At 38.7% G+C, this 284,992-nt stretch overlaps 1 protein-coding gene across 4 annotated transcripts; it reads left to right on the forward strand.

Annotated features, from left to right (window-relative positions):
* The first annotated feature begins 5,478 nt into the window (after nucleotides 1–5,478).
* Nucleotides 5,479–241,102, forward strand: ARL15 (ARF like GTPase 15). Of its 4 annotated transcripts, XM_075741068.1 has the most exons (7): nucleotides 5,479–5,995; nucleotides 18,555–18,645; nucleotides 19,270–19,326; nucleotides 87,037–87,181; nucleotides 90,389–90,448; nucleotides 103,105–103,313; nucleotides 235,188–241,102. In XM_075741068.1, the coding sequence occupies exons 3-7, from the start codon at nucleotides 19,273–19,275 to the stop codon at nucleotides 235,338–235,340; spliced, it is 621 nt and encodes a 206-aa protein (XP_075597183.1). In that variant the 5' UTR covers nucleotides 5,479–5,995; nucleotides 18,555–18,645; nucleotides 19,270–19,272; the 3' UTR covers nucleotides 235,341–241,102. The 4 variants fall into 4 exon arrangements, with proteins under 4 accessions (XP_075597183.1, XP_075597181.1, XP_075597185.1 ...); XM_075741066.1 differs by lacking the exon at nucleotides 18,555–18,645; XM_075741070.1 differs by lacking the exons at nucleotides 18,555–18,645; nucleotides 90,389–90,448.
* The last annotated feature ends 43,890 nt before the right edge of the window (nucleotides 241,103–284,992 follow it).

Raw genomic sequence — 284,992 nt, forward strand, 5'->3', positions numbered from 1 at the left:
GATTTCTATGTCCGGTTCTTTTTCCATTTTAATGCCTTTCTGGATCTTTTTAGGAAATACTTTTGTTGACAATTGGCCACACACATTTACTGTTAAAATTTATACTGAGAAATCTATTACCATTAGACCATTCAAACACATTTTTCCATCATTTTTCCAGCTGCTGAACCTCACTCTCTAATGACCCTTACTTCTTATTTACAGCTTCTTGTCTGTTCTGACAATGAAGTTGGAAACAATTTTATACATGTCTTTTTGAGCTAACCATAATTTGTATATTTTAAGGCATCAAATTCTAAATTCCTAGCCATGCCCAATAAAGGGATTTTGTAGTATTTGGGAGCATTTACATTACTGTATGAGTATCCTGAGTCAAAGTGGTCCATATTTTTATGTGAGGCTTTTCTCTACAGATTTTATTATTCCAGAGTAAGGATATGGTATTAACATGAAGCTACATGTTATAATGTTTTGCTTTCCTGCTGCTAACTATCCTACAACTTGCCAAGACGAGGGTTTGTGTATGCCCTCTGTAACAACCTTGTACCATGGAAAACTGAATGTTGAAACATAATACTGTATGAGTAAGTCTCTTTCAGAGATACTGGATACTTTATCTCTGTTTCTCCCCTTTAATTAGAAGGGTAATACTTTTTTTCTTTAATTAAGCTTCTTAAACAGAGCTATCTGGGCACTTTATATCAGTAAAAACTTAAGATTAGTACAACTGCCTTCTTGCTAATAAACAAAAGTTGGTTGCCTTTCAACTAAGGTTATTAAGAAGTAAGGCAATTGGGCAGGATAAGGGGAACAAGGGGAGAACAAACACACCATGCATTTTGTTCTCTCAATGAATGAAGTTATTCTGATGTGGCAAAGTGGTTTAGATCGCCTGAATCACTGATGTACCACTAGGCCTCTTTGCTTTAGGGCACCTTTTATAAAACATGCAGTGTTCAGTTCATTCAGACCATGGATTCAATAGATGGACCACTCTGTGGATAAGGAATTGGCTGGATGGTTGCACACAAACAGCTGTGGTCAATGGCTCAACGTGCAAGTGGAGAACAGTGACGAGTGGTGTTCCTCAGGGGTCGGTACTGGGACCGGCACTGTTCAACGCCTTTGTCAGTGACATGGACAGTGGGATCGAGTGCACCCTCAGCAAGTTTGCCAATGACACCAAGCTGTGTGGTGTGGTCGACACGCTGGATGGAAGGGATGCCATCCAGAGGGACCTTGACAGGCTGGAGAGGTTGGCCCATGCAAACCGCATGAAGTTCAACAAGGTCAAGTGCAAGGTCCTGCATGTGGGTCGGCGCAATCCCAAGCACAACTACAGGCTGGGTGGAGAACGGATTGAGAGCAGCCCTGAGGAGAAGGACTTGGGGGTATTGATTGATGAGAAGCTCAACATGAGCTGGCAGTGTGCGCTTGCAGCCCAGAAAGCCAACCATGTCCTGGGCTGCATCAAAAGAGGCGTGACCAGCAGGTCGAGGGAGGTGATTCTGCCCCTCTACTCTGCTCTTGTGAGACCCTGCCTGGAGTACTGCGTCCACCTCTGGGGGCCCCAGGACAGGAGAGACATGGAGCTGTTGGAGCGAGTCCAGAGGAGGGCCACGAAGTTGATCAGAGGGCTGGAGCACCTCTCCTGTGAGGCCAGGCTGAGAGAGTTGGGATTGTTCAGCCTGGAGAAAAAAAGGCTCCGGGGAGACCTTATAGCAGCCTTCCAGTACCTGAAGGGGCCTACAAGAAAGCTGGAGAGGGACTGTTTATCAGGGAGTGTAGTGACAGGACAAGGGGTAACGGGTTTAAGCTGAAGGAGGTCGATTTAGACTAGATGTTAGAAAGAAATTCTTTACTGTGAGGGTGGTGAGGCACTAGAACAGGTTGCCCAGAGAGGTTGTGGTGGCATCCCTGGAAGTGTTCAAGGCCAGGCTGGATGAGGCTTTGGGCAACGTGGTCTAGTGGAGGGTGTCCCTGCCCGCAGCCGGGGGGTTGGAACTAGATGATCTTTGCGGTCCCTTCCAACCCAAATCATTCTATAACTATGATGTGGGAACACTGGCCACACTGTTCCTATGCTACTGCATGAATAGTACCGCTTTCTGCAGGACTTCTATACAAGTGTTATCTTTGCCAGAATGTATTTAACTAATGAGACCAGAAATTAAAGTGTTCTGACCAAAAGATATACTAAAGTATGCCTGTTGCTCAAGTTGTTTTCCAAGATAATGCTTTGCTGGACAACTTGTGTCTACACAGTTGACTATACAATTCTGAAGAAACCCTACTAATTCCATTCAGATATTCTTGGAAATAGGCATATTCATTGGTATTTACATTTTAAATTTCCATTTTGCTAATATCTACTAATGAATAAATATATTTTATGTCAATTCCACTTCCAGAGTTTGTTGACTGCTAGCGCTGTAAAACCTTGAATTTGGCAAGTGGCAATCATAGGTTAAAATGTTTGAACTCATTAAATTGTACTGACATAAACAACAGATGATTAAAAGCTGTGCTCAGCACATCTCAAGGTCAAAGCTTGAGTCCAAGATTGATTATTTTTCATACAAGTTTTACAGAAATAATTTTTGCAACATGATTTAACTGAAGATACACTCACTCTTCTGTGAAGAAGCTCATTTCACTTTTTGGAACAAGAGTTATTACCCAATAGCCACCACATGAAGTTCTGCTCCATTAAAATACTTCAATATTTTCCCTTCTATCTTGACATGTTAGTTCCTGCTGGCAAGCTTCTTTATGAAAATAGCTAACATTGCATTAGGTATATATTCCAATAAAAAGCTGAACTTCTTTTTAGATGAAAAATCCTACAGGACTTGCTAGAAAAATCTCAGTAACATGATGACTTTTATGTAGGGTAGAAGGCCTGTGTTGTAGGACTTGTATTCTGCTTACATTCTGCTGTTGTTCAATGTTAATCTTCACTTTATGTCAGAAAATGACTGTGCCATAAGGCTACACAACGGCCAAATGACTTGTGTGTTTATAGTGATCAGAATGACTAATATCTAAGCTTAGGCTTGGTTTTTCTCTCCATCAAGTCTGTGGGATTTGCAGTGTATACATTAGAATTTTTCTGATTTTAGGAGCTGACCAGAACATCAGTTTACAAGGACTTGTTTATAAGCTACAAAGAAAATTGCATGTATAAAATAGTCATTTGGGAGTAAGTATTTTTCATTGCAAGTATAAGCACATTGCATCTTCATAATCAGGTCCACATAAACAAGAAGAGTCTTCTAGTTTCATTTCTCCAGATCTAAATCAGTGCTGACTAAACCACACCTGAGAAATGTTTGTTACTCATGATGACTCTCAGAAATTCTACTACTTTTGGTTGTGATGTCTGTCCATGTTTGATTATCCTTCCCATTAAAGTGTTTTCTAGTGTCTGACCTAAATCTCCCTCACTGCAATGCAAGCCAATCATTTCTCTTCCCATCACATCCTCTCTGCAGCAACTCTGTACATATGGATTCTATTTTCCCCTCAATCAGCTCTAGAAGAAATAATTCCCAGTCCTTTCCCATTACTTTCACAGGAAACACTTCTGAAATCTCTACTTGTTCTTGATGCCCTCCTTTAGATTCTCTTCCAGTCACCCTTCATTTAGAGAAGTGTCTAAAGGCAGCAAGTCTCAAGAGTGATGTATTACTGCTACTAAAAAGAAGAAATAAGGGTTTGAAAGGTTAATGGGAAAGCACTAAAAATTTAAAAAAAAAAAAATCACACAATGACAGAAGAACGATGAAGTCCACGTTTCTTGCAGTTCCTTTGTTACATTATTGAGAGGCATACTTTAGCTACCTCCTTTCACCCTGTAGTTCCCACTGTCAAAAAGACATCTCGTGATCAGCAGAAAGTTGCCAGCAATGGCTGTGACTATACAGAAAACAGTCAAAATACTGAACAGCAGCAAGGGCCAAGCCTGTATCTCTCCTTCTACCCCTTAGCTGTTAAAATACTAAAATTCACAAATTTCTTAATGACTCAAAGTAAAAAAATTCATTTGTACTCATGTAAATTAAATTCAATCTACTATGCAGCTGTATTTGACAGTGATTCTCAAGGTAAAGTAAGGAAGGTCAAAGGAAGCAAGTTTTTTCTAGACTAGACACATGAGGAAAATGAATTACTCATTGACAAGATCTATCTGCATTTTGGGCAAACTGGGGGAACACCTTACAACATCCAGTCGGTGTCAGAGAGCGTTGGTAAGGCTTGTTGCAAACAGGCTCAGTTAATTCACTGCAAAAATTAGGTTTTTTAAGCAATTGCACTTACACATCCCCACCCCAGTTTACTAAATCTCAGCCAACTGCTTACTAATATCCTCACAAATACACATTCCTCATTTACTCCTCCTTTCCTCTTTGTTCCTTTCCTACTTTTGCAATGCTTTTTGTTACACTGTGGTGTTTTTTTTAATTATCTCACTTGATACTGTCTTTTAGATTTCCTATCCCACAGTCACATGGAGAAGTTTCATCCTATTTCTCCAGCAAGACGGGTGTTACCGTTAACGTTACGAGTTTGTGGAAAAGCCTACAGGTCAGATGTCAGCTTGCAGTACAAGACACAAGCATTACTTTCACAGGTGGTTGGGGGAATTACCCTATAGGATAAAGAAGATAAAACTTCTACCGGCCTACATCAAACTTCTCAGAAATAAGTTTGCTCAGGGGTTTTGCTGAATGTGGTTTAGGTACTTCAGTCCCTCCCGACAAGAGCTTGTTTCTGCTGAGGTCAGGGACAGGGCTTTTGTCCCTACCCGTCAGCAGTACGTCAGCACCTGCAAACCGGATCGCTCCCCACTCGGGGTGAGGAACCCCGCAGCGCCCAGGGCGCTCCCTCAGCCCCGACCACCGGCAGCTGCGGCGAGTGACGGACCTCTGCGGCGGGGCCCTCATCAAGCTGAAAGCCGCGCCGGAGGCACGCAGGGAGCGAGAGGCAGCACAGCACAGCACAGCCCGCCGGAGCCTGCTGGCCCCCGCCCCCGCCGCGGGTGGCTTTGCCAACACCGCAAACGACGAAGCCTTCAGCCACACATCACAAGCTCCACCCGGAGGTGTGCCACCCCCTCGCCACCGGGCCCGGCGGTCCCGTCCCGTGTGCCCCGGAGGCCGAGGCTCAGCGCCGCGCACGGCGGCACCACCCGCTCGGCCGGCAGCCGGAGCCTGCGGGCTCACCCCACTCCTTCTCCCGCAGCGCGGCAGACTCTAGCCCCTCACCTCGCCCCCCACGGGAGGGCCCCACTGACCAGGCACCGGGCCCTTCTAGGAGGAAGCCCCCAGTCACCTTCCTAGGGCGGGAAAGCAGAGGGCGAACCGCACCACCGGGCCTCACCACAACTTCCGCGACCCCTGACGGGCGCGTACGCCTTTAAGAGCGTCCTCCTCGCGCCCCACGTGTGCGATCAGCTGATAGCGACGTCACGCGGGGCGGAGCGAGGCGGGGCAGGGGCTCTGGCTGCTGGCGAGCGCTGGGGCGCCGCGGGCGCCGGGCTGGGGTTGGCTGTGCCGCGGCCGCCCCCCCCCCCCCGCCCCCCCCCCTCACCTCCCCCTCACCGCGCGCCCCGCCGCCACGCGCCCCTCCCCCCCGCCCCCCGCCCCTCCCCCCCCCGCGCGCGCAGGGCCGCTGCAGCGCGGTGAGGTGCGGGCAGTGGCGGCGGCGGCAGCGGGCGGCTCTGACAGCGCCGGCGGGGCAGCCCCGGCGCCCCCGGACCCTCTGCTGGCCCTTGGGGCGGCGGCGGCCGAGCCTCCCCCAGCCCTGCACCTTGCGGCGGCGGGCGAGCCCCCCGCGCCTCCGAGGCCGGCGGGGCGGCGGCAGGAAGCGCCGTTCCCCTTGACGGCGGGGCGCCCGGTGGCCCAGCGCCGCTGTCAGCCGGGCGGGCGCCCGCGGCTCCGGAGACCTCCTCGGCAGCGCGGCGCTCGGCGCCACCCGGTACATGGATTACCTGGTAGGTCCCCCGGCGGGACCGGGGCGCCCCCCCGCCGCGCCGCCCCCCGCCGCTAGCCCGTCGGACATCTTGCCGAGCGCGCCACGGCTGAGGCGGCGTCCCCGGCGGAGAGGGGGTGTGGAGGGGGCAGGTGGGGCGGTGGGCTGCAGGGGCCGGCCGTGCTGCCTTCCCCCGGCTCGCCGGGCTGTTAAAGGGCGATGAACCGGCAGGGTTCCGCTGAAGCGTGCGGCCACCCCGCTCATTTGGCCGCTATTAGATTGCTAAAGCCGTGACCCGGGTCGCTGTTTTTTTCCTAAATGCATGAGCATAGGGTACGCTTGAATGAACTAAATTGTAATCCTGGGCGGGATCAGCCCTGCGCCCGGGCAGCTGGTATTCAGGGGTAACGTTTATTGCTCTTTAATGAATATTGGCTTTATTCGCCTGCGGGAGATCGTATCGCGGCCGCGCACTTCAGGCTGGGGTCGTGGCTGGTGTTCAGAGTCACCGACGTACGCTCGGCGGGGAAGCCCTGTGGCACGGCTAGGTAGAGCTGATGACTTTATTTTAGGACGGTACCTTTTACCTGGTTTCAGCATGACAGCGGGAGAGCGTAAGGGGCCCATCCATCGCTCGGGTTTCGCTTCTCTGAGCGCTAGTCTGTAAACTGTGCCCCCTCCTTCGCTGTGAAGTGCTGCGAAGAGTCAGCTGGGGCAATAAGGAGTAGGGCTCTTCTGGCCACCCCTGTTCGCTGTTGGTATCTGGTGCGACCAGTCAGGAAGCATTTGGAGTTAGAAACTTGACTCAGCCTTTTTGTGTCTTCTCATGAGATGCTCATGGGTGTAGGCTTTCAAGAGTGGTTCACCAACCAGTCAACAAAACCTCAACAAAATGTTCTTTTTGGTGAATTGATTTGAAGATTTACTGCATTGAGATGAGAGCTGCATGCTCTCATTTTCCTTTTCCTTCTCTGATGATGAAGTTAACTTAATCAGAAGTATACTAAATGTGAACTTAAATATTATTCTTGTGTCCGTGTAGCTTAGATGTATTTTGGGGTTTTCAGCTTTATGCCAAAAAATGTTTTAGGCTTTCCTTCCTGAATTTGAATAATAGGGAATAGAAAATGAGTCCTGTGTTGCAGAAATGGTAGGTAGACTTCTCTAGTTAATGAAATCTAGTTAATGAAATACTGATAATAAACTTGCTATGTGCCAAGCACAGCCTTGTAGCTCCTTGAGAGCCTGGAGCTGTGTCTTAGATTTTTTCCTTTATAAACTTATTTCCAGATGAAACTGGCCATCCTGTACTTTTGGAAATGCTTGCATTAACCTTTGTGACTGCTACAGGCTGTTGTGTGGAAGGCCAACCACTCTGAGAACAATAACTTTAATAAGCCTTGGAAACTGAGAGCATGTTTTTGTATTAACTAGAGGGAGGAGGGGATTAAATAGCTCTACATTTTTTTTTCTTACTCTTATTCTCCAGTTGATCCTTTCCCTCTTTTCTATTGTGTGGCCTTCTTTGGTGCCATCTCTAAAAAAAGTGAATCTGACAGGATAATGATATCCTGAGTGCTCATGCAACTTTTGCTTATGTTTCTGTTGTATCAGAGAGTATCTCCGAAGATAGATTTTTCTCAAGGTCTCATGAGTCTCACAGTGCATATTATAGTGCCATATGAAGCATAAAGGATTCTTTTGAGGTAGAAGTTGTTACAGATCAGCCAAGTTATTTTTTATAGATGGTGAAAGGCACGGGTGGGGGATAATAGCTTAAACAGTGTGCTGGTCCACTGATGCTGCGGGACAATCCAAGGTGCCTTCGTCTATCACTGACCAGCACTTGTTACTGGGGTTACCTACTTCTTGTACAGTAGGAGTCCCTTGATCTTTGGAATACTTGTTGCAACTGGCATGAACTCTTTTGAACTAAAGGAGAAAAAATAGGAAAGTTTTAATTTTTTTGCATCTGTGTATAACTTGGAAAGAAAACAAATTCTGTTTGGCAGTTCAAATATTTTATCGTGCCTTTGTGCAGAGGACTTCTCCTTCCAGTCCTGACCTTCACCAAATGCAGGAGGTTGGTCCTCCTTCTCCTTTCTCTGTTAATGGTGGTAAATGGAATGGCTTTTCTTCGTAATGTACAGTGGGTTCAAGCACCTTAGAAAGTCTGCTCGGACAAAAAGAATTGATGGTGCAGAGTTAGGCAACTAGTTGTCTACAACCCACTTTCAGCCTGGAGGACCAAGCTGTTGCCACAGTCTGCCCTCACGTAAAGATGGGCCTGATCTTTATTTATGCAAGACTTGTAGTATGGACATTAACCTATAGATGTAGAACAACCACCTCCTTGTTATTTTTGTAACCACAGTAGCAAAAAGCTGTTCATGTCAAGGAATTTTGTGGTTTATGCTAGGATCTTGCACCTACGTGGGCTTCAAAACTTAAGCGGAAGGCCCCTTTGCTGGTTCCTCACGTTGCGCATCTCTCTTGCAGCCTGCACGCAGCGAGGTTTTCTCCTCTGCCTTTAGTGAGAAGCAGGCAGCAGGGCGAAGGATGCAGTTGTTGCTGGCTGGAGTAGTCCCTTGACAAAGCATTAGGACGAGTTTTGGTTAGCAGTGGGATGTTTAGTGGGAAGAGGCTAGGATAACTGAGGTCAGGTTTGCTGCAGCATGGGCTCAGGAGTCGTTCACTCTTGACAAGAAGTCTGGTCTCAGCTAGCTCTTCCCAGACTTGCATAGGAAGGTTCTTTTACAGATTTTTCCTGGATAGGGACTACATTGATGGAGGCTTTTTCTCTCCTTTAAGGAGGTGATCCCAAGGAATACTGAAAATGTGCAGCACCTGCTAGCATCAGCACGTTATTGAAAGTGTTCAAACCCTGCTCAAAGCCAAGTCAGCTGGAGCCAGCTTGGACTGTGGCCCTGAAGCTTGTATGAGTAGGTACCCAGAAACTGTGTAGCACCTTTCCTACTTCCAGTGTGATCCTTGATTTTCGGCTAATGCCGTTTGATAAAGCACTGGTATTAGAAGAGTATCTTCCATGGTGCTCTGGTCTGGTTTTGCATTGTAACAGAAGAGTAGCATTAGCCCCTGTATCTTTAATAGCTAGAAAAGGTTCTTGAGCCTGATGCCTTTTATATTCTTGTATTAATATAATTACAGTGTTAGGAGTAGTGTGGGGTTTTTTTGTTGTTGTTGTTTTGTTAATCAATGTAACTAAACTAGGTTCAACCTCTAGAAAATAATCCATCTTCACTCATTTAGAGGCACCTTTTACTCATACAGTTTATTATCCTTGCATTGACAAGTTAACTCCTTTAAAATATACTATGCAAACATAGCTGCATCGATGTAGAATTGTAGGTTTTTGTGACTATGTAATCATGTGATGTATCTACAACCTTCTTCTGCTTCATTTTTGCTGCGTGTGTCTGGAAGGATTATAGTGCATAGATATGTGTTGATTGGCCGATATTCGGTACACTGTGCTTAATCTAAGAAATTACAGCATGACGTATCTTGTGAAAAGCATGGCATGTGGCCAGTCTTGCAATTTTTGCTTGCAGAACTTGTGAGGAAACAATAGCAGTGTTTCAATTTTTCATATATGATACTTGCAGTGCAAATTTTAAGTTGCTGAGTAGACTTTCACAATATACTTCTTCAGCGGCATCCTCTGCACTAGGTAAGGATCTTACACTGAACAGTTCCATGTATCAACCTGATCTGTGTAGAGCTTTTAAAAGGTATTTTAGAGGATGATGTAGCAATTTGAATCAGCGTGACCATAAAAAAATGAAGAGGTCTTATATGGCCCTGAGAGTTGTAAGATAAATTTGATAACCTGTTTAATTTTGTATATTTAGCATTTTTAATATGATAGCTTATCCTTAAATTGTATCCTATACTATCTTAGTTGCATATAAGAATGTTTCCTGGGCAGGTAATGAAGAGGATATTCCAACCTGAAATGGAAGATAACACTTCTTGCATGAACCACCACATCAACTTTAGTGATTTTTTTTCCCCCTGTTTTCTTTTTTCTTTCTTTAAAGTTAAGCATGAACATGTCAAGAGAGTGTACACTCTTAGGGTGGTAGAATCGTTGTTGCTTTGTTTGGGATTTTTTTTTTAAACTGTAGTAAGTTTGGATTTTTTCAGTTCTTTGTACATTTGTTAGCTGTTATGAACTGTTTTACTCCTCTGTGTGTGCACACAGAAGCTAAAATTTGGGTGATTTTTGAGTAACTTGAACTAAATTTTCAAATTTTAGATGAATAGGCCTTGAAATGACTGAATGATCTTGACCTCAAGTTCTGGATAGTCAGCATTCAGGCAAAGTCTTGCTTCACTGGGGAAAGCTGCATATAACAAGTTGTGGTGTTCTTAAAAAACGTTAGGTGATATTAAAAGAAAAAAATGTTTCTAAGCAACTTTTCTTTCTTGGACAGCTTACCTTTAAGACCTTCCCTTTTATTTAGGACCCTTTAATTTAATCGGGCAAGTTTGATTTGGAAAGTGGATAGATCATGATCACTTAATGGTTCTGTTGTACTTCAGATCCTGTTTTTCCATTGCCATTGCCTGTTACATTGTTTGGTATCTGCAGGCCATAGAAAGAATTCTTTCTTACACTAGAAATGGCATTACTGAAAGTTATAGTCTTACTCCACTGAAACTTTGTAAACCAGTAACTGCGGTTCTTTGAATAAGGAAAGATAGGGGAAGGTCTGTACTGGGAATCCTGGATTTTTCCTCTGAGGCACATCCAAGTGTTTGATATATCACCTGCAATATGAGCGACAAAGGTCTATGTAGCCTTGCTCTCTCACCGTTTGATAAACATCCTTCTCATCATATGAATTTTGTCTTTTGTCATGTAACTATAAGGATTATTGGGGCTGTCTATTGATTCATCTATCAGCTATTGACATATCCTTGACATTTTACGCCCTCTGTAGAGCACAATGGCTTGTATCTTAAGATGCTATCGCTCCTTCAGTTTGAGAAACTGATTAGGCACAAGGGTGAGGGGTCTGACTGTTGTTTCAAGAGAAACTTATAGCTAAATGCAGGAAAGAAGGCAACTAACAGATACAAGATCAGCTAGTGTAGAGTGTGTGCAACTGTATTAGTATTTGGATCAGATATGAATTTTTGAAGTGAATCTTACTCACCACTACTAAATGTACATAGATTTGCATTTCAGAGTAATCACAGATCACATGAACTTGATGTTTTTCAGATGAAACCAGAATGGAAGATGCTCTTAACTAATGGGTTTTCAGGCCTCAGGACCAGATCAGAGCTAGTCTGAAGTAAAACACCTGAAGTATGTAGAATGGTCTTCAGCACCAGTTCTTGCAATGCTGCACTACTTGCTATTATATACATAGCCAGGACCACTTAATCTGGAAGTGAGAGGGCTGCTGCTTCTTAGTGCTTTCTGCATCAACATAGCAATGTAGGAAGAAACCCAAAACAAATTGTTGAGACTCTCACCCATGGAAGTTGTTGTTCCTGTTGGTATTTCAGCTCTATAAAGCATAATATTCAAATCTAAATCAACCAGAATGGCAAATGGAATAAATTCTGGGAGACGACCTCCTCTGAATGAGCATGCTACAGACTTAAGTAATTTTGGTAGTTCAAGAACCTGATCTGACTAAAGACCTGGAAGAGAGGTGCTCAGGAAAAAAAAAAAAAAATCATCTTCCTTGGCAGAATCTACCTAGCAAGTATTACAAACAGTTTTTGAATGAAAGAGGTTATCAGCCACATAGAAAGGGAAATACAAATATTGGTGACTTAACTCACTGGAAATTACCTGGCTAAAGATAGATCAGCGAGCAGAAGTGTAGAATTCCTTTGCAGGAGGTAAAAGTCAAATACTATATTTGCTCATCCTGCAACAGGAAGCATTATTGAATTCCGTAGGTAAACTTTTGATTTAGAGGTGGCTGTTACAACCAGTGAAATTTTATATAGCTTCCTTGGACAGACAAAAGAATGCCTTAATGTTATTGTAATTTCAAGCACAAGATTCTGTGAAGTCACAGGAGTAGTGCTGTGCCAGAAATTTCTTTCTCTTCAGATACACACACTGAAGAAACAAGTAAATTAGCACGTTTAAAATCAAATTACTTTACCATTTTGCTTTTTTCATGATGAGGATTGTATTAGAGTGGTAGATGTTATTAGATCAAAAAATATGTCCCAGTTTCTGAAAATGGGCTACTCTGTTACGAATAGCCTTATAGCATCCTTGTGAATTACTCCCAGGTTCAACAGGTGGTGGGGCCCTATGTTGCTGTGCAGTGTGCTGCTCCTGGATTCTTCAGTCAGAGCTCCAAGCTTGAGGCAGCACAGTGATGAATTTTGCAAAAGTTTAGAAATGTAAGGTTTTATTAAGGGAGAAAATCTGTGTTTAGTAAGGACAGAATATTTGTCCTAATACCCCATACTGATTACCACTTTTGGCTTGTTGTCAGTATCATCACCTCGTGTTTTTTAATACTGCCAGCTTGTGATGTTTATTCTCTTAAAGTGTGGGTTCTGAAGTTTTGTGATTATGTGAGGATATCAGCTTTCCATTAAGAAAAGAAGCATTTTTAGTTTCAAATTTAAAAGCACAAATGTGAGCCCAAACAGCTGTAAAGCCATAAGGAGAAAAAAAAAACCAACCCTATGCAGTACTTAAAATCTTGTGATTGTTTGGGTTTTGACTCATAATACTCTGGAGTATGTTGGGTTTGCTTTTTTTTACTGCGGGTGCAGCAAAACTTTCTGAAGTGCAAACTGACCATATAAAAGTCCTTGGGGACATAAATAGGGTATTTGCAATTGGATAAGAGATTGGATCATCTCATGCTGGAGCTCTTCAGAGTACAGAACTTTTCTTTTGTCTCACTCGAAGCTTGGTAAGGTGACTGTATTAATTGCCATAATTAACGAGGATGTAAGAAGCTTCCTGCTATCTGAGGAAGAGACACACAAGGTGGGAAGTCTAGGAAGTCTAACTGAAGTCTAACAGACAAGTCTTCTTATGTTTAGATGCAGTCTTGCCTTGTTGCTTGTAAGGACAAACAGCAGGAAGAATGTGAGTCTTTGAACAATGCTTTGTTTTTATGGTCTGTATTTTGGTGGAGCAGTAGAGGAAAAAATTGTTCACAGGACCACATTAGCTTTTGGCATTGGAGAGTCTGGGGAAGCAAGATGGCATCCAAGAGCCAGTAGGAACTGGTGATATGGGGGAAGTGAGTTTGCAGATCTGGTGGTTTTGGTTTTTGTTTTTTTTTCTTGTTATGACTTGGAGCTTTTGGATGGAAGAAGCATCTGTTTTCTATGTTTTTGTTAGCTTTTACAGCAACTGCTGCCTAGTCTTTCTATGATTTTGCCTCTAATAGAGATGAAAAACTTTGAAGCAATTACAAATGAAGTAATCATTCTGTAAACTGTCAAAGTTTCATAAATGAGCATTGATAGCATTGCTCTGGCAATGAATAAGAGGGAGAAGAGAATGCAGGTTACAAGGGAATTTGATGTTTGTGTTTAGTTGAAAAAACTGCATATGCTTTGGATGGGCTGATGCAGAGACAAATATTAAGAGTGTGTATTAAACCTGGGGAAAAATCATAGTACCCCTTTTGATATTGGTAATAAAATGGCAGATGAAATTCAGTGTTGATACATGCAAATTTACATATATTTATAGTAGAAGTCACGTGACAGTACAAATGCATTAATAGGCCCTAAAATACCATGGCTGCTCAGAAAATGGAAAGAGGGTCCTTCTTTAAAATGTCATCTCAATGCAGACATCTGTCAATAAGTTTAGAGTTTGAAGAATGAAAAAGAAGGAAAAATCTCATTTTTACCCTGCGTAAATGCAGGGTTTGCTATTGCCTAAATGCTACATGTCTGGTTGCATCATCTCAGAAAGAGTATTGTAAAACCAAAGAAGATACAGAGAAGGATGACACGGTAAATGAAAGAAAACAATTGCTTCCATACAATAAGGGATTAAATAGTTACAGCCCTTCAGTGTGAAGAAGAGACAGCTGAATGGTATGAGGAGGCAATATTATAGACATCTTTGAAATCGTAAAGAGAGGGTAAATAGGCAATAAGTCATTTCTCCCAATAGAAGAACTTGATGACAGTTATAATCCAGGAACTGCTTTTTCCCACGAGTATAGTTGAATTCTGGGTCTCACTTGTGCCGTAACATTAGGGAGGCCAAAATGAGTAGACTTTGAATTTGTACAGTTTCTTGGAAGACAGGTCCATTGAGGGGGGGATATTAAAAATGATCTTCAGATGTGATGGTAGACTTGTAGAGATCCTGAGACTGTGATTGCTGGAACCTGAGAACGTGTCCATGAGATACACTGTATGTCCTGGTGCTTATGCTGTGTGCTAAGCAGCTCCATCCCTCCTTGTTGAGGGGACAGCTAGATCTAGTTCCAGAACAGGAAATTGCAGTTAGAAAATGGTAATAGTCTGGATGGTGTCCAGGAGTGCTCCCCAGTGTAAGCAGAATTGCATTGACTGCACAGGAGGTGAGACTTTTTAATTCAGAGGGAATGAAGATAAGTGAAGATACTTAAGTGAAGATACTTAATCTGCTCCAGGGACATGTAGCTAAAGGGTTCCTTCTGCTTGGAGGTGCTCCCTTGACATATGAGCAGAGGCTATTGGCCTTCTAATATTGGCATCCTAACCAATTTATGACATTATATGTAAGGCCCACAACACTGAGTGAACCTGAAACTGAATTGACAGCTTGTGTAGAGTGCAGAGTGGTGATGCATTCTGCAGTGTGAGCTCTTCTCTCAGTGTGTTGTTCTTACCTAGAAACTTGCATAATTTCAAGTTTCAGTAAAACTAGAGAAAAGGTCCGGAATTCTTAAGAAATGTCTATGCTGTTCTTGCAGCTATTGAATTTGTGTTGGCTAATCTGCATCTCTCACTGTCTGAACCTTTGCAGTTCTGGAAACAGTCATGGAAAACTGTTCTGGTGAGAATATTGCCTAAAAGAGGGGAGAGCATTGTTCTCTGGTGCATCCACTTGATTACTTTTTATGATGACAAGAGACTTCTTGGATCCAATCCTATTTCCTGTTCATTTATCACTGCCTTTCCATCAGCATCAGGTTTCTTCTAGTCTCTAAATTCAGATTTATTTTTCTAATGATTATGTACAAGAAGGTTGGTATTTTAAAAATCTAATTATTTAGCATTAAAGGAGAATATCTCTGAGAAATTGTATAAAAAAGAACTTGGAGAGTTTAAATTAGAAATGTTATTAATGGAATGTGCTAGAGGGCTGTGACATCTTGTGCAGAAAGAGGAGCTTTTGAGTTGCTCCTTGTAGTTCAGTACACAAACTTAGCAAACAGCAGTTCTGGTCAAAGTTCCTGCCACCTGTAGTGCAGCATAACTCTGTGTGCTTTTGGGTACCTACACATTCTTTAAGACACATAAGCACTGAGAATTTCTTTCACACTCCATACATACAGGTACCTTAAAATCTGCACGTTGTTTACACTTGTATTGTTAATTTGCACATTTCTTACACACTGAAAAAGATGCTGATAAGAACAGAGGTGGAAAAGCTTTTTGCCTGGGTGGTCCAGTAGTTCCAAGCGATTACTGGGGTGGACCACTTCTTTATAAATGACCAGGAGGCGATCTTAATCTTTATTTTACTAAAGAAACATATCACTCGGAAAAAAACAACAACTTCCTTTTCTCATATTGCTTTCTGGTTTTGTGGTCTTGGAACTATACTTAGTGCCATAATTTAGTTAGGATTATGGCAAAGCAGGCTGAGGTCAGGGTGAGTATTTCTGTTGGTTGGCAGAACTGAGGATACCACCTCCTGCATTTCTGGCAAGTGTTGAGCCTTTTGTGTCGTTTCTGAGAAGCTGATTAGGATCCCTCCCTGCCTTTTGCCCACCAGACTTCTTGAAGCTAGTGCTTTAAACTCAGTGATTTCAACTTTAAGAGATCAGTTGCAGAACATGCTCTATTAATCTCGTCAGAATTTGCTCTCTTGCAAATATTATGGGTGGGGATTTCATTTAGTATTTGCTGAAGATGTAGATATTAAAACAATGAATTTGTATAGTTGCAGACTACTGTATGCCTGTATCAGAGATGTTTGAGGGTTTTGTAGTGTTAAACACCAAATACTGAAATTATTTTGTACTGATAATTGTACTGATAGCTGAATGCTTGAAAAAATGGAGAGCACAAATGCTGGTTGTGAATGAAAGGTCGTACAGCTGCAAGACAGACATCTCTGTAAGTCGCTCTGAACAGTTACAACATGTGATTAAAATAACAGAGTTTTGAGCAAATATTTTTGTTAGCCATGAGTGTAATTTCCAGCTGGATAAATTATTTGTTGTTTGTGAGATGATCCTTTGCCTAACCAGAGGGGTACATATTGGCTGAGATGCATGCTTATGTTGTTTGACATATTTGACCTGTTGACTCTGTTTCTCACTTTAGACATGTTAAGTAACTTTTGTTAAGAGTAAGTCTTTGTAGAATTGTATCAAAGAAGGTATCTTTCTTTTGTAATATTTGTAGGTATATTTTTACATTATTTTTTTCTTTTACTTTCATGCTTACCATGTAAAATCCTTTCAGAAAGCAACAATAAACTGTAAGTAAATTAAATGCAAATTCTCCAACAATTGTTTTGTTGCCTAATTGTGTGGTGCAGAATGAGTTGCAAAACTGAAGTAATGAAAGATTACAAGTATCAAGAATAAATTCTCCATTGCAGCAGCAGATTATCACATATATTGTAATTCAGTGGTCGGAGTGATAGTCTGTAGGATAGTATCACTAAAAAACTAATTATTTAAATCATTTCCTGACACTTTTTCAGTGATTAAACTGAAATTATATTGAGGCGAATGTAAATTTTCGGAGGGGGGGGAGGAGCGGGGGGAAGAGAGGTGAATATAAGAGAGAAGCTAATAACAGCATTGGAATTAATGAAGTTTTTTAGCACTATAGCCATAAGCATTATCTTGGAGGCTTGGGGAAGTGATTAGCTTAATATTTCATTTGGAAATGGATGGGGAAACATTCACTGGTACTGTATGTGACAGTAGGAAGGGGAGATAATTTTAGGATTCATGCCTTGTAATAGGTTGTTGATTTCAAAACATTAATGGTAGCAAACCCAGCAACAGATGAATAAGGTAACATAGATGTAGCTTGCTTTATTCTGCTGAAGCAAGGGTGCACAGGTGCTCGCTGCGGAATTTGAACTGCAGCTTAGTTCTCCCGTGAATGTATAGACTGGAAGTACTGAACAAAAATTAAAAAAGGAAAACAATTTATAATGCTGTGGTTGTCTAGAATAAAAGCAAACTGTATACATTGAGAAACTGTAATGGTTTGCTGCTGCTGCATGCTGCTGCTGCATGTTTACTTCCCTTGCAACGTGAAATAATCTTTTACTTTGTATATAAAGTTGGGTCTGCCATCAACATAGAATCTGTCATGATACTGAAAATACAAATCACTGTATGTATCACCCGGTGTTTAAGTATGAGCTTAAATTGCAGCAGACTGAGGTTAAACATTAGGAAACTTCCTAGTATGTAGGGTAATGAAGCACTGGACTAGATTGCTTGGGGAAGTCATCCATCCCTGGAACCTTTGGAACAAGGTCTGCAAGTACTGTCAGGAGAGGTATGGGTATGGTTTATAACCCCACCCCACCACTCTGTGTAACACAGTTCCAGTGTTCTATTCCTATTTTCTGTGACTTTTTTTTCTGTGAGATACTCAGAGTCATAGAATTGGATGTTTGTTCTGAAAGCCGGGGGAGGGGGGGAAAAGAAAAAGGAAAAAATATCCTGGCAACTTAAATGGTGCTTTGAAGCAGCATTTCCTTGTCAGCAATAATATTCTAGATTGCTTCCAGTAAGAAAAGTAAATCAACCACGCTGTTAAGGTTTGCTTTCAGGTTTTTGTGCTGCGCTTTTTGACTTTCTGACAGTTCAGTGAAATATTGTTTGTTTAAAATATAAATTTAACAGTTACAGCAAAAGAAAAATGTTGCTACACACTTTTTTATTGCTCATAGTTCATAAGAACTGTTCTTGTTATTTTTTAAAATCACATTTCTAATTAAATGAGTAATTCAATTGCAGTTTTTTTCTTGGGGGGGCAGAGTAGAAAGCAAAGGCTGAAAAATAAAGAAAAGTTTTCACTAATACTGTTTGAAGTCTGTAGCATCCAGCACTTCACTTTCAACATCTTAAAATAGGTGCAGGTGATGTATGAACTTGTTAAACATATAGTAAAAATGTTCCACTTGATTGCTTTAATTTTTGCTTACAGTGACTTCTCAAATACCTTATTTAAAGTAATTCCTCAATTATTCTTCTGAATAAATCATTGTAAGCCTCATTTATTGTACCTGACAGTATATAAAAAATGACAAACCTACAATAGGTTTTATATTTATTGGTGATGGGGAGTTGCATTTATTTTCTGGCTTCTTTATGCTATTTAAAGAAGGTGTTTTTCATCTGTTTCATCAGAAATTCATAGTCCATCCTCAGCCTCTCTGGGTGACTGCAGAAGACGTAGAATTGTGGCATCACAACAGATTGGAAGTTGAGCGAGTTGAGGGTAAAAACTTTTAATATGATATTTGCAGCTGTAACAGCAGACTAAATAAAATATTCAAGACTGAGAATTCTGTTTTGAACATGAAAATCTCAGAAAACTAAAGGAGTATGACTATAGAAATGTGGGAATGTAAAGTTATATGCATTATTTTGGTATATAGAGGAAGAGAATTTGAATGATGATGCAGGGAGAGAACAACTATAATATTTAAAGATGGAAGCTCTTTACAGTCCACTAAGAAGCCACAAAGCACATTATTAAAATGTCTCTTGCAGGTTGTTGTAAAGCCCAAGTAGATAAAAATAAATGGGACTGAAAGCTTGCATGCAAAATGTTAATATTGTGTACTGGCATTTTAGGGAGCATTAGGTAATTCAAGGCCAATAATGAAATACTGAATTAGTAAGTGCAATGGTGTTGGCAGCTGCTTCTGTATGAAAGGTAATAAGTATCTGCATAATCTGAATTTATATGGCATTTTTCTCAGCTTATTTAATACAGCCTTACAGGAGAAACAGTAATATGCCCTCAGGTGTTTCTTTCAGGGGAGAGGGGAGAGATGGGAAGAAAACTAATTCTTAATAAATAGCATTCTTGGTAATGTCTTTATTTTAATTTCTTTAGACTATGTCTGAATGTATCCAGCTCTCATTTGCTGTTTGTAGAATTGGCATTTACACGGTAAGGCAATGTTCTACCTAAATAATTTTTGTTAGTGTTAATGCCATTTGAGTGAAAAGAAGGTACAGGATTAAGTAATACAGTTAGCAAAAGGGATTTGTCCTATTAGTTTAAATGAACAGACTACAGCATGGTTTTGTCCTGTCGAAGATTTACTAATAGCAGGACAGAAAAAGTATTCTCCACTTTTTAATTAAAAAGGTGAAGAAAAATTCAGCCAACCTCTTAAGGTGTAAGAAAATTTGGAATTTGTGTGTGTCAGTTGCTGAGAATTCTGGTCTAATGTTATTGCTGAAGGGTTTGTATACATTTGCTTTTAAATATCCATGATGTTTGTCATATATTAAAACATGTTAGCTAAATGCACATATTGTTGTAAGCTTTGTCTGGAGTCCCTTAATATTTTCCAAGTGCTGTTAAGTTAAACCTCCCAAACCTTAATTAAGTTACATAAAAGAAATATGAAGTTTACTTCAAACATATGTTCCAAATATGCTAAGTTATTTTTTTTCCTGTTCCCAGTTGTTCCAATTAATGATGAGAACAGCTAGATGAATTGGGTGTTTTGTAGAAATGTATAAGACACTGTTGCTCAAATCATGCTTCAAATTTTGGAGCTTTTGGAGCAGGAGTGCTGTTCCTACTGTTAAAGCTTTTCAGGAGGAAGCCTGGCACATACCATTTCCCATTTTATTAGGCTGTACAGTCAAAACTGTAGGTGACTTTTGAACAACTGTGATGAGGACTATGTACCACCAGTAAGTCTTACTTGAGGACAGAATCGCAGAGCTTAACATTTGTTTTCATTCTTAGAATTTCATCCCAGGTAGGGTTTAGTATCTGCTTGAAGTTTTTTTGCATGCATGCAAAGTCAAAGGCGTATTTTCCTGTAGTATTTTAGTTCCTTAGGAAGACTTTCTCTCTCCAAATTCCTATGTGATATGAGTATGCTTATCTTGAAGGATCAGAGAGGGTTACAGTGTGAGGTTTTAATGGCTGCAAGGTATGCAAACCATCTACCAGCTTTTTAGAAGGGTATAGTAAGCTGTCCAAATTAATTTGAGAGGATGTCCAAGTATAAATGTGTGTGTATTGTAGAACTGGGTATAAGCAGGTATAATGTTTAGCAAAATACACCCTCTGGCAATAATTGGTTCTGTTTTAGTTTAAAATAGGTAATTGTGGTGTGTATACTGCAGTTGCATTGCTAAGTTGTGGTAGCTACATTTACAGTGATAGCTGGATTACCGATAACTCATTGTGACCTTTTGGGTAGCATAATACTTAATTTCCTCAAATATTTAAAAATCCAAAGTATAAAGAGAGCTTCATTTATGAAAATGCTGAGAGGAACTGATTTCATTGACTACTGATACTTAAGGGAGGAGAACAAGGAGGATGATGAATAGGTTTCAGAGCATCCAGAGATGCACTGTTGTGGCTATAGTGTAGAGGGAGGACATGCGTCCCATGTAAAGATGCATTTGAAAGCTAAAATTTTCCTTCAGGAGAATGCTAAGTGCTGAGAGTACTTGCTTATATAGAAATGCCTGTCATTGTAAAGGTGAGCTTCAGGTGATCAGACTGGAGAGTGAGTTTGGACAGCTTTGGTATCAGAGTAAAGGGAGAGAGGCCTGCTGAAGTGAGAGCTATGCGGAAATGCAGTGTGATAGTTCTCCCTCAGCACTGTGCCCTGCTCATGCTGTCATGTAACTCAGTTACTGGATTTGTTGCTCAGGTATGCAAGCAGCTGGGCAGGTAGCAAGTAGGGTGCTCCCTACTGATATCAAGAAGGAAAACACAAAACTACAATTCGTATTTCCCGTTTAATCAATTCCTTATGTCTTGTATCATGTGCTTTCTACCGCATGCTGTTTTGCAGAGTTAATAGATTTTTTTTGGTTGTTAACTGATTAATTTTTATCCAAAAGCTAAGCAGTCTCTCAAATGCCAGTCCTTACCAGCAGCATGTGTTCATTTTGTACAGTATTACTTGGACACTTCCTGTTCTGCATGTCCTCATTGTACAGTGCTGCAAGTATCTTGCAAAGGCTCTTAGTCCTTTGGACTACAGACATCTCAATTGTTAGTCTGTTATCAAGCTGCTTATCAGTAACACTCTTGAGCACCCATTACTTCAACTGTACTAGTCCATTAAATAGGCTTCCTGTTTTTCAGGCCTGTACAGATTATGAGATGGAGGAAGGGTTTATATAGATAACCATGGCAAAAGAGCCTGCGTTGCCTTCAGCTACCATGACAAGGAGGATAAAACTTCATTGTCTTGAGCTAGGAAAAACATAGATCTTTGCTAGAGCGCAGAAAGAGATGTGATGATCATTTGGGGGGGATTAAACTGGATGAGATTCCTTAGAAGTGTATACCCTCAAAGAGGGGAGTAGAAAAGCAGAGGTGGTTAATATAAAAACTGTATAGATATTTGTAAGGATCTGAAGCTGAAAGATGTTAATCCTAAAATGAAAACATTATCATAAAGTTAAATGAAGACTTCTGGGATTAAAAAACTAATCAACCAACCAAACAAAATAAAACAAAACTCCATTTCCTCTGTGTGTTTTACACAGTTTGTACCTTCTGGCAGAACTACTGATCTTTTCAGACATATGTTTCTGATTCTTCAACCATACTAGTGTCTGAGTCAGATGTGTCAGTTGGAAGTGTGGGAACAGGCAGATGAATTGCTGCTTGAATCTGCGTGACTGTGGACATTGTAAGCATATGACAGTTTGTAGCAAAGCTTATCATTATATTATCATTAACTTCCTTTTCGTTTATGATTTTAATTTTCTTGACCAGGTAAAAATACTAATAAAATAATGATGGAGAGTTCCTACATGAACTTCTGAAGAAAAAATAATCCAAAATTGTTGCCTTGTAAGACAGTTTTTATGATGGGACATTTTCCACTGTTAGAGATATTTAAGATTCCACCTCAGAAACAGTACGCATTGATTGTATGCCTACGCATCTTCTCTGGAAGGTTCTCTGATACTGTACACTCTGTACAGCTTTGAGATTTTTTTTTTTCTTCTCAACTGTTTGCATATAATAGTAAACTTTTTTGAACAGGGGTAATATGGTATGCTTTCCTGTCCATGCCACCTAAATTTGAGTCCAGAAGTATCATAGAACCATAGAATGGTTTGGGTTGGAAGGGACCGCAAAGATCATCTAGTTCCAACCCCCCGGCTGCGGGTAGGGACACCCTCCACTAGACCACATTGCCCAAAGCCCCATCCAACCTGGCCTTGAACACTTCCAGGGATGGGGCCTCCACAGCTTCTCTGGGCAACCTGTTCCAGTGCCTCACCACCCTCACAGTAAAGAATTTGTTTATAACATCTAATCTAAATCGACCCTCCTTCAGCTTAAGGCCATTCTGCTTTGTCCTACCACTGCACTCCCTTGTAAACAGTCCCTCTCCAGCTTTCCTGTAGGCCCCTTTAGGTACTGGAGGGCTGCTATAAGGTCTCCCCGGAGCCTTCTCTTCTCCAGGCTGAACAATCCCAGCTCTCTCAGCCTGTCCTCATAGGAGAGGTGCTCCAGCCCTCTGATCAGCTTCGTGGCCCTCCTCTGGACTCACTCCAACAGCTCCATGTCTCTCCTGTCCTGGGGCCCCCAGAGGTGGACGCAGTACTCCAGGCAGGGTCTCACAAGAGCAGAGTAGAGGGGCAGGATCACCTCCCTTGACCTGCTGGTCACGCCTCTTTTGATGCAGCCCAGGACACGGTTGGCTTTCTGGGCTGCAAGCGCACATTGCTGGCTCATGTTGAGCTTCTCATCAATCAACACCCCCAGGCTCTTCTCCTCAGGACAACTCTGAGTCTGTTCTCCGCCCAGCCTGTAGTTGTGCTTGAGGTCGCCCTGACCCACGTGCAGGACCTTGCACTTGGCCTTGTTGAACTTCATGCGGTTCACATGGGCCCATGAGTAAGCAAAAATTAAGTTTTTTATCACTTGTTTTGTTATCCAAAACAACAAGGACAGAAGCCTCTGCAGTGGCGAGAATCATGCAGAAAAAATAGGGGGACTTAGCAGAAGTGTGGTCCTTTGCTGGTATGCATTAGAAAGAAAAATACTGGAAAAGAAGATTTTCCCTTCTCAGGAGATTAGAAAATAACAGTTTTCCTTGATTGCAGAGTATGGCATCAATAGATAAACAATTAGAAAACAGTCACTTTAAAAGAAAATAAGAAGGATAACAAAAAGCCCTCCATAGACCTTTCTGCTTCTCAGATGCTGGGTATGGCAAAAGTGATGCACTCTAGCCGCATTGCATGAATGTTGGCATCTTCTTCCTGAAAATGATGAGTAATGGATATTTTGGTATTAGTAGCCTCTTGGCTTGAATTTGCACAGTGAGATGTGGGAATAAGTGATGCATTTATACAGCTGTGCTTACTATAGTTTATATATGGTAAGTATAGTAAATGATGCAAATGTGCTTTTAGTTCTCTCGTTTACATTGCATTAACTTATACTTGTCATTGTTTATAATGATAAATTCATGTCTTGAAATGGTTTGACTGGGAACAGCTGGTGTGCTAAGGAATTTGTCTGATGTTAGAACAAAACAGACAAAACATTTATTCATAAAGCTGTGGAGGGGAAGCTTTTAAGAGAAGAGAAACCAGCTGAGGTGGTAACTAAAGGCAGTCATGGAATAGGAGGTAATCATGGGAGCATGTTTGGAAAGGTTCAGGAGCCAGCCTGTGACTTACAATATGGAAAGCTTCCTGTGAGACTCTGCCCCTCCCCAACGTTGTTTCCCTTTGGAAAATGCAAAGTTAAAGTAATAACAGAGCTCATATAGCATATCCTGTCTACTCCTCCCTTTTCCATGTTGTGTCCTTGACATGAGCAGCAAAACAAAGGCACAAAAGGGCAGCAGGAAAAAAATCCTTTTATATGCTACCCTTTGGGAAATATGGACAATTCCATTCACAGACACTGTTGATATTCTGTGGGTAGACTACTGGAAAAGAAAGGTATAAGTGTTTTCAACTTTCAGCCTTAAGTAAAAGGTGCTTGCTACCACCAAAGTCTTGGCAGTGACTCGCATTTGATGGGGGTATGTCCACTTTTGTTTTTGCAAATCTGTAGTCAAGCTGCTTGAACCATGTTGGTTGTGGTGTGTGTTGCTACCAACCTAAACAGGAGGAGAGGCAGAATGTTCTGATACATGTATTGTTCTGTGCATGTGAATGTTAGATATACTGTGCATTTTTTTGCTATGAACTATGAGACTTTCCTTTCTACTTTTCTGAAATAAAGAAACGTTTGGTGTTTTGGGTTTTTTTCCCCAAATGGGGAAAGTAAATACAAGTGAGGTGGGAAATCATTGAGGCTGGGCCAGGAGTGAGGATCAGAATACAGTTCTCTACCCTTTCTCTCCACACTGTTCATTGGTTAAACTGTACTTGAATTGCTGAGCAGCCTCTCCTCGTGGCCAGAGCTCATGTTATTTGCTCCAAAAGATCAGGAGTATGGTCCCAACAATGTTGCTGTGACAGAATTATTTCCCTGAGCTGTTAACTGATATACACTGTACTTAGAGCCCTTTGGCAATCTCTGACAACTAGTAATTGATTTCATTGGGAAAGGTACAGTTTGCCAAATTAGCCTGTTAATTTTTGTCAGAATGAAATCTCTGGCAAAATTGCAAGCTGGAGTAGAGCTTTGTCCTAAGATAGAGACATTATGAACTTGGGTTGTGTTCCTTCTGACTCGTTGCTGCTGTCCATGGCCCCTTCCTGCTCTAGAAAACAGCAGTGTTGTTCCACAGACCATTAACTTTAGGGAGGACTAGGAAAAAAGTCCAAATCCTCATTAAAAGAGTCTCAAATCTTTTCTGTTGAGACAAGTTGCTGTTCAGTTTGTATTTATCAAAGCTGTGTGGTTAATTATCCTGTGCATAAACACTGTTTTGCATTCCCATTGGAAGTTAGGATTCCTGATCTTCAATGTTACTGTCTTTCCAGAAAACAGTTGTGTAAGGTACTGGCAAAATGTCATGGTTAGCCTTCAGTGCCTGATCCATGTGAAAGATAAAATACTTCTGTAGGCTGAAGTGATGCAGGGAGTGATTGTGTGAGCATGGAATTTTCCTGATGTCCTCTGCTGAGCATCCTTTTTCTGTACAATTTGCAAAGTTTCCTTTTTAATTATGAAAATAAAAAATAATTGTTCTAAATGAATATTAGATTTAAAATGTAAATTGCAAGTACATTATAAAGCAAAGGTATTAAAAATCCTCACAATCTCCTATGAAAAATATCACATGCTTGAAATTTGAGCTGTCCTGTGGCTGTGTACTCAGAAGGATAGCAGTGGGGCATGTTGAATTACTAAGTGGCAAGTGTACAAATCCAGCAGGTAGCTGTATGATTTGAATTATTGAGGGGGCAAAAAGACTAGAAATGGCTTTTCAGTAAAAGTGTGTTTTTTTTCTTTCACATTCTGTAGTCCGGAGGTTGGGACTGTGCATAGCCATGGGTTTGCAAAAAAAACAAGTTAATTTGCAAGGATTCCCAGAGTCTGGCTGGGGAGTCTAAATTGTAGTGAAAGATTGCCCTATGATAATGCTAAAAGTAGCATGCAGTGCTCTGTGTGTGTGTGCAATCACATCCTCTATTTTGCACAGTGAGTTACAAATGAAGTCATCTCTGTGCAGTTTTGTAGCTCTTCTGCTTCATTTGCAGCAGTTCTACATAGCACAAGGTTGAAACCAAATACTCTTAATCTCTGACGATTCCGTGGCACTGCGTTGGTCACCTGCTTTTGGGAACATGGGCACTCCTTGCCTCCTCAAAACTTCTGAACATCAGCCAGGTGGTGTAGTTCTGCATGTTTAAGGTTTTGTTTTGGTTTGGTTTTGTTTTTTTGTTCAGCTGCTAAAGAAATTACCTCAGTGTGATCTGCTAATGTTTGTCACTGTCTTTTTTGCTTTTTCATCCCATAGTTCAGTTATTTGTTATTTTATCTATTTTCTACGCTCCCATCCTGTGCAGTGGTCCCTTAAGTGTCCTATTTGGTTTTTTTCCGCTTCTGTGATGTCATTCTATTTCATCCTGGCTTTTGCTGTTAGACCAGACTTCTTGGCACTGACAAAAATAATACTTTTTTGTTCTGTACAACTTACTTTTCTTGTACCTCAGACTTGTTTCTTAGTGTTGCTTTATTAATTTCCTCCAGTTGTAGCACAGAGTGTTTTAACTTCTGCACGTGCTTGTTAGGTTGGGTGGTGGTGGTCGAAAGGTGTGCATGCAGATTAAACATTTTGAGGTAAATTTTATGCTAAAATCCCTTTCCCTCAAATTCCATTAATAACGGCTTTTTTTAACCACTGTTCACCCTGTAGTGTAGTCAGACAACATACACCTCAACTTAAGGAAGATGGGTATTTGTTCCCTAAAACTGCACGCATTTCCACATCATAGGAGATGTTGTTTCTTAGCCAGACCTGTGTTGTGATGGTGTTCTCTTGAAGATCTACTTGCTTCATTTTGTTGTCATCTTGGATTACATGGAATACAGTCCAGTGCATTTCTCTGGATTATATACTCTTTAAGTAATAACCGCCCTGTGTAGGGTCATACCTAGAAGCCTGACAGAGGTTGATACTCTGATTCCTAGTGTAGTCTCCCCTGTGACAGACTACAGGAAGATAGTGAATGTATCAAGCACAGCAGTGTGTGTGGAAACCATTCAAGTTCTGTGCCATGTGCACTTCTTGTCTACATGTGTAAAACAAGGTGGGATTTGTTGTGAAGTTGAATCTGTATAGACAAAAGATCCCAGAATAATGAAGGGAAAATGGAATGAGCCTGTAGAGTAAAACCCGACAAAGGCTTTTGATTATTGACATTAAGGTTGGTGTTTCAGATGCTTTTGCCTTGCTCTGTGTAAGAATTGTGTGTTAGTTTTTCTGTGCTTGAATTCATTGGCTGTGGAAGAGAATGAATCTACTAAGAGAGAGGCTCACAAGAGCAGGTTGGGTCATGTAGTGGGATGTTAGAGGGAAGTAACTCTTGGTATCAAGGTTTCTAAAATGCTTTTTACTGTAAGATATCACCTGGCTTTGAACAAGAAGGTAACTCTGAAAGGGATCAAATGTGGAAACGCACACCTTGACATACCAGATTAAAAAGCAGAGGCTACAGTAGGATGAGAACCCTGAATAACAGACCTCAGCCTTGCAGGCAATAATAACTTGGGAGTCATAAAAGGAAGTTCTAAATTCAAATACCCCATGAATAAGAAGGTCAAAATGTGTGTGTGTGTATATATATGTAAAAAAGTTACTGTTGAATGAGCTATGCTGAGCTGGTGGAAACGTGAGGCTCGAGGACTATTTGATAATAAGCAAGAAAACCACAATAAAAGAAATTTAGGTTTTAGGTGTGTGTTCTGCTGAGCCTGTAACATAATGTCAATTGATCTTGTATAAGCTATTGCCCTCTAATAATAATCTAGTGGATGGTAAGTCAACTTCAGATGGAAAACATGAATAAAGCTCTTGGTAAGTATGAAATCTGAATATATTCGGGAATGCCTGTGGAACTCTTCTTCATGATGGTTTTATTATTCTGTCTGTTTGTATTTCCGAGTCTTGCAGCTAGTGGCTCAACTTTCAAACTTCCTGATGAGACACAAGCTAATTTTCTTTTTTTCCAGAAATGTAAACTGAGTTTTAAAATGAAAATAATTTACTGATATTCCACAGCAAGTTCTAGACAAAATGTTGTGGTTCCGAATCATGGTGCCTTGTGCGATTGACGTATGGGCATTTGAATTCTGACATTAGCCTTCTGCTCTTTTTACTGTTGAAATCAGAAGATACTTAGCAAAAAAACGTTGTGATTGCAAATTTGTTTGTGAATTCTAGCATGGGATTAAGAAAAGATAGGCTTGTTTTGTGGCTTGTTACGTGTGAGTTAGGGATTTTGCCTTTTAAAATTCTGTAGTGTAGGAAGCTTTTTCCTGAGGAAGATGTTAGTAATTTGTTGTATTTCTTGAATAATATTGCAAAGAATACGATTTGGTTTCATGTTGTCACTACTCTATCCCCTTTCTGACCTCTTTCAAGCTTTCTTTTCAAGGTTTCTTTAGATGAGCTAGGTGTGCCAGGTAAGCTGACATCTTTTTTTCTTTTAGGATCTGGTTCTATTTAAGTAACTATGTTTTTCCATAGATAACTGTGATATTGTGTGTGATCAGGGTTCAGAATTTTCTATTTTTGATTTCCCGTTCCCTTCATGACTAGAACATTTTTGTTAAATAAACCTGTGTTACATTTCAGTGTGTGTATGCTTCCTTACCATAACAACTGCTGCAAGGTCTTAGACTCTTAATAAGGAAAAAGTATACAGTGGAGAACTGAAAAGAGAGAGTGCATAGCAAATGTGGTGACTAAACTTTTATTTGTTTGTAAAATTTGTATATAAATTTTTATGATTATGTGCTTAGCATGTTGAATTACTGCAGATCTTTGTGCTGCTGTTTAGGCACTGGGCACTGCTGTATTCCGTAGCTCTTAAACTGACTTTAATGATGGTTACTTTCTGGTGTTTATGTCTGTGTTTTGTACTGAAAGCAGATTCCTTATGTGCAGAGCAAGCTTTGATTCTTGGTGGAGCTTTGCAGGAGTTATTTGGGATACCAAAGGTAGTCTTTCTGTAAAGGTCTCTTTGATGGCTGTTTTGGGTTTGTCAAGGTTGAAATGCCTCCTTTTTAAAGAAGGGCTAAATTGAGAAAAGTGCTTTATAAACAGATGAATTAATGGATTAATGTGTTGCTGATGCAAGATTTCATGGCATGGATTAGTAAAGTATAAGAAGCCTCAAACAGAGAGTCTGCCTTGATGCGCAAATGATTCTGTTTTTCATGTTCACAGGATAGAATCATAACAAATAGAGCTGAAAGGAGCGAGAGTCATCTAATTCATCCCTGGCTCAGAAGCAGGATGAGCTGTGGCCAGACCAGCTCTGACCAGACTGGTTATCTAAAAAACCCCAGCAGATTCTGTAATCTCCTCTGGCAATCTCTTCCCGAGCTCAACTAGCATTCTTTTCTACACACTGTTTTTCTAATGTCTACCCTAAATCTCCTGTTAATCTCTCTTGCTACAGTTTAAGCTCTTGTTTACCTAACACATAACAAACTGGGAGAAAAGTCTGTTCCTTTTTGTTTGAAAATTAGTTGTCACATACTTTTTCGGCTTTTTGTAAATTAACAGATGAGTCGTTCTGTACGGAACCCCGAAGTTACAACCAGAGTGAGGAGTTATCTGTGTGGCAGGTTACAGTTCAGAGGTGCTTCTGTGTAGCTCCCCTTTGTTCTTTTGCCTTATTTTCTTCAGTAAAACAAGGGTCAGAAGCAGCTTATTATTTTCATGCTGAACATATTCATTTGCTTGATGAGGATTATTTACTAGGTAGACACTCTTCTGTCAAGGACCTGGAAAGAGTGTTAGAAGATAAGCTTCACCAATGGTAGCACTTGATTTTTATTGGACAATAGAAACCACATAAATTTACCTGGATGTTCCTAGAACAGCAGGTGAAACTGTGAAATAGATTCTATGTTTTTTCTTTCCTCTTTCTTAAGAGATGTACCAGTTGTAACTCAGCACCTCTTCTGTAGCAGTTGGGAAGATAAGATTTTTATAGTGACAAGATTCTCTCCCCTGAAGAATAGCATACTTTGAACAAAAAAGCATTGCAAATGCTTCCATCATTGGATGGTATTTGGTTAACAGGGAATCTGTATTGCTATGAAATTAGACTTCAGGCCTTAACTTCTTGTACTTCAGACCAGCTTCAGCGCAGCTGTTTGCTATGAGCTTTTTTACAAAGAGAGAACTTGTTCTATTGCGGATTTAACAATAAGGAAGTTGCTATTTAAAACCTGGAAATCTGTTACTAGGGTTGAGTCAATATATGTGATTTTTTCTGGAATGTAATGCTACAGCTGTCTACAGCTAAAAACTGGTAAATTTGAACAACTTGTAAGTTTGATTCACGTTCTGCTTGCATGCCACCAAAGGCCAACGACTGGCTGTTAGCACTAGGGCTCTTGTCAGTTGATTCAGGACAATCTACCTGGTTGGATTTATACTGTAGTAGAGCTATTTCCTGTTTGGTTAAGCTTTTAGAAAGAGGCAAGACCTGTAGGGCTTTCAGTGAGAGAATGTTTTGTTGCATAAACTGGAGACGGTGAGGTTAATTCACTTTTTATTCATAAGCATTAATAAGGTTATGGTGATTAAACTGTAAATCTAAATGATTGGTGTTTGTTCAGATGTTTCTTGCTTCATATAAAACGAATTAAATGGTTTATTGCCTTGCTGCATTTGAAGGAGTAAACAAAGTACATATTTCAAACTAATTAAGGTGGCCACTTTTGTACTTACTGTCATTTGCAAGTTTCTGTTTAGGCTAATCTACAGTCTAGAAAGTTTCTCTTCTGTCACATTTGTTTGCTTTGGATTGTATCCAAAAGGTACTTGCTTAAGTAGTTTCTCATAGCTTTTAGAAATCCACATTCCAGTTTAAAAAAGTATTAATTTGTTTAAATTAATCTAGGTACGTAATTTGTAATAAATTCTGTATATTGTCAATCTGATTTGTTTGTATAAAAAATGAAATATAATGTTTATTTTAAATTTTCAGATGCCTTCAGTAACCATAGAATGTGCATCAAGAAGCAGATGTCACCATCAGAATGCCAAAAAATACTGTGAAAACACAAGTATTTCCAAGAGACAGATTTTTCTTGAAGAACAAGTAGCTGCATATTTTGAAGGACAAACAGAGTTCGATTGCCCTCAAAATTCCAGTTTAGGTTTGCCTTCAGTTTTCAGTATTGCTGTGTTGTTCTCTAATAAAGTTGAGGGTTGGCAGTGAAAAAGTTAGATAAACCAGCAAATGGGTATTTTAACATGTGTGAAACAGATAGGTCTGGGATATACTTACAAGTTATGCGTGTTTTTGTTGAACTTGTTGGAAACTATGAAGTTGATGTCATATGCAGGTTCGACTGTGATAGGAAAATTTTCAGCTACACATCATGGGTATATGCAAATATAAGTGATTTTCTAATGAAGAATCTTGCATTAATTTTAGAGGTCATGCTGCAGATGTTACTTGATCTTCAGACAGTTCTTGCTGTCTTTCATAACTTAATGTTATGTTAATGTAACATTAAATTACAAAATTGTTATCAGTTTTCTAGGTTTCCTCTTAATTTGTAGTTTAATGATGTGGTCCTACTTATCAACTACATTTGAATTAGAAGTTTAAAAATCCATTAGAAGTTTAGTAATTTTTTCTTGGAGGACAGTTTTTTGATTTCCCTCACCAATTTTGGCTTGTCCTTATGAGCTGAAGGGGCAAACAGCTATACTTACCAAACAATGTGATTTTTGGTGCTCTCACTATCAAAATAGCAAAGCTGAGCTATGTCAAATCCAGCTGGTTTGGTATGTTTAACAGACAAGAGACTGTGCGGCTGGTTTTAGAATCTCCTGACTTTCAAATGCCTGTATACAGTCTCTGAGCAGCAATTCCAAACTGTTTTATGTGGTGGAGTTAATGTTTGAGTGCTGTATTTTGCAGAAAAGTTAATATTAATTCCCTTGTTTAAAACAGATCTCAGCAAACAAGCGGAAGTGGAGGGAAGTTCAAGAGCAAAGAAAAGAAGCAGCAAGTTGTTTAGGGAGAAGAAAAAAACCCCCCTTTTTCCCCCCCCACATGGTGGAAGTGTGGAATGAATGCTCAAAATAGGGTAAAACCAAACCCAGAAAAATGAAAACCACATGAATGAAAACTAACTTCCAAACAATAAATTTCCACTGGCATTTTTGGAGCAACATTTGTAAATAATTTGGTCTTGGGCTAGTCCATAGAATCACAGAATGATAGAGGTTGGAAGGGACCTCTGGAGATCATCTAGTCCAACCCCCCTGCTAAAGCAGGATCACCTAGAGCAGGTTGCACAGGATCACGTCCGGGCGGATTTTGAATATCTCAAGAGAAGGAGACTCCACCATCTCTCTGGGCAGCCTGTTCCAGTGCTCGGTCACCCTCACAGTGAAGAAGTTTTTCCTCATATTCAGAGGGAACTTCCTGTGTTCCAGTTTGTGCCCATTGCCCCTTGTCCTGTCAGTGGGCACCATTGAGAAGAGTCTGGCCCCATCCTCTAGACATCCACCCTTTAGATATTTATAAGCATTGATAAGATCCCAGTCTTCTCTTCTCCAGACTAAACAGACCCAGCTCTCTCAGCCTTTCCTCATACAAGAGATGCTCCGTTCCCCTCATCATCTCTGTAGCCCTTCACTGGACTCTCTCCCATAGTTCCCTGTCTTTCTTGAACTGGGGAGCCCAGAAGTGGACACAGTATTCCAGATGTGGCCTCACCAGGGCAGAGTAGAGGGGGAGGATAACCTCCGTCAACCTGCTGGCCGTGCTCTGCTTAATGCACCCCAGGATAAAAATGGCCTTCCTGGCCACGAGGGCACACTGCTGGCTCATGGACAGCTGCTTGTCCATCAGGACTCCCAGGTCCTTCCCCGCAGAGCTGCTTCCCAGCAGGTCAACCCCTAATCTGTACTGGTACTTGGGGTTATTCCTCCCCAGGTGCAGGACCATACACTTGCCCTTATTGAATTTCATGTGGTTCCTCTTTGCCCAACTCTCCAGCCTGACCAGATCTTGATGAATGGCAGTGCAGCCTTCTGGTGTGTTGGCTGCTCCTCCCAGTTTTGTATCATCATCAGCAAACTTGCTGAGGGTGCATTCTGTCCCCTCATCCAGGTCATTGATGAGTATGTTGAATAAGACCGGACCAAGCACTGACCCTTGGGGCACACCACTAGCTACAGGCCTCCAGCTAGGCTCTGCACAGCTTATCACAACCCTCTGGGCTCTCCCTTTCAGCCAGTTCTCTACCCATCTCACTGTCCACTCAAGTTTCTGTACCATAGTGTTAAAACAGAGATCGATTGTATTGTTAGATATTTATTATTATATATAAATATAATATTTAATTTTGAATTGCACCTTTATTTAAAATAAAGCCCACGTATGCACAAATCAGCTGCTTTTCTGTGGTGTCACATAAGAATATTATCTAGTAATTTGAGCAGATGGCTATATGCAATTTTTGTCTTAGAAGTACCTCTGTAAATGTGAAAGAAAATGTTATATTTTTAGAACTTGGCATCATACACATTTTTTTTTCAGAAAGCCTGACAGCCGAATGCATACTTCAGAATGGTGGTTTAATAAAATGAAATATATTTTACAATGATCATGACATTGAGATAATTTAAAGAAACATTCTTTGTATGATGAAGACTTAATAGTTGTGATTCGGTATTTTTGCGGGTTGGTTGGACTTGATGTGTTTTTTGGAACCGGTACTTTATTTTTTCCCCTCTACCCTGGCAGATAGTCTTGTTTTGGTCTTCTCTTACTGAAATATAGTACATGATTTGTACTTCAAATTGTATTTTTTGTGGTGAAGTATAGGCTTATTCTAGTGTATGACCTTTTACTTGATCAGCCAACAATGCTACTAAATGAAATTAAAAGCATTTATGTATGGGGTCAGAGAGGTCCTATGCTAGTTTGTATCTGATGACTGTCAGTATCTGGAGCTATATATCTTCTGTGCTATAAAAGTGCTTTGGACTCATTTTGGCTCCTTATCCAGGGTTCTCAGAATGTGGTAAGAAATAAAAGTGGTCAGCTTTAATAGTCTATGTCATCAGGTTTCAGGAATAACAAGTAAATCTGCACTACTGCTGGTTAACTTCTGTGCTGGTTAATTTATTTAAACGCTGCCTGTTGTCTTCTGTGCTCACTCCACATGGATGAGGGGGTTCAACTTGTGCTTTTCATCTCCTGCTCTGCTTTGGCTGGACTCTATTTCATCTTTGGCAGGAACTCAACTGCCCTTGCTCTCAGAAATGTGTGTGTAAAGGTGAAGCATGTATTTTCATCGAAGACTTACTTGAATAATTAAGTTTGCTTCAGGCTCTAAGAGACTTAATGCCTAGTTGTGAGACACTATGCATGTATATGCTGGAACATCCTTATAAGATAGTGTGAGAGAGTGTGCTGTCCTTCCATAGCTATCTAGCTTGAAGATGAGGAGGAGCACCTGAATGTAAGCCATAACTTCTTGAGGTAGTGTGCCACTTCAAGTAGGTGTCCAAAGTGCAAGCAAACATTAATTATATTTCAGTGCAATGGTGCCATAATTAAGCCAGAAAAGGGTCCTTAGGCAGTCTCGGTGCTCAGCCCTACTTCTTTCAAAGGTTATGAGTGTGATGAACATGCAGAAAGCTGTAGACAAACACTTGTGCAGAGCTATTGCTTGATGAACATAGACTTCTCTGCCAAAGCGTGGTTTTGGTTCAGTCAAAATATTTTCATGAAGTTACATAGACCTATGAACAATAACATGACTATTTTTTTCTACAGTTCAACATCCCCCATATATTTCTTTGTTTAAAGCTTAAAACCAACTGCTTCATGAGGAAATGATAAGGATGGCTTTATTTTTGTTGGGGAAATCCAGGTTGAAGGTTCTGAGTTGCTACACAGTGTGAATTGGAGGATATAAGTACTGGGGCCCTCCCTCTTTTAGCAGAAGCCTTTTTAAAGCTTTACACAAAGGGGTCTACAAAACATGAACTAAACTTTTTTTTCCTAAATGGCTAAACAGGATGTAGATATAAATAATAATTCAATACAAACTTATTTTGGTGGAGCTTTCTCACACACAGCTTCTTGTATGTTGAGAAATGTAGTTTCCTTTTAGAGAGAGTTCTTTCATTAGTTTCCGGACAGTGCTTAAGATGAATTCATACCATTTAAAAAAAAAAAAAAAAAAATGTTCCAAGGTGTTGTAATTTTTCTGTTAACAGTAATGTGTAATTTTTTTTAATTTGGTATTTTTGAAATGCATTGTTATTAATAAGAAATTGTTAAGATTTTTCTTATCTCTTTGCAAAATATTCAAAATGTTTGAGCAAGAAGGTGATCAAGTACTGGAGTAGAGACTTCTCGTACATACCATGTTAATAAAACAACTATATAGATTCTGTCTTTTTAGAGCATTTCTATTCTGCAGGTGAACACAAGTCTACTGAACGTTGTCCCCACAAAATTGTGTGCCCATTTGTTGTAAAAAATACCACTTTACCACTCTAAAACTATTTTTTTTTGTTTTGTTTAAATGTACCTGCTCAGTAGCTTTTCTAAGGTCAGTTCCATATAGCCAGTCTCTCTTGCTGACATACACATTCTACATAGCAGCAGGGAAATATTTTTTGAAGGTACCATAGACAGAGATTTAAAGGTAGTGGCAGAATGTGAACCATTTCTAATTCTGGCTGTATGCTTGACTCTCTGTTTAATCTTTATCTTGGAGAGACTGTCCTAGCTTTGAGGGCAAATCACGGTTGATATAACCTGAAGTAAATAGTAAAACTTGAGATTGGCTGTCATAGGGGAGTTGGGAAATATCTTTGTATGAAGCCAGGAAAGAAGTGCTTGTCAATCTTGTTGATAGTATGTTATTACCTCTTGTTCAGACAGGCTGGTTTTGAATCACTGGGGTGTCTTTAGAGCTAAAACACACTGGGTATGATCTTGGGCTTGGTTGGGTTTTTTGTTTGGGTATTTTTTTCATCAGCCGAATAGTTTGTATCAAGTTGTTTCTCACTTTTAGTGGTGTTATCACACACCAGGCTTTGCATATTTTTATTCTTTTGTGTTCTCCTATGAGTTTTACATTGTCTTGTTCTGCAAACTAGCTTTTCTCTGAAATGTTTCTTTTTCCACCCATTTGCCTTTCCCAGTTAAATTTGAGATCATTCTCAAAGCAGTACTATGCTAGGCTAACCGTATAGGTTTGCTAATCTCCTGTCTAATTCCTTCTCCCGTGGACCATCTTGTCTCAGCAGAAGTGATTTCTTCAGCTAGTTAGGACTAGTTTATAACGCCCACCTCTTTTGTGTCGATATCTCAATCGTTGAAGGGAGCCAGGATCATCTCTTCTATCAGTGCTAGTAAGCGCTTTGTGCTTTGCTTTCTACATTTGGTTCTCTTGGTGTTAGTGATTTATGTATTTATTTTTGCCTGTCCATGGTTCAGCTTCTGCTTCACTCAGTCTCTTGCTTTATATATATATATACACACAATATGTATTTCAGCCTTCTACTTCTTGAACTGTGTCTAAATTAAAAGTCTCTTGATACTTAAGCTAAGCTGTTTTGCCTGTGGATCAAAATCATTCTGCATTACTGCACCTCCATTGTGTATATGCAGGGGATTTTGGGGAGGTTTCTAAGACCCAAGAGGTGTATGTATGCAACATGTACTCCTCCTTCCTTTGCCTTTTCTATGGTGGTGTCTTTTTATTTTAATTCTTACAAATTTAATGCTTACTGCCTCAAGTGCAGAGTCTGCAAAATGTTAGCAGCAATTTCAATGAAGGTTCCTTCTGGTTTCACCATGTCCCGTGTCCGTCTCCCCCACCCCAGCTTTCCTCCTTCCCCCTTCTTTTAAGCCAATTTTTTGTCTGAACCCTGAGTTGTGATGCTTTGTCTTCTGCAAGCTACTGACTGCTGAAAGTTCTCCGGAGCTCTTCAGTTACCTGTTTCTTTTGTACGACATTTCTTGACTGAGAAAAAAGTTGTTCCTCAAAGATTTGCTGGTGTGGACAAGCTCAAAACAGTGGCAATTCCTCCTTTTTATTTTCTGGGGAAATGTTGGGTTTCTGGCTTTGGAATTTTTATAGTGGCAATCTTTAATCTACTGTGGGGAGCTGGGAGCTGACTTGCAGCTCACAATGCATGCAGGGGATGGAAGAGCAGGACGAAGTGAATGTTTGAGATAGACTATCTCAGATCTTTTTGTGGATATCTGGTCTTGTGGAAGATATCCACAAAGGTGGGAATTAGTGACTCAACAGTGATCGTATCTAGTCCTGTGTTCCCACTGAAAGTGGGAAGAGTCAGCGCAGTGCTTAATCTTGAATTTAACAGCACTGTTTTCTACCTAATACTTAAATTGTGCTGAACACCTCTCATGCCTATCTCTGAAGTTTCTGTGAGCCTTTATTCACAGCTTTTCAAATGTGCACTGTTAGGTTTTCTGCAATCTATAGTGAGTAAAAACTTTCCCTAAATTAAAGGCTGTGGTTCTCAGAAGCTGATAGCATGTATCCTTAGAGAAATTTTCCATGAAATCTGGTAATGATTGTAGCTTTGTATTTAAAACCCTCCCACCCCCCCCCCCCCAGAAAAAAAAAAAAAACCAGAACAAAAAAGGAGGGACAGGCTGGAGAAAATTTGTGTTTCAGCAGTTTATCCGGTCATCTGTAGGATTTGGGGAAGGTGCTTATTCTTGTGCCAAGCTATTTGCTAGTTTTATGGTAGCCTTTTCTGAAGCATTGGAAAGAACATGGAGAATGACGGAGAGTGGTCTCTGTTCTTAGATGCTTGCCTGGTCTCTGGTTCACATGACCGGAGTCAGTTTGACCAGTACATCTGAAATCAAAATGTTTTTTCTGAGGTCAGACTGGCTGGGGTGTGTTTCTTCTTTTGTTTCCAGTATGTTGAGAGATGGCTTGCCCACTGGGCAGTGTATTTTACCTGCTCCATGCCCTAAATGTGGATTGTGGGTGTTGAAAATACCCTCATACTGCCAATTCTCAGTTTGTGGTATTTGATTGAGTCTGCTGGTGGCTGAAGTAATTTAGTGTAATTGAAGTCTTAAGGTCTGTTTTATAGTACTATTTGAGTAAAATTAATGGCATACAGGTTAGTGCATTGAATACTCTGGTGATCATTTCCATCCTTTAGCTATGGCATAATTGCACTTTGTTTGGAAAATTAGTACCACAAGCAGTGACGATACTCGTAAGCAAATTACTCAGCTGAACATGATCCGTTTTTCTGCCTGAGCTCCAGTCATTATTTTGGCTAACACTTGTGCATTGCTAATTTGACTGTTTCATACCACGTATTGTTAAATTGCTGTCTGCTTCAGTTGTCTTGCTGCTCACTGTGTGTGCCGCATGACTGGTCACAAAAAACACATCCTACAGAGCTATTCCATGAAGATTGCGTATTTGTATACCACGTGGATGTCGACTGATGGCTTGACACACTATGTTTGCAAAGCAGTCTTTGCTTATTAAAACTCAGAAGAGTATGCCACTCACAGGTGTATGTGGTTTCATGTAAAATTACTGAGAAAAATCCTGCTGAGTTTGGGAGAATGGTAATAAACTGATGATTTAATATGTGAGAAATGCTCATGACTGCCCTCTCCCTTCCAGGAGCGTGGGTTTGAATACCAGGAGACTGGTCCTTCTCTGCCCTTAGTTTTCAAGTGGACATTCAGCTATTAAATGTGGTGTTAGTTTCTTTTTCCTAATGTCTCCAAGCCTTTTCCAGAAATTTACGGAGAATTTAAAAGAAGCCAAGATTACCTATTCCCCTTAAACTTTTACTGGTGTTTCTCAAAAAAATTGCAGTCTCAATTTGTCTTTTGTATGTGTCTGTCTTCAAATAGTCCTCCCTGTTCCCCAGTGCTGTCTAGTGAGAGCTTACATTACCAGTGGTTGGCTAGCTTCTCTTGAACTGCTAGTAAAAGCTTGTTTCTTCCAGGTCAGGAGAGTAAGAAACAGCTGCAATTTCTGGATGTAGGTGTACAAGTTCACTCCCTTGTCCTGAACTGGCTGAGTTGTTGCCAGCAGAAGGTAGATAATTGTTCCCTGGATAACATAAGTACTTCAGTAGCTGTTGTGAACTAGGTCTGTTTTAAATCTTGCTTGATATTTTTGAACTTGTTGACTGATGGACTCTGGGCATAAAAATTAGTATTAAAATGCTGTTTTGTCTTTCATCAGATACTAAATGAGTAGGTACACAGAAGTTGAACAGACTGTGGCATTTTATGATATCAATGTACTATTTGAAAGCTGTAATTCAGTACAGGAAGTGGACTCTTGTAGATGACATTGAATTAAGTGTTATAAAAACATGGTCTGACATAGTCTTGGTATGTAAAACAATTCAGCTGTAAATCAACTTAGTTGTCTAAACTGTCCACAAAGAGATTTCCTAGATGGTAATTCAATGCAGAAATTGGGTATGTTGCAATTAAAGAGAGAACAGATTAGGTGGGTTCTAAAGGAGAAATCTGTACCCACTTGGAAATTAGATGCTTTGTGTTTTAGTGAATTTGAAATAAATGACTGGTGCAGCATGAATGCATGCTGAATGAAATAACTATGTGTGAAGGCCAGAACCATGAGGTTTTGTGTGTGTGTCTGTCCCTGTAACTCAGCAAAATATTTCAAGGACGTTAGTTTGACACGCAAACTGGGAAGTGACAAAGCTATGACAATTCAGGAAAGCGGACTACTGTCACTAGGTAAAGCTTACTAGCCCTTTCTTTTCTTTAGCGGAAAGCAAACATGGATGCCCAAAATGTGATGGTGATGCAGTTAGATAAGTAACTGTGTGTGTTTACCTAAAACATGACAGAGGTCTTTTCCAATCTCTCCTCAAAAAATGCTGTGGAAATAAAATACCTCCAGCTCTCTTTAAAAACAAAAAACCTGACATTTTTTGTAATCCCTCTCAATATCTGATTTCAGAGGCCACTGCAAAATTTGGGACTCTTTTCTTCAATAGTGACATTAAAGAGGAAAATAAATAATTTTTGTAGAGGCAATAAATCAGATGTTCCTGGAGTATCTTTTTCAAAACCAAGGAGATATTACGTTTCAGATTTATTTTTTTTTTTACTTTTAATAAATGTTACACATTCTTTTCATAGTATGTAGTGGAAACATACATACTTATACTACAAGATAGTCCTGGAGTTACGAATTGAGTAGCATTTGAAGGATTAAATGATTAAATGGGTTTTTAAGTCATATTTGCACTGAACAGCAAATATTTTTAGAGAAGACATTAAACCCTAGGTTTTTGCATTATAACTTACTAACAGTATTTCATAGTCCTGTATATGTATACTTCAACTCACTTTGTACATTTTCTCTTAGCAGCCACTATCAGGCATAGAAACTTAAATGGAAATTAGTGTTTTGCTCTTCCTACTAAAACAGAATCTCTAAATGTCTGACAGTAAAAATGATCAGCTCAAAACCTCTCTTCTGAAGGTTCTGTCCTTGAAAAGAACCCAGGATTAAAAAAACCCCCAAGCAATCTCGCCTCTCCTTTGACAGATGTATCTATTAGTCAACTCAGCACAGTTTTAACATGTAATCAGAGTCACTTTCTGGTTATGAGCCAATGCAGAAGATACAGAATAACTTTTACAGCAGTATCTTTGTAACTGGCAGAGATGTGTGGGATGTTCTGATACCAATGACGAAACACTTCTGCGTCAATGTGCTGATGTCTGCTTTCTTGTTCAATAACGGCTACAGCTATGGTCATATGCACCTTTGGTCTGCCTGGAATGGATGGAAAGAGGTATGGCTGCTCAGCTTAGCTCCAAGGAAATAGTTTGAGTGGTCCTGTATCTGCCTGAGTACAAGGTTGGCTGATTTAGCTTAAAGCCCTGTCTTTGATAGATTAGGCAGTTGTCTCTTCCAGGGAAGCAGGTGAGATTCTTCACATATTCCATTCCATTCCATTGATTCTGACAAGTGAGTGGCATTCTCCATCAGAAGACCTTTGTATCAAACTTCTCCAGGCTATTGGAAACTTATCCATGCCATTTTAGAAACAGGAGTTGTACACAGGAGACGTTAGAACTGTCTGGTGGCAAAGCCAAGCTATCATAGATTGGGAAATGTACAAGCAAGTTAATCCTGCCTAATTTGCCTTCTGTGTTTCATGTGTGTTTTGGTATAGTCTTTAATTACACTGCTTTGTTTTCCCTCTTCCTTTCCCCATAGGACCCATGAGTCATTCATTGCACAGGATGGGTGGTGGTAATTTAATTAGCTCCTGTTAACAACTGTGGAGAAAAACAGTTAGGTATTGTTGGCTCATGTTTTTTTCTGCTAATTTGACACTTTTATGAAAGTAGAATTAGAACTCAAAAATCGCCATATTGGGTCAGACCAAATACATTTCTTGACCAGCAATGTATTTTACAATAGTCATAAGCAAATGCCTATGGAGTAAGAACAGGAGAAGTGTATGGGCTACTGTTACCTGATATCTTACAAGTTTCCAACTCTTGTAAGTGCAGGCGATTTTGGAATTAGTTGTGGTTTATGTCCTAATTAACATCAGCAGATTTTCATCTCTGAATATGTTCAGTTTCTTTCTAAAGTCAGGCAGAATCCACAGCCTCCTTGGCAGCAAGCTGGAGGTTCTTCAGCTGAACTGCCAGTTATACGATGAGCCATCTCTTGTCCTTTTGAAGCTAACTCTCATGAGCTTAATTCAACAGCTTTTAATCCTTGTACTGGAAGAGACAGTGTGCAGTTACTTGGTACCACTACCCTCTGGAACCTACTTGAAGCTTCATAAATTTGTCAGACCTCTCCAAAATTCTCTTTTCCAAAATGAAAAACGTAAGATTGCTTAGACTGCTTCTTGAAAGAAAAGCTGTTCCATATTTTGATAATCCTTTTTGTCCTTTTAGGAACCTTTTCAAGTTTTGTTACCCTTTTTGAGATACGGGGAATAAAAAATACAGTGTTAGGTATAAACATGGTTAGACTGAAACATAGATTTATACAATGGCTCAATGATGTTCCTGTCCTTATTTCTAACACTTACTTTTTTCAGAACTGTCAAGGACCAAACTGCTGTTTTCATGGGACTATCATAACCCAAAATCTTATTCCTGAGTAGTATATTGGTCAGCTTAGATCCCATCAGCTTATTAGGACTGCAGGGTTTTTTTCTCTCCATATAGATCACTTTATTTGTTGAGTATCAGTCTCACAGTGTCCCTCCATGAATCTTTGCTCTGTACTGTTCTGAAAAACCGGATGTTGCTCACTGCTCACTTTTGCCACAGCAGATCCATCACAGCAGATCCTTGAGAAATTTTACAAGTGGCCTCCCTCCATTGCAGGAATTGACCATTTAATCTTACCTTCTGTTTCCTGCTGGTTAGCCAATTATTTGTCCATACAAGGCTTTTCTTTTTCTGTCATGATCCTTGATTTTCTTCAGCATTTGAAGAATTTTCTAGGCAGGCTTTCTGAAGATCCACCTTGACCATGTTTTTATGGGTCTTTCTGTGGCAGTCATGGCTGCTATGTCTAGGTACTTCACAAATGCTGAATATTTAATTGTATGTCTGTGAGGCTGTAAAATTTCTTCAGTTATGGAACAAAGCATAGAGTAGCTGAAGTCTAAACTGTGTAGTAACCTAATGTCCAGTTTCAGACTCATACTAATTTTTTTCCTCCAGAATTCATTTTTTTTCCAGAATTCTCAGCCTTATAGAACATGCCATCCATTGCCTGTGTGGATCCACAACGTCGACGGTTGCAGTGACTAGTTCCTCTCTAAATCACACTCCAGCATCTCATGCTGTGTATCTAAAATAGCATCTATCTTTTAACAGAGCCACTCAATGGCAGAAGCAGCGGTAGAATTATGCTTACCAAGCTGGCAGTCTTCTGCTTGTAAAGAGAAAACCCTTTGCCTTCAAATTTCTGCAACAAATGATGTTGCAGAGTCTACAGATTTGTATGACAGACTAATTTGCTGTGATTTGTCCTGTGTGAGTCAAGGATCATTGCACTACAATTGTCTTCGCTGTCAAAAGACTTAAGAAGAAGTTAACATCATTACCAGAGATGTTTCTTTGTCACTTCAAATCTGGTTTATGACACCAGCTGGTTTTCTGGCACCATCCAGCATATTATGGTGTGCAGAGTTCAGCAAAGGCCAGAAATGCACACATTGATCCAGATAATGACATATTGCCAAAATGCAGCAGTGTGACAGCAAGCCATTTTTAAATCTTACTGACTATTTACTCCACCCAGGATTTGTGTGCATTTGTTGGTGCTGTGTGAATGATTTGTGCTCTTGCATTTTGAACTACAGGTATCCATCTTCTGAGAGAATTTTAAACAAAATACTATGTTGACATTTCTGGAGAACAGAAAGCAAAATAGAATTTATAACAGGAAAGAGCATGGAAAATTCTCATTTTCCCACTATTTTATTGTAGTGGAAAAGCTGGGCTTGGACATAGGTGGGTTATGCACATGGATTTTTTTATTCATATCCATAGTAGAACTGGATTTGATGACTGTGATCCGACATCCTGAAGTGGGGTGTTATGGTCCCCAACATTTGTTGGTAGTCAACACGTGCTGAGGTGTGCCTGGTCATGACCATGCTGGTTGTGGTAGCCCAGCCAGTCAAAAGATTTCTGCCTAATGCCATCTTGCAGCTGCAGCAGAGCGATAAATGAAGACTGAACATACATTATATAATTGTCAGTAGATAATAAAATACAGTAGATAGTTGTGTGATCTACTGCCTCTGTGCTACATTAGGGAAGAGGCACAGAGGGAGGGAAAGGGAGTGGGTGGGAGGGAAGAAAGAGGGAAATGGAGGTTTCCTTCAACCAGTAGCCATCCTCTCGTGCTTCTGTTCATCTTGGCATTTCCCCAGATTGAATCTAAAAAGATTTTTAGGATTTTTATTAACATTGTAGAGTAAATTAAGACTTCAACTGTTCCAGCATTGCCATATGTAAAGCCATTTTACCACAGGCACAGATGGAGTTCTTCATTGGTTTATTTAGAGTACCTGAAAACTTACTATAACTAGCAAGGAAAACAGAAAAGAAAGAAAAATAGAGTAAGGGAAGGGAGAAATAGGTAAGTAGATCTAGAGAGTATATGTGATACCCTTTTTTGTAGGAATGATCATGTACATGCACACACATATATGTACAAAGATCTTTTTTTTTTTCCTCCTAGTTGCTTGCATATCTGTGACAATTTTTCCACTGGCAAAAGAGAACTTTCTACAGAGGGTGGCTTTTAGGATCTTTTAGTGTAGGTCACATAGCTGACAGTACAACAGGAAAAACAAGGAAGTGTGTAGACTTTGTGCAACTATGGAAAGAGACAGCCTTTCTGCTGGGTCTTAACATGTTGAATTCTTGCAATGTTGTTATATGTAGTTACTAATTCAGTTGAGCAGAATTTTAAATTAATGTGTAGGTAGATTCTAAGTGAAAAACAGGAAGGTCAAATGCTAAATTTCATTTCTTCCTCTAGTAGTTTTCCCAGTTACATTTGTTTCCCGGTTACATTTTCCCAGTTACATTTGTTTTCACCCAGGCTGTGGTGGATGTAGGTTAGATACTGTACCTTAGCATGGATGGAGCTCAAGATGATGACTTACAAGTGGGGCTGATCAGTTACTGTTGCTCTGCTTCTGGATGTTGGACACTTCAGAGTCTTGAGGTCAATAACCAGATGAGATGTCGATCGTTCCAAACATTGGTAATCTGTGTAACAGTTTCTAGTCTGGGTTGGGAATATAATGCCCACTAATTGGTAGAACTAAAAAAAAGCTTCTTCTAGTTCTCAGTAATTAAACTGGTTGTGTGGTAGTCATTCCTCTTTGAGAGCCTTCTTCAAACTGTTGAGCATTTGTCTGTTACTGAAGTGTTAGGTTGGTGTTTTCAAAGTTACTGCTAAGTATGCAGTCCCTTCCGCTTGTTCTTTAAACTGTAAGACTCCTGTAGCTTATAGCTGTCTCAGAAACTATTAGCTGTTTCATCCCCTTCTCTGACTCCTGTAGAGCATGCTTGTTAGCTGACTGCACCCTCTCTGAACCTTCCCTCCCTCCTAAGAAGATTGGAGGATTAACAGCTGTTTCATACACCACTTTGCATCTAAAGAACTTCGTACACGCTACTAAGTATTAATCATTTTACTTACACAAGAATCAAGTCCTCCATTACTGAAGTTCAGTAATCCCTGGCATGAGGACAACACACACCAGACCTTTCTTAAAAGCAAACATCAGGGATCTGCTATTGAGTTGGGTGGTTTGAGGAAACTCTCACGTGTCCTGCACTGTAAGAGTTGTGATGTACCTCTTGCTGCTGCATTGGCAATTTTGTTTGCTAGCGCAGGGGCTCTGTTATCAGTCTGCATGCCAGCAGCACATCTGCTTCCTGTTTTCTCTGATATAGGTGAATCCAGGTCTTCTCATTTATACTCTGCCTGTGATAAGTTCTGTGGTCTATGGAACTGATTTTTTTTTCTTTCTGTATATCTAAAAAAATGAATGTAGGTTTAGATCAAAAAAACCCTGTATGTTTTGTGTCCAGAACTCATTTTCTTGAATTTGTGTTTTATACTGACTGTAGGTGGAGCAGCATTGAGCTCTGGCTCATGTGACTTCTTGTTAACTATATTACCTGCTTGAAGAGTTGCGCAGTTCTCTTCATACTTCTGATGAGCATATGTTAACAGGCAGTGTGATGGTATTTATGAAGGTCCCTCCTTCCCAGTCTCCAAAGGAGTGGAAGATGATACCATGCAGGCTTCTGGATCCAAATTAGTAGGTTATTCAAATTCTTTTCTTGTTTTTGTTCCATGACAGCGGCTTTGCAAAGATGCTGTCAGCTTACAAATTGGATTTGTTGTAAGATTCTGGTCACCTATTAACAGGTAAGATTAATGTGAATGAAAGGTTAAAGAGCTCACTCTCACTAGACTTTCAGTTTTGCACTGAAGCTTGACAGCACTGTAGACAGTGTCACACCACAGTTGAGGTTGGAGGAAATCTTGGGGATCTGTAGTCTGACTTCCTGCTCAAAGCAGAGTCAGCGAGGAGGTGAGACCACATGGCTTAGGGCTTTACACAGTCTGTCTTCAAAACCTGCAATAACAGAGACTGCACAGTGCTTCTGGGCATCCTGCACCACTGTTGCACTGTCCCCATAGGCAGGAAGGTTTCTCTTTATCTCCAGCCTGAACTTGTTTCAGCTTGTGCACGTTGTCTCTTATCCAGCCACCATGACAGAGTCTAGCTCTGTTGTCAATGACCTGTCTGTCAGCAGGAGAAGGTGCCCCCAAAGCCTGCCTTTCTTCTGGCTGAAGCAGCCCTGTCCCTCGGGGTCCCTTCGCCAGGCAGGTGCTCCAGCCCCTGAGCATCCTGGTGGGCCTCTGCTGGGTTCGCTCCAGTTTGGCAATGTCCTGGACTGGGGATCCCAAACCAGATGACTCAGTATCTTACCTAGGTGTGCTCTAAGAAGTGCTGAGTCAGGGGGGATCCTCACTTCCCTCCATCTCCTCATTGTGCCTGTGCTGCTATTGTGCTGGATACTGATGGCCCTCGCTGTTGCCAGCCCCAGGGTGGCTCCCGTGCTGCTCGCTGTCCCGCAGGGCCCCAGGACTTTTCTGCAGAGCTGCTGCCCGAGCAGGCAGTGCCCGGCCTGGACTGCTGCCTGGGGCTTTGCTTTCCCAGGGGCAGGGCTTGGCATTTCTCCGTGCTGAACTGCACAAGGCCCCGTTCCTCCACCCTGCCCAGGTCCCTCTTGATGGCAGCCTTGCTCTCCAGTGCATCAGCTGTTTCCCCCAGTTTGGCATCATCTGCAAACTTGACAAGTGACTCCTCCTAGGTCACTGATAAAATTAAGCAGGATGGGTCACAGGTTGGGCCCCTGTGGTTCTTCGCTTTGTTACTGCGCTCTAGGGAGAGTACCAGGTAGGTGGCTACCTCTAAGTCAGTCATCCAACCAAATTTTACCCATCTAAGTTGTCTGCCTTAGTATACTGTAATGTTTTTCCTCTTGTAGAGGTCTTGCTCTGTGACTTTCCCAGGGACCAAAATTGGACTGATCAGCCTGTACTTCCCTGGACAGTTCTTCTGGCTTTTTTTTTTAGGATGGCATGACATTGGCATTTTTTGCACTTGTTTGGCTCCTCCCCCATCTTGGTCACCATTGAGATCAGCCAGCACCATCTTTGGGCGCAGCCCCTCTGTCAGTCACAGTCTCCCACATAACCCCTTGCTCTGTTCTCACACACCACCGGAAATTCTCCTCATGGGCAGTCTGTGGGTGATCTTTTTGGCGCAGTAGTGAGGACAGCAGTTTTTCTGAAGGGGAAGGGGATTTAGTGTCTAAAACTTGTAACAGCACAAGCAGCTAAAGCACAGCAAAGAGACAAACTTCAAGTAGTGTCTTCTAAAACATCAATGTTTTTGGTTTATTTTCTGACCACTTCTTACATTCCCTCAACATTGTCATAATCTTTAAATTAAAGAATGTACCTGAACATGATTAAGGTGTGTAGCTGGTTCAGATACTTATGATACCTCATTGTTGAGTTTAAGTGAAAACCAAGGTAGTTACTGGATCATTCAGACTTCTTTTACTTGGGAGGAAATCTTTAATTTGTGTCTTTACTTCTGCTGTTTTCTGATAGTGACAGGTTAGACCCGAGAGACTGGGTAAGAGTTTTTAAAAGATGTTAGTAAAACTTGCCCACTTTCCTTCTGTGTTAGTAGAGTCCAAAGTGCTTCCTTGGGTACATACAGTACATAAGTTTGTATGGTTGTTTTGAATCTCCTGAATGTCCCACTGGGTTAAACTGAATTTCTGTGGTTGGCTTTAGAATTCCCTGTGTTACAGTTGAGGCTTTGAGTTACAGATCTGTTCTGTTAGGAGGAGCTAGGAGACAACAGCATTAGAAAAGTACTTAAGAACTTATTTAGCAAACTGTTACATTGCAGATTAGAAAGTTGTAAACTGACAAATGGACTCCAGCAAAGGTATAGAGAGAATTCAGCAGGTGAGTCTCCTGACCAGCCTGTGTCTAAATACCAGCTCTGTCTTCTGGAAGGTCAGTCGCTTTTTGGTAGCAAACCACTGAGATTGCAGTTCACAAGTCTTACCAATTTAATGTATTTTCAGGGAGGTTTTTTTAAAGTCCAGGGGACTTTTGGTTTGGGGAAGGGAACCCAAACCAAAAAACAACAAAACAACCCCAGCCCAAAAAAACCCCAAACCAAAACCAAAGGATTTTTCTTTTGAACCTAAATTCCTATGGTGCGTGTTGCCTGTCGTGGGCCCCCCAGTCTCTACCAAATCCATCCTTTCCCAGTGTCCTACGAATAACCCGTTCTCTCTGTTCCTTTGGAAGCTCGGCCCGGGGCTTGCGAGCCTGCGTTGGCAGGGCAGAAACAAGCCTGAAAGACAGGGAGAAGGACAGAGTGCCGGGCCGAGGGCGGACGTGTGTCCTCCTCGGCCCCTCGCCTTTGCGGAGAAGGGAACAAGGACGCACAAACCGCTCCCTGGAAAGAACGGATGGGCGTGAAGCGTTGCACGCCCGGCCGAAGCGCGTGCTGGGAGCGGTGCCGTGCGGCGGTGGGTGGGCTGGCGTGGGCGCCGTTCCGCAGCGCCCCACGGGAGGGCGCCTGTGGTCCTCGCGGGGCGGCGGGCAGCTCGCGGCGCTCCCCTCCTGCCTGCACCCTGCCCGCGCCCTGCCCGGTAGGACAGCGCCGGGAGGAGAACCCCTCCAGCCTTTGCTTCAGTAACACAACTCGGCGCTTTCGAATTTGTCACTGTTTCGTACTTTACCGTAAGGCTACTTTCTTTACCTGTAAAACATGGGATCCCGTGTCTCTAGCCCAGGTGCAGCTAGACTGCTGCTGGAAAGCGTTCAGAGTTGTAGTTAGATGAAGATTCGGCTTTCACTGAAGACCTGGCATGCCATGTTGTTATGAAAACACTGCTTGCAGACAAACCTAATTTTAAGCTGTAATTAAAGATACAGAGCCCCCGTTCCTACTGGGGATCAACGGATTTTAGATCCCTATGAGTGGGGAGGGTGCGACAAAGAAGTTTTAGTGTGCGGGGAAGGGTGAGAGGAGGCTGGGACAAGTTTAGGAAGGTGAACTTTGAAGCTGGGGCAGATGAGGGAGAGAAAGCTGCTTTTGGTTGTGTGTGTCCCGTCCCGTCCCCCCCCCCCGCCCCTTCCCCTAGTGTTACCTGCCTTCAGTACAATATGGGGCAACCTGATAGCCAAGTGACTAGTGAGCGTCTAGAGCAATTACTGGGAGTCTGTGTGGTCTGAGGTACAGGAAGCTGGAGGGAATGGGGACTGAAATGACAAAGCAGGAGCACCTGTAAGTGAGAAAGGGTGTGCAGAAGAGCACAGTGAGCCTGTGAGGCTCAGGGTAGCTCAGTGGTAGCAGTCTACACTGCAGAGAGCGAGAGCTGCTCAGAGCAGTTCACTTGGGGCATTTGAAGTGGTTCAGTGTAGCAACTCATGGAAACTAGACACTTTCTACACAGCGGAAGTTTTGGGTGTGTGGGCCCATGGTAGTAGCAACCTTTCTACCAGCAGCCCATGACATTTCTAGGCTTTTTCCTGTGGGAAGCCAAGAGAGACCTGCCTTCTGCAGTGCTGCTGCTCTGCATGGAGGGTGACAACCCCCAGCAATCTTCCCCCTTGCCTAAACTGGGGAGAAAAGGGAGGAAGAAAATGCTAGGGAGGGTCCTGTGGTCTGTTTGCGGTTGCCTTGCAAATCTGTACAGCTATTAGATTCTGTATGGTTTGCCTTAGTTTTGTTGTGTTTAGCTTTTTTTTAATTTGATTTTTGCAGAAGCAAATTGCCTCTGGCATGTGACTAATGCATAGTAGAGCTTTTACTCCCTGTAGCATTTGTTTGGGAGATAAGACCTTAAAGACTGTCATACTTTGTACCTGTGATCCAGCTGGGAGCATCGTCTCCAACATTCAGTCAAAACATAAAAAACTCCCATAGTGAACACGTGGAATAATCTGCGTGTTTATGAGGAATTTGTGCAATGCCTAATGGTTAATGGTTGATTTTAAACATTTTGTTTTTCTTACAATCCGTGTGGTTTTTTCCTAGCATTGCAGGTCTCTTGAGTGTGCTGGCTGCTGTGTAAATGTAAATGGATAAAACCACTTTGTCAACTACTGGATTCTGTAGTATCTTATTAACAGTGGGTTTTTGCTGTCTAATTATATTTTGTGGAGAGTTATATATTTGGGAGAAAAAACCTTTTTATTCATTTGTTTTGAAGCTTTTTTAGCTTACTGAAGTAATTGATGCTTCTTACTGTTTTCACAACTGCTTCATCTCTGGATCACTTTGCAATTTTTCTTGGAGAAGGAACCTTATCCTTTTTTTTTTTTTTTTTTCCAACTATAGAGTATTTACAGAAGAGAAAGAGTAAAGTTATCACTGTGACTTTTCAAGGCAGGGTTGTTTTTACATAGCTAATTCTTTGAAATAGGTGCAGAATTTTTGAGGTGAGAAGATGGCTATAACACCTTTACTCCTCAGTTTGCCTTTCTGCCATTTCCATTATCTTGACTAAGCTATTAGGCACTCCGGACAAAGACATGCCAGGAAGATATATCTGTCTGGTTTGAAAAGAGATCTGACGTAAATCCCTTCTGGTTAGACAGTTGTGTCCTTGGGGGTGCAGATTCTGAATTGTCTCACCTTAGGTCTTGTATTGCAAAGCTACTGAAGACGTCGTGCTGATGAGTGCCAAGGACTACAGAGAAGAAAGATTCCAGATACGTTTGAGAAGAAACAGCCTAGAGGAAACCTCAGGATGCAAACAAACAAGTTAGGCCAGCACTGAAATCCAGCAGTGGCCCCAAATGAGAAAGAGATTGGATTTTATCTGAAAAAACCCCAAACAAAACAACCCAGCAAGTGAAAAACACAAGTACTTCACTCTTTAGTTAACACTTTGTTGTTCAACAGTAAGTTTTCAGACTAGAGGGAATGAGAATTAGGAAGAGTATCTGGGCAGTTCTGAGCTGGAGCCTGGAGACCTTGTTGATTCACTGAAACACCTACCTATTTCATAATGTTATGGATAGCTGTTCATGATATTTTTAAATTCTTTTCTAGACAAATGTTCAAGCCTGTAAAATGAGGGAATGGTTAGAATGAGGTTTCATGGGACAGCAGAGCTGCCAGAACCAGCTGGCTGCTGAAAGGGAAGCCTTTCCCCGAGGTTTATGACCCCCCTTTCCCCTTCTTTTGATACGGGAGATTAAGTATGTGTACGTGGTGGTCATACTCTCCAGGACCTGTTTAGTTTTAAGCAAACTGGTTTACTTTTTTCACCCTTATGTTAGTTTTCCGACAGTTCAGTGAACTGAATGATCTCATATGAGGGATCAGATTAGCACCAAGGGCTGGTGGAATGTAAGGGGCAGGAATATGCAGCTAGGAAGGGACACAGAAATGGGCAAACCTACCCTTTTGACAGCAGTGAGCTGTTAGTTGCTCATGAAACCCTTTGCTGCATCCCTTTGACTTAATATAAACTGAAGAAGTGTCCACTCCATGTATGCCCTATGAAGGAAAAGGCTATCAACCTTTACTTTCACTGTAAATGGTCCATACAGCACCTGTTAGAGCATTTGATGAACCAACACAGTGTGTTTGTAGCAGCACTGTACATTCAGATTATTTGCAGCATGGTACTGCAGTTTGGATTAGTATTGTTCTCAAGATTTATAGAAGGTAATGCATGGTGAGGCTAGTTGTCAGGTTTTTACAGAAAATAGTGAAAAGAGACCTAATACAAAGGAAAGTGATCAAGGATGTTCTGCACGTATTTGTCCTGTTCCTAACAGACAGCGTACTGAGACTTTCTTATTAATAGAAATACTTCAGTTTCTATCAAGGGGAATAGTGAAGCCTTGAGACTTAGTCTGATGGGTTATAAAGTTACCTCCAGTGGAGGCCTTATAGAATTCATTCAGCTGCTGAGTGAAGACTTAATTTACCAACATTGTTGTATTTCCACAAGCCTTATTCCTTTGTACCTTCTAGATTTTCTGGGTTGTTACCACCTGTTGCTTTATCATCTGTTTCTTCTAGCTCCATTTAGTTGCTGATTGTCCCAGTAACACAGCAAAAGTAAAATGTCAAAGTTGGAATACTGTAACCCAGTGAAGTTTTGATGCTAGAGCTAAATTGATCTAAAGATTTAAGCCCAGAAAACTGATTTTTCTGCTCACATGATTCCTGTATTGCTTATGTAAGCTGTAGCACTAGCAAAAGGGAAGCATTGGTTCTGCTTCTCTTACCAGGTTTGTAATGTTTCAGATCTTGCCATTCTTTCATACCTCGTTACTGACTCAGTAATCTCTTCTGTATCCATCCTAGGCCTGTGCTTTTCTGATAACCTTTATTTAACTATTATTTAACTGCTATAACTTCGAACAACAGAAGTCTTTCCTCATAAGGTTATATTCAATATTCAGAAGATTCTCTTTAAAACTGCACTGTTACTCTTGTATGAAAGTGGGTCAATATTCATGAGGCTTCCATGAATGCTCTGGTACTTCCAGCATTTTCCAAATAAGTCTTGCTTGCATGTCAAAGGCTTTTTCCTTGTTCATGTGAATTTGATGCACTGCTAATACTAGACCTAGAAGCATCTGGTCCAAATCAGGATGTTAAACAAGGCAGCATTCCAGTGCCAACTTTGCTTCACCTGGCTCAGTATAAATTCCTGAGAAATTTTCATAAGCTTTTCTTTCTTGCATTTTGGTTTCATGCTCAAAGGAGGAGCCTTGTCTTGAACTGGGCTGTTGTGTCTAGGAGACCTGTATCATCAGTCGTCAAGGCACGGATTTTGTACGGAGTATGTGACAAATTTTGTTCTCAGATGTCCTTTATCATACTTCTGGGCATTACTATTTGGGTTTTTCCAGGTCGTGAATTAATCTTGGATTTTTCAGAGTAGTAAGTGACAAATACTCTATTCCAGATAGGAATTGTTTGCTACATATGGGAACTGAAGAACGTTCTGTGACATTAATGTGTGCCAAAATGATCCCTAAATAGTGAAATAAAACAGTGCAAGGTAGGAGCACCGTCTTCTATCTTCAAACTGCTATCTCAAGCGTGATAACTTGATTTCAACTTGAAGATAAATTGCTTCAGGTAACATTTAAGCTTTGTTATGGAAAAAGTGTGGTTTATACAATTTTTATATGCAAGTTATTAATGTAACCTGAATTTTCAGGGAGGATTTTCTTAGAATACTGTATTGTCCATCTTTTCCATTTTGCTATGTGGAGTGGACTGACCACATCTGTGTTGTGGCATACTGAGAGCTTCATGCCAGGTAGAATATGCTTTTGGTTTTTTTGTTTTGTTTCTGTCCAGATTGCCTCAATTTAGCCTCAGATTTATCTCATATTTAAGACACTCTTTTGTTTATCCCTGTTTGGCTCATGAGAGTATCTCCAAGACTTTTAAAGACCTCCTGCAGTTAAGAGTCATTCCAGGCTTTTCTAACCAAACTGTTCTGAATTTGACCTGAATAACATTACAAATGACTTTGTGCATTTTTTCAGGGTTTTTTTTTTTTTTTTTTTTTTGATTCCCACACTGTTTGGTACAAGCTTGATATTAAATAGCATAACAAACCAGAAAGCTGTTGACATCTTATGTTTTCATTGCTAGCAAGTATTGTTTGCTTAAGATTTATCTCCTGAGAGGAGAAGGGATTGCTTTAGAGAACTACACTTGCCTTCACTAGCCTAACAATTGGTAATCTGTTCTAATGTGGGTGTGTATATGCACTCTTTTCTGAAATGTTTTTTTCAGTCGTGAGGTTTCCCTATAATAAGTTCCCATCTGGGAAAAGGAGGTGTGGTTTCAGCAGGGACTGATCTTGTCTTATTTCTGAATGATAATTTGGTGAGTGTCCTTCCTTTCAAGCTTACCACACCTAAGATGATTTTTCTCTACTGCTTTGGTTTGAATAAAAGCTGTCTAAACTGCTACCTGGTAATGGTCATCTACAGGCACCATTTCAATTCTTGAGTTAGTGCAGACTTTGCTGACTTGTTTGCATGCACACATAGGCTATTTTTTGGATGTAAATGAAAAACTTATTACTTCTCTTCTCAAAATGGAGTAGATAAAAACTTATCACTGTTTAAGACAAACTGTCTGCTCCCATTGTGTTAGGAACGGGCTCTGCTTCCTTCACGGACTAAAATACTGCTGAGGTGCTGTGCCTTTCTGGGAACTCTCAGAAAAGTTCACTGATCTCCAGAGTTGGGCACATCTGTTAAAGTCAAGGGGATTGCATACATGTGACCAGCAGCATAAATTAGCCTGGAGAACTCTTTACTATTTGACATGAGAGGTGAACAGCACATCTGAACTCTTGGATCTGACGTTCTCTGGAGTGATGCTTGCAAACAAAGCTGAATTTCTTCCACAGAAATCTGGATGCATTTTCTGTGGAATTTGGTGAGATGCACCAAACATGGAGCAAGAATTTAATGTCTATAAAAAGCTTTCTGGAGTGGTCAGTCAGATGAAGTACATGGAAGTCAATATGGTTCATCTTTTGGTAGGCAGTCATGTTCTGTCTTCCAGGCTTACTCCCTTTGGCATATGGGAGTGGACGAGCAAAATGCTTCCTCGCTTGCGTTCGGCTGCAGGGACAAAGGAATCTGCTGTGACCTCTAAGTGGTAGCAGGAGTAGCAGCCATCTCACTTAAGCTCCTGCAGGTCTCCTCCTTTACTTAACCAGCTCCTGCTGCTGGCTTCATGGCTGGAGCAGGGAAGGAAAGGGAGAAGGCAAAATGTTGTTCCTGTTCCCCTTCTTCCTCCTTTCTTTTCTTGTTCCACTTGCAGAAGTAATTACTGCTTCTGCATGTTTTGCAGTGACAAGCCAGGTACACAGGAAGCTTTTTCTGCTTCTCTGTCCCAGATGAGATCCCATCACCTCCATGGAAAGGTTTGCCTCATTCTTATGTCTGACGTGCTCTGAAAGAGATATTTCTCTCTCGGTGTTGAAAAGATTGGGCTGCTGTGTTATAAATGAGGAATTTTGTTTACTTTTTGCTCTTTGCTCTGTCTGAACTGCTTTAAGCTCAGTAAGCCAAATTCAGCCTACAGCAGTTGTAACTTAGTGAACTCTGTATTGTCCCCGTTAGTTACTTCTGCTCTGAATGTGACTTGATCTCCATGTCTGGGATGCTTCAGCATAATACAGGCTTCTGTCAGCACTGCGAGATGTTGAACAGCACGAGATGGCACTGGTGGAACCAAGCATGGAAATACTCATCTCAAGGACATCTACTGCCTTCTCTCTGTTTTAGTAAAGCCATGGTTGTTGGTTATCCAGTATAAATGAACAGATGTAAATCCAGAAGTTATTGTTTTGATTACCTTGTCTTTATTTTTAATAAAGTCTACAGATACCCTCTAAACTAAAACACCTTTTTGGGGTGAGGGTCAAAATATCTAATTATGATTTGAATATTTCCAATATTAGAAAATCCACTACAGTCAGAGAAGATGTTCTAGTGTTTAACTGTCTCTCTCCTTTAATGAATACTGATTGCATTTTTGATCCTCTTCTGTATGTTGTAAGGAAGATTTTCTTTGCACTTTTTTTTTATAAGGCAAATAGTATGAGTTCCTCAAGCCCTGAATTATCAGAGAATTTTTTCTAATCTTTCACTTATTCTGATGACTCTTCCCTGATCTCTTTGATTCTATTTTTCTGCATATTTGAACACTCTTCTTTGGGGACGTCAGGACAGACAACAGCAGTGCAATGGGAATTATTCTTGTGTCAACTACAGACATCATAAAACTTTTCTTTTCCAATTTGGTAATTCCCTAATCTCCAAAGTAGACGTCAATCCTTTGACGCTATGACTGATCCTTACAGATGCCCTGTGAAAATTTAGCTACCATGCCCAAGAGGATTTTCAGAGGCATTATTTTACAGGGGAGAAAATACTGTCGTCTTTTTTATTTCTAGATGCAAATGTGCGCACCCTTGGATTTCTTGTTATACCTCCCATTACCTGTGCTCAGAATAGTCAACATGGCCTGTGATTTGCTTTCTGTGACCTTCTCTCCAAGACACCCAGTGCACATCCAGTTGCTTGAAACAGGACTATCTTCAGTAGATTCATTCAAGGAGCGTCTATTTCAAATTACGTTACTGTGTTACTGAACACCTAGTAATGTTATCGGCAAGCTATCTTTTTCATGATTTATTGGTATTCTTTCTCTGTTGTTGATGATCTTGGGCTTCTCTGGGATGGGTGCTGTTAAATGTTGGACATCATGGGCAGGGTTCTGTAGGATTACACTAGAAATGCATCACTTGATGAAAGGTCCTTGTTTACAGGTATATTCTGGAGCCCATAAATCAAATAAACCTACTCAATTTTGAAAGTGCTTTGTTGATATTGGATTGTTCTAATGGATTAAGCAAAATGTCCTACAGTGCCAAACTGAGTGTATTCCAGAAGACTAAGACTATTACATAAAGACATACTTGTTTAAACGCAGTTTAGAAACAGTAAGTCTATTGTCTGTAGACCTGTTGATCGGCATTCATTGTGTAATTTAATTGTTCATAATCAAATCTCTCATCAGCTATTTCAGTACATAAAAATTATTTTTCTTCACAAAATCCACTTCAGGCTGACAGGCCTATAATTATTTAGGCCATCCAATTTGTCTTTTGTAAATATTGACACAGAACTTCCTTCTGTTCTTGTGAACTTTTCCAGTTCCAGTTTTTCAAACCTTAATGACAATAAGCATTACCAGTCCAGCCAAGTACCTATGCCATCTTTTTCAGCACACTTGTATCCAAGTTATCCAGCTTTGCTGATGTAGACATGTCCAATTAATAGCTGCTGTTTAACGTCATTTTGAGTTACTGTTGGAATGGAAACTATTTCATCATCATCATAAGAATGTTGTTTGCTTTTTCTCAGACAGATGTGTGTATTAAACTTCTCCTGCTTTTCTTTGTTACTGTCATAAATCCTACAATTTCCATCTAATAATGGATATTTTTTTTCCACTAGAAGAAGACACTTTAAAAACTATTTGTTTAACAACTCTAGCTACTGATTTCTTTCTATTCTTTTGCAACTTATATTTCTCTTTGTATTAATTCCCAATCAGAAATCAACTTGTGTTGAGGGGACACCTCATACCCTGTGAGTGAAGAGGGAAGATTTTAACCAGGCTACTACAGATGAGTTAGTATCTTTTGCCTTAAAAGAATGAAATAGCCAAACTTATTTCCAATATGAGCATCCTGTTGATAACTATTTCTTTACTACAGGTGGGATTTATTTCTCCTAAATCTAAACATAGAAGAAGTAGACCTGTGACCTACGATGTTCATTTTAGAATGAGAAGAGTCTTGCCTTTGGAGGTGCCTGTTTCCTTTTACTGGCTTGTGAAGGCTGTAAAGAAGTAATTAATTCTTAGGCTTCTGACTTGAAGGTGACTTAGGGTAGATGCAAAGCTGATCATCTTTTTTCAGATATAAAAAGAGGGAACTACGAACAGAAGCATCATCTAGATTTTGCATTTCTAAACTCAAGATTTAAAAAGTGGCTCTTTACGGATAGCGTTTGCCTCTTGTTCACTGGTTTAAGTAAAAAACGAGAATGTAGCTTGTAAGAAAAAGGTAATAATTTGCATATATCACACCTAACACCTGAAAGTTAATTTCTTTGTCTTCCCAATGGATTCTCCAGGTTGAATTTGATAGTCTAGCAGTTTGCCAGATCTGTTGGAAGAAGAGAATGATTACTGTGATCAGCACTTTCTGAACAGAACTGTATGAAAATGGAGTCCTTTTAGCTTTCCAGTTCATCTGTATTACGTTTTGTCTACCAGGTATAGAAAACAGAGAGAAGGCTGTGGCTTGCTTTGATGAGTTCTGCAGAGCAAGTATGTTTGAACATTCTCTGAAGAGCTGTTCTAACAGGGATGAGATAGAATGACAGCAGAGGTCTTTTGGGAGAGCTTTTTAGATCTTAAAGATTAAAAGAGAAATGTGCAAGAGAAGCTACACAGCAAAAATAGAGTAAGGCTAGAGGGCAAAATCTTCGAGTGATGTTTGGCTCTGTAAAACCATGAAAAACTAAATGTTGATATCTTGATTACGTTTTGATAACAGATTGTTTTGTTTAAGAAGTTCCAGGACCACCCTACTTGTAACATCTCTGCAGATCTCTAGGGGCAGACTGCACCTGTGGTTTCTGAAAGGTCATTCACATTTTGATAGAATCTCTCTAACAAAAACAAAAACCTCAAACACCACAAAACAACGGCAAACCAAAACCATCTGAGTGTGTAACTAAACAATATTGTAATTGTAGATTTCGCAATTATTCTCAGCTTGTTAAACTTATCTTCAACATCTGCCAGCTGTCACCATCAACTCCAAATTACTAAATATGGTAACAGGTAACCTGCTTTTATTGCCATGTAATCTGTGAGACATGAATAACTATGTACTGCAATTACATGGCACTTGCCTTATGACTGAAGTGATTACACGGTTATTTGTACCCTGCAAAACAATGATAACTTTTTTGTTTTTCATAATGGAGTGGTTGAATTTGTCTTCAGTGTATTTACAGAGTGAGTTTCAGTAGTTTCATCATTGTGATTCTGCTGTGTGAGATGTGTGCCATTAACAAAATCCATCCTCTCTTTTCCTTAAATTATGTGTGTCAATTTCTAAGGGATCCAAACTTCTTGTTGATTGGAACTGCTCTTTTGGAGTGGAATTCTAAACTATAATCCTTAAAATTTACCAGACAAACTTACTTTCTTTCTGTGACAAAGTCAGTGGCACAAATAAATCCTTGTGCTTCTTTTTCACTAAATTCTTCATCCTATCAGGATTGTGATTGAAATGAATTGGGCATGTCAGTAACTTCCTGGCCACTCTTTTAAGCAGCTGAATGAAATACCTTTTTATTAGCTAGAGTGCGGTTCATCCACAAGCTTTATTTTAAATGTAGGTATGATTTGAGTCTATAGCATTTGGTAGAAATAAATTTGCTGTGCTAAAATTTGAGAAACTAAGGATTGCTGTGCTTACAACATCGGGTATGTAATTTGTGTAGCCTCATAATGTTTGTGTATGTGTGAAAATGGGTAGCTTCTCAGGATACAGACAGATTTATTTACGTCCGTACTCGGAAAAGAGCTGGAAAATGGAAAAGGCACTGTGTCTGTGTTCCCGGGGGTACAGCTGCGCTGGTGGGAAGGCAGGAGAGGGCACTCACCGCACGGTGACCGGCGGCCGGTGCCGCGCCGGGCAGCGGCTGCGGCTCCCTCGGCTCTGCGGAGCGGTCTGTGCTGCGCGGACAGCTCATCAGAAAAACGGGGCCTCTTGGTTTATGTTATGTAGAATTACAGGATTACTAGAGGAGTTCGCTGGTGCGGGTGTCTTTCCTGAGACTGACTTTTCAAGGCTTAGTCTTTGATTCTGGCCGGTCGGGTGCTTAGGAGAGGTGGTGGGTTTAAAGAGAGTTTTTGGAGGAGGTGAGAGGCTTCTGCTGCGGCTGCGAGCAGTAGATGGCAGTGCTGTCCTGTTGCAGTGCTTGAAGAGGAGTTACCAGAAATATTAAATCCTGCCTAACATGCCCTTCTCTACATGTCTGCTGCTGAAACACTAATAGGTTAAATATTGTTCTGTCTAGAATTAGGTTAGTTCTTCGAAGGCAGTTATCCATGCAGAAATTTGGAGGGTACAGGAGGCTGTAGGTATTTATTTATAAGTAGATACTAAGTGTGTATGTCTTCAATTATCTGTTTTGTATGTGATTCAGACATAAAAGAGCCTAATGGTAGTATGATGCCATTTAATGCCATTGCAAATGTAATGAGAAGTCACTGCGATATGTGTGCCCCTAACTTTTTTTCCTCAAGGGGAATTACTTGCTCTCTGCAGAAACAACTGTTGGTTCATGATGCACAGTTCATTCCTGTAAGTCTCCCACTTCCCCATATTGAAACATCCCTACAGTCTGAAAACTTGATGACTCATAGTTTATCAGTCTTTTGAGTCTTAAGTCAGGGCCAATCTCTCATGGCTTTTCTAGTACCGGAAATCTTTGTGGAGATTTTTTTCTTTTTATCCATGAGCACACTTTGAACAGAAAGACTACTTGATCACTTTTTTTTTGTCCTAAAGAGTCATCTGATTGCAAAAATAAGTTTTCTCTGTCATCCTGTCTGTCTGTTGCTCACCCCCCCTCCTTTTTTTTGTTGGAATGTTAATCTTACAGGGGGAAAAAAAAAAAAAAGAAAGATGTGATTGTACTTAATCTATATCACTGCAAAAAAGTTATTAGAATCAACCCTTCTGATGGCATGTTAGCAGAAAGTTCCTCAGAATATTTCATCTCCATAACATGAGGACTGAAGAGTGTACTTTTTTTTACAGTTGTGTTTCAGTGATGCACCATAGTATAGCTGTTGTAACTTCATAACTGTACTCTAACAAGTATATGTTTTTTCAAGCCAGACTGAGAGTTTTATTAAATTATTTATGTTTGGAAGTTTAGTACCAGTAATTTTTGTGTGTTTGTGAGCAGATTTACAGGATTTTTGCAGGTTCTGTAAAGGAACTAAGGAGTTTATTTTTCTGCAGTAATTTTATGAAACCTTACAGTAGAGATGCAGTATCTTATGACAGGCCATTCTGTTAACATCCTAGTTCTGGTTTTGGGGAATAAGGAAATTACTAACATCAGACTATAAAATTTTAAAATGTAGTTTTAGTAGTTATTTGCATTGAACTGCTTATGATGGCAGAAATAAATTTTGCCACTTGCTTTTTAATTTACAAAGAAAAGTATTTAAGCAGCTGGGATTGTGGTCTTGTCCAAATGTTTTCTATGTGAAATACCTCCATTTGAGTATTTAGATTGCTTTCAAAAGACTAGAGAAAAAGACTTAAATGATAGGATGTCAATTTTTAAAGATGGAGCTTGTATCAAAATGGTTGTTAAAACCTGCCATTGCTTTCTGTCTTTGTACATCTTCAGTATCAGCAAACTGGGTTCATATTATAATTTTTCCAGAAAGACTAAAGACTGCTTATTGTACACTTTTACATCATAAAAAGAAAACAGAGTTAAATGGGAAGTACAGTCTCAGTGGTCAAAAGGCTGGGAACAACATAATTGCTGGAAGCTTAGTATTAGTTGATACTTCTCAGGAAAAAAAAAAAAAAAAAGCTGGATTTTATGAGAAAGCTAAATGTCTTGTCCAGGTTGTTGAATTTGTTACATAATGCATTACATCAAATAAAAATTACAAGACCTCTTGAAGGGCAGTAGTTTAAAAAGCACCTCAGAAACTGTTGGAAGTGAGCTATGCAGAAAAAAAACCCTTAGTAATCTTTGATTTTTTTTTTTTTTTAGTAGATAAAGCTTTTTCAATTTAAAGTTTGCAGTATGGCTATATAGTACTTTTTGTACCTTTTTAACCTGTATCATGGAAAGCCATGTTTTGGCTTTTTTAGGCAGAAGAAAAAAAAAAAAGCTTTACTTTTAGTTTCTGCATAGCCAGACTTGCTCTTATGTTTGTAATATTTAGAGAAGTTCAATAGGGGGCCCTTGGTGCTTTGATCTAGTGCCATGGTGCAGTTTAATGAGAGAGGGGTTTTCAATATTGTCTGTGATATTGCAAATTCTGCCAGCTCTCTCTTAAATAAGAAAATGCAAGATTTACACCTCAGAAACCTTCTTGTATTTCTGGGCACTCTTTCTGTTTGAAACAGGTAATTACAAAAACCTCCGGATCAATTTTTGTAAAGGGGCACCCTGATGGGTGCCATGACTGAAGTGTGACATGAGCCTTTTCCAATACAATGGGTGGCCTAACATTCCTTGGGAAGGCCAAGCTCATTAAATATTCTCTTCTTTTTTTCCACCCTCTCCCCCTCTTCATGCACTTAGCTTGAGTTGCGCTAAGTCTGAGGTTTCTTCACTGAGGACTTAGGAAAATTGCATAGAGTTCTCAGATTGAATTTTTTATGTGTATGACTTCATGATGGCATTAGCATGTGCTTTGATCCATGTGTGAATGGCACTGGGTCGGCTCTTATTGCCATATCCAGATGGTGTTACAGGGAACAAACAGTTGTGTTTTAGGATTTCTCAATAGACTGTCTAGACTGGTCTTGCAGCAGACAGATACAGCCACCCATCAAATTAGCGTTTGTCAGATTTATGGTAATGGTTCACCAAAGCCTTCCTGTCATTGACATTAAGATTTACGCCTCCAAAGTTATTTTGTCTTCCGCAGAGTGTAAAGTCTGATCGTGTGTATGGGTGCGATTATCTACATGTAGATGTATATTTGCATATATAAATTTTTAACTAAAGGGGAGGAAAGCAACTGAAGAGAAGTAATTGCTATGGTAAGAGGCAGAATTTTTAAAATAGTTTTTTAAGAGGCTGATTCCTACAGCTGGATTGATTAGTGAAGCTTTCCCTTGCCTGTCCATCCCTTCCCTTCAAATGATAATATGGATGTTCTGTTCCAGTCAGTGTCTCCCATATGCCCTTTTTGGAAAGAAAAACATGTATGTGGATTGCTACAGCTAGATTTTGTACTTTCATGTTACACTGGAGTAATATGAGCTGCTCCCTGTCCACAGTGGGAATAACCTTTTGACAGGCAGTATGTCCATTCTCAGAGGAAATGTTTTTCCAAGTCTGGCCAGGGCTCCTTTGATCATGCCACCTCAAATGTAGGGGTCATAGCTACTATGCAATGTAAGAACCACTGATCGTTGACCAAGGGAGAGATGATTTTGAGGAGAACGTATTTAAAATAAGCCAAATGTCATGGGGTTTGAGGTATCCTTTTGTTTTTATTTTTAGGGCATCAGTAATTTGTGTTGCAGTAGGAATGCTAAGTAGGAATGTTGGGGAAATTTTAAATTAAGCTGGACATGCTGGTACATTTGATGGTGGAAACGAGGTGGTGTAAATTTCAAATAGCTGAATTGTAGTGGTGAGCTTTGGGCTTGAACATGCCAGAGCATGTTTTGAAAATGTTTTCCTGTTATAAGGATATTTCAAGAATAGCAAAGGGAGTAATGAGATGATGAAAGGATCCAGATGTTATAGTAAACTGTATATTTGGGGAATGCTACCACTTAATGAAAAAACAATTTTACAAAGTACTTGAATTAATTTGCAAGTCCATCTGTGGTATGTGCTTTGGAAAGTCTCTCCTCCATTTGCTAGGAATAATTATTACCGATCGAGAATAGGAAAAAGAATTGGATTGAATATAAAGTCATTTTATAGACAGTTTTATCCTCTGCTCTTGCTCTCTTTCTCACTTGAAGGAGCTTTTTGACATTGGAAGAAAGTAAATATATCCAGTAAATATGCAAATAAAAAGTAAATACGTAAATATTAATTGACAAGTATCAGTTCCAGGAAATCAGGGCTGGTTCTCCAGCAGGCAGTTCACTATTCCCACAAAATATGTGTGTGCTCCCTGTGTGCTGTTTTGGGGCTCACAACCTCTCTGCTACGCAGCAGCAGTGTACCACTGAATCTTGGGAAAAACAGCTAGTTTATTCTTCGCAAATCCATGGTCAGAGATTGTGCTGGTGTAATCTTTGTTTGTTGGGTAGAATTCTGTGATTTATGTGTTCTGAGTATGTTTGACTCTTACACAACTTTCTTCTTCGTGAGTCCTTTAGTGAAAAGAATCTAAGATATCAGAGAAACATCTCTAAACAGCAGAATAAGAATTCTTTTCCTTCATGTGGAGAACACATAGAGCTGTTTTATTCTTTTTTCTTTTTTTTCTTCTGTCTTAGGCATATTATCTATGGCTACTGGGACTAATAGTTTGTCAATCATTGTCTCTATATTGTATCTTTCCACGCCTCAGTGGCAACATAATTTTCTGACTATCGTTAAGTAGAACAAGAGAAATATTCCCAGTTTTGATTTTTTTTTCCTGTGTGCCAGTTTTATCAAAATAAGCATATGTTGCATTGAGATATTTTAATTAACTGGTTAATTTTCCATATAAACTTAACTAATATTAATACACCATTTAAACAGCTGAGTAAGCATTTTAACTTCACTGTGTTTTATTCTGGTTTCTGGATGTTGTGAAACATCTACCTACATACAATAAATACAGGTGGGTTTTGGTTTTTTTCCAGACTCTTAAGTTATACTTTGTTACTTTTTATTCCTTGCTGGTGGTGCACTAGAAAACCTTTCCCAAACTTGGAGGCTTTAGATGAGAGATTTTTCTTTGAAGTTTAAGAATTGAGATTTTTCTTTAAGCATACTTCTCATTTTGTTTTGATATGGTGAAAATTTGGGATGAAATCTTACTTCATGCTGTCTTGTCTCAATCAAGTAAAACATTTTACGTGGGCAGTTTAAATTTTCAAGAATCACTACTTCTACAGCAAGACAATATATATGCATTGCTCACTAGTAAATGTGGCTTACTGATTTGAACATACCTTTGTTGCTTATTAGAGATGGGCTAAAAGGTGCATGTTGTAATTTTTTGTGTGTGTGTGTTTTGTTTACTGCCCCACCCCCGAAGTCTCCCTTTTGGGACAGCCTAAACTTACAAAAAGTAACAGAGGGACTAATAGCAAAACAATTGCCCGGGCCAGGTTCCCAGCAGGATAGCATGGTGTGCACCCCGAACTTACATGGGTGCCTGAGGTTGCTGTATTACAAACCATTGTCAGTTCTGAGCGGCAAAGGCCCCTGGTGCGGTAGCGAGGGTCAGTCTGCTCCGTGAGTGTTGCTGGGGTGGAGCAGGGAAGCTGTGGAGCTGCTGGTCGGCGGTGCTGGTTCTGCCACTGTAACGGCCTGAGATGCTCCCTCGCAGCATGCCCTTCTAGAGTGAGGTGGCCCACTAGCGTTACTTAGCTCTGCAGACGCGCAAGCAGCAAAACTTAGGCCTTTTTGTTGGGCTTTGCTCTTGGGAGAGTGACTGTAATTTTACTTTTTTGAAGGAGATTTTGTTGACAGGTGATTGACTAGGAAAGAAGGTGCTGCCATCTCCCCTTTCCTCTGGAAGTGAGGAGAGAGAAGTGGGAGCTGGGGGGAAACAGGCTGTGGCAAATGGTGTGTCAGGCATGGAGGCAGAGGAGTGGAGTAAGTGGTGAAAAGCACGTGAGAGAGGGTCCTGATTTTTAAGAATGAATTCAGAGCAGCCTGTGCCTGCCGCCCCACCAGCGGTACTGGCAGCTTGCGTGCCGTGATGGCAGAGCCGGGGCACTCTGCTGCTGAGTGCCGGCTGGGCCAGTGCTCCCGAGGCCCCGGGTCCAGCACCTACACCTCAGCTGCAGTGCAGCTGTGGGCTCCTGCCCCTGCCCCTCGCTGCCTCCGTCTGTTCGGGGTGAGGGGGGAGTGGAGCTGCTTGAGCTGACCTTGCATCAAAAGAGAAGCCCTTAGAGCAATGGCCTAATTCCCTTGTCAACGCACGCCACCCTCACACCCAAATTTACGAGTGTTTTAAATCCCAGCTAGCTGGCCCAGCTGGGAATATAAACTAGACCTCAGGTATTGTTTTAACTCAGTCTGGCAACCTGCCCACTGTGCGAATGAGGATACTGAATAGATCTGGCAGTCCTTCAGAGCTGTCCCACAGCTCTCCCAGAAGCACAGGCAGATGCTTGACTATCCCTTCTTTCCAGTTAACATATGAGAAGATTCTCTTCCCCCCTTAGCATAAAAGCAAAACAGAAAAACCCCTCCCTGTTGTGATATACCTCTATAGATGTTTTCACTGGTAAAGAAACAGTAACTTGGGCAGTGGGTACTCACCCTGTGACTAAGCTGATGCGGGTGCTTGGTTTTAAGCACCTGGGCAAAACTGGCAGTGGATCAACATGCCTACATTGGAGCGAGCAGTCTGTGGTAGTCTATTCAAATTAATAAGCTGTTTGAGCTTTTTCAAGGGTCCTCCCCAGTGATGGTAGCTTTGTAAGGGCACTGTCAACTCACAAACTGTACTTGTTGCAAAATGTTGTCACCTAAGATTTGCGTAGATGAAAGATCAGAGAGGAGGTCTGTAGACTTTGTGTTGCTTTCACATGACAACTGAGGTTGGAAGGGATCTTGGAAGGTCTGTAGTCCAACCTTGTAGTCAAAGCAGGGTCAGCTTGAGGTCTAAGTTGCTCAAGGCTGTGTTCAGCTTAGTTCTGGTCTTGAAAACCAAGTGGAAGAAACCATCAAAGACAAGGACTGCAGAGCTTCCCAGGCCACTGCTGGACCATTCCCATGGGGGAAAAAGTATTTTCTTATGTCCAGTCTGAACCTCTCGGGCTTCAATTTGTCCATTGTTTCTTGTCCTCACTTCATTTACATCTGCAAGTAACCCTTCAGAAAGATCGCTGGACATTTATCCAGATATCTCCATTGCTTTAGATTGTCTCAAAGATTATTCAGTGTTTGTACTGCTTGTGGTCTTGTTAGATTTTATAAGTGAAATTTCTTTTAGCAGAGGGTGCAGTTCAGACTGCAGCGTGATTTTTTAAGAGTTGGCACATTCAGTATGCCACATGTAGTATAAGTACAAAATAAATTTGAACAAATAGAAATTTTTACGTTTGGCAACCTTGTCTTCTGAAACATAAGGAAAAAATGTGACGTCTGAAACATTTGCATTATCAAATGCCTGTTCTGAAAGCGGGAAATCAAGAGTGGCTTTGTAAGTAACAAAGGGAAATAGATTTCTTTTTTTTAATATTCTGCTGCATTTAGGACTCAGAGTTGAGAGATTGATTTTAATTTCACATAGGAAACTTAGGGCATTGGCAAAGACAATTTGTGGAATGGTAAGTCCTAGTAGTCTTGGTTGGTTGTTAACCCTACTGTGACTGGCAAAGTATTTATTTTAAAGTTTTCTGGCGTTCTTACTCTGCTGACCAGAGATACAAAGTACACAGACCAAGCATGTGGAGACAGTCTTACTCTGCTTTCATGTACCAGGGCAGCCTGAAATTCTGGTTATGTATGAAAATAGATGTTTTAATTCTTTCTGTTCTCCAGGTAGATTTTTATTTAATGACTATAAAGTAGGTAAGTGGTATTTTCAAGCTCTGTTCATAGATTTCTCATTTATTTCCTTACGGCTTTTTGATAGTTAGTACATGCTGAGCTACAGTCTAGAGTCTAGTCTGTGCACAAGTTGCAGCTTAATTAAAATTGATTTAAAAACAGTTTCAGTAAGCACTAACTCATGTGTGAAGATTCACTGAGTTAAGTTAGGCTAAGTTGTATCATGCATATATGTAATGTACAGGAGTAATAGGAATCCACTTCTTAATTCATGTTTGGGTTTTTTTTTTTTTTTTTTGGGAGCATTATCTGAAAGGGCTTAAGCATCGCTTGTTTGTGTGTCGCTCCGCATTGTCACTTGAGCTGTCTAGGACCTGCTATGGCTGTGTAAGGTACATTACTTGTTTTATTTTTAAATCAGTAAAACCCCACTTTTGAAAAGGGACAATGTTATGTTCTCTTCCTCTCTCTAGTCCTGATGCACTGGAGCTTTTGGTGTATTGCAAAGATCTACAATGATTGCTTTCTGAAGCCGGTGCCTTAGGTAGTTATTTTTCTGCAGTGGTACAATAGCATTCTTGATGTGCAGAGCTGCATAGAACTAGCCAGTATTAAAAACCTAGTATCAAGACTGTGAAATATTTTTTAATACAAGACCTGACTAACAAAAAGTACTGTTTACTGAAGTGAGTAGCTTTAATAGAGCAGAAAACTAGGAGCAGCTGGAACAGGGAAGTCATGAAGTCATGGGGAATCTGAACTGTGAAGTGGTTGCTGCCTTCATTTATCTACTAATTTATTTTCCCTTTCTTATATTAACTACTTTCCAACTGGCAAACAACAGAATTGGGTAAATGAAATCTGTCATGATTTTTCTGGCCCCTCTCTGCTCTTACTTCTATGTAAAGCGGCATTTGTTGCGTTTTCCATAACCTTTCTGTGCAACTTCCTAAATACCATTTTTTTGTTCAGACAAAAATGTTGCAGGCATACATACTCAAAATACGTGGCAATGCAATATGAGTGCCTACTGAAACTCAATGTAATGCTCTGAGACGGTCTGCATCTTTCTCTTTGTAGACATTGAAAACGGTCCTACAATCACAATGCTATTGCAGGGGAAATTTTGCTGAACTAATAATTGTTGTGCAGTTGAGACACCACCACAAGTATTTCACTGCTGAAGTCAGCTGCTGTGGAAATGAGCTTCCCTCCCATTATTCGGCCCATACCAATGATCTCTCAACTGCCATCATCACAGAAATTCATGGGGAAACGGATCCACTCCCACTCATTAGCATGAAATCAAGCACCAGATCTTGGAAAGAATCTGGTAACAGAGCAGCAGGCAGCCTGGCGCGGGTGAGCAATCTCCACGCGCCGCTTTGCAGGGCAGGCTGCCTGTTGATTCAGTTGAAACACCTCATCCCTAGGGTGTAGCGCGTGGTGATACTCAGCCTCAGGGTGATGAATACATGGATCACTATGCTTGAATCCACATTCCTGAAGAAGGGGTGCAGTCTCCTTGACAGACAAAGATGGCAAGAGTTTTTAGCTACTGTTACTATGTAAGCATCCGGGAGTACTACAAATAGTTCCCAATTTAAAAACCAAACCAAATCCCTCCTCTGCTTTTCAGGGTGTGGCAGTCCTTTCAGTAGTCTGATTTGGAAGCCATAGCCTACCAGTATCTAAAAGTGGCAATTGCAAAAGAAGAAAAAGATACTCCCCCCCAAAAAAAACAAACAAGCAAATCCTCCTGAAGGAATGAGGGAGGCTACACCGTAGGTAAGGTTCTCCTCTTCTTCATATATTAGTTTTGATGGGCCCCACGTATGTGTAGCATGTGTTAGTACTGAAAATGAAAACTTGGCCTTTACTGTGCAGTACAGCTTAACATGATGTGGGATAAGCACAACAGCTGAATAGTGGCTTTTCAGCATTGAAACTTTGGGTGTTTGGATGGAAGCATTGACTGAAGTGAATTAAGCGCAATTTCCTGTGTTATTAGGCTACAGAAAAGTACAGAAAAAAACAACTGGAACTTGCTGCTATGTTCTAAAAATCTCTTCCTGCAGACTTATGAATTAAAAATTCTGTAATAAGAAATTATGTGAATATTGGTTCAGTTGGTACAAAGAAAAGTAAAATCGCTAGATGATGTGTGAAAAGTCACTGAAATACTACAGGAGACTTCACCGTCATGATGTTGAATGTCTCTAAAACTTTTAGATGCTCAGGTTTCTGAGTGAAACTTTCCACCCTGCTGCAAGTCCCAATTTCCATGTGTTGAGAATGGGCAAAGTTGTGTGCTTGTTCACTCACAACGTGGACAGTACCCAAACCAATGAGTATGAAATGCTAAACGGTATGGCTGATCTTTCTGCCACGTGATAAACACTGTAAAGTAGTTGAAAACTGCAGGATCATTATGTTAGTATTTTTTGAGGGGAAGACATGGTTTGAAAAGTGCAAACTGAGATTGCTCCCTGTGACAGAACAGAATATAAAACATTTTTTTCATTCAGTTTTGAAATCTTCTCATCTCTTGTCTGTATTGGAAGAGGAGGATTCTGCAGTGTTAGTTAAAGCAGTATTTTTCCTATGCATGGGCAATGGAGGAATCCAGAAAGTATAGGATGTATGCTTTCTTTGCTGGTATTTGTTTTCAGTATCAATTTATAACGGCAAAAAATGATGACATCAAATTCTTTAAAAACAAATCCATGCAATCTGGTTTTTGTTTTCACTGTCTTAAGATATCAGTGATGAAGTCTGTTTTTACTAAGTAGCTAATGACCCACTGAAATAGCTCCACTTGCTGAGACTCTTTCTGGGAAGATTGATTAAATTCTTCTATGTACTACAGTAACAAAGTAGATCTAGAGTGCAACCAACACAGGAAACATTATGAGCCAACCAGTCTTCCACAAGTGATGGTTCTTATACTGAAACTAATGAATATTGCAGAAATTTGGAATGCAGAATAGGACTGGTATGACTTTTCAAATATAATTGGAATTTGTGGAATGGTAAGCTTTAGTGATCGTGCTTGTTTTTTAACCCTACTGTGACTGGCAAAGTATTTCTTTTAAAAATTTCTGGAGTTTTTACTCTGCTGACCAGAAGTACAAAGTACACAGACCAAGTATATGGAGATGGGTTTACTCTGCTTTAGAAGGATTAATAGTTTCATGTTAAAATTGAAAGACTCTCCAACATATGTAACACATTATGCATCTTAATCTACCTTAAGTAAATACCACATATATGACATTGTCCTTCACTTGGCATGCTAGTGGTACAAAGGAGTTAAGAGTTTAGATTTTGTCTGAGCCACAAGGTAGTGTTAATTCTTGTTAAAATAAGTCATCCACAGTGAGCACTTAAGGGAAATTCAGAGCTATTACAGCAGATGGCCTGCCAAAAATCTTAAGTCATTTATGACAGTCTAATAATGTTAAATTCTTTGAACATGTGTAAAACTGGGGAACCTTGCAGGTCTAATTCCTGAAAATGTGGGCAGCACAGAATTGTATAAGAACGCTGATAAATGAGTTGCACTGTAAATTCACACGTTTCTTTGTTATGTGTTTGATTTAATGGAGTGTTTGATTGTTGATAGAAGTTCAGCAGCTCCTCAAGGAAAGAGAAATTTTTATTTACCCTTATTGAGATTCTGTGTGGCACCTGCAAGGTAAATTTTTTTTTCCTCACTGTTTTTCTGTCTAGTCAGATACCACCAAATTATTTTTAACCAGAAAATTATGAAAAGGATTTTGGCCTTCCAGAATTCCACATATGAGCTGCTTTTCTTTTCCAAATAAAACACGCATGATCGTGTAATAGTGCAATACCATAATGCTGTAGGTGCATAAGGTGTAGACCTTTTCAGTTTATTTTTACTGCAGTCGATCTTTCACACAGCATGACTTTTCTGATCCTTCTGAATCCACATAGCTTAAAATTATGGAGTGAAGTCCAAGTCACATGCTTGATACAGTTAAATTTTGCTAAAATGTCTATACTTTTACCCCATTTTCTATGCTGGTAGGTTCACTAAGGAGATTCTTAATTTCTTGCTTCAGTATTATTTCAACTGGAATCTGTGGTATATCAAGCTGTCCCTGAAGGATTTTCTTCTGTGTTTATCTGACACACAAGAAAAATTTTTCTAGGAAATACCATTGAATACTATGGTTGATTGGAGTAGAAAATATGTTGCTATTAGGCTGGAATGTAAGGCTTAGCAGAAGAGAAAAGCAGTAGACAGCAGGAAGAAGAATCATGATACATTTGTCACTAAAATACTTCAGTGTGCCTGGAAGTCCAAGTAGTTTTTAATGTTTTTACAATGGATTTCATATGTATGCTTAGTGCAAAAATGTTTACCTGGTTTCATACTATTCAACACTATGTTTATTGCTGTCAATGTGATTTTTCTAATGTGAACATTTCCCAATCAATTTATGGTCTGTTGGAACTTTATCTTCATCTTATTTGTAGAAGAGTATTTTTCCTAGGATTTTATTGGGATAGGACTTAACTGTTTTTACCATTTAAGGCTGCATAATGTCCCCAGCTGAAAAATCTTCAAACATTTAGACTACAGCTTAATAGTTCATTTTGATTTCTGTTTCTGGACAAGAGTCAAATATGAGACTTCTAATCTCAGTTGTGTCCTCTTACAATAAACTACTTTAAATTACTGTAGTTTCCTTGTGCTAGAGGGACATCGCAATCATGTTCTCATGTGTTGCCTTTAAGAAGAAAACTAGAACTGAAATTTGGATCTAGTCATTTTTTAGACCATGTTTCTATATTGAAGGACTTTTTGCTTTTGAACTACATATAGATTGAATCAGTCCCAAAACCAAATTCCAAGTCTGAACAAAATAACAAAAAAAAAAAAAGCGCCATATAATTATTACTTCTCCTTAGTGTATGGAACTTACAGTCTTTGCTGCTTTACGCACATTGCACTGTGGTTTGGATCACATTGGACTTCAATGGTATTTCACTAGATACACATTAATAACACCATAGTTTTTCCCCTTCCTGGTAGTATTCTTAGGTCTTTATTTTCAGCTCATTGGCTGAATTTTACTGTTCAGGCTGACATTATCCTCAACTTTGTGAGGTTAGCTACATTTAAAAATAGGTTTAATAAAATTTGCTGGCTTGTTTCTAAGAATAAAGTTAAAAAATAACCCATCTCGCTTCTAGTTTGTCAGCTTAAAAATGAAGGCAATGACATTAGTTTCCACACATTAGTTTTGGAAATAACAGTTTGCCTCATAATAATCAAAGGTCTTTCACTGTGTTAAAGGAAAATGAATTTAGATTTGTGAACTTGAGACAGCATGTATTTACTAGAATTTCTTACGTTTTGCTTCACCTTGAACTGTCTGCCTGGGTATTTTATTCTTTTCCATCAAAATACCTCCAGGTTTAGAGAGTGTACTTAATTACTTAAAAAAACTGAGGTTTTTTTAGTTTGCTGTGGTAAGGAACTTGGAAAATTCAATAGGAAAACAATAGCTGTTAACAAATTTTCAGATTTGAGCAGTGTAGTTAATAGGCAGGAGAATTTCTGCTTCAGCATTCTACCTAACAGGAGGAGGCTTGAGGAATGATGAGGCTTATGCTTTTTTTATATGTTGCTCTGTATTTTTCAGTTTGATTTCCTTAGCATTCATCAGTTGAGGATAAGTGACCTAACTTGATTTGCAAGTGCTTCATCTCCTCTGTTGCAGGAGACATAGGGGCTCATACTTTACATTGGGCACCAGAAATTTTGCCTCTTGCCAGAGAACTGCAAACGGCATGTTTTTCTCGTTTATATAGACTTTTTATGAATTGCTTGTATGAAAATTAGTAGAAAATATTCTTTTGCAGCAACTACTTCAAAGCTCATCTTTCTGCTCTCAACCTGCAGAGCTGGAAGTAGCTGGAGTCTTGGAGGATCTCTTCTTTTTTTTATTCCTTTGGTTCAGTATCTATCCCAAAAGTCCGTTCTCTTCCTGCTCACCTGTGCAAATCCAAGGAGGTTGTATGTAGAGCTGATGCCCCACTATCAGCTCTTACTCTGTTGGGCTGTGGGGTTTGGGGCAGAGTTTTTCCTTCCTGCTGCTCTGCAGAGGTAGTGGTTTGATTGATAGTAGTACACCAGCACCTTGTTGTCTCTGCTCTGTAAACCTACCAAGTGAAGGTTAATCTAAATACATGATGATTCCACGTAGGTATGAGATTAGGATCTTGTGCAGCCCACTAGGAAACCAAGGCTTAATGTCTCTTAATTTCATGAATGTTTATGATAAAACGTTTGTTCCAAAATACTTTTTTTTCTTCAAATGTCTCTCTTCCCCTGCTTTTATAAATTACCATTTCTTCCTGGTTAAGCATTGATCTCTTTAAGGCATAATTTGTGATTGTATGCTTTTGTAGCAATAAACTTGATAACATGAGCTTACGAATTTCTTGCAAGGATGAGGAAACATGATCATTTGTACGTTTCTTCAAAAAAAGAGAACTATGTTGTTATTGCTTAGGAAAGTAAAATACTTATGGTGCTTTTTCAGTTACTGTGATCTTTATTTGACACATTTTAATGCAATTAATTTCCTCTTAAATCATGCACTTTGTAATTTTAGTACCCAATAACCAAACTGTGCAGTGCTTCTTAATCCTTGTGTAAAATGGTATGATATATCCTGTGTCTTATTGTACCTTTTCATTGTTCTAAATTGCTTTGGAGAAATACTTGTGAGCTCTTCAGTGAAAAGTGTCTGTGGCATGAGAAAAGCTGTGTGTACCTGTTCTCATACTCTATGCATTCCTTGTGCTTCAGAAATACTGATCTAATGATATGAAGGTAATTGGCAGTTACTGAAGTTTCAGTGTAAAAGTTGTTTCCTTATCATACCTTTTATATTACAAAATCCTAGCTTCTAGATCTTTATTGCAATATTCTTTTATAATCTGCCGGTCTTTAGAGAAGTTAATGTAAAAAAATTAGAAATACTTTAAACAAAAAGTTTGAGTTAAAGCCACTGTTCTGGTTTTACAACTAATCGTATATCTTAGTGTCGAAAGACAGCTATCTTCCATTTCTTAAATCTGTTTTTATTCATTGTCTCACTCTGAATTATGCCACCAGCTCCATATTGCTTATGTTTCTCTGATAGACTCTCATCATTATGGCAATTCTCCCTGGTCCTCGGTGAAATTTTCTCTATATCCAGGAGGTGTTTCCCAGCTTGGCAAGATTTATGCTGATCTAGAATAAATAGTAAAATTTTTTGTTCCAGTAAGAAGCAGTGAGTTCTTACTGAGGTGTCTGCAGCCTCCTTAGAGCAAGTATTGAATTTCTCACAGCTCTGCATTAAAGCAGGTGAGGGATGGAGCACCCCAGAGCTGCGCTTGGTTATCTAAATAGCATGTTGAGTTTATTTCTGCTTGGATTTATGATCGTATCATCACATAAGGTATGTTCTTAAATAACAACCTGCTGCTTTTTTAACTTAAGAGAACTTTTATGGAACTGTTGCATAATAATTATCTGAAAAAACAAGACACCCAGCACACTCTCAGTGAAAACAGTAGCATTGGGAAAGGGATGACACAGGAAGGTTTTGGGCTGAGGGCTTTTATTCCCTTTAAAAGTGTTCGTTTGGTAGAGCTGCCTGTATACACACTCAAAAGAGAAAAATTTGAATCCCCTCAAAAAGTTTTCAGCAGCTCTGAGACTAAAAGTGGATGTTTCTGAGCCCCCCAAAAATATCTCAACATAGTGATACCTTCTTGTGGTTTGAAGTATTTTATGATCCTTAACTGATAAAAAGTGATTGTAGTTTCACCAGGAGAAACTTGTCCATTTGGACTGTCTGTACTGCAGAGAGGGCATGCTGACATGCCTGTGAGTAGGCATAGCTGTATGGCAGGCTGTTTTGTGAGCAAGACCGCAATAATTTGTGTTTTCACAAAAAATAAAGCTGGTTCTTGTCAGCTCCTATTTTCCCCCAAACAAGGTAAAATTAAGCTGTGGTTTTTCAAAGGCAGCTTAACCTCTAAGTGTGTCCAGAATTTATCTATAAAATATTCTTTACCTTTTCTCTCTTCCCCTCCTCCCGCCCAGTCTCAAGTAGATGAATAGATATTTGTCAATGTTTATTTTAAAAAATCTTGTTTGAACAGATTTGTGTTTTTGTTGTGTGGGGTTTTGTGTTTTATTTTGGTTTTGTCGGCTTACTTTTTTTAACAGTGTGAGCATATGAAAACAGCTTATATCTGTAGTTGACCCATTGCTCTGTATGATCCGTTACCTTCCCTGTCAGCTGAGAATCCCCATCTCAAATTGAGTTGTGTTCCCCAAACATTCAAGCACTAGAAGCAAAGCACCTGTTATGTTTCTGTTTGAGACAGTTTAAAGGCTATCTAGTCCGTGATCCGTGCGTGCTCAGCACTGACAAATTTGACAGTTCTGATTTTACAGTTCTAGATGAAAAAAATAACCAATAGAGTCTTCATCAGCAAACAGATTGGTGACAGCTGGTAGTAGATGTAGATGTATAGCCAGGAAAAAAAAAAAAAAGCCAAACTTGCAACTGGGGAGAGGAGAAATGCAAAGTGCCTGTCTTTGAGCACGAGGTGTTTTCAATGGCTGAAGTTTCCCAAATCTAACTCATTAAAAGTATGATTGAGGCAAAACCTGGTTTACATTCAAAGAGGTCTCATTGATTAAAATTTGAAGAAATTTTCATTCATATGCCTTCCCCTAATTGTATATTTTGGATTAATGTTTTTGTGTGAGTCTTCTGTTTCTTCCCACAGTAGTAATGTGCTGTGTTAGCCAAGTGAAACTCTTACACTATATGAGGGGGGAAGAGAGGTTTCTGTATATGTTACTACATATTTTGTATTCCCTAGGTCTTTTGGTGAAAATAAATATTCTCTTAGATATTCTTATTCTTGTAAATATAGCATACTGGGAAAGTAAAATCCAAAGGGCACACAAGAGTGAAATAATTTGTAGGGAGGCTAATGAATAAGAGATGCACATAGCCTGCAAATATGTAATGCTTTGTCCTGATTTTGGCTGGGACACAGTTAATTTTCTTCTTAGTAGCTGGTATAGTGCTGTGTTTTGGATTTAGTATGAAAATAATGTTGCTAATTATCTAAACTAATGTTTAGTTGTTGCTAAGCAGTGTTTACAATTAAGTGAAGGGCTTCTCAGCGTCCCAGGCCCTGCCAGCGAGGAGACATGAGCCTTCCGCAGGAGGGGTGCAAGAGTCTGGGAGGGGGCACAGCCAGGACAGCTGACCCAAACTGGCCAAAGGGATATTCCATTCCATATGACATTATGCTCAATACGTAAGCTGGGGGGCATGCTCCAGGGAGCACCGTGGCTCAGTGGCTAGCTGGGCATTGGGCAGTGGGTGGTGAGCAATTGTGCTGTGCATCACTTGTTTTGTGTACTTTTTTATCATTATTATTATTATTACTCTCTTCTGTCATACTAAACTGTTCTTATCTCAACCTACGATTTTTACTTTTTTTTAATTCTCTCCCCCATCCCACTGCAGGGGAGGGGAGTGAGCAAACAGCTGTGTGGTTGTTTTAGCTGCCGGCTGTGTTAAACCACAACATGCTTCACATTCAGCGCTGGAGATTGATAATGCCACAAACTCATAATAGACCACTCCTGTTAGATGTCCCATTTGTATCTCCACTAATGCTGGTGTAATTCTTACTCCATTTTCTAGTGTTGCAAGGCAGTCTAGTCTTCAGTGTTCCAAGCAGAAGAATTGTTTGGTCAGAAGACTTGTGCTGCTGGCAAAATACAGCTATTGTTGTTCTTCTGTCCACCTCCTCCTATCAATTCTCCCATTACTTCTTGTTAGACTGCGTAATGCTTTTTACCCCTATATTTAAATGTTAACTGCTTAGACTGATTCTATTTTAGTAACTTTTTTTCATCAGTCTGTATTGGTATCTTCTTTCCCTTGCCTCCTTATAATTTTAGAGTATTCATTGGTTTGCTAACTTCTTGGTTGGGTAATGCCTAAATTTGCTATAGTGTGTTTCTAGTACTGTATGAACAAAGAGAGAATTACTAGCGGGACCCCTGACAGTTGAAATGGTACTTTCCTTTTTAATGTGCCATCACACAATGATAATTTTGTTTAATTTTGTTCTATGGTATATTGCAAAATAATTCTAAAACTCTTTATAGCGTTTTCCTTTGTCAATGGGGCCTTCTCTCCTGTTTTTTTTTTTGTTGTTGTTGTTTTTTTTTTTTTTGGTACAGATTTCTTACTTTCACAATCTCTTTGTAGTTACTATTCTACCTCAGCTATGAACATGTTCAGAAAGACTAGACTTTATAGAAAATAGTCTGGTCTGCTATCCTTAGAGATTTCTCCTTTTTTCTCTCAGATTTGATGGTAAACATTAGTTTTGGAATCTTTAATAAGAAAGAACAAGACATATCCTGGGGCTTAATCTCAGAGGAAACATTGCCTTAAGTAAACATTAGATACTTCTTCTTTTTCCCTCAAAACACACTAGGAGTTTCTCTAGGTTCCTTTGCTTTTTGATACTGCAATACATGCATGCAGCCCAGGAGCTGTTTTCTTTTAGTTATGATTATGATGGCCAATGACTCTGAAAGTGTGGGCTGAAACTGGGTGGAAAAAATGCTCTGGATTTTGTCTGGTCCTGTAATGTTACTGATACAGTGGGTGGAGGAATTCAGTTCTTGTTAATTTTCTCAGGGATGTATTAACTGGCATCACCTGAATCCCTTTGAGATGATGTGGCTATCAGTGCATGAGGGCACACTTCAGTTGTCGTACTTGACCATTCCTTGTGCTTTTTCCAGCTATGTTTCAAATGAATTTGTTGTGTTTGTATTTTAACTTAACTGATTTTTTGGAGGCACTTTTTGCTACATAAATCCTATTGTAACTTAAATCTCACTTCACACTTGGTGATGGGTTTTACTCTCCTAGTGTACTTTGAATTTGCCTGGCAATTTCAGAGTAGGACAGCAGCAGTAGTTTTCTTTTTCTTTTCTTTTTAATGTATGTAATACAATGCAAGTCTTCATTTACCTTCCTCTGCATCTAGCGTACATCTGGATTTCTGTGTGGACCTGAAGTGTTTCTCTAATTTTGTTTCTTTGTGGTTCTTTGACCCATTTGGGTATGGGATTTGGATATATCACTGTACTGTTTCCATAAATCCTCTTTTTTATATTATTATGGAAGTAATACTATCTGTGCTGTGTACATCAAATATGGATGTCCAGGATCTTGTGTACTAAATAGTTTTGGGAAGAAGAAACAAACAATGTGTGCTGTTGCATTTAGATGACAGTAAGCTTTAGTTAGAAAAATCAAAGAACACTAAGAGGTCTATGCTTCTTTCTGGTTTTGTGATCCCATGTGAGCTTATACAACACAAGTAATTATTCATGATGTGCTGGACGAAAGAGAAGAGTTCTGTTACCCACCTTGTAACACACATGAATCATGAAAAGCTTTTTATGATTTGGCTCAAACTGTAAACGGATGACTTTTAGCAAGCCTGAAGGCTCTAAGCTTTTTTTCGGGGAGGTGGGGGGATATGATATTAAAAAAATAAATAGAATGTATATATCCTTTTATTTTTACTAGAAATTAGAAGTGACAGGATGTGCCACATCCTTAACTTTTGCACATTTTGGTGGTGCTGCTACTGCCTTTTTTGATGGTATTTTCAGTGATTCTTCAGGCTTTTTTAGTATGGTTGTGTTTCCTTAGGTTGTGAAACAAACTGTTTGCAAAGGCTGTCGTTCATCTTTGTTGTTGCCTTTGTCTCTTGCTGTTAAATGTGAATGGACTGGTGGGTTGAAAGAGATGCGTTAGTCTTGTGCAGCAGAACAAATGGAAAACAAACTGTCAGAGAGGAAGCAACTTGGGCAATAGTTCTACACTTGATGAAACCTAGAAGTGTCTGACAACTCCCTTGGAGCTTCATTTGACACTGCAGTGAAGTGAGTAATTGTCTTCTCCTGTTCAGAGTAGCACCTGTGCATGTGTTTAACTGTTTCGCTGACTCAGCATTCATTTATCATAGCCATGTGCTACTTTATGTAGGCTTCTAAATCATACTTTGGCACTGACTATCTTAATACATTCAGAACTTGATATTGGTTTTCTTCATGCTTTCTTTAAGCACAGTGTGAACGGAGTGGAGAGTCATAATTTTGTTTTGCTTTTCTTTCATTTATAGGGAGTGTGCAAGAGATTAAGGTCAGAGAGGCTCATTTTCCATTTTGGACATGAGGTTTTGTGATTTGTTTTGGCTGATAGTAGGGAAGGGACTCCTGTTGCTTTCCAGCTTCTTCCAGGGAAGTTAGGTTTTTGACTGCATTTATTGCATCCTTGTGGTTCCTAAAGCCCTGAACTTCTGGGTGAAGCCTTGACCCCAGAGCAGTCCCTCTGATACCAGATAAAACAAATGATCTCCTGCCTTCTGCCTGATTGCTATAGAAACAAAGATACTATCCTTCATACTTGTGCAATGTGGCAGCCAGCAGCTTGACCATCAAAAACTGAGCTGCAACCTTTATTTTATCCTTGAGATAGTGAAGACTTTATTTTCTTGAGAAACCCACAAGTTGTTCTGGATTTTGGACAGAATTCAAGCCACTGTGTTTGTATTATCGTCACTCAAAGGAAGAATGCATTATGACCGTGAAGTCTTTTGAAGTGATATGCTCTGAACAGCAGTATCATATCTGGTTTGTCAGAAGTCAGCCAGTTCTTTCTTCTTGACCTTATTTCCTCCAAGCCCTCTCTGCTAGTAGCAGAGTTGTCAAATATGTCCAAGAATGAATAGAGCTGTGTCATTTGTCTGGGTTTGGTACTTAAGCCTGTGTCTTATGTCATATTCAGCCGGTGACTACGTAGGGATATTGAAAGTCATTTGCAGTTTGATCCTTTTCAGACTCCGGAAGTGTGGCTCCTCTGAAATACTGAGAAATTTTTGACAAGGGGGGTTGGTGAATAATTTCAGCCAATGAATCCAAATGTATTTCTTAGTGGTCTGAAGGGAGAATTTGAGATTCCTGCTCCAAACAATTATGTGGCTGTTTTAGTGTCCTGTAACATTTCTGTTAGGTAGGACATCACCAGCACTCTGCTCTGTAAAACTGCCTCACTTCATTGGGAATTTGTTTTCCTCTGTCCTGTTTTATATTATCCTGTCTTTAGTGCCATATACTTGTCTATCTTTCTGCAGCACAGGCTGTCACAAAATTGAAGATGTGTAGGCACATGTAGAGGAAGAGTGCTTTTGGGTTCAACCAGTGAACCTCGCATGCACTCATGAAGATTAGCCAGGTTAAACAAGAGGATTACTTTGTCCTGTGAGGTGAGTGGTGCAGTAGGTTAGCAGGCCTTAAGCTGGGGTCCCTGTATTGGAGTTTGGATCTTTATTAGTCTGTGTTGGGAAGGAGGAGCTTGAGTATACTGGTCACTGTTTAATGTGGTTGTGGCCTGTCAAAGAAGGTGACTGGTATTTAGTATTTTCATCTGTGCTGAACATCACTTCAGGATGGCAGTGGCTGTGTAAGCATTCATCTCTGTTAGTAACAATAAAATGAACAGCAATCTGTTAGGTTTTGACTTCATTACTGTTGTCATATAGATGAAGATGAACCTTATTAATCTGATGTTTTAAAAACATGAAAGCAGAGTCACTGGTTGTGTCTCTTAAAATTGGTAGTCTTTCTCTTCCTCCCTTTTTTGTAGTGGTAAAACCACCTGTGCAGCAGTACGGAAACTGAAGAGTCTGCAGCTTTAGCTCACATTGTCAAATGCATAGATTCTATTGTATTAACTCAACATTAAGATATTCATACAGTTAAAATTTAGTTTTACATCCCCTTTTCTCCCTCTCTCCTAGCTGTGTGTGAATTTCATTCAAATACCTTGAGTATTTTATCTGCATTCAATTATTCCACTGCTGTCCCCAGTTGTTCCTATCATTAATATTATAACTGTCTGCCTTGTTTTCCCTCCACCTTTCACATTATCTCTTCAAGGTTTGAGATTTTTTTGTGCTTGTGTGATCTCATACATCACCACAGCTATGGAGCCTGCTGTGTGTAAATTAGACTTTTTTTAATAATCTCCTCGAGTTTTCATCAACAGCTTGGGGTGGTTAACCAGTCCTCCCGATGTAAGTGTGTGCGGGGTACTAGAAGCCTGTTTTGTTCAAAGATACCTTAATTGAAAAATAAAATGTAAAGGGAGACCATATCCATAAGTATAAACAAGAGGAGGAGGGGAGCAGAGTTATGGTTGAGCTTTCAGCCTTAATTCTGGATTTCAAGAGCTCTGAATGCTTGGTTTGTTAGCATTAATGTTGCACTAACTTAGGGTATTTTTGCATGAGAGTGTGTGTGTTTAATCAACTAAGCATGAAATCCCTTGCTTCTGCTTGTCCCTATTAAATAGTGGCAACAAAAGAAACAGACAGGAGATGGGTCCAGAACAAAGCACAAATAATGGAGTATTTCACCCCAAAAAGGAGGGTGAAACGAGAAGTACAATGAATAGGCAAAGACAGACTTAATGGCCAGAGGCAGTGTAATGTGTTGAAGAGAGTAGTAATTCAGGGACATTTGCTGCTCAGAGCTTCAATCTGTGATGTCTGTGCAGCATATATATCAGAAGTGTTTGGCCACCCCTGCTATAGATACAGTATTTAATGCTTTTCCCCAAGAAGTCTCCGTAGGGCTTTAAAAGGACATTGTCTAGGATTGTCAGCTCGAATACTGATCCACCTAAAACCGGAGTCATCTGGTTGGAGTAGAAATCCCTGAGCAGGAGTAGGACTGTCAGACTTCTTCCCTTAGCTCTTGCATATGATTATACGTGCACATGCAGCATGCATGCACACATACAATTAAAATGAAAGTAACAGTGGTGCTGAATATTGCACAGTCTTCTGCAGACTGCAGCACCCTACTACTGCCAGTTTCCTGGATAAATGCATCCTTTTTTCCAAAAAGGAGCAAATGCATATGTTTTTTTCAAGATAGTGTATTATTTTCTGTACTTTAAAATCTGCTTGTTCATTTAAAAAAAAATAATAAATTAACTCCCAACTCTCCCTGCCTGCCTCTCTTTGCCTGCCTCTTCTCCCTATCCAATGATTATAAGGAGTTTTGAGTGTGATGTTCTCAAAAATCATGAAAACTGACACTTTGAAATGCCTCTCCCTTTAAAGTAAGTCAGGTCTTACCCTGATAAGATGAAAGGGCTTTAAAAAATGGTGTTGCTTTTTTTGTTGCTAGTAGTGCGGCTGAAATGCGTGACCATACCCCAAACAACATTTCAGTGACTATGTCAGCTAGCTCTGCTTGACCCTGTATTTGCGGTAGTCAAATGTTTTCTTTCTGTCCTCTCCAACACTCCCTCCGAGTGGCCTCATTTGGGTTTGGAGTTTGTTTCATAATACCTAAAAGGCAGCCTTTTATTGGACAGTCACTCATTGAGCAAATCAGGTTTGGGAATCAATGAAAGAGACTTCCAGGTCCGTATCTGACAAGAGTTTCAAGACTGGTCAGGCTGCTAATTCAAATTTCTCTTATGCTTTTTGGGTTGTCCAGATGGAATGGAAAGTATGCCAGTTTTGGAAAGGACTGAGCACTTGTGAATTGAACAACTCCTTCACAATGTTTTTGATATATTTGTGTTTTGGATTTCAGGAATGGCTTCTTTAGTTACAGTTCTGTGCATTTCAGACTGCACTGTAACATATGATGACATCTTAAGTAATGGTGTAGCTCTAGTCTGTGCTTTATAAAATATTTCAGGACACATTTCCAGTCCATAATCAAAAGCAGAGTATAAGATGTAACGTTATTTGCATGGTCAATGACCTCTGAATTTTCTACTCTTCACAGATCTTGTGCAGCCACTAGATGCAGCTGCCAAAGTTGTGACAATAGAGGTTTAGTCTCTATGCTTAAGTAGCCCTGACTTTGTCAGGGACCGAGTAACTTTAAGCTGCTGAGAAACAGGAAGGCAGTGATTGAACTGTTAGTGTGGTGATGTTTCCAATGGAAGGTATGTTCATTGAACTTGAGTAAGGAGGATTGCAAAACAAGTTTATAAAATTTAAATATATTATTACAAGTATCCCCTAAAATGTGTTGTAGAATTTCTCATGTCAGCCAGTGGTAAGTGTTAGCAGCTTAAATTTCAATAGCTTTTTGAAGCTGGAATATTTAAAGTCTGTTTTCATTCTAACCAAACTAAAATATCTACTGAAAGAAATTAATCTTGCAGAAGAACAAAGCCATGAACATAACAAAGGTAGGGGAATCATATCAAATAAAATACGAGCGTGGTCTGGAGGGAGCCATTTTCCTGTCTTCCAAGGTTCTGGATCTGCTGTATCTCAGGAACTGTGCTTACTGGTGAAAGACGAGTTAGCGGGTGGCGGATCTCCATATGCTGCTTTGGACGTGCAATTTGGCCTGGATTTTTGATCAAACAGCATGTAAAGATAGTCCAGAGCAAGCTAAACTGTAAGGAATCTACACTAAGAGACACTGAACTTAGCAAAGCCAGCCTGTGGAGCCCCTCTGTCACCCACAGAACCTCCATATGTGTTCTACAAAGAGCGATAATCGTATTTGACAGAACTGCAGGTTATTAAACATCGTCAAGGCCGCAAGAGTCGTGTCTGGTTGCATAAGAACTGGCACAGTGTCTGGACAGAGAGAAGCATGCACTTTCATCAGCTTATCTATTCCTTTATGTTTTTCAATATGACATCAAGAAGTTGTTGCAAAGATGCTGTGCTGATGGGACAAATTGAATCCTTTTTAAAGACTGGCTGCAAAGGACCTGACACACAGCCTTGGGAGCTCTGGCAAGCTTGGAAGAATTTTATGTGGCTTTCAGCCTGATATCCATTAAGTAGAAACTCTGTTTGAAGGAGCTTATGTTGTGCAATGAACACAATTGGCCTTTGTCACTTAAGTACCAGAGTAGAATATTTGCTGTGGCTTTGTAGAATCTGTGAGATAAGTATAAACTTACATTAGTGAATAAAGCTAGAAGGCATGTTTACTCTGTTTAGCTATGAACACACGTATAGGCCAAACCTTCTCGGAAAAAAAATCTTTTTTTCTGTCACATTTTGATAGAGGCAAAGCTTTTATTTTTAAAGTTTGTTGCCTTTGGTTAGCTTTACTACTGTAAATGTTTTTATTCCTAAAATATTTCTTTTCACATTTTTAACAGGTTTTGAAGGAATTTTGTAACTTTCCCTGAACTTCTCTTTTGCTTCTTTAAACCAATGAAGACTGTTTTGGCAGCACGTATATAATAACTTAGCATCTATACGGAAAGAATGCAATAAAAGTTCTGCATTCAGTGAGCTGTCTTTTTATAATCACCTTCTCTTTGGATGACTTGCTCACAGAGCCAGACCCCACTATTTGCAGCAATGCCTTACTGATGTCTGTTCAGTTTCTCTTCTCCTCCAGTAGTCCTCAATGAGAGATCCTGGATAGTCACATAGACAAACTAGGTTAGGGTTGTAAAGACTGGATTTCTTTACCCAATGCGGTGATTGGCTTGTGGTTAAGATGGGAAGAAAGAACTGGAACTACGTAAAGACAGAATGTGTGAGAGAGGAGTGATTGCACAAACATGTTTTCCCTTCCTTGTTACAGCAGATGTATTCCTCTGACATAAAGGTGTCAGATATTGGGGAAAAGGTTTTTGTATGTATATTGGGGTGGTGGAGGTCTATCTTGGACATTAGCAGGTAATTATACCTTATACCTTAAATATAAACTTCTTAGCTTTCCCAGAATGGTATGTTTTTAGATTGTTACATAAATTTTTTCTGTATTACATATAAAGAAATATCTGATGAACCTTACTAAGGACTTAAAGGACCTTTTTGATGAGCTTGGCCTACTTTGGCAATACTGTTTGAGATGTGAGCAGAAGTCTAAAGTAGGCTTTGTGTAAGAGATTTATTCTTGTGGTGGGTTGACCCTGGCTGAGGGCCAGGTGCCCACCAGAGCCGCTCTATCACTCCCCTTTTTCATCAGACAGGGGAGAAAAGGTACAATGAAAAAAAAACTTACGGGTCGAGATAAGGACAGGGAGAGATCATTCTCTAATTATCATCACAAGCAAAACAGACCGAACTTAGAGAGGGAATTCATCTTATTTATTACTAAGCAAAACAGAGTAGAGGAATGAGAAATAAAACCAAATCTTAAAAACACCTCCCCCCACCCCTCCCATCTTCCCGGGCTCAACTTCACTCCCGGGTTCAACCTCCGCCCCCCCCAGCGGCACAGGGGGACGGGGAGTGGGGGTTACGGTCAGTTCCTCACGCGGTGTTTCTGCCGCTTCTTCATCCTCAGGGGGAGGACTCATTGTTCCCCCGCTCCAGCGTGGGGTCCCTCTCACGGGAGACAGTCCTTCACGGCCTTCTCCAACGTGAGTCTCCTCCACGGGGTGCAGACCTTCAGGAGCAAACTGCTCCAGCGTGGGTCCCCCACGGGGTCACAAGTCCTGTCAGCAAACCTGCTCTGGCGTGGGCTTCTCTCTCCACGGATCCACAGGTCCTGCCAGGAGCTTGCTCCAGCGCGGGCTTCCCACGGGGCCACAGCCTCCTTCAGGTGCTTCCACCTGCTCTGGCGTGGGGTCCTCCACGGGCTGCAGGTGGAATCTCTACACCCCCTCATCCTCCCTCCATGGGCTGCAGGGGGACAGCCTGCTTCACCATGGTCTTCACCACGGGCTGCAGGGGAATCTTGCTCCGGCGCCTGGAGCACCTCCTCCCCCTCCTTCTGCACTGACCTTGGTGTCTGCAGATGTTCTTACATCTTCTCACTCCTCTCTCTGGCTGCAGAAGTACTCTCTAACTGTTTTTCTCTTTCTTAAACATGTTATCACAGAGGCGCTGATTGGCTTGGCCTTGGCCAGCGGTGGGTCCGTCTTGGAGCCGGCTGGCATTGGCTCTATCAGACACAGGGGAAGCTTCTAGCAGCTTCTCACAGAAGCCACCCCTGTAGCCCCCCCGCTACCAAAACCTTGCCACGCAAAACCAACACAATTCTTTATATTGTGATTAATTTATACTTTTCCAGGTAGAGCTGGAGATCTGCATATGTATGACTAGAGTTATGTCCAGCAAAATTTATTTCTTTACGAGCTGTACTCTTTAACAGCTGATATTGTAAGGTAAAACACATGAGAAAGCGAGCCCAGGAAAGACATCAATAGAGTGAAGTTCTCTGATTCTTTCCTGTGACAACAGGTAGAGCCTTGCCAGCAGCTGCTCAGGAGCTGCTCTGATGCTTACACCAGGTTTTGCATGAAATTGGCACAGGAAGCAAACTCAGGTATACCGCAGAGTTGAGAAGGCCATGCGTCCGTGTTGCTGTATGTGCACTGTTTGTGCTAGTCAGGAAATGGATGTCCCTTTTCTCAATTCAACTGTATGAGGTGTAGGTGAAAAGTTAGGGGTATATTTATGGTTTCTCATAAATCTGTTCTAGATTTTAGTTGAGGTGGTCTCAGTCTATTAACTGTTGATTTTGTCAAAACAGTAGGTTGGAATAATAATTTATTTGTCTCCAATGCTTTTAAATTTATAAACTTGATTTTTGGAACCTTGTTGAATAAACGTTTACAAAGAAAGTAACTTCTTCCTTTTTTTTTTTTCTTTGCTTGTTTTTCTCTACCATGACAGTGTTTTAGAGCACTTTGCTGCAAAGGACCGCCACCTCCGCGACCTGAATATGACTTGGTTTGCATAGGCCTCACTGGTTCTGGCAAGACAAGTCTTCTGTCACAACTTTGCAGTGAAAGCCCGGAGAATATAGTGTCTACCACAGGTAGGATGCTGCCTTTATTCCAACATGTGCTGTAACATTGCCCAAAGGTAACTTTTGAAACATATAGCAAAGGTGATAGAGAACATCAGCTTAGTTATCTTGCTTTTGAAAGTACCTAATGGATTGCTTTGAAACTACCTTTACTTACTCTTTCACTATTTGGTCATACATTGGGGAATATCCATGAAAACATACAATTTGGAATGCATTGAAAATCAAAATGTACATTGTGCTGTAATGAAGTAGAACCATTGGAAACATACAGTAGCAGTGTAGTGTAGACACACATTAAAAGGTTTCTTTATTCTCTTTTTACTTTTGATTTTTAAGCAATCTTGTTACATGGACAGAAAAGAGGAGAATCTGCTATAAAATAGAATGGGACAGTGATGCTCTGAAACTTAAGTTGGGATTTATTTAATCTCATGTTCGGTCAGTATTACCTTGTGTGATAGCAACCAAAAGAATAAATGTAATGGAAACATATATTTCTAGTGATAGTCTTTTCTTTTTAGATCAGCAAAGAGACTTGTTTATGTAGTAAGGGCAGACTGAGATCAGAGAATCAATTTACAAAACGTTTCAGTGGCATAGAGAAGATACATAAAACCAGACACAACAACCACAGCTAAAAGGTATCTTAAGTCCAAAAAATCTGAATATGCATGCTGATATAAATGAACCAGAATGCCTAATACTGACAAGAGTATTTTGATTAAAAAACCCACCCAACCAAAAAATCCAAAAAAACCAAAACACCACCAGAAAAAAGCAGAAACAAACATGTGGAGTGAGAAAAAGGAATACCTGTCTGCAAAGTTCAGAAAGAGGACAGATTAGGTCACAGAGATGGAAGAAATCTGGTTCTGTAGCTGCAGCAATTTACTAAGGTTGATTTGGTGAGGGAATAGATAATGAGTGTTGTATGAGTTACTTCTTTTTATAGTTACATGGTTTTATATTGTAGCTGTGGTTCATGGGCTTGAATTTTATGATTGTCCCTTAGCAACCCTGACTGGTTTTCAGTATATCTTTGTTTAAATTACAAGAACATAAGGTTATTTAATACAACTGTAAGTAAACAAAATAAAACAGGTACAAGAAAATACTGATACTCATCTGCAATGAATAATTAACTCATTGCCTTCATATCGATGTTATTGGGAATGTTAAAGAGATCTGACACTTCATATAATCATAGAATGGTTAGGGTTGGAAGGGACCTGAACCCTTGGTTACATCTAGGTTCCAACCTCCCTGCCATGGGCAGGGACACCCTCCACTAGACTAGGTTGCCCAAAGCCCCATCCAGCCTGGCCTTGAACACTTCCAGGGATGGGGCATCCACAGCTTCTCTGGGCAACCTGTTCCAGTGCCTCACCACCCTCTCAGTAAATAATTTCTTCCTTACATCTAATCTAAATCTACCATCCTTTAGTTTAAAGCCATTACCCCTTGTCCTATCACTCCATGCCCTTGTAAACAGTCCCTCTCCAGCTTTCCTGTAGGCCCCTTCAGGTACTGGAAGGCTGCAATTAGATCTCCCCGGAGCCTTCTCCTCTCCAGGCTGAACAACCCCAACTCTCTCAGCCTTTCAACTTCATTGTGGGGAGAAAGTGTCAATGCCTAACTCAAAAAGTTAGAAAGACATTGTACAGTAATTGATTTTTTTTTTTCTTCTTTTTTTCCCCTCCAGAGTTCACCTGGAGTTAGTGCAAGTTATACTTTAACACTTTACATCCTGAAATAAATAGAAACAGCAGTGTAAATAGCAGTGTAGATCTATCAAAGGAAATAATGAAAATATGATTAATTTTAAAATTAAATTTCTTACATGTTTCTAGATAGTTGCAACAAAATACGGTTATTTATTTAGGCAACTTGAGAAATGAAAATGGACTCTGGAGAAAACTAGGCAGGATACAAACCAAAATCATGCATATCTAGGTTATTTAGCTTATAATAAATTTACCCATGTGTACCATATCCGTGCTATATCAGAAAATACTGTTGAGGATCCAAGAATACAGTGTGACAACTTCTCCACTCAGTTTTCAAACTATAATCTTTTTTTATTTTTCTTTTTTCATCAGTGCCACTCAGATCCATTCCCATTTTTCCTCCTCTCTAGGAAGAATTTATGATTTGTTTTAAGATAACAAAAATATTTCATAATTATTCCCTTCAGATTTTCTTGAATTTTCCTCTACTGCATCTAGCACTGAACGTGGTTGTAGTACTGGAATATCTTATTGGTCTGATCTGGGAGATATCTTGTTTCTGTTAAATGATAGCTAATAAACTTGGAGTGAAACACATTTTTTCAAAGCTTCTTTACTCAGTTCACAGGTATGAATTTTCAAACTACTTGTGCTAGATGGAAGTAAATTGAATGTCTGTCTGGACATTTTATGCTGAAAGAGCAGATACAGTTTTTCTTGTATAAAATATTATATACACTTACATGTATGTATGCACTAAACATGCAGAATTTAGTATATGATATATTGATAGATGGATGTTAGATAGATGCTTTTCATGTTCCCTTTCTCTTGGCTGTCTAAATTTTCAATTAAGGGAAAACATCACACTTTTTAAAAGTTTTTTTTAGTTTTAAGTGTGTAACAGGCTAATAGAGGATTCATAGATGCTTCTAGTGTGCTTGTAACCATTTTAATGCTTACAACTTAGGTCTTTAAAAGGATCTTTCTGTTAATAACATGTATAGACAAGATTAATACTCTAAGTGTAACCAAAACCTGTGAAGATTAAACGTAAGAAAACAGTGATTTGAATTGCACATTGTCTTCCATGTCTCCTAAAAATTGCAGAAGGATCACTTTGTATTACTGAAAGTCTGAATTCTAAGCTTTAGTTCCAGATCCATTAAAAGATGGTTTTATAAAGGTATATTCCATACTAATTCCTTACCAAATGGTAGATGGCCTGGACAGAAGTTTTGTGCTGAATTTCATGTGTGCCTGCTATTTAATAGTATCATTGAAAATTTCATTGCTCATACTGATTTATTCCCGCCCTGATTCCACCTCCCATAACTGGAATGTTTAAACATCATATTGAAACAGAATTTATCATGCAAAGTCCTGGTTCTCGATGAAAAAAGTAGTCTTTTCTGAATGGATGCAGTTGAATTCAAATGACCTCTTTAACAAATAACTTACTAATGCTCTTTATTTCTGTTCTTAGGTTTTAGTATAAAAGCGGTGCCATTCCAGAATGCCATCTTGAACGTAAAAGAACTTGGAGGTATAGCATTTATTAATTTGATTATAAAAAGATGCAGCGTATAAAGTTCTTCATACCAAACTGTTACCTGTTGTAAATAAATCACTGTGGCTGGAATTGAAAACCTGTGTTTCACCACAGCAGATAAAGTTGAGCAAAGTTGTACAAATGCTGACTGCAAAGAAAAAAACCATAAAAAACAGGAGGAGCGGAAGACAGATAAGTGTGCTGTGTCCCCTTAATGTTATTTCTTGGATTGCAGTGGTTAAGTAACACAGAAATACAAGCTGGACTGTAACTGTAGCAGAGCTTCTGTGGCAGCTCAAGGAATTGTGTTCCCTGTGTTTATTGCATGTATGAGCTTTTACTATACAAGCACTGGCTCAGGTAGCTATGCGAACATTTGGCAAAACCAATGTATTTGCTGCACCACTGAAAGTGTTACAAAGACAGCCAACTTCCAATGAGTTATATTCTTTGAGATCTATTCTCTTGTTGGATTTGTTGGGTTTTGAAGGGATGGTTGTTTTGTGATTGTGGGTTTTTTTAATTGTCTGTATATAGGTAAGCTATTTGGCTGCCCAATTCTGATGCTGAGTCTTAAGTGATCAAGAGGTAGCTCTGTTTAAAGGAAGAAAACACTCTCCTAATGAGAGGTCTTGTGGAGTCTTATTTCATCTAATGTTCTTCTAGCTAAAAAAACCCCAAACATGTACACCTTTATATTCTAGAATTTCTGTAAATCTTCTTTATTATCTATGTAAATATAGTAGAATGAATCTCAAGGATGTTCATTAGATTTTTGGCAAAGTTGAAACCTCTCTTAAATGCTCTGGGGTGGAAGTTAACTTGATTCTTGAAGGAAGTTTCATGTCTTATCTGAAACTGTTTCAAGAAGACTTTGAGATAAACACATATTAAAAGGATAGCATTTCCTCTTTACTACCATGGGTCCCTGGATTTAAACATACATGTTCTTGTCTGAGCATGTATCCGCTATAAGAAGCAGAAGTTTTCTTTGATAAAGGGACCACTCTACAGGGATAACGTTGGTTCTGCCTGAGTGTGTAATCTGCGTAATGTGCACTTATGTCACTTTTTGGCAAAATTTTTTTTTTCTTTTGAGATAGGGAAAATCATTTGCAGCCCAGTTTATACATTTTGCTGCCTAATCTCTATGAAATATATAATTCACATAGGTAAATGCAGTTTTTGCATCAAGAATTGAATCTGAGTATTCTTTAGCAGATCTTCATTGAAGTCTTTTCCCTAACCTTTTCTGGTCATACAAATTCTATTTTATGCAGGTATGTGTGTTATGAGAAACCTTATCTCAGTGGAGTGTTTTGATATCTCATGACAGGATGTCCTGAAGTAATTCAGAATATTTGATTCAGGGTTTTTTCCCACACATTTATCTCTTCCCAAAGAAAGAAATATTGTCAGAATTTTTTTTTAGTCCACCTTTTTACTTATTTTCCCTTTAACTATGGTGTTTACATGTCTGTAATTAGAAATGGTATTGTCTATTTTTTCTATGGATATTGGAGAAGAATGCTAATTCTGATAGCTTTTCATTGCCTAGGTGGAGGAAGCTTGGCAAGCTTCCAAAAGTTGGTGGCCAGTGTTTAGTCCTGTAGTTGAGAGATGTGTTCCTCTTTGATGAAGGTAAAGCTGAGCTTTCTGGCGTTTGCATGGTTTCTCTCTTGCTGCTGTATGAAAATAAAGAAATGCATCTTACATATTTAATCACTGCTAAATTTTATTTTGGAATTTCTGCTTCTGGTGTTGGAGAAGCCTTTGTTTTTGTTCTTATGCCTAGTTTTTGCCTTCAGTTGTTACGATATTATTATCTAAGTTCTCTTTACTGTAGTATGGAGGTTTTGTCCAGACGTTTGCTCTTGGAAACGTGGAGGAAGGTAGAAAGGCATCTGTTTTTAACAATCACTGTCCATTATTGCATGTTATTCAAAGGGTCAAGTTCTATATAATTTTAATTTTTGATACTCTGTTTTAAATTGTCTTTTAGGTTTAGGTAAAAAAAAGCTTCGTATGTCTTCATACAGCAACGTAGTAACAGTCGATATTTAAAAAACTTAACAGCAGAAGTCATACTGTTTAAGGTTCTTATGTTCAGCAGTCAGGCAGTTATGTGAAACAGATGCTGACTGCATGGTATCCTTTTTGTTTGGTTGAAGCAGTATCTTTCCTCAAGATCGAAGACGGTGCTATTTTTTACTATGCTGGTTGCCTTCTGGTGCTGCTAATGCAGCCAGGTTTTGTTTCTTTATTTCTTTAGAGACTGTAAATTTTCAGGCCAAGTATGCAGAAAGCAGCCTTTCTTCTTTTGTCTCTTCCTGCTCTGATTATCTCTTCATCAGCCTTTAGGATGAGGGACATGGAGCAAAGTTTTTGCTGTGCTCTTTTTGCAGAAATTTTTCTTTGAAGTACATGATACTACACTATTTTAAAAAACCTGATTATTATTTCTGATTATTTTGTTTTAATTTTGTTTGTTTCCTAAGCCAGGCTGCCTTCCTACCAGAAAACAAGATTTTTATCCAATTTAATAAATGTTAAATGTTTTGTTTAAAAACATTGAATTTGATCTTGAATAAGTAAGAATATATATAGTTTTCCAATCAAGCATAGGCCTACTTGCATTACGTGAGAAGGAGGTCTTGCTTTACTTACTGACCAAGTTGAACTGTCCATTCTCTAAATTTCTATTTTGATATACCAATAATCCCTTCCTGCCCCCTGAGAAATTAACAAAAATTACCATTTTCTGTCAAAAAATTTAGTCCATAAAATAATGTGTGTAATTTACTGTGAAGATGTGCCATACCCTAGTCCACATTCTTTCAGAATGTGCTCTTACAGGATAACTGGAAATATCTCTCTATATTATGCAACTCAGCTGAGTAATGGTATAGAAAGAAATTACAGAATTGATGATTTCCTGTTGGGTGCAGCAATCTCTGGTTGGAACTAAGGATGAAATTGTGTATGATGAACATACAAGAGAGTGGAGAAAGACTGGAAAAATAAGGCAGATGATAACATTTGTTGTTTAGAAGGTTCTAACAGTGTTTTGCTGAAAGCTGAGGTTTATTCTCAAGACAGATGATGAAAGTGCAGAGGTAATAGGAAGTTTTTTCTTTGGTTCTAACAAATTCCTGCATGGAGACGCAGTGCCTGAAACTAGCATTTATTCAGTGTGTTTATTCAGTCATTTGCTGTTGTAATGCTGTCAAAACAGAATGCGAAATTGTGGTGTCTGTTGTGACGTAGATACTTTTTCAGGCCTAAATCAAGATTATAGGTCCATTCTGGAGGTCAACTGATAATTTACAGGTTTTTTTTTTTTTTTTTTTTTAGAATAAGTCTGTTATTGTAATTTAGTTTGCTATCTTGTAAATGCAGGCTTAGAAACTACTGGTGAGATGCCAAATACGGAGCCTGGTCAAATTTAAAAGAATGATTCTGGATGTGAACAGCTCCTTTTCTTCTTACCAAGTTTAAAAATACTAACAACACGTTACAGGGTTTAGTAACATTCTCTGGTTTATGTACTAAAATATATTGTCATATGTTTGTGTTCTGTTTTTGTAATCCACCCAAAGGCCTTTGTCACAAGCGTAGAAAATCAAGGGTTAGGGTTGTGTAGTCATCTTTAAAACTTCATTTAAGACAAAATGTGCTTAGCAAGAGCAGAGTGGTTAATATCAGGGATGCTTGAGATGAGAACTGTCCTCCCTACTGCTGTTCCTTCTTAAGCTGCATGACCAAAGTCATAAATTCACACTCTTAGGCCAGCTAAGTTAATTGTCTAGATGAGAGCCTGAGAACAAATAACTTCAAATAGGATTGCTTAAACAAAGCATGCGTATTTTGCCTTAATTTGGAAGTAAAGAGAAGAAGAAGAGAGAGTGGGAGGGGGAGTCACACTGTCAAGCAATCCAAGTTGAATGGAAAATATGAACCCCTGGAGAAAATGGCACAGTTGTCAGATAGCATCTGCCTTGTGAAAAACTGAGGGAGGAGGGAGAAAATGTTAGCTGTTAATTAGAACTTAAATTTTGAATAGCTATCATAGAATCATAGAATGGTTTGGGTTGGAAGACACCTTAAAGATCATCTAGTTCCATGCCCCCCATGATGGGCAGGGACACCCTCCACTAGACCACGTTGCCCAAAGCCCCATCCAGCCTGGCCTTGAACCCTTCCAGGGATGGGGCATCCACAGCTTCTTTGGGCAACCTGTTCCAGTGCCTCACCACCCTCACAGTGAAGAATTTCTTCCTAATATCTAATCTAAATCAACCCTCCTTCAGCTTAAACCCATTACCCCTTGTCCTGTCACTACACTCCCTGATAAACAGTCCCTCTCCAGCTTTCCTGTAGGCCCCTTTAGATACTGGAAGGCTGCAATTAGATCTCCCCAGAGCCTTCTCTTCTCCAGGCTGAACAACCCCAACTCTCTCAGCCTCATAGGAGAGGTGCTCCAGCCCTCTGAACATCTTTGTGGCCCTCCTCTGGACTTGCATCCAACAGCTCTATGTCCTTCTTATGTTGGGGCCCCCAGAGGTGGACGCAGTACTCCGGGTGGGGTCTCACAAGAGCAGAGTAGAGGGGCAGGATCACCTCCCTTGATCTGCTGGTCACATTTCTTTTGATCTCTCTCAGGACATGGTTGGCTTTCTGGGCTGCAAGCACACATTGACAATCATGTTGAGCTTCTCGTCCACCAACACCCCAAGTCCTTCTCTTCAGGGCTGCTCTCGATCCATTCTCTGCCAAGCCTGTACTTGTGCTTGAGATTACCCTGACCCACATGCAGGGCCTTGCACTTGGCCTTGTTGAACTTCATGCGGTTTGCTCAGGCCCACCTCCCTAGCCTGTCAAGGTCCCTCTGGATGGCATCCCTTCCCTCCAGCGTGTTGATTGTACCACACAGCTTGGTGTTATCAGCAAACTTGTTGAGGCTGCACTCAATCGCATTGTCCATGTCGCTGACAAAGATGTTAAACAGCTCCAGTCCCAGTACGGACCCCTGAGAAACACTACTCGTTGCTGGATTCCACTTGGACATGGAACTGTTGACTGCAACTCTTTGAGTATGACCATCCAGCCAATTCCTTATCCACTGAGTGGTCCATCCATCAAATCCTTGTCTCTCCAATTTAGAGACAAGGATGTCATGCGGGACAGTGTCAAATGCCTTGCACAAGTCCAGGTAGATGACATCACTTGCCCTTCCCTTATCCACCAACGCTGTAACCCCATCATAGAAGGCCACCACATTTGTCAGGCACGATTTGCCCTTAGTGAAGCCGTGTTGGCTGTCACCAATCACCTCCTTATTTTCCATGTGCCTGAGCATAGTCTCCAGGAGGGTCTGCTCCATGATCTTGACAGGCAAGGAGGTGAGACTGACTGGCCTGTAGTTCCCTGGGTCTTCCTTTTTTCCCTTTTTAAAAATGGGGGTTATGTTTCCCCTTTTCCAGTTGGTGGGAACTTCGCTGGACTGCCAGGACTTCTCGAATATGATGGAGAGTGGCCTGGCCACTTCATCCGCCAGTTCCCTCAAGACCCACGGATGCATCTCATCAGGTCCCATGGACATGTGCACCTTCAGGTTCCTTAGATATTCTTGAACCTGATCTTCTCCTACAGTGGGTGGTTCTGCATTCTCCCAGTCCCTCCCTTTGCCTTCTGCAACTTGAGTGGTGCGGCTCGAGCACTTGCTGGTGAAGACTGAGGCAAAAAAAGTCGTTGAGTACCTCAGGCTTCTCCATATCCCAGGTAACCAGGTCTCCTGTTTCCTTCCAGAGAGGAGCCATATTTTCCCTCATCTTCCTTTTATTGCTGACACACCTATAGAAACTTTTGCTTATGGGAAACTACACTCCGCTTTTGCTTTGTGCAGGCAGAGGGGATTACTGAACACCTTTCTAACAACATAACCTGGCAGAGGAGCTAAATTTCACGTAGTTAGTCATCAGCAAACTGATCCCACAAGTAAATGCCAGCCTAAATCATCTTCACAGAGATGAACTAACACAAAGCAATAAAATCTCCGTACTGTGTTTGACTAAGAGGCAGTTGACACCTCTACAAAACCTGGTTGTGGAGCGCATGCAATGCCATCTGCGACATAGGTGCGTCTAACAGTTCACAGAACATCTTAGCAGGTAAAGTTTTTAGATGACCCTGATGAGCTGTCCAAGCTATAAGTCGCAGAGAGACATTCAGCTTCCGAAAGCATTAAAGTTAGATCTGTTTGCTATCAATCATACTCAGCCTGCTGTTCAAATGGTTCCTAAGCTCAGACTCTGTCCCATAGTTTCCTCATTTCATAGATAAGAGAGATCGTTTACACCTCCTTAGGGATCTCATTAAGCTGAGTCCTGAGGAAGCTCTGATAAGGATTCAGCATTACTGATCTTTCCACTGTTCTTTGGAAATACTGTCCTTTTTCTACAATTAGCTTTTTAAAGTGTGAATAGACAACCTACTACCTATCCTATTCAAAACAAGTAGGAGCCATGCAGGCAATGCCTATCAAAGCTATGTACCATATGATAAACAAAATACAAAATTTCCTAGTTACATTTTTTTGTGAGGCAGGGACTGGTTGGTTTTGTTGATGGGATGTTTTGGAGAGAAAAGTTTTGTGTTTTGCTAAAAAGCCTCTGTCTTCTGTTGGACTTGCAACGCCATTTTCGTCAGGCTGGATCAAAGTTGGAGCATAGCAGCCCAGTTTAGCCTCAGAAATTATACCTATGTTTTATGAACTCCCCCCCAAACAACAACAAAAAGGTTTTGTTCTTGATTCTACAGAGAAGAGGCCTTGATTCTTTCAAAGGCTAAAATGGATTCAAACTTTTGTGAGCCAGTCAGCAGAAGAGCTAGAGAGAGAAATACACAGGTGTGTAAAGAAGGACAGTTTTCTTTATCTGCCTACTAGTCTTAAGTGCCATAGAGGAAGATGCATTTTGAGCTTTATTTGAGATTACCTGCACTGTTAGCAGAGGTGGACCGCGGCTCAGAGGAGGGTACATCTGAGCCTTGCAAGGTGCCGGCAGCAGTTGTCATCCTGTGGAGTTGTGCCGCTGGTTCTGAGATCCTGGCTGTTGCTGGGTCCTCCAGCAGAGGTGGAGGAAGGGCAGAGAAGGGGTAATGGGTAGAGGGGAAACTGGCAGACTATTTTCTTGTTGCCAACCATTCTCTGCTAGCCCTAGAGGACTTACTGTGTGTTTGTGCCTTTAAGGAAAAAAAAAAAAGAACAGAGGTGATTTTGAGAATGGCTATCATACATGAAGTGCATTTTAGTGTGGTGTGCCACCTGCTGCAAACTGTTAAAGCTTCAAACTTCAGACTTAAATAAACATTAGAGCGTGTTGCAGGGCACATGTTTTCTTATCTTTCTTTTGAAATAATCTGTAAGATTTTTTAATGAACTTTTAAAATTAACTTTATGTTCCTGACTACAACAGGATATTTTTGTTTCATGTTTTATTTTAAGATGGTAGTAAAATACACGCGCCCAAGTAGATCAAACTGACTTTCTGCAGGCAAGTGTGAATATGGTGTTTTTAAAACTTCCAAATGCTTGCAACCTAAATGTTGTCTAATAGTTTTAACTATCAGAGTAGGTGGAGATTCAAAGTTGGAGACTGCACCTAAGTTAGCTAATAGGGAAAATACTGAAGGCTTGACTTCCAGATTAGTCTCACTGGGGAAGCCTGGAAGGCAGACAAGAGATAACGGAGATGGTTTCTGTAAACTTCAGTTTGATAAGAAAAGTAAAAGTAAGCACAATAAACTTATGCGTATTTCTGATTTTTTTAATATATTGAAAATAAATTCAAACCTCAACATACTTTTTTTCTTTTATGCTGTTTTTTCAGTTTGTTGTTGAATCGCTGCAGTGAATATAGCTGATCTAGCAGTTTCAAAATGTTCCTCTTTCAGGAAAAAAACCCTGCCAATTTCCTGCTGCCATGCTTTGTGTATGATTGCAGGAGTGCACTGCCTGAAAGGCTAGAGAAAGCAGGCTGTGATCACTCAGTCTTAAACCCTAGGAAACAAAAGTCCTGGGACTTTTGAACCTTGAGGAGGGTTTTGGTTTAGCATCTGTATTGCCACTTAGCAAAATAGCCATCAAATGGTGACTGACATTCCATCCGCGGGAAACTTCTCTATCATCTGTGTGTGGATGTGTCTGTGGAGAAATTGCATGTACGTACAAGCAGGTATCTTGTAAAGGATTTATAACTTTATTTGTAATAGAAAGGAGCTAGCTATTGAAAAATCGCTAGTGTTAAAAAAACCAAAAGATAAATCTCTATGCTGTATTTTTTCACCATGAGACCTAAACAGGTCTCTTAAAAATGTGTTAAGATTTCTAAGATTTCAGACATCTTCCTGATTACCTAACAAAACATGTCAGTTTTCCTTGTGAGGAAATGATGGAAAGTGAAGTTATAAACCCTACATAGATTTAGAAAGCTATTTCAAAATTCTTTTCATAAGGTTTCCTTAGGGTGAAGGTTAGGGTGTATTTAAAGATTTTGTAAGAATGGACAAGAGATTTCTTTTTCCGTTACTTTCCCTTCTGTCTTACTGCCCCAACCATGGGGCCAGTCTTTCATGCAAAAAGATTTTGTGGCGCCGTTGACATATTCCTTGGCTTTTTTTCACCTTTTTGCTAATCAGAAACAGTCTGTTTACTGTCAGTAGAGGAATTATCTGTATAATTCTTTAATTAACTATAAAACATTCAAAATGGGTAGGTGTCTTTATTTCAGGTGAGTGGTTGTTATATTTGAAGTGGTAGAAAAATTGGTTGCAGCTTGCATTCTTTCATGGCCCCAAGTTAACTATTTTTGGTGGGAAGGAAAAACAGTTCTTCCCTGGATTTGAGGCTGTAACTTCTCCGGAGCTGTGATGTATTTTGAGGTGAAGAGCTTTCATGCACAGAATAGACTATCTTGAAGCAAGAGCTGTGTGACATTCATTGTGCTCTCGATGAAGACTTGCTGCAAGTTTGACAAGTAAAAATTTGACACCTTTAAATTGCTTTCAGTGAATTTTTTCTCTAATGCTATGTTCTGTTAACCTTAGAGTGCTGAAAAGGAGGGAATTTAGGGTAGCCTTAAACTGCTGTGAATGATGATATAGACAGAGGTATTCATAGTTGAAAGGAACATTTGCAGTTCTGCATTTTGCATGATATTTACAGGAGTGCATAATTGTGCAACCTGATTTGGATGTGTATTAAACTGCATCTAACTCTCAAACTCTTCCTGCTCGCTTCCAAGGGGCATTTGAGAGGGTACTATTGGCACTGATATAAATGGTGTTAATATAGACACACTATACCCTTGGCTGATACTAAAAAACAATTTATTTATTCAATATTTTAAAAAAATTACAGAATTTTGAACAGTTAGTTGAATAAACCTGCCCTGTAGTAATGCTGAATGATTGGCGTTTTTAATTACAGCACCCTGTCATTGCTCTGTAAGGACGGGTTTTTTTTTTTCCTTTTATAAAGTAATTCAAGCTTATGTTTGACTGAATGCTATCTTTTCTAATAAGTAGTGTGATTGTGTTGTAATGTGGTGGGGTTTTTTTCCCCCAATTCATATGTAAATAGGGTGTTTTAGTCACATCACAGTACTCAACCCACTCCTGTGGTTTCATTGCTGAGGGCAACAAATCATAGCCTAGACATGAGTGGTGGCTCTCACCACAAGCTCTTGCCTGTGTCTTAGGAAAATACTACACTGAATGTCACATTTTAGTGAACTTTTTCCTAGGTCTAATGTGAATTGTTGTTATATTTTTCTGATGTTTTGGAGATTTTTACCTGAGTTACTTCTCTTTCTTTTTTTTTTTAATTTTAGTTTAGGTATAAAGTAGTTGAAGAAACAGCCATGTACCTGTGAATCTGTTAGAGAAACCTATTAGATTTGACTGACAAACCTAAATGCTTATTTCCTGTGTTACTATTGTTTGATAGGACATTTTGGGTACCAGTTAAGTTTCTGGTTTTACCTCAGCGGTCCCTGAGAGCCTGAGGATGTTTAATGGGTGCGCATTACATTCTGGATTGCCAAAGAACTCAGACTTTGAATTTCCCTGTCTTAGAAACTTTTGGAATAGATGAAAAGATAAATTCATAGGAAAGTCTGTGCTAAACTGCACTTTTAAAAACAATTGCTTGCTCTGTAAGACTGAATTGCTTGCTCTATAAGACTACTGTAAAGTATGATAGCTGGATCACTATTCAAAGGGCAGCACTTTCTGCCCAGGATAACTCCACAACATACTACCTAATGCTCTGGAGAAGGAAGCTCAGAGCAGGTTATGCTCCATGGATATGAAGGACTACTAGGCTTTAGTGGTGTTTCTTTTGGGACAGTTGATGTGGAGAAATAAAGTTGAGCAGCTGAAGAATCTGAACCAAAAAGACAGCACTATAAGGTCAACAAATCGTCATACTGCTTTTCTGGCTCCAGTGTCCCATGTAGGGATCCATGAGCTACTTTCTTCCATGTTCCTGGATACAAGAGGTGAAATGCTCTGCAGTTCACTACACAATTTTTCTCTTTAGAAATGGTAGAGCTGTAAAGATAAGACTCAAGGTCTGGCAGCGATATGTGATTGAAATGTAGCTGACTGAAGCTTAGAGTAAATAAGACAGATGTTATGTTGCTAGGGAAAAAAGGACCTTCAAAGAACGGATCATGGTGTTGGCCTTTCACTGGAAATGGTTCTCTACGAGTTTTTAAAGTAATGTGATACTTCAGATGCCTGCAACACTGCTCTATGTGGCTACGTAAATAGTGTCCCTCTGGCTCTACTTGGTTCCGACACGGGCAGCTGTTTGGAAGGACTGGGACAGCTAACAGATGCTATGAAATTCTTCACAAGTAAAATTGGTAGATATTCCAGTGGTAGAGAAACATAGAATTAGTTTTCAGTGCAATCCCTCTTCTGTATAAGTAAGGTTGATCTTCAGACGTTGATGATAAAATAAATGAAACACCTGTCCTATTTGTACATTGTTACTTTGAATTTGCTTAAATTAATAGAGAAACTAAGCAGGTTCTTGACTAAATCCCATGACCATTTACCTTTAAGTAATCAACTCTTTAGATCTCTTGCAGAAAAAAACCTCAGGTATGACTTCAATATTCTCTGCAGGAAAAAGCATGTGTTCAGAACATTCATTAGCCACCTAAATTGTGCTAGGTGCAGAGTACAGAAACAGAGTGCTTCAGGTTCCAGTGTGACTGGTACAGAGAACAGAGTAACTCCATGGGGTGAGAATTGAATATTCTGAGTTGGATGCCTAAAGCATATGGTGTAAATTCCTTTTTAGATATTTATTTCTTCACCTTTGTTTAGTGACTGTCTTTTGTGTTGCACAATGTATAAATTAAGTGAATATTTTAAGTATATCAATATAATAGTAATTATGTTGTGTTAAATTCTCATTTTGTGCCTACATCTTGCTCAGAACTTTTTTGTAGTTTCATTTCACTAAAAAATGGAGTTTTATTATCAGCAGCACTTGATATCTTTGTCTACATTACAGTTCCCTTCTCTCTGTCTCAAAGTAAGAAAAGTGTCTGTAAAGGATACCTTCAGCACATTTCTGCAAATCACTGTCTTGCAGACATGTCAAGTTTTCTACTAGAGTATTGCTGCTGCTATTCACTTTTTAGTGTTAGTCCCCATGAGTGTAGTGCCAGATCCAGACATACAAAGAATGGCCCATATCCAAATCATAGTTTAGATAGTTTGACAGCTGTCAAGTACAGTTTTTTTTTCCTACCTCAATGTTACAACATACGCTACTCTCCAGGGGAGACAAAAGCTTTCTGTAGATAACCTTATTGCTTGGCTTCTGTTGAGATCGCTGAGCACTGCTGAACTGTATCCTAAAAATTACTGTGGCACATAAGCCTGTACAGTCACTCGTGTCTACTATTGGGGTCTTCTAGAATCCTTAGTGTGGTTGACAGAACAAAAGTAGTGGAAATGAATGCCTTTGCATGTTGTCACCATAGCTCCTCGTTCACTCTTCAGCTCACTATTGTATCACCATTCTCCTCATAAAGTGTCTAATTACTTTAATAGGCTTTCCTGACACCTTTTTTCCCCAATTATGAAGTGTTTGCCTGATGGTTTGGAGGTGAACTGAAAGACCTTATCATGCTCAGAAATGAACAATTGCCATGACGGAAGCTACAGGTTCTTGGTACAGAAGCAAGGAGCTGCAGGGTTAAGTAAAAACAAAAAAAGGCAAAAGTTTAGATATTAGTACCAAGATATTTCAGTGAGAAGGTATAAGATTAGACTATGTGGCACTGGAAGCATGGTAGTTCTGCCAGTACTCATTAATGGCGCAGAAACTTTCAGTGATGAAAACTGCATTGAGTCAAATTCCTTCCTTACTTAAACAATGTTAATTTAATGTTTGTGTGTGTGTTGGATTTACAGTTGCTTTTTTCCTTTTTATTCTTTCAATTATGGTTATTGAGCAGAGAAAATTCAGTCCATTGCTTTGATCTAAGTAGAAGGGTCATTTTCAGATACAATTGTTAAATCTGTTTAAATGTTCTTGTTTTAATTAATTCTTATTATTGTTTTGAAAGGGGCTGACAATATCAGGAAATACTGGAGTCGTTACTACCAAGGATCCCAAGGGGTAATATTTGTATTAGACAGTGCCTCCTCTGAAGATGATCTAGAAACTGCTAGGAATGAACTGCATTCTGCTCTCCAGCACCCACAGTTATGTACTTTGCCGTTTTTAATACTGGCCAATCATCAAGACAAGCCAGCAGCTCGCTCCGTACAAGAGGTATGTTAACACGGCAGCATCTTGCCTCTTTGTATTTATTATCTGCACAGCACTGACCCGGTATTACTTATTACCCTGACATCCTAGTTAAAGACTGGCCTCAGTTACTCTTCCCTGTAAGTATACAGACCAAGAATAGTCCCAGCCCCTAAGAACTTAGTTCAATGCACTCTCTACAGGCTTAGTTGTTCTGGAAAACAGACAAGTAATACTTGGATACAAAATGTTCTCCTGCTTTCACCATATCTTGCTTAAGGGAGAAAAGATGTTTTTAAACAATTCTTATCTAAAGCTGCTGGGACCGTGATTTTTTTGTTTAGCTTGTTTTTTTATTTGCTGTTTAATCTTGCACTACCCCATTACTCCATTCTTTGCAACTGCTTAAAGCAATAGATTGCAGCCATAGGTTGTCTTTTATGTAAAAGCATTTTTTCTGAACTGTGATGTACTGGTGTGAGGGCAGAGTTGCAATTCCTGTTCTGAAGTCCTTAACTTGTTCTGATTTTCTTCTTTTAAGGAGTATTGTCTTTGTCTAATTTGCAGCTATCACATAGTAAATTATATAATTGTTCTATTCGTTGTACCTTTTGCTTTTACATTTCTGAAAAACTCATCTTACCTACATTCCTATCATGTCCCATACCTTTGAGGAAATGCTGAACATTATCAATTCTTCATGAGAAGCTCTGCTTACATTTCTGAAGTTGTAGGAAGACGTTAAAATTTGCTTGTGACATTCTGTTCATAAATGTCATTTAAAGGACTCTTCCTATTAAAGATTGCATGTGAAATCTCCTGTTTGTTCTGTGAGTGGTGTTTTTATTACAGCAGAGTGAAAACTCTTTCAGCACCTTACTGTGTTGCTGCTTTGCATTTAAACTTGTTGCTTTCTTAGATGCACTTCTTTGTCTAAAGCACAATCTTTCTGAAGAATGCCAGTTCAATTAATTGCAAAACCTACTGGCCTGTAGAATAACTGCTATTTATACAGTATAGTTGTATGTACTTTCTGTACTGGTATCTATGCCTCCTTTCTTAGCCAAAAAAACCCGAAACCAAACCCAGGATAAAAAGTTAAGCTTATTATGTGTTAAGAAGGAGAAGTGTAAATGTGACTGTAGTGATGTTTTTAATTTGAGAGGAAGGGAATAAGTAAGAACCGTGTAAGCTACACTGTAAAATGTTTTATTAAATTGTTGATCCTTTCCTCCAAGAATCTGTGCTTAGGGGAAAAAAAAAAGGAATTTGTATTTAGTATATCAAGTTACATAAAGAGGTAAACTGAAATGATGCAGGCATGTAATCTACAAGTTCTAGGTCTTGTTCATCTAAAAACAGATTTCGGAAGAAGTAGTTGATATTTAAAGGAAACGTAATATGCATTTTTTTAATATCAGTTTATTAATTTCTTCTAGTTTATTGTGCAAGGTAAAAGCAAAGCTTGTATTCCTAAACCTTCCACTTAAAAAATGACAATATCCTGAGACACAACTGTTTTCATTTTATTCATCCAAATATACCCAAGGTGTTTTGATTTTTATTTTTTTCATAGAGCAATATAGATTACAATTTCAATCAGTAGAAATGCTTTTTTCACATGATTTAAGTACTTTTTATTTTACTACTTTTTCCCCTTTTAAAGTGGCTAAATTTGGTTTCAAGTTAATTGAGGATTTTGATTATAAATATAATTTAAGAAATGTTCTTGTCTGTTTCATAAGAATAGTGAATACAATGCCAATTAGTTTGTTTTACAACAAATTATGCATGTAACTCTCCATTTTGCAGTTGAGCCCGTGTGGATAGACTTTTGGGCCTGAACTGGATCTTTTTGTATACTTATAGTTAGCTTTTCTTCTCTTTTATTGGCAGTACCCTCATTTTTTCCTCATCTATCATTACCAATTGCTTGATATGTCAGTAGAGGAGTAGATCTTTATATGCTTACAATAGTATTTAAATATTTTTCTAGTGCATGCTCTTTTACAGAAAACTTTCAGTCTGTTATAGCAAACAAGTCTTGATTGCTACTTTGTATGAAATGCTGAATACAAGAATTTTGTTAATTGTGCACAGCTTATGCATATTTTCTGAAAAAAACCCACCCTCTGTCAAGGGCTCGGTGTATGTCTTTGAAATTCTTTCCTTAGAATACTGGAAAATGAAATTACCACAAAAAAAAAAAAAAAAAAAAAGGAGAATGTCACAAGGTTGTTACTTTGTCCCTGAAAAAATGATGTCCTGTGATGTGATTGCTGTATATGCAAAGTGGGAGCTTTATTCGGTCAACTTTGCCTATGTTAAAATGAAAATTTCTTGCTTTCCTAAAGGTTTTGCTGTCTTCTTGTCCTCACTATTGAGATGTGAAATGAAAGTAAAATGCTGAGTCATAAGACCATTCCTTATTTCAAAAAGAGCATATTTAAGGATTTAACAAAAATAATGTGTTGAGCATTGAGAGTTTTATTAGATGTTTTTGCAGAACTAAGTCAATTAATTGTAGGTATTTTCTTGCTTTTTTATGTGTCAGATGAATCACAGTCAAAATTTAGAAGTATGTATTTTAGGCAACAAATTGCCTTTTTTTAATAGATATGAAAAGACCCCTTGAAGTATAATTAAAGAAAATGTATGGGCTGAGAGGTATGTAATAGGAATTGTAGAAAAATACTTATCTATAACAAAAAGCCTTCACAAAACTGTGTAAGTGCCAAGCAGTTTCTGCAACAGATGTTATATTTATTGTTGGGAAGTGCAGTTGTTTCAGTTTTTCATAATTTTATATTTTATTTTAATGTGTTTTCTCCATGCATTGCTTAGGTAGAAATGATATTGTAGAAACTGCATGCCATAAGTATTAAACAATGTCATGAATAGTTCAATTCAAAACTATAAGGGATATTTGTAAGAATATCCAAATAACTTGTTTAATTTATGAAATGTAGTTTAACCTAATTTATTTTGCAGGCATGATTGGAGAATATACTTCATATTATTGAAATGATCTTGAAAAATTACAGGAGAAGCTAAGTTGAAATACTAATCAGTAAATATAGTCCTTTTTTCCTGTGTTCAGTTGCTAGTTGGCAGTTTCCTAGCATGGTTTTTTGGGTTTTGTTTTAAATTAAATCAAGAAAGTAAATTTGACATTTCATTCTAGAATCTATAAATGAAGATGTAGTTTTAAATATTGTGCCTCTTATTTCACTTCTATGGTGTTTATTCCACCTTCCTATGTCAAAGATATTTGTACGTTCCTTTGTTGTTCCTGTGACAGTAACACATATTTAAGTGTTTGCAAATAACTGCTAAGTGATTTCAACTGAGCCATGCTGAAATAAAGACTGAGTATATTAACCAGGCTGTAAACCCCAGACAATTGTGTTTGAGTCAATAGGAATGCTGCAAATTAACCTTATTTTAGATTAAAATAGCAATAATTAAGAATTAATCATATGCAAGTCAATTCTGACTGCCATTTTGGAAACCTCCTGAATTAGTAAATAAAAATAGTTACAAGTGAAAAATAAATTTAGTTACTCAGCAGATAGGAAGATGATGGCATATCAGTTTGGCCACTGTTTCCAAAATACGGGGTGCAATTCTAAAACAATGTACCTAATTATATATTTTTTTAATAAATATCTTGCTGATGGAGTGTGCTTTTGGTTTTCTATCACAAAAATGCTTTTGATTATAACAAGTGGTTTTGATTAGTCCGATTTCTGTTAGAGGCTTAAAATACTACAGGAGATTTATGGTGATAAAAGCACTGTAAATTGTTTTGCAAGGGAACAGCAGCATTACTATGATTACCAACTTGTTGATTTTTATTTTGGAATGTATGCTACCTTGTGTAGTAATATTGGAAGCTGGATATTGCAGTGGATTCCTGTGATTTGAACCAGTATGTAAACTGACAGCCACTTTCCTCCCAGATCAGAGCAGTATTTAGGAGTCACAGATAGGATGTGTTGGAAGTTGTCCGTAGCTACTGTATTTTAGGAACAACAGGCTATTCTGAGCAAACACTTGTCTGAATCTATTGAGGACTTCTGAAAACCATGTAGGACTGGCCAAAGGAGAAACCCAGTTGAACAATGAAGCTTTGCCAGTTCCATGGTGAAGCAGCTACATGTTTGGCAGTGTGTTAGTTTTGGGGATTTTCTTTGGGTTTTATTTTTAAGGCTGTTTTCAAGATTGCAGTTGGACTAGATGATCATTGTGGGTCCTTTCCAACTGAACTGCTCTATTCAAAGATCATATAGGTGAAGACATTCATAGAGTATGGCCTTTTGGTGGGGGTTCTTTTAGTTATCTTTCAATTAATTAATATATTTCTTTCATATAGATATAAAATATATTTAGATACAAATATATATAAATATATTTATAAATATATATAAGTTACTGACCACTAGTACCAGGGGAAAGCACTGAAGATATGTTCTAAATTCCTGTTTTAAAAAATGCTCAAACTTTAAAATACAGACTTACTAGTCTTCTCAGTCTAAGATTATATTATATTATCTTTTAAATATTTTTGCCAGGAAAAAAAAAAGGTGAAAAGGTTATGTAGTGTGCTGTCCACAAGTGCTTTTTTTATTCTTGCATACAAGGTCTTACTTTAAAGCTGTGGTATTAATGGGCGTGTGAAACTCTTTCCCATTTTCCTTTTTTCTTCAATAGAGCAAATTAAAAATACCTTTGAATTACAAACAATATTTTCAAAAGCAAGTGTGAAAGGTTGATCCCATGTTTACATAGATTGTGATGTATTTATCTATTTGAGAATATTTTAAAGCATTTGGGTTTTGAATCGTGCACAATGTTTAATTTGATTTTCTGCTAGCAGAAAAGTGGAGGGTGACGCGCCTTGTGAAAAGAGCCACCTTAGGGATGTGAGGACTAATATCTGTTACTCTGCCAGTTTCTTCTCTGTTGTTTATGTCTGGAAATAATTTTGTAGATAAACAATGTCTTCTTGATGCCTTAAGTGTCTTAAAGCTAAATAACCATTGCAAGAGAATGTCCAGGTTTGTCAGCATCTGTGGAGGCTCTTAGTGGTGCCGGGGAGCTGGAGCAGTCTGGAAGCGGCACTTTCTGGGGCTGCTGGTGCTTTATGGTCTGAGTTGGCTGCATATGACAGGCTTAATTGCAGGATGAAACTACTTCTTTTTATTTTGGCGTCTTCGTACTATTTTGCCATAGTTCACACCTTTTGTAGTTTCTGCTAGTTAGGGGGAAAGGATTTCTTTCTGGAAACCCTTTTAACATACTAGTTATAGACACCATTATTAACAATCCGAAAAACTGTGTTAAACAGTGGAGTGTGCGGAGGTTTAGCTTCAGAGAGTATGCAGTATCTCAGCTAATGGTTTTGAGCAGATAATACCTCCAGCAGCAGGTACTACAAAAACATAGCCCGACACCGAGAATGAAAATAGAAGCACGCTCTGCAATCTGTCCCGTCCTCACCCTGGTCAAGCCTCTCAAATTAGTTCACCTATCTGAATTCTTAAAGACCAGCTGTTGCAAATCTGTGTACTTTATGACAGGGACATCCAAGTTAAATCGGGGGCAGATTTTTGGTTCCTCAAGAAACTGTTTCTGAAATGATTTATCTTCAGATTACTGCAGCAAATAGCCAAAATATGGATTCCTACCCTGTTTTGAGATCATAATGACCTTAATATTTGCAATCCCCTACTGCAAATACTTCTTCTCGTCCAAGGTGTATCCCCTGATATTTGAAGATTGTTTTGGAGCTGGACTCTGCTGTTTTGAGTATTGGCTGCTTCCTTCACAACTGTGGCCTTTGCAGGAACAGAGGAGTTATTTGTCAGACTTCAGTTATGAACACATTTGGAGGAAAGAGGGACATTATTAAGCTGATGTTTAGGAAAAATTAGTTTTGCCATGTTTAGAACAATGCAGAAGTAACTCCTATTTACATGTGTCATAGGAACTCCCGTTCTGATTAAAGAATTTCTTCAGACCTGTTAGGAAGATGATTTAGATATAAAAAGATCCTAAAATACGAGAATGTAAATACAATACAATATGAAAAGATAAACAATTTAAATAGAAATAGGTCTACATCCTAGCTAGATGTGAACAGCAAAACAATTTCATACAATTGCAAGACTGTGTTCAATGTAAATATTTAGCAGGTACTGTTTGCTTTAACCATTGCGTAGTTAGAATCATCATACTAATAGCAAGTTGGGCAGTAAACATTTATTACTGCAAAATGCAAGTGACCATATAAAGAAATTAAAATGAGAAACTGAAGATCTTGGAAGAAGCAGGATTTGTCTGTTCTCTTTGAGTCACTGGCATGGGAGGAGATAATGGTGAGCAAAGAAGAAATTAAGATGATCTGAAGAGGAGTTGTAAACTCTTTTTAAGGATTTGTAAATAAATCTATCTAGAATGGCTCTACCTTTTGTGAAAAGCCCTTTATAAAAAGAATGCAAACACTAGGCATACTTTTTCTTTACATGGATTTCTGTTTCAATTATGCTTTACAATAAACAAAGCCATGGCAGATAAAACCCCCAATATATTTTCATTAGATCAAAAGATGAATTGGAATTGTTGATAATTTTTAGGGCAATAATGCAGCTTACAAATAACTGTGTTGTACCAATGCACGTGGCCCATTTAACAACAAAAAAAAAATCTCTGAATAGTAAATTCCTAGTCCTGCTCTTGACAAAGAAATAAGTCTGCAGGGAACTGAGTTGAAAGAGTGCCCCTAGAAACTCTGAATTGGAATGACCCTCCTGAAGATGCAGACAAAAATGCTTGAACACACCTGTGAATGTACACATATTGCACAATGTACAGGGAGCTGAAGAACAGAGTAGAGAAGCTAAGACACAGGAATGGAAGTACATACTGTCTGCATACACCAGTTTCACGACATCAAACTGTCCTTAGAGAAGCAAATCTCGAATAGCCTTTGCAGATAATGGTGCCAAATTCAGGGCTGGAAAAAATGCTGAATGTTTTGGATTATTGCTGTGTATAGTTTCAACATCAGTAACTTGATTTTTAAAGCACTTTTTCTGTCTGCAAGTGGTTGGTTTATATTTTTAAATATATATATATATATGGATAGGTGTACTTGGAGTGTTTGAGGGTTTTTTTATCAGCAGTATTGGCTTGCCTGCTGGCCTCTTTGCCTATTCTGTCCTTCAGGTGTGACAATCTGACTATTTGTGTGACCATGTGGTGAAGTGGTTTGGGCATAAAATTACTAAACTCCTCCCCTCCTTCCTCCTGGTCTTATTTTTGAACAGCCTCAGCTCGCAAGAAAATTGGGTAAGTTTGTGTACAAGTACAAACAAGAGGTGGGAGGCAGGTGAGAGTGGAAGTGGTACTGGTGCAGAAAAACAGTGGCATGGAACTCTAGAACCCAGTGAGACTTGGACCTTTCTCCCTGCCACCTTTCTCACTCACCTTGTTTTGCTTATCCCACTGTGGTGAACCTCATTAGAGGAAGGTTATACAGGAAATTCTGGAAAATAATTTTTCCCTATTACTTAACAATGAAGGAGTAGGTGTGCACGTACTTTTACTGGGGTTGAGTGAGAGGTATGAAAGAAACATTTATTTTCACTATGTGCTTTGAAAAATAAACATCCTCCTTGTCTTTGTAGCCAAGGAAGAAAAAAAGAAAATGTCCTTCAAAGAGGAGGAGTTGGTTGCACTTGTAGAACTAAACATAGTGACTGTGAAGGTGGAGCATAGTCTGTATAAATAAAAAGCAAAGTGATTAGAGAAATTTTCAAATGCTTTCAGATACAAAAATCTGTATTCATCTTTTAGTAAATGTTTTTCATAAATACTTTACAAATGCTTATACACTATTCATTAAAGACTGCTGGAGCGAAAAAGAGCACAGCTTTTTACAGTTCTTTCTGAAGCCTTTTTTGCTTGCTCAAAAGTTTCTGGGCTTTAGTAGAGAATTAAATGAAGTCCTAAAGCCTGTTGGATACAAATGTGACTACATGATTATTATGATCCATTTGGGCCTCTACGTCTGTGATACTGCTGTTCAGAGGAATTCCTGAGTGCTCAAAATTTAATTACTGTTTGAGACATTTTGTATGAGCAAGAGAAGATATATTTCTTTCAGAATAAATAACTGTTTCAAGTGGAACAAAATAGTAGCTATATAACCACTTTCCAAATACAACTCTACATTTTTTATAAAAAAGGTCTCAGGATCAGATGAAAAAGAATGGAAAAGTATTCAGTAATGCGTTGGATCAAGTTTGTGAAAACTCTGCTATTGTATAAGTGATTTAGTATGTGTTTTCCTTGCAGACATCCTTCTTATATTTATTGGAATCAATCCTTGAGTGCAAGAATACAAGCTGCTGCTTTTTAAAAGATGAGGACATATCCTTCTCTCTCTCTGTTTTTTTTTTTTTTTTTTTTAAGAGAAAGTATCAGAATGCCTTTAGTGCTAAAATAAGTTTACTGATTTGAAAGGAAGTTAACTAAATTGTGAACCTTCTGTTTACCAAGCAAGAGGTTTTCTGATCATTTTGTGTAGCTGAAGTTTTTTTGTGTATAATTTATATTTATATAATGTATTCATGTATCATTTGTATAACAGAAGCAAATTTTTTTTAAAAAAAATCAAGTTGATTATGATCACATAATCTTTAATACATTAGAGTTGGCATGCAGTTGTATGAAATTAATTTCTGGTCTCGGTCCATTCTGTGGTAATTAGATACTCACACTGCATGGGAGGTCATAATGAGTATCTTTATTGGTCATGCCAGGGAGGTTCGAGAATAACTGAACAGGAGAAAATCTATCCATTTAGTATCCATGTAGGTATTTAAAGTTGGAATTTCATCATGTGCTTCAGAAGTGGAAAATTTTCAGCTGCATCAGCACTACGTGCACTGTGAATTAACATAGATTAATATTGTCTGTAATTCCCAACATCTCGAAGAGCTTGCTGGGAACATGTGTATGCAGAATTTCTTTAAACCAGCATCAAATAGAAGGTTATTAGAGTTCAGCTTGGGTATGGGATGGTTTTGGTGCCTCTTTAAACTCAGCATTTCTGAAGATGCCTGGGGGTATTTCTCTTGAGTATGAGCTGTAGCATGACGGAAAGCAAAACTGAAAATCGATGCATTGTTGACCCATCAGAGGCTGAAACTGCGTTAGACGGGTAAGCATAAAATTCCTACAAGAGAGAATGAACTGTGCAGCTATGGATGTGGAGATGATAGCACACGTGAGGCTTCATGAAACAATGACGTGTTTCCAAGTAACAGGATAGGGAAAGAATCATCTTTGCGTCAGCATTCTGGATGCATGTTACTGGGACAACACTGCAGTTGTCAAAGACTGAGAACGAAAGACCTAAGGTGAGATTAAATCCTTTCCTATCCATTCTCAGTTCTGGACTGATTCTTTATCCTGGGATTCCTTCAAGCCATTATGCTTCTGGAAAACTCTCAGATGCTTAGTAGGTGTGAGGGAAGCCAGAAATCAAAGATTGTTCCCAGGGTATGAGCTTGAGCATCAGAGAGGATACTGTAGTTTTTTAAAATGGAGTAACTCAGAGATAATGAGTAACAGGATGACTGGAAGGGTATTGGTGACAAATCTCATGCACCTTTTTGCCTGCTACTTCCCAAGACTTTACTGGCAGTAAAGTAGAAGCAATGAGTAGAGAGTAACCTGGGGTTGAACAGAAATGAAGAATGGAAGGGAGTCAGCAAGTTCAAAAGCAGTGAAGGGTCCCACAGTTCAGGGAGGACAAGGATGGAGCACTGCTGAGTTTTTGCTTAAAGCAGTCCATTGGAGGGCTGCCTCTGCAGGGATGGATGCTGAGAACAGTGCCCATTATTTCTTCAGAAATGTCTTCTGTCCAGTGCATAAAGACATTTGGTTCAAAAAGAGGAAATCATTCTTCCATCCCCTTCTTGCAGTGATTCAGCAGCAGACGCAGACATACCCCTGAAAAAACATGACTTATCCACTGTCTAGCATCTGGGAACAATCGTCTTCATAAGACTAGAAGCAGAGTTTTGAATATAATGACATTATTCTAATGATGATTTGTTGATACTGCAGCATATCATTAGTCATGCTGGAATCTTTATAAGCGTAAATGTTTTCTAAAAATAGTTTAAATGTTTAGAAAATCTATTACAGCAGTCTGACATGAAACAGTAACTTTTTCTGCTAGAATCTGAAAAACCTGAAATTTTGAGTTAGTCTGGAAAAGAATTATTAGTGAAGGATCATCCAAATAAACTAGGAACTATATTGAAAAACAAAGAGACAAAACTTAAGGAAATATTATTCTTGAAAATTTCTTAATGTATTATTCAGATTTACACAGGTCATTCTTGTTTTTTTTCCTACTCTTTACAAGAACAGAGTATTAACAGTGCATTGAAAAATCCATGGTGATGAATACACAAAATTTCTCAGTATCTTTACTTTTCTGATCTTCTCTATTATCTTTTGTTGTTCAAATTCCGCTCAGATGTGGAGTTGCAAGGGTCAGAAATACTGTCTTAAAACTAAAGACTCAGTATTTGTGTGTAGGCCTTTTTAAAATTAACGCTTGTTCAAGTATAAGTATGCATTGTGAGGCATCTAGCAAGTTGTTGAGAAAACAACAACAAAACCCCCAACCTGCATTAGTGAATAAGCTTTTCTTAAAAGGCTGTTCATCTCATCCAGACATGTATAGAGGAGGATAATTGGAATTACTGCATATATTGTTATATATTTGCTACAATTGCATTATTTATTTAAAATTAAGTTGTCCCATCTCTCTGTCTGTCAGTACAGGTTTGTTCAGTAAACTTTTTCCATTATTTTTTCATAATGTATGATCACACTGTTTGCATTCTCATTTTGGTGTTTATGTTACTGTGGTAATAAATGCTAAGAAATTATTTACTGAAATTGTAAGAAACATTTGAGTATTTTAAGGATTTTTTTCCTTTAATTTCCTATAGCTTTGTTCTATTGCAGTAATACCTTTGCAACAGACCATATATTAATTACAAATGTACTACCAAATATTCTGTTCTAATTTAGATACCTTTATTCCTCTTTGCTAGTTATGCCTTTACTCATGGCTGAGGATAAAGGAAGTAAGAGAGTGAAATTTGAGTTACTCTCCAGGGCAGAAAAATAAAGCTCTTAAAAGATGTAAATGAAAAGATGCTGTCCCCAATATTGCAGGAAACATTGTGTCTTCATTGATGGCACAATGCATGTTTGTTGTTTTAAAAATACATAACTCATTTTGAATTAGCAGAGTTATCTACGTGATATTTAAAATGCATTATGTAAGTTAATCTTGTCATATTTCATTCATTCTGGGTAAGCAGAGACTATCCAATGTTGCTTTCAAAAGCACACATGTGCACAGAACTTTGTTAAACAGGCAGTACTCTTCGTTGAGTAATTTGGTCTGTTCTGTGTGTCAGAATTCACTACTTACAGATAAAGTTGTTATTTTGTTTTAAAATATTTTTTTTTGTTTTGAAGTTTTCTGTGGTTTTCTTAGTTATCTTTAATAAATTGATGTATGTTCTTAAAACATGAACAGAGGCTACAGAAATGGTACTGCACATTCTTCAAGTATTGCACGTGCCTGCACATCTGTCATGTACCAGAAGAGTTCAAACTATGTAATTTTGGTTGACTGCTTTTTCTATGAACATACTACCTGTATCATTTCTCATGAAGTTCAGAATGCATAATTTGTTTAAATTAAAGTCATAATTGAATGAAAATTGATTTTTAACTACATTTTTGAATACTTAAATATTTATATGTTGGAGAGAAAATCCCCAATATTTTCCATTATTATTCCTCTTGCTAATTTTCTTAAAGGTAATTTTAAGGTTTATTGAAATCTCATTCTTAGCCCTTAAAAAATAATCTTACTCTTAGAAAATCTTCTGAAAAACAAGGTATTCTGTTTTAAAGCCAAAATGGAGTGTTGTTAAGGAGGAGAAAAAGCTTAGTATCTTTGTATTCTGATTTATTATACAGAAGGCTGTTTTTTAACAAAAAAGGGCTTTTTTTTCTTTTTTTCCCTCCACTATTCTCAGTCTCTTTTGATCATTGATCTGGGTGACCCCATGCTCAGGGGTTTTTTCTTCATTTGACATGGACAGATTTTTGAAGTATAGCTCTCCTTTGGGAACCTCGGGCAGTTCCACTTGACTAACCTGTGATCTAATGAGCAGTAATGCAGGGTTACAGTGACCATTTTGTTTGCTTTGAGGGAGGATGGCTAGACAGAGAGTGGGAGAGAGGCGGTGTCTGTGGAGAAAAAAGATGCAGGGTGATCGAACAGTGTGAAAAAGACTTGTTAGCCCACATTAGTGTGCCTGATTTACTTCACAACAGGTCAGGAAAGGCCAAAGACAGGGTTGTCATTAAATTGCAAAGTTGAAAATCCTGGTATTCAAAAGCATTCAAATTTCTGAAAGTTGTAAATTAGAAAGTTTGTGGTTCATGTTGCATTTGCCAGGAAGATATACAGAAGTACCAGCTTCTCTAAAACATGAAAGGTACATTATAAAATCATGCTGTAAATATAAAAAGAAAACCAGCTTTTTAAAGTACTTTCATGGTTGACTGTTTTACAATGAGACTGGTTGCGAAAGAAAGGCCAAACACTAACAAGGTCGTTGCACTTTCTTTATGAGCCCTGGGGACCCCTTAATTATGTGCCCGTGCTGCTTATTTTGAGATCTGTAGAGTGTATGTGTGCGCGTGTTTGTATAATATATAATTTTTATTTGTATTTATTAAATACACCTATATATATACACATATGCATATATATGTAAAAATAAAGTTCTAGCACCAGTTGCCTAGGAATATAGGTTTCGAGTCCTCTGCAACATATTATGATTTTTTTTCTTCTCATATCATTTATTGTTTCTCTTGGAGTGAACATTAAACACTAATCTTCATGCCATTGGTCCTGAAATGAACAGTTTTATCTTAAATTTACATTTACAAATGCAGAGACCAAAAATCTCATTGTCTTTATGTTCTGAAGAATTATTTTTCCTAATAGTAAATATTGCTTCCTAACACTTGAATTGGACTTGATAGCCTGTCTTTACGACAAGCTAACATACTTTGTTGTCTTTGATTAATATTTGCAAATTTTTTATTGCTGCTTCACAATTGCAAAAAGAAAAAGTTGGAGCTACCTATTTCTGAATTTACATTTCCTCTTCTGTTTCATTCACTTACTTGGCAGTAGCCTGAATCTCCATGCAGAATATCCTTTTAAGCTGTTGCATTGATAGCCTTTAACTCATAGCAAACTCTTGTCGTTGCTATTTCTGATCTCTCTGGCTTTAGTAAAAATCGAACTACAGCCTTTTAGCTATATTATCATTGTGCATTGAAGCAGTAGGTAATAAAAGAAATGGGTGGTCTTAGGGGTAAGGTACTTTTTTCTGTCTGCTACCAGAAGTTTCACTGATTGATTTTTACTCCTGCTGGCTGTCAAAAATCAGTTTTCCACAACTGGCATTCAACTGCGTTAACTTTTAGATTATACTACGTGGACAGAGTTTGTTGTCTTGATCTTAGTGTGTCGTGTTACGACTAAGAAATAAACAAAATTAAACATCTGAGAACAGCTGACCGTAATTAAGAGAATTTTTCTTACTTGACTTCAGAAACTGTGCTCCCCTTGCTCATTCAAATAATTTCGTTGACGTTAAGGGGGTATTTCTTCTAGGTTAAAAGCAAGAGAAGACAGGAGGATGTCAAGCTAATCATGTTGAACATTAACTTTTGTTTTTTACTTGCATTGGATTATGCATTAATATGTGGTGCCAGACTAATTTTTGATTAGTCTTGATCCTCTTTTGTTTGCAGTGGACATGGGATATAGTTTTACCTCCTGATAAACTGAAGTTTATGTGACAGTTGAACATGGGAAACAAAGTACATTTTCTGTATACAGTGCTGCATTTTTCAATGACTTTCCTAGTGTGTCACTCCTGTTTTTACCATGTTATAAAATTCACTTATTATTAGAATTTTGATATAGAATTAATTTGTTTTGAAACAGCATAGTGTCCAAAGTAGCTTAGTGGTTACTAGACTCAAAGACTATTCTCAAATAATTTTACCAGGGTACATTTCCATTTTCTGTATTATTTTAACTGATGTTTAGTTGCAGCAGCTTGGTGGACATAGATTCTAGGAAACTCTGCACTTGACTAGCTTCCTCTGTTGCTTTAGGTCATGTTGGTCAATGGAAACTTATTAGGGCATGAAATGATGGGAAAATGTTTAACAAATCTGAATCAAAACACACTTAAGCTGTACTACTATTCTCTCTCCATAGACTTTCTCCATTCCGTAAATAACGTTGTCTGTGCAGTGTCTGTGCACTCTTTATTAGCTCTTCTGGTTGATTTAATTATTCAGTTACTTAGTGTGTCTGAATTAAGTCATCTCCACCAATCTGCTTATTACAAAGCATTTGGTCAGTGAGAAGAGACTAATGTTATCTTGCTGCACTAATTTTTGAGGGTATTTGTTTAGAAATCAAGACACTGGAGCAGTATGTCAAAATTGACTTATAAACAAAAGTCACTCCAAGAGTAGATTAATGTACTGATACTGCCATTTGCAGGCACTGTAATATTACTTACCCACTGTAAATATTACTTACCCATCTGAAGAACATGGTAAATTTTCATATATTCTTACTGGCTTTCTTAAAGACATGAATAGTTTTTGCAGCTTTATGTCTGGAAATTCTTTTAAAAAACACGAAAAATTTGCCACCGTGTAAATTGTTTTCACATAAACTTGCCATGTGTTAGATGAAAAGATTAAGATCTTTTTCGATGGTAATATTGTTACTTGGTTCAGGAAGACTGCTCACAAAAGAAGAGGGGATATGGCCAAATGCAGGCTTTTGGAAAATTTTCCTTCCAGTTCATAATTGCCTTTTAAGAAAGCATTTCTTGTAATACAGAGATGTTAACTTTTGATATAGGTATTAAAATGCAGCATAGAAGTTTTTTCTGTTTATCTATATGTCGCGATATGTTAACTTGCAGCAAAACATTATACCATGCTGCTGATTAACCTACAGTTCCTGCAGGTTATCCACTGTAAAATCCTTAATGATGTGAAGTGCTTATGATTTAATTCACATCATGGATGGGATGCAACCACTAAGGTTTGGCAAAATAGGAGAAACAAAATATAAAAGGAGTTGCAGGTGCTCTTTTACTAAAGAAAATGGGTGTGCCTTCTTAGAGTTCTCTTGTCATTGTTTGTGTCTCCAGGCTATATTTGAGAAATATACTTCTAAAAATGTTCTAAACTGGGAATGCAGTAGCTAATATGTTGTGTAAAAATGAAATGTTATGCTATGCCAATGTCCTCTGACAATTCAGATTTTAGTAACTGTAAAATGGGCTTAAAATGCTCCCCAGATGTATTTGGCTACCTGTCCTTTTGGAAGTCATTCCTTCTGTGCAATAGGAAAAAAATTTGCTTGACTAAGAAAATGAATTCAATAATGCCACCCTTCCCCTGCGTAAATAAGAAGGTGATGGTGGGCTAATAGCACGGTCTGGGACAGGAAGCAAGAATGCATGCTTGGATATCCCATTGCTGGCTGTTATAGAATTGTGCTTGCCAGCAGTTTCTGGCAAGCTTATTCCTTCTAAGCCCTCTCCAAACTCTCCAGGCATTTAAAAAGTCTTTTGCCTGTTAGTCACCTTTCACTTACTTGTAGCATAGAAAGAATGTTTGTTGACTGAAGAACTGCCTGTTTTGAAAATCAGGAACATTGAATTAAGTTTTGGTTTTGTTACATGTTACTTTGTTGGCATTTGTTTGACAGCACCATTTAGGTAGGAAGATGGCTGTTAGTGGCCAAACTGGGTCAAAGCTTAAAGGGTCTGCTCTTGCGGGTAATAAGGCCCAGGATTTGGCTGATGTTTTTTATGCATGTAGAAGGCAGCAGATCAGCAAGTCCCTGACCCCTGTCCAGGGGAATGGGTGCCTCAGAAGTGAGCTGTGTTCAAAGGGCAGGTCAACAGAGCAGCATCTCCATTTTTGTTAGAACCTGGCTGAGAGATAGTTTAAAAATCTGCTGTGTCTGGCAATGGGGCACATGGACCCTCCTCGTGTTAATTTGATTCAGTCATAGTTGGATGTTTGAGTCCTCTTCTGTGTACTGATGATCAGGATGTGCATCGGTCTGAATCTCCATATGGCATTTGAAGACAAAACGAGTAGTGTATGTTAAGTATAACTCTATAAAAATGTTATTTAGAATCTGCAGCTGTAACCAACATTCTACTGGGGAGGAGACCTGATAGCTAAGGACTGTGCCCTAAAATGTTGTAGAAGCCGCTTCAGGCAGAGAGGGGTTTGAGGGAGAAAACAGATAAAATGAAAGAGGAAGAACTTGACTAATGTCCTAGGTAGAACCATGGCTGAGGGCAGATTAGAAATCTAGCTGTTGGGATGCAAAACTGTCCTCCTCGGGAAGGTTTAGAGTCATAATTATATTTCTTTCCACTCCATTTTGTTCTCAGACACCCAAAAACTGAATTAAAGAGATACCTCAATTATAAACTGTCGTACCACAGACAATTGGAGTTACATCTGGGACTGCACTGCCCCTTCCTTCATGGTTTTTATAGCAGAAGGCTGTCTGGATCTTGACATGCATCTTGCTCCCCATACTTAGATTGTTAACTGAAATAGTAGTGTAATATTGGAACTTGTCACTCTTTTAACGTATTTGCTTGTCATCTTTGAGGTAGGGAAACAGTCTGCTATTCATTTTACAGGAATTTAAGCACTAGTAGGCTGTTGGCTACAAAGGTAATGGCCATCTAAGTATTGGTGATTCCAATGAGAATTTGAATCTGAAGCAGGAATTAAGAGCTTAATGCAAAAGTTTGGAGAAACAGAACAGAAAACAAGACTATGGTGTCCCAAGTGGTACTATCACTCTAATCATTGACTATTTCCATTTTTCTCCTTTTCCAAGATGGCTCTGATTCAGCCAACATCACAGTGCTTTTATATGTATAGACCCTGGTATATGACAGTTAAAGAACTGTGGTATCAGTCTTAAGAACTGTGGTCATAAGGAGTTCTGCATCATACATGTTGCTGTTACAGTCATGGTATTGTCTTCCGTGACTGGAGAAGTTATGCAATCTGGTCCTAGGGCTTTACGATTATTTAAACTTCTGTGTTGAAAAGTACAATGTTAAGTATTCTGAGAACCTCCAATGAGTAACTGAAAATGCTTGAGAATACAGCATGTATTGTGTGGGTATTGTGATCAGGCAATGAAGGACGAGTTGACTTGCCCTGCTCAGGATTATCAGTCAGGGAGTCACTATGTTAGTCATTTGACTAAAATGCATTGAATGCTGGAAAAATGTGCCAAAGCTCATTAGGTTATTTTAGTGTGACTGAAAATTAATTTTGTTTTTTGAATTAAGATTGAATTTAAACTTTGCATTTATATTAAAAATACAATTTTTAGTTTACTTATCTAACCTGTCAGTTTGTAACCTGGTTGACAGCAATAGCTGCAATTTAGTTGAAAGAGAGAGTGATTTTGCTCTGACACTTAAGCATTGTGTCATTCAAAACCTTTTTTGACCCTTTGAAAAAGATTTTTGATTTATTTGATACCAGTCTGGATTCTCTTTTATTGTAATAATTGGAAATAAATATAGCTCTGTCAAGTTATGAAGTGGCATTCCTGAGTTACACAAGACACAGATAATACACAGTATCTCATAATTAGTTATCTGTTATAAAGAAATTATTCTGCATAACTTCATTTCAGTATGTACAGTCAGTTTCACTACCTTCTTATTAAGGATGTCTGATCTAGAAACAGTTGAGTTGTCTGAGCTTAATGGCTTTTGAGATCAATGGTGATTTTAATATTCTCTATGCATGATCATTTTACTCGTTGTTCATTCAGCTATGGTGTTAAAAAATGCAGAAATAGCATTCCTATAAAATATTTTTTAGATATGTGGAATATCCATACTGAAGTGATCATTTGGCTCATATACCCATTGAAGACATTAATTTTGTCTGTCTTACAGATTTAAAATTATCTGTTACTGTTTAGAGTATGTCAGTTGTTTGCATTTCTTTTGCTTGACTGTATATTCTTAATGGAGTTTTAAATTATCTTGTGTGTAAAAAAAAAAATAAGTTGTTCCTATTTAAAAGTATTTCAGAATCAGTAAGTGAAAATGTAGTTGCTAATATTCAGAATATAAGCCTTAATATACAGAATGTAAGTGCTAATAGATAATGACTCTTTAATTCTGTATTAATAGGCAAAAATTTGTCTCTGCTAGTTTGTGTAGTGGAGTTATTTGCAAGCTCTGTTTCCAGAGATGAAAAAGAAAGCTTTAAATCTCTTTTTTTGAACCTTAATTGTTGCTTCATCAGTTACTTTGCTTCTAATTTAGACTGATGAGGCTCTTCAGGAGTCAAGTTTAGGGTAGTTTTGTGAAGATTCGTATAAAGTATTACTGCTGAAAAGTGTGGCAATCCTGTACCTATTAAAGGAATTTGCAGCTTGAGCTCCACAAAAGACTCAGCAAGAAACTGATGTAGTTCTATAGAAATGCGGGAAAACTCTGCCAGAAATCCTGCAAAACACCACAGGATTCCACAAATTTAGCATTTTTCAGCTGACTGCACTCTGGACAACTGCCCTCCCTCTACAACAGCGGTAGATCTGAATCTGGACCATCAGTCTCACAGCCTCTATCAAAGTTTTCTCTGTTGCATCTTCAGACTTTGCTTAGATGGCCACTTTGTGCAGTGCTCGGAACAATTGTTCATCACCATGATATTTATAATTATCTTACTTGAAAGCATTCTGAAAGGCTTAATTTCTGGTCATAAGAGAAAAATTGAAGTCTGTTCTTATTGAGCAAATTCCTACTTCATGGCTATTGAAAATAGTTGTATTCGTCACCTTATTATTTAAAACCTCTCTCATTTTAAATTTGATTTCTATATATCTACCCTTTTAGTAGAATACTTGCTGTTCCTACAGAGGAAGAGATAGAAATACCACCATCATAACTTTTCCGTTCATGAGCTTTGAGGCACTGAGGATAATTTCCGAAATAAAACTTCATCATCGTAATTTTCTATGTCAAGCATCAATCATACCAGAAACCTTCCAACAGCTTCATTCTGCTTCTTCTTTAAACTGTGTGGTGGGTACTGGATCCTGCAAGCTTTTACTGTGCTATGGTACTATATTTTAAAGCCATATCAGCTTTTTTGTATTTCATAGTACTAGGGAAACATTATTATTTACACATAGTATCTAAAGTTTTGCCTTGGAAGAGCCAAGCCACATGTCTCTTGTAGTCTGTCTCTGGGGCTGACAGGCTATTATTAGAAGAGACAAGGTTTGTTTTTGTCACGCAGTAATAATCTCCTGCTTGTCTTTGCAGACCTGAGTATTTCATCTTCAATTTAACAGGCAAACAGGAAGGGAGAAAAGATGGAGAAAAGCAAACTAGAGTCCTAGAAAATTCCTTTTCTTTCTCTTCTCCCCCCCCAAAACTAGTTCTGCAGAGAAAAGAATATTTACAGACAGGGTGTGCCACCTAATGTCACCAAGCATTGAGTGGGAAGAAGAATGCTAAAAAGCGGAAAATGAGAGCTGTGATTGCCTGTTTGCCTCCCCAAAAGAATTGAAATTGTCGGTATTTGAGACTCCTTGTCAGAAGCTCACCTGTCTGTGGTGCTCTGCAAATCTGCTCCAGTGACCATCGCTTCTCACAAATGTGTGTCTGAGAGCAATTAAAATTTTACCAAAGAATACTGAAAAAAATTAGGTACGTGTGTGTCATGTAGTTACTGAATTCTTTAAAGATAAAAACAAAGGCCACCACAGAAGCAAATTAAAGCCCCTGGGAGCTGACATGGTTATTGAAAGCTTTAACAGAGCTGCCCTACCATAGAAACCTGCTTTCCTATTGTCATTCATTTTGGTCTCTGAAAAGGAATTTATGATCAAAGTTTTGTTTGAGCACAACGTAATGGCACAGTTAAGCACTCAGATTAGATTTTGGCAAAGTTAGCCAGGGATTTGGGTCTGGTTGTGGTTTTTTTTTTTTTTTTCTTACATGGCACTTATGTTGTGGTGAGAAACGCATTTTACTCTTAAAATGTTTACTCCTTAAAATAGGACTTCACCTGAGGTGGATTTTTAAGGGTACTTTTAATCATAGGTGCATTAAGAAAAAAATGGAAGAATTGGTTGAAGATATTTTTCTTGAATTATATTAGATCTGTGTTTCTTGTTTTATATCTTCTACTACTATTTCATGATAAAGTCCAATCTGGAGCATCTTTTGTGGATAACATCTCACAACATAAATTAAATAAAACCTGTGTATATTTAAAATATTTCAATTCATAAGGTGCTTCTATGTATAAATTTTCCAACTTGATGGCTCTCCAATCATTGAATTCAAAATCATTGAATGCCCACTGTTCAATTTTTCAGTTGCTATCAGCAGAAAGGAGTTATAATTTGGACAAATAATATATGATAATATAATTATTTTTCATCATACAAAATAATTACCATTTTTTTCATTTGATAACACATACATTTTGCTTTAATCCAAGAGGGACTTCTGGGGGAGAGAAATTAAAATGAGAAAGAACTGTTACAGTGGGAGAAGTCTTTACAATTATTGAGATGTTAGGAAATACAGATTAATTTCCCGTCTTTGCTGTGGACTTGCAGCACAAGTCTACAGTTAACTTTGTGGAAGCATCTTATTTCTGCACTCCAGCTTATGTCCATATACAAAAGTCTTATAAATGCTCTTGGATGATAATGACAATCTGTAGTTTTGAATAACTTGGAGACGTGCATACAGGTGGAAGAAATGTTGATTTCTGTGATAGCAAAACAGCTCCAAAGATTATGATGGTGAAATGAGTTATGTAACTGATGAGAGGTCATTTAAAACAAGAGTCAAGAGAAATCTGAGTGTATACAGTTCCCTTAACATACAGTCATGCTGATATACATTCCAATTTTAGAAGTAGCTTTAGAAAAGCTGTCTCATGGTGTGATCAAAGCAACAAGAGCAATCAGCCAATATGTGTTTTCTGTCTGGAATGCCCATGGGAAATAGGACTATTTGCCTAGTCCTATGTATGAGGTTTATAAAAAGAATGCATTAGAAGCTAAATAATGGATTTAGAAGGCTGCCTTTGGCATGCGTGGAAAGAAAGAAATCACAATAGAGGTCCCCCTCTGCTGGTAGAGAGTTCAATGTTCAAGACATGACAGTGTATCTAGACACTGAGGTAAAGTCGATTGAGTCTGAACATGTTTATGCAATAAAAAAGCCACTGTTATACAGTATAAACTACTGTCAATCTCCTGAAAGCATTTTAAAGTAAAATACAGTACAATTGAAGTTATTGAGTTCCCTGTCTATTCATTTTAGCTGGCACATAAGTAATTCATGTCAAGTGCCCAATAGAGAGCGTACATTGTATAGTCAGTTTGTATTATACCTAACCTGTGGCACTGTTCAGCTTGCTGTTTACCCATTTCAGTGCTTTTTAAGGATTTTGTCCTGGTAAGAAACCTTTTGCACCTACCCTTTTTAAGAGATTGTTCAACTCACTTTAATTAATATTCTGCTTTAAAATACTGTTGCATGCATGTTTGTCGGGAGAGTTTCTCATGTCCTTCTTCTGTGCTGGGAAATGATTCTACCAAATTTTGCATGTTTACTTTGAGTACTTGTGAAGAAGAGTGAGAGTTTTAGGGGTACTGGAGACAAGAGAAGTAGATTATTTGTGGTGAGAAACAGGTACTGTGGTCCACTAAGAAGTGAACCAGCAGGAAAATACAAACAAACAAAAAGCCATCTTAACTGAATCTCTCGAAGACCCGTGTGAATTCCTGCTGCCTGGTGTGTTTGTCCTGAGACTGGTATGAAATCTGTTGTCCCCACAGTCCCAGCGGTGTGATACTTTTTCTTCTACTGGAGGAGAGATTGCCCATCAGGAAGGGAAATTATTCTACAGTCTCTTTGCTGGTTTCTTCCAGCTTTTCTTTTTCACGTTTGACTAGATTAAAATTCACTCTTAGCTTCAGATTTAATGTTCAATCAGATGGTGAATCAGTTCCTTATTTTAAATTGTAAAAAGTTGTGGCTGATTATTTACCTCTGTGTGTGTGTATTGGGGGTGGGGTAGGGGTGTGTGTGAAATAAAATGTAAATGGTGGCTACTTTTATAGAAAACCTGCCAAGGTTTTAGATTCAGACATATATTCCAGAATTGTTTTATTTTGGGATGGCAAATATTAATGTAACTTTGATTAAGTATTTGGAATAAATATTATTATATATCTCAAGTAATTTCCATTACTTAGGAATATAATTAAGGCTGTACTACACCCATAAATCAAAAGCTTTCTGTAGTTCATGTATTCATATATTAATAAGAATAAGAAAAGGAGTTACTTTGTTGCATACAAAATACACAAAAATTAGCTTTTCTTAAGTCAAACATTTGAATATGAGTTAAATTTACTTATGCAGGCTTAATGTTGTCTCTCTGTACATCTAGGCAGTGTAAATGAGACAGAATGGGGTTTTATTCCCCTCAGAAATATAAATCATAAGAGGACTGTGGATGGGTCTAACATGATCATATAGCTAAAGCTGAATGGAATTTCTTATGACAAAGAAATAGCACCATCAGCCAAAGGGGTTTTCACGTTCTATTAAACAATTGGCAGTCCTGGAATTCTTACAACATGTTTTTGTAGCTTTTTTACATGAAAAATGATAGACAATCTTAATACTGTCCTCCTCCTTTCCCTTCACCCCTATATTTAGTATGAGTTGAATGATTTTAATGCCTAAGAAAGCAAGTAGGCTTTTTGCTACAAAATCTGATTTTGATTTTCAAATTTTTTAAATACTTCTGGATTTATAAAGGCCTTGTTGATCATACTCTGTGTCCTTTCAAGAAAAATAGCTCTGGCTTTTTAATCACCTGATCTGGTTTTATATAACTCTTGGTATCTGTGGCAAATATTAATTGGTATCTATTGGAGTTTTCCTGTTTTATTTACTTGTATTAGATTTAAATTAAGAACAAGCATGACTTGTCAACCTTCAGTTTTACACCTCTGTCTACCACTAAACTGTTATTTTGTTTTGGCCAAGAAAGTTAGATATGGGTTGGCATATTTTCTCATAAAACTATAACTAAAAATACACAATTACTGTTACAAATGAGGTTGTAATGGCAACTTTTCTAATAATTCAATTTTGTTTAATTTTCTTTAAACTTACCAAATTATTTTAACCATTTTCAGCTAAGTTTTGAGGCTGGCTATTCAGAACTTGATTATATGCCTACTCTGCATACTAGATATTAGTATAAACTAATGAAGAATAGAGTTGACTTGAAAATTTGGCTACTCCTATATGCATGGCAAGTTCAAAATTATCCCTGTTTATACTGCCTTTGGCAATTTAAGCAATGTGTTTTGTCACCTGCTTTACCGTCTCATGAAGTGCTGGAACATTTATGAAGAAATAGAAAATATGACTTTGAATCCTTGACATCTTTTAAATAAATGCACATATTAATAGTGACAGATTGCTAAACTTGGCGTTAGACACTTAGCTCTGTTTCTTGCCAAAAGTAATCCAGATGTGCATAATTTATCTGCCTGCCATATGTGCACTGACATGTCTTTCTATAATCAACTGTCTGTTGAGTATTGTTAAACAGTTAAATGTTCTTTATCAACTATCTTTTTGGTAGTGCTAATAAGTCCTTTAAGGAGTTAAGGAGCAGCAAGACCATAAAGACAGCTTGCTTAAACTGAGGAAAGCAACTTCAGATTTTTGATTGTCCAAAAGGCATGTATGTTCAGAAAAAAATTATTGGTAAAAGAAGCTTATGTAAAGACCATTTTAGGTGGTGTTACACAACTAAAGAGGATGCATAATTTATGTTATCTCATTATGATGGGACAGATCTTTGTTGTGACAGTGTAAAGGAAGTTGCTATGGAATAATAACATTAATAAAGATTTTTTTTTGTATGAGGTGCTTGTTGAAAGGAGAAAATGAACTTGACAGGCAGTAACCAAACATGTCCTGGCATTAAGTTCAGAAAGAGCTGTAGGAGGACATTTGTGTCCTTTGGACTATTTCATCATATCATCGGAAGAAACAACTCCCATTTTATGGCATGTTTTGCACTGCGTGTTCTTCAACTGTCTTCAGAAAGTTATTTATTGATTAGTAGTATTACATGACCTGAATGGAAAAATTTCTATGCAAAAAGAGTTTCTGTCCAAGGAGTTCACTATCCCAAAATTTTGTTTGCAAAAGAAGCACTGATCTATAGAAATATTCCCCCTTTGTTTCCTGTATGCCTATCCTTTCACCCCATTGACATAGTTACCATTATATTAACATGGATACTCTGGCTTTCATCAATCTCTGAGTCAGATCCCAGTGTTCACCTCGGAGGTATATAGGAAGGTGTGTGGTGGTCATGTAAAGCAAAATGCTCATAGTGTCTCATGGTTCTGAGTTTCCCCTGAGGAGAAGGGTGTCTGGCTCTGTCTGATGTTCCTGTGCATACAGGTAAGTATTTATCCCTACAGTTATATAGATATCTATCTATTGCACATAGGCCTCTCTTTGTAGCAATCTGCTTTGGTTTTTGAACTCCCCCCCCCCCCCCCCCCCCCCCAGCAGTTGCATAACTTGTGGCATGATTAGCAGCTCTTCATCATCCTGGGAGGTCTCAGTCATGACCTTTCCAACTGCTGATCTTTGTCATTAAGATGAGAATAGGTGTACATAAGCTGTTGAGAGCGCCAGCTGTATGATGCTTATTTCCATAAGGTCATCCAGACTTGAGCAACTCATCTTGTTTGTACAAGGGAAGAAATAGAATGCCTACATAATGTCCTGAAATTGGGTTACCATGCTCTACACAGTAATGCGGCAAACAGTTCTTGCTACCATCCTGTTAGAAACCATCTTTGCTGAGATGATCAAAAGATGCTCCCCTAGTTTGCAGGAGCATGCTCCTAGTTTGTTAACTTTGCTATTTAAACTATAAGATTTCAACTTATCTCTCTGACCAATGTATGTAATCTAAATGGAGATACTAATTCAGTGCTTTTAGATGTTACACTGCTGTTAACAAACATACAGGACGTGTGGATATGGTATGGCAGAATCCCCTCAGGCAAATGCTGGTGGTAAGCAGGAAGGTTGGGACGCTTCTTCAGGAAATTTGTTGGGTGATGGTGAACAGTTAAAAATCTTCTAGTTCCTAGGGTCTTAGTTAAAAATGCTTGTTGATCATGGATTAATATTGTTCCATGCTGCTTGAACTTCTGTGCTCACTAAACTATGCTACAGCTAGTCTACTAGGACCTCTGCCCTTTCAAAACAAACCAAACATCAAAATCAAAAGTGTCTGGTGTGTTCTTAGCTGCTTCTGGGAACTGATCATCATATTGATCATATACAATTTTTTAAGTTACTTAATGTTTACTTGTCTAATGAAAAACTAGTAGCATGCAAAATATGGGGAAGCACATTTTCTGAAGGTAGTGTCTTTGTTCTTGACGAAGGTGCAGCTTCTTGCACTTGAGAAGCACGCTGGAGTCTCAATACTCCATAACCAACCAGAAACTTGCACCATGGATGACTCTTTGTTCCCTGAAAGGAAATCCAAACTTATTTCAACAATTATTCCTTGTAATCTAAGTTTTCTTCAATAGTGCAAATTGACATTTTTTGAAATTTATATACTTTGGGGTTAGGAGATGATCTTAGAATTTTCAGCTCATTTTTTTTCTCATTGATTCTTGGTGTTTTGCCCTTTGTTCTAAGCCTTAGTAAAACAATGGGTGTGAGTGAATTCCCCTCCTCATTTAAAAAAACCCCACATGTATCACCAAAACCCATTGTCATCTGTGATATTCCTTCAGGCAACATATTTCAGGGATTAATTCACTCCTTTATTAGTCTGCATTCAGCATACTACTTAACCTTAGCTTTATAATAATTTACTAAAATGTACACTTTGTTACATGATTGTTTCAGTTTCTAGGAGAACAGTATCTCAGTAAAGAATTCCAGGTAGGAAAATATGTGTTTTCTCTTTAGAAAATGCTAATGTAAATCTTAAAATATATATTGATGCTTGCACTTTGTGAAATACTGCGATATTTTCCATGGCTCATATTTCAGCTAGTTTTGTAAAGCCTTTAACCTCCACAAGCCACTGACATACATGGCTCTTATGAGAACTTTTTTGCTCTGATTACTTTTGTCCTGAATTTGCTAGAGCTGTCATTGTTTACTGCAGAATTATGCTCCAGAATCTTAGTTTTTAATTTTCTTTCTTAAACTGTTTCTGTCTCAATTCTGGGAGCCAGAAGCTCTTTTAAAAAAAGTACAGAGTTTAATAATTGTTACCACATTACTATATTACATGGCCATCTGTATATTAATGATTGTGGCATTTTGAAATTGCTATCACTGATCATTAGTCAGTATCAGTGACATCTTGGCCATTTCTAACATGATAGTTTTGTCATTCCATATGTTTTCTAGTAGGCAGATGAAAAGGGGGAGTGGGGAGGAAAGGAAAGATCATTCAAAATTAACCTGGATGTGTGCATGTATGTTTACATACATCCTCCAGACAGTGCTGCAGTGAACATTAAGTGAAATATTGTGTATCTGTGCACTGTACTTTTACAGCCCATCAGCATTTAGTCATTACAGTTTGGTCTTCTGTTACATTTACCAAAAGGCTAATTAACGTACTAGAAAAGTGGTTTTGGCCAATGAAGTTAGCCTGACAACTGAATACTCATTACATTTCCATCTATCTATCTTGCTACAGTAGACAAGACCCTGGATTGACTGTAGTTTGAAAGGTTAGTTGAAGAGATTAAAGGTGACTTGTAAATGGAAAATGGCAACTTTGCACTTTTGGATTCTAAACACATCTGATCTAGTGTTCCTCTTGTTGAGTGGTAGGTCTGCCAAGACTTGTTGCAGACTTTGTAGAGCAGTAATAATAAACCTGTTCAGAGAGTTTAAAAGAACTTGGCATGCCACATGACAGGTTCTCGAGTAGTTCTGTCAGGAGCCAAGTGTACTGTAATAGACCCCTTTTAAATTGTTGGCTTACACAGAAACTGGAGATGTCTGTGTTTTCTCCTTCTCTCCCTTCCCACCCCCCCCCACCCCCAAAGTACAAAAGGCAGATAAATTTATTAAAATGCTTCTTTAGTGCATGTTATTGAGCTGTGAAAGAGACCAATAGATAAACATTATTGTAAGTTTGCAGATGCACTCTCATTTATGCCTGTAGGCAAGATAAATTCATCTACTTATGTTAGAGGAGCCTTTAATCAGATAATCTGTTATTGCAAGTAGTTTAGATCATGAGGTGAGTAGTTTTTAAACAGGCCTTTACAATGTGTGTAGACTTCGCTGGTCCTGTTCTTCATCATGAGAAACATAAAACACTAACAGGTATAAAGAACATAAGCAGTATCCTTTTCTCTCTTACCTTCAATCGAGTGTATGTAACTGCAGACATATACAATATTTCTAGATGAATATACAGCCCATAAAATATTGCTCATTAGATTATAGAGAGAAGAACAGATCCAGATGTTTGGATAATAACATCCTTCTAGAGAAGTAAAAAAGTGGCAGGAGGATTGAAATATATACAAATAACATTGCATGAAAAATCTGGCCTCATATACCTAGAGGTAAAGGAGATGGAGATTATAATAGAGGCCTAAGCTTGTTATGTCCTGCATGAATTTTCATGTACTGAAAAGATCTGTGCTTTTATAAAAAATGAGTTGACTCACTGTGATGTACACCTTCATGCTGGTCTTCAGGTCTAGTCTCTATACTGGTCTTAAGGAATTCTCGCTTCACAGAAGGAAATCTGTGGTTTAATATATGGAGACCTTGATCACCTTTGACACCAACATCCTCTACTGCTATACTGGAAAGGGTACACTTTTCTGAAAGCATCTTCATCTTGTTCAAGATGTGACAGGAAGTGAATGACACACAGAGAGGCTGTAAATGATTGGGCACAAATTTTCACTGAGAAAAAATCCTATGTTCATGCTTCTTTCTTGGGTACAGGCCAAGCATTTAATGGGTTGCAGCGCAGGGTTGTATATTTGAGCCAAAAACTTTTGGGGCAGAATCACTTCAGTCTAGCCGTGTGATTCATCTTGTTTTTAATCTTCTCTCCTTTCCTCTCTGAGAGGGAGAGGTCACTAAGGAGGGGATAGCTCAGAAGTCATTAGAGAAATCCCAGACCTTATTTATCTCTGAGAATCAGTCTTTTTTTATTATTATTTATTTTTTTATTTTTTCATTTGCAGTGGTTATTGTTTACAGGAGACTTAACAATCTTAATTTTCCCAGTATTTTTCAAATGCTATTGCTTTCAACTAAGCAGTATCCCCTTAATGCTGCCAAGAAAGTTTTTTGTGGGGTCTTTTTTTGTTGTCATTGCTGTTTTGGGTGCCGTTGGGAGTTTGATTGTTGGGAGGTTAGTTCTGAGGGCTTTGTTTGGTTTTCATTTTTTTAAGCCACTGGAAACTCAGATAGTGACAGGAAAAATCACATTGTCATGCCAGTAATGACTGTTTAACATTATGGCATCCTCCAGGAAACTACTTCCCAGCTTAACATGGGGGGGGGACAAGGCAGCTAGGAAAGGAGAGGGGAACTTGAGAAGCATGGGAGATTTTAGAGGATTAAGACAATGTTTGAGGTCTGATCACCTAATCTGCTCATACCAGATAATATAAAAAGGAAAACAGGAGGAGGAGGAGACAGATCAGGAGAACTAATATATAGCAATTGCAATTAAGAGAAAAATTATTCATATGTCTCCTCTGAGAGATTTCTAATGATTTGGCAATCCATAGTAAATTTTTTTAATACAGTAAAAAAAATTTAAAATATTCCACTATCCATTTTCTTTTGATTACCACCTAGAAGAAATTAGTGTTATGAAAATATCCAGAAAAAGAAAGACCAGTAAACAGGCCTCCTGTTCTTCCATGTCTCATTCCTCTTCCTGTCAGTAAAATGTAGAGTGCTGCAGACTTTGTTTGGGCAAATTTGCACTAAGGCAGAAATTACAGGCATGAATGGTGGAAGCTGAATCATCAGTTCCAGACTTGTGAATGTAATCTGGTCCATTCAAGAAGTTTTTAGAGTAAGATCAGTATGAATTTCCCCTGAATTTTAATAGTATTGGCTTCTCTTAACATTACTTATAATGGAAATCTGTTCTAAGAAATTTTCAAGGGTTCTGAAAATTAGGTAAAATACAGAAGTCTTTGGCTCAGGTTTAAGAAAATGATGGGGGGAAAAGTTTTCTGAAGGGATCAGTCAATCACGTTTGTTGCAGTTGTGCAGCTGCTTGGCTCCTCTGCTCTGCCCAGCTCTGATGAGAAGAGCAGCAGCACCTGACTGGGTGTGAGAAAGCATCTCTGCTTAGGTTCCCTTGTAAGAATAAGAAAGAGGTACAGAACTGGGCTGAGGGATTTGGGTCCAGTGATCAAAGCCCAGAATAAATGTTTCAAGAAAATATAGTTAGCTTAATTGCTGTATTATCTTTGACTTCTTTCACAGTGCAGTTGAACCGGGGGGGGGGGGGAATGGCCAAACCCCAACTTTTAAAATAGTTTGTTCTTCTTTCATTTGATTTTACGTGTAATGGTAAATAGACAGGAGGCAGGATTTTTCTGGTGGTGTTTCTGACCCAGCAGTTCTTTCCCCGGGTTCCTTTGTTCTTTCTTCTCTCCTGCATCCTTTTTATCGTACTCTGTTCTCATTGTTTTTTACTGAATATTCTTTATTTGCGGAAGGAATATTCTATGCTCAGTGAAAGTCAGTATCAACACTGAAGTCCTACCACTTTCCCAAGCAGGAGTTCCACTTAGTTGCTTGGCTATTTTCTTCTGGCTTTCTCCTTTGTATGAGAACCTGCTTCAGTGCTGCTGCTTTGGCAGATTTTGTGGAGATGCAGCATGTCAAGTGGACACGGGAGTGGGTGAGGAGTGGGCAGATGTTTCTGAGGTACAGAGAGCTGGTTTGTCAGGCTGTAAACACAACAACTTTTAGACCATGTTTTACAAATTCTTCAGATTTCTAAAGAACTTTGCAAACCTAGTGCTTTATCTTCAGTATGGTAAAAAGCAAGTGTTTGTAATTGGCATTTTCTTGATTCAGCTGTATAACTGAAAAGTAAGGTGTAAAAATGGTCCGTGAAGAAAACACTACAGAAAGTTAATAACTTCTACTGAGACTATGAAGTAGTCTAGTGTTATAGCCAATACCCAGCATCATGGTTACTTCCATTAAGTAGGAGAAAATACACTTACAGCTAAATGTGAGAGTGTTTATTAAAATAGAATGTGCAAGACAAAGCCGTGTAACTGTTTGCTGTCCAGGAGAGTTGAAAGCCTTGGAAACAAGTATTTTGGCTGTCCTCTCTGCCATGCCATGGTGGTCTTCACACAGCCTGGGCTTATTTTGGGGATGATTTCTTGGGTTCTTGGCTTTTCTGTAGACATGAAAAGGGAGATGGTGTGCAAGTGCTTGCATGACCAAGCCAAACAGGTAATCCAAATGGAAATATTTAAGAAATAGCCCCTAACCCAGAATCTTTTGTGCAAGGTGGGTTTTGAGATTTCATTTTTCTGAAGAAAAGAACCTGACCAGGTTTAGACGCAATTAATAAGATACTTTAATTTTTTGAAATCTTTAATAAGCTGAGCAGCAGAAAAGCTTCATTTTTATGGTTTTAGATTAAAAAAAAAAAAAAATCCCCCTTTTTAAGACAGTGTTGATCTGCTCAGCCTCTTTTTTTTTTTTTTTTTTTTTTTTTTTTAAAATACATTTACCTCTAATTTTTTCATCTCTCTCAGTTCGGATATCTTTACTCTTGCTTCCTAGGACAGAAATCTTCATTGACCTGTCCACTTGTTTTGAGCTTAATTCTAAGAAATGAAGGGACAGAGGTGTAGGCATGATCTGCATTACTGTCGGCTCTGGATTAGTGAGAAAAAAAACATGTGATCTTGGAACAAGACTTGGTTAGTAAGGCAAAAATGGAAATGTTTGTATATGAATGTGATGTTTCCCAAGTGTCTTGGACTAATAAACCTACAATCATAATGAGATCAAGAGAGCAAACTACTTTTAAAGGTGTAGTTTCATCAGTTGTCTGAGCTGGAACAGGAATTGCCATTGCCTGCAGGAGAGGAGGAATGCACTTGATCAGCTTGGCAGGCTCTGGGTAGTCATCTGCCCCTGCCGTAGTTGTGAAGCTGGTGGGCCATTTAGAGCTGGGTAAGGTGTGTGTGTAATGCATCTTACTCCTTTCAGAAGCCATTCACGTGCAATTATTGTTACTGGAAGCATCTCACCTCATGCAGCCCTTCATTTGCTTTGGCTATATCCCTTTGATCCCTTACACAGTCTGCATCATGATCAATATTGCTTCATTTAGAATTTTTATATATAGGTGTACATATATTAATACAATATTCATATTTATCATAATTATTCAGATATACATGTACATTAATATCAGCAGAAAAAACCTTTTTATTTACTTTAATCTATTGATTAAAAAATTATATAAGTGATTTTTCATATCCATGGCATGTTGAGTATGAGTTCTGTAAAGTCAGTCTCATTGGTTAAAGCAGTGGTAATGTGACATCCCAAAGTTTTTCTCTGTTTGAAAATTTCAGTGTGCCCCACTTATAAGAGAACCTGAGATGGCATTTGAAATACAGAATGTGACTTAGATTCATTTCCATATGATATAAAGCTAAGAAAATAAAAAGCATGCAGAAGTCTCATGCAGTAACTGGTTTTCAGTATCCTGCCAAAGAAAAGTTAAGATATCAAGATAGATATCTTACAGGAAATAATATATAAAATCAGCCAAAGATGAAAAGTATGTCTATGCAGTATTTTCTAGCCAGCTACAGGAAGACTGTGACTATAGTCTGAGCAGACCAGGAGTCACGCAGTTGTGTCAGTGTGGCACTGAGCTGGGGATGTCCTGGCACTCAGCACACCACTGCAAGTGCTCTCTTGATCTGAAGTCATGACTTAGCTCTACGTGGTTGAATCCCAGGGAATGGAAGCTCAGGTCTGCCTTCAAGACGGATTTTAGAGATACCTGTATAATGGTCATTGATGTACTAGCACAAAATACATATTATAATTTGTGATTATATTTCTGTGCACATTCTCATGGAGCAGAATTAAGATCACATTAATTTACCATGTCCTGGCTCAACTGAAAGATGGAGCCACTGTATTAATTTATGTTGTTAGCTTTATACCTACTGTGTAGGACTTTCTACTACTGGTCACTGAGCCTGTAATTAATAGAGAACAGAAGATTACACTGTATTCAAAGAAACAAATGTTCTGCAAAATACAGAACTGGCAGATGAATGGCAATGCTGCTTCAGCACTCACAGTGCAGTCACTTGCGAAGTGAAACTCTTCCGTTGTCGGAATGCAGGGCTTGGTACCATGCTTGCTTCTGCTGTCCAGCCTTGCTTCAAGATGAAGATACATTTTACAGACACTGCAGGCTGACTGCAGGGTGAAAATGTTAATTATTTTATTATTTTATTACTTTATTATTTTATTATTTACTTCTCCTAAATGCCTTCTGGAGTTAAAAAAGCAGCTGTGCAGGAAGCTTGATCCTTCGTTAAAAGAACACTGATAAGTTTTTTTTATTACTGTTTTTCTTAGTGCTTTTTGGAAGTTGCCGTGCAGTTAGAAAAAGCAGTAATTCCTATTTGTAAGGAGTTTTAATGTTACTGGGCTTGTGCTGGGTTTAGCAGCCTTGACAATATTTGCACAGAGGTGACCAAAATTTGGAGATGTACGTTTAGGGAAGAAAATGAGTGTTATGTTATGTTAATTGATCTGGTTTGCTGTCATGCAGCATCACTGCAAACATAGATGCCTTGTGATGTGATGGGCAGCCTGCAAATAGCTAATTGACTCTGATCTCTGTTAATTAGTGCAAGTAAATCTCATAGTGAAGCTTTGAAGAGATCATCTGAAGTAGATGAAAGCTGAGGCTTTACTCAGTGTCAGGGTCTTGATGTTAATTACTGAGTCCTGTGACCCAGCAGAAGGAAGACTCACTGATAAGGTGGTCTTAACATAGGAACTTCTATTGTTGTGGTATTTTACAATTTGTGTGAATTGTATCACCACCTCTGTTTCACTAATGCTGTACTTCAGCACAGAACTTAAAATAGTTAGACCAAAACATCAGGAATGCCACCCCTGTCTTATGCTTAAAACACATTTAAATACAGAAATTAGCTTTTCTAATATAAAGAAAAAATAAAATATTAGAATAGTGTATTTATATTAAAATAGAAATTTTTTTTAACACAGAAATTAACTTCCTGTTACTGAAAAAGCCCCTGACTTTCCCTGCTGCCCCGAAATTTGAGATTAATCTCTAAAAATGTCAGACAGTATACTGATCATATTTACATTTTATCAGCCTAGCCTTGTAGATGTAGGCAGTAATACTTTGTAAACTAAGGTATTGGTTTATTGGGGTTTTTTATGCTGTATAATTTGTTTATTCTATAAAAATACACATTCCACATTTTGTAAATGAGTAACATAATGTTAAAAAATTGCTGTAAGCTGATCAGAAAGACTAAAATGAAAACTGAAACACTCTCAATCCCAAGTAGCCATTGTGATGGAAAACATTTGTAGGCTTTGATGTGTTTGAAGGGTTTAGATATTTCCCAGAAATACAAACTAATAAGGATGAGAAAGACTGAGTGTTATAATATGAATGGGAAAGATTGTAGGTCATCTTTACTGGAAACTCCTGATGATATATGGTGTTTGCTCTCTGTGACCTAGTAATTTGAAACGGAAATTTTTTGTGAATCTTGTTTTGTCTTCTTTATAGGTGCTTAATTGGTGCATGCTAGACAGCAAAAGATTAGGCTTGCAGCTCTGAAGTTAAACACTTTTTGATAGTGGCTGTCTGATCAGGCTTGTTGCATTCTTTGACTAAAATAGACTGACTTTGTTAAATTAGAGATGGCCACGTTAGATACGCTTGCAGTTGCAGGTTTTTTCAGGATTTTATATTCACTGCAGAAAGTTGTTCCAGAAGAGTTAGAAAATAAGAACAATTTTAATAGACTGATTTCTGAAAGCATTTATTTGAAAATCTATTTAGAGTAATTTCATGATGTAATTTATGAAATTGCATTGCTGTGTAGAACCTGCATTCTCAAGTTCTCAACACTCATTGATAGAGAAGGTGGGTTAAAGGTCCCAATTGCTAGCTATCGAATTGGTCCTAATTTTCAGGTATAATAAAAGATGTATTGTGTATTTTGTTTGCCTGGGAATTGGAAATATGCCATAAAATCAGTGCTTTGCTTCAAGATAACTTTAGTACACAGAAGTTGTTTATTCATCTTACACTTATAGAAGATGAGTGGTTTGTTTTCAAAATAACTACATAAAAATAATCTTTGTTGTAATATGTAAAAAATACATTTTTTAAATGTTCATTAATACTAGGAGGCAATGCTCATTAAAGTGGCTAGCAATAGGAGAACACTTGCATAGAATAATTGTAGATAATGTTGGTAATTAGAATGATTTTTTCACACTATTTATAATTTCTATCAATTATTATAGCTAAAGGGCGTCACTGTAGGGGATTTTTAGATGTTAAAAAATGCTAGAGAAATTTGCCTTCCCAGCATGCAAAATTTGCTAAAGAAAACTGAGTTTATAGAAGTTAATTAAGCTAGTTTGTGTGGGATGGATTATAACAAATGACAAAAGAAAGATCTGCCAAAATATGGCAGTGGAATTTCCTAGTATAGTGCAGAGATACGGAAACTCCTGCTTTATTCTGCTTTGTCATAAACTATATTTTATATGAAAGTCATGTGGCCTTAAGGAATGTCATTGAATGTAGACCAAGTTACATACCTGGACTGTACGCAGAAGGGCAGAGAAATGCACCCAGCAAAAATGCTGTTTTGTGAAATGGACGCTTTACTGAGTCCGCCATTGCTGTGAGTGTTACCTTTTGTTCCATGATGTCAGAGCTCCCTTCACTGAGGCTGTGGCTTTGTCAGATCTACGAGCTCGCAGTGTGAAGGTCATGATTGTTTCCTACTTGTTCCTGGTCACTTGGGCATTTTTTGTCCCCAGCTTGTTCCTGAGACCTGTTTGCCAGGCTGAGGAAACAGGGTAGGATAGGACAACTCACCCAAAATAGGATATCCATGTCATCTAATGTGGGAGAGTAGAGTAATCATGTTAAGTAGAATAACCATGTAGGTTATGAACACAGGGATAGGGTCATTTCTTTGCTTCTCTGCATTGTGTGGATAGAAAACTAAGTTTTTAACCAAACCCTCTCCTCAGAGATGCAAACAGTTTTTAATATGGTGTTCATTACTTGCCTTCTTAATGCAGTAACAAAGTAGTATCTGTTTCCTCAGTTGTGGGCTCCAATTTTGCCTAGTTTTATTTAACATGATGTTGAACTATTTCCCCTGTACCAGCTGAAGATGGTTTGATGGGTTTCAGTTTCTCTCGGTGTAGATGCAGACTGGACCTGGGAACATTTTGAATTTCCTTAGCAATGTCCAAGCTAAAAGTTTTTCAGAAAAATATCCCGATTAACTTGATGCCAAAACCAGTGAGCTAATTCCTGGACGCTATTTGGTAGTCGGTGTTCCAAGGTTCATTCCCAAAAGGCAGTTTCCGTGAGGCCACTCTGTTTTGCAGACTAGGGGAGTTTACCACCCTAGACACATGTCATTTTGTACCAATTGGCCTCTGTTCCCTGGAATATAGTCATACACGTGTTTAATTTACTGTTACAGATGTATCTGAAAAGTTTGTTGTAAAGGAACCATTTTGGCTAAAGAATTTCTATGTGAAACTCTTCCATGCTTGGTGACAGTGTCACTAGCAACTTCATCTGGTTTTGTGGCAGACAGCTCCGTGGGCATGGGTGAAACTGCTTACATGTGCTGAATTATACAGGCAGCAGTGTATACAGAGTGCTGCTCTTCTAACCTACATGACTCTTGCATGAATGCTGTTGTCCTCTTAACTCTCTGAATCTGTCTGCTGAAACCTGGTGAATCTGTAGATGCTGATAAAATATTTGTAGCTAATAATTTAAATTTCTTCCTCTTTTTGAAGTCACTGTATCGCTGCATTTTCATTTAGTCATTTTAGTTCAAGCTTTCCCCCTTTGGTTCTCATGTAGTTATCAGAATTCATGCATCTCAATTCAGATGAACATAGAAATATCAATTCTGAGACCCCTTTATACAAATATTTACTTTTTAATTAGCCTATGAAAGATCTGTTTCAAATACATTAAGCTTTAGGTATAAAAACTATTGTAAAAACTCTTGAAGATAATTTATATTAAAATATTAAACTTGTGACCATTCTAAACCAAAAAGAGTGAATGTGCATAGATGTTTGCTTGCTTGTTACTTATTTATGGGAATACAAGTAGCAGTAGGCCTTGAGCTCCTCTGTACTTTTGCATGAGAACTAGGGTTCTTTCCAACTACTGTCACTGCCTTGGCTGTAAAAGGAACTGCTGGCTGGGACTCTAAACTCTAAATAGGACCATTGTGAGTAAATTGGTCTTTGTGCAAGTTTTATATAAGCAAGAGTTAAGTCTTTGGTGTAATATAGCACCAGTTAGAAGTAAACAGGCTATGATTTCAGTGCTAGACACTGCCTTAAGGCAGAAGAAATTACACTGTCATGCAAAGGATATGTAGCTGCTGCTATTTTGGTGTGTGATTTCTTCATTGTCACATAGTTGAAAGCTATCCAGGAGAGGAAGAAGTATAAACTGACAAGGGAAGAAAATGACCAGCTTATGTAGAATATAAGAATGAGGAATAGCATATATACCTATGAATCATTTGTACTACTTGCAGCTTGCTTCTATGTATCAGTTTATTCTTAGTGAAAGTGTTGGCTCCCAAGAATAAAATGGTTCCAAAATTGACAATTACCAAAGACTTAGAGTTAAATGCTGATGAAATGTTTAAGTAATTAATCATGGAGTTGGTTATCATCTGACTGATGGAAGTGCACTTCACCCTGTTAAAAACATGTATTTTAGTAATAGCTATGGCTTTTAATATAGAACACTAGTTGTCTCAAGTTTTGAAGAAAACTCCTGGAAGTATCCAACATTGGAAAAAGGCTTGTTTGTAACAGCATATGAAAATATGTAGTCATCACCTGTGTCATTGTGTGTTTCTCCAAAAGAGTCAGAGTTTTTTAGTCCTAAATTTGCAAGTTAGAGATACGCAATTTATTAACAGGTGCTTTTAAATATAGTGCTGCTACGGCATGAGTGAATGGCTAATGAACTTCTGGGAACATATCCATAACAAGTTCTAAAAAACCTGGGAGGTATTAGCACAAGGCATATGTAATTGAAGCCTTCAGAAAGTATTAAAAAAATCCTGGTAATAGCTGCCAATAACTCACTCGGGAAGTGAAACATCTCTGACCTACCCAAGAATGAAGTATAATTGTACACAACAGTATTCAAGATCACCTTGCATATCTTGCCCAGACTCTTTCAAACATCTCAGCGCCAAGACAATAACTGCCTGCATTCTTGCATACAAATTGACCCCATGTTAGAGAGGATGCTGGGACCAATTTGTAAGGAATGAGTAGCAGGGCTTAATATATACAGCTTAGGTATACATAGACTAAGAAGGAAACATCTGTCTATAAATTACAGAAGAATATTAAGGAAGGCAAGGGATTGTTCTGATATGTGTAGTGATTGTAATTAGTATTGATGACATTAAACAATGGGAAGAAACTTGTGGGGATTCTTCTCTCAAATGATACTGAAGGCATTGGAAGAGAAATGGTATAAAGCTCAAGAATTACAACCTTTAAGATTAGGACAGGACAAATACTAGAATCTTATTGTAAGAACTTTTATTGGGAAAGTGACACAAAAACCCATGTTCTTCAAGATACTTTGCTATAGCTGTTTGGACACATTTTTATTGCCTTTTCTTCAGTGTTTCCTAAATACAGATAGAAATGAATGCCAGTAGTTCTGTGAGGGAACAGAAGACTCTTCCCTTCAAACCGAGGTGGAAAGCCAAGAAGCTGGCTGGGGCAAGGAGAAGAAAAGGTGTCATGACAAACGTACGAGCTTTCCTCAAGAAAAGTTGTTCAGGAACCACAGTAACTGCTGGCTGAAGCTGGCGTTCTGCTCAGCACCACAGATCCCTGGTCAAAGGTAGCTGTGGTGAGATCACACTGGAAAAACCTCTGCTGCTCTCACTAAGAGCAATATATGGAGGGAAATATGTAGATTACCATAGCTTATCCCACCACCTTGAAGTGCTTGCTTTTTATGTTACCAGAAAACCTTATTATCACCAATGAGAATATTTTCTTAAAAATTATATTTTTGCCTCTGAATTCTTCAGACAGATATTTTTATTTTTATTGTTATTTTTAACGGAATATTTTGTTGAATTTAAGGGAACTGGACTGACCAAAGTAATTCTGATTGGGGAACTGGTGTTAAAACTAGAGCAAAAGGAAAATCTGCAGAAAATCTTGCTTGAACAAAAAAAGCTAGGTCGATAAATATACCTATCAGCATCTCCACCAAACACTTTTCAGTTGTAATTGTAATATCATCTAAAACTACATCTTTTATAATGAGGGAAATCATAGGGTGTGCATTTTGAAGTCTTTCAAAATTATGACAGAGGGAAGAACATTACTTTATGACAAGGGATGTGCTGAGTACCCTAGAATATATGTCTAAATGGGTTTTTTTTCTGAATTAACAAGTTAATCCCTATACTTAAGTTTTGGAATATATTTGTTGGTCATCTTAGTATATACTCAGATTTCCATCAATCAAAATGGTTAGGAAAAAAGGCAGTTGGAACTACCTTTTGTGTGGAGGGAATATTAAGACATACCCATGTTCTCCAATTGTCTCTCATCAATTGTTACCAATAATTACTATTTAATGATGTACCTTGGTCATCACCTTTTTGTCATAATTTCTCTCTTAAGAATGATAGCCAGATGTCCCATATAATCAAAGAAGTTTAGTCAATGTGAATGAATCCCATTATGATTTTTTCCCAGGGATCGTACTTTCTAAATATATCTGAGTCAGAGTTCCATATTTTTACTTTAAATGTCATAGTAATTTGAAATGCGGTAAAGATTTCACTGCCTGCTATTCTCTGTTTTGCTAATTGCAGACACATGCTGTATCATTCTGATCGTTTTACAAAGGTTGCTAAATTCTTTCACTGCAGCTCAGAAGATTCTTTGCAGCAAACTGATGTGACTTCAGTCTGCTATCATATGATTACTGGTTTTAAGCCATAAAAAGAATGGATTATATCTTCCAGTCATGCTAGTGACATTACATCTGGACACCTCAGCTCTCTGGAAAGAGGAAAAACAGAGAATGGCTTCCTTACCTTGTCAGATTTGGACCATCCTTTTTTATTTCACTTTCCCATCTCATGCTGTCTAATGAACTGAGAGAATATTTTTATGTACAGTTTGACCACACTTTAGTAAGGAAATAAACATTGTAGTGGATAAGAGTTTCTTCTCCAGTGTCTAAGAATGCTAGTTTCCTAATATCTAATTAGAAATTACTCATTTCTATGTAGTTATTATTTCTATTTAACCAGATTTTCTAATGAGGTTGTATATATCTGTCATAGAAAATGAACTCTTAAATATTTATTGACTCAGCTGGAAAAAAATGTTGGTGTATATATCATATGCACATACAATAATATCTGTATAATTGATTTTTTTAAAAAAGCTAAAAAACCATAGTTCTAAGGCCATCAGCATGAACTTTCAGTGAAACAAATTACATCAGTCTAGCTCTTAGCCTTGTCAAGCACTGCACTTCATAATCATTTGACATACTGTATTATTCAATATGCTGGTGGTATAACCAGAGTACTGCTTTTTCTCTACTTTCCATGATTATTCTGTCATTTAAATGAAGTCAGCATTTTGTATGTAACTTTGTGCTAAAATATCCAGACTTTGAGTTTTAGCTGGAATCAAAGATTAATACATACTTCTGTATCAAATTATGTGTTTCTTTCTAAAGATTATCAAAGTGTCACAGAGCTGCATTCACTTCTGCTTAAAAAAGGAAAGCAGAGAGAAGATGGTAGACAGGTTTTGTAATGGCTAAATAAATAGGCACATAGTGTTATGGTATATTTAGTTTACGCCAAGCTTTATGAAGTAGGTTGGATAGTCCAGTGTCTTTCCAAACAAGAAAAGTACATCTGCAAGTTGTATGGATACCTGTTTTAACAGCCTCGTTTCCTTGCAAATGGTGATACCCTCTTTTAGATGTACGTAAGTTTGTTCCAGTAGCTGTCCTGTTTTAGGCTGAGAAACCAGGGCATCAACAGAGTTGCTATTGCTGACCTTTTTGCCAACATATTTAGTGTTTCAGGCTACCATTTAAATAAGAAAAACAGTTCTAGTGTTATTAGAAAGAATACATTTATATTATATAATGGTATGAAATAACATTTGGGAAATTCCTCAGTTTATACACAATCTCCCCCCCCCCCCCCCCCCCCCCCCATTTTACAGGCAACTTGAAAGTATTTTTCACTTGGCATAATTATGAGGGTGGAGTCCTTTTAAAATCATGATGAATGCATTCAGCTGTTGTTTTGGGAATTTAGTGATCAGTCTCTTTCAGCATCCAGAAACAGAACAACCTATGTAATGACTGAAACTATTTATTTTGCGGCATTGAGGTGAGGTCTCAGTTCTCAATTTCAGTTATTAAGACATATTTGTATACATTATAAAACTGTAAAGTGCATTTTAAAAATAAGTTGTAAAGTGCATTTTAAAAATGCTTAGTGTAAAATGGGAAGGCCTACACACTTTAGCAAATTGTTGGTAGAAGAAACACAAAAAACTTCGAATAAGAACGTGCTGATTTAAATAAATTCCAGGACAAATTGAACTAGAACAGTCCATCTTCAGGACTCAATCCTTCTGAGAATGGAGCATTTCAGTTTAAAAGTCCATACTGCTATTCTCCCAGAGAAGCTTATATATGAAATGCCGGAGTTTATAGATTTCAAGGCCCCAAGCTGGCAAGTGAATCTGTGTTTGTAATGACCACACTTAAGGAGAATAATTGAACAAATGACACATTCACAGCATCTTGAGAAACTTTAAAAGGTGTCAGCAAAACACAGTCAAATAACTGTATTTCTGGCCCATACTGCTTGGAAGGAGACCTTCCAGTGTGTCTAAAGATGCATCTTCACAGCATATGTGTTGTTTCTGTGTGCTGTTACAATACAAGTTGCTGAGTAGTACTGAACTATCTATCCCAATTGATTGTTTCACTGTTTTTCATTACTAGTTTAGAGGATTTCAGGTTTTTCCTGTTGTGTTGTCCTAGTGTGGTTAGTTTCTTTGGCTGGGGCACTACGCATTACAGCTCTGCCCTGCCCCACGTGTGGCACAGTGGGAGCAAGACTTTTCTGAATATGCTGATAAACAGTAGCTTTTAAAGAAGTATAACCATGATGGCATTTAGGTTTTTAGCTCTTCCACAGAAATACCCAGCAGCAATATTTTGGGATCATGTCTGGAGTTTCCAGAGGGAGCTATCACTATTCTCCATCATTTTCAATCATCCTTACAGGAAAAAACACTGGAAGAACATGCAGCCCCTCTGTCCACCCACCCCCCACCACCCCTTTTTTTTGTGTGGAAGGTATACTAGATGACAGCATCTTTACTGGCAAGAGTTGTGTCTATTGTAGGATAAGTGCAAATTGACAAGAAGGGGCAACATTGTAGAAAAGTAGAGATAACAGATCTTAGATTTTATGCCTTTGTTTGGTCAGGATTTTGGCTGCAGGGTGTTTACGTGAGAAGACTGTGTAGTGTCAGGATGGGCAGATAAAGACAGTACAATGCTGTAGTTAGCCAGGTAAGAGAAGATGGATTGATGAGTTTTGTGCAGTCTCTGCTCAGGCTACTGTTGCCATGGGGCACAATCACTTATGAGTATGCATCCCTCTTACCTGTGGTTAGTGTGAGCTTTTATTTGAAACTGGACTTCTAAAATTATTTGGTTGGTTTATGCTGAAGATCCTGATGTCAGTATCTCATAGACAATCTCCTGTACACGTTGTGGAGATAGGCAGCTGGGTGGAGAAGAGTCAATCCCACAGGTGCCCTTGACAAGGAGAGAGCTGCAGCATGAGATGTCAATGGTCAGAGCTGTGCAGAAAGCCTTGCTCTGTGCATGTGGGAGACTTGCCTTGTAACTAGAACAGTTTGGGGATGTTTTGTTCTGTTTGGTTGGTTGTTCGGGTTTGTTTTCTTAAATAACTTGTACAAAAATACCCTCTTCACATGTTTAAGAATGGTTTGAAGCTTTTCTTTGCCCCCCGCCTGCCCTCCCACCCTAATCATCCCCTAAAAAGTAGCTTGTTCCAGCTTGTTTTCCTGCTTTTATTCTACCATCAAACATATTTGGCCTGGGCTTTTAGTTAAAAATGTAAAAAACAAGGTAGTTTCTTTTAAAGCCTGGAGTGTTGCTCTTGACCTTGGCAAAAAGAAGATGCTTTTAAACTTAGGAGGAATTTTTTCATTAACCTTTTATTACTCACTATATTCGTTTCAAAACACAGCCCATGAGGCACTAGGTCCTAGGGAGGTAGGAGAGAAGACAAGGCAACACACTCGGTAAGAGTAAGAGGACAAGGTGTTCCCCAGATGCCCCATTTGGGCGATGGGAGGGCAGGTGATGTGCCCAGCTGCATCTCTCCCTCTCATTTTGGGGTTTGCCTGCCTTTTTCAAAAGTCATTCTCCTATTTGTTTCTTCACAGTTTTAATAAACTGTGGTATGCTACAGGAATTAATCCCAAATACTCCTTGTTTATTGCTGTACAAGCCTGCATCAAAAACACCTTGGTGAAGATCCAAGCTTACTTCAGACAAACATGGGGAGGTTTCTTCAGCAAAAACAGAAAAGATAACTTAAATACTGTAATTAAAATGAATTGGATAAAGGATGCAAAGAGTCTGTAAAAACTTCCCAGTCTTGCAGTATAAATAGTAACTAAGTATATTACTCCTTTAAATAAATAAGGAGTAATAATAGTATGGGGGTAATGTTTTTACTCTTTCAGTCTTTGTATAAGACTCTGTGTACAATCTTTCTTTCTTTGCAGGTTGCTTTTAGAAGTTTGAAGGTCATCCAGTGAAAACTAGTTGATTTTGGATTTAACATATTACATTATTGTATAATTACTTTTACTGGCTGCACTGCTTGGACTGGGTCGGTTAGTTGGTGTGTGTTGCTTCCAATTTGGAATTACATCCATCCCTTTTTGCTACAATGTTTGTGAGGGTTTTTTTACAGCAAGCTGGGACATACTATAGCTGTCAGAGTGAGAATAAATGCAAAACTAAACGATATTTGATACAGGAATTGGGTGACAGAAGATTCCTCTGTGCATACATAGAAATGAAAAGTGGTACACTCTAATAGTCTTTAGACAATTTGATTTATTACCAATTTATAAGTTCTAAAAGGATTTGGTGATTAGAATAACGTATGTATATTTTTTGCATTATGTTAGCCTGAAGAATTTGACATTCTAACAGGTGCATGAATTAGATTAACTATTTCTGGACCTTCAGTTGGAGGAGAGCAGGGATGGGGTTATTTTCTTCACCTGGTCACCTCATCAGTCATTACAGGTGCCTCTCTCTGTAGTTTCATTGCTGAAGCAGAACAGTCTTACCCTTCTGTTCGCCCTTGCAGTTCATTCCCAGTTTGGGTAAACAGTGAGCGGGGTCTTGCTTTTTGATCTATATTAAGCCTCTCCTCCTAGAACTTTACAGTTAGGCTATAAAATTAACACAGGAGCTGAGAAAAATACTGCTGTTAGCAGTATGCAGTTTGTTTATTCATATATATAAGTGAGAGGCAAGAGAACTCCATAGGTAATAGCTACTACTGTATTTTTCTTGTTTTCCTGCTGACTACTTATCTATTTGCTTTTGTGTGGGTTTGTTATCACAGGGTTCCTGGGAATATATTACCCTGCTAGTTAAGTGGAAGAACCTGAATTGTATTATTTCTCTTCTTTTTAAAATAAAATTAAATTCTGAATTGATCAGCTGCTCCATTATACACAAAAGCCACTATTAGCACAGATCATTGTGTGTCTTCACAAAGGTCTATAGCAAGGAAAGGTTTATGGTAGGAGATCAACTGTTAAAGCCGAAAAATTAGGTGGGCCTGGAATACAGAGGCTTTTCTCCCTGTTAACAATATTGTAAATCTTAAAATAAATCAATTACCACTTCAGACAGACTTCCATATGTTAGTAGCCTGTGCAATAAAAAATATTCAAAATATGGATTTGTTATATGATTATAAATGTAGATGCAACATGTAACTTGCAGCTTAGCTTTACCTGAAAGATTTGCATCCAAAGCTTTTTAAATTACATTTTAATGTTAAATTAGATTTTCTATGTCTAGACAAGTATTTGATCAGCTCTATTCATTTGAGGCTTTTTCTGCTCTATTAGTTCAAGAGAGCCCTCCCCACCCCATTCACAGGGGTGTATCATACAATCAGGTAAGGAGATTGAATGTGAAGTGTTTACAAAAGAATAATAAACATACTAGGGTATGAGGAAGGTATGAAGGAAGTGAAGACATTGTTTCATTTTGTTAGTAAATAAAGAGTTTAAGAATGTACAGTTCTAAGATAATCAAGGACTGTCAACACTGATTCTTCTGTGGGATATTTTCCACTGTGATTTTAAACATTTTAAAATCTGGGTACAGGTAGGGATACAGCATGGGACTACAGTCAGTGTTAGGATCTCAGGCAGCTTATCACTGGTTATTGGGCTTGGACACTTGCATTAGCTTTTACAGTGCCTGTTTAAGAAAACAGCAAGTTGATTTAGCAACCTTGGAAAAGCTCTAGATTGCTGTTATTTCAAGCCGATGTACCTTTTTTCTTGGCACTAAGTTTTCCTGCAAAAACACGTGCATTAACTGATTGTATAGATGTCTCATTTGCACTTTTTGTCAGTGGCTTGATAACTTTGTCTCTGAAGAATGACTATTAAACTTCCAAAGTGTAGTATCTCAATATTGTCAGGATTTCAGAAATCTAAAAGTGAAATATCAGCTGGTTTTAATGATAATTTGTCTGAAATATGTAACACAGATATAATATCTTCTTTATCTTCCTGAAACAAAAGAAAGGAAGGGCTGCTCTTTAGGATGATGTCCATTCACAGTTTTACATTTAGAGCTATTTATCTGTTTTCCTTCAGTCAATATTTTTACTTTTCTTATACACATGCTCTGTCTGGCAACCAATAGCAGTCTCAGACCCCATGGACTACTGGAATACTCTGAGTACTGAGTGCATTATGGTCCCAAGTGGGAGAGGATGGATTGACAGGCTGAAAGTATCCAAAAAATCCAAAACAAAATGACAACAAAAAAACCCCAACAAAACCCCAAAAAACCTACAAAGCTGTTGAGAAATATGTTTGCTCAAAAGAGGTGTAGGTGTTGACTGTATCTCTGTTTTGCACCTAATCTAGACTGCATGAAAACTATTGAAGAAACACAAAACCTTACCAAAATAGTATCGGTGGATAAAGTTTTCTCTTCAGGAAAAGCGTGAGGGAGAGAGCGAATTAAGAGACAAACGTTTGTTGGGCGCCATTGCGTGCTGGTGGAAAACCTCTGTGGACCATGCCACAGACTGCGTTGTGGCAATCTGGGAGTAAAATCGAACATTTTGCTTCCCATAGTATTTTCTGTGGTCCATAAAAGCATTTTGCTATTTAAGTTTAGAATCTGTTTCTATGTCTGTGAGTTGATCACAGAGGCTTATGCTTGGCATTTGCTTTAGGTCCTTTTAGAAAACTTCTGTTACATTAATGTTGGAAGAGGGCAAGAACAGGAGTTCACATTGTAATTGACCTTAATAAAATTAAAACTAATGAAAACAAAGTCTTTCTAATCTTAAAGAGTATTTCCCAGTGTATTTTATAAACTGTTTACATTTTGTTCCTTAGTGAATTTTAAGTTGAGTGAATTTTGAAATGTATTTTAAATTGTGGCTCTAGACTTGTTGGTATTCATAGTAGACACATCTAAACATAATTAATCCCCTTTTGGCAAATACCATATTCTGTAGTTGAGCTAAAGATACTCTTTGCTGTAGAGCCTTAGGGATTACACCTGAATTTCATTAAGGAAGTCTAAGTAATATCCAGAGGAATCTTCCCATGTGGAATTGCTTCGGACTGGTTAGGACAAGATGGGATGCAGCCCCCCCTCCATGAACCAGTTGTATTGTTTGCTTTTTGTAAGAATAAAACTGTATTGATGAACAGGATATTGCCTGTGAATAATTCAGAGGGTGAAGACAGATCTATTGTGCTGGAGCTGTATTTGCAACGCATGATATGTTTTATAAGCATTTTTTTTAAATAAAATTGTCACATTTTAAATGAATACAAAGAGATGATATACAATACAAGATGTTGGGAAATAGGTTAATTATAAGAACACAAGTTAAAGTCTGCTTAGGTGACTGAAAATTCATGGGCTTTATTCAGTGATCACATTATGGTCCATTTATCTCCCAGAGAAGAACTTTGATACTATAGGCTCTTCCCAAAGATTATTTGTGTACTATCTATTTTTTCACAGGATAGGTCCCTGCTTCTTTTGTCATCTGTTTCTGTATAGAAAAAATAATAGGGGAAAGATGTGAAAATGCTTAAGGCTTCTATTCTGTGTTTCATTTTGCTTTTTCTATTTAGGGAGAGAGACTCATGGTCATCTTAGGAAAAAAAGGAAAAAGGAAAAACTAATTTACCTGCTGCTGTGCGTAACAGAGCCCACTTTAAGAACTGAGTTATGTACGACAGGTGTTAGGAGTATTGCCTGTGCTTAATGTCTTGCCAAATTAGAAACATGAGAAGAAAATTTTCTCTTATCTGAAACTAAATACTTGACACAGATTTTCAAGTATTTGTTACTAATCTTAAGTGCTGCATTTTTGCTTTGTGCCTGTCATGGTTTAACCCAGCAGGCAGCTAAAACAACCACACAGCCATTTGCTCACTCTCCTTCCCCCTCAGTGGGATGCAGCAGAGAATTGGGTGGGAAAAAAAGTAAAACTTGTGGGTTGAGATGAACAGTTTAATAGAACAGCAAAGGAAGTTAATAATAACAACAACAATAATAAAATATACAAAATAAGTGATGCCCAGCACAATTGCTGACCACCCACAGATCACCGACACTGAGCTAGTTCCCAAGCTGTGGTCTAAACCCTTGGCCAGCTTCCCCCAATCTATATGTTCAGCATGACATCATATGGTATGGAATATCTCTTTGGCCAGTTTGGGTCTGCTGTCCTGACTCTGTCCCCTCCCAGCCACCTTGCTGGCAGGGCAGTATGAGAAGCCAAAAAGTTCTTGACTTGGTGTAAAGATTGCCCAGCAACAACCAAAACATCAATGTTTTATCAACATTATTCTCATCCTAAAACCAAAACACAGTGCTATACCCGCTACTAGGAAGAAAATTAACTCTATCCCAGTCAAAACCAGGACAGTGCCATATAAAAACTCTGTCCTGGGATTTTACATTTTAAATTTAGAGAACTGTTGAAGACCAATAGATCGGTCTTTTGGACTCTGTTGGAGATCAGTCCAAGGCTTCAATGATCCTGATGTTTCCTTTCTCACAACCCATTTCTGCGCAGAACAACTTTTGTCTTTGTCACAGTTTCCTCTTGAGAACTGAGTTCTGAAACTGCTTAAGCTCACTCACCAGGCATTAAAGTACCTGGATTTGAAACTTCTAAACAAGTTTCTTTTCTGGGAACACTTACTCCCAGTGTTTGTCAATTTGTTATAGCTTGGACTAGGCACAACCCTGGGATGATAGTTGTGCAAATGTATTCCTGCAGGCAAGACCTTTAAAAGTTTACAGAAGGATTCCAGGTCTGTTTAAGGTTCTAACTAGGTCAATTCAAGCCTTATATAGAGAAAACATTTTTTGAAAATCTTAGCTTTCTGCTGGTTTGGCTGGCAGTTCCAGACTGTCATGCAATAATGAATTTCCTGTCATTAAGCTGATTGCTTCGGTAACTAAATGGATTTTTTTTTTCTTCCTCTGAATTAAAATGCCTTCCAAAAGTATATGTAGCAAGCAACGAAAGTTTATGTAATTAAGAGCTCTATTGTATAAAGTGAGATAGTGATAGTCTCCTGAAGACTCAGGTGAGCCCTGTTTATGTCTAGTACTGTACATGGTGTTTCAGAGTTATGATGAGCTGTATACAATTAGTTGTTCTCAGTTGTTATCTTGATAGATAGATTTATTACCAGGAAAACCAGTTCACATTAGAAGTCCTTCACATTTAAACAACTTCTGGCATTTTTACAAATGTCTTACCAGAAATGTAGAACTGGATTTTACAAGATGAAGACTCATAAGGGTTTTGCAGGCTGATACCTGGCTATTATAGAGGAATTTTGCTGTTGTTTTACCATGGAGATGATGTCTGAATTTTTCAGGGGAAGAACAAATTTGCTGTACTTTTGGTAGTTTTTTCAATATTAATGCTTCCCGGTTTGAAAAGCTTTTATTTACTTCTAGCTACCTCTTTTGCTGAAAGGGAGGCAAATAGAAAGCAGGAGAGAGGCTTTTGCTAGCCCCTTGAAAAGTTTTGGAGATTTGAGCAAGTTATAAGCTGTTGAAAATTGTCATAGTCTGTCTAGCTTTTCCTTTGTACAATGTGTTCCTGGATTCCTGCCAAAATCACTAGGCATTATTAGCACAACACTTGAACCATCTTAGTGTCTTGCGTCAGTATGACACACACAATTTAAACTCCAGACAGGACGCAGATAAAATAGTGGTGGCTACGGCTGCAGCTGCTTTCCTCTCTCTAAATACCCTTTGGCCCAGACAAAGGTGTCCTGGGGCAGGTAATCAGAAAAGCGTGAGATCAGGTGTCATGTCTGCTGACTGATGTTAATAATCTGTGCTTTCATAATCGCTCATTACCGAGGAAGGAATTCTGACCTACCCAAGGCTACTCTGCTGTGAATCCTCTCTGGCATCCTCCTCCTTCTGAAGATGCCTAAACATATTTTGAAGCCTGGCCCTTAAACCAGGAGTGAAGCCTCAAAACAGGGGCTTCTCACCCAGTTTTGCGTTGTGCGTTGCTCCCACTGAAATCAACTGCTTTTTGGTAATTGTGGATTTCAGTGTGGGAAAATTAAACTAAACTAGAGAGCTTCTGGCTTTCTAACTGAATGATAGAAAAGTAGATCTCTGCTAGTTAGCCCCAGAGTGTCAGGCAAATTGCATGGTTATGCTTTCTTCATTTGGTCTAACCTGCACATAGAGGTGGAGAACTCATTCTCCAGAGGCTGCCCGCTTGTATGGAATCAAGGAGGCATCTTTACAGAAAATGTAATTTGATGTGTGTAATTATTCTGGTATCTTAATGGCAATTAAGAGGGCAAAATGCAGACTGCGTAAGAAGCCTTACCTCACTTTTTCCTCACTTCTGAGTGCTTGCGTTTACAACCTTACTGAAATTTCAGGAGCAGAGGATGATAATTGGTGTGGAGTTGTCGGGTTAACATATGGAGGGTCTTCACTGCTGATGGCTGCAGACTTGCTTTTAGAGAAACAGCTTTAAATTTGTTTCAAATGATGAGACAGATACAAAATTCTAGCAGCTGGTTTGAGATGCAATCAGTAGAGATGGCCACAAAGGAGTAATGTTCAAGCCATCTTGGACTCAGAAGCAACAATGGATTCTTGGAAGAGTTTTTTAGGTTAAAGGAAGAGTAAGCCTGACAGTACCACTTCTGACTCTAATATGGGTGTATTCATTCAGACTACATGCCAATTGGCTAGTTTGGGTTTTCATTCTTGCATTGTGCTTTATGTTTTCTTACATCTACGAATTCATGAAATTCCTATAGGCTAGATGAAATGGGTTAGTGGAATGGATGTGGCTGGCATACCTCCTTCAGAAGAGAAAGCTTCAATGATCAGGTTTGAGAGTTGGGACTGCTATGGTAGCCTTCTGCACTTTAGCAGCCAGCTTGTATTTCGTAGAAAACATCCATTACAAAAATTACAAGCCTTTAAGAGTTTGGAGTGGATTGAGGGAAACAAGAGACTGAAGCTGGACTGTAAAACAGCTAGACATTTCTTCCAAAATGTAGATGAGTGGATGAAGGTGAAAAGAATGAATAAACAGCAGATGGAAATCACGCAGACTGGAGCAGGCCAGAAAAATAATCACTTTGTCATTGAGTATGACTCCATGTATTTTATTTTATTTTTCAAGACTCCCCACATCATGCCTTTGAACATCTTCTCTAACCAGGTCATGACGAGCCTTGTGATGATGTCCAGAACACTTTTGTTTTCTGCAGTGCCCCACTGGTTGTCATGTTGGGAACATTTTTCTAATAAATGGTTTTACGGTTTTTGGCCTTACCATCCTCTGAGACTGAATAATTAATTTCCAGCAGACCTGCTTTTTGTGTACTCAAACTTAGGTTAGCATGTGCCAAAATAACAATGATGTGCCAATGTCTCTTGCATTTGTTTATGGAGAAAGGGAAGCACTGATTCTGTTGCTTTTTTAATGTATGTGGCAATATATTCAATGATATATTTGAAACACAAATAGCCATTGCAATTCCATACTAGGAGTTTCAAACTTGTAATTAAGTGAAATAAACTCATTTTTACGTAATGTTGATAATGCTGGCAGATAAGGATAAGACAGGGTATTACATGACAAATGAGGGTTGTTTAGTGACCTGTTCTGTTACTTTGGCTGGAGTGGGCTGCCTGGCAGAATTTCTTCTGCTTTAGAAAAGGGAGAGACATCTTGCTTACCTATTCTGTAGTTCTTCATTTGATAAAATGTGAAATTACATTTTACTTTGTTTCATTTTCCCTTGGGAGTCTGGAGTTTGCTGTTTTCTATCTTTTCTATCTTAAAGTTATTGGATGCCTCTCTCCTGATGGATGTATCTGCACAGTTGTGCATGTCTTCTGTCAGCACAGAACAGATATAATGCACAGTGTTAAGTTTTGGATTAGCAACTACTATATCAGAATCAGTAATTTCCTCTTGTGAAAGTGAGGAGAAAGAACAATTTCAAGTTGAGATCTAAAGTTTCTGTAAGTGTTTCTGGAATTCTAAACATCATTTCCTAGATTGAAACAGCAAGTTTCTTAATGTTTGTTGTTTCAAAAAATACACAAAAAGCTGGGAACTTTCTTTTTAATTTGGATGGAAAATTTCCTTCTGCAAAGGAAAGATAATAGTGAAAACCTTCAGAATAGGACAGAGGAATCTTCAGACTTCACATTTTCTGTACAAATGGTTGATGAAAACTGGTTTATATAGACCAGCCCTTCTATAGTTGAGAAGCATAGAAGAGTTTAGAGGACTTGGAATGCAGAATACCTGGATCTGCCCACAAAGTTGTTTCCAAAAGACTGAAGCATTGTGGTGGATGATGTAACATAAGGAAGTATGCCAAGAAAGGTATCACTCCAGGCTTGTCTACGGAGAAATAACCCAAAATATCTGTCAAGGAAATGGTCTTCTACAGTAGCTCTCTGAGAGGATGTTAAGAGTGCCTTTTTTAGTCCACTTTGAAAGTGGGTTGAGCTAGACCGCAGAAAAGCTTTTAGTAAGAGTGTCCATGGGAGAGTTTGGATGGAATAGCTATTGTACTTCTGTGTTTTCACAATCCCTTCCCCATATAGACAAGCCTCTACACAGTTTTGACCATTTCTAGGAGAATTTTCCTTTTGAGTTTGTAACAGCATACAGCTTCCAAAAACCTTTTAACTGTATTTATGAAGTAATAAAGAGACAAAAGAAGGCTCTCAAAAGTGATATGAATATAACTTAATGCTGGGCATGACCAGTTAAATGTGCTATACAAACGTTAACTATAAATTTCTACCTCATACTTGATAGCAGAATACAGGGAAATCAGTTCAACCTGTACAACTTTTGAGATCGTAACTCCTGTGGTTTTGGCACAAAGGAGGCCAAAACTTTTTCAAATAAGCTAGGTGGAAAGTCAGGTTCTGGAATCCTTCAGCCTTTAAGGCTGAATCTGAATAACAAAGCAAAACACATATCGTGAACAAGGTCAGAAACAGTCTAATATATTTTAGCACCAGCCTAAGAAAAGCGTTGTTGCATGTTTAATGCTCAAAAAGAAGGTGGTGGTCAGCAGTGTCTCACCAGAAGAACTGAAACTGTGAATTGAATACAATTCAATTTATCATCCTTGTCGCTATGACCTCAACAAGTCCTTCTAATATTAAAAAAATGTAATTTTGTAAGTGCTTCAAAAATCATGTTTACCACTCTCATCAAAGAGACTTTGCTAGGTAGATATATTATTCGAATGTATCATTATGCATGTTCACAATAAGATTAAATTGCTTTATAGTAAAACTCCCATGTTTAAAAGCTTTCAACTGTACATACTATACTAAGGTTTAAAATATGATTCACAAACAGAAGATAGCATAATTCGTAATGAATCCTTTTTAAAAAGTGGGTTAAATGCATTCTTCTCTGCATGAAGGAGCTTCCTTGTTAATCCAGTAGCAGGTTGCCATACTGTTCTCATGCTTTCCCCTGATTCAAATGGGGTATTTCTACCTCTTCCACAGCAGAGAACTCACACTGTTCAGCACAAGCAGAAAGTATTGTGGGACGATGTATTTCTCAGTGGGACGATGTGCCTTTTTAATGTTGTTTAGATTCTCAGCTCCTTGAGAAAGGCACAGGCGCTAGCCTGTATGTTGTGTAGCGTGTGAAAAATACTGGTGTGTCAGAAATGGGGAAAACCTGCAGGTCTCGGTGTTTGCAGCGAGTGACCTGCCCTGGCCAAGGCACCCAGCAGCTCCCAAGAGGACCCTGCAGTGTGCTGAGCTCGATGGAGGTGACGGGGTGTGTCAGGCTTCCCCCCCGTGGAAACCCCTCTGCTGCAGACAGTTGTTCTTGCCTACTTTTACATGGCAAAATATTTATCCTCCAGTTTTGTTTGCAAAATAGTTCTGCGAAATGTATCACTTGTGTATAAGAGCCAGTCTTCGAAGTAAGACAGGAAAGGCTATTAATGACTGAGAAATTGTCAAAGAGCAAAGCTTAGTAGAGCCAAAATAGTAAAGAAATTGATCCCACTCCTCTACCAGTTTAGTCTGCACATATTATCTGAATGCAATGCTGTTCATAGTCAAAACAACATGGGCAGCTATGAGAGATTAAAACTGCTTTTCGTCTTTTTCTTGAAAGACCAAACTTTTCTCTTACTGTGTTTGTGACTTTGCTTCAAGAACATAGGGCTAGACTTTACGGTTTGTTTAGCTATGAAGGGATGACAGACTAGGGGGGTGGTAAGGGGAGCTTAGTTTTGGAATGTAAATACATGTAGAGCTCTTCTCCTTTTGTTTAGCATCTCTTTAAACTAAGACAAAAAAAATCAGTGAATGAATGAATACCAGCATGGTGAAATACCTAAATGTTTGAGTTAAAATTTTTGGATGTTTGAAATCCTATTTGGATCTTTTTCCCAGATCGCAGTGCATTCATATGCACTCAGCAGGAAACTTCATGGAGATGCACATTTGGGCAGAAGGTCTTTGGCGGTGCCTTTTTCTTAACTTGTGTCTTTTCTTCTTTTGAAGAAAGTAATGGCTTAAGTCTGACTGAAGAACAATCTTTTTTGTATGTTCCTTATAAGAATTTACTTATGGTTCACAGATTTTACCCACCATCTATGTCTGCAATCCTTTGGATTTAAAACAGCATATATCCCTCTGCAGACAACAGGAAACGCCAAATTAAAGACTTAATGACATACTGCTGAAAGAAGACAAAAGGTGACAAATTATAAAACAGCCAGCTAAACTTTTAAAGAAAACACTGAAAAAAAATCCCACATTCAAACAGCTTGAAAAGGGTAAGGATATTGTTACACTTGCAGACATGTTAATAGAAATTAGAGTGAAACATGCTGAAAATAAACTTAAGCATTTAAAAAGAACAACTGGGTTTCAAAAAATAGTGCTTTTGTAGAACAATGAAAACAGGCTTCTGAGTTTAAAAAGAAAAAGTGAATACTTTGATGTTTTAACCTTGTTGTTATTGGTGACTAAACCACAGACTCCATTTTTGTAACTGTGAAACCAGTGAACATGTGACTTCTACCCTTTAAAAATTATTAGCCTCTGTTGCTGATGCAAGTGCATGTGTGTTCCCTTTCCCTGCAGTTGTGCCCTTACTCTGTGCTCCAGGCTGGCAGCCTCTGGCTTGATTTACAATGAGTGGAGCATCCTTTGATCTCCTGTTGAGTTCTGGAGAGATGGTGGAAGAGGAGTGAGATGAGTGAAAAAGAGAAGGGAGGGGGAAGTATACAGACGAAAAAGCAAGGTGGCAGACCTTTCCTCTCTGATCCCAGTGGCCTTGATCCTGTAACTTATTTAATCACTTTAATATTTACATTCTTTGATTGTAAACATTTTATGTTTCAGTATCCTTAATGCCATGAACTTAATTTTGGACTGTAGCACTTAGTAACTTAACAGGAGGTGCTGCTTCTGGTTGGGAAATGACAAGAATGTGAACATTGGTTCAACTGGTATTTTTGAGAATGGCTGTGTTGCATTTATATTAGGTACTGTTCCCAGTTTACCTTAAGGATTCGTACTTAAAGGGTTACCTATTCAGTAGCTTACTGCTGCAGGTCTGAAATCAGTTCAGAGGGAATTTGTCAGTAACTTCACTGTAAACAATCATCACGATAGACTGTGGTGAATCTTTTTATTCATATGCTCCTAAAATTATTTTTTTATATTCCTATCACTACCACTGCAATATTTAGAAATACACAGCACCCATTTGATTCATAAATGCTGTTGATTTATTGGGTTTTTTGGATTTTTTTTATGCTTTGGAAAAAAGAGGGAATGATTGCTTGGGGATTCCTAGTGGAATCAAGTTGCATATTAAGAGAGAGCGAGCTCTTATTCATGAGTCCTCTTCTCATGAAAAGAAATGTTTAAATAGGAACATTTGCAGACCTATGTGAAGTATAGTATTCATCTAACTCTGTTTACAAATTTAAATTCCATTGCCTACCTAATATTCAAACAGGCATCTTCATCCTCTCTGTATGCCTCCTCTATACTCAAAAGAAACTTGCCATATATATTTCTTTGTTTTATATGTATATGTGTGTATGTATATATATAATCCAATCATCTGCCAATGTGCTGAGAATATTCTGACCAGCTTTATCTCCTTTTTAGATAATGTCTGCATCCATCTGCTGTTTGTGTTGTTACACATGCATTGTAAGCTCTAGGGCTGAGTTTCTGTTTTGTGTGTGCAGCATCTATTGCAATGGGTACAAGTCAACAGCTGCGCATCAGGCAATGCAATAAAACAAAATAATGAACGAGTGTGTGTGTGTGTCAGATGAGATGCTGTCATTGTGAATGTGCAGCACTCAAAAACATCGTGGGATGAGTGAAATAGGGAAGACCCACCAAGTTATTTTATTTGGCGTTATTCTTGATTATATGAGGGGCCAGGTTTAGTTCTTTGGTTTAAAGCTGGGCTGATCTACCCCACCTCTTCTCATACAGAAAAATGTTTACCATTGCAAAACCATTGTTTGTTGACAGCTTCAGCAGTAGAAAGTTGCTTGATTTCTAGTTTAGCTTGCTTTTATAAGTGTCAAAATCCATTTGATGTTCATCTTTTAAAACAGTGCTCCTCAAAATGTTTCTAAGCCAAAGTGCTACCTAGTCTTTTTAAATTATACGTGGATAGTCAAACTCAAAGTATAGTCATTGCTTGATGTTCTGTGCTCTCGAGCGTGTTATCCAGGCTAGTTTTGAAGACCTGAACAGCCACACTGTATTTATGTGCATCATAGGAGAAATACAGATTTGTGAACTCTCTGGGGCTGGAGCTGAGTTGTAATAGATGTCTGTACAGCGTATCATACAGTGGGGCCCCAGTCTCTAGTGGGGTTTGTAAAATCTACCATGATAAAAATAATAAAGGAGAATCTTCTTGAAAAGATAATTTAGCCTCAGGGTGTTGCCTTTTTGTGGATATATATACATATACGCACACACACACTCAGCTATTCAGTTATTAGCAGTTCAGCCAAAGTTTTTTTTTAATACATACAGAACCATTAATTCCTCATTTGAAATCGAGGAAATGTTCAAATTGAGAAAAATACTCCAAATTTAATTTACAAAACATGAACAGCAAAGATGAAGTATGGGAACTGATTTTTTTTTTTTTTAAGTTTGTTTCTCTTATTCATATGACAAAAAATATTAATCAGAATATCCCCTAGTGATTTGCAGCATCTGGTAGAAATGGAGCAGCAGCGAAAGCTTGGAATTTGATAATCTTGCAGAAGAAATGAGTAACCATGAATAGTATTTAGGAAGTGAATTTTAAGTTTTAAAATATAGGCTCTCTTCTTGTATAGTTCTGCTGGAAAGCAAAAAGAAACAAGCAAAAAATCAGTGATCTCAGACAGATCTGAGACTAGCTACAGTGAAGGAAGTTTCCTGATAATGAGGACTACCTTCTCACAGCAGCAAGGAAAGGGCCACTAATCCCTCGAGAGGGAGACAGTGAACGTAACTGTGTTTGGGGTGGGTGGTTGGCATGGAGTGGAAGAAAGGGAAAAGAAATGCAGAGAAGGAGTAACACGTTTAGGGCTGTTCCTTGTTTAGGACTTTGCACCTCTCCATTTGTGGTTGGAGGAAGATGAGAGCCAGCTGTTGGCTTACCTGGGTTTTTCAGGAGCCTCTGGCTCCTAAAATTAAACTGCATGGGCGTGGAGAACATCTTTTTGTTACATTTAGGTACTAGTAAATAGAAATAGTTTGTAGGTTCTACCGAAAAACAAATAATAGTTACACCCAAAGCTTATTTTGTATTAAAGTACATACTTTCTGAGCAAGCTCAGGTACAATATTCCAACCATACCAGCATAAAATTAGCTCTCTTTACAGCTATAGTTTCTCTTGATGCAAATATTATTTTAAACTTAGTTTAGAGTCTGTGGAGAGTGCATGGTGGTTAGTCCTAAAAACTGTCCTGTGTTTATGTCCAGAAGCTGGCTGCCCAGTATGTTATAGCTGTAACTTCAAAAGTCAGTTTGCAGGAAGGGAAAACAGTGGTTTTACTCCTGTGCCACTTCAGCCTTAGGTCTGAACTGCAAAGCTGCAAAAATTGCTGGTAGTCATGGTGGTGTGAATCAGGGGGTTTGTTTCTTTATTACTGAGAAAGCCAGCTATTCCAGAAATTAAGCAAGACCCTCGATTAAATTTGCACAGGCTATCAAACTATCATCAAATGGCATCAACTTTTAGTAAGATATGGTCAGAATTATCTTCTGCAGTGAAATCCCTACAGGCATCGAAGGAATGGTGCTGTGAAGAACAGACCTGCCACTGGCAATGCTCCAGCCCTGCAGATGTGAGGCGGAGGAGGTTCTGCAGGATTAAGAGAGAGGAGAATATGCTGTGTTCAGCCTGAAAACTCTACCCTGGTTTACAATCCTAGGTTGCTCAATATGGGTAGAAGGTAGCAGAAACTAAGAAGGTTTCAGAAATTTTTTTAGGCAAAAAGTGAAAAGAAAAGATTAAAAAAAAAAAACAACCCCCAAAGGTTGAACTGTGTTTGCAACAATTTAGCAAGCAATTATAGTTCAGCCTACTTACAAAAGGGCTTATAAATTCTCAAAAATACTTAAATAAATAAATAAAAGTCCATGTTCTTAAGACCAGCCCCATGAAAACTGTAAAATGTGTTTTGAATGAATGATTTTAATGGTTGGTTTGCCATGGATTTTTGATGTTGTAGAAAGACAACTGTCTTGTGGTGCACCGGACATTTTACAGTGGTTTATCACTGTTATCTTGGCTACCACCACTATTCTGTGTTGAGCCAGTTGGGACTGTTCACCACTCCACTGAAGTTTTCTAACCACTGAAATGCAACATAACACAAAACCTAACCAAACATCCATAGATTACCCTATGCACTTCTTGAAATAGAGAACTCAGTTCCTCACTGCCTTTTCTGATTTTCTAGGGCCATGGGGTGGATTTTTTGTTTGATTTGTTTGAGGGTTTTGTTTTTTTGTTGTTTTGGGGGTTTTGGTTTTTTTGGGTTTTTTTCCGATGTTGGTCCTATGACACACTAAATGCAGCAAAGTAAAAAACAAAACAGAACAAACAGCCCCAACCTCGAAAAAAAACCCTCCTGCACTTATTTTTGTTAACTAGAAAAGTTAAGGTCTTTATGTTAAACTTAAGAACTGTTTTGTTTTATAATTAGAAAGCACTCGCCTAGGTTTTCACGACGTTGCTTGCTCTGCAGTGTGAGCCTTACTGCCTCTCCTTACAGTACCTTTTCCTTGTGATGCCTGCTCACGGGGATGTTCACTTCAGCTGCCCTTCTTCTGGAAGTTTGTTCCCTGCTCCCTGGCTGCTGCCTCCTGAAATTTGCTAGTTGCGCAGCTAGAGACACGAAGTAGCCATTTGTTACTTGGCTGGTGTCTCCTTCCTCTCTTTCCTCCCAGATAATACCTTTTCCTCTTGTGTTTTCACTCTTATATGCTTGTGTAGCACTTATCAAAACAGATCCAAACAATGTAATGGGTGTTATGTGTCAGTGATAAAGCCATGGTGCTTACACCACTTTGCAAAGGTTTGCGTTTCCTCAGTGTTCTGATGCATCTTTGGAAACAATTAGGTCTGGTTTTAGGAAAGAGATCCTTCAGAATCTGAACAGTTTTTCTTACTCCAGACTGAAAAATTCCAACAAAAGCAAGTTTTCTGTTGAGTGGTTTAAATAGTTCTGGGAAATGACAATCTAGATTAATCTTTTTTATATTGCAACTTTGCTGCGAAATCATCTGAAAGATACTGTTACCACAACACTAATTAAATACGTAGTGTAATACTTCTCAGACAAGTGCTGAGTTTTATAGGCATTTTGTCATAGAGGTATTGTTGTCATGCCTCTACCAGGACACAGGTTTCAATCAGGGTTTGGGGCAGGTGGGGGGGGAAGTCTTGTCATGTGTGCTATATATGTTTTGCTGAAATCATTTGCAAATAACCGCATCTGTTAGCTATTGGTGTCCTTGCTTAATAGGCAAGTTTAAAATAACTGCTTATACTTATGTGCTTCTGATTCTTTCTTTTGCAAAACAGATGAACCTCTGTATTCCAAGAATTGTTCCAAATCATGTTTTCTGGCAGTGCTCTTACTTTTAGTCATTGTATGAATTAAAATATGCTTTCCAGCTCTTGCCTAAGTTGTCAGAAAAAAGTCTCTATAGAATTAACATGCATACAGTTTTTGCAATCTTTTCTATTTCTTTTTTTTTAAGCAATGTTAAATTTGCTTGAGCAACATCTCTTGTTTTGACTAGTGGAAGATCTAAAAATACACTACTGTATTGACTGAACTAATTACATTTCAGTTCTAGCCACTACCATCTGGATCTCTCTCTTTCTGGTTACATTTTCATTGCACAGATTGCACACGAGTGATTAGCACCATGAGCGGTTTGTCCAAATTTTGTTCTGGGTGTTAGCAGCAGCTCTGCAGAGCCACACACAAGTTGGTGTGCCCGTCATCTTCCTCTATGGCCGCTGCGTTTCAGTCGGGGCGGTCCCCAGGTCAGCAGGGATTTGGAGAAAGTGGGGAGGGTCCAGTGGCAAGCTGCCAGGGTGACCGGGGCCACCTTCTTACCAAGAGAGGCTACAAGGGAACTGGAATTCTCTAGTCTGGCAAAGAGGAGGCTAAAACACAGTCAGAATACTTGCTCACTTGAGAAGCAGTTAGAAAAGATGATGAAATCAAACTCTTCTCGGTAGAGCCAGGTGACGTGACATAAGGAGTAACGTCTGGAAGTTGTGGCTTGGGTGGCTCAGGCTGGACATCAGGAAGGACATCTCCCCGAGCAGACCATGACTACACTGGGGCAGAGGGGTAGTGGAATCATGGAGATAAAGCCACAGGTGGTGGTGTTAGTCCAGGCTCATGCCTGAAATTAGGCTAGGTGAGCTCCAGAGGTCCTGTTTCCCTTTGCTGGAGTTCCCTGATGACCATGAGCAGAACCTGGGTGGGATCTGTGATTCCTACCAGTGAATTATAGGCAAAATTTTCTGCTCAAGGCAGGTGCTCTGCCAGGCCACAGGTTTCAGCCTTGGTAAAAAGCCATTACATACCTGAAACTTTCTCCCTCAACCTTTTCAACCGTGCTTCACTTAAATTGAGATTTGTACGTGCCTCACTATAGTATATAGGAGATACCTGAGTGATACAGTTTAGCTATGACATATTGCAGGCCAAGGGTTATGCTGCCTGAGGGAAGCCTAGCTGAAACTATCAAGTTGAGTTCAGGTTGAAGGCCCTCCTGAGCTTGGGTGAAGGGTTCTGTTACCCAGGTGTGCATTAGGCAGTAGTGCTTATAGGAGTTCTCAGTCTAACCCTTGGCAATACTTTGCGCTTCTTTCTCTGTTCTCTCTGCAGTTCCTAAGGTGATTTTCACATAGCCTTTTCTATCTCGGTGTTGTGACATATAGCTTTTTGCCATTAGCAGAAAGTCTCAGGGGATAGCTTGTGGATAAAACACTGAAACTAGAGAGAAAATGGGACACCATGATTGTGTCCCCATTGATGAAAAGCAAAGGTCTTTTATTTACGTGCCTAGTAAGGATTTAGCTAGCATTGCCTCTGAAAAGTCAATGGAAAGCTTTCAAAACGTAGGAAGTGTTTAAATTGTACCAGCACAAGTCACAGGTTTTGTTGTAGAAAGTGATCAAAAAGAAGTATTTTAAGATCCAAGGTCTCGCAAACCACCGGTGTTAGCAAAAACAATTACATTCTCCCAAGCGACATTTAGAAAAAGGACTGATATAGTGACCTTGGTCTCTGTTTTATAATACAAACTGATTCCTTCAAAGGGACCTCAGCCTACAAGCTTATCTAATCACGGTGTTTAGACAGCCATTTTTCCTCCTCTTAACTCTTGTTTTTTAAGAGACCTGATTTTAGAGACTAACGTCTCATGAATGGATGCTGTTAAATCTAATGCTGCATGCCAGCTCTGCTTTTACGTACGTCAGTTTGAAGTCTTTGATACCAGCTGAGTGGAATTGTTACCTGAAGATGTGTTGCAAGTAGATCTCATCACCAGAACAGGCAGCATTTGAGTTACTAAGCTTTATATCTTAACAATGTAAACTTAGTCCAATTTATTCAACTGTATTGACTGTCTTTTGTTCATATGTTCATGTGATACTGTAGTACAGATAATAAATGGTTGTATTCACTGCAAAATTTTATTTTTTTCTTTTTTTTTTGTGAAACAGACAATAATTTTAGAGTAAGCACGTTTTATGGGAGGCCATCAACAACAAATAAGGTATGAAGCAGTGCTGATCAACTGTGAGCTATGTACTACACTGAGGTTTGAAAAATTCTCAAACAATTCCAATGATGCATGGGTTGAAAACGTTGATGGGGAAAGTTTCAGTGACATGCTGGATTTAGTGAGCCAGCTTTATTTTTTTTATTTAGTTATTTTAAGATTTTTTTTAATTTTTATTTTTTTTCCCTAGCCTTGCTCTTGGCCACTTTTTCCTCATTCCCAAATTGCAAATCTGCATTTCTGATAGTTGTACTAACACTACTGTTGGAGGTGGAGGTTGGAGATGTCTTTGTTGTAAACAGAATGACTGAATTCTGCATCCTTTGATGCACGCTTCTCTCTTTTGGAGAGAGGTGTTTGTGCTAGGGTGACTCCGTGACCTGTTTTACAGTGCAGCCATGCTGCACTGCCACAGGAAGGGTGGGAACTTCTTCCAGTGACTCTGTTGCAGAAACTGGCAAGTGGGATACTTCCTGAGAAGTGAAAACTTGAGCTAGTTCTGCTTCCACATTGCTTGCTGTTTTCTATGCCGTTATACTACCCAACTGTCTGCCAGTTAATACTGCATTAGCATCTAATACCATTTTCCTCAACAATTATTTGCCTTGTGTTTACAAAGCAAGCTAAAACTTTTTTTTTTTTCCATTTGTATAGGTCTGTTTTCTGTGTTTAGTCGCTGGGCCAAAGCAGCTTCTCTTCAAGAGGGATCAAAAACAGCTTGTCAGTGATAGCACAACGTTTATGACCTGCTCCATGGGGCACAATTAAACATGGAATTCAGCCCCTTTTTGCAGAATAACTTTGACACATCTGGTTTAAACAGTTTTAGTGCAGCAAGGAGATAAGTAGAAGTTTCTTTGCACAGTAGATTAGTTTCAGATGAGATATAGGATCCCCTCAAATGCAGGTTCACATAAAAAGTCCACCAATGGGACAGCCACCCAAGAAAAGTGCACAGTCACCCTTTCGATATGTGAAAGTAAATGGTAGGCCTGCAGCGCAATAAAATAAGAAAGAAAAAAGATCTTGTCACAGCCCCAGAAGGAAATGTAGGGTAATTGCCCAGAAAAGGAGAAGGACCAGTGCTGAATTCTTTTACAAAATCCCTATTCTTTCCCTGCTTTCTTTGCCAGAGCACCTCTGATCCAGTTTTATTCCATGTTCCCCTTCAGTATGTTCTTGTTTTTACAGATATAGCACATTTTATGACACCCACTAAAGTTATCGGCTGTGAAATTCAATTGTTTAAATACTTTGTCCTTTTGTTACCCTTTTCTAATGGATTGCCAATACATATTGCTTTCTCATCAGATGCTGATAGTCCCTTTAGTAGACTTTACTATTCTGTAAAATGGTGATGAACACACAATATGGCTTATAGGTAGTCAAGTACAAAGTAGTTGTTTCAGCACTTTGCTCTCAAATAGAAAAATACAGTCTATTTAACATTACTAGGCTATGCCCATGTTTAAGGCATGTTGCTGGTAGATACCTCTCTGAACATTCAGGCATATTATTACTACATGCATTTTAGAAAAATATTTTTACTCATTTAAAGGACAATTAAGATATGGGGGAGAGGTTCAGTAGTATATGTGTAAATCAAGGCAATATTTGTGAAGGTCTTATGAAGTCTTAATAAGAACTGTGTTTATTTGCATTAAAAGGTAGGAGATCTGGTCTGAATGGCTGACTACTGGGAGTTAGCAGACTGGAGTAAATAAAGGATAGCACATCATCATGCAGATTAATTTTTATGTAAATTATTTCTAGTCCACATTTTACTGGTTGAGTAATGTTCACTTGTATGTTTTCTCAAAGTAGATTGGTTGAGAACATAAGAAATCTGATATTTAGGCCGTCTATCGTAAAATCTTTGAAGTAGCTCAAGAAATGGTTCACTTTTTGCCCAGGCTGCAGAGATACAGTAGTTCTTAACCAATCTGCGTGGGGAAGTTGAAATGATATAAAACACAATGAAGTTGAATGAATATAAGTATTTTTAAATTTAGCTGGAAGTACATACAGTTTAAATCACTGTAGGTGGTCTCAGTAAAGCCATTTCAGATGCGGAAAAGGGGTAGTGTTTTCATTCCCTTGTGTTATATGTACATTATCATGGTTCAAGTTAAACTATTTCTAAAATAATTGGAACATGAGGAAGTTGGTTAAAAGCTAAGTTAATTCAGCCCACCTCCTGCTGTAAACCTTTTACTCTCTGGAGAGGATACATTTTGTTCAAAAAAAAAAAAAAAAAGTTAAAAAAAGAAGTACAGTAGAAATGTGTTGTTCTATCATGTAATTAAGTAACTGACATCTTTTTATGATAATACATTTGGGTGGTCTGTTCTTGAAACACTTGATTTGTTAGGAAACATTACCATTTCCGCAAGTAATCTCTAAGTCCTAAATATTTTGAAAAAAATTTGCATTGTGGTATTTCATCAGTGCATTACTCACCAGTTAAACTCTCTAAACTGCTGTCGCTTGGCATTGTAGAGGGCTTCCAGGTTTTTTTCTATCAGCAAAAACTGTAAATTATAATATTGCTTGGCAGAGCATGAAGAATAAATACTAGAAAACCAGATGATTTAGGAGAAAATAAGTGGAAAGACTTGAAACTCATTTTGCTTTTCCTTGGAAAAAGAAGTCTCTGTAGTTTACAAAAGATATAAAGTTTGAAATTGCCTTCAGCCGCAATGTTTGTTTAGGTGTGGTGACCCTTTTGTATCCTTGTTGTAGTTTCCTCTCAATCAGCACAATTCTGATTGTCCCCACTGGACACTGTGGAGATTTAGAAGCTTGCTTGCTGCAATGAACCTCAATGATTTTGAGGTTAGGCGTGCTGCCACTGAGTCTAGCATCATTTTAACTGCCAGTGGTAATGAGCTGCTGAGTTTTTCAGATTAAAAGAAAACCAGCTTGAATATATTTAAATATTACACTAATGTACATAAACACTAATAGACTGAATAACATTCCTGTAACCAAAGCAATCTACCTAAACCCAATTTTTGTAGACTCAGCTGACTGTCAGGTTACTCATTCTATGCACAAATGTTTAAACTTTAGGTACCAGCAGGAAATAGCTAATGCACTCAATGCTTCCTATAGTTTATAGTTGGTGAAGGGTCAATATTAAAATGTTTCTGTGATGCAGTTGGTGAAGACAGTCTGTGATGATTTTTCCCAAGCCTGATTTGCAGCACTATTACTTTACTTTTCTAAATTCATAAGCATCTGTAGAATCAATTTTTGCAAAAGAAATACACTCATGGAAACCCAACTGGCCTTTTTTAAAAAAAAAGAAAATAAAAAAAAGAGAAACAAAAATAAAACCAGAATCAAATTATACTTATTTACTTAAAGATTTTAAAGATCAACATTCTTTTCAGTTTATTTTCCATGTGGTTCCACTGCTATTAATTTACAGATTGTGATTTAAAACAAAAATGGCAATTAAAGTTGAAGTAATCTTATGCTTGAGTTATTAGGAAGTTTAGGACACTGTTAGATTTCCTTCTTTAGGATATTCAGCAATCATTATACTATGATCCCCTTATTCCAAACAAGAGCAAAGGTGGGATGTGAGACTAGAGGCCTTTGCTTCTCTCTCTTTTACACTGTGCACACTGCTGTAGCAGCAGCCAGGCTACGTGGCGTGAGTAGTTAAATGCGGTGGCTGTGTCCTGAAAACGGGGATTTGATGTCTTGCACGCGAGGCCTGAGCTCCTACAGTAGGTAGGACCTGACAAGAGCGCTTAGAAGTTTGTGGAGTGATTATGCATTTTGTTCACAGGTGGGAACTCTGCTCAAGAGAGGAGTCTCTCTAGGGAAAGAGCAAAATCCTCTCTTGTCATGGCTCAGAGGCATGCTGATGCCTCCTGCTAATGCTCAAGTTTCTGCTGACTGTCTAGACAGTTTCCATTCGGTAACTCTGCTTCTGTTTCTTGTGATGCTCTGTGTCTGCAAAGACCATGCTCATCTCTGACAAGAACATTCTCTGTGGCTTGATTAAGTCAAAGTGATCAAAAACTGTAGAGGCAGGTTTTCCCTATAAGGTTTGTCTCGAGTCCTTAGTCATATACCTTCAGCAAGTTGTTCATCATTCTTGAAGTTGGGAATAAGGTTTTGATTTAAATAGGAAGATCAGACGTGCAGAGCTCCTACCATTTGCAATAATTTTGCCTGTTCTGCAGGCAAAAATGCCAGTGCTGGAAACTGTTTAACTATATTATTTCTCAAGCCAGTGGAATTTCAGTGTGTCCACTATGTATACATTTACCGTTGTAGAGCCTGATTTATGATAACAATTTAAAAACAATCAAAAAACAAACCAACAAACAAACCCCAAACAAAACAAACAACAAACCCCCACAAAAAAGAACTCCCCTCCAAAAAACCCCACACAATATGAAGGATTCTTGGCAGATATCTCTGGAAGCTGATAATAAAGTAGATACCAGCAGTTCAAGAAAATATAATTCTGTATTGAAGATAGGAGAAATAGAGAAATATTGATGCCTTGTGACACAAAGTTTTTACTTTAGCCACTGCAGGCTCTTACTTCATTTTTCAAAAATCCTGGACTTGTAGCACTCCTGATGTGGATGCTGATAATAACTTCTGTTAGGAATAGTGTGATTAATTGTCCTTTAAAAGTTAAATTTTTGACAATAGCTTCATGGCTTTGTTTCCTGGTACCAAGAGAAGAAAGTGGGTTTGTTGTAGCAAAAATGGGCCATCTTTCTTACTGTCTTCAACTTGAAAATATAATTGCAACAACCAAAATGAAAATGGAGCCAAGTCAGGTTTTGTGTGAAGCAGCCACAGGCTGTTTCAGAAGTTACCCCACAAAACGTCGATTAGTAGCCCAGAACTGCAATGGCATATCCAGTGGTGTGAGTGCTCCTCTTTATTTTCTGAGCAAAGTAAAATGTGCTGTGTAATCTACTGATCAAGACAGTTTAAACTAACCTTTTCTTTGAGCTGAAATGTACTGGAGCTTATACAATTAACTACTTTATCTTGCTAAAGTGAATGTGTGTGGGGGGAATGACAGTAGAAACATCTGCAGCACAATAACTTTATATACTGCTACAGCTGTTAAGCAAGAAGATACCTGATTCCCCTTGGATCCGTTTATATCTGAGATTTGAAAAAGGGAGGCACTTGTACCTACATCAAGTGCTGTGTAAGAGTTGAGATATGCCACGTCCAAGTGCTGTAACTTTGCATCCTTCAAATGTTTTGTTAATCTTGCTGTGATATCTTGGATCTAGATAAAATAAAATAACTTGTACAAATATAAGATCCCTGGTCCTGCTTTGGATCATTCGTAGTAGTTTTGGGTTTTTAATTCTAAAAGGAACATTGTTACTATTTTTAGTATGTTTGAATGCCTTTATATGTTTTAATCATAAATCATGTAATTACACTTGAAATGCTCCAAATATATATATTTTTTCTTGCTGTGCACTAGGGTTTGCTGTGATTATGTAACTAAGATGATTTTTGAAACTTAATCAGTCCCCTCTTTGGGTCACTACATTAATACTGCATAAAAATATTTATATTTGGATCAGATGATTTTCATGTTGCCATAGAAATGTCTAAATGTGAGTAGATGTGGAACAACACTGTGCCCCATGTCTTTGAACTGTATGGGCAGCACTGCTTCCCGAGCAGACAGTGGCAAGGTTTTACGACATGCTGAGCTGGAGCAATGGCTGCTTTGGTGACCTGAACGTGTAAAATAATGCGTAGCAGAGACTTGCAGCGCTGCTACATGAAGTTCAGTCTCTCATTTTCAACTGGCACTTCTTTGGCTGTGTCAGAGTTGCTTCTGTTGCTTCAGCCAGGACAACAGCCCTCCAATTGAGCTCTGCTCAGCTTGTGGATGCATGAGTATGGTGAGGGCATCTGTTAGATGGAGGGTCTGCAGGGACGCTGTTGGGGGAAGGGTTCACTGATGATTAGAAATATATTGCAGCTACAGTGTCATGCTCTCCCTCTCTCTTATGACTTTTCAAAGTGCAGTAGTGAATAGAGAGGAGGAAACTGGGCCTCTCTTGCCCTTAGACCAGAATGGCTTCACGTCTATGAGCTCACTGGCAGGTTGCTCTGAAATTGGTTTGAGCCATGCAACGTGGAGCAAGGAGGCAAACGTATTGAATGGGCAAGTAGTAGTGGGTTTCCCCAGCGTGGGAAAATGAAATGTGCTTTCAGACAAAACTTTTTTACTTAGTTGGGTCCTAGCTGGTGGTGGCAAGTGCTGTTCTGTGACCTGCTCCTCTTTGTTTCACAGACAGATGGCTCTTAAGGTTTTATCAGGTAGTTCAGTGGATGTTTGCCTTTGTTATTCAAAAAATCATGGAAAAATTAGTTTTATTTGGGGGAAATATGTTCTGATCAATTATAAAACTCCAACTGTGGAGTAGTGCCTGGATACTGTTAAACACCATATATGAAACAGCACTGTACTGTCTCTCTTAAGGATCGTATGTATACCAAGGCATGCAGCGAAGGATTAAACAGACATGCAAGTAAATCTCTCCCATAAAAAAGATATTGTGTTATATTGTGTATGACCTGTAGCCCAAGACACTTTTATGAACTGCTTATCCACTGCCATCCCAACCCTACTCCCCTGTCTGGTACCAGCACTCATTATAAATCATCAGTGTTCCTCTCTTTCTCTTAATACCTTCCTGCTCTAGTTGCATTCTATTTTTTATAATCCTTAAATTAAGAAAAAGATTTTTTAAAAATACTTTTTTTTTTGCTAGGTTTTGCCTTTAGGTTATTTTTCGTCCAAGCGATTACCCCAATTTTAAGGATAGTCAGAGTAAGGAAACTGCTGCAAGAGCCATCTGTCTGGACTTACTAAATGACCGAGAGGGTGTCTGTCTGGGTGATCTGCATTTAAATTGTATCATCTTATCCTCATTATCTTTTTGTGTAATTGTCTGGGGATTTTTCTGAAGGATTCCTTTAGCATAAATCACAATGTATGATTTCTGATACCTCATTTTTGTCTGTGTGGCTTAAACCAGAAATATATTAAATTTGGTCCTTAGAGTCCTCTTGGGTCATTCTTTTTTTTGTGCCTTTATGAATTAAATCCCTTTCTCCCTCTCCTCTTTTTTTTTTTTTCATCCCTGGATTATTTGTCCACTGGAAAGAGCTGATGCCTGAAACATACAGGGGGGTGTGTTCCCCACATTTTCAGAGTGTATTTGTGTTAACATATTAATGTGTTTTTTCTCATATAATCTAATGATGGTGGCATTTTTAATCAGTTTTGAAGGACCATTCTGAAACAGCCTGTGAAATTTGAAAAATACTCCAAAAGGAGCTGTCTGACTAGGTCTGAGATACTCATTAACAAACATCGATAAATTCATAATTGCAGACTGGCTTCCTTGTTTACCATTTTTCTTTCATAACGACAATGAGACATGACAGCTAGTCCCAGGGGATTACTGCACTTCTCGGCTGGTTGATGTCACTCTGCCTTTAGACCTCTGTCTTGCAGAGCAACCAAGGGACTCACTGATCTCCTGCAAATGTGCTACCTGTCACGTCTCATTGTCTTAAAACAGACCCGTCTGATTACTGAAATGGAGAAATATTTGTGCATAAGAGTTTAAACTCATCTTAAAAAGACTGCCTCCGCCTCTGTAACAGATCCAAAATTGAGATACGGTTTAAATTAAGAACATAGGAAAAGCGTTTCAGTTTTAAAGATTTTGTTTGTGAATCTGCATTCCTTTATTTTAGTGTTGGAAAAAAACTGTGCCTTTCAAATAGATTGAGGACTTCCACTATAACAGAAGTCTTCTCATTTCATGTTTGTTACTCAATTTCTACTCAAAATTAAAATTCTGCTGCTCAGTTGGTAATTTTTCAAGGTGAAGTGAAAACCCCCTTCCACACTTTCTCAAATCTAACTGGTTTGCTATAGAATTTGGTCAGAATTTCATATCCTGGTAAATACAATGACTTTTTTGGCTTTTATATTAACAAGCTTTTGTACCTTTATTATGATTATTAAGTAAATACTGGTTTTGTGTTATAAATTCTTTGGACTGATCTGGATGTCCCCAGATACTTTTCAGTTGGCTGCTATGTTCTGGATTCTGGACTGAATTTTAAACTGGTGTTTGGATCTGCTCAACTGTGCCGCTTAAAATCTAATTGTCATTTTTGGAATAAAAGAGCAAGCAGAATTTTTCCCCGAAGGTTTGGATGTGTTCATCATTCAGCCTTAAAACTGTTAAGCTTGCAAACAATTCGAACTTGATTACTCTTCTGCAGAGCTGTGTCTTCCAAACAAAATTAATGGCAAAAACGCTTTTGAATTTTTCTGGGAACAGAAGCGGGCTCTTATGACTTTGTTCAATGTGCTCATCTTTCCAAAATTATCTCAGAATTGGTATTGCCAGTGCATTCACAGTGATGCTTCATTGGTGCTTAGACCAATGATGTTTTGGGCCACATGGCCAGTTAGTCCACTGGTATGGCCCTAGCAGTAAAGAGCAGGTTTAGCCACCTACCCGTGAAGATCCCAGCTGTGCCAGGATCCCCCCGTACAGTGGCGTGGACCACCCCGGCAGCCCAGCTCAGAAGCTGCAGCTGGACTTCCCATGCTAGGAGGGGATCAAAATTTCTTGAGTACAAAGCTGGCTTCAGCTTGATCTGTGACTTGATGAACTCTCATTACTTACCCAACTCAGAAAGAACCTGCATGCTGCTCCGGCATACTGAGATTTGTCAAGTTTCTTGCTCCGAGAATCGTGATATTGTGAGTCCTTGCATATTAATCACTCTTAATCCATTTGATCTCGGTACTGCTTGCTGTCTCTACGTCATGGTCTGGCTTGCTCTCTGCAGCTCCTATCAGGCTGGACATGGTTGTTTGGGCAATAGTTTAATTTCCTTGTCAGCCGTGTTGGCGCATGAGGCTGTGATACGCATGCTGCTGGGAGAGGTGCGTGTGACCCCCAGGGACCTGTGTGTGGGGACCCGGCTGGGGCACGGTGCCCCATGCCAAGCCAGGAGCACCCATCGCATCCCTCCCTGCCTTGTGGTCGGTTGGGTGCACCAGACGCATCGCTGCTCACGGAGGCTTGTCTGTCACTGGCTCCTGTCAACCAAGGCATGTTTGCAATTCTGCATGTTCCTTCCATGAGTACCTGATTTGGGTCTTTTGTCCCCCCAAATATAAATGCTCCATCACTGAAATAGAAGTAAAAAACCCCAAACCTTATCACTGGGACAAGAAGCAGTAACTCGGACTAGTTTCCGAATGCTTACCTTTATTACTAATTTAGTAATTAGTAAATAATTAGTAATTAGTAAGTTGATGCACACTAGTCATCTTGGTTTGACACCTCACAAATTTCAGCAAACATTGTCAAGAGAAGACAACAACCTTTGTCTGGAAAAGTACATTGTGAGCCACGCCAGCCCCATATTTAATTACATGAAACTGGCTTCTAAGACGAGATGTGATTGCAGAAAGACACAAAATATCTCCATAATTACCAGTTTCACAAAGTACTTGAAAATGGTGAGAGGGAGCATATTGCAAATCTCTAAAAATAAACAGTTTGTAAAGTCATAATCATTATAAAACAGATTTACTTGTGAAGACAGTATTACACATGTTAAGGGTAGTCTGTCACTTACAACACGTAGTACATATGTGACTTGAAAAACCAAGCCAGTAAGAGTTGTATTAATGATGAATTTTATTTCTGATCTGTCATTTTAATTGATGTAAAATTGTGAAAATTAGGAAGGAATGGATAATAATTTTTAAAATTTAATTTAATCCTGAAAACATTTTTTGAAAAGAAAACCTAGTTTTTGAAAACATGAGCCTACTTGTATTTTGTGAAAACAGAGCAGAAGAATCCCCTTGACCACCCCACCAGTTCTTGTTCTACTTTTTCTTTCATTTTTTTAACTTTAGATTCTATTGCTGGCTATATTGGAAAACTACTAAAATACTATCATTTTCCAGATAATGTTCTTAGCTTCTTGGCATATGTTCCTTCTTTCAAACCCCTCAGGATAATCCTCAGCTCCACAAACATGAGTCAAATACATTACAAATTTCCCTCAGAGAATCAACATCTTTTCCAGCTGTTTGGATAGTCTGTCTAAAACCTGACCAGACCTCTCATCTCCCAGTATTGTTTTGGGCTTTTATTTTTTGACTTTGATTTGTTCAATGTTATAATTTCTAAACTGAGCCAATAATTTCAGTCTCTTTGGTTTTCTTTACAATACTTAGACTGGACAATAAAATGATCTATTATCCAAAGAAGATTGCATTGTTTTCAACTATTTCTATTCACTAGTGCAAAATTTCTTACCCATGTCAACACACCCCCTTTTAAAATCCTCCCTAGGCAGTTTCACATATTATTTATAGATTAAAATATCTCTCAACCATATTCCTAAATAGGCTTCTACTTGTTTTGATTGGTTTCAGATAGGTGCGCAGCAATTACGGGGGCCATACAAAGCTCTTGGTAGATCTTTTATTTTAAATATAGTTCTGGCAACTGGGTAAGTTGCTTTTTAAAAAAAAAAAAAAGAATACATTTGTGATTATTCCAGTTAATTCCTTGTGTATTTTGTCTGGCAAGGTAGTATAAATCTAGTTGTAACAGCTTTAAAAGATTGGCAAGTTACCTAGTAAGCAGCCTAAGGTGGGAATTGGGCCTCAAAAGTTTTCCGTCTCAATTAGCAAAAATAAGCTTATCCCCCAGCCTATCTACCCAGGACCATTTATTTTCTTCTAATCTTTAATAAGCCTACATTAGAAAGAGAATTATGTTAAGAGAATCCAGAGTTGGACCAGTTAATATTCGTGAACAATATGATCTGCTGCTCTATTTTTCATTTGTTGCCTGCAAGGGGAAGAAAGCAAAGGAGGTTATAACCATAGTAACACTATGTCCCAAATCTCACAATATATTAGATCATACTTCTAAAATGTTCTTTTGACTGTGATAGCCAGTGATCAGGAAAGCGTTTGTCACTTGAGTTGCCCAGATGTCTCTCAGTGAAGGCACTAATTGTGTGGGTTTGTGCCCGATGATGGGCATTAGCTGCTTGTTCCTCATGAAGATAGGGACTAACACAGTAACGTTTCTGAAACTGCTCCGGCATTCAGCAGGCTGGGGGCTGGCTTTAGCTGTAGGACATGGTGCTACCCTCCTCCTCCTCCTCGCTGTCTCTGGCTGCTGGCCCTTTTCTCCTGCAGCTGTTTGGGGGAGCTTGTCCTGTCCCCCTAGCTCCCTCTGCTCACCCTGCTTGGCTCCCTGCACCAAACTTCCCCACCACTGCCCCTGCTGCAAGTTACCACCTGTGGCATAACCCGTGTGGTTGCTTACCACCCCCATTCCATCTGCAGTCTTAAAAAAAATAATTTTAAAAGCATACTACTGATGTTGAAGCTAGCCCAGATCATTGTAACTGAACTAAGTAAGCAAATAATTACTCAAGCAGTTATGCCAACAGATTGTGGGGAGAAGAAACCTCTGGCATGCTGGGGGAAGGAGCTGACATGTGGTGATGACAGCCGGGTTAAGGAATCGGTCATCTTCTTGCGGAGCTCAGCTGCAGGCAGCACCAGCAGCACAGTCACCACTCAAGGCACAGCACCGGGCTGCCTTCTGCAGCCTCCAGCCCCACTGCATCTCGCTGGCTGGGGACGATGCTCTGTAGCTGTGCACTGCTGCGTTCAACCACAGTTCGCTACACTTGGAAGTTCAGCAGCTTTCAGTTCTTGACTGTTGTCTTTCGGAGATTTTTAAAGAGCTGGCACCTGTGCACTCACCTGCAAAACAAATAAACAAACAAACAAACCTCCAAAAATTAAAAAAGAATCTTCTACAGAAAAAAATCTGGCAAACTGTCATGAATCCTTTCCTTCACCTCCCTTGTGTACATTTGATCACACATGCTTGCTTTCACATCATCTATAGGCAGCTCAGCAGAACTTGGGAGTGAGTTTAAGAACCACCCAGATGACTTTCTGTAGTGCCCATGTTGTCTGAAATGTCCTATATACCTTATTGTATGTTGAACCTCGTGTGTGTGTGTGTAGTTTGAGTTGGAGACATGAAAGAAAATGTCATTTTCCAAAAGAAGAGCTGTTTTGGGAGAGTTTTTTGCATTTCTAGGGAATCTGAGATGAGCACAGTCAGCAGGCCTGAACATGGTGAACATTACTACTTCTGCTAAAATGTTACATGCAGATATCCTCATGACACTATTTGCATGTATGTAGAATTATGTGTGGATCTGATAGTGGGGATGGGTTTTGCACGCAGTGAAAATCTCCTTGTCAATCTAGACACCCTAAATTACACCAGTGACTACTCTGTGAATTTAGGAGGTCTAATAAAATTTTATTTAGTGCTATTCATGTGGGGATTAAGGCTTAACTATTATTTATGGTATTCTTTAAAAATAGCCTTACCTTGGTGGTGGTTCAAAGACGTACAAAAATCCTTAGGGCCTAACATCCTGCAGCGAGGAATCTGTTTGGTTAAGCTGAAGAGGTCGTAGTGTTGACCTGTTTGTACGCGAGCGCTTGGTATTTGGTCAGACTTTGAAGTCAAAAAAAGTACTGTGTTGAATGTATTCTCTGAAGGTATTCTCTGGCTCCTAGGGCTTTGAATGGCTATTTGATAAAGGCTTTAGCGTTTGCAACTCTGATTGTGGAAAATTTCTTTTTTTGTGAATCTAGCTGATTTACTGGGACATAAGTTAGTATTAATCTTTCTCATTATACAGACTACATTTAGCTTCTGGCAGTATGCAGAAGTCATTATTGTCATGTTTCTAATTTCTGATAATTAATTTTTTTTAAGATAAACATGGAAAGAAAAAGCTCTGGACACTTCATTAACAGAAAAGTAGTTGAAGTTCTGCCATAAACACTTATGAAAAAGTGTATCATACTGTTTAGGCCCATATAATTTTCTGGGGAATTCAGGTCCTTGAACAAGTAATAGTAGTTTTATAATATTCTGTGACAGATAGAGCATGCTTGTTATGTAAACATAGTTACTAAAGACAGTAGGACAGATGTGTTTAATAGTATAAATTGATCTTACTTGAGCATAAAAGTAACTGAAATCCTTTTGATTACTTTCTAATACACCTAATGCTTACGCCAAAAGTGCAGAATTTATCTGAATCTTTGACCTTTATTAAGTCTTTTTGTCTTGAGTATACATTTCTGAATTGTATCTCAAGTTGCAAGCTGCTTGCGTTAGAAAATCAGCCCATAAACTTTTCTAAATATATAATTGGAACTCATATCCAGTGCAGAACAACAGCAATTACACATGAGCATTGATCAAGATACTAAACACTTGAGGTAGTACGTTTCTTGTGACATCTTATAAGGAACCTGAATTCTCAGTTTTCGCTGTGTGGTCCTTGGTTCTATGGGGTGTATGTCTGAAGGACATTCTGAAAGAAATTGCTGGTATAATTGCACTTGCCATGAGGAGCAGGGAAAAATGAAGCTACAACTACATGGTCAAACCTCCACCATAATTTTTGGTGTTACTCCAGCTCTTTTTGTGTTCTCTTCTGTCAGGACGATGGTGATGCTGTCTAAGAATCAATATAGGTCTTTGTTCTCCCCAACGCCCCACAGTTTCTTCAGACTGTAACTACTGGACAGTTCCTTATTTTTGTTTCTCTATTTTGGAGTTTCTTACTGCTACAGAAAGAACTAGGCATGTTTCTTACATGCCTATAGTTATGTAGGCACATCCTCTTGGCTAAATGGCTATTATCTTTGCCAATAGCATCCAACTGATTTTTAAGATGAAAAAGCAATATATCTGTGTTTCTAGTACAAACTTCTTTTGATTCTTATAAGTGATAAAGAAATGGATTAAACCTTAAACAATATTAAATATGTCTCAGATTATTAATAATTAAAATCAACAGCAATCTGTATTTTACCAGTCTTAACATAATACTTTCTTGTGTCAACTATTTTGTTGGTGAGACTTTTTAATATTTTTGGACATTGAGGTGCTGGAGCATGTCCAGAGAAGGGCAATGAAGCTGGTGAAGGGTCTGCAGCACAAGTCTGGTGTGGAGCAGCTGAGGGAACTGGGGTTGTTTAGCCTGGAGAAGAGGAGGCTGAGGGGAGACCTTATCGCTCTCTACAGCTACCCGAAAGGAGGTTGTGGTGAGGTGGGTGTTGATCTCTGTTCTCAAGCAACAATTGATAGGACAAGAGGAAACAGCCTCAAATTGCTCCAGGGGAGGTTTAGGTTAGATATTAAGAAAAATTTCTTCACTGAAAGGGTGGTCAGACATTGGAACAGGCTCCCCAGACAGGTGGTGGAGTCACCGTCCCTGGTGGTGTTCAAAAAGCGTGTAGACATGGCATTTCGGGACATGGTCTAGTAGACATAGTGGTGTTGGGTTGATGATTGGACTTGATGATCTTAGAGGTCTTCTTCAACCTTAAAGATTCTATGATTCTATGATAAATTAATAGATTAATTTAATATTAATTTAATAGATTAATTGAGCAACTACTGTACCTTGCATAACCATGTCACTGCGTGCTCTGAGAATGGTGTGTGTGCAGCTTCTGGACTAATTGTAGCTGTAAACTTGCTACTGGCAGATGCCTTTTCAGTAGGGGCATTGCACCTGCTGTATACTATTTCATCTTGACTGCCACATTGGGGTATGGTCATCAAGAAATTTGCGTTGCTTTGGTCTTGGATAAAGTTGAGAAAGTCCCCTAAATTATTATGTTGAAACAGTTCTATGTTTAAAAAAGAAAAGAAACCCAACTTTTTTTGAATCTGAAATATGTTGTGGGAACCTGTCAGTTTTAATGGTACAGCTATTGAAAAACAGTATTTTGTTTTATTTTATATTGAAAAGATTGTTCTAGTGTTCTCCACAGTAAGATAATATAGAAGATGAAACAAATGTATTCAAATAATAGTTGAAATGTTACATTTTGAAACTTTAAAACTATCAACTTTTCCAAACCAGTTGGGAATGGTAATTTTGTAGACAAGACTTTCACAATCTCTTTTTGAATTAACTGATATAAAATTTCCAAACTAACTAAATTTCCAAACTAACTAAAAAAAAAAAGAAAAAGAAATTCCAGCCTCTGACAATACTGTTGTGAGCTTGCTGGTTTTCATACTGTTGTACATTAAATAAGACATGGTCATTATGAAGTCAAATATATTCAGTGATACATACAATTTTACTTTCCTCTCTGAATGCAGTTGTCCCAATATGACTGAAGATTTAATTACATGAAGTATAATGATGGAGTTCTCATGTTCTGTACAGAAGTTCATTGTAATCAGTTGGTCAGCTGAGAGCATGGAAGAATCATTTATTGTTTAATTATTTTATTTTATTTTTCTGTATGATCCTTTTTAACTTAGCACAGGGAGAGAGTTGTGTTCTGAGGTATCAAAACAGTTATGAATTTCAATGCTTCCTCTATTCCTGGTATTTATTTCTTCAAGCCTTAGAAAATCACAGCAAGGGTTTTTTACTTCAAATTTCCTAATGCCTAAGACAGGCTTTTAGATTTTTGTCCCAGGAATGTGGTAAGGACTCTCATTATTAAAATGTGATATTTCCTTCTCTATTACTGTCATGTCACAGGTGAGGTTTTGCTTTAAAATAAATGCCCTTTTAGGAATTGGTTTTGAACATAAATTCCCAATGAAACAAAGCTTTCTGCACGTGTGTGCCTGCCTGTGTGCCCTACTAGTAGTAACTTTTCACTCTTGTCTAATTTCCATGTCTTTGAGCACTCCCCTGAAAAACAAGTTCACCCCATGTTAGCTACCAAAGAATCGGTGCAGGACACAAATCTGTGTTTTACAGAAAACCAAGTTTTACTCATTCAGCTGCTTATGGAACCACTTGTTTCTTATGTAGCATATGGGTTTAATTTGTTCTTTTAAAACTGATTCTTGCATAACTTTGTTTTGGTCCAGGCTGGATTGTTTTGATGGGGAGTTCTGAGATGACAGATTTAGTTCTCATACAGGTGTGCAAGCCAGGAGATCCAGACCCATTTTTATAGAAACTTTGTATGATCGCTATTCCCAGTTTTCCTGAGATATGACTTGAAAGTGTGGACACTTGTCTGATGTTCATGACCATATCACCTATTCTTTGGTTCTTTTGATTTCAAAGAGGTATTTTAGATTTTCTATAATTTATTTCAGGTTGTGCTAGTTGATACTGTGAGTGTGATTCTCCATTATCTCCAGCATGACTGGAAATCCACTGACATTTCCACCCTTGCAAGCCCAGTTATCCAGCCATACCAGCCCTCAAGCTTCAATTGAAAGCTGAATGGAGGAGAGACACATTTCTCCTTGGAACAGTGTTTACCTTCCCTTTTTCATTACCTTCCCCTTTTTGGTTCAGAGTATCCCCTTCATTGGTTCTGGGGAAGGTAAGGGAGCTCTGCCACTCTCCGGTTATCCTACATAATTGTTACTTACCGATTTTGTCTTTTTTTTTGTAATGGCTTTACACCAGCCATCCTGGTCTTCCACCTCGACAAGGGTAATATTTCCCGTGTGCCTCTGCCTTGCCCGGGGTCTCTGCAGCAGCAGCCAGGCAGGCTGCAACACACCCCCTCTCCCGCACTCCTCCTCCTAACCTGTATTTTGTCGCCTGTCTTTGCCGCAGCCGACGGACTTTCCTTAAAAAGCGCTCATATCATTATGTGGATGCTATTTTAATCCACTACCTAAAATATAAAGGAATGATTGTTTGGAGTTGGGTTTTTAGCCTCCCAAAAATAAATTGTCTGTCTTTGAAAACCAAAGATTATTTCTTTAATTAAAAATATATAGTTTTATACTTTACTACACTGTCAGTGAAAAATAAGAGTAGGACTTTCAGACTGCACTTAGTAATGTCCTGAAACCTTTATTCACTAAATTATCAAATGATAGGTGTTTAATTTTTTATTTTGATTTCTTAAATTGAAATAGCATAGAGTGGTAACTAGTAATATCTGTAAAGAGAGTTTAGGGAACATTTTCATCTTTTTTACTCACATCTGCCGTACAGTAAAGGGCTCATCCAGTCCTGGTATTCCCAGGCACACCATCTTTGTTTCTCCTCATTTTCATTTGTAATCACCTGACATGAACATTTCCACAACTTTTTGGGTTATCAGTCACTTTCATAAGGAGAAGGGTAAAGGCTTCTAATAAAATTTTATTGTTTGACTCTAACTTTGAGAATATCTCACCAAGATACTGTTGTTCCACGGAATGTAGGCTTTTTCTTTTAAACATGTGCTGCTTGCAGGCCAGGCTCTGAATCCAGGCTGTGCTTAGCGCCTTGATCTCAGGCTTGTTCTGTTGGTTTGGTTTTGTTAATTTTCCACCACAGCTAAAACGTCAATGTTTTGTCTAGTAGGAAAAGCGCTATGAGCTTCTGCATGGAAAAGTATGTCTTATTTTGTTTATGTAGATACTTTTTATGGATTATTTCCTCCTTTATCTACCATCTGGTGTTGTCTCCTGTTCTTTCTGGAGGTTCTTCCCCTCCAACCCTCCCAAATATTTTCTTTTTTAGCAAACATGTTGTGCAGCTCTTTTTCTGTGTGACCCTGAAGAATCCAGTCTGTTGTTCAGTGTATTTTCCACTTGGATAAAAAATGATTGAATAAAAATGACTATAGTTTTAAAAAATAAGGATATTGCTTTAGACACCTGACGAATACATTCTGAGTGCCTAATATCTTCTTCTTCTGAAATGGAAAGTGTTTTTGTTTTCCAGTAATAAAAATAAGATGGCCATGGGAGAAAGTGAACAGTGTTGTGTATTCAGTAACAAAAAGCAAGTTGCTGATCCTTGAACTCATTTCTGAGTTCCACAGAACTAAATGTAAAATAAGGTCTTAATACATCTGGCTTTTCTCATTTAACTTAGAACATAAGATATATTTTTTGAAGGCAGAGATATAAACTAGGAAAAGTAAGTGGTTTGTGTGGCATGAAATCATTTGAGATTTTAATTTTCCTCCTTTTTGCATTCTATCATTTAAATAGGTATATTTTTATGTAATGTAGTATTAAACACAGTTCAACATAAGTATTTCACACTCTTGCAAACAAAAAATGTAAATTTGAGAAGAAATCTGTAGTTACAAAAACTAAGCTGACCATTTCAATGTCAATTCATTCATTCCAATTCATTGCATTAAAACACAAAAACCAAAAGGTTTTTTTATTAACATCTTCACATATTGATATCTCTGACATAGATTTAACTTTGACATTATCAGGAGTGGAATGTATTTTAAACCATCCTCCCTGTTATATCAAATGTGCTTTTTAATTCTTACATCTGGGATCTCCTTTTTTTGGTCATAGCTGTGTCCTTTACAGTAGTTAGTGTCAATAAAATAGTCATAAGTAAGTATTGACTTTGATGAGGATTAGATATTGATATTTGGAGGAATGCTTTACAACCTGCGCGTGATGTATTTCAACAGCACAGAGGCTGAGCATGGCTTCAGTTACTCAGCACTGGTAAATGGTCACATTGCTGGTCAAAGAAGCATAATTACCTGAGGAATAAGTCTTAAACTGGGATGGTGAAATATTTTTTATCAAATTGCAATAAGCTAACATAAAGGAGGATTGTTATGTGAATTGACAGCGTTATCCTCTAATACCTGTGGCAATACGTCTGACTAAACTTAACACCATTTTATTGTTAGTCTACTGTCTTTATTAGAAGAGTGGGTTTTTCTGTGAAGCTTTGCAATTGATTTAAATTAAATTATAACTGTGATGACAAAGTGCTTTGTTTCTGTGCTTTTAGGTCAGATGGGTATGTGCCCTTGCAAGCTGGAAGGCTGCAGAAAGTATTGTGCTCAAGTAACTGAGATTCAAGCAGTCAAATTGGCATGAAAATTTCAAATACTGGGCAAAAGTCAGGGCAAGAGTTAACTACCATCAGGGTACAAAGCTGAACTCAGGGGTCTGGTGTTTGTTTGGTGGTTAATGGGCACCTGCAAATCCGTCTTTGGGGAGAGAGCTGGTGGGCAAATGACTGATGGGTTGGTTGTTCTTATGGGTGGGTACAAGATCTGCCATGCCAAAGCAGGAGCTTGGCAAACATCAAATACTGCCAAAGTTTGCCAAAGGTATATAAACAGACCCATAAAAGATCAACCCTGGGTCAATAAAGACAAGCAATATCAAAGAATACATGGAATCTGAATGGATGTGTAATATTGCAGGAATTCCTCTTATTTTTAAGCTTTGCTATGACTTTTTGAGTATTCAGGTGTTTAAAAATAACAGTTCATAGAGCATAGACAACTTTTTATGACTAACACTTCATTTGTTCGCACATTATCTTTTCAACTTGCTAGGTCTGTGTCTGCAATCATTAAGGACTGTTTGGGGCTATTTTCTATTTTTTACTAAAACGAAGGTATGTAAACACAAAGAGCCAATCTGGGCCAACTGCTAGTTGGTTTACATCCCCTGAGACCTTGCTGTGAACTCCATGTGGCAGGAACTTCTGCTGAAGTAGTGCATGAGTAAAATCTCAAGTTACTACTTTTTGGATCCACTGTTGACTGACTGACAGAAAAAGGCAAACAATGCCAAAAAGAGAAAAGTAAGGAAAAAAATCCACAGACTACCATTTTCTTTTGTCCATGTGTCTTCAATAAGGTTTAGACAAGCTTAAACATTTATATCCCCTCAAAATCACCCTTCTACTGAAGCAGGCAGAGGCAAGAAGAATTACTGACTTGGAGGACTTTTAAAATGTCTTTGATGCAAGATACCTTCTACTTACCAAAAGAGTTTAATTTAAACAAATTAATTCCTTTCACATAATGGAAAAATCAAGCAATGATTAAAAAAAACAGGACTCTCCTGCTCTTCTCACCCTCAGAAAATTATTAAACAGTTCAGGGAGGTGAAATCAGTGGTGATTGTCCAAAAGTGAAGACCGGGCTGGTGCTGTGGGTGGCTTCTTTTTTTTTCACATTTCCTGTGAAAACTAGGGCAATTTGCTTAAAACAACATAAGAATTTGCATTGAGTCTTTCAGACACCTGCTGCCAAAGATGTATTGGAGAAAAGTGTAGAAATCAGAGGCATTAGAGAAGATCACAAGCATCTGACCATGATTCAGAGGTAGTGAAAATATTCAGATGGCAGAGATGTAGCACAAAGAGACTGGAAGAGAAGGGTAAGTGTCTTCTTAACAGTTCTTTTTAGGGGAAAAAAACGCCTCAGAGTGTTTCAACTTGTTTTTGCAAACCAGCTTGTTATTGTTCTAGCAGACTAGAAGTCACATTCAAACACAAGATAGGACTTACACAAATAACTGCTCTTTATCAAAGTGGTGCTGATCATCCAGTTATCCTTACAAGTTTTCCCCAAAACTTCCCATTAACTCTTGTCTCTCAGGGTCTCCTGATAACAAGAAGAATTTGGTATTTTGTCAGTTGTCAAAAAGAAATCCAGTTAAACACAAAAGGTTTCCAGAAGGAACACAGTATTTGTTGTTTAATGCTCTATCAAACTCCATGGTTTGTTCCTGTGGGATCTACAAAGTAGTGTATATCATAAGTACAAGGATTTACAGTTAGTGTGATCACCAGTGTTAGGTGGAGGTGTGTGCTGTTGGTCTATTCTCATCCTGTAGTTTTTTTAGTCACAGTGTAGCATAAAGGTCAGGTAGCACAACTGAAATTTCCTAAGGGATTTCTAAGTGATGCTTATGGCAGCTTAGAGGTCTGGGCCTGAAACAGGCAAGCTTTTGTGCCTGAAGCTGACTTCATTAGGAAACCTTAATGCTTCTCTAAATGAGGATGCTGCTTTGGTTCCTTTAACAGTATATCCAAATCTGACATCCTGGTCTTATTGTTTTGCTTGGTTATGCTCATGTCATCAACATTTTATTAAATAATTTGGCTCATAATGACTTCACTTTAGTATACAATCAAATATATGTAATCATTGAATATATTGCATTGCTTAATTGTATTACATATGATATTTGAGAATGAAATATTTTGCAAATATAACTCCTCCCATTAAAGTATAATATAGATTGTGATATTCCATTAGTTTTGCAGTTCAACCATATGAGCCACTGCTGTATTAAGTGAACAGAGCACTTCCACTTAACACTTTCTATGCAAGTTAGTCAGTTGTTTTTGTAAGGTATTATGATATGTAAAGAGGTATCTGCTCCACTGTTTTGTCTTAATGCTTAATTTCCTTGCTTTTATAGGCTTAAATCAGGCCCTTTATATTGCCTTAATGTATTTTTGCATGTATTATAAACACACCCACACATGCATCAGTTCAACATTCCAGCAAGGCAGCTGATTTTAAAAAAATGTTGTTAAACAAGTTGAAACTGGTTGGCACATATCTGAAGAAAGAAATCAAATAAAACTGGCAACTAAAGAGAAAGGGAAGTTGATATTGGCACTTCATCACAGAGGTCGCTAGGTAAAACATATGCAAAAGCCCTTAAAATGTAGTTCTACTTTGAAAAGTGACTATGTAAAAATATCACCTTATTCAACAGATCTATTCCTTGTACATACCCAGTGTTGCATCTGCTTGTGCTTGTAATAAAATACCTATTTTTTCTTCAGTTGTTTTTCCTGTTAACTTTACAGTATCAACACAAACCTGGCTTGCATTTTGACATTTGTGCTACCAAAGGTCAGTCGCCTGACACAATTTGCAAAGGATCTTAGGTGTGAGATCTCTGACAGATGGACAGCAAGAAAAGGTCATACTTAAGCTGTCAAATTCCAGCCTGAGTTTGAATTACTGGAACCTTAAACTTCATGTCTCCTCTTTTACCTTTTTGAATTTAAGTTATCCCAGTTCCTTTGAGAGTAATGCTCAGAGTGAAGTTTTAGCTTCAGTGGCCTAGTATTTTATGACAGAGCATAGAAAATGAATTCTTGGAATTTAAGCCCATGATTACAAATGGGGTAAATCTGATCTAAAGGGCATGGTATAGGAAGTAGGAGTCACTCAGCTATTTCTAGAATTGCTTTCTACATCAGGAAACTTTCAGGTACAACTGGTACAAGTATTGCTTATATTACATAATTACTGGGGCTTTTTAAAGGTTTAATAATGTAGTAGTTAAAGTAAGTTTTCAGTCTTGTCCTTTTGCCTTAAATGTAAAATTGCTCAGAAGAGTTTTTTATTACTAATTATAATTTTGCAGGATTCATTTTATCAAGATGAGGGGTTTTTTTATCCTTTTATCATGATAGACACTTCATTAGGCATTCTGAAAATATAATTATACTTGATCACCTCTTGCACCCCTGAACTGATCTTGCCATAGTGCAGATATTCATTTATGTATCTACTTAACTTGTCTGTGTGCTTACTTAAGTTTCTTACCCTTACTAGATGTAAAGTAGCACTGAAACATGCAAATAAATGAGACATATCTAACTATGTGTTAGTCAGCACTCTCAAAATCTTATTATCAGTGTTATTTGTATGATTACCTGTCTTCCAGTCAACCTGTGTTTCTTTTGCAACTTCTGATTCTTTTATCTGTCCTTATATGGTAGTGCTTCCCTTTTAAACTATGTGAAAGAAGACAAAAACATGTCCAAAACTGACAGAGAAATTAAGAATTTCAAGCTGGACAACTGACAAAAGTCTTATTGCAGCACTTTGATAAACTCTGAGCCTAAAACTGGAGGTTAACATAGTGCATGAGTATCAACATTGCTATTTTCAATCCTGATTAGGAAATGGGAAGTACCAAGAATTTTGAGTTGCTTGATGTGAATAAAAAAAGGCAAAGATAGGTGAATTAGGGGCTTTTATTTAGGGTATTTTTTCACAAGGAAAAATTTCTGAATGGTTTTAGATTCTGCGGGTGTTGACACATCAGCTGGCACAGTCCAAACATGCTTAGGTGACATCACAGCTCCTGATGGGATCGCAAAAGGATTCAAAATTTCCTGGAGAGTGTTAGAAAAGCTTAACAGTTTATTTTGTGATATTCTAAAAAAGCTAAAACTTTACCAAGATGACTGGTTTTTTTCTTGGCATTGTAAATCAGAAGAACATCTTTCTGGTTTTGGTGTTGTGACCCTGAAAGCGTACCTAGTGTTTGGCTCCTGGGGTGATCGTATGATCAGATGAGCTAACAGCCACCCATTTCCACCAAGCTTGAGAAACGTGGCAGTGAAGCAATTGTATGCTCAGCAGAGGACGCTGGCCTCAGCACCTTTTCTTTTTGTCTTTTAGTGAGATGCTCATAGTCCACAGTTTGCTGCTGATCAAAGCCATCATTTCAGCTAATGGAAGGAACTATCTAAAGGCAGAAGACTTTTCTCAGATGTGCCTTTTGTCCTAGTCCACTTTCCTTACAGCTCTAAGAAGGTTTTCTGGTTGGTGTGTGTGTGCACTGAAGGAGGCCTCCATGTGTTCATCTGTCCCTTTTCTACATTTGTAATACAGTAGTGAAATTAAACAATTCTCTTTTCATGGGTACTTTGGGATAAAGGTACGGGTTATTTATATATGCAGCCCATACTTTAAACTTGTTTTCTGAGTTGCTTTCTGTTTATGTGGTGTAGAAAATGCACCAGGGAATTTGTGACAGTTATGATTTTTTTTTCCCTTCAAAAAAAACTATATCTGGTGAAAATTTCTAATCTGGTGCTTGTTACCATGGCAACCTAAAGCATGGCTTTGTGCGTTTTTGTACTGTAAGCTGACTTGAGATGGTAACGTTAGCAAAAGTATGTTAAATTACTGTGCTTCCATCCTCCCTGCAGCCTTCCCATGCCTAACGCTTACTTTTGGATAGTATCTGATTGTACCTCTGAGAAAGAGGAGTGTTGCATGTATCCTTCAGTTACAGTTTTCTGAATCCTCATGGGGTCCATGAGTTACAAGTTACGAGTCGTTGTAGTGACTACATGAAATGCCATCTGAAATGCCATAAATGTGTATGTTATGCAGATTGTCAGTTCAAGCGATCTAATGATCCCTCTGAACCTTAAATCTATGGACTGCAGTCTTAGTTGGCTTGTCAACACTTTGGGATTTTTACATATTCAATTTTGTGATATCGAAAGTCTGACATGTCATGTTTTGATACAGTGGACTTTCACTGGTCTCAAAGAGAAAATGTCAGACACAGGTTTTGTTTTGTTTTTTTTTTTTTCATTGTAATGTGGGATCTGTCATGGCTATGCCAAAAATCTGTTGATGCAATTTCTGTTGCCAGTGCTTTGAATCAGGGAGGGGGAAAAACTCAAAATAAAAACATATGTCATAGAATTTAGGATTTAGATCTAAATGCCAGCTTCTCATGATGGCCATAGACATTATTGGTCTGTAGAAAAAAATCTACACCCACCACCTCGAGTTATTGTGACGTGCATATTTTTCAGTCAAGATACGGTGTTAGCAGATAAAGGGTTATTCTCTACTTTTCATGTCCACTTTAGAGCCATAGAAAGAGACTTGGCAAAACAGTCCCCTGCAAAGACTGGAGAGATGTGTTTATGTTCTTTCTGTTCATAATAAATGCATCATATTGTATTTCTAGCTACTTTCAGCTTTTCAAAAACAACCAAAACTGATAGCAATTCATTATCTTGAGCTGCACTAAAGTAATTCTACTAATAATCACTGCAGATCATTTTCTTCCGATCTGATATTTGGAAACTCTTTTCTGGTTTATACTGTTGCTTTGAATAGAAATTGGCTTCAGCAGAAAGAGAGAAGAGTACTGTGTTTGGTCCAAGTGAGTAGTAGTTTAAGTAAAGCCTACAAAGGTCTAAAGCAATTGACAGATTGTTAAATTGGAAAATACCCATTGAAAGTAAAAAAAAATTACGGGTGTGTAGTATTCTGCAGCTCCTGAGAATATGCACAATTCTGAACTATTTATCTTTTCTATTAGTGTTAGGCTTGGTGGTATAGTTTTTTGCTCTTTTTGATTTACTTCTGTCCATCCTATTCAACATCATGATCAGGAATAGTTAGTTACCATTCAGGACTGACTCTGAAGAAAGTCAGCTATCCATTCAGATTTGATCTGTACTTCCATATGGTAGAGAGCACAGATGATGTACTTACTAATATACTTGACAATTGTTCCCCAGTGATAGGGATGCCTTAAAAAGTATATGAACATTATCTAAACTAAATAAAGCTTTGAATCTTGAAAAGCAGCCGCTACGAGTTAGCCCCTAATTCAAAGGAAATTCAAAGTGTGGTAGTAATATTGACAGCTATAGGGATGTTTATGCCAGCAATGAAAGTCCTGAAACCTCTTTTGATTTGATATTACAGTCAGACAAGGTCTTTCAGTATGTGAGCACTCTTGTGTATGCTAACTTTAGTTTCTGCAGCTTCCTTCACTCTCTTCACAGCTGATTCCCTTGAAACTTTGGGAAATTTGTATCTCATCAATATTCTTAAAATGCAGGTCTCCTTTCTCCATTCTTGCTCAAGTGGCCTAGTAGGGCTGCAGACTACAGATCTTACATTTGGTACTTCTTGCTCACTAACGCAATGTCCAGATAAATCTATACCACCACTTTTTTTTTTTTTTCCCTAGAATCGAGCAACAAATTTTATATTTGTCATGTATTAAATGGCTTAATGTTTAGACATGAATTAGGAGTAGTACTATAGTGTCACTTTGAGTCTTCAGCTTTAAAAGCCCGACTCTTCCTTTACAAGATACTGTTCTTGGGGAGGACTGTGTATTACAGATGTTTTTGATGAGCACACCAAATAACACGGACAGAATCACTATTGAATATGAACTTGTTTTTTTAGTATGATACGATGTTATATCTTCTTTCTTGCAATGTTTTAATCAAAATGATAATTTATTATAGTCTGAGATTAATATTGTGGCTGACTGCTACTTTCACTCTATTTCAGTATTCTTAATTATCACAAAAAACATAGTAACAAATTACATTGAGTTTCGTAGTCCACTACTTTAACAATACTACCATGGTCAGACTTTGAACTTTTTTCCAGTTTTTTTGTCTCTTCAGATTCTGTACAGTTCAAATACCTTTTCATTTTTCTAAAATCTGAACAAGTGTGATGTTTTTATACAAAGGTAGTGATTTCGATTTTTGGATGCCACTATTTTGTCCCCTGTCATCTTTGTGTCAATTGGAGAGATTTTACTTTTTTAATTATTATTATTTTTATTTACTTTTAAAAAAAAAATTATACCTAAAGACTGACACTCTGAAAATAAGTGGTAAACTTCTGGAAATTTCCCTACAGACGCTTAGATGTTATTAATGGTTTATCTAGGTTTTCTCATGCATTTTAGTTGATCTTGTTCAGAACTGTGCTTAGATTTACACCTTTGTCTTCATTATTGAGGCCAGGATGTTTGCAGTAAATATTTCTTTTAAACATAGTCTCTCCACCCTGTTCATGTAACTAGAATAATTTATATCTGGATATGATATTGGACTGAGGTTGAGGTTTTTTTTCCTGAACAGACATGAGACATATCTTGTTAATTTTATTTACTGGTAGTGTCTGAAATTTTTAGCTGAAAAAATTACACTGGAGAACATGTAAAATGTAAAAAGGAAATAACTCTATGCAGAGGCCCAAGAAGGAAGAAAGAGATGACTAAAACTGAAGGGGGGAGGATTGCACAATTAACATGTGGTAAGCTTGTACTTTTAAGTAAGTAGAAATAACAATGTCATGAAAGTGACTAATCCCTTTACAGGCTGTCCAAAAGATGTTGACAATATATGGAGATAATGGAAGAGTGGGAAGGATCAAATAGAAAGAATAATCTGGAAGAAAATAATCTGGGCTTTTGGGAACATGTAAAGATAGATTTTAAATCTGGTAAATATAAATGAGAAGTATGAAAATGTACATAAAATAGAAGTCGTAACTCATGGGGAGTTGGGGGAAAAGAGGTATAGAAAGATCAGGCAGATATCATCAAAAGGAAAAAAGCAGAAGGAAAACTTATTAAAAATTTGATTGAGGTTTTACTAATTAATAGTGGAAGGAGAGACATACAGAAGGGTGACTTTCTTCATGGATATACAAATCCAAGAACATAAGCTTTCAAATTATTAAACAATATAGATAAGCAGACAAAAAAGTTGGAAACAAGAAGGGAAATGAGCAATCTGCAGATGCTACATTAAAAATGAGAAGATGAGAAAAACCATGGAAGAAAATGTTCCATAAGGTACAGACCTCTAATGTACTTGAGTCTTACAGTTGATCTGAGGATTATCTGGGGCTTTTCCGTAGTGAAAGGGTGTACGCTGTTACATCCCTCTGTGGATTCTCCAATTTCTAATGAGGTTTGGATCTGTGCTGCATTCTTTTAGAAAGTGGGTCCATTAATGGGATTACAGTTTTCTGCACACTTGTTCGTTTTCATGAAACTTGGAGGTTTAATACATTGAAGCATGTCTCCTCTGCCAACTTACTAGGGGGATAGAGTCAGACAGATGAAGTCTCTTAGTGCATCAAGTCTCTTTTCTGCTGGAAAGAGAGAGAGAGGGGGAGACAACTAATTTGCCTTAGATCCTTATCACAGAACCTTTTCAAGTGTTCAGGGACTGGCATTTCAAAGTAACTATTGGTTGATGTAAATTGTGAAATGAAGCCGTGACAATGTTGGCTCATACACCCCAAGCCACAGGTTCACAGCCCAAATATATCTTCCATGTTGGAAAGTAGAAAAATGCATGAAACTATTTAGAAGCTATGGTAAGTTGTGTTTTGCTTGAGAAAATCAAAATCTCTGACTGTGAGTGTTATAAACTCATGAGATTCTTAGACACCTAGGTTAAATGATTATTTTCTTAAGTGCTGCAGAGAACTGACTCCAGAACATAAACTTAACATATTGTAAAGTTTCCTGCAGCAATTATGCATGGGAAAGTTAAGAAGAATCATGCAGAAATTTTCTGCTTTTATACCATGGGATCATGCAACCATAATAAAGAGAAAATATAAACATAAAATATAAAATATACCTTGTAAGTGAATAAAAGAACAGAATGGTGGAAGATCTACACCAAGAAAAACCTTAATTGTTTGCAAAACAAATGTATATTTATGGTAAATACACTGGTAGTCAGGTAATTCTTGGACAGAATAAAAGGTAGGCAATTCAAACAAGTAGAACAGGAAGTACCTCACAAAGACAAACTAGAAAGCAGTGTGAATAACTGCTCATGTAAATCTCCGGGAGCAAAAATTGGGGCAGTGTACTTTGAGCTAGTGCAGGATTGCATTCTTAGTTCAATAGTCTAGACAGCTGGAGGCCATTCTAGACTTTAGCCAATTAAACAAATTAAGTATGAGACATAGGATGCAAAGATTAAAGTTAATTATGAAAAGAAATGGATGAAGCAGATTGTATAGACAGTATTTCTTCATTGCATCTCATCTGTTGAGCCTCATAGTGTGGTTATTACTTCCAGCAAGCTATTCTGTGGTTATTTTGCTTAACTGGCACATCTAGTTTGATCTGCCATCTGAAAGATAACAGGCTGCCCTTCTCAAGTGTCTGGAAAGCAACTACTACACTGAAGGTGTGAAGCAGATGCGTGATTAGTTAGCAGTGTACAGAGCAGAATCCAACCTTGCACAGCTACTTTGTGTATTATTCAGCAAAAGCACAGGTTTGTTTTCCTTCAGAGGAACTCTGAGAAAATCTGCAAGGTTGTCTTTTCAGCAGTTTTGCTAATTATATAGGCGAGGCATCTATGGCAGAAGCTGAGAGGGCAAATTAACTTCTAACCAGCACAAGAATAACTGAGATGAGAGTAATTTAAGAGAGATTACAAGATAATATCCTAAAGCAATCCCTCTAAATATTCTAGAACCTGACATACTAGCTTTCTTGATCGGATGTGGCAGTGTCTTAAGATCTGATCCTGTCATACAGTACTTTGTATATGGAGTTTTGTAAAGAGTATCTTCATTTTTCCTGTCATTATTTGCCACATCAATTACTTTTGTTTTAAGTCTGAACAGTCTGTTTTAATTTAAAGTTTAATTTAAAATATAATGTGAGATTGTAATTTAAATTAAATATAACAATTGGGGATTAATGTTAGATGAAGGGGAGCTTAAAGGGAAAGAATCTAACTGGATGTAATTCAAACATTTTAAAAAGAAAAAAGTTAATTGGGGACAACCAAGATGAATTTGTGAGAAGGCCAGCCTGCTTAGGATGTTGAGATGGTAAAGAAAATTGAGTGGATGTTTATTTTGACATCCAAAAAGAATGTTAGAAATTAATCACATCCAATACCATTGGCTAAGGTAAGAAATCTTGTTGCCAATGTAATATGGTTTGTTAACTAGAAAACTAGCTTACAACATTAAGCAAACCATAGCAATAGAATATAACAATTATTTTAATGGTTAGAAATTACTAGTGCTTACTGTAGGGAATGATTGTGGGTCGTCTAACTTATAAACATGCAAAAGTTTCCATTATTGCATCACTGTGGTTATGAATTCAGGAAATGAAAATGATATGATTTATAAAGTAAAGTTACTTGGCTGTGCTGTACTTCATGTGTTTGTTATAGCATTTGAACAGATTTTAGTACTGTTGTTTCAGTGGACAAATCTGATTTCAAATGTTACTCTCCTGCAGACATTCCACCAGGGAGTTTGAAGAAGTTCTTTTCTCTTAGGGAAACTCTGCTGGCATCAAAATCCAACAGGAATAGAGAGCTACAGGCTTGTTGCTGTCATAATCCTATCAACACAAGGATTTTTTCTTTTAAGATGGTCTGAGCAGTCTGTCACTGCATTTTGGAGGACTGGTTGATGCACAAAAGTAAGTTGGCTGGCAGAAGCTCAATCAAAAGGAAAGAAAGAAAATACTGGTTCTAGTTTAAGGAAAACTACCAGAAAATTTGGTGAAGTATTCATGAGCTACAAATCCTGCTAGATTCCTAGCTGTTGGCAATGATCAAGTAGCATCAATAGCCAAAAAACATTTTTCCATCTGTATTTTTGTAGGAGACTGAGAGTAGAGCACTGTTTAGTGCAGACTTCTTTTGTCTGCTTGTGATTAGATATTTGCAACATGCATTGTAATGAACTGTATTTTAACCTGACTTCATAACCCAAAGCTAGTAAGGAACACGGTAGCCTGCTTATTTAAGTGGCTCTACCTCCAATAACCCTGTTAATTTAATACAACAGGTGAGTTTTTCTTGTCTTTGCATGACCCTGGAAACTGGGGTGGGAAAAAAAAATCAACAAATATCCTGAGACTTACGATAAAATCATAAGTTAATAATGCTGTTGGTGTTCTTGGACTGGTATTTAAAATATTGACTTTGGCCTATGGAATACGTGAAGGCTTGGAACTTGTCTAGACAGTTTATTCTAGCAGTGAGCAAGGGGGAGCTTGAACAAAAGATCTCCGTTTGAAGGAGAGCAGTGGCTGGCAATGTTTCATCAATAGTGCACTTCAGTTTTATTTTTGCCCCTATTTTATCGAGTTTATTGCTGGATTTAGAGGAGCTTGTAGAGATTTTGTGGACCCCAGGTTTTTTCTCTCCAACCGCACTGAGAGTTGGATGCCATTAGCAAAGCTGGATCTGCTTTCATACTGAATCTGCAGAAAATTTCTACAGATTGAAAACTTTTTATACATTTTGCTCATATTCATGGTTTGTCATATTTTTATTTTGCAAATAAAGTTAAAAAGATCTTAACTTTAGTCCAGTTTGCTGTGAAAACAGTTTTTATTTAATGCATTGTTATGAACTGCAGAGAGAGCACTGTGGTTGAATGGAACCTCAGCTCGGTAGGTTCATACTTATTACTAAAATGTACAATTAGTATTGAAATACACAACCACCAAGAAGTGTTTGAACTTGAGCTCAGATCGAAAATAACACTACCTGATACACCTTTTGGAAAACATGAAAAAACAATTTAAAAATGTAATCTTTTGCTGTGTTAGAGCTGAGACACATTTCTGACTTTGAAAGGAATTATAAAGAAATAATTACTTGTAGCTGTAAGTAGTCCCAGCTTTTGAGGATGGTTGACATTGTGCTTCCTACAGAGGAGCTCTGGCATTGAGAGAGGTGCATAACAGTGGATAAGTCCTTTCAAAATGCATATGTGTCCTCCAAGTCCTGTATCCACACAGGATATGTTCTGCAAGTCTTCTGAGATCTGGAAAGTCCTTTCACCCTTGTAGCTGAGATTCAGACTGCACGCGCCAAAAAGATGTGTGCTAGAGAAAAGTGTGCCTGTCTGTTGACTTGAATAGCCTCAGTCACAGTGTGTTACCAACTGTACTCTAAATTTGCTAATAATAAAAAGATGAGGCTTTGGGCAACGTGGTCTAGTGGAGGGTGTCCCTGCCCGCAGCAGGGGGGTTGGAACTAGATGATCTTCAAGGTCCCTTCCAACCCAAACCATTCTGTGATTCTATGATTCTATGATGAATCGTAGTAAACAAGAAACAGTTCAACTGTATTATGTCAAGTGATCTAGATATCCAGGCCAGTGTAGAGAAATTGCATCTTCGTTAGCTGTACATTAAGGCTTACAGCTTAAAGCTGAAGAGCTATAAAGTGTGGTTAAGTTACACTTAAAGGGTACAGGCTTGTTTGTGGTGGTATTTAATCTGCTGACTGCTCGTAGTCAAATAGAATTTTGCTTATTGCTTCTACTCTTGGCAATAAATTAAATATTGAAATCAACAACTTGTTACTACTTATATCTCTCATGAGCAGCTATCTAAGTGACAAGCAGACATTGCTTCTGGGTGAGAGTGGGAGGGTGGAAAATAGCTCACTGTTGCAGTATGTGGAAAAGGAATCCAAAAGAGATTTGAAAGTCTACTATATGCCAGCAACAGGGTTGGTTTTTTCTTTTTACTATTTTTTTTTTCTTTTAACAGAGAGGTTAGTTAGAAAATGAAAAAATACCACTTCAGCATATTATTTCACGGTGCAATCACAGTAAGATGAAACACGGCACAGACAAAGTGTGATGAGGTTTGTAACACTGGCATTTCTATCTTCTCTCTGATGCTTCAGCTTTGCCTTAAGACAGCAGACTTCCTTGGGCAATGATGACAGCAAGGCTTACTTTGAATACCAAAGGCTGTAGCTGCCATTCCTAATTCAGCTAAAGAAAGCATTGTCTTCATAGGTCCAAATACTTTCTAGTGGTTTTTGTCCCCATTTCTAATAGATCCTGAGCCAGCTTTTTAGAATCAAGTTTTAGAGCATCTGATTTGAGATATGGCAAAATCCATTGCTGGTAGTTAAGATAAAAGCTATGTCTCTTACTTAATCAAATAAAACATTCAGAAACAGCTATACCATAATCTGTAAGTAAATGCATGGAAGATTTTGAATAGAAGGGGATCTTCAATGTGATGGTGAGGGAGTTAAATACAAAAATAATTTCCCATACTCCAGTAAGTGCTTGGGGGGAAAACAAAACAAAACCAAACAAACCCAACCAAACAAAAAAAACCCAATTGCAATGGAATACAAACTTGCTGCATGTCAGCTCATTCTTGGTCATAGTCCATGCCCAATTAGCCTTCAGCAAACACAATGTAATTTGAGTGAGCTTAGTTCTCAGAGGATGTAAACTATCTTGAATTTGTCATGGGCTAGGGTAAATGCACAAATCGTCAGCATGATGCTCTGATATGTAGTAACTCTTTGTTCTGCAGTCACTTGTTCCTATGTCGAAGCTTCTACTATTTTTAAAACTAGACCAGATATCTTGCTTAAAGTTTGGTTCTAGTTCAAAGAATAATAGCTGAGATTTATACACAAATTCGGTGGATTGCCTATAAGACCAGAAATTGTCATAACTGATGTAGCTGTCAGTTTGTCAAATCAATGATTGACATAGCTGTCCTTTCTAGCTCAGTTACTTTTCCTGCAGAAAAGATTTTAAGGCCAACATTCTAAGTTTAAGTTCTTAAACATTATTTTGCTGTCGCCTATGCAAGACTTAGATTCACTCCACATATGTTTACACTATTAAAACTCTTTAAGTATTAATTAATAAATATGACCCTTCTCAAATACAGAGCTAGATACTAAAAGAAGCAACCAATTCACTTTTAAGAAGTTGATTTCTTCATGATAACATGTCCCTGAAGCAATACAAATTTTTAAATTAAAATTAAAGCAATAAATCTTTCTTTAGAGATGCACACTGTATTATGTGCATCATTACTGAAACCATTTTACTTGGCAGCACAGAAGGAACACTTAATTTTTATTTACTATTATGAAAGAAACCCTTTGATTACAGAGAAAAAAAGCTGACAAATATGAAAATATGACTGTGATTTGGGCAAAGTTCCAGAGATGGGAGAGAGTGATGCTTTTATCTTCAGAGGGTCTTTTATTCCATTAATAGCTCCAGTATGGCTAATGTCATGCTTTGTGCATTTTCCTCTGTGTCTGGCCTTTCTATAAACTGTAGTGGAAGGTATTTAGATGTTTAACTCTGATGGGAAGTATGGTGGAATAATGTGATGTCTCTTATTCCCCTGGATTGCATGGAACACCATGGTAAAGCTCAGTTTTTGACAAATGTGCTGTTTTAAACTTTTATTCTTCCCAGTTTGAATATTAAACCCATTACATTAAGAATAGAATTGAACAATAGTCATTGCAACCTATATATACTTACAAACAGTTTCAACTATAGTTTCAACTATTCTAAAAGCAGCAGTGAAGTGATTTGACCAGACAAACTTGAACAGTGCTGGCCAGTCTGAAGGAAAGGTCAGGTCCTACCCATGTATAAAAGAAACTGAGGAATCAAAGCACATGTGTCTGAGCTTCAGTAAAGTCTACGTGCTTTGTGATCAAACCCACCATCTACACATGCACTTGCTCTACTCTCGTTCAGTACTTATTATTAGGTATAGGTTTGCCTGTTGAACACAGAGATGCAATAAGCAAATGCACTATAGTTCCTATTCAGCTGTTTCCTGCCAGACAGATCAGTGGAGAATGTCTATGGATATATGTATGGGTTTAATGCTGAATAAAATCATAATGACTTGTAAATTAATTTTAAAAAACAGGTGAAGAAAAAAATCTGTCAGCTAAAATTATTTTACATTATATACTTTAGTTGAAGTGAAAGGATTCCATCTACACACACTAATTTATGTGTAGTGGAGCAGGATAAATCACAGGACCTGGAACTTACATGTCATTGGCCATGCTAGGATTTTGGAATGCTCTGCAGATGTTAATGTGAAAATATAGCCTACCTAACCTTGCTTTCCAAAAACAAATATAAATGAGATCACTGTGTAATTCAATGAACTTCAGTCTGATCTCATTGCATTGATTCTTAGCCATATGCTTCATGGTGATACAAAGGCTTTAGAAAGAACAGTGCTGAAACATGCCACTGTCTCCTTCCAGTACATGAAAACCTATTCTGTTTAGCCAAAGACTCGCATAAAGGTTTTTATCATACTGTACCATTTTCGGCAAAGGTGTGTTCTTCACAAGTTCTAATAACAAGTTTGTTTATAAGGCTTTGAGTTTTCAAATAATTTGATAAATGTAAGTAATTTCTACTTCTGAAAGGTAGGTCAAAATAAGTAGTATCTACATGTTACAGACAGGGAAATATAGTTTCTAGTTGCCCTTGCTGGGAACAGGATAACCAAGCAAAATTAACTCATCTAAAACACTTCACAGTGGCACAGCAAGGGTTAGATCTACAGAACTAAAAAAATACGGAGCACTCACTAATTCCATATCCTGAAGGGTGCTCCCAAAAAATCAAGGTGGACATTTCTAATGATTCCTAACTGAGCTTTGTAATCAAAATTGTATTTTGTAGTATAATAGGATCTTGGTTTGTGCAGGTATCTCTTCATGGTGTGATTTGGAAAAGTCATTCTGGGGGTGGAAATGCCTGTAATTCACAAAATCTGTGATATGAAATTGTGCTGTAAAAGTCATATGAAAATTACGGGAATGGGCTAAAAAACATGACAATATGCAAGGGACAAGATCTGGATTCTTAACAACATTTTAAGACTATATGATAAGAACAGGAGTTTTGCTCAACCACTTACATCCACTGAAGCTAATATTTTGGTCAATGTGTATTTTGTTTTGATTTAAATCACCCAGATGTAGAAACATTTCTGTGCAATAGAAAGGACATACATTCCTAGTTACTCTTACTTTTGGAATGTTAATGGGACTTTTTGTTTCCTTGTGTCAGTGCATAAGATTAATGTATGAAAAATTAAATAATATCAGAGATCCATCAATCCATCAATACTTGTCTCCATGACACCCTCACTATCCCTGAACATCTCTATCAGTCACAGATTTTCAGTCTCCTTAAGTTTTTATGCCCATACTTCAGCCAAAACTAGAAAAAAATTAGAACCTGGGGGACTTACGGTCAAGGAACATGGTGAGCAGCCCTGTGCAAGACCAAAGTCTTGCAATGATACCTTCTGCAAAGTGACCCTTTTGGCCCACACTTACCCCTTACTGAGATCCTAAGTAAAATCTCAAGGCTTTTTTTTTTCTTTTTGTACCTTAATGTTTATAATCTAGTTGATTCCCAAGCTTGTTGTTGCTGAAAACAAGGTAAGATTTAGTCTGGATTCTTACATAATGCTTTACATAAGTTCAGTTTATTTCTGTTATTCATCATGTTAAAATAATCTTCCCATAACTGACCCAGGGCTGACTGCTAAGAAACCCAATAGTAGTCTGTAAATTCAAAACATTTTGCTTTGTTTTTCTTTTTTTATATACCCAAAGCGAGAGGAAAAAGAACCAGGAAGTTTGGGAGGTCTGAACTTTGCTGGCTGCCAAGGGTGTGCTGCATGCATGAGTTCTTCCACTTTGGTTTGTAGCTCAGCTGTGGATATCTTCTGGTAGATTTGAGTGATGTTTAAACTATTTATGGCCTTTCACACTGTGCTGAATATCCTACACTGAAAAAGCCTCTGAAAGTCAAGTCCAACAGGCAACTATCCAGGCAACATGGTTAAAGCACATACTGCTATTGTTTTTAACCAAAGTAACATTAATAATATAAGGCAGAATGGTGTCTGATAGAAGGCTTGAAGCTGCCGTGCTAATCATGTAGCAGCCTAATTACTACTGTTGTTTACCTGAGGAATGTTTCCTCCATCCCTGCAAAAGCACTCATAAATGAACTGCACCCTATTACAATATCACTTCTTTTGGCTCTACCTTGGAATCTTCACCTGAAGCACAGGGATTTTTATGCTTCTTGATGTTTTAGCCTCACTGTCTTTTTGGAATTTTTATAATTAATTTGTGTTGGTAGAAATCTATAATTGGCTTCCATAGATTAATATTTTCACTAATGATTTTTAATCTCCCTATCATTTTTATTTCCTGACATCATGGAGTTTGTTTGCTCCCTTGTTTAAAAAGACAGACCTTTAATGCCATTCCATTCTTTCAGGCTTTACCTTATTTTTCCTCTGAAAATTTTTAAAACCAAAGTCACAATTTCTGACTCTCAGCTCTGTTTCATTACACTGATGTTTGTCCTTATTTACATTGGAGCATGAGAGGAGTGCAGCCCCACAGGAACACTTGCTGTGTCATGTTGGTTTGGTTAAGTTTTTGCTCTTTTAAAAGAATTATGTTTTACTGTCAATCAAAACTGTACTCCCCCCCTACCATCTAGCATAATCTTTTTCAGAAATAATTGGAGGGTTTGTATCTGATTTTATAAGGGTTTCCTTTAATTTATATTCAAATATTGCATGGGAAATTTTAGTTGTATTTTCTTGTTTATGGGAGCTAATACAGTAACAGGAATTGCCCGTATTCATAGAATCACAGAATCGTTTAAGTCGGAAAAGACCTTTAAGGTCATCAAGTCCAACCATTAACCTAGCACTGCCAAGTCCACCACTAAACCATGTCCCTACCACCACATCTATGCATGTTTCAAATACCTCCAGGGATGGTGACTCAGCCACTTCCCTGGGCAGCCTGTTCCAATGCTTGACAACCCTTTCAGTGAAGCAATTTTTCCTAATATCCACCCTAAACCTCCCCTGGCACAACTTGAGGCCATTTCCCCTTGTTCTTTTGCTTGTTTCTTGGGAGAAGAGACCAACACCCACCTGGCTACAACCTCCTTTCAGGGAGTTGTAGAGAGCGATAAGGTCTCCCCTCAGCTCCCTTTTCTCCAAGCTAAACAACCCCAGTTCCCTCAGCTGCTCCTTACAGGACTTGTGCTGTAGACCCTTCACCAGCTTTGTTGCCCTTCTCTGGACACGCTCCAGCACCTCAAAGTCTTTCTTGTAGTGAGGGGCCCAACACTGAACACAGGACTCGAGGTGCGGCCTCACCAGTGCCCAGTACAGGGGGATGATCACTTCCCTAGTCCTGCTGGCCACACTAGTTCTGATGCAAGCCAGGATGCCGTTGGCCTTCTGGGCCACCTGGGCACACTGCCAGCTGATACTCAGCAGGCTGTCAACCAGCACCCCCAGGTCCTTTTCCGCCGGGCAGCTTTTCAGCCATTCTTCCCCAAGTCTGTAGCGTTGCCTGGGGTTGTTGTGACCCAAGTGCAGGACCTGGCACTCAGCCTTGTTGAACCTCATACAGCTGACCTTGGCCCATCGATCCAGCTTATCCAGATCCCTCTGTAAAGTCTTCCTGCCCTCCAGCAGATCAACGCTCCCACCCAACTTGTTGTCATCTGCAAACTTACTGAGAGTGCACTCAATCCCCTTGTCCAGATCATTGATAAAGATGTTAAACATCTCCAGTTTCTCCAGCAGAATGCTGTGGGAAATGGCCTGTAGTTTCCCAGATTCTCTTTCTTGTAGATGGACGTCACATTTGCTAACTTCCAGTCAACTGGGACCTCCCCGATTAGCCAGGACTGCTGATCAATGATGGAAAGTGGTTTGGTGAGCACTTCTGCCAGCTCCCTCAGTACCCTTGGGGGGGATCCCATCCAGCCCCATAGACTTGTATGTGTCTAAGTGGTGTAGCAGGTCACTAACCATTTCCCCTTGGATTATGGGGGCTTCATTCTGCTCCCCATCGCTGTCTTCCAGCTCTGGGGGCTGGATACCCGGACAACAACTGGTCTTACTGCTAAAGACTGAGGCAAAGGAAGCATTAAGTACCTCAGCCTTTTCCTCATCTTTTGGCAGGGTGTTTTGCTCTCAGACTGAGAGTTCCAAAGACTTCCTATGAACTTCTCAGATAACATCACTTCTGGTATTCAGAAAGTGCGTGCAGGGGTTTTGTATTTATAGAAACCTCACCATGGACTTGCATTGTGGCAGAGATGTCTTTTAATTATTGAAATAATTTTTAAAGTAATTCTAAATAATAAAAATTCTAAATACTTATTTGTTTCAGAAGATTATTAACACATTTTGCGGATATGGGCACAACATGGGTGTTTTGATTTGCAAGACAATGTAATGTGTTTTTCATTTAATAGGGGGTATATTTGAAGTCTTTTTTATTGATCAAAATTTAGGACAATTTTCTTAATTTTGTAATATTCTTACTAATTTGCATTAATCGTCATTTTGTTTTCCGCATACCTTGTTTGTATTCCTATACTATGTTAAAATAGGTATAGTCTATAGGTGAGCAACACAGGGATACAGAATTGCTAGTGGAGACGCATGAGTATACAGAGTGACAGTGAGGTGCATGTAGTCATCTGTAAATTGGCTTCACTAGTTGGTTCATTGCTCTGATTAACATTACATTTCAGTTAATATATAAAAGGCATATGTGTGATGCACAAGTTAAAATGGCATAAAGTACACTGTGTTTCAGATAAAAGCCTTAATTTGGAATTGCAAGACTAGAAATGCTGCTCACATGAGGAGTGTAAAAGCTGCTGTCACACCAAAGACTCATTTTCCCCAGTGCCCCTTTCTGACAGTGGTTGACTCAGACTCCCGTTGTACCAATGTAAGAACACAAGATACACAGCAATGCTTCACCCATTATCCTCTCCCAGTTACCAGTACTCTTTAGGGATTTCCCAACTGTGCAGGTTGCATTCACATATTTCTACCTAAGCATTGGACATTTGGAGGTGAAAAAGGGAATTGTAGGAAGGAGAGGATTTTCCCTCTTAGCTCCATGAGAAGTTGTTTTAATGCAGATAGATGTGCATTTGTGTATGGAGAAAAACACTCTCCTTCCTAAAGTAAAGTAATAGGGTTGGATTTTTTTGATATATAGGTAAATGTACAGAAAAATATCTGAGAACACGCATACAGTAGATACACTAATAGTGGTTTTAAGGGGGAAGTGTTCTCACCTCTGTATACCCTTTCATCCTGCTGCAATTTCATCTGATTACAGAATCATCGTGATATTGTGTCAGGCATAGATGATTGTTGGCGGATGATTTCTGGTAGTCAGTATTGCCACATTGAGATGAGTTTTTCTCTTCCATGGAAATGACTTCTGTGGCTTCTGATTGTTCAACGAATTATTTTGAGAAACAGTTCATTTGCTTTTTTGGAACCTGTTCTAAGGTTCTGCCCTGTGTGCATGGTTTCCAGGAGTACACGAGATAGGATCTTGGTAGTATGTGGGAGAGAGGGCTTTGCTTCAGGCACATTTCCCTCTGTAGGTTTCTGTTTCTCTGCTAATCTTTTGCATCAACGGTAAATGGCAGTGACCGGTTATACTCCAGTCCTGCGTGGACTGGAGTGTCTAAGCGGGTTTTGTATAATCACTTTTTGTAGTTTTAATTGTTGGTCTTATGTTATCAGTTGGTAGCATGTAGGATGGTGTGGTGTCCCTTTTAAGCATGCTATGGTTTGTGTTCAGTGTGAGCTTCATTTTTTTGCTCTTTGTAATAGATAACACTTACGTTAGTTGGATGCATAATTCTGTTTATTTTTAGGTTTTGTGTGGCTGCATTTCAGCTGTGGCATGATTTGGCCATCTATGGAAACGTTTTCTTTGCCTGAATGATTTACAATCATATTCCCAAAAAACCTCAATTGAGAGAGCAAAAAAATGATTCAAAACTGTGTACAAGAAAGAATGTCAGTACTTTTTTTTTTCTGTTTCCATGTTGAAGACTAGCTGTAGAGAATACTTGTGATAGTAGCTTTCTAGCGACTGAAATTTGGTTTCAGGAAGCCACAATTCTGGGGCTACATACTGCTATAAAACAGAAAGTCACCACATGGTTTGGGTGCTTGCATTGGTCATTTCATTGGAATAAAGAGGTGACTAATTTTAATTTTCTCATCAACAAAATTTTTAAGCAAGTCAGTCGAGCCTAAAGTTATATTACATAATTTATATTTAGGTACTTCAACAGATGGCTTGATGTTTAAGTGATGCTGAAGTTCTGAAACCCTGAGCTTTGCAAGTTCTCAACACCTCTGAAAACTGGACAGTGCTGAGGTCAGCATTCAAATCTGGGTTAGGAATCTAATTTTAGGCATCTCATTTGAAAAATGTGGCCTAGGCAGATTTACAGACTGGTATGGGTTGGAAGAGACCTCTAGAGATCATCATCCAACCCCTCTGCTAGAGCAGGATCACCTAGAGCAGGTTGCACAGAATCGCATCTGGGCAGGTTTTGAATATCTCCAGAGAAGGAGACTCCACAACCTCTCTGGGCAGCCTGTTCCAGTGCTCTGTCACCCTCAGAGTGAAGAAGTTTTTCCTCATATTCAGAGGGAACTTCCTGTGTTCCAGTTTGTGCCCATTGCCCCTTGTCCTGTCAGTGGGCACCATTGAGAAGAGTCTGGCCCCATCCTCTAGACATCCACCCTTTAGATATTCAGAAGCATTGATAAGATCCCAGTCTTCTCTTCTCCAGACTAAACAGACCCAGCTCTCTCAGCCTTGCTTCATACGAGAGGTGCTCCGTTCCCCTCATCATCTCTGTAGCCCTCCACTGGACTCTCTCCAGTAGTTCCCTGTCTTTCTTGAACTGGGGAGCCCAGAAGTGGACACAGTATTCCAGATGTGGCCTCACCAGGGCAGAGTAGAGGGGGAGGATAACCTCCGTCAACCTGCTGGCCACACTCTTCTTAATGCCCCCCAGGATACCATTGGCCTTCTTGGCCACGAGGGCACACTGCTGTCTCATGGAGAGCTTGTTGTCCAGCAGGACTCCTAGGTCCTTCTCTGCAGTGCTGCTTCCCAGCAGGTCAACCCCTAACCTGTACTGTTGCCTAGGGTTATTCCTCCCCAGGTGCAGGACCCTACACTTGCCCTTATTGAATTTCATATGGTTCCTCTTTGCCCACTTCTCCAGTCTGTCCAGGTCTCGCTGAATGGCAGTGCAGCCTTCTGGTGTGTTGGCTGCTCCTCCCAGCTTGGTATCATCGGTGAATTTGCTGAGGGTACACTCTATCCCCTCGTCCAGGTCATTGATGAGTATGTTGAATAAGACTGGACCAAGCACTGACCCTTGGGGCACACCACTAGCCACAGGCCTCCAACTAGACTGCACCACTTACCACAACCCTCTGGGCTCTGCCTTTCAGCCAGTTCCCAACCCACCTCACTGTCCACTCATCCAACCCACACTTCCTAAGCTGGCTATGGCATTCATGATTATTTTTGGCATTCTTTCCTGGTGAAATATTAATATCAGTCACGTGATATTGTGCTCTTGACATTCCTGGATGCCAGCTTCCTTCTGCAGCTTCCTCTGCAGTGTCTTTGTGAAAGATGTTTTTCAGAGAGCTTAGTACCAAAATGGGCCATCAGGCAGGGTGAAGTATATGCAGATACTTCAGTAGTAAGGGAAAAGAATAACATTCAGCAAGGATTCTTTTGGGAATCAGCCATTAACAATACTTCTTAGATTTTAAACCTTGATTCAGCAAAGCTTTTAAACAAGGACTAATTTGGTCCTTGTTTAAAAGCTGGTCCTTAAAGCTCTTCAATGTCTTTTTAACTACTAGTGGGACAGTTTAAATACTTGAAATTCAGCATGTGCTTAAAAGCCTTACTGAATATGGGAATTTTGCTCAGTGTTTTACTTAATCTTGGTCTCTGCTGATGATCCCTGGAGAAAACAACAGGATCAGTTTGGGAGGATGTGCAAGGCAATGCACAAAGAAGTGCACTGGAACAGGTTGCCCAGAGAGGTTGTGGATGTCACCTCCCTGGAAGTGTTCAAGGCCAGGTTGGATGAGGCTTTGGGCAACCTGGTCTAGTGGAGGGTGTCCCTGGCCATGGCAGGGGGGTGGAACTAGACGGTCTTTGAGGTTCCTTCCAACCCAAACCATTCTATGATTCTAAGTATATAGTTGAAATAATTGAGTGCTTCTCTATCTGAGTGCCTTTGTTATAGATTTTCTTTCTAATGCCCGATGAATCAGTGAAGCCCAGCATTTTTGAGTGGTTTCTTATTGTGTGTTCTCCCCGTTCTCTTTTCTCTGTGCCCAACTTGAGAGAACTTTCTATGTTAAATGTTGTCAATCAAAGATTCAGTAGGCACTTTGTTTGAATCTGGAAAGTGCTATAAAATGCTAAGAACTTTGACAAATCAGATAATTATTCCAGTCAGAACTTGGAATAAGTAAAAAATATTGGCCTTTATTTTCTGTAGTTTTTTAAGATAGTTGATTTATTCATTTTCAGCTGATATTCTTTTCCTGCAGTTTCTATGTATGTTTATCTGTTTTATTTCTGTCCAAATAATTTACATGAGCCTCTTGAACACTGAGTTTAAAAAGTTGCAGTCTCACATATGAGATTTGGGAGAGTTTCCATGGGAATATATCCATCAGAAAAAGCCCTGTCTCTTCAGGTTGACATTTGTCTCTTTCATGTAAGAGCTCTTTATTCGCAGTTGTGAGCTTTTGCATTGTCATATTGCTGTTGCATGAGCAGTTTGTAAGCAAGCATAACCTGGTAGAGCTTCCCACATGAATGGTTGCAACTGAACTTGTAGTTGACCTCAAAGGGAATAGGGGAGGACATGGTGTCTATGAACAGTTCTTCCTTCATTGTCACAACATTTAAGGTAGTTACTGAGACTCAGCAGTCATTCTGGAGCATCAGAACCTTCAAAACAGAAAATAAGCTTGAGATACCTGTCTGTAGGTATAGAACAACAATACACAGAAGTAATTGCTTGTGTAGCACAGTAGCTGTCTGGTTTCAGTCTGCTGGCTGTATTGTGCTTTCCCTTTCTGCATCCCTTGGTAGTCCTGGGGTAGAGGAATCATCCTGATTCTCCAGTAGGTGAAGCAGGAAGAGCCACCATCTGCGGCACACAGGTTAGTAGTGCTTCCTTCTGGCTTGCAGCCCTTTGCCTAAGAGTTTCTTATTTTGTGACCCGTGTATTTAGTTGGTTCATAAGCACAGACATTAAATTTCTGTTGTCATTGGCACCAAATTATTTTTTCTTTCTCCTTTGAAGAGAGAGGCAGCTACCTTGTACTGTTAAAGGTCCACAGATCTCTGGGTCGGAACAAGAACATTGTTCTCTGAGGTATGACCTCCACTGTGCTTTTCTCCTCACTTGTCCATGATGAAGAGCTTTTCCCATATTTCCAGACATTTGTGTTCAGGTCAGCTAACAATGCTTCAAGTCCTCATCTTTTTTTTAGTCTAGAAATCAACTTTGGTATATTGCTTATAGCTATTAAGGAAACACCTGTCAACAGCAAAAGACTGAATAGCAGCCAGCAAAGTTGTGAGTGGTTTTTGTAAACACTTCTGTGTTTGGAATTGCTGGAACCCTTTTCAAGAGTAAAAAAGCACCACTTAAAGCAGTTTGCAATGGAAGTGTACAGAGCACAGTGACTTCCCAGACCTTTATTTATTGCTGGTCTTGATGCTACCAGTCACCTTCTTTCTGTCTTTTAGCAGACATCACAAATGCTTGGGGAAATAGTTCCCTTAGCTTTTTCTTTGTCTCCTTTTTCTAGTTCTTGAGCTGTCATTAGTGGTGATATTGTATTGAAATAAGCTTGGTTGTGCTGCCTTGCTGTGATGTTCCAGAATTTTCTACTGGCTTTTAAAATATTTTTGAAGCAGTGAAACAAGGCACTTCACTGTTCCTGTACATCAGGTCATGTATCTTATTTTAGTATAATACAAAAGTTTTAATGGAACTATTGGTCATATTTTTAATTGGAAAAATAGGTAATGTTTATGATACTAATTAGGTAGTCATGGGATTGCTTTATATCAGATGCTATCAATGCAATTTTGATACTGCCATCATTAGAGTATTATCAGAGGGAGACTGTAATGTAAAGAACACGAATAATAACACCAAAGAAAGGCAGTGCTCTTTAACTTGCTTATTATAGCTGTCTTTCTGTACGAAGATGTCATATCTCCATTGCCTCCATATAAAATACTAATAGGAAAGTCCTTCTGTTGACTTCAGGTGGTACTTGGATCTTTTTCAAGAAAATGGTTTTGAAAATATTTGAGGAGTTGTTTGGGCTTTTTTGCAGTTTGGTTCATTTCTGTGTGCTCTTTGTGTGTGTGTTAAGGGAGAGGATGAGGAGAACGTAAGGGAAGCTCAGTATATAAACATCTTTCTTACTATAATTTAATTGCCAAAATAAGTTCTACTACATAGTAAGCAGGAAGCATACATTATAATTCCATCTGAGTTCTTCTGTTGTGGAGTTTATTCATTTTTAGTATTTAAAGATATTCTCTCTCTGACAGTAACCTGTCTCTTTCTCTGTATCATTTTTATAGTCTATTTGTGAAATTAACTCACATAATGTGTACATGGTTTACTGATCTAGAATGGATTAATCAAATCAATAAAATAACCATTACTTTAGCATAGCAAGGTATTAAGACTCCAGGTTTTGTTCTAAGAGGTCCTCAAGAAACACAAAGAAAATGTGTTTATGTGATACCACTATAGCACTTAGTGTAGTTTGATGAAGCATCATTTTAAAAAAACAAACACTTTAACAAAAATGAGTTACCCAGTGTTAAACTGAATTGCACATCTGTTATCATTGAATGTCCCAAAGTTTCAATTCAGTCTGCTGCTAAAAGGCACTTATTTGTCATACCTGTCTGCCAGAACACATTTAAATGATTTGAAAATAGGCTTGGTGGAGTGGCCATAAGAGGGGTGAATTAGTTCTGTGTGCGGCAGCGGCAAGCTGGACCAGCAGACTTCTTCTGACCCAGAAGGATCCTGAGTCACTGCAATCTGTTCTGTGGGAGATGGAAGGCAGTATGACCTGGCTCTTGGACACGTTTTCAGCAGTCGTGAGAAAACAGCCTGTGGGCTAAGTGATGCTATGGTTCTCCATGCTATTCCTGGCCTTGTGGGCTGTGGTGCTGCAGCAGATGGTTCTTGTCCAGTTGGGTGGATTTGAAAGATCAGAACAAGGTAAGCACAGGAAAGGCACTCAATTGAGGGGGAGAGGGGAAGGAATGAAGAGGGATAAACAGGCCATGTTTATTTTCTCCTTTTTCTTTGATGTTTTTCCTTTCTATCTTTAAATTCTGTATAAATATATATAAATATCTTAACAAGTAAACAGTAAGACCATTTTGGCAGGGGAGGAGGACAACAAAAACCTACCGTTAATGTTTCCATACTCAGCTAATGTTCTGACTTTCTGTTTGTATTTACTTGGAGAATCTTCAGTTGTGTTCGTAAACTCTTCGTCCACAAACTTCTCAAATGTGTTGGTAGCTAAAATGAATTAATATTAGCTTTATAGTGTCACAGAACACAAATAGGAAAGCCAGAAAAAGAGTCTGGAACTTTTTAAACATCCTTGGTTTTTTAAATACAGTCTTTTTGGTATTTAAATACAAGACTTTCTACAGCCATAAAATCTGGCTTCTCAGGACTTAAGTGTTTGAGGAAATATAAAATCTAACTTACAAAACACTTTATACTCATTTTATAATCTATTCTGAAAAAAGTAGTAGTTTTATTTCTGAGACTTGCTATGAAATTCTTGACTAATGGGCCAGACATACTTTGAAATACTACTTTTTGCAGCCACTGATGGAGACATAGCTCTAGCTTGCAGCATTCATCTTCTGGACTGGGCAAATTTTCTGTGCATGGAACAGCTATTCTTACCTTGTTTAGGCAGAGTTTGGTGTTTTGAGCTTTTTAGATAGTTTGGGATTTTAAAGTGGGAATTCTAGTTTCACAGCAGTCCTTGCTATGTAGTTATTGTCATTGGTAACCTGGAAGAATTCAGTAATGTTTTGTTCCTTTAGAGAATCTCCACATTCCGGAGAATATCAGCTTGAGAAATACAGATAAAATCTATGCTTAGTGTAGTCAGGTTCTTTTTTTTTTTTTCCCCTTTCTTTTTCCTTTCTTTCTTTCTTTCTTAGCTATAAATATGCTAGTGCCTGCAGACATTTTCACCACTATGCATCTGACACAAGTCACTTATATTGCTGTACACATTTAAATAGTCTATTACTAGTCCGCTGCCAGGCACTAATAAAAATATATTAACCCTCTGATCAACTTTTATTATTTTTCTCATTTTCTTTCTAGACAGTTTATGGTTCCACAGGATTCTTTAATTCACAGTCATGATGCACTGTTAATAGGCTTTAGTATCTTGTCTTCTTGGCTCCATGCCAAGCACAAATCTCAGCTATCTTTTGAACAGCTATACGTATAGCAAATACATAACACTGGGACTCCTAATACAGCTGTAAATATGGGGAAATGGAACAAAATTTGTTTGACATATTGCAGTTCTTTATACATAAATTTACCTGTAAGAATAAGAGCTATATTTGCCAACAAAGCATCATTTGTATAAAGTTGGTCTTACACTGTTTTAAACCCCTTGAATTTGCCTATTCAAACTTATCTGGAAGGGAAATGAAAATTAGCACTTTATATGGTCATATCACAGTGATGTGAAAAAGTTGGGAGATGTGGATAAGAAAGATTATTGAATTTACAATGTATTATTCATTATACTAATATATACTGGGCAGGATATTAGTAAAAAAAATTCTGAATTTTCCATAATTCCAAATTACTGTAATTTGCTGCTTCCCAATATTTGATCTGAAGAGAAACAGGTTATCTTTGTCTTCAGAGCAAACCAGCCCTCTACACCTTTTTCTGTTGTTACCTGCCTGGCGGTCTAACTTTTGGCTAGTTAAATGACTGAAAGCCTGGAATATATTTACTCCTTTATAAGAAATTTGCTGACTAGCTAGATAATAAGGACTAATAATTCCCCATGTTTTCCAAAAAGACATGGACCTAAGGAAAACCCAGAAACATGTCACAGGTCCTCACCAACTCACCTGCCTCATTACCTTTCTGGAGTCACAAGATATGCCAGATCCAGGTGCTGCCAGAGACTATTTGTAAGTGAATCTATTTTAGGCTCTTTCTTAGGAGACAGTTTCTGTGTAGAAATGACAAGTTTCCTGAACTTCTCCAAGGCACAGGCTCAGAAAAGAACAAGTCTGAGCTGGTGTCAGTTCCTAAAAAGAAGTGCTGTTTTTCTTCTGGCTAGCCATTACCTGGCTGAGCTTATTCCAACATATTTGGGATGGGGGTGTGTGGGAAGAATAGGAAAAAATTGCTTGCAAGTCAGAAATGAAGTATTTACTCACCTGAGTGGGACTGCTCACAACTGGTAATCAAACAGTTGATGAAATATCTTGCCAATTTGAGGATTTTAATCTCTACTTTCAGCTTTCCATCTGTAAAACTGGGAAAATAATACTACTTATCTAGCTCACAGGGATATATGACATTTTCTTCATTAATATCTGTAACATCAGATGGTATTCTTGCACAAAAGCCACCTAGAATCCAACAATACTTTTTGAGAAAGAGATCTGGTGTCCCTTATTGTAATTTGTATCAATCTAGAGTTTATGCCTGCATAAGTGACGTCCAAAGTAGATGCGCCTTTAAAATGAAAGCAATCTAGCAGTAAATAAACGAAATTTCCTGAACTCATAATGCTCATGGCTTATGTGTTTACAAAAAAAGAAAAAAATTCCAAGATCTGATTTTTAATTTTATTGAAGACATGCTTTGAATGTTTTACCTTCTCTCTAATACCGGTATATGATTCTAGGTACTCTGTTAGCTGAATAGTAGATCCTGTAACTGGGTATAAGGATGGTAAATGTTACTATATTGTTTTATTAGCCATGTTTTCAGGGAATGTCATAATGATGATCTGCAATTGGTAGTGGTATTGTTGAATTAGCATGAATTATAATGTGATTTGCAGTTGGTAGTGGCATTCTTGGATGACCATGAATCACAAAAACTCTGCTTACATTGAAGCTTTTTCAGATTAAGGTGGGTCTGAAAGACAGGGAGTAGTATGGTATTCTTTTAACACCTCAGTACCATTTGCAAAATGCAAGTGTTTTTAACCTCTGGATTGTGGCCCAAAATACGTGCTTTATGGAGTGAGAGCTGAAATGAATGGGAAACACTGGAGATAAATGAGTAGCTGTAATGGAAGGTGGAGTTCCCATACAATAATGCCTCGTATCAGCCTCTTGCACTTTCCAATAAACAAAACTAATCTGAAACTAATCATGAGCTGAACTTTCTGCTCTGAGTTCTGCATCTTTCCCTCTGTTTTGGCATGTTGCTAATGGAGCATGTCTTTCTTTTGCTGCCTGTTGCCTCTGTCCTTCACCATTTCTTCACCTATTCCTACCTTCCTGGGCTTTCTTTTGAGAGAGAAGAAGGCATCAGGGAAGGGAGAAAACTTTTTTAAAAAATCCAACTGTATAGTCCCCTTAGCTCTTTTTGCTTCCATTTCTGCTGTCCAAACTGGACTTATTTTCGATGTATACCCATGACTGGAGCTCCAGTCACCATGCGTTTGTGGAGGGCTTCAGTCCTGCAGCGTTTGCCTTTGTCTATGGGTCGCATGGACAAATCTACTGCTACAGTGAAGTTTGAATAGCAAATGAAGCTGACTGAGCTCATGGCCAGTGACTGCAAAGAAAATTTGCCCCCCTTGTTCCAGCTGGCCAGTCAAAGCAAAGAAGGTGATCCTTTAGCCCTGGAGTCTGCAGTAAACTTTTTCCTGTTTGACTGCTGTTGATATGCCAAATTTTCATCCTTCATCCTAGCTGTAGCTGGATCTTTGGTTGTCACTGGGAGCCAAAGGTGAATTCCAGCTACCCAAGTGAAAGCTCTACCCTGCACATGCATTTAGACAAGTTCAGTCAAAAGTTTGCTATGACCTTGACTTTGAACTTAAATCAGGAAGGAAGTGACAGGACTTTCTGGGAAAGCCAGATCAAGAAGCTGGGCATAACTGTACAGCTGCAATACACCAATACTCTGCATACAATATCATAATCTGTAGCAACAACTTTTAATATAGTACATTTTTTTATTTGAAAGCTAATGTCAAAAAATCAGTTTCTTGGTCACTGGGATAGGACAAAGCAGACTTTCCAAAACCTAGAATATAATGAAATTATTGAAAATTGTCACACAATTACATGTGGGGTACTTTTGCAGAACAAACAACTCTGAAAAGTAGAGCACTTCTAAAGGTGAAGAAGAGCAGTCACACTAGTGCTATCAAACAGCTGCGTCTGGCTGTCGGACAGGTTTCAGAAGCATAGGTGTCACTACATCCAGTTGCAGGCTGGCAGTATGTAGCAGCTGGCCTAATTGCTTACTTGCCATTAAAATCTCTGCTTTTGTCATTAATTCTAAATAGAGTCAATAAGTTGTTCTGGTCTGTCAGACCAGGTTCTGCTGTTAGCAACAGTATTAATGAACTGCAACGTTATAAATGTCATGAGAGAGTGCTGCTGTCCAGACTCCTGCCCCTCTGCTAACTCTGTCAGTCCTAGGGAACAACCCACTGTTAGTTTTCCAAAGGGACCGATTTCTTGTCAACAGTTCTATAGTTTCAAAATTTGTGTGTGTACTACTCTAATGGATTTGTTAAATTGTCTCCATTTCATGCATTTGTAATAGCAAATATGGTCTAATACCTTTTTAATTAGTTGATGAAAATGATTAATTTGAAATTATGTTTTGTGAAGCAGATGAAATTAGGACAGGAATAATCAAACATTAATTATTGAAGATTTTACTGATAAGTTGTCTGCTGAACATATTATACTCAGATGTGTGATAGGGAAGATAAAGCTTCCCTTTCTTTAACTTCAACTCCAAACAGGTAAACTACCTAAATCACTTGCCATATAGTCCTTAAGTGTAAGGTGCAGGTGAGCTTTCAAAGCAAATCCCATCCTTTTTCTGTGAGCTGTGTTTTTTAGAATTGGAGGAAACCTCCTTATCTACATTGAATTAACACAGAGATGCAAAATTCTTGTCCCTTTTTTTTTCCCTGTGGTACTGCTTTAAGGAATACATACCTTTTAATTGCCTTACTTGTGTACAGAAACACAGTAGTTCAAGATTTATTTAATATACATCTGACATTATAGCACTGTAAAACTGAATAGTTTATAGAGGGTGGTGGTCTCTTTTATGGTGCAAGATTGGTGGCAAACCCCCTTTTATTGAAAATACTGACAATAGATTTTTAGGTTTGGGGTTACCACCTTGTTGATTTGCTTTGCTTTCACCTTGACTTACCTGCTGTTGGTGGTTGGCTGTCAGTGCAGCTCTACATTATTGGTTTTCAAAAGTCATCTGAATGAAGATAGTCTGTTTTGCTTGATTTGTACATAAGGAATCATAGTACACATACATTGGCAAGGGATTCAAGAAGTTAGAGTGTAACAGTCAAATATGAAGATTTTCTCTTAAGCAAAAAATCACCTGCTCTCCAGTAGGACAGCCACATAAAAAGCATTCAAGTGTGAGCAATGTGGCTAAACCAGTGATGGAGAATTTAAAGTGCTTTCTGAACTGAAACCTGTTGTACTGGATAGCCAGAGAGCTGAGCCATCCCCAGGTGGACTTGGAAGCATCCAACCCAAATATGAAAAGGAGAGTTAGCTTCCAAAATAAATTAGGAGTAGACATTTGTAGTAGACAAAGCCAAATATGTTTTCTCTCTTCTGCTTTTATATCAACAGATGATGGAAGTTACTTAGTTTATACTGAAAATGTTGGAATGTGATAGTCAAGCAGAGTTGTCACACCTGTGTTATGCTTTCCTGGTCGTCTAGACATTCCAGCCTCCGTTCATTCCTGTGGATCTGAATCCATCACCTGTGCTTAATACTTATGTCTGTTGAAAAAAGTAAATACTGCTCCAAATGGTGTGTCATGTACATGCTCTTCTAACTTCAAACAGGCCTTTAATTCTCTTGGGTTATGTGAAGTATATTGGTGTAAAGATAGAAAGATTACTTTCAAGGAACCAGGTGTTCATTCTCTGAGGTATTCTTTTAATAGACCTACCCATACATGTCCTGCTGTTTTCAGCTACATCAGAATGAGGAAGTGTATATTTCTGAAAGACGCTATCCAGTTTGCTCTAATGATTGTCCACTTTTATGTCCTTTGTTGCAATATGGCTTGCGACATCTAACTCAATTTCCTTCTCTTCAAAATCAATCTTATTCCATCTTCAAAAAGATAAGTTTATTCTTTCTACTTGAGACACTGATACCACAGTTCACTCCTCTTTTCCATACCTCAGTCATCTGTCATCTTCCCAAAACTTCAAAACTCTCAAGAGAGTACAATGCATGTCGGATGTGAGAAGAGTGCTGTCTCAGTAAGATTGACCTGATCGGGAAAATTCACTTCTTCTTTTCTTCTCCTCCCCTTTCACCCAAAATGACTCCTTCAGGAAACATCCAATCCTTCTGTAGCTCAGGGGATCAAAGTGCTGTATTGTTGGATCTTAATCACATATGAATGGCTCCAGAAGGGATCAGAGCTCTCTTTGTTCATTAGAGGCTTCTAGGCCAAAACGAGTGCCAGCAGCCATAAAGGAAATATGTAAACCTCTATTTGGTCATTCAGTGAACCGTGTCAACTCTAGGCTTGACCTCCACTTCTTTGCACAAACTTCCTTCTGCAGGAAGGTGGCCCAGATCATGGTCCTAAAATATATTAATGCTAGCAATTGTACAGAAAGGGATTTTTTTTTTCTTCTATTTGATGTCCCTCTACTAATTTTTCTCCTTTCAATTTCCTGCTTCTGAATATCCTCAGCTTTAAGTACAAACTAGGATTCAAAATATTCCAGATTTATGTGTATCAGGTAGAGGAATGGTCTATATCACTGCGGTATCACAGGGCCTTGCAATCTGTAGTCAAATAAACAAACAAACAAACAATTCCACAAACCGCGGTTAGCTGAGAGAGATGGTGTTGCCCTCTACTCTCCCCTCTGATTTGGAAGGGTGCCTGTTGTGAGGTTAGTAGCATGCAGCCAAGCCCAGTGCACTATGGAGAGGTCTGAACAGTAGCTGTTTCTACCAGTGTAAAGCAACAGCTTTAAAATATGCTTGAATGGGGAATGAGTAATTAAATTACATAGTACTATTCCCTCACGAAGAATACTTATAAGAAGGAATCTAAAAACCTTTTGAGTTGTGCCTCTTTATTTGTTATTTCTACAGACAACTGTTTTACCTTCTCTCCCTTCTCACTTTTCTGTCCAATCATTCACTTGTATATATTGTTCAGTTCGCACAAGTGTGTGATTATAAATTAACTTGAGTCTAACTTGTGATTACAAATGAACTTGAGTCTAACTTGCAGTGGTAATAATGTACTATGCAAAAGTATGTGCCAATATCAAAGTATAAGACCATAGATGTTTTTACTTCATAAAATAGGTTTCTGTTCCACTAGATGTGTACATATCTCCACAGAGTGGGACTGGTAATAGGCAGATGAACTGTTTGTGGGGAAAAAAAAAATACTTGACCAGGTATTTTGCATACTTTATAGCCCATCAAGATGTTGTGAGTGCTTAATGAGGTGAAACAATATTGGATGTGACATTAAGAAGACATTGTATTTCTCCTCTTGCTCCAGTTGGGCATTTTTGTGCAGCCATTCTAATGATAATGTCACTTTATCATCACTGTATGATACAAATAGATAAAGTGACATTATACAGATACAAATTGAGATGCTCTTCTTCTGTGTAGACTAATGTGTACTTGATAGCTAAAGTGCAACCCTGTATCTTTCTTATACTGCTCTATCAAGCATGAGTAAATTACATAACTGATAATAAACTTACTGTCATCTCTGAATGCTAGTAGTGAAAGCAAGACAGAGAATGAGAAGTTTCATGTCCTCCAGGGTATTTGTGCATAAACACAAGTGTCACTGTTTATGGGTTATCTGTCTGTTACTGCCATGCTTTAAAATGTCATCCTGTGAAGAAGGAAACCAAATGACTGAGCTGATCAATCATTTACTGTGGACAATGAAAAGCAAATAATTGAACTGTTCATTTTTACCCTTTAGGTTAGAAAATTCATTGTGCAAAGTAAATGATTGAGTCTGTTCACAGAAATAAGGATTGGTTTATATGGCTTGTGAGTGTACAGGCTATGTTAGTAGAACAATGTGACTTTAAATATAGTTTCATTGGCTTTTTTATCTACAGACAAGGCTAAATGGGAAGGAACTTAATGTTTTAACTAACATGGTAAAATTCACAAAATTCACATATGTTAAGCTTTTATAAAAAATGGAATATACAAATCCTGCTAGAAACATTATGGTGTTGCATGTGTTTTGCATAAAATAAGCAGAACTGCTGTCTCGCCTCCTCCAAGAGTAGCTGAAGATCCAATCAGACCACCACCCAGTGGATTTTTTTATAGGATCCAGTTGTATTGTTTGTCCTACATTTGTCTTTAATCTAAACCCAGTTGATTTCATTTATACCTTATTTTTACTGATAGATCCTGTTAATACATTTTAACTCTTATCAAGGAAGCAAACGAACCATTTTTTGTTTCCTGAGACAAATGTCACTGTTTCATTTTGATTTTTCTGAGCACTGCCCACTTTTCAGTATACTTTGCTTCAAGCATTGTCAAGTCCATTTGCAGATTTGTGCTCTCTAGGTGGCAAACATCAAGCTGATACGCTACCAGCTGGGCTGGAATTTTTTTCTTTTAATATGATGTCATTTCTGCTGTGCTGGATTAGACATCTTTAGAATCAGGATGGTTTATTGCTTGCAAGTCATCTAAAGCCATTTTATTTGGTTGATCTCCTCACACCTCTCTCTACTTCCCCTCTCCAATTCCTGCTGCACTGCCTGTGGTCTGACTGACATGATGATGACACTGTCCTTTCTATTAATCTGTCTACAACTCGGCTTATAAAACGGCGTGGCTGGTGGCACTCGTCACTGGATGTTTAGTAAATGCCGTACAATGTGCAAATGCTACTTTATTCAAAGTCTGAGAATTTGATTCTTCTCCAAAACAGTTTTGCAGTAGGCAGCATAATATCTTTTCCAGCTTTTCTGGAGCAATGTATAAAACACTTTATTTGTTGTATTGATTTTTAAAAAAAACTATTGTTAATGCTTCATGTTGTAATGAGATCATTTCTTTTTTGAGAGGACAATTGGAAATGTTCCATTAGCAAGATTTCAAATTTTAGCTGTTACCAAATTGACTTTTTTTTTGTTTAAGTCACTAAAACATCTGTGAATTATTAGCAACATACGTCAGTACACTGATTAGTGATTAGTACACCAGTAGAAGCATTTTCCAGAAGCAAACATAAAACATATCTTTCTAAATTCTAGTCTGTTCAGATACCCTGGCATGGTCTATCTGTGTGTATTCATAGGACCATGCTAAACATTCAAATCTAAAATGTTATTGAAGAACATATTTTTAACTTTGTTTTTATATATGTATTCCTTGCAATGGTTTCTTCTTTTTCTTTGAAATCCGGACCACTGTAAAGTTGAAAACTCAGTCCCTGAGCTGGAGATTGAGGAATATTCAGTAGCCTGTTGCTAATTATCTCCTTCTCATGTCACCCGCTGCCTAAAAGGCATAACAAAATAATAATACTAAATCTAACTGGAAGTGTCAGGTGTAAAACCTCAATATAGTGCTACTTTCAGACTATAGAAAAATAGCAACTCAGATTTATTTTTGGTGCTTAGGGCTGAAAGATGATCTATTTGTTGTTTCATTGTCTTTGTACTATTTTGGAGCTGCACAGGCTGTGGTGGAATAACACTAGATCCTATACCATACATCTTGGCATAGAAATGGCAGAATAGTTTAATCGTATTAAACCTTTCAATTACTGCCCTACAAATGACTATTTGTTCTTGATGAGTTTCTCATTCAAGTAACCCTCAACCTCATAAAATAAAAAACTCATACTGAAACCTACGCTTTATAATGCCAGATTTTTTTCCCATTTTCAGTTTACGCAGTTAACTTGTATCAAGTTTAAAAATAATGCTTTAAAAAAATCAATTTCATGGTGAATGAATCTAGTCAAACAAGTCATTTAAACAACATCTTACTCGTGTGTAGCAGACCGTTTTACAAGTAACTGAGAGTTTTACAAGCCTGTGTTTCAGACGGGATAATTGGTTGTTTCTTATATGTGAGTTTGGGACTTAAAGTCATTAACTTCAATATACAGAACCTTTTCTGGGCTGGTATGGAGTACTTAGTTAAGGTCGTTTTAGCTGTAGTCATATTTAATAGTTCATTATCAAGAAGTGGTAAAATGGTGCAAATTTCAAGTATGTTCTCAACAAGCTAGTGACATACACCTCTTAGCTTGTCACTAGTGGTCAGCAAACTTATTAGATGGTGATTTCTGATGCAAAGAAAACTCAATTAGTAATTGCAAATGTGCAGAATTAAGACTTATCTTGAGCCCCAGAACCCCAAAATTTAAAGAGGTGATTATTCCTTCATTAGACCACAATTTTGAATAGGAAGGTTACTCGGTGAGTGGAGAGTGCTTAGAAAAATCTGTTGCATTAAGATATTTCAGTCAACTGATATTAATCTTCTCATCCTCTTAGAAAATTAAAGTCAGCTATATATTTGCTATACACAATTTCCTTTCCAGCAAGAAGCTTACCCCAGGTGTAATGCGAGGACCTATTGTTAAAACTGTGAGTCAGATTCAGAGGTGGAGAGAAGGAGCTGCCTGTCAGCTTGCAGAAGCCGGGTTTCCCTTTCTGCTGGAATCACTTGACAAATACTTGCTTTTGTTTTTTCATTGATACAATCATGAGAATTGAGGGTTATTAAATAACAAGAAATGGAGATGAGTCTGGAGCTGCCTGGAATACTAGTTTAAAGAGGTGACTTGCTGTGAGTTTGGAAACATTCCATAACTTCCAAAGGCCTGGACCTAGAAAAACCCAAAGGACAGATCTGCCTCCTCTAACCGTAGGGCAAGGAGGAAATCCTCAGAAACAGCTCCTGCAGAAGTCCCTGATGCTGGAGGAACTGGGGTGTCATAGAGCCCATGGCATTCTGGCAGCCAGGAACCAAAGCTAGGGTCTCTGGGAGCACTTTTTGCTTCACAAATACTGTATGTTAACTTTTTCCAAACAGTATTTATTTCACAGTTTCTGCTTCCAAACCAGAAATGTTAATTGCAGTTAGTTCTGGGCTTCCATTGCCTCTGTGTAGACTTCACACAACTAATAATAATCCCATCAGCAAAAGACCTGAAGGGAGGTTGAAACCATCCTACATTTATACGCTCTACTGTGTACCTGGTACAAAACAAGTGAAGTAGGCACAACAGCTGTCTCATCTTCTCTGCATGAGATCCCACGTTGCGTAGAACCACAGCTACTGCCGAATAAATGGCTTTTCTTTTGTGTTCATACTGGCTGTTGGCTTGGAACGGTTTCAGCAGTGTAAATGTGGGGAACCAGCCACAAAGCCTTTAGAAATCTTGTTCTTTGCTGTTGATACAAGAATACATGTCCATACAGTGTTGTGGTGCTTTGCAGACGTGGGCACAGTATACAGATGTTATTTATTCAAGTGCTAGATTTATATACATGTTCAGGCAAATGCAGATGAATCATTGCATATGCATCTCTCCAGAAAATACTGTTTAACTATTATCTGAACAGAAAACATGCCATTTGCAGAAGGGATGTCATAATAAGGATTGATCTTTGAACTTCTCATTATTCTAAAGGTTATTTTGACATTCAACATCACAGGTAAACTTTTTTTTTGGGGGGGGGGGGGGTGTAAAAACTCAGCACTTATGTACCTGTGTCTCAGATTTTGTTACTAGTTGAAATAACAATTTGTAGTTAAAGCTAGCACATTTTGCTGCTGAAATCAGCGTACTCTGTTGTTAGTATCATATTCTGAAGTAAACCATGAATATATGCAGTCTGCTTAAAAAAAGAAATGCTATTCAAACTCTGCAAGGCTCTGAAAGATAGCTGCTTAAAGGTCTTGACCATTGAGTTTCCGCTAATTATTTGTATTCCTTCAGTTATTTAACTGAAGATGTAACAAAAAAAAAAAACCAAACCAAACTTGAGTGAAAGAAGGTAGAGAGGAGATGAGTGTTGGTATAGTAAAAGCTTTTAATAGGTTTCTTGTAAAATTATCTTTGGATATGCTTCATTTTGTTTATTGTGGGATTTTTTTAAACAGATTAGAGAAATGACTGTAATTTAAACAAATTGTCTTAATTTTAATTTGATCTTAAGTTCAATAAGTTATATTTGGTGTGTCTTTTGGTGTATATTTGGATATACTTATAATACACTTATGTAGAAAATTGTCCTTATATGTAGTAAATTGGCATTTTTGTGTCTATGTAGTATACGGGGGGAAAAAATGTGGTTTTTAAATGTCCTCCAAATAGCTGACTTTAACCAGGGCTAGTTTTCAGCATTACTCTTTAGGATTTTATATTCTAACACTTTAGCTGTAAGTACGTAGTTGTCAGACAGTATCTGTTGCAACCCAAAGTACTTCAGAAAACACAGTGGTAAGAGAGGAAGCAATAGGAGCAGTAACAAAGAGTTAGTTGTAGTCTTATATTAAATCTGATGTCTGATTTCCATTTCTGATTAATTCTTTAGAACAAACTAAAGAATTAAAGCTGTAGATATTAAAAGAAAATATTTCACTGTGCTTTTATTGCACACATTTTTGTGCAGTGTCTCCTTCTGTGTTCTCCTTGTTTCATTTGTCACTCAAGAAGGGATGCTGTTTTGCTCACTCTAGAGTTGTATATTGTGAGCCCTTGTCTTGTTCGTCCAGCTCAGCAATGGTTGTATGAATCTTCATCTGGAAGTCTGATTTTCTCTATATAGATATCCTGCTACTGCTCTCATGTTATCTCTATGTATTCCAGTTGTAGGAAAAACACATAAAAGCACATGATTACATAAACAGAATATGCTGGGTGAATGAGATATGGAAGGCAAAGTATAGGTGTATGTTTTTGGCAGCTACCCGATTCTTATTATTTCTTTTGAACAAATTTACAGAATGTAACCAAAGAAATCTAATACACCATAGTACATTGTTGTGTGGTAAAGACTTGCATGAAAAGAGCTGATAGATGGTAGTAGCTCCTCAAAGCCTATTTTTGCTTCCATCCACATACATGTAAAACTCAGTAGTCCTTTTGCACCCTCAGCAGTTTTTTGTCCTCACTCTTACCCACCTTATTTGTCCCAGACCATTATAACATGACTGTATGTATCTGTGTTTAAAAAAATACTTACCAATATCTTCCACTCTCTCCATCCTGATAGATGATGCAATACTGTATATTTTACAGTAAGCACTCCTCTGTATTCATCTTCCAGCTCGGTAGCTTACTCCCCTTTTTCTTCTTTCACACTTGCATTTGCCAGTACTATGTGCTCTCTGTTTGGAACAGCATGTCTGTGCTGATTTGCCAGGCATCCTATTTCTTCATTCAGAACAGTTAAGTATCTTCTTTAAAATACATTTTTTTCAGCAATCACTTGCAATCTAAAAAGTGTAGCTTTTTTGTGGCCACTGGAGATAACAACGATGGAAGAGTGCATCTGTTCCACAAAGCACTGTGTAAATTATTTTGTGGAATACAGGTATAATTGACTGTATTCCTCTTCGTAAAGACTTATGAGCCAAAAATACTGGCCAGGTCTATTACAAAGCTAAGTACAAAGCTCAGTTGGAAGTGTTTCAGGTAATCTTTTGTAAAAAGCAAAATTTAAAAAAAAAAAAAATTTGAAAGCTTTACAAACTAGAAATACTAATTTGGAAAGTGTTCACCACTAGCTCTAAGGAGTTGTACAAAAAGACTTCTGATGGTTTTGAAATCTTGTCTAGAGAAATTGCTTCCCTGCCTTTACAAAGAAATGCTGAAGAAGGGAGTCTTGGGTTTTCTTTTGGTTTTACTTTAGCAGGTCATATTTTAAAAACACCTCCCCCCCCCCCCCCAAAAAGCAGTTACATAATTCTGATTATCATAATATGTACTTAATTGATTCATTGTAAATTTTTAACATTGCACATACAGACTTTGGATTCAATGGCACACCAAAGTCATCTGGCAGTGAAAATTAGCTTCAAAGAACTAGACTTTAAGAGCATTTCTATGTCTGATAGTGTTGTTTAAGCTCAACTGGCGTACCTGGGAATAGCCCTGTGCATAGGTTCCTCCAGCCCACAGCATACCACCCTCCCTTCCCATCAGTTGAGGCACTTTCTTTCCCCTCCCTGTTGCATAAGAGGTATTCCATGTGGAGTCTATAAATATGAGGCATAGGTGTTTTAGGAGGAGTGCTTATAAGACATAGGTGTATTACAAGGATCCCTCTAGACATGGATGAGATCACTGTTATGAAGAAGCATACGAGCAGGCACATGGGAAGTATCTTTTCAGGAGGATATGAAGTGTCTCTGTAAGAAGAATAAACATTATGAAACTTCTGCAGACATATTAGCACGTTAGAGCAGCTGTTCTGGACAGACAAGAGGTCCTTTTTAGCCAAGTAGGGTGTCAAATAGAGAGCTTTCTAGCAGATTTTTAGGGAAAAGTATGAAAGTGTTAACTCCTGTACAACAGTGGGTTGAGCTAGTTGATTTAAGATGAAGTGGCTACCAATCCATTCCACCCACTCTTACAAATCACTGTACTAGAACAGGACCAGCAGAAAACCACGTGTAGCAGCTCAAGAGGCCAAGCAGTTTGCAGTCCAGCACACTAACATAAACTAGAGTAGATTTCAATTTACTTTCAGCATCAGTGGTGATTTAAGCAATGGGTTCCACTCTATGGTTAGTAGGTCAACATTTGTGGTTTCTATTTAATTTGCCAGAATTTCCTTTCTTTTGTTTTCTGTTTTCCTTTTTTAGACATAACTTCTTTTACCTCTAATACCATCCTTTTGCTTATTGCAACTGTTGAAAGCTTTTTTTGTTTCTTTTAGTCTTCTGTAGCAGTATAAATATACCCTGAGCCTCTAATTATGGTATTTTTTTTCTATGCCACCTGCAAGCATTTTACCTTTTTAGCCACACAGTTAATTTTCTTTAAGTTACTCATTTTATGTAGTTTCCCTTTTTAAAACTTAATGCTATGTGATGGACTTTTGGCTTTTTCTCTTCTCCAAAAATACTGAATTTGCGCATGCTTTGGTCACTGTTATAGACAGCTTGTCTGTTCGTGGACTCAGCAATCAAAATTGCCTCTCTCTCCTGCATCTTTTAAACGGTTGGTCCAAAAGGCAGATTTTTATGATGTCTGAAAAGGCAATCTCAGCATCACAGCTCAATGAAACTAGGGAACCTGTTATGACTTAATTTCTTGTCCATGCAGATTTGGGATAGATGAATGAACCTTTTCTTGTGGTTAACACACAGATTCAGCAAATTAGGTAGCTTTAGTTTAATTCATACCTCCACCACTCACCCTCTTGCAGTAGTACTTGCTTAATCCTGTAAAAGTCTTTGAAAAAATTTGGCTAGTGGGGACACTGACATGACTGCAGCCTTTAATTAGATATAATACACATGTGTTGTTACTGGGGTTTTTTTCCTAGTAAAATTGTTCAGTAAAACAGCAATGGATGAAAAAATATTTTAGCCATTAAGTTCTCCAAATGCAGCCTGGTAATGTAAGTGACTACCTGAATTTTGTATTTATTTACAACAGATTAATCAGAGTGGGTTGGAAGCCTTTTTGAGTTGGTGAAATTTGGTATTATAATTTTGAATATGAATGAAAAATAATACTTTCAATCAGCTTTTTTTCATGTTGAGTAGTCGATAGACATGACTCTGTATTCATATATCACACTATCTAACTTTTCCTATGCATCTTATGTTCGTGTGTGTTGGGAATTGGATAGATGAGGTTCAGTAATAGAACAAATGAAAGCTTTCAGCAGGGCCTGGTTACTCAGCTTACGTATATCAATTTAGCGACATCAATTCCATGCTGCTATGCTAATTTACACCAGCTGAGGTTCTGGGCATCAATCCTTTTATTATGTCTTGACTTTTCTAGCACGTAGGTTAAGCAACATTTGATAACCATATGTTTATTGTGTTGTGCCAGTAGAATAGGTCTGAGAAGGTGGAGTGTGGGAAGAGTGGGAATAATTGCAAAAGTATATTATTAGATTTTATTGACTTCAGAATGTGGCATAAATACAATGTCAGCTTCTCTATAAAACAAGCCCCCATGTGGAGTCAAGACATACAGTGAGATCCTGTAAAATAGTAGTAAAGAAGTCTTAAAATTATGTGGATTTAATTGATTGTATTTTCTTCTAATGTTATATCTTAAAAATTTAGCAATCTCAAAGTAAACACTTAAAAATGCAAAGCCAATATGTAAGTGCATGCCTAATGTGTCAGACATCTGAAGCACGTTTGAGTCTTTATATTTTCCTTCAGCATCCATGAGCAGGCAGAAAGCTTTTCACCATTTATGCAAGAGGGGAAGACAAAAGAGCTTCTCTTAGGAGCTCACTCCTTTTGTGCTAGGGCAATTGGAGGGAGCTGTAAAATAGTTACTGCTGATTATCTGATTATGCAAGAACTACCAAGATGAGTAAGTATTCAGAGAATTTCAGCTTCCTTTGGATATTTTGGTGATTAGTGTGCATCCTCTTAGGAAATCTGGTAGGGAATGAGTGTGAGTGATGGTCATCGGGACAGAAAGCAACTTGAGAAATGAAAGTGGATGGAGAGCTGAGAGCATTCCAGTAGAAGACTCAGCTGTATAAAGTGTTGGGTATCTGATTGTGACGGTCTGTTTTCATGTAGTTGTTTCATCTCTTGCATGTAAAAAGGGGTTCCTTTTTAAATCTAAAAAGACTTAGTTGTTTTTAGAACTTAATGAAATCTTCTGAGTTAGAGGGGGAGAGAAGTTATAGTAAATTGGAAAGTATTTGTGTCTGCAAATGTCTTTCTGGAAGTTTCAAAGTCGTAGAGCCCACTTGCAAAGCTCTGAGCTTTAGGAAATGCCATTGTGGTGTGAAGTTTAAATGGGAAAATATAGTAATATACCACAGAGTGTCATTTGGGTTGTGGAAAATCATTCCTGTGCTACTTCTGGTTTAGTTAATTGTTATTTGTAAACCAATTAGTGTTATTTTTCTATATCAGGATTAGAGACAAGTCATATAGCAAATCTTTTTTTTTCCATACGTATGAATAAAATAGCTGTTCCTTATGTGAATGTAAACAGATGTGCTCTTATGCCAATATCAAAACTTCCCATTTCAAAAAGCCACTGCTTAACAAGCACTTTAATTTCAGCATTTCTTTAGGGCCTATTAATGCAGATACTCTGAACTGTTCCTTAGCTGTTGAAAATGATAGTACATTGCTGATTTTGTTACATTTTGATTACACACCTAGAAATAGTAAAAAATAAATTTTAATCAACATTGGGCATCCAAATAAATAATTTATCTGCAAAATTTGTTTCACTAAATCAATCGATACTGGTTTACTGCTGAAATAAAAATTCTATCTTGGCATCTACAGTCACCGAAATACAGCTTAAAGTCATTGTGTTTTTCTTGGCTAGAGGCTACCTTGGTAAGCAATGTCATATTTGCCCACAAAAGCACAATCATAGAATCGTTTAGGTTAAAAAAGACCTTTAAGGTCATCATGTACAACCATTAACCTAGCACTGCCAAGTCCACCACTAAACCATGTCCCTACCACCACATCTATGCATGTTTCAAATACCTCCAGGGATGGTGACTCAGCCACTTCCCTGGGCAGCCTGTTCCAATGCTTGACAACCCTTTCAGTGAAGCAATTTTTCCTAATATCCACCCTAAACCTCCCCTGGCACAACTTGAGGCCATTTCCCCTTGTTCTTTTGCTTGTTTCTTGGGAGAAGAGACCAACACCCACCTGGCTACAACCTCCTTTCAGGGAGTTGTAGAGAGCGATAAGGTCTCCCCTCAGCTCCCTTTTCTCCAAGCTAAACAACCCCAGTTCCCTCAGCTGCTCCTTACAGGACTTGTGCTGTAGACCCTTCACCAGCTTTGTTGCCCTTCTCTGGACACGCTCCAGCACCTCAAAGTCTTTCTTGTAGTGAGGGGCCCAACACTGAACACAGGACTCGAGGTGCGGCCTCACCAGTGCCCAGTACAGGGGGATGATCACTTCCCTAGTCCTGCTGGCCACACTAGTTCTGATGCAAGCCAGGATGCCGTTGGCCTTCTGGGCCACCTGGGCACACTGCCAACTGATACTCAGCAGGCTGTCAACCAGCACCCCCAGGTCCTTTTCCGCCGGGCAGCTTTTCAGCCATTCTTCCCCAAGTCTGTAGTGTTGCCTGGGGTTGTTGTGACCCAAGTGCAGGACCTGGCACTCAGCCTTGTTGAACCTCACACAGCTGACCTTGGCCCATCGATCCAGCTTATCCAGATCCCTCTGTAAAGTCTTCCTGCCCTCCAGCAGATCAACGCTCCCACCCAACTTGTTGTCATCTGCAAACTTACTGAGAGTGCACTCAATCCCCTTGTCCAGATCATTGATAAACATATTAAAGAGAACTGGGCCCAGTAGTGAGCCCTGGGGAACACCACTTGTGACCGACCACCAACTGGATTTAACTTCATTCACCGCAACTCTTTGGGCCCAACCATCCAGCCACTTTTTTATCCAGCGAAAAGTATGCCCATCCAAGCCATAAGCAGCCAGTTTCTCCAGATGAATGCTGTGGGAAATTATGTCAAAGGCTTTACTAAAGTCCAGTAAAGAACATCCACAGCCTTTCCCTCATCCACTATGTAGGTCACCTTGTCATAGAAGGAGATCAGATTAGTCAAGCAGGACCTACCTTTCATAAATCTTTCATGCTGGCTTGGCCTGATCATCTGGTTGTTCTGTACACACTGCATGATGGCACTCAAGATGATCTGCTCCACAACGTTCCCCAACACCAAGGTCAGACAGGCCTGTAGTTCCTTGGATCCTCCTTCTGGCCCTTCTTGTAGATGGACATCACATTTGCTAACTTCCTGTCAACTGGGACCTCCCTGGTTGGCCAGGACTGCTGATCAATGATGGAAAATGGCTTGGTGAGCACTTCTGCCAGCTCCCTCAGTACCCTTGGATCCCAGCTGGCCCCATAGGCTTGTATGTGTCTAAGTGGTGTAGCAGGTCACTAACCATTTCCCCTTGGATTATGAGGGTTTCATTCTGCTCCCCATCGCTGTCTTCCAGCTCTGGGGGCTGGGTACCTGGACAACAGCTGGTCTTACTGCTAAAGACTGAGGCAAAGGAAGCATTAAGTACCTCAGCCTTTTCCTCATCCTTTATCATTATGTTTCCCCCCACATCCAATAAAGGATGGAGATTCTCCTTAGCCCTCTTTTTGTTGCTAATGTATTTAAATAAACATTTTTAAATTGTCTTTTATGGCAGTAGCCAGATTAAGTTCTAGTTGTGCTTTGGCCCTTCTCATTTTCTCCCTGCATAGCCTAACGACATCTTTGTAGTCCTCCTGAGTTGCCTCCCCTTTCTTCCAAAGGCCATAAACTCTCCTTTTTTCCTGAGTTCCAGCCAAAGCTCTGTATTCAGCCAAGCCGGTCTTCTTCCCCATCAGCCTGTCTTTTGGCACATGGGGCCGGCCTGCCCCTGTGCCTGTAGGATTTTCTTCTTGAAGAATGCCCAGCCTTCCTGGACTCCTTTGCCCTTCAGGACTGCCTCCCAAGGGACGCTGCCAGCCAGGTTCCTAAACAGGCCCAAGTTTGCCCTGCAGAAGTCCAAGGTGGCAGTTCTGCTGACCGTCCGCCTTAATTCTCCAGGAACTGAAAACTATCATTTCATGATCACTGTGCCCAAGACAGCCTCCAACTGTCACATCACCCAGTCCTTCTCTGTTCGCCTTCCCTAGTTGGTTCACTCACCAGCTGTGTCAGGAAATTCTCTTCTACACACTCCAGGAACCTCCTGGACTGTTTCCTCTCGGCTCTATTGTATTTCCAGCAGACATCTGGTAAGTTGAAGTCCCCCATGAGAACAAGGGCTAGTGATCGTAAGACTTTCCCAGCTGCTTATAGAATAATTCCTCTGCCTCTTCATCCTGGTTGGGTGGTCTATAACAGACTCCCACCATATTTGCTTTGTTGGCCTTCCCCCTGATTCTCACCCATAAACACTCAACCCTATCATCACCATCAGCAAGCTCTAGACAGTCAAAACAGCCAACATACAGGGCCACACCACCACCCCTCCTTCCTTGCCTGTCTCTTCTGAAGAGTTTGTAGCCACCCATTGCAGCACTCTAGTTATGCAAGTCATCCCACCATGTTTCCATGATGGCAACTATATCATAGTTTTCTCGCTGCACAATGGCTTCAAGCTCCGACTGTTTATTGCCCATGATGCACACATTGGTGTAGATGCACTTCAGTTGGGCTCTTGTTCCCGCCACCTTTTTTGGGGGGAAGCCCTAATTCCTACATGACGATTCTTAGGTGCTTCCATGGTTTCTAAGACCATGCGTCTAACCTTGCATCTTTGCTGCCGCATGGATCTTCATCCCCTACCTCCACTGAGACGGCAGACCAAAGGACCTCACTAGCACACTATCCCTCAAACATTGGTGTGCCACCCCCCAGGATTGTCTCTAGTGAGCCTGGTTTTATCCCTTTTCCCCTTGAACTCTAGTTTAAAGCTCTTTCAATGAGCCCTGCTAACTCCTGTGCAAAGATCCTTTTCCCTCTTTCAGACAGGTGAACTCTGTCTGTCACCAGCAGGCCTCGTGTTGTGTAGACCGACCCATGATCAAAAACCCCCAAATCCTGCTGGTGACACCAGGCTTGGAGTCAGGTATTGATCTGGTGGCTCTTCCTGTTTCTCCCCTTCAACTAGAAGGATAGAGGAGAGCATTACTTGTGTTCCTGATCCCTTAACTAGTCATCCTAAGGCCCTGAAGTCTCTCTTAATTGCCCTCAGACTTCTTGTTGTACCTTATCACTGCCTACCTGAAAAATCAACAATGGATAATAATCATCTGGGGACTGTACCAGGGTAGGAAGCTTTTTCTTCACATCTGTAACTTGAGCTCCAGGGAGGCAGAAGACTTCCCTAAGAAGTGGGTCTGGGTGGGCGTATTGGGCCTTCTGTTCCTTTCAGAAGGGAGTCTCCTATGACAATGACCTGTCTTTTTTTCTTTATGGAAGTGGTTTTGATGCAGGGCGTAGGTCGACTTAACCTCAGTGACACCTCCAAGCTAGATGAACCATTGTCCTCCTTGTTGTTCGGTTCCACCTGCAGAGCCTCATACCCGTTATGCAATGGGAGCTGGGAAGGTGGGACAGTCACAGAGGAGATGCACCTGCTGCACTGGGCAGGAACTTGTCCCCATTGCCCCTAACCCTTAAGTTGCTGTGTTCAGCCAAGGAGAGAGAGGATAGGGAATCCTCCATGTCATGTGTCCTGCCTACCTGTGGGGCCTGTCCCAGGGAAGGTAGGGTGCAGTTCCAGTAGTCTGTGTCTCTCTCACACTCCCTGATACTCCTCAACCTACTCACCTCCTCCCAGAGCTCCATGCTAGTCTGCTTATTGCCATCTTTTCCTTATGTATGTGTTTCTAGATATTTAATGCTTTTAAACTCAAGTATTCTCCTTACAATGTAATGACCTAATCATTTCTTCATATGGTATAGACTTAATTCAAGAGGCTATGTAAATAAAATTGCAGACAGACTTCAGTGAGCTCAATGGGCTGATGGCAATAGTCTTCCAGTAGAGGGGGTGTGGTGGACATCCTTTCGGATGTGGGTCTGAAACATCTCAAATTACTCTAGCCATATTTGTCAGCTTAACACTAGCAGGCTGCTCTATCAGCTAGCTGCACTGACGCCTTGCTTTGTTATGCTTCCGTGAAACTTTTACTTTCTCCCCTTATTTAGCAGTCAAGAAGGCTGTTGCTGAAACAGGCAAGAGAGCTTTCTTACACTGCTTCTCCAGTACCGTGATCGGTGCTGTTAATTCAGCATATTAATGGAGGTAAATTCAACTTGGTGTCACTTCATCTGCTGGAGACATTGCAATATATCCATTATGGAGATTAGTATTTAGGTTCTGATCACATATAACCATGTTAACATATCAGATGCTAATGGCACTGAGATAGCAGTGCTAAAGAGTTGGTATGCTGATATTAAAATACTGATTGTTGAAGTACCATTTATTTCAACTTGTATGTTTTCTGAAACTTGTTTGAGGGGAAGTGAATGTCAAGCTTCATTTTCAAATGTTTGCAGGTTGTTATTTATACAATTCTGCTTTGTTGGAGATGATAGATGTTAAAAGGTTTTACCTCGGTCTTAGCTGGGGAAGTAGAAATTCCCATCTCAAATTCACCATTTTTTTCCTAATATTTGTTACTAAACACTGCTCAAAATTCCTTTCTAAAAAATAACCTTTTCTGCCACATTGTCACAGTTGAATTCTGATTTATGTGAGTTGATATAACTACAGTCAGTTTCTTCTATTAGAATACATTACTAGAGAAACAAAATTGTTCTATAGACACTGGAAGACCTGCATAGAGATATTGTAGCTTGTCTGGACTTTGGAAGCTCTTTTCTTTTCTTTTCTTTTCTTTTCTTTTCTTTTCTTTTCTTTTCTTTTCTTTTCTTTTCTTTTCTTTTCTTTTCTTTTCTTTTCTTTTCTTTTCTTTTCTTTTCTTTTCTTTTCTTTTCTTTTCTTTTCTTTTCTTTTCTTTTCTTTTCTTTTCTTTTTTCTTCTCTTTTCTTCTCTTTTCTCTTTTCTTTTCTTTTCTTTTCTTTTCTTTTCTTTTCTTTTCTTTTCTTTTCTTTTCTTTTCTTTTCTTTTCTTTTCTTTTCTTTTCTTTTCTTTTCTCTTTTCTTTTCTTTTTTCTTTTCTTTTTTCTTTTCTTTTTTCTTTTCTCTTTTCTTTTCTTTTCTTTTCTTTTCTTTTCTTTTCTTTTCTTTTCTTTTCTTTTCTTTTCTTTTCTTTTCTTTTCTCCCCTCCCCTCCCCTCCCCTCCCCTCCCCTCCCCGCCCCCCCCCTCCCCTCCCCTCCCCTTCCCTTCCCTTCACTTCCCTTCCATTCCCTTCCATTCCCTTTCCTTACATTACCTTCCGGTGCCTTCGCTTCCCTTCCCTTCCCTTCCCTTCCCTTCCCTTCCCTTCCCTTCCCTTCTCCTTGCACATGGATCCTTGCACAGTGTGGCTCCAGTTACCTGTCTAGGGCCTCTACTGCCTACCATAATATGAATAACTGATCCTGTTGTTGTGCATATTTGCAGTCTGTGATAAAAGAAAATTAAGAGTATTTGGCAATAATTACAAGTAACAAGAATGTGCAAACTAAGTCAGGACTAAATATTTCTGTTGGTGTGTTGACAATAGCAGGTACTGAAGGATATAATTTTGGATGTAAAAAATAAATGTCCATTTTGACAAGTCAAACGTGAGTAGACTTTTAGATATCAAAGACTAAAATTTTGATGAAAACAGTAATCTGTGGACCAAAATAACCTGCAGACGGTTGTCTTCTAAGAGGCATCAAAAATATGTTTTGATACTGTATTTTCCAAGAAACTGCATCTTCCTCAGTTATTTTGTCAAGGCTTAAAATCACCTTAAAACTTGCAATCATATTCTTATGCCTCCATGCTGCATGGTTGCTGCAGAAGTAAAAATTGGATTAGTTTAATTAAAATGTTTCCTTCTGTATAGGCATTATTAGGTATTGTTAGTAAGCAGCTGAAGTCTGCTAGCATGTGCTGGATTTTGAACTAAGGTGATTGTAGAAAATCATCATATCTCATGTATAGTACCTATTACTTTCCTAATCACATTAATGTGCTAGTCTTCTATGTTTAATTTTAGAAAAACTAACTGATTTTGGAAGAATTTTTATTTTTCTACTGTTTCCAAGGTTGTTAAGAGACCCTCTGCTATAGCTCACCTTTGACTGGAATGTTTAGGATTTGTACTTTTTTGACAGTTCATTTGTGTAGTTAGTCTGGTGACAAATTCTGCATCTGAAGTGTTTCCCGATAAGAGTATGATGAAACATACAGCTTTAACATTAAAATACAAATATAACCTAAAATTTCTTAGTTACTTTTGCTGTTTTGGCTATGTTTTTGAACACTTGTATTGTGTGCTTTGCTCTTTGCCTTAAGTCCTTATAATTCTTCCCCAGACCTCCCATGCTGTTAAATGCATGGGTAGAATGGTAGCTTCCAAGCAGGTCACTCACCCCTAAAGAAAACACTTTCAGGTCACGTCATATAACCTGTATTATAAGAACAGCTGTTGGTAGGATTCAAAAAAATGAGTGTCCTGATCTTTTTACATGAGGGTTTTTGATGTTTTGTTTTGGTTTTTTAGATGAGAGAAGAGAGTTGTCATTTTATTAATACATTCGTCTCTCTCTTTCTTTTTTTTTTTTTTTAATAGATAAAAAAGTATTTTGAACTTGAGCCACTTGCACGTGGAAAGCGCTGGATTCTTAAACCCTGCTCCTTGGATGATATGGAGGCAGTAAAAGACAGCTTCTCCCTTCTAATAAACTTGCTAGAAGAGAGAGACTTCGAACCTTCAAGAATGTGAAACGCAAGAGAGAAGAGTGGCTCTCCAAGCATCACTGTACCTGCACGTTCTGCTCACAGCTTAATTATGGTGTGGTATCAAGACTGTGCTGTGATATGTTGTTCATACAGAGTTAGTGCAGAATGTCCTTTTGTTAAAATAAATATTCTGTGAATCAGGTACACAACTATTTCCAGTAAAGTTGTCTACACTACTGAAATAGGGAGTTCCTCTTTGTTTACCACTATTTCTGCACACTGCATGTTGCTTTCTTGTACTGCGATCATCATTGATAGAAATTTTACACGCACAAAAATAACATAGTCTGTAAAGGAGGAATTTTACCTGCTACCTTGGTTTTTAAAAAATAACTAATGTCTTAAGGATTTGTGAGACTAATTTGTATTAGCTTGTTTATTGACCCCACAGTATGGAAATCACAGCCACTGAGAACCTTAATAGGATACCTTAAAGGCAAGCAGTTTCATATTAATGCAGAGGTTAGTCATGAAGTTTTACTAACTGAAAACACAGTTGATGAGTTATTTGATTCCTCTTCTAACGTCACAGCATAACCTTGTCAAAGGCAGAACCATTATTTTGCTGGAAGTTTCCTGAAAGGTAAATTAGCAAACAAATGTGTACGGATAACAGTATTTGGGAAAAATAGGTATTCTGTTCTATAAACAGGTGGTCTAAATAATAATATTTTTAGAAAATATACAAAAGTTGGATAAAGTAATAATTTTCATTGAAACTAGTTTTCAATAAGAGAAGCAAAGCAAATGTCTGTTAATTCAGCTGTGGAGGCTTTATTACTAGTTAGAAGTGTGACTGATTTTACATAAGGATTGCTTCCTTTATCACTCCCTCATAGAGTACTACTGTTATCGTAACATTGCCAAGGCTTCTATACCATAATGAAGGGCCTTCCAGTGTTTGTATTATAAGCTTCTCTTTTCAAGGATTATAACTTGTTCTTTCCTCTGGGCTAAATGTTACTTAGAAGACAAAAAAAGTATTCACTGGAACAACATTTGTAATACCTTTGGAAAAGTCCCATTTGGTTCCAGTAACACAGTGCATATTTCTTCTTTCCAAGTTTTTGCCATTGTAGGTTTGCGATTTTTTGGCTGCCTTTTGTTGATATTTTAAAACCTTATAAACTGATTTTGTCCGTTGAAGAAACATGCCAGGTCACTGATTCACCATTAAGTCAGTCACAAGAGGGTATGTGCAGATCAGTCACAGGACTGGTGCACACCTTGAATGTTGTGCCTTGTGCATTCAGCTACCCTCGTGCATGACTGTCTACAAACACAAACTGTAGTGATGTGTCTGTGGTTCCTCACTGATTCTGCTTGTGAAATTCGTAACTCCTTTTTTTCAGGGCTTTCAGCAACATATCTTTCCACTCTGATCATTTATTTTTTAAGTTTGAAGTTTATTGTAGTTTCTCACTAGTGTATTTGGGAATAGGAAAATAGCAAGACTCAGCTTTTAAAGGCTTATAAAAGCCATTTCTCTATTACTTGCAATTATACTCTTTGTTAAACAAATTTTTTTAAATAGTTTTTTTATTTACTTTTAAATCCATGGACTTCTTGCATTGCTCCCTCAGAATTATATCTGCTCAAATGCATGGCCTGATGATCACTGTTTTAACTTGCTTCATATTACCAGAGAGAAGCTGGGAGAACTGGTAAGCTCCTCGCTTAATTTTGTGATAGAATTGGCAGAAAGCCTGAAGGGCATCTCATCTTTCTTTGTTTTTTCTTCTCTTTCCTGCCAGGTCAATTGCTTCAATCCTAATACTCTTGGAATTACCCAAGAACTGGAATTGTTTAAAACACATAGAGGAGCCCTGTGTTGGTTGGGTTCTCTCTGCATAGTTTAGACATGACCCAGCTGCCCATTAGTTTCTCTTGTGTGGGTTAAGGAGGCTCCTTTCCCTAGATTTAAAGAGGAACTGGATCCAATTTACAGTTCCAAACTCTGTCTTAGTTGACATGAGCTTAGACGCTCCAGAGTCCTCAGATTTCCACAAGGTCCCCAGATTTCTGTCCTGTTCAGGGACAATGACAAATAAGAAGTGGTGAGGAGGAGGAAGAAAATTATTTCCCAGAGAAGGCAGGCAGTGTGGGGAAGCACAAAGAGGGATTCAGAGCTTTTACTGCTTTTTCATTGAGCATTAGTTAGAAGATAAGATTTGTTTACAGTTTTTCCCATTCTTTCCCATATTTCAATTATGGACCAAAAGGTACAGCGAATGAAAATAAGCCCAACTGTGTTGCATTCTAAAACTATACTTACTTGTGCCATCAGTGACTCTCGTCCAAAAACTTTACAGTTTCTGAGTTATGTTTTGGTCATGATTTCCCAACTATGCACTGTTGGAAGGTGCTACATGACTAACATGCAAAAGGCCCAAGTAGTTGATGCGAATATGGCTTTGGCATATGCCGGTGGCCACTTAGAGTAGGACCTTTGATGCTTAATGCTTTTTTTTTTTTTTTTAGGAAAATGCTAACTGCGCAGGAGCAGTGTGGTTTTTTTTTTTCAGAATGATTTTGAATATGCTTTTTCTTACTAGTACAGTGATCATTCCTCACCACAGGTTGAAACAATACCTCATAACTGCTTAAGGCTAAGACCAACTCTTTACTTTGAGTGTAGTTCTTCTGTGGTTTTGTGTTGTGGATGGACTTAATGGATGTGTACTTTTTTTAATGTTTATAAACACCTTCACCTTTTTATGGAGCAATTAAAAATGTTCATAGCAGCTCATGTCACACTTCCTTGTTCAAAGTGTTGTTGAGTGTTCTGGCTATGGTAGAATATGTAAGCACTGTGCAAGTTTTATTCAGATGACCAATATAAATTGTTTCTTTTTTTTTGTTGTTATTTCTTTTTTAAAAAATCTGTTCATGTGTGTTCATCATTTAGGTGAAATAAACTTGAGCACTAGGCTCTACTTTCCATACAAGTTCACTAAGGAGTGAACATTGTCTTTTTTAAAAAGATATTGTGCTTTAATGTTCTTTAGCCATCTGTTAAATTACTTTGTGTGTGTATGTGTGTGTATGTGTATGTGCCCACATTGGGCTTCTTCTCAGACCTGTGGCTGTCTGCAGTGTCTCAGCCATCAGAATGAAAACATTATCAATCAGTATCCAACAACAGCTGGTTTTGACAAGCTTCTGTCTGCTGCCTAATGCTTTACAACTTGTCAATAAGACCTCTTTGTCTCCCCGCTCTGAGCTGGTGATCTTACTGCTTCCATGTTGTGGTCTGTACTTGTACTTCTAGCATTTGTACGGGAAAAAAGTTAAATCTTAGTGGGTTTTGATATTCTTTATTGCTGTATAATGCTCCATGTGTATCTTAGCTTGCCTCTTCAAATGTGCTATACAAAAATCTGTGATGTATTATTTCATTTAACTTCTTGCATTTCATTATATTTATAGAAGTTGCAGATTTTTGTATCATATCAGTTAATACAGTTGCCTTTTTGTAATGGCAATTAATTTATATTACAAAAGTTTGTATCTTTACTGTAGTCAAAAGTATTAGTTAACTGCCATATTATCTTGACTTTATACTAAAAATGCAGTGTCTATACACAGAAGTTGACCCGTTCAAGTGGACAACTGCTGACATGAGGAACTTGTACTGTTTGTGATTTATACATGATATCCACTATCAAAAAAAAAGAAAAAAAAGAAAAAAAGAAAAAAAAGAAAAAGAAAAAAAAAAGAAAATAAACACTGTGTAGAGTTGAGTTGCTAAGTTTGGATTTCTTGAGTAGTAGCTAGTTTGGGAGTATGGTGTATTACCTTGATTTGGAATCTTCAAGATAAATTATTTACTCCTTGATAGAAACATATTACTGTATAACCATTGCTAAATTATACATAGTTACACATTTACACACACATGTATATATATAAAATAGAAACTTCAAAAAATTGGCTGATTTATTTCCACAGCAAGATGTTACTCTGGAAATATATCTGAAAGATACTGCAGGTTTATTGGTGGAATGGAGATTGGAATAAACTTTGTACAATTATTTCATAATGTTAAACTGAGGGACATGTTTATAAGGCTAGAAATTATTTTTAACTAAAGTTATGTGCCAAAGTACATATACAAAAAAAAAAGCTACAGAAGTTGAGCTGAGGAAAATACTAAGGGAAAAATAAAATCATGCTGAGACGTCTCAGTGTTATCTTATCAAACACTGAGTAAAAGAGACTCTCACAATGCAAGTTCTAACAGCTGATGGAAGTACAGCACTGCTGAGCCAGACTGGAGTTGCTGATTCAGATACTGAGGTGTGCTTTTCTTCATTTTATTATTTTTAAATCTACCTCTTACCAAGACTAGGATGGAACTGAAAGATTTGTAAACTTGGAGTATTTTTTAAATTCTTTTGTTTCATATAAATAGAAACTGAAAATCTGCTAATCATGCCTCATTTGATAGATCTTGAAAGAATTTTCGTTAGCTCATTGGCCCTTTGACCTAATAGTTCAAACAAATAAAAACATTTGTTTGTGTCAGCTGTAGGGTTAGTCATCCAGGGCCCAGGTTAACATGAGGATGAGAGAGAGTCCCATATCCCACATGAAAACAAATGCCATAGATTTTTCAGTATCTGCAGTCGAAAAAGACTCCTGAAATCAGGTAGGGCTGCTGAATTCTGTTGGGTGAAGAGACTGAAAAGGATCATTACCGTTTTCAATCCTCAGCCCTTATGGGTGAACTAACTTCATTGTGTGGGCTGGACTGAAGATCAGGTCTAATTTAACTAGTTCTGAGTTAGTTATATAACTAGTTTCTGCTTAGTTATAGCTGCTTATAATGTATTTTAGCTTTTATCAGATCTGTATTTGGAGAAACCAAAGTATGCCATATGTATTGTTCATTCACCACATTTCATAGGAAAAGGTACTATGTGGTATTCTGGTGGGTTTTGATGGAATATGTTCAGGACAGCCTTGTTTGTGGAGTATATGTTTGTGCATCAAGCATGTTCAGCACCCATGAATATGCCTTTATTTTTTAATCACCAAAACTGTCTAGAAAAGGCAGATATTCTGTGAGTATTGGTGCTAACAGTAGTCTGTGCAGCTCCAGTCATCTGTGGCATAAGGTGGGGACAACAGAAGAGAGATATTTCAATCATCTGGTTGTTAGGTTTACAGTAAACCCAACAAAAATGTTTAGCAAAAGGTCCTGTGCTGGTTTGGGATGATTATGGAAAAATAAGAGGTTTGGGTGTGAAGAGAAGGAATGACATAATCCATGCCCAGCCATACTACTATTATGGGAATAGAGGGGCTCATTGCCTGAAAATAGCCTGGTTTTGGTAAAGACCATAATTGTAATGAAAAGCTGTTGTACAGTTAATTTCTTAGCAGAGGAACATTTCCTCACACATGAAAAATCTGTACATATATTTGAGAACTTGCTCACATGCTACTAAGTAAGAGGCATGAATTGTACTTATTATGAATGTATGCAATATAAGGAAAGCCATTCACAATTAATTTTCTCAGTTCTCACTATTAGATTTTGAGCTAAAACTGACAAAAGAAAATCAGCAATCACACCACTTTTTTCTTCTTAACTGTCACCTTGAAATACCAAAATGCTGTTGTTAATTTTTATTACTATGTCATGTAACTATAATTTATTGCATTTCAGTGTGCACTAGAAAGTATTTGCATATATTAAGTAAAACAAGACAAAAATAAATCCTTTTGTGGTTTGGCAACTTCCGTGTATGAAGAACTGCCCTCTTATAAAGAGACATTTACCGTTGGAGTACAGAAGCCACATTTTATAGCTTTGTTATAAATTACTGCTAACTGAAATGCTAAATCCTGGAAATCCCAAACAAAAGGTCTGGTACTGTCTAAATCTATAGTCCCAAAGATAGTGTAGATGAGACAGCAAAATCATGACTTGCATATACATGTTGCAAAACCATCCAAGTTTAATGGCCAATCACACAGCAAAGTATTTGGTATTTTAACAATGTGACAGTCTTGGATTTGGAAGGTTGATAGATTTTTTCAGGATCAAAAGGGCATTTCGTAGAAAGTTTAATTTTATGGTAGGTTACATTTTGGGCCTGTCAACTTTGACACAGTCCCTTTAAAGCAACAATTCCTGCTGTGTGTTAAGATTGGCACTCTAAAAATTTCTTCTATAGAAATTAATCCATTCTGCATTCTGTTAGCACATAGTAAAATAGCATTTTCTGTCCTGTGTCATCTTATCTCATTTACTTGAAAGCACATACCTGTTTTCCACTAATATATATCTTGCTATTTTTTGAAACGAAAGCTTCATGTACCTCTCCTAGTAGGCTTTGTGTGCTACCGTGTTCAATAGCATATCCTCAGAGAAGCTTATAGACACAAATTACAGTATCATTGTATACTTTTCAAAGACCCATTTCTGCTAGTATCAAAATTGTATATTTTTAATGCTTATAACAACAAATCACTATTTGCAAACCCACATCAGAATTACTTTATTATAGTGTTACTATGTATGGTAAGACCAAGAGATTCAAGATGTTAATGGGATTGTACCATTTAAAATTAACTCCAATTAATCTGCAGTATATTGCTGCAGAAATTGCTTTTTTTTTATTTAACAGTGGAATGAACAATGCAATCTCATCATTGCCTCAGTATTTACCTTGCTACAGAGAAGAAATGAGAACTTACTGTCAATTATGTAAATTAAACCAGCCTAAGTCCATCTTTACTAAATTACTTTGTTTGCCAATGAGATGGTTGTAATTCTCTCTGGTTTACACATGTGTGTCAGTTAAAGCTGAAAGCCTTCCTTCAAGTATCCGAAACTAAGGTTAATTTAAAAAAAAAAAAAAAGCTAATTGCCTTTTCTAAAAATATTTTTGTACATGACTTGGAGGAGTGTGACTGATGCAGAAAAGTTCATTGTTTACCTTTAAAATATAGAGCATGACCTTTTGGTTACAGTAAATACAGTACTGCAGGTCTGGTAAAGTCATCACATATACTAAAGGTATTGAGACCATTTACCTCACATTCCTCCCTATTCGCTTCCACAATTAACATGATCCACAGCTGAAAAAATAATTCTAGTTGTCAGTGATAAATGGGGTGAAATCGTCAATCACTGAAGTTGACAGTATTATTTTAAAAAGATATTGCAAACAAATGTTTACCCAAAGATAGCAGTATGTTGCTGAGATTTTGTTCCTGGGGGTTCTCTCATTTCATTCACATGGCAAGCTGACTTTAGTGCTCACTCTCAGACTAAAGAGAGCTTTTTTCCTTTTATTCTGTTGCATGAAGAGTACCAAACTCTCAACCACCAAAGTCTTAGCAGAACCAGGAATGTTCCTAGTTACCTTCTGAGATGTGAGACAGAAATTTAGCTTTTTGTTTATTTGTTTTCTTTTCTTGGTATGATGTGCAGACCTGAGGTTTTGGTTGAGGCCTGTGTCCACTGAGAGATGCCAGTAATGTAGGAGTCTACTATTATGGGCTATATAAATATCTTGCCTATTTTTAGCAATTGCTTTTGATCTCTGAAGAATTTTAATATCAAGGTCAAAGATTGTGTGGTAGTTTCATGTGTAGATTTATTGGTGATCTAGACATTAAAGAAAATGCATACAGTGTTTGTAGAGAAGAAATCTCTTGGGTTTTCCATTCTCAATGCTGAGGAGAAATCTTCCATAAAACTACTTTGAGATGATGAAACTTGTTCTGGTTGTTTGTTTTACCTTTATGTTTGGGTCAAATCAAATGAAAGAGAATCTGTTTCTTCTTTTTAGTTTGGCATTTTACACTACCTGGATACCGGTGAATAGCACGTTCTCAAGCACTTAACCTGTGAGAACCACTGCACGTCTAAACTGATTAAGGCCAGAAGGAGGTGGTCACTACTAAGAATGTTTCCAGTTACTGATTTGATCCTATTAATTCCTGCCAGCATGCAAGGTTTAAAAAACCCCTCGGTGTTCACACCTGTTTACACATATCTCCCCTGCATCATGCAAGTGTGCTCTTGGAGTGGTTGCTGAGGCAGGTTGGGAGTTCCTCTTGCACTCAAAATGATCAGTTCATTCCCAGTTGTCTCCAGATGAGACACAGTATTGTGGCCTCTCTCCACCAGAGTGTGCATGAAGACTCATTTCTCACCATCTTTTGCATTTCCATATTTGCATATTTTTGATGGGAACTCTGGTTCATGCAATAACTGGTCTTTGATGATGAATTTATCTTTTAGTAAAGCAGGGGCTACTACAGGAGGACTAGCTCTGAGGTTTTGTTTTATGATGAAAGTTACGGGTTACAATGCAAATAGTAACTAGAAATTGTAACTGTTAGCAATGGGTTTGAGTATAACTAAAAGCCAAGCTCAAGCACGTCCTAGTCCAGCTGACTGATGCTGAAAATGGATTCTCATTTACAAATCTTAGAATTAAACCACAAAAAGTTGCCAAGAATAGACATTGTGCAGTTCAGCAGGAGGGGTGCAGAAGGTTAGCCCGATGTAATTGGAGATACAGGCCACCATTGCAAATGGCACTGAGACCTCTGTCTCTCTGATGGGAAGCAGGGATAGCCATCTGCCTGAACCTATGACCTGTAGACTATAAGATATTTAATATGTCCGCCACTGAGCTGAGGGGAGATGCCAGTTTGAAGAGACATTGATAGTGGCTCTACCTTGCCAGGTCATGCCAACCCATACCTTCCTCCAGAGAGGGGTTCAATTGCCCAGCAGCCACTGTCCCGGCAGAGCCCGGTGGGAGCCCCGTTTAACTTGTTATGAACTGCCTGGCATTCAGGAGCCACAAACCAGCCGTGCCTGGCTTACAGAGATAAGCACTTTTCAAGATGATGAAAGAAATACTGAAATGGGAAAATCGGTAATGGTGGCATGCCTCCACACCTGTCATGCTGTGTTACAATTTCAGTCTTTGATTGTTGGTCCCATAAAGGTGTCTTTTTCATGTTATTAAAGCAATTACAGTTATTATACTAAATTTGTCCTTTCTGAAGGGAGCAAGAACAAATGAGGGAGGATTTGCATACAAATTGAGCCTGGATGTGGGGGGGAATCACAGCAGGCCTGCTCGGCAGACAGATGAGGTGGTGAGGAGACATTATAAAGGAGCATGGGCCAGAGCCACCCTCCTTTGCAGCCCTTTGCTGGTGACCCTTTGAGGAATGTCTCCCAACTGTCTGGCAGATTCATTTGAATGAGAGACAGTTTGGCGCACTGTCATCCCAGGCAGATCAAAGCCCGCTCCTCGGTCGGCCAGAGGAGACATGTGGAAGGCCTCCCCTCCCCCGGGGAAAGCCCTTTTCCCGGGCGCCACTCAGAGCTCCCTACTGCTTCTCTCGGAGAAGTACCCTGTGTAAGAGGCAACCATCCCCCTGTGCTTTCAGGTGTACTAGCTCGCTTCAGTAGAAGGAGCACCTGTGTCTGAGCATGGTGGTGTTCCCCTTGGAGCGGCAAGGCAGGCTCCCGGGCCGCTGCAGCAGGGCTGTGCCGTCTGTCGCATTCCAGGAAGGGTGTCAGGTTGCCAGTGCAGGTGTTTGTGGTGCAGGAGAGCCAGGCAAGACAGACAGTAAGTTTCAAAACTGATTTAAGTGGCAACAGAGTTGACTTGGTGTATGGGAAGCCATTTGCAACATCCAGTTTTCCTGTTGTGGTTGTGTTTCTTTACACAAGGTTCCCCTTGTATTTCTAGGGACAGGGGAAGGGTATTTCTTGCTCACAAAAATGCTTTCAAAAACTTAGGAAATATATATATATATATATATTTTTTTTTTTTTTCCCTGGGACTGAGTTTTATGCCCCACGTCACTGCTAAACAAAATGTGCCCCCATGAAGATCAGTAGCATGAAGGAAACACGAGCATGTGGCCCTCTCCGGGGACTGGATGAGCTCAGAGCTCACACGTTGTCACCTACAGCATTACAATTGCCGGAAAGTCCCTGCTCACCAGCATCCGGAAGCAATATACCCTTTTGACTTCAAAAGTGAGCATTGGTGAAGGGGGGCAACACAGATGGGAACAATGAATCCTTAAATTTTAGTCCAAGTCTGGACCTTGCCTCCTTGGCTTGCTAAGCCTCTCCACGGATATGATACTGTTTTGCTGCTGCTTTGGACATAGATACAGGGCTTTAGGGATGCATTAACTTCTGTGAATACACCAGAATGTGGAATTTTCTGGTGGCTATGGGACTCATGCCTTTACTGGAGTGTAAAGATATAGCCTATAACCTTTGTGCTGGCCACCTTCCACCCAGAGATTTAGAGAGAAGTTTCTAACTAATCTGGGTATTCTGCAGCTGCCTCTTGAAAAGAGAAACTGCTGGGTAATCTGGAAACTAGAGGTTTTACAACTTCAAGCAATCAAATTTGGGAAAGTTTACGATCTGGTTTAAATGTTGAAAATTGACCCTATGTTAGGTTTGGACTACTTTCAGCCCGGCAAGCCTGATAGTGAGTAATTGATGTGTGAATTAATTTTCTGATATCACTAGTAGCTGAATAGCATATCTGCAAAATACATTACTTGCAAACGAACCTTTGGATCATTAGGTTGTCCACAGCCCTGGAACACACTGTTTAAATAAGGAAGGATTCTGTTGTACTTTATTTAAAGTAATGTCATTTGATGCTAAATGAGATGCTTTGAATTCCTATAGATGTAAAAAAATGCAGTCTGTTTCTCTTTTTTAGGAAAAAAAATTATTTTACAGTTGTTTTTATAAGTTGAAGAATGTTCTGAAGTGGTGTATCTTCATGGGTCTGCACTTTCAGCTATATTATAGGGCAAGAACCAAGTCCCTTTCATTACTTAACTTTTAGAACTCTAGGATATCAAAACTGATAAAGGTATGTTGCATTGTTCATTAAAATTAAACTGGCAAAAGCCTGTCTGCTTGAAGGTACATACTACTTTTTAAAAAGTCTTTAACAGTAACAAGTGTAGCAGACATCCTAAATTAGAACATGCAGGTGATGTCAGATTGTGTCCTTAACTATTTTGAAGAGTTCTCTGTTTCAATGTCAGACCTGTTTCAGCTGTAAAAGAGTAACAGGTTAGAGTATGAGCTACCAGAGTGGTGGCTGTTGCTGAGTTATCTGCTGCTTAACCATGACCGCTGTTCTGCCTTTCAGGTGTGGTTCAAGATTGATCCAGAAATATTTATTTATTTCCATAGTTAAAATTAAAACACTGATAGAGAAGTTACTGTCTCAGCATTCAGACACGGGATTATCAGCTTTTTAATTGTGTATCTTCCTCCATAGCCGTAGAAGAAATAATTCCCTTTTTTGCTCTATGCTATTTAAATTTGAGAAAACAATTGAAAGGATAATGAGGCAGGAAAGCTAACTTTCCCCTTCCAGGCAATGAAGAGAAACCACTTGGCAGGTAAAACATCCTGCTCTAGAAATCCTAGTGGACTCATTGATTTACAAATATCTATTGAGTTCTCACAGTTATTAAACAGTATTAAGATTTGGAGGACATCACCAACTGGTCTTAGTCACAGTGCAAGTAATAAAATTTCTCTAATGACATATATTTCCTGACTTTTTAAAACAAATAATTAAACCTTTACTTCTGACCACTCCATGGGTTAGTAACCTAATAATAAAGAAAATAGCTCAGGCTTCTGAAATTCAGTGATGTTTGTGGATATATTTTTCCTTATAGTATTTGTTCTTTAGACAATACAGAAACATTTCTCTTTTTTTTAATGAATATTAAAAAAAAAAAAAATTACTTGCTTTATTCATTACTAAATTTGCCCTGATGAGGACTTTTTCATAGATAGAATAGAATAGTGTAGGCCAGTTGGAAAGGACCTACAATGATCATCTAGTCCAACTGCCTGACCACATCAAGGGCTGACCAAAAGTTACAGAATATTATTAAGGGCATTGTCCAAATGCTTCTTAAACACTGACAGGCTCGGGCCATTGACCACGTCTCTAGGAAGCCTGTTCTAGTGTTTGATTACCCTCTTGGTAAAGAAATGTTTCCTAATGTCCAGTCTGAACCTCCTCTAACACAGCCTTGAAGCAATCCCATGTGTTCTGTCACAGGATACCATGGATCACTCCCATAAATAGCAAAGATGCTAATTTTTGAATTGCAACTGTACAAACTTGTTCAGAAAGCATTTTCTGCTGTAATGTGTTCCATCAGAAACCTCTTTTTTCTTTTTGTGTACATGTGTTGCTCAGTACTAACCCTCATATTATGCCCTGTCAAGCATACAAGGTTTCCCTTGCATACAAGGTTCTTAAAACCAAACACTTTCAAATATGTTTCTAGGTTCCTAGTGAAAAAAACAGATCTCAGCATGTTCAAATAGCATACAATATGTTTTTATTTAATGCAAAAAGATGCAAGAAAAAAAACCCCACAACACCATGTTGACCTCTCTAAAGTAAGTTTTCTCAAGAACATTGCAAAATATATGTAAACTCCCTTGGCCTATTCAACCTTACCAGATGCATCATTCTCCTGGGTAGCTAGACAGATGTAGAGTCAAGTGGGAGTGCAGATAGGCATGTTGGATATCAGCACTGTACTAAGATACGTAGGCCTCTGTATGGTAAGGTAAATGCCATCATTTTTTTCCCGATTTTAAAGTTTACTATGAGAAAAGTTTAGTCCTATCTGTGGTTACAGAACAAAGGAAAAGTCTTCTCTGTATGCATTTTATAAAAGAGCTCTTTCATTTAATCTTTTATGGGACATTATAGCTGGAATACATAAAATGTTACAATATTTATTTCTCCTTCAGAATTTCTGGAGGTTTTCCTCGTCTGTGGAAATTACTTGCTCTTACTGAGCAGTGTCTGATCTGCATGTGTGTATTCTATGGTTACTTTAATGACACAGTATATCAGATTCAGTTTCTTGAACCAAAAAGTATAGAAAATTCAGAGAGAAAAATATTACCAATGATGTAACTTGATAAAAAGGGATGTAGGGAAGATCAATGTGCATGCTCAAAATGGCACGCAGAGAAAATGTGTTGAAAAACAATAAAAAATATTACATTAGTCTTTCAGAGGATGTAAATGTGAGATTCTGTTATCAGAATTACTGTAGCATCAGATATACTTACCTATAATTAACTTTATTTTGGAAGTTTTTCATCTATCCTCATTTCTCTATCTGCCTTTGTAACACATCTTTCCAAGCAGCACATGTTCTGGTTTTCATTCTCAGTAAAATTCCCTGTCCTCCTGCAGTTATCTCCAATGTCAAAATTAGGGCATAGCTGGCCCACCTTCATGCTAAAGCAGTTGATCAACCCTCTTACGGGGACTTACAGCTCTTGTTTTTCAGAGCTATGGTCTCACAAAGCATTGAGCTTATACCTTTTCCCCTACATATGTGAAGTCTCCTCGTGTCTGCAGCATTTATACAGCATGGAATGAGTCTCCAGTGGAAGAAAAGTCTTCAATGGATGAAAACACAGAGCAGAAATACTTAGAGCAAGGGAGCATTTCCACAGCAGTAACTGAGTGTAGGGTGAACATGGCAAATCTATACAAAACTGATCAGAAGGGATAGAATCCTAGAATGGGTTTGGTTGGAAGGGACCTCAAAGATCATCCAACCCCCCTGCCATGGGCAGGGACACCCTCCACTTGACTAGATTGCCCAAAGCCCCATCCAACCTGGCCTTGAACACTTCCAGGGATGGCGCATCTACATCCTCTCTGGGCAACCCGTTCCAGTGTCTCACCATCATCACAATAAAGAATTTCTCCTTAATATTTAATGTAAATCTATCCTCTTTCAATTTAAAGCCATTACCCCTTGTCCTATCAGTCCATGCCCTTGTAAATAGTCCCTCACCAGCTTTCCTGTGGGCCCCTTTCAGGTACTGGAAGGCTGCAATAAGGTCTCCCGGGAGCCTTCTCTTCTCCAGGCTGAACAACCCCAACTCTCTCAGCCTGTCCTCATAGGAGAGGTGCTCCAGCCCTCTGATCATCTTCGTGGCCCTCCTCTGGACTCGCTCCAACAACTCCTTTTTATGGTGGGAGCCCCAGAGCTGGATGCAGTACTCCAGATGGGGTTTCACGAGAGCAGAGTAGCGGGGCAGAATCACCTCCGTTGACCTGCTGGTCATGTTGGTTTTCATCCAGCCCAGGATACGGTTGGCTTTCTGGGCTGCAAGTGAATGTTGCTGGCTCATGTTGAGCTTCTCATCAATCAACACCCCCAAGTCGTTCTCCTCAGGGCTGCTCTCAGTCCATTCTCCACCCAGCCAGTATTGGTGCTTGGGATTGCCCCAACGTATGTGCAGGACCTTGCACTTGAACTTCATGCGGATGATGTTCACCTTCCCTCGCTTAGGACAAATATATTTCAGAAACGGAGAATTAGTTTCTTGTTCCAGCAAGTTGTTTTCCAGTTGTGAAAAACAACCTCCTGATCCTTGGTCATGGTATTGTGGGCTTGGGTCCTGAACTCGGGTAGAAGAGGTGAATTTCTTCTCTCTGGCTAGCCAGATCACTCTGCTCGCCTCCTTTCCCCAGGGCAGGCAGGTTTACTTTTTTCTTTCATCTCAAGACCATCATGCAGTGCTCTGAGTAGGTAGGTCTAGTGCCTACCCAGAAACTTTGACTAGTTCAGAACATTGATCCTCATCTTACCTATTCAGCTAAAAGCATAGAAACCCAGTAAACTGTCATTAATGTCCTGCTTCAATTCTTGACCTTCAAGACCCTAAAAAGGGCCCTAACATCCAAAGGACTATACCTCCTTTTCATACAGCCCTAGCAGCTCTGAGGCCTGGGAATGCTTTGAGCAGTGACCTCTGGGTGGCTGCAGGCAGCATCTTCTCAATGGTAGGTGGCATCTGTGGCACAATTCAACACAAAGGCTGGCTAACATCACAGCTTAACTCCTTTAACAACATGGCACAATGCCAGTAGATCCAGTCAGACCACTGCCTCAAAATCCTTCGGGGAAATGTTTTCTTAATTGTCTATTTATCTCAGATTCCCTTTCTTCCTTTCAAGGAATTGAAATCCTGCTGGAAAATAGGATGGTTTCTAGAATTTGACATACAACTTAGTGCTGGGAGTATTAAGGAAATAGTGTTGTCTTTCAAGGCTGCCAGTTATGTCTGGAGCCTTCCACAGAATCTCCATTGCCTGTCTGATAGGAGCTGAGACCCATGGGGTTGCTGACATTCAGGCTATTGTCATATGGACAATTGTTTACCAGTGTATGTAACAGTTTGAAGTATGCACGGTTTTAGACAGTGACTGCTGCATGATCTGTAGCTAAACTATCTTGCCATCCAGACAGAACAACAATTAAAATAGGTGAAGCTGTGTCAATATTTCCCCATTTTTATCTAGGTTTTATGGAGTGCCCTTGAATGTCTGTCTGGGTCATACTAGCTGTTAGCTCTCTAGGGAAGATGTTTTGTCTGATCTTTTTCTATCACTTCTCCTCACATCAATATTTAATCAATGCCATAGTTTTGTGTTGTTGGAAAATCCTGACTTATCATCATTATTCTCCTGTGACTCTTTCTCCTTTATTATCCAAATAGCTTTACAAGGCCACAGAATTAAGCCTCACAACATCCTCTAGAAATGAGGAATTTTTACCTCCATTTTTGCAGAAAGGGAGAGCAAATACAGAGTGATCTTGAAGATCGTCCAGACTCTGATGCAAAGCTGATGTTTGAACATAGGCTGTCACTGTAGTGCTTTCCCTATGCAACTAAGGCTTTCCAAAGATGAGTCTAGAAAAGCAAGGTTGTAATCCTTTCATGTGAAGCTACTCAAGGCACTTTCACTTTGGTAACCCAACCAAATTTGTCTGGTAACATTGGACTTGATTTCATTAAACACAGCCAGCATATAGTCCTGTTCTACCTTGCAAACAGTTATGACTCTCTTCTGCAGATGTTTCAGAGGAGACAAGGTGATGTCGCAGCATGGCTTGGATTTTAGTTTTGTCAGAGTCCTTTGGAATAAAAGCTAAATTTTGCACTGCAGTACTATGGTTTTATGGAGGCAATGTGTGTACAATGGTGTAATTTCACCTGATACAGGAATTGTGTACTTACATCTTGGCTCACATTAAGAAGATGATTGAATGATGGCTTTCATGAAAGACTAATTTTAAAGACTCTTTTGTCTAAGCAGTTCATAGATTTTGGCTTTGTCTTTTTGATGTGTTCTATACAAGAAAGGATCTATTGGATGTAGTTCATTTCTTTCAGCTGTAACTAAACATTCACATGTATCTTTTGAACAATGTGAACTCCAAACCCAGTCAGCCACAAAGAAAGGATATCTGTTCACAATTTAGAATCTGTTCTATTCCATATTTCAAGCCCTCACTATTCGATTAAATTATACTACCAACTATCTCAGATTTATGGACAGTTCATGTTGTTATTTAAATGTATTATTCATTTCTTTACTATAATTCAGATCAATTAGTTTCTAATTTTCAGGCAATATGAAGTTCGGATTTGCATATAAGCTGAGTTATGGAACTGTGTACTGTGGTTCTCAAACTGATTCTATTTAAACCTAATGGATTCATGTGGTTATTTTAGCCTCAAATATTTTGAACTATGTTAAATTTATTTATAGTTTTACTGGGAAAAAAGTCACAGGGATTAACATTTTCTTAAAAGGTTATTTAACATAATGTAACTTAGTTGTTATTTAAGATTAAGTAACTTATTTTTAGATTAATATATACTTGCATATAAGATTTTATGTCGCTTCTAAACATGATATATCCATCTGTACAGTTGTCTCTGACTCACCAGAGCTGAATAGCAATTGAGCAGTGGTAATACAACACAGTGAATCACCGGTGCCACTTCTTGCAACCCATACTTGGTTTTTCATTAGGTCTGTATCTACCTACTGGTCTTCATGACCTGAAAGGACTGCATACAGATGTATTGCAGCAGATGCTTGCTTTAGGAACATGTGGTGAGAGTATATGCCTAGTTTCTTTCTGGTTTCCTTCTGGAGTTTTCTTCATACTACTTCATACAAGATTAATTTCCATCCATCTTATTTTTCCTGCCCTAATTCTTTCCAATACAATGCTTTGGCATGACTAATATGCAGTTCAACCTGCAGGCTCCATCTGGTTTCTTTGGTAGTGGGTTTATGGGGTGAAGTGTATTTCTGCCCTACCCTCCTCCCTTGCTCTTCATCTTCAGACCCTGGAGTTAGCATCAGTGCCGTAGCCTCCGTTTCCACTACAGCAATGTAGAGGAAAAGTACTGGGAAACAGTGTTTGCACTGAGCAGTGTATCCTTTCTCAGAGAAACTCGATCTAAATAATCTACTACACTCTGAAGTTTTATAAACTTTTGTCTTTGTTTGCAGTTTTCAAGCTAAAATGAACTGGTTGACCGATTAAGTGTAACTTTGTAGTAAATCTTCTAACAGTCACCTATCTCCTACAGCCTCCACACACCAGGGCAGCAAACACAATCACAGAGCCTCACCGAAAGGCGATATATTTGCTGCAAATTCTAAACACATGACACAATTTTTGTGCTGTTATAATTTCAATTAAGAGATTGCTGTTTCTTTTGTTCATGGAGACAAAAGGAAAGAAAGCCGACACATAACAGGCAGTCCCTGGTTTGCAGTATTGAAATAGATGAAGCATGTTTCACTATCTTGACTATATCAGTGCACTCAAGCTGGATAAACGAACTGAAGAGGCCTCTGACCCTAAATAATGGTGTTAAAAATGCCTTCTTCCATTATAGTGAATACAAACCAACTCTGTTTTTAAGAGATTGTAGCTACTCTGTCTGTATTCAATCCCGTTTCTCCCCCCAACAACCCCTGCCGCCTTTCCTTGTTAATTCATTTAAACAGGGTTTCTTTCTGCTCAATTTGCATTCAAATGGCTGTCAGGGGAATTTATGGAAATAATATAAGTGCTTTTATCATTGTGTATTTAGTCACATGTGCTAATTTTCAAAAGATGAACTTGTCTAACATCTTAGCAAAAAAACCAGTAAGAGTCAAGCACCAGCCTTGTCATGGCTACAAAGCCAAGAATGCCCAAACCATAGAATCATAGAATCGTAGAATATCCTGACTTGGAAGGGACCCATAAGGATCATTGAGTCCAACTCCTGGCTCCTACAGGACCAGCTGAATCAGAGCATATGACTGAGAGTGTTGTCCAGATGCTTCTTGAACTCAGTCAAGCTCGGTGCTGTGACCACTTCCCTGGGGATCCTGTTTCAGTGCCCGACTACCCTCTTGGTAAAGAACCTTTTCCTGATATCCAACCTAAACCTCCCCTGTTGCAGCTTCATGCCGTTCCTTCGGGTTCTATCACTGGTCACCACAGGGAGGAGATCAGTGCCTGCCCCTTCGCTCCCCCTCATGAGGAAGCTGTAGGCTGTGATGAGGTCTCCCCTCAGTCTCCTCTTCTCTAGGCTGAACAAACCAAGGGACTTCAGCCTCTCCTCATATGTCTTCCCCTCTGGACCCTTCACCATCTTTGTTGCCCTCCTTTGGACACTCTCCAAAAGTTTTATGTACTTGTTGTACTGTGGCGCCCAAAACTGCACACAGTACATGAGATGAGGCCACACCAGCACAGTGTAGAGTGGGACAATCACTTCCCTAGACAGGCTAACAATGCCGTGCTTGATGCCCCCCAGGATACAGTTGGCCTTCCCGGCAGCCTGGGCACACTGTTGACTCATGTTCAACTTGCTGTTGACCAAGACCCCCAAGTCCCTTTCAGCATGGCTGGTCTCCAGTGTCTCATTGCCCAGTCTGTGTGTATAGCCAGGGTTGCCCCTTCCCAGGTGCAGAATCCGGCACTTGCCATTGTTAAACCTCATGCGGTTGGTGATTGCCCAGTTCTCCAATCTGCCCAGATCTCTCTGCAAGGCCTCTCCACCCTCAATGGAATCAACAGCTCCTCCCAATTTGGTGTGATCTGCAGACTTGCTCACGACACCTTCTAGTCCTACATCCAAGTCATTTATGAAAACATTAAAAAGAACTGGCCCTAAAATGGAGCCCTGGGGAACCCCACTAGTAACTGGTCGCCAGCCTGATGTAACCCCATTTACATAACTCTTTGGGCCCAACCCATCAGCCAGTTGCTCACCCATCGCACTATGTTTTTGTCAAACTGTATGCTGGACATTTGGTCCAGAAGGGTACTGTGAGAGACTGTATCAAAGGCTTTACTGAAATTTTAAAAATTACATCAGCTGGCTTCCCTTGGTCAACTAGATGGGTGACCTTGTCATAAAAGAAAACTACGTTTGTTATATAGGCCCTTCCTCTCACGAACCCGTGCTGGCTGTGACCAATGACTGCGTTGTCCTTCAGGTGTTTTTCGATAACTCCCAGCATAATTTTCTCCATAATTTTACCAGGCACTGAAGTGAGACTGACAGGCCTGTAATTACCAGGGTCTTCTTTCTTGCCCTTCTTGAAGACTGGAACAATGTTTGCCAGCTTCCAGTCAACTGGGACCTCTCCAGATTCCCAAGACTGTTGAAAAATAATTGAGAGAGGTCTCACAATGACATCAGCCAGCTCTCTGAGCACCCTGGGATGAATCCCATCTGGCCCCATGGACTTGTATGCATCCAAGTGGAGCAGCAAGTCCCACACAAGTTCAGGGTCACCTGGGAGTTTATCGTTACCACAGTCACGGTCCTCCAACTCGGGGCATCTGGGGTCCCAGAACCCATCATCAGTGTTGAAGACAGAGGCGAAGAAGGCATTAAATGTCTCTGCTTTGTCTATGTCTCTGATTTCAAGGTGACCATTCTCGTCGAGTAACGAGCCAATATTCTCTCTGGTCCTTCTTTTGTTATTAACGTACTTAAAAAAGCCCTTTTTATTGTACCCCACAGTACTGGCCAGCTTCAACTCTAACTGAGCTTTGACACACAAATTTTCTCCCTACAAAGGCGAGCAGCGTCTCTGTAGCCCTCCCACGTTGCTGGTACCTGCTTCCAGCAGGCACACGCTTTCTTTTTCTGCCTAAGCTCTAGAAGAAGATCCCTGTTCAGCCAAGCCAGCCTTCTGCCCGCCTGCTTGACTTGCGGCATTTTGGAGTCACCTGTTCCTGAGCTCTTAGGAGGTAGCCCTTAAAAAGTGACCACCACTGATGGACCCTGATGCCTTCAAGAGCAGTGTCCCAGGGGACCTCACTGACTAGTTCCCTGAGCAGCCTGAAGTCTGCTCTCCCCATATCCAAGGCTGAAGTTTTGGAAGTTTTGGCAGATTTCCTCCTATTGCCAAAGATTTTGGATTCTACCACTTCATGGTCATTATGGCCAAGATGGCCACCAATCACCACTTCCCCCATGAGACCTTCTCTGTTCATGAGTAACAGATCTAGGAGGGCACCTTTCCTCATCAGCTCCTTTAATACCTGTACCAGGAAGCTCCCATCAAGGTGTTTCAGGAAACTCCTAGACCTGCTGGTATCAGCTGTGTGCTGTTCCCAGTTGACATCTGGCAAGTTGAAGTCTCCCATAAGGACAAGAGCAGTGTGGTTGAAAATTAAAAACAAAACCAGAAGGCCCAAGTAAAGATTTCTTGGCTCAAATTATATGTCTTCATCTGTTGTTTTAGATGGTCCATCCCAACCATGGTCTGGCAGATATTTTCTGCTTCTTCCTCCTCCTTTGGTAGCAAAAACTATCCATCTCTAGACCTAGCATACAATGGCATCTCTTTCTTCTTTGTCTTTAGCAGCAAAACACAAATTTATTGAGTTTTGGAAATTTCACTTTGTGTGCTGTTTCTTTTCCTTAATTGGTGTTACAGCAATAGTGGGGCACAATCTCTTTTTCTCTCAGTTAACAGGAACTCCATTGGCTTGGAAGATGTCCCCTTTTCTTCTCAAAGTGACAATTGGCAGATTCGCCAACCCCCACTGTATTTGGTAACATCTTCAGCAAATTCACAGCCGAGACAAACTTGATTTTGACCAACCCTGGCACCAATGACTTATCAACATGAGCATGTAGTTATTACTTAGGCAACATGAGATAGTTTTTGATCTGGCTCATTTCAGACCCAAGTAACTTTACTTCTTCTTTTTGGCACTTGATGGCAAATACTTCCTCATGCCTTTTCCTGAAAATTGCAGAAATTAGTGCAAAAAGAGACTTCCATGAAGCATTTAAGTTGTTAATAAAAATAATTGGTGGCAGGAGTGTGGTGGTTTTTCAGGCACAATTTTTTAAAGAAATTTTTCTGATCTCCATTAAGCTACCACAATGGCAAATTATCCATTATACTTGTACATATTTTCTAAAAGAAAGAGAAAATTTTGTGCAGTGTAAACATAAAAAGACACATTTCAGGCCTTTCAACCTAGTGAGTTGTTAGATCATTTGTTACTCTGCACTTCTTATTTAAAAAGTACATAACTATTACACAACAGCAAAAAAGAGTGCAATTCATTATGTAAGTGCTAGTTACTGATTTATCTGTGAAATTCCTAAAAGGGAGTAGGGTCAAAGGGGGAGTCACAAAAGCTTTTGAATCTGCAGATCAAGAAAAGTAATTCTATGTCCAAATATATTTAGTGAATGATAATGCAAACCACAGACAAATATAGAGAAGAGGAGACATAAATTCCCTGGCTCAAGATGGGAATTTATTGAATGCTTAGAGCCAGAGAAACAATAATTTAGAGGGGAGTATTTCCCTGGATTCTGCACTACTAATAAATCATTGCTGGTCATGCAATTTTTAGTGACCCCAACAATGATTATATCTTGCATACACTGGTCGCACTTAGAAACTACGTATTTTTCTTTGTTCTACTCTGTATATTACTAATGCTCTGGGTGCTCTCAGGTGCTGAGGAATAACATTTTCTTACGAAGAAAGAGGCATGTGTCAGTCCTCATGCACACACACCTATACACATGCATACACCACCCCTCAAGTCCAAGGAAAATGTTATATATGATACTTTTTTTTTTTTTTTTTTTTTTTTTTTTTTAGAATTGCCATCAGGAAATATGATAAGATTTTGTGGAATAGGTAGAAATCCTAAAATTTAAATGAAAGTCTATTTCTGAGCATATTTTCCCTGTAGAGAAGACAAGAAGCAATAAAATCTACCAGTCTACCTCGGCTGGTGTGAAAATGAGTTGGTTTGTGTTCATGAATGACTGAAGATTCTTTGGAGAAAGTAATTTTCTAGGGGAGAAGTATTATCTCATCAGACTGGCAGTATGCAATGTCTTTACCTTAAGCAATTGTGATTCCTTGGGATGTGAAGGTGGGTAGTGAAAAATGCTGTAGTGAACTTGGGGAACAGCCTCTAAAGGTGAGTGCTGGTAAAGCACTAGCCGTAAGAGCACCAAGCCTGCAAAGAGATGAGGAATGAAGGAATGAGAAGGAATGAGAACAGCTCACTTTTTTTTCAAGGGAAGGAGTATATATGCATCTTCCAAGCCATTGGGAGAGGTTTCATTGACACAGTCATGAAGGAAGGTTATGAAAGTTTTTAATATTGTTGAGTCAGAAAACCTTTCTTCCAGAAAGGACAAAAGGTGAAAATACCCAATACCCATCAGGTCAAGAATCAAAGAAGTTACCAGAGATTAAGTGGTAGGAAGTTTTTAAAAGATCTTTAGGAACATCTGTAAAGGACATGGAGTACTTTCTGGAAGGCAGAGTTGTTTCTCCTTCCCTGTGGAGCTGGTGGAAGGACAACCCAGGGACTGCAGATGAAAATCCTGGCACCAAGCAGTTAGACCATCGCTCAAGGAGAGCCTGCTGAGAGGAACAGCAAACCAGCAGCCAAGCCCCAGCAGTGATGAAGAAAACTTTCTGCAGACTACAGAAGACTCCGCCAGGTGTGCTATTAGGGAAGCCACTGGGTTGACTGGAACAAAGCCTGGAAGCAAGATTTGATCTTCCTTTGAAAATTCAGCAAAACAAAATGTCAAGGTAAATCTATTGCAAAGCTGTGGCTGACTTAGTTGTTGTCACAGTGTTGAACTGTTAGTGATTTAAGTATTAGTAGAGCAAATCACAAATTAAAGGATATTTTTTCTAAGTTTGTCTTTTAAGCAGCTCACTAATGTACTTAAATTAGGCACTGAGTGAGTGATCTTCTAGAGCTTCTTCTAGACTGAAGATGTTTAGCAACAGAAAGAACAACAGAGCTATTGGCATTGGAAAACAAAAGATGGAGATGGTAAAAGTGCAGAACAACATCTGTGGTTTCCAAGCCGAATTGACTAGGCATAAATCTCTAAAGACCTGAGAGAAAAAAAGTGATTTTTTTCTTAGACATGTGTGAGTATAGAGCAATTTCAATGCCTTTGAGTGAAATGTCCAGTCTCCAGGTTTCTCCAGTATTGGTAAAACTGAACTGAAGATTACACCAGCCTGCAATCACCCTGTTTGCACAGCTCCCCCAGTCATGTGGAACAGCAATCAGGTCCTACACTCAGATTCAATTTTGTTGCAACCGACAACCTGATGTGGTTAGTTGAAATAAACTGAAGAGAGTTGTTCTGCTGAAGCTCAAAATGCTTTTCTTTATAGAAGAAAACCTGAGCTAGACCAACTAATAAAGCCAAGCCGAAGACATATCCTATTTGGGCATCTCAGTGTTAACTATATCCCTTGACAACACCCCTTTCAGAAATATTGAACTATTTAGTGTCTCTGAAACATCTGGACTTTCTACTTGTTTCATAAGTCTCTAACAAAAAATATCTGCACATCATCCATCAATCCACGGTCACATTCTTTTCTCACCCTATCATGATTAGATTCCTTGGGAGGTTGTAGGGCTTTTTTTCCTAATGCTTTTCTCCCAGTTTTTCTTGGACATCCTTGTACTATTAATGGGCTCGATATGTGCTCACTTTGAGCCATTAGAAATTAAACTAGTGTTTTAAGTAGTTGTTATATAAGCTGGAGAAATGGGGACTTTTGGGGACCTGACCTCTTTCCTTAGCCACAACAGACCCATTCTGGCAAAACAGACAGATCTCATACATTGTTTGAAGAAAGTCCCCCTCCTATTGAGATGTGGAGAGCAGTGGTGCAGTGCTTTGTCCAAGACAACTTTTCTGATAGGAACATCCAGGTTAGATGCACTATAGCTATGGCTGTCCTGCTGTAAGTGAATGGAAACTCCTAAATATCCCCTCTCTAAATAGGTAGATAGCTGCTTTCTGTAGACCGAGATCCATGCAGAACAGTCACTCCATGGAAAAAGAGCTGTGTGGCCTCTGTGTGGACCTCGTTTCAAAGAACTCTTCCTGTAGTGTGAGCAGTCAGTGTTTACCTGACTTACATCTATCATGAAATTAAGGAGGAATTACATATCCTACTATGGAAGTGCCATTCTCCTTCCACTTTAAAAGTCAGTAAATGGATAGGGAAATCTACCCCATCCACATGGGCTGGTACTGGGAAACACTTCTTGCAGAAAGAGGAGGGCAGGCTGCTGTCAGGTGGCTTTAAGCAGAGGCCAAGTCCCACTGGCCAGCAGACGTTCCCTCCCAGCTACGCTGCTGGGCACTTCGCCTTTCTCCCCCATCTTTGCACCAGTGTCCTTTTTCCGCATTAGTTTTCAGCCAGATGAGTTCCCTGACCCATCTCAGTATGCAAGTGCATGTGTGCAATCTGTGCAAGACAGTTGTAAAATTACTTAGCTGTAAAACTGCAGAATTGGGAGCAGGAGAGAAGGTGGGGGCAGAGGAATCTGGCCTGAAACCATCTGGGGCTGCCACGGCAGACTTTCTCATACACTGAGCAACCTCTCAGAGGCAGACGGTTTGCTGCCAGGTAATGCGAGGAGCTGGCTGATAGCGGAGCCTTGTGTGGGGATTGTTTCATCTGTCAGGCTGCCAGTGGATACACAACATTTGCAGTATCTCCACTGCTCCTCCCTGCCACAAAGATTAGGAGTGTTAGTTATGTGGCGTTGGGCTATGAGACTGTTAGAAGGGATGATAACAATGCATAAACATTAGACTGGTGTAAATATTAAGATGAAAAAGGATGGTTCGAGAATGTGTGTAATTAAGAGTAACGGGTTGAAGAAAAAACATCTTTTTATATACGTGACTATTTTTATATGACCTCTGTCTGGAACTCAGCAAATATAAATAAAAATGAGGAGGAATACACAGTCTCCTCAAACAATATTACAAAGTGAGACCTTGCTCCTGAAAATAAATCAGTGTGTCAGACTTCAGCTCATTGATTTTATTTGTCTGAATCTCAGGCTAATTAAGAAAAAACAGTCTGAAGAGCAGACCCTGCTTTCTGATCAGTCTGTAAAATAGTCCTGTAGGGGGAAATTGAGAGATGATTTGTATAGTTAAAAATCCTAGAAACCCTGCTGATATTATCAGATAATTCATCTATTTTCAGTAATAATCTTGATAATAGAAGTGGTCTGAAAAACTGATTATGTCTGACAAAAGGAGTGAAGAATGTATGTAAAATGTTATTATTTTCCCTTCTGACCAGTTTTTCTACTAGGCAGGAAAAAAAATCAGAAAAACATTGGCAATAATATCTGGACAAAATAGCTTTTCATCAAACAATTAATCAAAGGTGCCCTGTAAAAGCCATGGGAAGAGAGGCTGGCACCTCTCCCTGTCCCCAGGCGGGAAGGAAAGAACCTGCCCTCTCTGTGTGACATAAGTAATAAAGGAGGAAGACATGGTGGATTGGGGAGGGCAGAGATGTCCTAGGTGCTGCTGACAAGACCCAATCAAACATCCAGCAGCTCTTAACCCATGGTGTAGTCTGTCAGCACCCACCACTCCAAAGCCAGCCCAGCTCTTTAACCAGACATTTGCTTTGGCACCAGATGCTTGGGGTGAGGGGCTGCACATGAAATCCAAGTATTTGCTGCTCCCCACACATGGTAACTCCAGAAGATGTGGGAAAGGGATGGAGGGTCTGAGACATCCTCTGAGGATGCAGATGGGTGGGAAAAAGGTGTGGAAAAGAGAGGAAAAGGGAATGGTGAGGAGGAAAAAGAGAGCAGAGGAAAGATGGGAGGGCAGTAAGAGCAGGAGAAGCAAAGAAATGGTAGACAAGTGGACAAAGGGAGGAAGACTTTATACCAAAAAACACACTACAGGCATATGAGATACTCTCTATGTCTCTATCTTATCACCGTGTTCATCCATGCTTTCTGTGCCATGCTGCTGCTCCTACGTGCCTTGGCCCAGCAAATCCTGCCGAACAGCCAGCTGAGCATGCACCGTGCTTGTAATACACCAAGGCAGCTGCAGCTGCCCTTCCAGGCTGTACTGGAAACTTGGGAAAGAGGAAAGAAAAAAATTTGCATTCTGCAAGACCTGATGTTGTTCCAAGTACTTAAGCCAGAAAATAGGTAAATGTAATAGGGATCTAATATCTTGTCAGCACTAATTAAAGTCACGCCTTTGCCAGGATAGCCATTACAGACCACCTTTTCAGGCACTTAGAATTTGGCTATAATCATACATTCTGGGAGTAACAAATTTTCTCTAGTCATGAAATAAAGTCATTATGGGGCTGTTGAAACAATGGAAGCTGGGACGGACAAAACGTGAACCTCAGTAGGGCAAGATGGGAAGGTATAGGAGGAGGAATAGTGTCTTCTCACAACACCTTTAAGATAGCGAATAGTAGTTAGAGATAAAAGTAGGGCTCAAACTTAGGCGACTACCTTAAATTAACAAACTTAAAAAAGTTTAATTAAAGGCTGGTATAAACAACCAAGATTTTCACTATCTTCTGAAACGTGATAACCACAGCCTTTGGCAGATTATCAGAAGAACCAGTCTCATCAGTGCGTATCCCAGAACTACCTCACTTCTGCTCCTGGAAGATAGAACACCATGAACCTTGAAGAAAAGTGGATGCAGCAGATTGTGGAAACTGTGCAATGAGATAAAGGGAAAAAAGCCCTCCATCAGGTAGGTAGCTCTAGGATTACTCAGGGATTGAGAAAGGAATAATCAATACCTTTTATTACACTACAAAACTACTAGAGCAAAAGGTTGAGCAATGGGCTTCTCCCTGCCTCATCTTAAGGATTCTTCAACCAAGATTTGTAAGCAAAACCAGGGAACCGATCCTTCCAGACATGTTGAATAGCAGATGTTAAGCATCAAACTCATACAGTTCATTCTGCTCTACATCTGCCCTCAGGTAGGGCTGCAGCTCTCATGCTTTCACAGAGCTGAAAAGACCCTCACTATAGAACAGTGTCAACCTGACGCTGAAGTCCAGCCCCTGACGTGGCACTGCTTTCTGCTTTGGGGAAGGTACTCTTGAGCAGTGGGAAGCTCTTTTTCCACTGGGTAAGACAGGCAAGTGACTTCTTACAGAGCGTCTGAGAACCCACAGCAGTTTGTCTTGGTAGCCATTGAAGTAAGAATAGGATCATCCCTGGCTCATCCACCTAATTCATAGCATCATAGAATCATAGAATCTTAAGGTTGGAAAAGACTTCTAAAATCATCAAGTTCAGCCATTGACCCAACACCACCACGTCTACTAAACCATGTCCCAAAGTGCCATGTCTACATGGTTTTTGAACAAGTCCCAGGGTGGCGATTCCACCACCACTCTGAGCAGCCTGTTCCCATGCCTGACCACTCTTTCGGTGAAATTTTTCCTAATATCTAATCTAAACCTCTCCTGACACAACTTGAGGCCATTTCCCCTTGTCCTTTTGCTTGTTTCTTGGGAGAAGAGACCAACACCCACCTCACTACAACGTCCTTTGAGGTAGTTGTAGAGAGCAACAAGGTCTCTCCTCAGCCTCCTTTTCTCCAGGCTAAACAACCCCAGTTCCCTCAGCCACTCCTCATCAGACTTGTGCTCTAGACCCTTCGCCAGCTTTGTTCCCCTTCTTTGGACATGCTCCAGTACCTCAATGTCCTTCTTGTAGTGAGGAGCCCAAAACTGAACACAGTATTCCGTGTGCGGCCTCACCAGTGCCAAGTACAGGGGGACGATTACTTCCCTGGTCCTGCTGGCCACACTGGTTCTGGTACAAGCAATGTATACAATTGGATGTGGATCAGAACATTTCTGTCATAATAGTCATGCCACACAATATGAAATTCATGCTGGCTTCACACTAGCTGCAGAAGGGACTATACCTCACGGCACACAAGGTCTGTGGTTACGGCGTTAACACAGTAACACTCTTTAGACAAACTGGACCCAGACGCATGAGTTTCTACTGCATCACAGCTTTGCAGTGTGTGGGATTTCTGGTCCAGTATGAGAAGCATTGCGGCTGGGTCTAGCTGGACTGTAGTCTGATCTATCAGTAAAGTTAATCTAGAGCTAGAGATACACGGATATAATAAATATGTATATATATAATGTATGGGGGGGGGCGGTTGAGGACAAAGAGGTTAATGAGTTAAGGATTTTAAAATTAGGCAAGATATGATTCACTGGCAGATGGCCTCAGTAAAGTGGCCAGCCTAATTAAGTGTGTTATACTGTATCATCAATAATCCATTAGAAGAGTGGCAATAATTCCTGCGCAGCAACAATTTGTTAAAAGAGCTCCATGCATTTCATAGCAACGGAATTTACAATTTTGTTCAGAGGGGAAAGCAAACAAACAACCTTTTTAGCTTTGAAGAATAACTTAAAAAATACGTGGTATAATCCATTGCACTGTTATGTGCTTGACTCCAATGAGAAACTGAAACAGTGCCTTTAGCTTGTGTGAACGGATCCAATTAATCTTAATCCTGGTCCCCCAGGCTCAGGGCCCCTGTGCTCAGCTAGGCAACAGCTATGTAATTTGGAATTTCGTCAGGGTGCCACCAAATTCAGCATTCCCTCGTGGAATTCCCTATTTTGCTGCAGGCAGTTACTCAACCTTTTGTTTTCTGTCTTCTGACTTGCCTCTTGCCTCCTCTCCTTTCCCTGTGGGGAGGAGGTAATTGGATTACAACGCATACTCCCTCTGCTCCTCCATGGAGCCAGGCAGCAGGGGGGTTGGAAAGCAACCATCCAAGTCCAGCCTGCGGCCAGGCAGCGGAGAGCCAAGCGTATTGGATGACGTGCTGGGCCTCGCAGGGAGCAGAGCAGCTGCAGCGAGCTGGGCAAGGGCTCCTGCAACTGGCTGCAAGAGCCCTGCTTCCTTGGCACATGTGAGAAACGAGGTTTAAGTTAGGTTTCCAAGACAACATCATGAGAGCTGAGACCTGGAGTATAGACTAGGGCCCTTTGACAGCACAGTAGAAAAAATCCCACCCTTGGGAGTAATGGGGGCAAGAAGGTGGTTTTGTAAAAAATCAAGTGTTGCCAAGTCCTAAAACAAGCATCTGTTGACAACAACTGGTCATCTTCCCCCTGCTGTCCACCTGGGTTTGTGTGATGTCATGTCGTGGCTCCAACACCCACCCTCAGCCATGGCTATATCATTTGTCCTAGTCTTGTAATGTTAGCTTTTGCTTTGGAAATCCTGAAAACAGCTAACATGTTTTAAACTATTTAGTTGAAATCAACATTACTAAGTTTTTGTGAGGATGGAGCACAACAAAAAAGAATACTTCAGGGTCATGAAAGATGTCTAGAGATTGGTAAAATGGAATTTAGTCCCGTTTTGCAAAGGGAAGGCTCTTTCTTGTGGTATTCTTGCAATGAGGCAATTCTGAGAAAGAAATTATTATTGACTACTGCATTATCTTAGCTTTGTGAAGCACCATGCTATGAATAGGCCCTTTATCCTTATAACTGCACATTCATGTTAGAAAAAAAAGTAGTTCTTGCACCACAATCACTTTCTCTCCTTCTCATGTCACTATGACATGAAATTGGAATTGAAGAACAGGATCCTGAGGGTCATATCAGTTCCACTGCTTCAAGCTCAGAATAAAAGCAGAAAGTGTTTGCAACAGTACAAGTTTTAGCTTTAGATTTATCAACTTTTAGGAGTTTGAAGTCAGCTTTTAACAGATGGGTTTCAAAATAGAACTGTGGGGCTGGGAAAAAAAGTAAACCCCCATTGTCAGGATGTCATGTCTCTGCTGGGCGGTAGGCTGAGGTTGCACAGGGGCTGTGAGGTGTACCTGGAGGCTCCTTCCCCTCTGACAATACAACTCCAGCCAACAACTCTGTTGCCTTTGGCCGTGTAGCTGTGAAGTCCAACTCAACCTTGAAAGTCTCTTGTTTTTCTGTAGTAGTATAAAAGTCTAAACGGATCAGACTTTGTTTTGTCTGCCCTTAAAACTTACCACCAGTGTGGTTCATGTAAGCATTCTTGGTTTGTGATTGCATCTTCATATGGAATAGCAGCTTTACTGCTTGTAGAAGGAAAACAAAGCTCTCTGGTTTTTGTTTTATGCACATGTATTTGTGTATGTTTGCACACATCGATGGCTATTAGCTGGATGTTAAGTCTTCTCCTTGCAAGACACTGCTCGTGGATCATGCTATGAAGTAGGCACAAACACCTAAATAGCAGGAAAGTGGACTCACAGGGAACATAGCGGTGTATTGTGTTAGCGACCCATGATTTCAAGTCCTTTGAACTAGGCTGCAAATCAAAGACTTGTTGCAATATGTTGCACTTAAGAATACCCAGATAAGAAATTCCCCTTTGTGGCCAAATGTGACAACAAACTGTAGAGCTGCTTTATGTAAATTACTTATGGTTTGGCTGCATCTCCTACTCTTACTTTGATAAAACGCTGGTGCGATGTTAACAAATGATAAATTTTCCAGGGAAAGGATATGCACTTAATTAGCAGAGATTGCCTAGTCCTAATCCTTAAAAAGAATAGAAGCTCTAGCATGTTTCAGGATGTCTTACTTGCAAAATCTGTGTCCTGTAAGCATTTGTGCACATGCTCACCTTCATTTCTGCCAAGTCTCAGCAACTTCACAGATGAAGTTAAATGTGTGTGTAGAATTTGACCACTGCTCTTAAAAACCTCAAGCAAGTTTAGCAAACAAAGCCAAATATAGAAAGATTAAGATTTATTCTGACAAGTGCGATATAAATTTGGCTGGACTGCATCAACAGAAATAATTTTGTTTAAAAGCCTTCAACAGAATTCAGTTAATGTCTTTAAAGCCCTATGTATTTTTTAACAATGCAAATGTCATCCTTCTGGGTCAGGGGGAAGGGACATATGAAGACCCTTTAGTTTCTAGGATGTCATGCTTCTTGTTTTTCATAATAGATAATATTGCAAAAATGTTATAATAGCCTCTTTTTCATTAGTGTTTCTTTGTTCATTCCTGAATCCGTATAAACTGACCATGTAATTGATAAAGGAATCCATTTCCTATAAATCATCATAACCACGCTTGGTTACTCTCTTTACCTTTTCCCACAGTTTGTTAAAGTATTAATGCTGAGAAATATATGAAACAATCCTAAAGATAAGGTAGGGAATTAATCTGAACTTTAAGAAAATTCATATTGATATGTTTTGATAGCTATACATGTAATTACGCTTCATTTCTTAAAACACAGTCATTGGCCCAACATACACACTCACACACACACACACACAAAATTAAACAGTTGGACTCTATGAAGTTTTTACTAAAGTTTTTAAATTTTAAAAAATCGTCAGAAATGCTACACTCACAGTGAGATTAAGATGTTAGCACTTCCCTGCAGCTTTGCTGAAACAAAAACAATCAGAAAATAACAGCTCCTCATTTAAAAACAGTAAGGTGCCTCAGAATTTCCTTATTAAAAATAGTAATAAATACGTAAAATAGCAGAGCTTTGTGATGCTTTCACTGAAGTGATTCATCATTCATTTTATATCTTCTGTCTTCCTCCAAAGGGCATAGAAATTAGACGGCTGAAAAAAACCCAGTGAAGTGGCTGCTATCCCCCTAGCTTGTTTCAAGTCTTTGTGTAAAATCACATTTTCTTCCTATAAAGTGCCACTTAGATCTGAGAAAAAATGCCGTAAAAAACTGCACAGAACATAGCAATTTTTTTTCCCCAACTGAATAGGTCTACATAATTGGTGAAGGAGCAGTCATCTCCTACTAACTGGTTTTCAGATGCCAGTTGAAATACAATGGTGGTGTTGGCGTTTACTCTGGGATACTTTTCCTCACTTAGAAGCTGATGTGACACAGTTTAAACTTTTCAAACTTAACTGTGACTATTATTTTTGATGTTTGAAAAAGAAAAAAAACCCACTTTATGATAGATACATAGATACATCCTGTGTCAAATTTGCTCAGTGCAATCTATTTTAGGCAATTGTCTGACACCAGGCAGAAGCTAATTTGTGTGGCAACCCAAATTTTCAGATGTTTCAAAAGTTCAAATGTTAACTTTCAGTTCACATGCTATCAGAGCTTTGCTTGTGTTGCTGATTGTAGACTGAGCACCTATGTCAGCTTTGTGCTATTCCACCAGTACAGCTCCAAATTTTTTTTTATTAACAAAAAGGGGGAAACTCAGATTTATAGCACTAGAATCAGTTTGGGATATGAAGAAAATTTTACAGATTGGGGACTGTTATTTTTATTTGCTACTCTTTCTAGGTTGCCGTAAATGGTATGATATAGGTGAAAGATAAGGAAGAACTCGACTTGAAATTCTGGGATTAAAAAAAGGATCAGATGTCTTTTGTAAGACAGTCACCATCTGATTTCACTGCAGATGGAGAAAAAAAAAACCCTTAAGTTTTAGTCTCCCATGCCCCCCTTTATATACTACAAGGAAGAATGCATCATGTTCGCTGAGTGGGAGACGTATTGCATTTTTAAAGAGTACATAAGGTTTTTTTTCTGCTCAGCAGGGAAAGTATATATCACATAAATTGTTAACTCTGCAGCAAATCTTCAACTTGCAAACAGAAATCAATCATTTAAAAAAAAATCATCTCAAGCAAGCATCTCACAGACAGTGAGGTGATATTACATGACAATATTATCTAGAGATGTTTCCATTTGAGTATAAACATGTCTTGGTTTCATGGTAGCTCTGGGAAGCAGCTGGAAGAGAGTAAGGGATACTTGCTCCTCCTCACGTTTGGCGTTTAAAGAGTACCCTAACCACGATGGGTTTCGTTGGATGGGGCTACTAATTATTTTGTAGTCAGAAAGTGGTCTATAAAAGGCATAAGAGAGTAATTCAATGCAGTTTCCTTTTATCTGCCTTGCCAATTGATGTCTATACAGAGCAAGCGGGGCTCCCCAAACACGTCAGTCTGTTTCAGATACACAAGATTAAGTAGCAAGTGACATTCAAGAGCAATCGGCCCACCCAGGAGGAGTGAAACCAGCGGAAAAGCTGTCAGATTCCGCCTTTTCTCCATTAATCTTGAAGCTTTTCAATGCTGCCAGGTCGCATCTCCATCAAACAAGCTGGGAAGAGTGTCGGGTTATTTTCTTTCGTCTCACCCTCCCCTCCCCATCGCCCCCATTAACCCCTGCCATGCCAGGTTCTGGTTTGGGAGCAGCTCTTGTGTTATCCCCAGCAGGTGGGGCAGCACGTAGGGCTGGATGGAGCCCAGTGTGGACCTTGTCTAAGCAGCAGGCCAACATTTAGGTGGCTGGAGAAGAGGGTGCCGGGATTTCTTCCAAGATGGAACTGTTTTGAACGGTTTGAAACAGCAGGTGCATTTGTTGTCTAAAAACAGACCATATAATGAGGTACTCTCTCTGAGACTGGTCTGGTTTGGGGGTGAACTGTGTTTTCCATAATCTAGATTAGAAGAGGGAGGCATTTATCCTTTCCTTCATTTAGGGGTAAATTTTTGCCAGTTATAGCTGAGTTGGCTGCATCAGGCAAGATCCAGGATTTGACCATGGCAGAGATATATATCTCATTCTTACCCTGGGTAGTTCCAATAGCATGTAGGACACATTGTGTAGCTGTCACACAGGAGGCGTTCAGGCTGGCGGCAGCCTTCAGAAGTTGAATCATAGAAGCAGAGGGTGGCTGAGTGGCCGGAAAGTGGCACAGATTGTGAAGTGCACATAGCAAGGATAAGTGATAATACATGTTGGAACTGGAGCCAAGTGACTGTATTCCTCTGATATAAGGGAATGGGTCTGACTGAAAGGAAAGAGGCCTCTTTCCTTCAGTTCCTAGGGATTGCATCCTGAGGATGATATTGGGGATGGTGTGGTTTTGAGAGGGAGGAAATTATGGTGGAGGTGAGATCCAGCTCTGAGAAACTAAATCTATAAGCATAAGAATAGCTGTAGCAGATACAATGATCCTTCTAGAGTATCTCTGACAGAAGATGTCTTGGAAAGGCTATATGAAACAGATAGGCATCATATAGTGATTGATCCTTGGATAGTCTACAAGTTTACAGTAACTTGTAGATAAGGAATTTCTCTGTACTGAGGTAGCATCTCTCTCCCTCCACCTCTCCTCTTTTTCTGTAATAATATAGTTGTGGTGTTTACTTTTCTCTATTCTTCTCACTCAGGAAATCTCTTATATTCCTCTTTCTACAAGTGATATTTGAATTTCTGAAAATATTGCAGGCAAAGGGACAGTGGATTTGTTTCTACCACAAACCAGAGAGTGAGAATTATGAACGTAGCGTGCCCTGACACAATTCACATACAAGTATTCCCTTCCTCATTTTCAAGCAGAATCAAAGCCAAGCAGAAATGGTCAGAGGCTGCAAAGTAAAATGATCTTAAGCCTCCTACACCTGAGCTGACTGTTCAGCCTCAGGGTGACTCAGTGCTGGGAGAAGGTGACAATGGTCAATCTCCAGAAATGTTTCCTTGTATTCTACTCTAGTACGTGTGCTCTGAGAGTTTTCAACAGATATCACCTTGAAGGTTAGAGAGAGGACACTGTTATTAGTGGTTCCTGTCTAAGCTGTCCACCTCCTAAATACCTTTTGTTATTCTCTCTCTGTGCTGCTCCAGGAAAAAAGGAAAGAAAAGGGATATGCTTTAGTTTGCAGGGTTGGGTTTTTTTTAAAAAGAATTTAAGAGAATTTTTTTACTAATGCAATCTAGGTCACTCTTAGTTTCTCCCTACTGGCTACTGTTATACCAGATGTATTTTATTTAAACATGCAGAAGCTGCATTATGAAATACATTCTTCAGTTTCCACTTAAGTATGCCACTAGTGAATCTGTTTCAATATATATGGTTTGTTAGGCTACATTTGTAGATAACTGGCCTTCATAATCTTTTTACAATGCTGCCTTTAATGGCTAGCTGTGTGTAGTTCATTCTGTTCCTGCTCTTTATCAGTCTCCTGGCTGAGTAGTCCAGTGGCTGTAATTGGTCATTCTTCCAATAGAGTACAACACTGTCTGCATGGTAGTCTGTGTAAACTCAGTCAATTTTGTATTCAGACTGTGCAATCTCCAGCAAATGGGCTATTAACACATTTAATGGTTGTGACAGAAGAAGCAGGTTATTGGAAAAGCAGTTGTGTCATTATCAAATGTGCATGCAGAAGGACAAATAGTGTGTGATTTACAGAATAGTGGTGGGAAAAAACAGCTAAAGGTGGAAAAAGGCAGAAAATGGATACTTAAAAAGTAATAGCTGTGTAGCACAGGAATAGTGGGAGAAACACCATCACTATGACTTTGTTTAGTCTACACTGAGTAAAGAAAAACATGCTTCACAAAACAACAAAATACCCCTGTGCTGGCTGCAAGAATCAAATGCCCCTGTTCTGTATGACAGCAGAAGTGAGACCTGTCAGTCTAGGGAAAGAAGCAGGCTTGAAGAGCTCTGTACATCTAAGAGCATCAACAGGCTTAGAGACTTAAGACTGGAAGGCTGAAGTCTTTCTGAGTAATGACCTGGCAAGTAAACTTTCATCCATTAAAATAATGAATTTTAGGTAAAGAAAATTTTGTACGTCAGAAGAGATAAAGACTTTAATATCAAACCAGATTTAATCTCTGACTGGCTGGTTGAGGCAGGATAGCTTGTTGTGCATTGTGAACATGTGTGGTGGTGTGTCGTTAGCAGGGGTGATCACATAGGCCTTTATGAATGGTCATCACCCTAAAGGTGAGTCCTTCCCCCTCTGCCATTGCGTTGAACATGCAAGCAGAAACTTACGGATGTGCTGAGATAGTCATCAATGTACTCAGTGCATACTATTCTACGGTTTGTACTTAGAGGCCAGAGCAGGAAAAAAATAATGACATTACAGTGCTGGTGACCACTTGAATAGCACACCCTTTCCCAATGCTCGCTACTCACCCACGCACCTGGCATTCACCAGGCCCACACAGCCAGTATGTCCCACTCCTTATTTTACACAATGGCTAGACATGAAATTTTTCCATTATGTTCATCTATAATTCAATGACATTTATCTTTACTAACAACTACAGTAGCTGTCTGTTCTCCACAATGGATTACTGCCAATATACAGAAATGAATGACCTTAAAATGTCTCCCTGAATATCTCTCTGCAGTTTCTTTTCCCATGCACAATTTCCACCACACTCTCCCTCCTTTCAAACTGACACCTCACCCTAGACTGCAAAATAAACTGGTATCAATTTTCTCCTTCTAAAACAAAATTGTTTTCCACCTTTCTCTTTCTCTCCATTTTTTACCTCTATCACCCATGTCCTTTTCTCACTCCTTCCTCCTGTTGCTGTATCTATTTATTTCTGCTTTACATGTCTGTCTGGTTCTGTGTTCCCAGTTAAGGATAACTGATCTATAGCCCTTATGGCATCTATACCAACATTATGCCATACCTTTCTATAGTCGTAACTACTTTTGAACTGTGAATTGCTCTAGTCTTCTCTCATTTACATTTCCATTCAGACCTTTTGTCATATACCATGAGGTTTAAGTCCCAATGCCTTTCTTTTCAGTCATTTGAGTTGGCTTTCTCCACATCTTAATCTTTTTTTATAGGCGTAAGTTAAGCATAGGGTTTGGGATATTTTGTGCCTGCTAGGCCATGCTAGTTAAGGACACAGGACCTTCTTGACTTGTAGCCTCAGTGGTGCTTCTGGGTAATCCTATGGGACAGCAATATATAATTAATTTTGGAACCAACCTTCTCTCCAAATTTCCATTCAAAAACCCACCTTAAAAAAAAAAGGTGGGCGGGAGCCTTTGACATCATGTTAGTGCTCAGATGTGGTTGCTGTCTTTGTCAAAGCTCCTTTTCCTCAAGTATAGTATGTTCCATTTCCACCAGTTTATCTTCCTGGATAGGGCCCAGTGTTGCATGATGAAAAACAACTAGAAATTCCAAAGGTCATGAAAAAAGTTTATTACATTCCTGCCTCTGTTTTATTTTCTTCCTCCCCTGTTTCGCTTCCTTCTTCTTTAATCTTTGTATTTATAGTACAGTTCAGATGTATACATTAAAAAAAAAAAATATTATTTAATCTAAAGCTACAATCTGTGAAGAAGAAAGATACTGCTTTTACCAAAATGGTCTTTTGAAACCTGCCCTAATTTTTTAATTTATAACCTCAAAGTCAAACGGAAAAATTAGAATCATGAATCTGCCTAAGCAAGTAAAAGAATTATTCAGGTGCTGTGTGTTTCTCTGAAAGGCTCATCTGTAACGCTTAAAAGTTGAAAAAGAATTAGGATACTTTCTGTCTGTGTGGCATAAAGTAACATACTAAATACCTGCTCTGGAGGAGCTTTTACCTCTGCTTGGGTAGAAAGTCAGAAAAGAGCTCTGGGAAAGTGAATGTAATTTTTCTGTAAAAATCTAGATCAACTTACAAACAGATTCAGCATTTTGAAGATTTAGTATTAGACCATTTTGATCCGCAGTGAGGCTTTTTGAGGAGGGGGGAATAGGGTGGGGTGGTTTATTTTATTTTTTTGAAGCTTATGAACTTCCCGTGATTCACATAGATGCTTATAAAGCCAATTAAGACTGTTGTTTCAAGGCCAGGAAGACAAGCAGACAAAAGAGGTAAGAAAGTGTAGTAGAATGTCTAATGGATTTCTAAATCTCTCCAACCATATACTCAGATGGACATTAAGATCCTTTTATTATCAGATTTAAAAAATATTTGTTATTTTTCATAAAATGTTTTATTCTATGGGCTGTTTGGAATTCTTAGCTCCAGTCTACTTATTACTAGTAATTATTTTTTTTAAATACATTTTAGAGGTTTTAAAATAGTCTTTCTTAGCCAATACAGAAATGGTTACATTTTCTGTTATTTCATTATAACAGTGATGCAAACAGGAGCTGTAGACCACACAATGTACAAAAACCAGCAGAGTCTGGCAGCTGTCTAACACTGGGAGACAAAACTGAAGTCTGGGTTTGAAAATGGATGTTTCCATATAGGTATCATTGACCACTTTGTTTTATGTTTATATTTCTAATCCCTCCTCCCTTCCCAGTTCTAAAAGAGAGTTTGTGCAAAGTAATAAAAGAAAGACAACTCAAAGCTACAGCCTCTGGGGTTTTGGAGCAACTGCTATATATTGCATTACAGGAGCCAGGAGCTATGACAAAACCTCAATTTTCATGTTGGACCTATTTTCTAATAGAAGAGTATATTGACATTACTCTCTTGGTAAAGTGGAATTCTCCATGTCACTCTGTATTGGGGACATGTGATGCGTTCAAGAATCCACACCGGATTCATATTCTACACACGTAGCAAAAGTTTTAATGACTGACTGACTTAGAAATCACAACTCATCTACAATACAGTAGTAATGTAGCAGTGTAGTAGCTAAAATGATAGACTTGAATTATATGTCAAGTTTTTTTCAGAGTATGACAAAAAAATGCATCTCTCCCCTCCCAAAGGTATTTTGTATCTGGGCATTGTCCTTCTTCCTCATCAGTACACATGCCTGCTTTAGTTTGTACACACACACATAGTCAGTCCAAAGAATAAGAGCATTTGTGGAGAAATTTTAGCAGCAGGCTGATTAATTTCTGAGAAAGTGGATTTTAATACCAGAAACTATGACAAGATCTTCCTTGTAATGGTGCTGTGCTGTGGCAGGGCGGTCAACAGAACATTTTATAGTAGACTTGCAAGAGCATGTGTGCGCATGCATGTGAGGCAATGGAGGTTTTAAAGAACAATATTGTACAAAACAAGAATAGTATATTTTATTTATTGTACAGATAATATTACCAGGATGAGAATGATTTGGGTTTATACATTGGAATCTAGGAAAAATGTCCATTACCTTGTAACTCTTTCTTATCTGCAGTGCATGTTGCTGCGTGCTCATCTCCGTAAGCTCTGGTACAGCCATTGAAATCCGCATAGAGGGCTATTGTACAGGTACACCAATGCACAACAACTGGCTAAAACATTTAGGCCTTAAAAAACCCCACGTCTATGGAAATGTGTTACAGGTTGCCTTGGTTCTCGCTGACCTCCATCATGTTACACCCTCCCTGTTAAGACACAGTAATAAAGAGTTAGGAAGGTTTATAAAGCGCTGGTGGCAACAGACCTCACTGCCCCCCCAGATAAGAGGCACCCTTGGTTCTGCGTTACTACAGAAAGTTTGCTGACCCCAAAACCATTGATGAATTCTTCCTCTTCGGCATGGGCCTTTTTTTGATCTTGTACACTGGTCAGGTACTTTACAACAATAATGCTGACTGGCATGTAGGTTCGTTCACATTAAGAACTAAACACATTCAAATTGATCCTTGCCTGGTTAGTTTAAGATGAGTCCATCCATCATGAGTTTCTGCCACGCCTTGGCAGAAAGGCATCTGGCAATAAAAGACATCAAGTGGAAAAGAACAGGCAGTGCTCAGCTGAGTTAACATCCCTTAAGGTGTTGATTCAGGGTTGGTTTAGATTTCTAAATTAGCCATAAAGCTTTTAATTCTTGATCCTATTCGAAACACAACATCCACTGCAATAAGAGAATTCAGGCAGTGAAATCATGGAGTGAGATCCTTACTGGCTTACCACATTGGATTGAAATGATGTGCCTTGCTCCCTGCCATGGAGAAGGCACTCACAGGGTGTGTTTCTTACTGCAGCATTCTATTTTTTCTGATCTGGGTCTTCCTGAGAAGTTATCATGGTTCACAGTACCAACAACTACATTTTTAACCACACATGAAATGCATAAAGAGAAGAAATGCTTACTGGTGCACTGTTTTGAAAGGCAATGCTGTCTTGGCAGCTTAGGCCAGATACTTTCTGGGCAGATGATGTAAGAGCAACAGGATACATTGCAATGAATACACTTGCTGCTTCTAATCCACCAGTTCTGAATGCTCTTGAAGATACCATGTTCAAAAACACAGCAGCAACTTCATCATTCAACAATGAACAGCCAGAGCCTGTTTTGGTGATTTCATCTGTACAAATTTTGTCTCACTTCTGGAATCCTTCAACTTGCTCTTAATGACAATGGTGACTTTGGCAGAGCCTTGAGGGTTGTTTAGCTTATACAGTATATTTTATTCTTATCTTATTATTTCCATTGTTTGCATGCTACTATTTTACATGGCAGTCTAGTGTTGTTACTTCTGACAACTCAGAATATTAATCTCCCTACAACAGATCTTCCTGTGCAAGAAGCAGTAGTTTCCTCTTCACTGGAACACCCTAAGAAGCAGCATACTGTGGCAAAAATAGCCACTGTATTTAGTTTTTTAAAAATATCAGATTTGTGTGCATATATACTTCATCATGCATTTATTTTTCATTGTTTTTCAAAGTGTTCAGTGTTGGTATCATGAACCAAGTTTACTACTTTGCATCTATGATAAGCAACCACTTAATTTCTTCACATATTTTTCTGAAAATATGGACACACACAAAAAAAGTGTTGCTAATGCCATCTGATTGATGGTAGTTTCCAAACCCACTTTAATGCCAGAACAGAATGTAACTTCTTGCGGTCATAGCCAAGTTTCAGCTCTTCACACACTTCCCTCTCCCTTTCCCTTATCCAAGTAGATTATATATTTATATGTATATCTCATCTGGCATCTCCCTCTGTAAAAAACTACCTCTTGTCATTACACTGCAATGTATTTATAGGACTTATTCCTGAAAGCTGTTTTAGTAAATCAACTGACTAATTAAAAAGCTATGTGCCACATAGTAACCTATTCCGTATATCACTGTTATCAGTTTTTGCGAACTAGCAAGTTCAAAGGATAAATTTTGCCACAGAACTTTGGAATTTCAAGTTAAAGCTGATATTCTGTTTGGCAGCCTGACAAAAGTGAACTCTGCTTGGATTCAGATGAAAATTTAATGGAAATTTACTTTGCTTACATTCTTTGCTTCTGTTAGAAGAAACTGTTGTTGTTACTGTTGTGGAGGAAGCTAAAGTCTTGATCTGCTGGAAACAGGCAGTTTGATGATTTAACTGAGTTATTAATTTCATCCAAACCTACAAATTTAGTTATAGTGTTCTTCTTAGCTCTAACATTAAGTTATAGTCCATTTAGCTGCATGATTAAGAGAATATGCTTTCAATGAAAGTTTACACTGTTTACAATAAATACTTCTTTCTTCAGTCTTTAAATGAGGAACAAAATAATAAAGCTATCAAAGGAATATCTTAGCACACTACCTTTCCTAAACAATTTGGGCTTAGCAAATCAGCATTTGTTTCAACAGTTGCAATCCTGGTGTACATGGACCACTGTCACATTGCAGTCTGCAGTCTTGATGAATAACTTCCCTTTCTCCTTCATCTATCTTATTTGTGACTACACACAAATAATCATCAGATTAGCAAGCTGTGCTGCAAATGGAAGGTAAATACCAGTAGTCCAATCACCACAATGGGCACTGTCATTCTAGCAAGAAAACAACTCCCATTTGTTATTTGTTGACTATATTCAGCTGACTTTTTCCTTGTGGTTTTGAAGTTTGTAAGACAAAGTTTGTAGAGAGAGGTGATAACACTTTTAGGCCAACTGATGATAGAATTTTCTTTGAAAAACCTACCAAATCAACAAAGAAAGTGAAAATTGTGATCTATCATCAGTACTTCTAATGCTTTTAATTTCTCTCTGTTTTAAGATCAATTTCTTATTTTTTATATTTAGTCTAGTCTAGGTCCATGGAAATGTCTCCCATATTGAAATAAAATTGCTAAACCCAAAGTATTTCAGTGCCGTCAGAAGGCGGTTAAAAACTACTGGCTTAATCAATTCTGTCTTTGATTGCAACTTGTTAAACAGTTAGAAGTTATTTTCTTGAAAACAACAACAACAATCAGAACAGTAATTTCTTTTTCCTGGTGCTTATGTGAACATTTTTAGTGTCTCCATTCAGTAGAATGACCAGACTGGTATTTCAGACTCCTTACAATCCAAGTTCAGAATCTGATTTGTAAGTCACTGCCAACATTCAGACATTTTCTACCTCTGAAAAAATTCTTAGGCTGTGATGTTTCATACATACATTATCAAATGCTGGTTTGGGTTAACTGCACATTGTGGCAGAAACATGTTTCTTCCACTTCCAGACCATCATCAGCTCTAATGACAACAAACCAATTTCTATTCCCAGTCTGAATAATGTTTTGGCTCTGCACTGGGCATGATTTATGGATGAAAGGAAACTGGCTGAAGATAAACCTTCAGGTAAGTCTTCCCTTTTGTCTTCATGCTGAAACCTACTTTGAGTATAGGAAGAGACTCATTCTTTATGTATGGCCCTGCAAAACAAAAAATGTTTTATAGATACATTTATCTTCTAACATTGCCTGGAGACAAAGCTATAGAGACAACTCTCATCAAAAGAAGAAAGTGCCAGTGGCTAAAATTGTGTATGCTCAACTTGGTGGTGCTTGTCTTGCTCTCTAGCAGACTAGCTGGTCTTAATAATATTTGAAGACCACTGTACTCTACTATGAGATTATTAGCGCTCTGAAAGTGAACAGCATCCAAAGGTCTTACTGCTTATTTTACAAAAAGAATAATTGAACACAACAATGGCTACTAAAATGATTTGGGAAATGGCAAACCATTGGTGTGACAGGAGATTAAAGTTTGATGTGTTTAGTTTAGTAACCAAAGGCTAAAAAGGAATCTGATTAAGTATATTAATTCAGAAAGCACTTACCAGAGAGGAAATATTGGCTAAATAAGTGGAAAGGTATATGAACTGGTTATAAATAAAACTAATCTGGAAATAAGAACAGAAAAATCAGTATTTCAGAGATGAGCCATTGTGGACCAATCTTTGCAGTAAGAACCACAAGGAATACCATGTTTCATGCTAGCAACTAAGTGTGTATGCGGGATTTGAAGACAGGACGGAAATGATCCTGCTGTCGAAAATTAAAACTTGTGATTTGTATCTTTGGGTGGTTAACTTCTTGTATCTGTAACAGAGGCTTGAAAGGAGACTGCATTTCCATATATCTTTTTTGCACTGTATTTTAAATACTTTAATCCAGCCAGCTGTTTACCTGCAGGGGCAGAGAGATTTACATTCGCCCTCAGTGCACAATTTGGTTTTTGGGGAATGAAGGTAAGCAGGGTTACTTTCTTTTGAAGCATCAGACAATGACCACAGAAAGTGATGGGATATTGGGGCAGAATTTACCGGTATTTTCCTGATATTGAAAAAAAAACCCAACGTGTCCTGCTCTATTGTTTAGAAGACCCTGATTGTCAGGTTTGGAGTCACATGGATTCCTCTCTCCAAATTCAGTGTGTTGGCAGTGTGTCTTAGCAACCTTTTCTGTTTTTTGCCTTTATACCTGGTGTTAGGCAGTGCTTACTTTCAAGGATCCCCTAGGCATTTTCTTCCACAAATGCCCTGCTATTGCTAAGGCCAGGGTTGGGACATTGGTGACATGTTTAATTTTTCCTGTTTTACTCTTGAGTATTATTGTCTGTGATGATTTTTTTTGTCTTTATACTGAATGTTTTGGGTTAGTTATAGAGTTACAGAAACTTTCATGCAAGGTTTTGAAGTTTCATGGGTAAGTGCATGGTTGCATACTTAGGGCAGTCAGAGCAGATATTTTTGTAGACAGCTGTGGAGTATCTATTCATGGTTCGCTGTGACTGATTCCCCAGGTCCTTCCAAAGACCTGTGTTTCTTGGTATTGAAATTCACCAAACACTTGTTGAATTTCTGTGACAGTGACTAGTTGGAATATGTTTGATACCCTAAAGGACATTAAACATACGGAACTGTTGCATATGTCCTTTACCTGAACACACTGAGAACATGCAGTTTACAGTGGGGACATGATTTATTTATTTACTTATTTTTTTTAATGTAGGCATTCCTATGCTCTTGTAGTAAAACCTCCTAGGCTCTGTTTCACTGGTTCATCAGCTAGAAGAGTAAGTTCTAGCTTCTGGGGATACAGGAATCTAACAGTCACTTCCTCTAGGTTTCAATTCTAACTCCATCATGTAGGCAGGTTGACAATATAGCAGGATTTGGTCTTTGGATAGTGATGCTGAAGATATTATGTTAAAGTCATAACCTTCTATGCCAGATGGCATTGAAAACATCTCTGCAACTTACCTATCATTATTTTTTTGGTACCATTCTGAAAACAGCATAAAAGATTGGACAATCTGCAGTAGGGACCTTTCTCAGCTTTGTAAGATGTCACTTGCTACCTCCTATCCTCAGCCCTGACACTTGGAGACTACAGGCCACTTTGTTTATTGCTTCCAGATGTAAAAAGTCAACCTCTAGTTTACAAGTAGATTTATGATCACTGAGCTATTTCTTGGAGGAAGAACAGTAACTCCTACTAACCTAGTTCATTCTACATGTTCATCTGCACCTTTATGGTGCTGCTGTGCACACAGCAACAGGAAATGCTGTTCTTGCTAGAACATAAGAAATTCCGGATAGGGCTAAAAGTGCTTTTCCAATGCGTTATGAATTCTCTGTTAAACATACTGACTGACCAGAACAGATTTGTTAGTCAAGAAAGGATCAGTCTTGGAAAACCACCATGAATCACCCTGCTGTAGCTCCAGATATGCATTCACTAAGCAGAATTGTGAAGATCCTATAAAAGAAAAAGCATCTATATATCCTTCCTTATTTGTTATTGAGTAGCATCTATTTGGAATTACAGCTCAGCTGTGGATAAAATGGGATGGGAAGTAAAGAGAATACCCAGTGGTGGTTAATAGTATGCAGACATCAGACCAGTTGGATGCCCTTAGGGAAACATGTGAACATAAGGTTTTTTGATTAAGCAGCATTTCAATCTTTATTTAGCTAGATGGTAAGCATCTTTTCCTATCACTGGATTTGCATTTGCAAGGTACCAACAGTGAAGTACATAAACACTCAAAGGAGACCAAACTGTTGCTTCTCCTATGGTTGCTGTTTCATAAAATCTATTTGTGCAATAAATCTTCACCTGTTGTACATACGCCATACATGCACAGTCAGAATACTTAAACCTGAGCTGTTAGATTAGATGGTCTTCAGTGGGTCCCAGATATTTCCTTCACTTATAAATCAGTTAAAAGTTTTATAACAGCAGAGTATTGAATGCATGCATACAATACAATGAACAGTTAATTTGTGGAAATAATTTAAAGGAAAGAGAGAAAAGGTATCATGTATTTTACTCTTGGACATGACTTCAGTGGCAGGAGGTAATTGCTTAGTGTCTGACTGAAGATTAAAGTACCACTTTATCAAAATAAGCATACAACCCAGACTTGTCCCGCAGGGAGCAGTGTTTCATAAATACATAACCAAGTGGCATAGCACACACTCCAAAGATGGGAATATTTCCAAAAGAAGTTGCAGAAGCTTTTATGGAGTAAATCTTTATCTGACTGGGGAGAAGGTTCTCATTTAGCTGTTAACGTAGTGTATTTGAGTTAGTAATCCATATGGATTCATTTTGGGAGAAAATCTGCAGTATTGCTTGCAAAATGGTTTGGGTTTTTTCACTCTTTCAACAAAGCCAGTCACCTCAATCAGGTTGTGAGTTTTGGTAAGATGCAAGTCATTGAAAAGTGTTCTGACATATACAGTATATGAAGACTTTAAATGGCAATTCAAAGACTGACATGGAAATCTACAACTATTTTGAGAAATTTTACTTGGGGTAAAGTGGACTTCTATTAGTTCTCAAGAAGTAGAATTAAATACTCATAACAGGGCCTTTATTCACACAAAGATAATTAAAGAAACAAAATTAATCAGCCAAAAACCAGTCCCTGTTCGTTTCACCTATGATGCTAGAAAGGAAGGGTTCAATAACTGCAGAGTACACACGCAGCATTTTTTTTGGGCACGGTAACAAGCTGGATGGATTTCTGCTAAGTTAAGTACAAAGAAACCTTGATACGTCATCAGACTCCCCAAGTCTCAGGGAAACAGCAGGAGAGCTTATTTGGATGAACATAGGATTGCAAATTTTTTTTTCAGCGTCACTGCAGGTGAAGGTTGTGAGAACAGCCTTATATATATACTGTAACAGGATCCTTTCACCAGACATGCTAGAATGTTTTAGTCTCTGAACCAGGATGCCAGGCCAGAAATTCTTGCATATAACAAAGGCAAAATTTGGCTTCAAGAGAAATGGACATGCCTGATGGCAAATGACTAAGTGTTCTCAGATTCAGGCTCATTACTGCCCAGGGATTTCTCTAAAATTGAAGTAAGTTTTACCGAATCCTGTTGATTCTCTGAAATCCAAAGTTTGCAAATGCTATGCTGCCATTAGAAATTCTATTTCTTTTTCGTTCTAAGTCAAAATTTGGCAGAGATTTGAGAGCCAGCATAGTCTGTCTGTGATCTGGCAAAGAAGATATTCTAAATTAACTAGAAGTGGGTGGGGAAATATTATCCCTGAGGATCTTGCCTGGAAATAAAACCTGGAGCTTTTGAAGTTCCTTGCAAAGGAAAATAGAAAAGAGCAACAGAGAAATAAACTGGAGCAAATAATAGTCACAGCAGCTACCTAGGAGACCTAAGATCCAGACTGAAGTTCTGGCTCCGAATCAGATATTCACATATGAGATGAGTACCCAAACAATATCTAGAGTCCTTGCTTAAGTCACTTCTTTGGAGCAGTCTTATTTTGTACAGATCACTGGGTATTAGTCAGGTTAGCAAAAAGGAGGGGAATTCCTCAGCCTAACAGTTAGGAAATTCACATGGGATGTAGCAGCAGCAGGTGCCAGTCACTTTGTGCCTTCCCAGACATTGTATTTTCCTGCTATTGGCTCCTCTCATGCAAGTTCAGTGGTTTTGAGCTGAAGTTATGCCTGGCTGCAAAATACTTCAAAGCTAATGTTTACTGAAGACAGAATTTTCCCACAAATCACAATCATTTCAACAACTCCACATTTCCCAATATTACTTAATTTTTTACAGAATATTTCCAATCTGCCAAGATTCAGAAAACGTTTTATGTTGCTGACAACTCAAACAGCAGGACTGTAATAGGTTAAAAAAATTCCAAATTAAGCCTAAAAATAAAATCTTTTTGAGCTAGCCTAGTACTAGATTAATGATATGCCACAGATAAAAAGGTAAGCACCTAGACACAACTATCAATTCTAAACACAGATGAGACAGTTGGCTACACTCTGCCATTTTATAGCCTCAGGAGATAGTGAGGGTCATTTAAGTGCACAGATGTGGGACGCTGAGCCTACTGGCCAATAAATAAATTCAAAACTCCAGAAAATGTAGCACCAGGATGGAGCACACATAACCACATCACTCAAAGACTGACTCTGAATCTTTAAGGCAATGCCTATGGAAAAGAATAAAAGGCCGAACAGGCGCCAGTAAGAACTGGATTTTTGTTTCTGTGACACCATTTGTTTTCTGTTATGGATATTTGTGTCTTAGGTTAACATTCCTCTGAGATAAGACTTCATACCTGATAACATTCATCCCCAGGCCAGGCCACGGATCTACGTCCCCAGCATCATACAACTATTTCTGTCTGGAACCCAAAATACTCACAAGAACCACATCACTTTGTGTTTAAGTTGGTTTTTTGTATAGAGACCTGGTCAGAAAAATTGTCCGGGAAGAGAAAGATGAATCATGATCCTGGAAAGAGACCTTAAGCACGTATGAAAGACCATATGGTAATGATCAAAGTTGAGGAAAAACAAAAAGCTGCCTTCCACCTGCAAAACAGAATTGTCTGAAGATAGTGAAATGGGAATGCTTTGAAGATAAGCCATCATGTAGTGTGGGAAAAGGAGGCAAGAAGCGAAACCTGGTATTGAGACAATTTCCTAAGATGCACTCTGTGATTGGTGAGTGGGGGAGCCAGGTGCTGATTATTTTCTACTCTGTTCTAACATGTAACAGTCAGCAGAAGTGCTAATTTATTTGTTCCCTGCTTTTCCTCATAACCTGCCTTCCAGTGGATAGAAAACAGGCAGAGAAGGAACTGAAAATGATCTCAGCTCTTTTAAAATAGTTCAGGTAGTAAGTCATCTGCCCTTCCTAAAATGGGATTCCTATATTGTCTTCCATGGTCTTCTCCTGGCTTTCTTCAGGAAGATAAAAGGCTCAAGTTCAAACACGGGCTCTGCAACCTCTCTCTCCTGTGCTTCTTAATCAGTCTGAAATCCTAAAGAGGGGACTGATGGGAAGTGAGGATGCTAATTTTGAAATCGCATCAAGAGAAGTGAGTATACCTAACTCTCTCCACACCTCTATCGCACTCACTGATAGCATCTATGCCTCCTTCAGAAAGCATATGGAATCTTGAGACATAGGCAGGACTTTGATAGTGAACTAAACTGCCAGGCTGGAGGGGAAAAAAGAAGTAAAAAAGGCATTTCTTAGCCATTCTTTGTAGCAGAGGTGGATGCTTCAGCCATAATTTTAAAGAGACAGAAAAAAAAATCCCTGAAGGAACTTGAGATAATATGAGAAAATAAAAATAGGTATGTAACTCAATCTCAAGCTGTGCAAAGCAAGGAGATTCAGGTAATAGAGACATAAATTCAGCAGTTTCAACATCCCTCAGATATTTTACTAATCAGAAATTAATTATTTCTCAGACATGAAGAATGGTATTGATCATTGAAATTCAGGTGTTTACAGTGGAGATGGCAGTATCCTAACTAGTCTCTGTTTATAGTCGTGTAAGTGGTTGTAAGAACATAGAAGTGGTTATGGTGGCCCTGTCTAGCCCAGGTTGTTCCTGGTAGAGAGTGAATTTAGAGAGCTATCTAGCTCTGTGGAGATCCCTGCTGAGTTGCATACCTTTCAGTATTCTCACAGCCTCCAGCCATTTGTGCCTTAGTGACTGCTATGCTGGAGGTGACTTCTGTGTTTATAACCCTTAACGATTTTTTTTTCCCCCAATAACTTGTTTAGTCTCTCTTCTGAGACTTGAACATTTAGCATTCACATCACACCCATGGCAACAAATAAAAAGGCACTTCTAAAGCTCAGTGCATCTCACCTCTTCAGATTTCTACACTTGCTAAATGAATAAAAATCAAAATTAAAGGAATCCATCTTAAGTGTGGATACCCACATTGTGGGCAGGTGGGTAGTCCTCACATCACCTCACTTTAAAGCAGATACTGTAATACATTGGCATTTGCAGTTTTACACTGTTACAGTGATGTGCTGCAGCAAAGTTTTTTCCAATTTACTGTTATTTTTAAAATTTGGATTATATTCACCGTGCCAGGTTTTGCTTTTTTATAGCCTAGTT

Source organism: Balearica regulorum, chromosome Z (genome assembly GCF_011004875.1).
Source record: "Balearica regulorum gibbericeps isolate bBalReg1 chromosome Z, bBalReg1.pri, whole genome shotgun sequence".
In the NCBI taxonomy this organism is placed as follows: domain Eukaryota; kingdom Metazoa; phylum Chordata; class Aves; order Gruiformes; family Gruidae; genus Balearica; species Balearica regulorum.

What these genes read in the sequence shown, in the direction of transcription:
- ARL15 (XM_075741066.1), top strand. An exon ending in GAATATAGTGTCTACCACAG is followed by an intron (nt 87,182 to 90,388) that starts GTAGGATGCTGC and finishes TTCTGTTCTTAG; the next exon opens with GTTTTAGTATAAAAGCGGTG. An exon ending in CAGCTCGCTCCGTACAAGAG is followed by an intron (nt 103,314 to 235,187) that starts GTATGTTAACAC and finishes TTTTTTTAATAG; the next exon opens with ATAAAAAAGTATTTTGAACT.